Source organism: Sceloporus occidentalis, unplaced genomic scaffold (assembly GCF_023333645.1).
Source record: "Sceloporus occidentalis isolate IW3139 unplaced genomic scaffold, rSceOcc1.0.p SCAF_2, whole genome shotgun sequence".
Classification (NCBI taxonomy): domain Eukaryota; kingdom Metazoa; phylum Chordata; class Lepidosauria; order Squamata; family Phrynosomatidae; genus Sceloporus; species Sceloporus occidentalis.
Window position 1 is genome coordinate 221,651,806 of NW_028316982.1, and position 288,358 is coordinate 221,940,163.

The 288,358-nt window shown below is 40.4% G+C and overlaps 2 protein-coding genes across 3 annotated transcripts; both read right to left on the reverse strand.

Annotated features, from left to right (window-relative positions):
• Positions 1 to 4,091: 4,091 nt before the first annotated feature.
• Positions 4,092 to 36,618, reverse strand: LOC149319714 (immunoglobulin superfamily member 2-like). The gene is given in 10 exon segments (XM_089508446.1): positions 4,092 to 4,168; positions 4,171 to 4,362; positions 6,309 to 6,704; positions 10,909 to 11,322; positions 22,591 to 22,998; positions 24,586 to 24,966; positions 28,994 to 29,383; positions 33,219 to 33,632; positions 35,179 to 35,556; positions 36,565 to 36,618. Coding segments are annotated over 10 exon segments (3,096 nt in total). The 5' UTR covers positions 36,611 to 36,618.
• Positions 36,619 to 61,968: 25,350 nt separating this feature from the next.
• Positions 61,969 to 180,389, reverse strand: LOC149319715 (prostaglandin F2 receptor negative regulator-like). Of its 2 annotated transcripts, XM_089512238.1 has the most exons (9): positions 180,327 to 180,389; positions 133,806 to 134,183; positions 132,295 to 132,714; positions 130,630 to 131,013; positions 126,424 to 126,849; positions 94,496 to 94,915; positions 82,815 to 82,922; positions 67,719 to 68,024; positions 61,969 to 65,416 (listed from the first exon to the last, which is right to left on the reverse strand). In XM_089512238.1, exons 1-9 carry the CDS (start codon positions 180,379 to 180,381, stop codon positions 65,250 to 65,252), a joined length of 2,664 nt encoding a protein of 887 aa, XP_089368364.1. In that variant the 5' UTR covers positions 180,382 to 180,389; the 3' UTR covers positions 61,969 to 65,249. The 2 variants fall into 2 exon arrangements, with proteins under 2 accessions (XP_089368364.1, XP_089368365.1); XM_089512239.1 differs by lacking the exon at positions 94,496 to 94,915.
• Between the last annotated feature and the right edge of the window lie 107,969 nt (positions 180,390 to 288,358).

Sequence of the window (288,358 nt, forward strand, 5' to 3'; positions counted from 1 at the left end):
GATCAGTGGTGTGAATGGGGGTGGGAGTGTGTGACCTGCACTGAGTAACAACTCACATCTGGTGACTGCAGGGTGCACGCTTCTGAGCTTGAATACAGAGAGCCAACTGTATAGAGGTGCTTCTCCCCCTTTATTTTTTTTTACCTCTTTGTGAATCCCCTTTTTAACCCCTTTAAAAATAGTTAGGCTGGAAGGGAAGTCCATCTTTTGCTTCTCATTGACTAGACCAGCAAGAGGTCTGCACTTCTCCCAGAGTTTGCTTCTGCATAAGCTATATTTCTCTATAGTCTTGATTTTTCAACCTGGGTTTAGAATTATTTTAGCATCCCACAGAGATCTTTTAGGCCCACAACACATGCACAAAATGATGTAGCTTCAGGCCCTGTTGCGTGTGTAGCATTTAGATGACCCCCCCCCCCCCCAAATATAGCCAGAAACTGCACCCAGGCTGTGCCAATGAAAAAGAGCCAGGCCAAGAAGTAGAGGGTAGAATGCACTCCTTCTGGCAGCCTGGTTCAGGACTGTGGGATTGGGACCAGGCACGTGCACACCTATACTCATTAGGCTTTTCTTTGTTCTTGGGTCTCATCTGGTCTCACACATTGCCCTCCTTCTCCACCCACCCTCCATGAAATTATTATTATTATTATTATTATTATTATTATTATTATTTATACCTCGCTCTTCAGCCAAAAGGCTATCAGAGTGGCTTACAGTTTGTTAATTATTATTATTTTTTTAAAAGAGGTTTTATTGAGAATTGTAACATTTAACAATACATTTAACAATACATAACATACATACATAAAATAAAACACAAAACACAAAATACCCGTTAAACCCCCCCCCAAAAAAAAATAGACATTTCTCTGCCCTCAGGCTTACAATATAAAAAAGACAAGACACAAAAGGAGAAGAGAATGGCAATAGGGAAGGGGAAAAGTCCAGCAGATCTGCTCTCCCTCAGAGGCCTGTTGGAGCTGGGTTGCCTTCCTCTCCCTCAAGATGGTGAATAGAGGGATGGAGTCAGATGCCTTCTGGGAAGGCTCAGTTCTTTAGGGAAGACTTGATGATGTTGGGCCTACCTTTTCTCTCCCTCAGAGGTCAAGATGGAGTCAGATGCCTTCTGGGAGGGTATGTGTAATAAAATCTATCTCCAAGTGAGATGTTCCAACTTCCCTAATACTATGTAGTATTCTTTTCCCCCTTTACCTGCCTCAAAAAGATGAACCTACGTTGATTATACACAAGTATTCATGAATAAAACTGCTTTTATATATGTTATGAATAAGATTAAGTTTGATTTCTTTCTGTGCTAAATATTGTGGGTGGGTGGGTGGGGTGGAGTGGGCTGGGAAATTGTTCAGGTTTTGCTGCTCTGAGTGCCAATTTTGGGAAAAGAGTGGGATACTAATGCTACTACTAATAATAACAACAATAATAATAGAACATCAATTGCTCTGCTTATGAGATCTACTGTAAGTCGACCTCATGTATAGGTTGAGAGCAGATTTGGGGGCAAAAATTATGAATTTTGATATATAGGACAAAGCAAAGGAAATGATGCCAAAAAACCTTACAAAACCCAGCAGGTATAAATTGTGCTCACAGGCTGGATGGATAAGGAGGAAACTACCACCACCATATTCCTGCTAGAAGGAAAGGTCAGTAGCAGTGCTATGGCGGAGACAGTAGAAGGGGTCAGTGCTTCTTTTAGCTTCTCCCAGGGTGGACTATGCTCTTGGCTTTTGCCACTCTACTCAGAGAAGGAGATGGTTCCTTAAAAAAAAAGAATTAAAGTGCAGTTCTTACATTGGCCCATGGATAAGGTGACTAAGGGTTTTTCAGTCAATTTTTTAAACTAAAATTTATAGACTTAAACATGAGTATATACAGTACTTGAATCTCTCCTATTTCCTAATAGGTTATGGGCCCAGGGAAGAATTGCTAACCAGATGTTTGGGACTCTTTTTCTCTGTGTGTGTGTGTGTGTGTGTTTGAGTGTATATTTGATAGCATGTACCTCAGTGAAGCACATACACACACAACTAGATAGAATTTCTTCTTCTTTATGGACTCAGAGTTGTTTTTCTCTTAATTGCTAACCAAGCAAAATGTCCTTACCAATACACAGAATCTGACTAATACACCTATGAGACTTACCAGCTATAATTACCATGAGTGAAAAAAAGATTAAAGCTTTTGTTGAAAGTGCAAAATGTTAATGAATCTACTGATAAGGAAAAACCAGGAGAAGAAAGTCTCATTGATTGTGAGGGGGGGGGGATTCTATAGCACACGGTGTAATATATAATTTCTTGGAGAATGATCAGTTAATTTTTGTGACAGGTTTTGACACAACCAAAGAAATGGTGGATAAACTTCAAAGTCATTTCATTACACATGTGTTAAATCCCAGACAATTTGGATTAGGGAATTGATGAGATTGAAGTTGAATTCCAAGAAATATCGTGAAACACATATGGCCAACTTGAGTTTGAAAAACTGAACTTAAACAGATTTAATGATTGTGATGAACAAAAGGTGGGATTTCTTACTGGAACATTAAGAAAGCAGCTCCTTTTATCTAAGTGCTGGATGAGCTAAGATCTTTTAAATTTGAGGAAGCGTTTCAATACCTTAGAAGAGAGTGTATCAAACAGAGGACCTAAATCTCTCTTGTTACTCAAAACCCAATTGGATCAAATTACTTAGTCAATAGGATGACTAGAGGAAACATTTAGCCAAGAACCAATCAGAACTTTGCTACTGTAATAGTGACAAAAAGGATCACATTGCCAAAAATTGCACCCTTCCCAAAATAACATCAGTCCGTGGTAGCTCTCCAAGCACACAATCAGCAAGATAAAGGCAGTATGGCCCTGCTGATTTTAGCAACACGCATCACAAATCAAAAGCACATCACTCCCAGTTTTCATATGTGAAATTAATGAAGCCAAAGCTCTTTAATAATTAGTATCTTTTGGAAGTTAACAGTGATCTCTTGACTCACCAGTCAACATTTTATTCAACAGGTCTATTCTAAGTGGGACTAATCAACAGGAGGCTTTACATATAATGCAGTAATCTCCATAGTCGGATGCCACAGTTTCACCAGTTTAACTTCAGTGAAAGCTAAAATTTGGTATCAGCGGCAGAGACTTCTGGGGAAAATAAGCTAAGAAAGTTAGCATAATGGACTAAGGGTAGTATAATGGGACAATTGGCACATGTCATCCCAATCGTCCTTGTACAAATTTCTTCTGTTTTCTCCCCCACTCCCTCACCAACTCGCACTACTTCTTGGTACCCATGTGTTTAGGGTGGATGTCTTAAGGGACACAGTCATTCTCATGTATGCCTTTACATATACATGTTGACATACAAAAAGTATGCCCCTGAATAGATTAATGGCTTTGAGGTACCTAGTTACAATAACCGGATACTTATAGTTAATCACTTTTGCCAGCAACAACTGTTGTTTACAAGTGTAACATAATGGCTGGCCTCCTGTTGATTAGTCCCACCTAGAGTAGACCTGTTGAATGAAATGTTGACTGGTGACTGTGAATTTTTAAAAACTCATTTAAAAAAAATGGGCAAAATTAATTCTTTAAGGCTTTAAAAATTCTTGTGACTTAAGATTTAGGCTGTAAAGTCCTACATGAACTCATCTTCTGAGTAACTGTGCATAAGATTGCTCTGTTAAGCAATTTTCTTGAAAAGAAATAGTAGAATTCAAAAAGGGAGTAGTTTGTTGAATTCAGAGGAATGGAACAGGAGGGAGGTGGCAACATGGAAGGCTTAAAAACATTGCCATGGAATGGAAGCGGGCAACAAAAACCTATCATTAACTGGAGTTAGTTTCACTCCTGCTGGATAAGTTCCAGTGTCACAACCAAGAGAACAAAAAAGACCTATGCACGCTATACTGCAAAAAGTGGGAATTTTGTGAGCACCCCTCCCCCAAATGTTTTGACTACAGACCCTGCAGTCCTAGCCAGCTGAATCCATTGTGAGAACTGTTGGCAGCTGCAAAATGCCCACTCCTTCCATAAAGCTCCAGGTGGGATTATCTCCTCCTTCAAGAGTCAGCCGATTTCATTGCTCTTCAAGCTACTGGATTTATCCTCAACTATGCTGTTACTTTTTACTGGGTCGAAGTGGTTGGTGCCAGCACCCCAAGCTCTTCACCAGAAGTTTTGTTTTGTTCCAAAGCCATTTTCCCCTTCTGAACATGTTTTCTTCTGAAGTACAACATGAGGAAAACAGTTGTGAGGGTAAGGAACAGAACTAGAGGGCAGAATAAAATGAAGTGATACAGCCATCGAGAAGAACAAATCTGGGAAGAACTGCTTGAATCTGCAAAAAACAAAGAAAAGAAATAACCATGACAATCAATTATATCCACAGCTTACTTCAATTGTGTCATGATACAAAAGTAGTTTTCATTATTATTATTATTAACCTTTATTTATAAAGCGCTGTAAATTTACACAGCGCTGTACATACAATCTTTTTAATTAGACAGTTCCCTGCCCTCAGGCTTACAATCTAAAAAGACAAGACACAAAAGGAGAAGGGAGTGGTGGCAGGGAAGGGGATGAGGTCCAGCAGTTCTTCTCTACCGCCGAGGCCTGGACCAAGGGAGATGGACTGGAAGGAGGGCTTGGCTTCTTAACGGATGGTTAATCTTCTACCAGGGAGGCCTGTTGGAGCTAGGCTGCTTCTCTAGTAGGATAATACATATAAAATACATAGCAATACAGGAAATGATTCAATAAAACAGGCAACAAAAGAACATCAAATAGCAAATGACAATTATGCAATGCCTGGGAATGCTTCTCTGAACAGGATGGTCTTCAACTCCGTTTTGAAGCTGGTTAAAGAAGTGATGGCTCTTGCTCGAAGGGGAAGAAGGTTCGAGGAGTGAGGGGCAGCGAGTGAAAAGGGGGGAATCTGAGATGGGGCAGAGGAAATCCGGGGCTGGGACAGCTGACCTTGACTACCAGAACGGAGGGCCCTGGTCTCCATTCTTGTCCAGTTTGGGCTGTATTTGCTTTTGAAGGATGTTTAAAGGAGTGCAGCAGGGCCTCCAGGTCCATGGATTCTTTAGCTGTGAGAAGTCACTCAGTTAACTGGTTGGGGGTGGAATCTTGTCTTTATCTGTAGACTCAGACAAGAGCAAACTGCTGCAACCTCTCCTAATTTGTTTGTTCTTACTTATTAATAACTTTTGCCATCTTAACCACATTTTGATGTTGCCTGATCACATCACTCCCAGTTTTCATATGTGAATTGTTGGAGGACATAAAACTGTGCAGAGTCTGCGTGCAATGCCCAGGATCTCTGAGCTGCTCTTTCAACCTCTTCCCCATAGAGTTGGAAGAGACCACAAGGGCCATCCAGTCCAACCCCCTGCCTGAAAGAATACACAATCAAAGCACCCTCAACAGATGGCCATCCAACCTCTGTTTGAAAACTTCCCAAGAGACTGTGCCACACTCTGAGTGTATTTCACTGTCATACAGCTCTTATTTATCTTTCAGCACGACATACGGTTAAAATGTTACTTTGGGCCAGAACAGATCAGCAAAAAGGGGCAGCTTGAAGCTGCCCCCACCAAAGATGGATCGGGGCAGCGGCAAACATACACCACAGCCCAAATCCACCTTGAACCCTTGAGAGCTGCTATTTGGTCTGGGAAAGAGCCATTTTTCTCTGCCCCACTGCAGGCCCAGGGCAGCTTCAAGATGCTCTGGTGGCATGCAGTGTGTAAACGCTGCACTGTTGGAGCGTCTTGAAGCAGCCCATGTCTGAATCGCTGCCCAACTTCTGGGCATCATTGGAGCGTGCAGCATGTAAATGCCACACTCTGATGACACTCAGAAATGGCCTTTCCCCGGCCATCTATTTCAGCCCTTTGTCTTTCTTCTCTGTCTCTACTAACTAGCATTCCTCTGGTTTAATCTCATTGTCTAGAGCTGTCTTAGTTCCTCAATAAAATCCCACTACTCCTTCTTTCCTTCTCAGTATGCCTAAGTATCAGAAGCAAAAGTACCAAGGATACAGCAAGAAGGGAATGACTATATCATCTGTTGTAAGATTATATGTTCTCTCCCAGAAACTGTCTTGAGGGTCAAACCAGATATTAAGTGGAATGCATGTCATGAACACATTTTCCTTCCAACAGTGGAGATACAAAAAAACCTCATACATGCTTCAGCCAGGGTCACTTTTAAATCAGGTGTGAAGCTGAAGAGTCTCCCATCAAAGATGATAAACCAACAAGAGTGAGCTAATATTACCTGAAGGAAGCACAACAAGGTTGCTGTATCCTGACTGGCCTGATGCATGCTGAACTTGAGCAGTGCTACTGTTGGCTGCCTGCCATTCTTCCACCTGGCAGTAGAACAGCCCAGCATCCTCCATCTCCACATTCCGCAGTGTCAGGTGAAAGTCACCAACAGAACGGCAGTGAGGTTGCAACCTTCTTGCCATAGTCACATTGCCATACTGAATAATACCATTACTTTTGATTTCCACTAGGGTTTCAGCATTAAAATGTTCTGACACTTTAAACCAGGTGACTGAAAAGCGGGAAGTGGGCTGTATTGTGCTCTGCAGAATACATTTCAGGGTCACATCCTCATTTTCAGTTGTGGTGATGCTGTGGTTTGTCCTTTCAATGCATGGTTTATTTTCTGATGGCAAACAAGAAAAGGGGTTATAGGGAATGATCACAACTAAAAGATGGCGCACTCTAGTAAAGTCATTTGTCAGGTGGCCTCATTTAAAAATATGATCAACAACATCCTAGAAATAGACACTCCATACTTTTGACAGAGTAGGATATGGTTATTGTTCTTGTCTGGGTTTTATTTTAAGGAAGTCATTGCCTTAAAAAATGAACTTCTTTACAGTGTTTAAACAAACATTGTGAGGAAACCTTAAGTTTCTGCTTGAAATAGCAGTCTGGGCTTACTCATGAGCAAGTGATGTTTGGAACAAGGAGTCAGGCCATGAGCTCCTGCAGATGAGATATATGTGTTGGGAAGTTCCAGTATTAAACATCTTAAACAATGTTTTTGTTGTCCCCAACATTTTTCTTTTGGCAATTCCTGGCACCAGTCACAATATTTTATTCCTAATCTCATGCGTGTTTCTTTTGATTTCTGATGCATATTCAAATAAAACATCTACATCTTTTTGTATTTCACATCAATGAATCAGTGAAATGGGTCTTTTGCATTATAGCACCACAACACTAAACAAAATGGGAAAAGAGAAAAGGGAAAATTTGCTTTTAAGCCCTGAGCAAACCATGCTCCTAGTTTTTTAAAAAAATACTTTTGGAAAATAGCGAAGGCAGATCCAGGAAATTGCTACAAATAGTCCCCCAAAAGAATGGAATGAGTGGACATGGAGGCAACAGCAACCAGCAAAACCCACTAAGCTATACTGTGAGAACTCACACTTCTTTAGTCAAGTTTGGAATTGCTCCAGGTTACCTGGGACAATCTGTTCAATATATCCTGTTGTTTTAAAGTAGACCTACTTGCAAATAGAATTCCCATGTACTGTTTGTTTCCTATCAGGATAGTCTATGGCATTATTGGTAGGTAATAGATAGACACTCCCCTACAGACACAAGAGAAGACACATTCAACAGACTCTTATCCCATCTTTAGGGGCAAAGACCCCAGTGAAAGCCTATCACCCTTGCTAGGTTAATCATATATGCCACACAGACTGGAAATATAGTTTTGATTAAATATATTCTTCTCCAAAGTAGTTATTAACACTGGTTCAGTAAAGACAACGGGTTTGTCTGATTTAGTATTATATCCCTGGCATTGTTTTTTTAAAATAGTTATTTTAAGCCCTTCCGGAGTAGAACTATTTATTGCTATTCAGCCATGTTATTCTAAGTAGGCTGTAAATACAACACTGAAGAGACTACCACTATGAAGTATGTCCCGTCAGTGAGATAATTCATTTCCAAATTAGCATGGCCAGAACCGCACCCTTAACTGTCCTTTGATCATGAGCTTGTTCTCAAATTTCAACCTAATGGATAACAGCTAATAAACAAATGGTGCAAACCACAACAAACACTTCCACTATATCCTTTTTCCTAGTCTAACTGGAGCACTGCTGTCCAGACTTTGGGCCAGCCAACAATGTCTTCCTCCAGGATACTATAAAAAGTTCTAAAGGGAGGCATTTGATTTCACTCCTCTGCAGTCCCAGCTTTCCATTTTTCATTTCCAACCTAACACTCAGTATCCTGTGGCTACTGATAGCCACTGACCATTAGGATTGTGGGAGGGCAGGGGTCCTCCTCCCTTTTTGGACATCTCTAAAGATGAAGTGCTTTGTTTGAAAATCTTGGCTTCCTATAAACATGCTCACATTTCTGGGTGGAGTGATTTGGTTTAAATTTCAGTAAGCATAGGGGCACTGAGTTTATTACAAGGGAGAGATGCACAATAAAATAGAACAGTCAACAAGCTAGCTTTTTAAAAAAAATAATTTCTTGAGCTGAATTTGAACAAACACATCTAAGAAATAAACTATATATTATGCAAGTGATCTGTGAACAGAGCTTAAAAAGGAACTTTTAAGAAAAATGAATATAATGTCAAGCTGATAATATCTGTCATTGAGTGGTGTAAGATGGTGTTCTGGGACTCTCAAGTGGTACAAAATGCAGCTGAAATGCTGGAAGGCATTCATTTGAACAGAATAGTGGCATTGTGGCATATGTTTGTGCTATACAATGTTTTTGTCCTGCTTATTTGTCATTCAGAACCACAGATGCATGGCCATAAAACTGAAATATGGAATACAACTAATGAGATCCTAGTTTGCACTTTGGGGTTATTTTTTTAAAAAACCCACAAATTTAATTTATTTAAATCTCTCTGTTTAAAGCTCATAATACTATCTTTAGTCATTAAGTAGCAGACTTCCCTAATCAGAACACAGGCTTACAGTATATATAGTCTACTTGATAAGAGAGTAGACAAAGGGAAAATTAGCCAAGAATTCCCTATGTAGTGAGTTGTATGTAGTGGTGATATCTACGAGTGCTGGTGGCTATGCCTTCATTCAGGCAAATTGGGCATAATGTGCTTAACTCTCACAGCTGTGTAACTGTGCTGATTTTGCTGTTGGTTTATCAAAGTTTAGGAGTTTTGTAATCTGTATGAAAGCAAGTACATTCACTAGTATGTGCAATGTACAGTATGCATGTGTTTGCACAGGTGGAAGGAGAAAAAGTGTGTCATTGACCTCTTATTTTCAAATAGTTGCTGATTATGACAAAATTGAAGTGCTTTTTTGTTGTTTGGAGGAGGGATTTTGGTGCAGAAAACAGTGCATGAGGAAAGATCTGTCTTCACAAATTTCTCTGATCCGCTCTGCCTATTCTCAACCACTCTTTGTCTCCAATCTCTTTTCTTTCAACTTTACAAAATTTAGTACATTGACTATTCAGTTAGTCAATGTCATTCTAGAAACTAATCCAGTCTGACCAAATGTGTCAGCAGTACTGACACTGCACACTATTTATTGATTTGATTTGATTTACACTCCACCTTTCTCCAGAAATGGGACTCAGAGAGGTTTACAATGGCTGATATGCTGTTGGTTAGTCCCAACTAGAGAAGAACTATTCAATCAATAGTTGAATTGTGAAGTAATAAATAAATAAATAAATAAATCTCAGAACTAACAATTGAATTTAGGCCAACGAATTGCAAATGTCACTCCTTTTGCTTTGCAGCTGTTGCATTTTAAAAGTTACTTGTACAATTCCTGAGGTATGTGGGCTCACTAAATTGTAGTGAAGAAATATTGCATGATTCAAGCACTTGCTCATGCTGGGCTTCACACTCTGTTTTGGATGCAACATCAGTTAAAGTATTGCTTTAAAGACATGAATTTAAAAGAAATAAAAAAAAACCCTGTAAACACATTTCAATAAAAAAAAGAACTCAGCACATACATTGCACATCCTTCCACACCAACCAGTGTGGCTGGAAAGCTGAATACTGTTTAAATAAGAAGTTTTTTTGCCTGGCAATAAAAAGAAGGCAGTGAGAGGGCTAACCAAGCCTCCTTTAGGAGTGAGTTTCATAGCCCAGGGTCAGCCACTGAGAGGGCTTTCTTCTGTGTCCACACTAGATGTGGTAGGATGGTGAGAAAGTCCTCTGCTGACCCTTATAAGACTCATGCAGGTCATATGGAGGGATAATGGACTTTCTGATAGCCTGGCACACTTAACTAACAACTGTTAGTTTGGCTCTAAAGTGACTCTGCAGGCTCCTGACCTACACTGGAAACACTGAAAGAAAGGAATAGAGATTTAATCAATCAAATAAGGAGAGGAGGTTTAACATCAAATCAGACACCATGCACCTTCAGCATAATGAAGAGTTTTGGACCTAGTAACCCTATCAGGGGCTGCCTTTCAACTTGAACTTATTTGTCTATTGAAAGTTCAGCCATAGGAGACTTTCACTTGGGCCTGATGTTGTCATAGGGTAGTAACTAGGTATGGAACAGATAGATAAAGGCACAGGTTAGATATATGTATAGCATCCTAGATATAGGATCTTTCCCTGATGGCACTTTGCTTTGCACCTCTCCCCCAAATAAAAAAAAACGTTGTTCAGTGAAAATCTCTCTCCCCCCCCCCATCCCTAGATATTTTCAGATTTTCATTTTTAACTTGTTTAACAATTTAACTTTTAATTGTTTTTGGTTATACTACTGCAGTGTTTTTTTATGTAACTCCATGTATGTCTGTCATTTAAATACTTTGTATTTAAAAATGTTTTGGGGATTATTTATGTTTAAAAATGGGATATGAAATGTCTATATGTAATACAAATTATTTACCTGAAAGCTTGAAGTACACAGTGGTTTTTCCAGATTCCATCTTCCCAAGACTGTACCAGCTGCCTTCCATTGACCAGATCCATTCATCTGCTTCACAATAATATTTACCCTGGACATCATGATCTGCTGACAGAATGAGTAGTTGGTACAGGAGGCTGGAAACCTTCTTGCTATGAAATCGGGATTTCTGACGAGGAGAACTGAATGCTTCCCCATATTCCAATATGTTACTATAATTGGTCCTTAAAATCATCAGTGGAATTGCATCCTCAGGAGACAGTGGCAGAAAATACCAAGTAATTCCTAACAGAGAATTCCTCTTGGTCATTGATATGATTTTGCAATCAACTGTTGCATCTTCATTGCCCGACATTTCAAGAGACTTTGAATTGATGTTGATGTTTAATTTGCTTTCTAAATTAAGAAGCAAAGAGAGAAATTAGTAGCTAATATTGTTGTTAAAACACAAGAGGAAAAGGTAGGGAACCAAAAAATAGAACACGTTTTTTGAAGTGTGTGTATTCACTAAATAAAAAGGACAAAACATTTTGGAAATGTTTGCTATTCCTTACTCAGTGGAATACTGATAAAGAGGAACAACTGATAGTCCTTGATGATGAGAAGATCACTCACAGTTAGGAGAGTTTCAATAGGCATCAAAAAGCAGGATCATTAACAAGAGCAATCTAAATCTATGTTTACTCAGATTCATGTCCTACTAAATTCAGTGTTGTTTATTTTCACTAGGATTACAACTTTACTTTTATCTCAGTCTAAAGGGAGCCATTCACTTTAATTATCTTTCAGTATTTCCAGTTTTTATATATGATAGTGAATACAGTGAAGAAAACTTACAGGAAGAGACAGAAATCAACTCACTTGAAATGTGCTGCTGGAGAAAAGTTCTATTGATATCATGGACTGCCAATATTACCAATAAATGGGTCCTAATTGAAGCCAAAATGACCCAACTGAGGCTATTGCATATTGGATGGGTCATTATCTGAAATGAATTCTTAGAAAAAAATAATATTTAGTAAAGTGAAAGGCAGGAGGAAAAGAGGAAGACCACAATGTAGGTATGCAAGTGTATGTAAGTTTGAGTTGGAAAAGAGAGGGATTCTGCTCTAACCGATCCTACTGCAGCCTTGTGTGCCTTTAGCCTTCCTACAACAGGCAAGGTAAACAGCAGCTATTTCCAGAATTCCTTACTGAGCATGTGAGAACAGCAAAATGGAGAGAAGAGAGAGAGCAGATAAGCATGTCTTATCAGCTATCTCCAGGATCTAAAAACAAAGAAAACCCTAGATCTGTATGTCTGGCCACAAAAATGGAAATCATAATCAAAATGGAGGCTGCCATCCCGTGGTGCATTTGGGAAGACACTTTCAAGTGATTTCTTGAAGGGTCAAAATGTTTGGGGACTTTTGTTTGGTATCTTTTTTGTTATGCAAAACTGATCTGAGCTTAATTTTTTTATTTATTTATATACCGCTATTCCAAAGATCATAGCGGTGAACAGCAAGTAAGCTAATTTGCCCCCAACAGTCTGGGTACTCATTTTAGCGACCTCGGAAGGATGCAAGCCTGAGTCGAGCTTGGGCCCTTTTGCTGGTCTTGAACTCGCAACCTTGTGGTTTTGAGTGAATGGCTACAGTACAGGCATTTAACCACTGCGCCACCAGGGCTCCTTAAAGGCATTAGAACCTGTCTGATATTGGTAGCTAAGGAGAGTCAGCAATGGTTAGTACTTGGATGGAAGATGGCCAACACTTCTGAGTATTGCTTTTCTAAGAAAAATCTATGCAATTCATGGAGTTGCTGTAAGCTGATAGGTAATTTGAAGACTTGCACACACACAACTGCTGACCTGACCTGATTGTTCGACTTCACATGGGCGCTTTTAGTCCCAGTTTGGGGTGGAAAGGTGGGCTATAGATAAGGTGAGAGAGTGAAGGGTGGATTTTACAATATAATATAATTCTCAAGTGGTTGCAGAAAGGATTGAGGACAGTGCTGATTTCTCCTGAGTAAGTACCAAGATATCATCTGAATGGCTTCTTTCTGTTCCTTTCGGGTGCTCTGCAAGTTCACAGAGAGGATTCAGAGAAACAACTGTAATGAAATACTTACTTGGAGAATTCTGCTCATTTTTTCTGCTATGACTGTTATTAGATCTTAGAGCACTATACTTGATTTTCATTGGAAAATGTCCATTACAAAAGCAGCAACAGTCTTTCTAAAGCTAATCTCTCTAAATAAACCAACGTTATTGCTTTTAAGTTTTCTGTCACCCACGGTGGCCTTGCTAAAGAGAGATGACATGAAAGGAGAAATCAAACCCCACTTCAATTTAATTAACTGAGCACAATCTCCAAGCTGCCTCTCTTGCTTTGAACCAGGCTGCTGACAGTGCAGTCTCTTCTTTCTGTGGCAGCAACTGAAGTATGCAAAAGAACCCAGCAGCTGCTTCAAATTATATGCATAGACTGCCAATGTGCATCTCTGCAAAAACCATTGTCTACCCACAGTGGGTGCCAATCTCCCAGTATAAGTAATTTCAAAAATACCCAGAACATTTCCTCCTTTCCAAAGCATTGGTCAGATACGTTGTGAGCTGCTTTCAATTTCTCCCTATAGGGTTAGGCTATTGCTTATTCCTGGCAAGCAGAACACAGGATTTCTAAAGAAAGTTGAGGTAGGAATAATGCATTTGTTTTATCTATGCTATTTGCCATGGATTGCTCCAGGTTTTCTTAGGGATCCTAAACATACATGTATTCTAAAGACACCTTATTATCTCTAAATTAGTCTAATGGTCCTTGTATATTTGCAGTGCTATCTCTCTTTGGAGCAGTGGGCAGGTGGATTGCAATTTAAATGAAAGTACATTCAGTCTGTAGAAACAGGGGATGTAAGATGACTTTTAAGGCCAGGCCATTTGATACAGTTTGCAAAATTTCCTTCTTTTGGACTGGAACCCTAAGAATCTGCTATCCAGCTTAGGTATTCTGGTATTCTGGGAGCTGTAGTCAAAAGGAAGGAAGGAAGGAAGGAAGGAAGGAAGGAAGGAAGTCCCCCTCCCCCCTCCATGCTCTGATTATTGTCTGCTATACATCCATCAGATCTACCTTGGGGAGTTCCAGTCTACAGACCATGTTATCCAAAGACAAAAGAAGAATGTGAAACCTGAAGTGGAACTGGTGGGTTGAATTTGAAGTCCAGCAGGAGGACAGTATTGTTCTGTTGATTAGACAAGAGGTGAAGGCGAAGCTTCTGGTATTTGTATGTCAGGTATGACCAAATCAAGAGCAGATTAGATGAGTATCACACATTATTATGACATCACAGCAACAGTGAGAGCTGGAATGAAAGAAAAGGCTTTTTCTAATCTAGTCCAAGACCTTACCAAGGACTCCTCTTTCCTCTGGAAAGGTTAGCATAGGAACAAAGTATGCTGGGCAGAAGATTTTGGGAATCATAACTAAAAAAGTAACTTTTCTGAACTATGGTACAGAGGAAACTTAAGAGGGAAAATTCACTGGCAACCAGGTAATAGTAGTTAAGAGAGGAAACTCACTAAGCCTACTTCAGACTGTCTTTCTTCATTATGAGATAATGGAGATATGGAGAAAGGGTAGGATCTCTTCTTATGCCTGGTGGTTTAGCTCAGATGCATTCTAGTTTTGGCATTCTGTTTCTGATTTCCATTTGTATTCTCTTCGGGGTAAGAAAGGCAAGAACTTATTGGCAACCTCACCCAGAAGCATCTACAGGAGACCCACGGACAGCATTAAGCTTGTAAAGGTTTGAGCTTCTTGATTACTCATGCCCTCTTGAGAAGTAGCAGTTCACCTGCATCTCCCTCTTTTTCAATTTTCTGAGCAAAATACAGGTAAATTGAAAACATAAAATAGAAACAGTTAACAATTTAAAAAGCAGCACATGATAAGCTAGCATCAGTGCAGCACATAAAACTTAAGACCAGCAGAAAAACAAAACTGTGGAAAGATCTCAAAGAGCAAAAAAAGAATAATAGAATTGGAAGGTACTCCATAATCTAGCCCAACCTGCTGCCAGAGCAGGAATCACAGATAAATTATCCTGGACCATCTTTCAAGTTTTAACAGTCATTGTCTCCAGTCATCACTGAACTTTAGAACTGGTTTTGTGTGCTGGGTGGGATGATGGTGATCTAAGTGTGAAGGAAGTTTCAATAATAATAATAATAATAATAATAATAATAATAATTGTTTATATTTTCCCACCTCTCCCTGAGGATCAAGGCGGGATGACAAGAGAGATAAAATACAATAAAACAATAATAACTAAATTAGATCCCCTAACCCTCCCCATTTTAAATTAATAAAATTCACAATTAAAATTCTGATCAGTTACAATCAAATGGAGTGGACCATCTAAAGCGGATGAGAGATCCATCATAGGGATCAAGTTGGGAAGTTCTGTTGTAATGGACTGATCACTACCTGATAGGTTCAGATTCAGTGGGACTCAGAGCCTATGCAAGAGCAGGGGGCTGAATAAGACGGTCCACCTCAGGAGACCTACAGATCCAAATGGATTCCTGGTGGCTCTTGGGCCCCTGTTACCTTGGCTGTTCTCTGGAACAGGGGAATGGACAGAGTGGTGGATATGATTGCTTCTAAGTATCCCCTCCCACTGAGCGAAGCACCCTAGTTCACAAGATAATGGTCAAATTAGTGGGATGAAGACTAGAGCATTGACGGAGGAAGTCTTGGAGCAAGTCAAACTGAACACAGGTAGAACTCATTGGAAGGCCTATGTTGTGGCAATGGAGGCAATGAAGAAAATCTATCTGCATCTGCACAGTGTTATCCAGTGGAGCTGTCTTGAGTGGTCAGAGCCCACAAAAACAAAAAGACTACTCAACAACCTGTTGTAAAAAATTTGCAAGACACTTTGCAGATAAAATCGATTAGTTCCATTCTGATTTGGATGCTATAGTATTGCCCATTTTTCCTGTATTATTGGACATGTTTTGATCTGTGCAGCCTGAGGATGTGGACAGGATCCTTGCCCTTCCTGGCTCTGAAAGCAGCTAGAGGAGGATTGGCTGAGAGTAGGTGAATGCCTCACTGCAGCAATGGAAGTTTCTTAAAAAGACTTCTCTGGATACCACCATCTTGAATAATTATCAGCCAGTCTCTAACATTCCATTTTTGGGCAAGGTTCTGTAGTGTGTGGTGGCCTCCCAGCTCTAAGGGTTTTTGGCCCCCTCCCTGTTGGCCTTTCACCGGCAAGTAAAAACATTTTTATGCTGGCAGGCTTTCTGTACATAATGCATAGCAGGATGGTTTTACGGAGCAGGTGGGTTTTTAACTTGTGTTTATTTTATGTAGTTTTATATATAGATGTTTTAATTGTTTGAATTCTACAATTCTACAAAGTTTTATCTGTGAGCCACCTTGGGTTCCTCCAGGGAGATGAAATGAAATGAAATAAATAATCTGAATCCATTTCAGTCTGGCTTCAGGTCTGGTCATGTGAAGGTGATGACTTTGAGATGGAGACAGCCTTGCTGGATGTCCTATGCAGGGAACTGTACAGGGGATGTGTGTTCCTGCTGGGTCTACTAGACATCTCAGCAGCTTTTAACACTATCAACCATGGTATCCTTCTGGCCTGCCTCACTGGGATGGGTCTTGGGGGCACTGTTATGCATGGTTCCAGAGGGGCAAACTCAGGAGGTGGTGCTAAGGGACTCCAACACCCTGGCAGTTGGCCTGTGGGTTCTTGAGGACTCGGTTTTGTCTCACATGTGCTTTAGCACCTACATGAAACTGCTGGGAAAGGTCATCTGGAATTTGGGGCTTTATTCAGTGATGACACTCAATCCTACCTCTCCTTTCCACCCAGTTTACAAAGAAGTCATCTTAATACTGAACCATTGTCTGCTTCCAGTAATGGACAGATAAACCAAATTGAAACTCAACCCAGACAAGACAGGGATGCACCTGGCAATTCAGAAGGCACTCTGCAGCTTTTCACACCATCAACCATGGTATCCTTGTGGACTGCCTCTCTGCCTCGCTACACTCTGCTTGTTACATCCCACCCTTGAAATCTCAGGCTCACCACTTTGGTGTTCTCCTGGTCTTAACTCTAAGCCTGGATGTCCAGGTGTGCATTTGCACAGTTAAAATTGATGCGGCAGTTGTGTTCATTCCTTAAGATGACAGATCTGGCTATGGGAACACATGCCTTGATTACGTTCCCTTTGGACTACTGTAACACACTCTATGTGGGGCTGCCTTTGGAAACTGGAAACTTCATAGGGCCAAAATGCTGCAGACAGAATGCTGACTGGGGCCAGTTATTGGTAGCATATAACTTACTTGTTAAAACAGCATCACTGGCTACAAGTTTATTTTCGGGCACAATTCAAAATGCAAGACCTATAAAGCCCTGTATGGTTTGGGTCAAGACTATATGAAAGACTATTGCCCCATACAAACATGCAAGTGTCCTAAGATGTACAAGGGAAGGCTTTCTCTTAGTCCTGCCACCATTTTACAGGCTTCTCAGTGGCTGCTCATACTCTGGAACTCTCTTCCACAGGAGGCCCCACCACCTTGCCTTGCCTTCTTCCTTTCTGGCAGGTGAAGACCTTTTTGTTTTTAAGTAGGCTTTTAATGTGGAAGCAGAGAAGCTTCTTATTGAGGTTTTTTTTTTAACTTTTGTATGTCTTTTCAGGAAAGAAATTGAAAAGCATTTTGATGGATTTTGACTTGTTATAATGTCTGGGAGAACCAACCAGGCTTCACTTCACTGCCAAAACATCTTCTGAGAGAGGCTGAGAGAGTGTGACTTGCCCGAAGTCATCCAGTGAGTTTACATGGCTGAGGAGGAATTCAAACCCTGCTCTCCAGAATGGTAGTCCAATGCTCAAACCACTACAACACGTTGGCTCACACTCTTTCTACTATGGAGCAAATTTTTTAAAATGAAGGAAGAAAGAGGGAAAGGAAGACAGGATAAGGGTTTGGATATCTTTGTGGGCTGCCTTTCTGCCTCTCTACACTCTACCTATACAGCAAAGGACCCATGGTGATGACTTGCAACATTTGTGTGATATTTATTTTCTTGCCTGAAAGTACCATGGCCTTTCTAAGCACCAAACTGGAGTTTGGACTTATTCTAGTCTCTGCCCCTTTATGCAAAATACTAGAGAATCAGTGGGGTGTCATGTGCTATGTAGGATATGTGACCTGCTAAACAAACTGGAGGTGGGAAGTAAAACTGTCTTCCAAAGAGCATCCATCTCTCGGTTATGCTTCCTAAGAACAGTTCTTTTGATGTAAGGTTTGGTAGCCGATTTTCTATGTTAGTGCTGTAAATCCAATTTTTATCCCCTCATTCCAAGATGCATTATTTATACCTATCTATTTCTTAAATTCTTCAGATGTCTGTAGGATTATGTATGAAATTATACATGAATGCTTATCCAAGGACTGCATCTCACTATTCTATCTTTCAGATTTTAGCAACAAATAGTCTACAGGCATCTATCTAGAGCATTTTGAGTGACATTCAAAGTAGGGATTTTGATTTATAAAGTCTCAAATGGCATGGAATAAAAGAACAGAGATTCCACCTCAACATTAGGAAGAACTTTCTGACAGTAAGAGCTGTTTGATAATGGAGCACACTCCTTTGGAGGGTTGTGGAGTTTCCTTCTTTGGAAGTCTTTAAACAGAGGCTGGATGGCCATCTGTCGGGGATGCTTTGATTGTGATTTCCTGCATGGAAGAGGTTTGGCTCTTGTGGTCTCTTCCAACTCTACAATTCTATGATTCTATGAACCATCTCTCCCACAGTGTCCCATTATTATTTTTAAAATGAACACCATCTTGCATATATAAATTCTCTTCTGGAGGAATTTTGTTACACAGATACAGATCCATTTCGCAGTCTTCTGTGGTAAATCTTCATCATCTTCATTCAACAAATGCATATATAGTATCACAATCATACTGCATCATGGGCACTATAGTTACAAGGTTGCATAAATCACCTTCTCTTGTGTAAGACTTAACTCTGGGTTCTTCCAAACAAGGCTTTTATTTTAGAATTGCTCTGCCTCATTTATGGGATTTTACAGGAAAATAGATGGCATCGTTCTTTTGTAAGCCTCCCAAGTTGTTTCAAGGTGTTTTCTTTTCTTTACTTTTTTTGTTACACGGGCAATCAGCCAAAGACAAAAAGATGGAGAGAGAGTGGACACATTACTTTTTTGGACTATAACTCCCAGTGGCCCTGCTGTATAGAGACAATCCAAGAAGTTACATTTAAAGCAGTAGTGTTACTAGGTGTGTTTGTACCACACCAGGTGAAACCCTAAAAGTGGGGGGGAGAAACCACTGCTCCTGCTTTTGGCAGAAACAGGCTGTGACATTCACCTGTGTCCCTTTAAAATGCTGAAGAGATGGTATTAATGAGGTGCAGTTCAGTGGGAGGAGAAAGGAGAGCTTCCAGGTTTTCTTAAAATTTCAGCATACAAAAAGCAGCGATGGAAGAAGTGGTGCTATGTGCCAGAAGGACCAATGGTGCACGTTCCAGTGGTGCACACACCAGTGGCATGTGCGCACCACCATGCTCCCACATTGCTGTGAGCATGAGCCCCATTACTTCTAATGGGGCGCAAGCATAACCAGAATTTCTGTTACGGTTGGGGGAGGGCGGAACGGATCCCCCATGTAAAAGAAGGGACCACTGTATACACACTTACATCAAACTAAGTGCCTTGAGCTCAGGGGTCATACCTCTGAGCAGACATTCTTAGCATGGTCCAGTATGCTAAGAAATGGGGCCGCCCACCTCGGCAGGATGGCCAGGTTACTGCCAGGAGAGGCCCCGCTGCGGGCTGCGAGCCTCTTCCGGCTCAAGCGGCCCCAGAAGCCCCAGCGAAGGCTGCTCGAGCCATGATTGGCTCTTTGGAGGGGCGGGAGGCAGGACTTCCGCCCGCACCGCTGGGACTACAGGTCCCAGTGGGCCCCGTGGGCGGAAGTACCTGCGGATTGGGCGGCGTCATCAGTAGGCGCTGGTTTGGAGGCCAGGAGGCGCCCCCCCCGCCCTTTCCCGGCCTCCCATTTGTCAGCAGGCCTTTTTAAGGCCGCGAGGCGCCCGAGCCGGTGCCATTTTAGCTCAGCTCACCCACCCACCCTCCCTCTGTGGGTCTGGGTTGCTGTCACAACTTTGTGTGGAGGTTGCATAGGTCTTGGATCTGGTGGGAGTGGTTTCCAGGGCTGCGTAGCGCTGGATTGGGAGTCCATCCAGACACGGGGGTGCTGCGAGCGATGCGGTGTTGCCATTGCGGGGGCATCACTGGTACAGCATCCCCCATTGACAAGGGATAGATATGCGATGATGCGCATTTGCGGATATGCGATCAATCGCTTGAGTGATCGATGGAGCGTGGGCGCTAACTGATACTCCCTTGCCATCCCAAAGCTTGGCCTTGACCAAGCACTTTGGTTCATCCACTCAGTACTGGGCTGATGGATGACAGATCCAGACCTCATGCATTGGAGCCAACCCTACATTCCGTGTTCTGTTCTGTTTTTGTTATGTTAAAAAGTTGTGGCCTTTTACCTCCAGTCGCTGTTTATCTTTGTGTCCGCGGTGGCGTCCCTCTTAGGCAACTAAGGGCTTTATCAAATGAGAAAAGAAAGCCAAAATGGAGCAGGAGAGTAGCAGCTTTCTCTGTGCCTCTGCACGCTGCCATAGAACTTCCATTCTCTTCTTGAGTGAGATGGTTGTAAAAGTGCACGGATTTTTCTAGCATGACAAAAGACAGACTTATATGACCATCTCCCTCAGGAAGAAAACAGAAGTGCCATAATGCCATCAGCTTTCTTTTTTTAAACGAGAAGGCTCTAAAAGATGGTGATTTGCCCCAAACTACTTCGTAAGCTTAAATATTTACTGAAGAAGGAACTGAACCTGAGTCTCCCATGACCTATCCTGTTCTATCATCCAGTGCATCTTGGATTTAGATTGGTTAGAAATTTAAATAAATTCGAGAATTTAAAGAGAAATGTCATGTGGCAGGGCAGGGCTTGTAAAGGCCTAGGAAATAGCAGTAATTAATTAATTTGTTTTATTTATATACCACTATTCCAAAGATCATAGCGGTGAACAGCAAGTAAGCTAATTAGCAAGTAAGCTAATTTGCCCCCAACAGTCTGGGTACTCATTTTAGCGACTTCGGAAGGATGCAAGCCTGAGTCGAGCTTGGGCCCTTTTTTGTTGGTCTTGAACTTGCAACCTTGTGGTTTCAAGTGAATGGCTGCAGTACAGGCATTTAACCACTGCGCCACTAGTAAAGCCTGGTTGTCACCTAGAGGGGTCATATTTAGATATATTCCTTTCATTTTATGAGTAATCCCAGAGCCATTCACCCCAGGATGAAGGAATAGGGGGATTTCCCAAGGTGCTACTGGTTCAAATACTTTGGCAAAACAAAACTGGTTGACTAAAGGAAGCAGAAATGGGAGGGGGGTATTCTCTGGACCAGAGACTCAAAAGAGTTATTGGACAGACAAAAACATGGGAATGAAGACTGAAGATTTTTCGTGTCTTGTAAGCAGCTGGTCAAAAACTACAGATAACATTGAAAGATATGAGCTGAAGGGACAGTCAGAAAACTTGTGAAGATTTTACAAGTGTGGTTCAGAGAATTTTTGCAGTCAAATTCTAAATAGATAGGTACAGGCCGCAGGCAATGAACTAATGTGCTATGATTTTAAATAATGTCATATTATGTATTTATGTCTTGTCCTTTTATGACTTCATATAAAGTCATAAAGCCTGAGGAAGGCCTTGGGTAGCGTGTGTGCATGCATGTGCATGCCTTCAAGTCACCTGTGTATACAGGCTGAAATGTATCAGGCTTTTTACTAATAAAACAACCATCTTTTCATCATCTTGAGATGTGGCTCCAGTTTCTTCTGCAGTAAGGCAGAAATACACAACATTTTAGCACTGAGGGCTGCATATTGTGTAGGTGGGGAAGTTTGAGGCCTTAACTCACGTCTCTCTGTGTTCATGAACATATGCACATGGAAATATCATCATCATCATCATCATCATCATCATCATCATCATCATTCTCTGCCTTACCCTGTTGAATGATTGTGTTCAGATTTTGTATAATTTGTATTAGTGGATTTTATCTATTTTTATGAGATGTTTTTAATGGTTTTTATATGGTCTGTAAACCACTTTGATCTATGGAAAAGCGGTATATAAATAAAATTTATTATTATTATTTATCATCATCATCATCATCATCATCATCATCATCATCATCATCATCATCATCCCAACAATTCTATGCACGATTGCCAGTAGAGGAAAACCATACACCCATCCAAACAATCCTGCACAAGATTGTTAGGGTGGAAGGAATGCTGCTTGGGGTCCCTTGAAAAAAAAAAAAGGGGGGGGGGAGTAAAGCTCCCTTCTGCCCAAATAGCCCCAATCAGCACCAATATTTTTGTGTTGCCATTATTACCAGTGAGAGCAACAGCTTCTGGATAGCTTGGAACCAATGAAATTTAGCAACAGGGCCTTCATGGACCATATGTGGTTCCCCAGTTGTGCGCCTCTGGACTAAGGTAATGGTTTGTAAATACCTACCTGGTTTGGTAACCTTTATCTCAACAGGATTAGAGAGTACCACTGCAGCTGCTCCCACAGCTGAATGCCTGCCTGACCTTTTCCAGAGATCTGCTTCACACCTATACATCCCTGAATCCTGCCATGTGGCACTGTAGATTAAGAGCCAAGATACAGAGGAGGATTTGGTAATCTTGGCTTTCTTCTGGAGATGCAAATAAGGCGATCCCCACTCAATGGTGCCTCCTGCAGTGACTTTGACCACTTGCTGATAGCCAGCTGTGCCTGAGCTGGGCTTGAATTGCCACGTGATGGACACTGGCACTGGGTTGGTGGTGTCATTAACAGAAATTTTGCAGAAAAGTTCAAAATCTTCATGAAGCTTTACATTTGGAATTCTGCTACTCAGCACAGCTTTCAGATCCAAACCTGTTAATGAGAATAAAACCATACGATTCTATGAGCACTATACATTAACCTTGAGAGAAAGGTATCACCACAATTTTCCACCCATAGAAAATCTTGATTACCTTACTTAAAAATTAATATTTATTTATTTAAAATGGATATATACAATGAATTGAATGCAAGACACATTATATTTTAAATAAATATTATTTATCTAAAATAGGGATTTAGAGCTTTCACCATGGAGACCTCAAGCAAGCTCCCCCCCCCCCCCACGTTCCCTGAAGCCCCATCAGAGAAGGGAGAGGGGGGGAAGGGGGAGTTTTGAGCATGAGCTATGGTCTCAAGGGGTCCTCTCAGCTTTGTTCCTATCACCCCTCCCTTAGTATGGAGAGCTAACCTGCAGACTGGTGGTACCTTGAGGTTGGTACCATGAGGTGCCTGAACCCTTTACCTGCCTGCCATCATATTAGCTGAGAAGACAAATGATGCCCAAATTCAGCACACAGACCTACTGGGCTGTAGAGGAAATGATTCTCCTGGCACACACTGTGTGTTCTTCTCAATAGAGAAAAAGATTGCTCCACAGCTTTCTCAGTAGAAAGAAAGGGGAAATGACAAACGAAGTCTAGACATTGGGCTGGATTGGTCCTGGGAAACATTCCAACCCCTGCAATCAATCTGGTTCCCAACCACTGATTTAAAATACTCTTCCTCAAATAAAAATCCTACTATTAACAGTCTTGTAATTTGCTTTAACCATGCAGTAGTTTACCACAGTGTAGTTGCTATCAAAGTCCAGGTTAATTAAAAGAATGTTCTATTTTCCTCAGTAGACCTCTATAATGAGCTACCTCTGACTGCTGCTTACCTAAAATCTCAATCCCCACAGCAGAGGCAGAGACAGATATCATAGAGGCCTCATACTAATGCATCGTATCATTCACACTCTTTTGAATAGATGGTTGCTGACCTGGATTGCTTCTGAGTCAGCTGAGTCAGACATCACAAAAGCTTTGCCTTTGGCCCATCCAGAAATATCCCAGCTCAGTTGGGGCTCATTCAAGAAGAAAGAGATGATGTACCAAGAGTAGTTTATATAAATCTGCAAAACACTGTCTGTGTTATGACTGTGACTTTCTGCTCCCACACAGCACTTGGAATGAGCGTGCAAGTACCTTGAGAGTAACCTTACAGCCAAAGCTTGGAAAGGTTTCTTTTTTAACACTGTGATTCTGGGAGTTGCAGAATAAACAAGTAAAATGCCCACACTCTGCTTACAACTAAAACAAAATAAAAACTTAGAAATTTCACAGTTATAATGTTACTTCATACTAAGGCAGACCATTAGTTCATCTAGCCTAGCCCTGTCTACTTTGAATGGTAATAGTCCCTCTCAAGTTCTGAAGCAGAGGTTTGTCACAACATCTAACCCTTTTAAGGGCACAAACTAAGCCTGCAAAGCAAGTGCCCTACTAAGGAGCTATAATCCCTTCATAAAACACATTGTATCTTAAGAACCAAAAGGTGTTAGACTAAGTAAAAAATGTGGCCAGAACAACTAGGCATGACAGTATGGACAAGATGAAAGAAACAAGTTTAGTTTACCTAGTGGCTCAACTTTTGTTGAGATTTCTTGAGTGTGTTTCCAGCTCTTGCCCTTAGACCACTCTGTCACTTCACAGCGATAAAGTCCTGTATCCTTGGTGGCTGAAGAGTTGTAGATAGTCAAAGTAAATATGGAAGAGCCCAGCTTTTCTAATCTGAGTTCACCAGAAGCACTGCGTTCCAAGTAGCAAGGGCCTATCTTTAGCTTGCCATCTTGATCCATGCTGGCTATGAACAACGGAGGCTCTCTGTCCTTCTGAATATGCCACCAGGTCACAGATACCGATTGATCGGTTATGGTCCCATTACAGTAGAAGACCAAAGCTGACCCTTCCATGGCTTTTTCATTATTGACTGACACAGACAGGTGCATATGGCTTTCTGTGAACAAAAGGCAATGTGTTTGTAGATGAGCAAATATGAATTAAAGGAAAAGAGGGAAAATATAGAAAATACATTTCATTTAGGCACTATCTGTTATTTAGATCTAGGAGTCACCTCTGATACAGTTCCTAATGCCAAATAAAGAAGCTATAATGTATAATACAATAATGGTTTGCTGTGTAGGATAGTGAGGGCCAGTATGGTGTAATCATTTGAGTGTCAAGTTACTACAAGAAAACCCAGAGTTCAAATTCAAATTCAGACGGGGAGATCACTGGGCTATCTTGAGTCAATTATTTATGCTTTCACAGGATTTTTGTGATGATAAGGATCATTGGAGAAAAATATGATGACAAATAATTAGGTATAGCAAGAACAGTAAAATTTATTGAAATAGATAGCACCACCATTATTATTATATCTGACAAACAGAAATGTTACTTATCAAACATAGTTTAAACATCTGACCTACTGCAACAGCATCATAGTGATATGAAAATTCACAGCTCTGTGTCAGATATATCTCCAGGAAGAAGCAGATTGGGATAAACCTATACATGCCTTAGCCACAATCAGATTAGACTACCACAGCACACTCTATGGGGACAGGCCTTGAAAAAGAATTTGGGAACTACACTTAGTACAAAATATTGCAGCCAGAATAATTTCTAATGCTTTTATTTTCTATCGCACTTACACCAGTCTTATTAAAATCACGATATTACAATTTGTTTCCAGTTCAAAATGCTGATTATCCTTGCATCTTAAAATATTTGAGAGCCAGCATGGTGTAGAGGTTTGAGCACTAGTCTAGGACTCTAGGGTACCAGGTTTGAATCCCTGCTCAGCCATGGAAACCCAATTTAGGCAAGTCATACTCTTGCTGCCTCAGAGGAAGACATGGCAAACCACCTCTAAATATATCTTGCCAAGAAAACCCTGGAATTAGATCTCTATTTTATTGATTGATTGATTTCAAGGATTTATATCTTGCCTTTTTCTCACAATGGGATTCATAGACTGGAGCTGAAGACACATAGCAAGAAGATATTTGAAGAACCATATCCTCTTACATAAACCTGCATGTCAGTTGTAATGTTGATTTTTTGAAGTCCTACTCTACATACCTCTACCAAGGCAGGTGTGAAGACCGAAGGCATGCAGTAGGTTACCTATCTGTGGGATTTGTGTCTCATGGATATTAGACTGGATTCTTCTCTATTGCTCTTTAAGTAGGAAGGTGTCATTACTGTTCTGTCAGCCTTTTAAAATATGTTCTAATTTTATCCTATTGTGATCATGCTTTTCTACTTTCCGTTGGCACTATGCTCTTTTTAATTGTGTGAGCATTTTGTTCTTGTGAAATGCCTTTTTAGAGCTCAAAGATGGGATCTTTACCCCTAAATGGAAACTTCAACTATTCCTGAACAACAGGCATTTCTAAATATTTGCCTCATATAAATTTTCAACAGAAGTTTGCTAGAATCCTGTTGTCATGAGACTTCAAGTCAAAACCAATTTATGGTGACCCTATCATAGGTTTTGTTGGCAAGGTGTGATTTTTCATTGTCTTCTTCCTAAACTGAGAGAATGAGACTTGCTCAAAGTCACTCCATGGGTTTACATAGTTGAGACAGAATTTAAACTTTGGTCTTCCAGAGCCCTAGTCCAACAGTCAAACAACTATACTATGTTTGCCAAAATAGCCCCCCTCACATACAAAGTCTCACAGATGAGGAGATGTGTAGAAAGACACACAAAAACTGGGCTGGAAATTATGGAACAAAGATGTATATAAAGAAAAAAAAGGAAGACATTGGAATGGAATTCTTAACTAAGAACCAATGAAGATGACCAACGAACCCCCCACCCCACCCCACCCCACCCAAGCAATGGTATGGAGTGGTGATGACCTCAGTCTATGCCCACAGAGTAAAAGAAAGTTGGCAAGAGAGACAGATAATTTTTCAGAAAGCTGAAGTCAGATTTGAAACAGGGAGGCTACTGTGCACATTTTTCCAGCAACCACTGATAAACAGGAACTAATTGTCTGATTAGAGCCAACAACAGGAAATATGTTCACACCATGAGGAAGTGGTGATTCCTTCAGACAATTTCCTCTTGTCTTTCTAGAGACAGTATAGAAGAATGGAACATGAAAGAATCCCTGAAGTAACCAGAAAGAACTAGAAATTTGAGAGTGGGGTTGACAACTTGGTGTAGGATTCTGAAATGAAATAGGATTCCTAGACCTCAGGGCCTGGCCTGAATTCTCAGGAGCTGGCCTCTCTTTTCCAGTTCTCAGGTTTAAAGGATCGAGCTGACTGCCAGCTCCAGCACCAGTCACTCCCCTTTCAGCACGGGACTATGGCAGGGCTATGATGACCTGATGGTGCAGCCCCAAGGCTGGCTGCTTCCATGGTCTGCAATGAACTGCAACAGGCCACAAGCAAAAAATGGTTTTTGTTTTGTTTTGTTTTGTTTTGTTTTTGCACTCCTTTTTTAACTGGGTTAGGCGGCCCTGACTCAGCTTTGGCCCAATCCAAGGGCATGTGTCATCTGTACGCCACACTCCCATATCCACCCAAAGGCTGTGCTTTTGGCCCATCTGTTTTAGGCCAAAGAGGAGGAACCTTAGATTGAGGATGTTGCACAGACACACTTCATTACTTAGACTTGGTATATATTTTTTAAATTGAATGGTATATTATATACAACTGTGGTTGTATCATGTTTACTAGAATCACCAGGGCATGGCCCTTCCAATATCACCCTAGTATGGGGAGAGCACAAGGGGTCATCTCCAGGTCTCAGGTTTTTGCCTGATTATGTCAGAGCCTGGGATCGTCGTACATGAACTGGCAACCCTAATTTGAGACTATCTCTCCCTTTTTTGTTCTGCCATACACCACAAAATTTTATTTATTCTGTTTATTCTGTTTTATGAATGAATGTGCTCTTAATTGGTATTCCTCCCCCACATTGCACCACCTATCTCATGCAAGGTAAACTGGCGGGGGGGGGGGGATCTTCCTATATATCTATATGGATATCTTGCAGAATGTACTTCTTTTCAGAGCCCCTGGCTAAGCTGGCTGGGGGACTTCTGAAAGCTGTAGTCCTAAAAGTAACTTTTATAAGCTCTGTACCCTACTGCCTAACCTACAATCTTTTTTCTGTAGACTCAGTAAATGTATTGTTCCCCAGGGCCTTAAAACGGTCTTTATTCTTTTCCACCATGTTAATCTACAGTGTGTCTCATTTACACAACTTTTTTCAAACACTGCCTTTTTTTGAAGGATGTGTGAGTGAGGATGATGATGATGATGATGATGATGATAATAATAATAATAATAATAATAATAAAGATTTATTTATAGCCCGCCCAATCACGAAGAATCCGGGCGGGTTACAACAATAAAATACATAAATTACAATAGAGTTAAAAAATCAAACCCTAGACCTACCGCCCCCCCCCCCCTTCCCAGAAACATAGGCGGGGAAGAATGGACAGGTGAGGGGACAAATATCTCTATATCTGGGGAGGGTTACTAAGTTGGAAAGGCCTGCCGGAAGAGATCCATCTTGAGTGCTTTCTTAAAAGCTGTCAGAGTGGAAATGTGACAGATCTCCTCCAGCAGGTCATTCCATAGTTTAGGAGCAGTAGTAGAGAAGGCCCTCTAGGAAACTGATGTTAGCCTAGATTTTTTTGGCTGTAGTAGATTTCTTCCAGAGGACCTTAGTGTGTGGGGCGGACAATAGGGAAGAAGGCATTCCCCCAAGTACTCTGGGCCCAAGCCATGTATTGATATTTGGTTGAAGAACCTGGAATCTCTGGTCAGTTCTGAATCAACACAATGTTCTTTGATTATCCAATGCTAGAAGAAGCTCTGTCTACCTGTTCAAACTGCCACACAAGTTGAATTTGAGTATTTCGTCTAATGGCAAAAGTAGTTATCTCCAATTTATGTAGCCCCAGTTCCACTATATTCTATTTAAAATAAAAGCATTTGACATGACTGACCTCTTGGCTTCACATTTATATTCATCCCTGATGAAGATTTTTGTTCTGTAATGGCGAATAACCCTGTGGGAGTCTTCTCTATTTCAGAAACCTCACAGCTATATGTGCCTTTGTCCTTCAGTTCCAGCTGGCTTATTTGGAAGATGTACTTGCTATTGCTGTCCTTCTTCACTAAGAGGTTTCCCATGCTGTATTTTTGCTCGTTGTCATTTGGAAAGGTCAAGGACCCATACTGATCCAGACTAGCCACCACCATACCATGACGGTACCAAGCCACCTGGAACCACCTGTATTGAATATTCTGGGCTTCCACACAGCAAGTTATCTGTAATCTTTCTCCTTCCAGAAGAGACCTCTCAGTAACAGAGATGTTAACAAAAAACCTTTTATCTGTGGAAATACAAATTAAAAAAAACACCTTAATATGCAAGTTTAGCTTTATCCTTCAGCTAGAAACCCATTTAGAATATGGGAAAGGATTCATACTAAGGCATTAATAAGTGTTCACTGACTAACTTTCCCAGTGTAAAAAGTGTGCTACAAGATGTATGTGTATTGAAATTGTCTCTGAAAAGCTTTCTTTAACATTTGTTCAACAAGGTCATGTCTACATAGGCCAAATGAACTGGCTCCCTCCTGCTCTCATGGTGAGTGTGGATTGTCTTCACAATGTGGGGCTGCCCAAAATCCAGCCCATTCCCTCCCTTAAACAAGATTAAAAAGGCTTACCTTTTGCTCCAAATTTCCCAGGAATATCCAAGCACTCCAGAGTGACACCATGTGGCTGTTTACACATGTGTCCCACTGTAAGACCCAGCACCATTGCCTCTGGCACAAGTCGCTTTCTGTGTGGTCACAATGAGGCATCCAGCCATGTGATAGATGTTGGGTGCCTCATTTTCAACCTCAGAGGGAGTGATTTGCATTAGTTTTGGCAGTACTGGGTAGCACAGTGGGACCTCAGTCTGGCGTGTCACTCTGGAGTGTGGAGGTCAGGACAGCTCTGGACCCAGAATATGCCAGGAGCAGACTGGGGTATTCAGGTTGGTGTAGACCCACCCAAAGCCTCATGACCCATTAATTGTCTTCCTGGGAACATCAAAACGTGGCCAATCAAATTTGGCTAATGGGGAGCTGATTTTTTAAAAAAAATTTTCTTTAAAAACATCTTACCAACTTTTCACTTTAACCATATGAAATTATGTAGATATAAATACATTTTGGCTGTGCATATGATATTGTAATTTAAAGGTGTAATTATAATTTTGCTAGTCGTTTATGTCACAACTGTCACCATTATATTCAATGATATACAACAATTACAATTTATGAGTAACATTGTACAAAAAGCATTACTAAGAATTCTGTAAGGTGTAGTATGCCAGGAGGTCAGTAGGACCGGGAACCATGGTGACACCAACCCTAATGACGCTATTGGTCATGCATAGATTGCTGAAACAGCTCCCCACTGAAAATGTGACTCTCCAACATCCTGAAAGACAGAGTATCTTTCTTCTCCCCATATCCATGAAATTTCAGAGATTTCTCTTTGTGCATCACAAGCCTAGATGATGCACTGAATACAGCCAATCTAATTGCATATTGCACATAAATTATCCAAGGCCCTGAATGTTGGTTCATCAATCATTCAGCGCAGAAATCTTCAATAAACGTTTACCATTCACAAATATTTGCTGAATCTCTTGTATGTGAACAATGTGGATCTTGAAACTGTGCCATTCTGATCCAGAAGTGAGGTTAAAAAGCTTTGCTCTTGTATAGATCATGTACATAGCATTTCCAAAATGTGCTATTTAATTTTGGATGGAGTTCTTTCATGGGAAGACACCACATTAATGACCTGGCAGTCACCAGATTGAAGCAAAGCATCATAATTTAACCAACTGGGTCTGTTCCAGGAGGCATGAACATTTCAACTTTTAGGATATGTTAGTCAAGATCCTGCATTGGCAGATGTAGCTATGAAAATAGAGATCTTTCTTCACAGCTATATCTGATGGTACCTTCCCTACAAACCCCTATCTCTTAAGCCAGGCAGCATATCAACCAAAGGGTTTCTGAGAGGCATTTGAGATGTGGTGCTGGAGAAGAGCACTGAGGATATAGCCAATGATCAAAAACAAAAACAAATGGGCCCTAGAACAGGTCAAGTCTGGAAGCTAAGATGACTAAACTGAGAATATTGTACTTCAGGCACATCATGGCAAGGCAGGATTCACTAGAAAATACAATAATGTGTAGGGAAGGTGGAGGGCAGTACACAGAGAGGAAGAATGCATACCAGATGGATAGGCTCAATCAAGAAGGCCATGGCCCTGAAATTGCAGGATTGAGGATCTTGGAGGTCTCTCATTCACAGGGTCACCATGAGATGAAGTCAATTCAAGAGCAGTTAACAACCACAAGATCAGGGAGCTGGGGAAATTTGACTGCAGCATTCTCCCACTCATGGGATGTATTGAGACAGGCAGTTGGAGACACTCCTTAGGGTCTTTAGCACAACTGATTCTGTCAACATGCCCCCCTACTGGGACAGATCTATAGTTATCATTCTTCAGCCCCCTGCTTCAGAAACCTTCATCTGGGGTGGTACCTTGCTTAAGGTGTAAATTTTGTGGGTCACATTCAAGTTTTGACCACCATAAACATGAATCCCAAAAGTTAGAAAAACATAAGTTCAGTTAACGATCTTAAAGATATTGAGTGGGATGCCAACTGTTATGTGTAATTTAAACACTACATGTGATATGAAAAAATATTCATAAAAATATTGAACAGGATGTCAGACATTTTTAAAAATGCATTACGGTAGTCCTCTGCTTATTCAACAGGTTAGGGAACAGAACACTGTCTAAAAGTAGAAATCACTGAAATGTAGATCTCATATTACTGTATATTATATTATATAGCTCTATAACCACAAATATACAAATGAATACCTTTACAGTGCAGTGTTATAAGCATATGACAACACCACAAATTACTTCTACACTGTATAATACAAAGACTTAAGAGAAAGATGGCTCTGATTTTTTTTTTAAAAAAGCAATGTGTGGTTGCAAAATTGTCAAGCAAAGTACGTTTTTGTTCAGTATGTGTACTGTATACTGTAGAAAGTCATTTGTGGTGTCAGCTCTGGACAGGTTTTCATACTTATATTTGTACTCATATTTGTTGAAAAAGCATACCAGAAATCAAATAAGTGGGTTTTGGTAATTAATAAAAATAGCAGTGAAAATCCAGATCATCAAGAGGCAATCTACTGGAAAGCAAGGGGTGCCTGTAAATCTATTTAAAACCTAGAATTTGGTGCATAGGAACTGAGGACATTTATCTCATGTAGCACTTGACATAGATAGTGGCGTAGAGGATTTGGCATTAAACAGGGTCTAACTCTCAGGGTTAGGCAGGGTAAGGTAGCCACTTCAGGCAGCAAATCTGCAATGCCATGAAAAGACAGCAAATATATTATTCACTTTGTTACCATTGTAATTTTGGGGTTCTGGAGCTATGAAGCTCCAGATTTTGGGCCCCATAGCCTGAAATAATTTGGCTAGCTTTAATACTATGCATCTTGACTTGGGATGTAGGGAAGGATTCCCAGTGATTGGGTGGCATATAAATAAATCCTATTATTATTATTATTATTATTATTATTATTATTTCCTGCTCTGCCTTACACACCAAAATAGTTTGAGCCAGTTCTTTAGAAAACCCAGATGTGGACAGGATGTGACTTCAAGTCAATTCTTGCTGTTAACAAGCCTTCTTCTGGTCCTAAGAATATAACAACATTGTCCCCTTCACCCCTTAGAGAGCATTTTCAGATTTTTGAAAAAACTTTTTGGGGAGAGCTACTGCTGCCCCCAAGCCTCCCACAGTTGCTCCCCCATGATGCAAAGGCTACTTTTTAACACTTCCACTAGGGACAAAATGGTCTTCAGCTGTGAATTAAATTAAATTAAATTGTGTTTTAAATCCTCCTGAACTATATAGAAGTCTTGGAGTAAGATGGAGCATCAAGTGAACTGTATGCACTTGTGGGAAGTGTGTACAGTGGCTGTCCCAAAGCCGCCCGGATTGGTTTGTCATAGGGCGATATACAAATAATAATAATAATAATAATTATTATTATTATTATTATTATTATTCAAGCTTTTAAAAACTGATGGCATATATGGCTAGCAGAACATACAGATCTTACCAAGGCTTCTGACAGTCAGTGATGTTCTCTTGGTCTCTTTTCGAGCAATATCTTTCCAAGTTTCATCAGGATCTTGAATCCACTCCACCCCTTCACAGTATATCTTCCCCTGATCTGAGGGCTGAATGCTGAGAATGGATAATGTATATTTCTTGCTTCCAGTTTTGTCTAGCCTGACATCTCCGGATGAAAACCTCTGATGATAGGAAGATCCTGGACACAAGACAAACTCTCTGGACAGGGAAATGATCTTCTGAGCTTGACCACCTCCTCCTTGAAGAAGGTACCAAGCAACAGAGTGATGGGTGTGTAGAGCTGTTGCTGTTGACACTTCACAAGTAAGTTCTAATGAATCCCCTTGATCTCGGCTGAGAGACTGCATATTCATGGTGGCAGAGAGAGTGTCTGGAATGACTAAAAGAAAAGAAAAGGCAAGACTAGCATCCTGTTAGTGACATATGCACATATAAGTACCTCTGGCCGCAGAGGTATGGTTACTATATTCCAGTCCCTCGTATCCAGAAAACTAATTTACATACTATGCTTATTATTATTATTATTATTATTATTATTATCATCATGCATATTATTAATTTGCATTCTGTTTATGAAAAGTCAACACATTAATCATTGCACTTTTTCTACCATTCTGTTTCAACCTCAATACCAGGGCGAAGCTAAGATCTTTTTTTTTCGCTTTTCCTCCCTAGTTTGTGAGAAGGGAGTGAGGCTTCCAAGCAGGCCAATGGGTAGGCTAAAATGTGATAGTGGAAGGCTGTTTGCAAGTGAAGGTCCACTATGCTACCTAGCGCTAGGCTCAAGCCACTGACACAATCACTGCATAGCACAGGGCCATCTCTGCTTGCCTCCTTTCCTTTTCTGCCTTCTGGACCTGTCAGGGGAAGTGTGTGTGTGTGTGTGTGGGGGGGGGGGGGGATGGAAGAATAAGGTAGCAATGCTACTCCTCTGCAGCAGCAACTGGAGCCCGCAGGGTGGGCTGAGGTTCCCACCAGTGCCAATCTTCTTGCATGATTTCCTGCTTCACCTCTATTGCAACATTTTAATTTACCCATCAGCCTGCAACAAAGGAGAAATCCAGGATTTACTGCTTCAATTGGCCCAGCAGGCCAGGACAATTTTTTTTAGTCCCTTCAGTCTGGGATTTTCCAGGTTTTCCAGGACAAATGGCAACACTAGGCAAAGGGCTATTCAATTTCTTTTGCTTTCAGTTGAAAACTCCCTCCTGGTCCTTGATGTTGTTGTATACTAGTATGGAAGGAGGGGGCAGCTCAGACCATGAAGATGGACAAGTGTATTCCATTTGAGAGTGCATTTCTTCCCTCCTCAACCAAGCTGAGATCAGCTCCTTCTTCATGATCTGTGTTCTCTTCCCTCCCCATCAGTAAGCAACAACAGCAGGTGGCCTCCTGAGACAGCTGTTCAAAAGCGTTCTCAAAAATCGCCCCCTCTGGGATGGATGTGGAATGCGAGGGGAATGTTTGGCGGCGGCGGCAGCATTCTCCTGTGCAGTAAGAAGCATTCTATGCTGCCTCCCATCCCCATCACACCCCTTTTGTAACACTACAGGCCTGTTCTAGGGCCTGTGTAATAAACTTAAGGCAGTGGGGGGACCTGGAACTGCACATGCAGAGCTATATGCAGACTTAGGATTTTGGGCAATGTGTTAATCCTGCTTCCTCCATCAGCAATCATTGCCTTAGAGGGAAATATTGTTCCATGGACTCAAGTGCAGAGGATGGGAAGGGATGAAGGGAAAGAATAATAGGGTCACAAAATATTGCATACCCAGCTATCATGGAAGGAGGTTGGGAAAGCTACCTTTGGGCCCCAGTTGGATGAGGATAAGAAATATATTGAAACACATCTAGAGGAAACTGGCTTGGGAAAGTCGGATCAGAAAACTGATGGAATAAGCAACATATTCTCATCACTATCATACCTGAGAGGTGCATTTTGGCACTATAAGTCCCTAAATAGATACCATCTGTGTTGGGTGTGTGACATTCATACTCGCCAGCATCCACATCCTTGAGGTCTGTGAGGTGTAGCAGAACAGAGTCTCCGCTGAGCCTTTCTATGTAAATTTCCCCACTTTTGACACGTTGCCCATAGACAGCATAAGGGAAGGACTCATCACTAGTGCTGCTGATCTGCAGTGGTATCTCTGGAGCAGATGGCTTATAAAAGGACCACTCAAAATTCTGCTGCAGTGATCCTCGATATCCACTGACATTACACCAGATGGTGACATGGTAACCTCTTGCTCGGTAGAGACGGCCCTTCTGAATTGACACCATCCTTTGTCCTGCACAGAAATCTATGAACAAACCATAAAATATCAACAGAGTTGGTCAACTTAACTATAGTAAGGCTGGAGACCTGCTATGTGCAAACAAAAGATAGATCTATTTTGTGTCTAATTTAAAAACAAATTTCAATAATGCAGTGGCAATGTGTGGCATCTTTAATGTTCAGAAGTCACAGAACAGAAGTCACACGAGTTCAGTTTGAAGATTAGGTTTTAAAAAATATACCTTTTCATTACTTTAATATTTGTTGACTTGGTATGTAGTTTCTGGCCAAGTGCAATAAAAAAACAAAATTCTGCAGAACTTGAAATTTGCAAATTCAAATGAAAGATGCTTTTCATGCCATTTTGCATTTATATATGTCTGAAGTTAACATGAGGGGGAAATCTTTTAATATTAGAAAGCCTACACACCAACCTTTTCTTTAAATGGTTAAAGCTTTTTAAAGAATAGATACAACATTTGAAGCAATTTCAGAGGAAACGTGTGACCAAACTTCTGTAAAATTTAAGAGGAGAGGATACAAGGACAACCTTCATCATATATTTGAATACCCTAAAGATTAAAAGAATGACCTTATCCTGATGTTCACTATGAAGTAGGGGTAGAATAAAGATACAGTACAATCAGCTAACAGATGACAAGACCTAATTTTCTAATGCTGCATGACTGAGTCTTAATGGAAAGTAAGTTATAAAGAAGATTGTGTGGGTTACTTTTTTAGATACAAATCTCAGAATCCGTCACCAGTGGACATGCTGGCTAGAGGATTCTGAGATATGTAATAAAAGGGATGAACTTTCCAAACTAGTTAATCAACCATTTCTAAATGGAACCTCTATGGACTGAACATTAGTACTATATATTAAATCCCGGCAAAGTCCATCAGATTCATGCTTGATTTCTGAATACCTGAAGGCACTGGATGGCCAGACCACTGGAACACACTGAATTTGGTCTCATTCAGCAAAGGTTCTCATATTCTTCTGAGGGTCAAAGTATTATGTGAAACTTACCAAGTTGCAGGAAGAGTCCAATGGCCAGACACTGAAGGGGTCTCATTTTCAAGATGAACAGACTTCCTTTCACTGCAAGGAGCAAGAGTTTCTGCTTTAGCTGAGCTCCTGCAAAAAAATTCTCAACACTAGTGGGGAAGTTATCTGTCACCTATTTCTGTGGTTTCTTGGTTTCACAGACAAGAGACTGAAGAAATAATGTTTCTCAGAAACACACACAAGAAACCACAGATGTAACATGCTTTGAAGTCCTATGTAGACTGATTAAGAAGCAAATCCATTGAGTTGAATGGGGCTCACTGCCAAATTAGAAGGCATAAGACTTAGACTTTCAAGCTCAATCATAACTATTCCTCAGACTCTTTCATTCTACCTCATAATCCCCCCACCCCAATCCCATTATATACTAAGCACTATAAAGCATTGTTTTAACCTCCTCCTCTCCTCTTAATTGTATTGTTTATGTGATGTCTTTCCCTTTTTATTACTTGTAAGTTCTATTTTTATTTCAAAATAAAATTGTATGCTGCATAGCCAGCCATGCCTTTCCAAAATACCCCATTCAATCCCCTTCTGCTAACAACCGACTGCCATTCTGCAATAACTAAGCATGCATTATTCTCACTAGGATAATTTGTTTGTCCTGTTTATCCTCTTGGGTTATGCTCCCCACTAAATATTTGTTGTACCTCTTCAAAATGTGGATTCAGTCAAAACACTGATTACTTCTTGTTTCTCAGTGCTCCCATCATCCTGTAGGCACTCACCAGCCAGGTTCACAGTCACCAGTGCTTTTTAGTAATGGTTCCAATTAGTTATCATGACCTTCAAAACCAAAATACATGGTCACCAGTTGTCAACAGCCATGGGTAGCAACATTAACATAGCAGCAGCAGCACTACTATCACAACCACAACACTCTTCCTCTTCTTCTTAGATAAGATTTTATATACAGTACAAAGAAAAAGTATCTGCTGTGGCATTTATTTTGGAAAAGGGCATGAATATATATTTCTTCTCACTCTACTGTCTGCTAGACATTGCTTGATCAATAGGATAAAATGGCATCACATCAGCAGATTAAATATTCTGTATACATGTTAATACATGGTGTAGTGGTTTGAGTGTTAGACTACGATCCTGGAGATTGGGGTTTGGTCCCCTGCTTGGTCAGAAAATCCCACTGGGTGACCTTGGGCAAGTCACACTCTCTCAGCCTCAGAGATGGCAATGGCAAACCCCTTCTGAATAAAACCACGAAGAAAACTCTATGATAGGTTTGTCATAGGGTCATCATAAGTCAAAAATGACTTGCAGGCACACAACAACAACAACAACAACAACAACACAGATATACCTCAGTTAATGAAGTTGATGTGTTCCTTGGCATTACTTTTTTAACAGAAATTTGTTATGAGAGGTAGGAATAACATGGAAAGAATAAGAACAAGAAATAAGACCAGCTTCGCATGTTTCAGCAAGCTTTGCATTTTAAACTAATACTATATACGTATGAAATGAAACAACTTAGGAAAGGCTTGCCTAAGTAAACAAAACATTTTTTAAGCTTCTAGAGATCACTTCAAAGCTTCTTCCCAAATCGGGCATTTCCACCATGTTTGGGGATCAAAAGATTCCTTTTCTAACAACAGAAAGTGAGAAGTCATATCCTATTCACTTCCTGTTTCAAAAAATGCTGCTCCTGGGTCTAAATTGACTGGGGTGGAAGGATCTGGTGGAAATATGCCCCTCAATCTCTAGGAGACATCCTGGAGCATTATGGGACATTTTTTTTAAAGTTTTTTTTTTTTTTGCAAAACGTTTCTTTGATCCTTGGGGGTCAAAACCCAGGGATACTCCAAATGTTCCAATTCCTGATTTGGGGGGCATTCTAGAGCAGTTTTTTTTTAAAAAAAAAAAAATCCCACTCACTTCCATTTCCTGGCCACTTTGACCCCTGGAGGTCCTGTGGGGGACCATTAAAACAGCAATGGGGTCACACTTTGCATATCCCTTGTATAGAGAACAACTGTAGATTACTTTAATGATGCATGGATTCTTAATGGAAAGTACAAGAGCCCACTCTGTAGTATCTATTGTCCCATTAGAGTTCATGTTGCAGAAATAGGATTTTGATTCAATTAACTTTTACGGCCATGCCTTATAAACTCTTCAACTGCTTTCCCACTTGATAAAGTTTTTGTGAATCCTTTGCTGAAGGAACAATAGCATGCTAGTGTAGAACAAGAAAACTCCATTAGTAGTTTGTATTAACCCCAAAAAATATTAATGCAGAAACTATTCCCATAGGCAACACTGAGTTTTTGGTTCTTTTTTTTAAAAAAATAAAACCTTTCCTCTATGTTCATCAGAACTTTGCAAGAAAGTAAGTTAGGCTGTTATGGGTATAGCAAGACCACAATTTTGAACTGTGGCAGCAGGATTGGAACTGCAATTATGAAAAGTCATATTGTGGTTCCCTAGGATAGATGCTGCTTTCTCATTAGTTTAATAGGCAAATACCAGTGCTGCAAGCTGCAAACCCTTGCCCCCCAGCAATTTCCTGCCCCTTAATTGCATCTGGTTCCTAGTTGCACTTACTGGCTCAGAACTGAATATATTAAAAGGCATGGAATAGGATGAGTGGATTTAAGAGCTATTACACCTCCTTCTCCAGTTATCCCACCTTCTGATTAAAGTGCACAAGATGGCTTGAGTTAGATGGATTTATGAAAGCAATGTCTTAGAGGAAGGTGAATACCATTATAAAAGGCTGGTGTTGGATAATTCCATATTGTGTTGCAAAGTGATCAGCTGAAATAATTTATTTAAAATAGTCTTTTTACCATTCAGGTAACTTGAAACTGGAGCACAGCTTGTAAACCAAGCCCTATTTTAAAAATCAAAAGGAAAATATTTTACTAAAAGAACAAAAGCAAATACTAGTGATTTTATAAATTGAGCTAGCCAGATGTTTCCAGTTCCTTGAGAACTAAAATGCAGGTTAGGTTGGGGAGCTTGTTCTTATTGTTTGTGACATTTTATCGCTGTTCTTCCAAGAAGCTTTATAACATCCTGGATTATCATCCATTTTATCCCATTGTGGGAGAAAGATATGATATAAACCCTTGAAAGAAAGAAATAAAATTATGTGTTATTGCTGTGATGTACAATAGGTGGAGAGAGACTGGCTCAGTGTCACCAACTAAACTTCAGAGTTAGGTGGAATCCAAACTGGTCCCCTTTTTTCTTATTGTTAACACTCGAACACAGGGATGGTAATCAGATGGCCCTCCAGATACTTCTGAATGCCAGCTTTCATCAGCCCTTGCCAGGATAGTCAGCAGGGAAGGATATTGCGAGATGCATCAAACAATACCTGGACAGCCGTATGATTCCTACCGCACTCAAGCAGTACACTAGCTGTCTTTACAAGCAGGAATGAAATGTCTGGGAAAGAGTCCTTTGTGGTGCACCTATTGATAACTGGACCTTGGATCACAGAATCATAGAGTTGGAAGAGACCACAAGGGCCATCCAGTCCAACCCCCTGCCATGCAGGAACTCTCAATCAAAGCATCCCTGACAGATGGCCATCCAGCCTCTGCTTAAAGACCTCCAAAGAAGGAGATTCCACTACACTCCGAGGAAGGAGTTTGTTCCACTGTCAAACAGCCCTTACTGTCAGGAAGTTCCTCCTAATGTTGAGGTGGAATCTCTTTTCCTGTAGCTTGCATCCATTGTTCCTGGTCCTGTTCTCTGGAGCAGCAGAAAACAAGCTTGCTCCCTCCACAGTATGACATCCCTTCAAATATTTAAACAGAGCCATCATATCGCCAATGCAATTTTAGGCTGCATCAATAAAAGTATAGTGTCTAGATCAAGGGAAGTAATAGTGCCACTGTATTCTGCTCTGGTCAGGCCCCACCTGGAATATTGTGTGCAGTTCTGAGCACCACAATTCAAAAAGGATGTTTGAAGGAGGGCTATGCCCTATGAAGAACGACTTAGGGAACAGGGATCTCCAAAGGAGCTGGAAAATAGTATTTTATTTTAATTTGTATGCACACTGCTTATAGCTTTTTAAATATATTTTTAATGGCTTAGTTATCACCATTCAGTTACGTAAGCCCACTGTGTGATACTGGGCAAGTCACATTCTCTCAGCCTCAGAGGGTGGCAATGACAAACCTCCTCTGAAGAAACTTGCAAAGAAAACCCAACGATAAATTCACCTTAGGGTCACCATGAGCTGGAAATGAATTGAGGGAACACAACAACAATTCTTATCACCACCACCACTACCAAGGCACCAGCTCATAGCTATAAACAAGGCAGCCTATTGGAACTACAAAGTCTATGAAGAGCATTTTGCTAAGCAAGGAGCAATACACACGGGCACTGAAATATCGCCCCTCTTTGCTGTGCATCTGTGCAGCAGCATCCGCATGCAGCTGCACAGATGCGCTCTCCAAAAGGAGCTGCCTAGAGCGGCTCCTCTTTTGTGGTATCATAAGGGCTGCCATGTAGCCCTATGTTGCCCCTTCTGTGGAGATGTGTCTGTCTGCTGCTGCACAGCTACGCCAGCTATGGTGCCCGCCATGTGAACAGGCATGCACATGTGCAACACTAGTAGGGCTGGGCGCGTCTGGACACCCAGCCCCATCTAGCCCTAATTTTGGCCCAAGGGCAACACAAAGTGCATGTCTGTACTGGCCCCAAATTAGTTTTCAGATTTGATTGGAATCCTCCAATGAAACATCAAAGCCAGAAGAGGACAGTATGGCCAAAGAGGCCAATACAGGTGGCTTACATTGTTGTATTTCTGATTTAGATGTAGATGTACTGTGGATGCTTGTTAAGTGGGTGGTTTAGGCTCTGAAACCTGTGGAACATTTACTACACTGTACTATATTAGTTCTACTGAATGATCTTCATGGAGGTAAAGTTGATAAAGAAGTTATGATTACATGTGAAAGTGATTCCACAATTCCATACGCTATATCTGTTCAAGTAATGGCATCAAAGAAGGGATCTTGCTAGCTTTCCATTTTTGAAAAGCTGTGTCAGTAACCCAACTTCAATGAGTCGTTGCAAATTGACTTATGATCCCATTGGCATAGATTGGCTATTCCATCTGGGCTAAGTATAGTTGGCCCTCTTTATCCATGGATTTTTCATCCACAGATTCAAGCACCCATGCTTGAAAATATATTATAAATATATAAATCCCAAAAAGCAAACCTTGATTTTATATCAGGGACACCATTTTACTACCCCATTTTAATTAATGGGATTTAAGCATCCATGGATTTTGGTATCCACCGTGGGTCCTGAAACCAAACCCCAGCAGATACCAAGGGCCCACCGTATGCATATTCAAGATTTGCTAAATTCTATATGCAAATCTGCAATATGCATTTGCAATATTCACGTGAAAAGAAAATCATAGTTCTCTACCTTGAGTGTATTCAGACTATAGTGAGTTACTAGTATCTTCCTTCTAATTTCAAGTTTGGCCCCAGAGCCAAAAATATTTGTAGCTACCAAAGCTTCTATGCCCCAGTGATGGTTTTTGACTTATTCATCTGTCAGTCAGTCTTAATAGGTCACTGAGCTTTGAGCTTTGAATCTAACTCTAGGAATGTATAAAGGAATTCTGCACTTTCAGTAGGAAGACTATAACTAATAATCTTGCATGACAGAATTTTGTGTTTATACAGTGCTTCAGGAAAAAGAACAAATGACAGCTTTCTTTGCATATGACTGTACAAATCCCAAATCACATATATACCATTTATATTCCTGAGATGCCATCATATTAGTTACGGTCATTTATAAAGCCTCCTTTTCATAATCTCTAAAATCTCTGACTTTTCTCATGTGCCTTTCTGGGATTGCTAAACGTGTTGTTGTTGTTGTTGTTACTGGAGGTACAGGAGGAGGAAAATTGGTTTATCCGTTTCTTAAACTTTCTATCCCCAAAGCTCTCCCTGGAGAGGGGAAACGGAGCAACACCCACTAGCCCCAAAATGGTAGTGGAGCGGCAGAAGCCATAAAAATGATGGCAGATGGAGGTAAGTTTTGTTTAGTCAGCCGGAAATTACTGATGTAAATGTATGTGGGTATTTGGTCTCACTTTGGAATTGATACATTCATTTCCTCAATCAAATTTTGTCAGTGCAGCCCACAAGGTTTATTCTTGTTTTAATGATGGCTGAGATATTTGCTGGTCTTTCCAACAATGACCTGTTGTTCAGTTTTGGAGAAATAAAATTATCAGTATTCAGTTGGATCCAGACTATTGGAGCAATCCTAAATGCCATGTGTGTGTGTGTGTGTGTGTGTGTGTGTGTGTGTATATATATAGTGGTTTGTGGTCATGTATGTTCCAAGCTGTGCTGGTTCACAAAGGTCAGTGATTTTCCACTAGTGATTTCATTGGACATCTCTTTCATATTTACTCAATCAACCAATCACTTCATTTACACCCCACCTTCCCACCTCATAGTACTGGCACTCTCCCATTTGTGTCAGTGGGATAGGAAATTAACAATGCCAGATCCAGACTGGTATAGCTGAAAGAACCAACTCTAGCGAAGCCTCATGGGGATGAGGGGGCTTTGGGCTGAGTGTTTTCAAGACTGCCCTCCCCCCAAGAAAGTTTCAGGGCTGATCAGTGGTGATAAATCTATTTCTATGAAGCTTTCTAGTGGCAAACCAAGGGGCTTGAGAGAAGGCAGAAGTCAACTGGACATGGGAGAGATATTCACACTCCCTCTCTCCAGTGGATTCTATGATGTGGTATTCTGTGTATTGTTGTTTTGTGTCCTCAAGATATTGCTGACTTACACTGATACTGAGACAGAATTTTTCTTCACAGAATTTGTTCAGAGTAGGCTTGACTTCCCAATACAAAGTCAGTTGTCTTGCCTTCCTCTGAGACTGAGTGTGTGTGACTTGCCTACGGTCACATTTTCTAGATGACATCCTGCATTTGGGGGCTCAAAGGTTAGTCACAATTTGTGTTTAAAACACTCAGAACCTGCCTCAACTCTATGTCTGCAATCCCCCCCACACCCACTAAATGACACCCCTGGCTATATTGAAGAGTCTCCTCCTATCGAGGAGTGCAGGATATAGAGTTCAGGCAGGTTCTGTGTGTTTTAAACACAAGCACACACATTTCTCCAGTGCCTGCTTACTAGGGTTTGCTGATGTGCCATTTTCTAGAGGACATCCTGCATTTGGGGGCTTGAAGGCTAGTCCCATAGTGGGGCCATACAGAACACATGAAATCCCATGTTCCTTGACTTGTTGAGAGTAGTGAAGGGCAACTGCACTCCCAACACACCAATACCAAGCATTTGATACACAGCAAAATGGCCTTATGTACCAAATACTATCATGGCTGATATGGCATTGCTCTTCGTCCTCCTAAACATGAAGTGAGAAAGAACACTTGTGGCAAACATCTTCTGTTTGTGCTCATGTCTCAAGAAGTCCTCTTGAGAATTGATGCAAATTTTATATAGGTCTGCCTCAGGTGTACTGGTCAGTCTTAAACTGGTTTGGCATAAGAGGGCCACTTCATACCAAGGACAGAAAAAATTGGAAACCTACCTGGCATTATCAAGCACTAGCAAAGAATAAACACAGCACCCCCCCCCCCCAATGAAGATTAAGGTTAGGGTTAAGGCTGCATCCTCACTGCAGAAATAACTGGTTTGACACCACTTTAACTGCCATAGCTCAGTGCTATGAAATTCTGGGAACTATAGTTTGCTGTGGCACCAAAGCTCTGCTGGATGAAGATGGTTTTTCTGGGTGTTTTTGTAGGTAATGAGTGGATTTGTGCGTCTTCTGTGGGGACACAACATTTGTGTGCCTGTGTGTATTTGTGTGCATGTGAATGTGAGAGGAATGGGTTTCTGCCTGGGGTGAACAGATCCCTCCAGCTATTTTGCATTCATCATGAGATTAAGAACACTTGGTTCAAGATCCTTAACTGTGCATAGCTGAATGTTGATAGCACAGAAAAATGTGACCTCATAGGAATACTTTTGTGAGGTTTTGTGGACCACTGTCATGATCAGTATGCAGTGCAAAAGGGTAACTTTTGGATGCTGTCTGAAAATGCAGTACTACCCATGCATTATCCTGATCAATGTAGTCCTCATTTCTGAATAGACATGCATTGTTTGGAATTTTGTACTCCATCCTCCCACACACTCAGCCTTGCAGGTCCTCCCATGCTCATTTTTTAAATGAGTTGCAATTTGTTGTTGTTGTTGTTACTGTTGTTGTTATGTTATCATCAATTCTGGACCTGGTCTTCTGTGCTGAGTGGCATGATGTATGATCTTAAAATGGAAAGACTTTCCATAATGCTCCTGTTACAGACATATTGCTATCCTGTGGAGTTTAAATTGATTGGGACTTGGAGCCTTTGCAAGTTCCTCTTTAGATGGTCCATCTCAGTTAGTGATTTTCTCGTGGCTACTGGGGAATTCCATATTTCCTTAACAATAATTCTTTTGAATTTCTTGTTGATCTCTGCAATGAGAAAATAACCAAGGTAGCTTTGCAACATCTCTTCACATGGAATGAAGCTAACCCTACTTTACTAGAGAACTGCTGTTGATGTCAATTCTATGATCCTATTTTTGGAACTATTTCAGGGCCCCGAGCACTCTAATATCATGATGAGCATAGACAATGTGTGGCCCTCTAGATATTGGATTGATATTTCTATGAGCCCGCACCAGCATAGCCAGAGGTGAGGGATAATGGGAGTTGTTATTTGGCTTTATCTGGCTTGCTAACATTCCCTATGTTCCCTGTTCTATATGTCAAATTATTTTATGTTCCTAAATTGATGGGATGGGAAGAAACGGGGAGACTGGACAAAAAGGCAAGGACACCCTTGTATGTAAATCATTTCTTAGAAGAGATGCTGGCAGATGTTATTTGTCCTGAAGGGATATGAAAAGCTACAACTACTATATTTCAACTTTACAACTATTAAGGGACAGAAGCCTTGCTCTTTTTCTTTTCACTTCTCATCTGGGATCACAGGAGGAAATAAGAGAACAAATGAGAAATGCAGAATAGAAATTAAGCAGCCATACAAAGAGCACAGCACTAAATCAAAACAACCTCCCCAGGGTGATTTTTTTATGTGCCCCAGTATTGCTTATTTGAGCTTTGGTTTCTGATGTCTCTCCCCACAGTGTAACTAGTGATAAATTACAAGTATTACTCTAGCGCCCTCTAGGGGTACAAGAGCTTAGTCCATATTTCCTCCAGGGCTGCCTCTCATCAGTATTACAGCCATGAACAATGAGCACTTAAAATTTAAGCTCTGGGAAGTTCCTAATATAGCAGATTGATTGTTTAAAGGTTCCTTGGACCTCCCCATAAAAACAACGGGCTAATCATTCTGAATTGATTCTGAAGAGGAAAACCGTATAAGAATATTGCTCAGTTGGGACTAGTGGATTCTCTAATGGCTTCTTCCACCTGAGAGGCCGGATTAGGAATTCAAGGGAGATGGCAAGAATCTGCATGAGGTCACTGCAGCTCTGTACTCATTTAAAACTATCTCTAATCATTTCCAGTTAACAGAGAGCCACGTCAGATGGTCTCTTTACACTTTGACCTTTTAAAAAGCACAGCATTTATTTATAGTTCGGTTTTAAGAAATAATCGGGTATATTTAAAATCTGTTTTATTATTGAAATATACTTAAAAACTGCCCAGGTCCTTATCTAATGACCCAAAAGGCCTCCCTCCTCCTAACATCCTTCTCTCCATATTAAGAAATTTTGCTAGTAGTACTTCACACAGCCCTTTCCGATTTATGCTCTTTTAAAGCCTAGGAAATAACAGTTCCTTAGCTGCCTTTTCCTCCTTCAGGAATTTTATCACCAGTGTCAGAGAGTCCTCTCTTGTTTTCTAGCTCTTTTTTTTTTTTTTTTAAATCCCAATGAGTTATGACAGTTTCCATTTTTGTTTTTAAAAAGTGACCCCCTGCCTCGCCCCAGGTTGACATTTTTATTTGAATGGTATCTAAAAACACTGCCATGGATTTAGATTGGTCCTATGGCAAGCTGCTCTCTCAGCCTCAGTCTCACATCTGCAGTGAGGATGCTGACTTGCCTTGTAGTTTCTGTAAAGATTACAATTAGATAATGTACATAAAATATTTTGGATGCAAAAAAAAATTACCACGACCTCTACCTCCACCACCTCCCCGTGGTTGAGAGGCACTGGCTTTCTTTACACTACTTAAGTGTGAACCACCCAGGTGTACAGAGAATTTTATTATTTTATTCAATGACACCTTTATACCTGAATACACACACTTTATTATTTTATTCAATGATACCTTTACAAAATCTAATATTTACCAGTTTCTATGATCTGGGAAAGATGAGAACATGGCACTTATCAGCATCCAAACAAGAGAGAATCTATTCTCTCTTGAAGGCAACATCTGCACTGCAGAAATAATCCAGTTTGACACGTTAAATGGCCATGGCTAAATGCTATGGAATTCTGGGAATTGTAGTTTCTTCAGTGCTTTGGTGCCACAATAATCTGCACTTCCCAGAATTCTATAGCACTGAGCCATGGCCATTAAAGTGGTGTCAAACTGGATTATTTCTGCAGTGCAAATGCAGCTGAAGTCTGGGAGAAGCCTGGGCAGTATTTTTCACTGCTCAAGCAGACCTGTGTGTACACAGGAATCAGGTTTTGCCCCAATGACATACCCTAAAGGTACCATCTTGGAAGTTGATCTTGGAAGCTCAGCAGAATCAACCCTGGTTAGTACTTGGATGGGAAGCTGCCATTGAATAGCTGGTGCTGTAGGCTATAATTCAGTAGAAGGAACTGGACAAACCACCTTAGTATTTCTTGCCTAAGAAAACTCCATGAGTCAACAGGCAACTTGAAGGCATGTGTTGTTCTTGTCATTTGTCTTCAAGTCACCCCTGATTCATGGAGACCCTCTGGATGAGACATCTCCAAGCCCACCTATCCTCCACTGCTCTGCTTAGGCCTGTGACCTCTCTGATTGAATCTATCTACCTGGCACATGGTCTTCCTCTCTTTCTACTATACCTTTCCCAGCACCATTGTCTTTTCTAACAAGTTGTGGCTTCTCATGATTTGGCCAAAGTATGACAGCCTCAATTTGATTATCTCAGGTGGGTTACAGACCGCCATTAGGGACGTCCTGAGTACGTCCCAGTTTGAAAAAGGGGCGTCTCTTCCAGACGCCCCTAACCCTATCACGGACAGAGTCCGTGACAAATGGTGGTGGCCATTCCACACGGCCGCCACCATATTGACGTAGCGGACGCTGTGAGTCCGCACGTCGCACCCCAGAAGTGATGCCGCGAGTGCGCAACTAGCGCCTCGTGGCGTCTCTTCCAGGGCCCAGGAAGTAGTGCGATTTCCGTGCTCCTTCCTCGGAGCGTCCGGGAGCCGCGTGGTTTGGCCGCTGCGGCTCCCGGAAGCTGAAAGTGGAGGCGGAGCCAGACCACCACAATCCGGCGATCTATAACGCGCCCCCGCTTCCTAGGAGATTTAAGGAGTGCAAACATTGAGGAATCTTCAGCTAGAAGGAATATCTCTGATATGATGCAGATCTAGATCCCCTACACCCCAATATTGATAATAGAAACACGGTCCATTTCATTTCAGATTAAGAGCTTCTCTTGATCTGTCTTTTACTCTCAACCTGAACATCTGTCAGATTTCTTACTTCTTTAAATGCATGATATTTAGGAAGCATTTATAACAGAGTTCTGAAAAATTTAGACTTTTCGGGTCATATTTGATTTCAGAATCAACAGGACACATTTTCATTAATTTAGAAAAATGAAATAAAAACTATGGATAAAACTATTTTTCGTTATAACAGAAACCAAATATCTCAAGCCAATTTTATTAAAATTAAGTAGTCGGATTTATGCTCAATATCCATATCCATAACCGTGTGTGTGTGTTTTAAAGCCCTTTTCTCCAGAAGGTCTGCTCCTTCGTATGGTAGCATTAATTTTTTTAATAGGGGAAGGGAAAAAAAAGACTGCCTTACTTTTATCAACTGCTGGACTTGCTTCACTAGGCGTTAGCATGGTATTAGAAAGTGTTGCATAACACAGTTAATTCTTTTCTGAACCAGGATTTGAAACTGTATTAGCATCTTATTAAGAACTATCTTTAATATGCTTGGCTGCCAGATGGTCAAAGCTGAAGGGGAGTCACAGGTAACAGCTCACCTTTCCCCACAACCTCTTGACATAGCATTATATCTATTTTGCTCTGTCAGTTGTCATGAAGGGGGGAGGAATTAAACTCTTGGTAGAATATTGTTTAACAATAATTCCAGTTTTGCTATAAAGGCTGGGGAAAGAAGCTGGCTTTAATATTAAGCTGCTTATTTAGGTCTCTACGTTCTAGAGATACAGCATTTCAAAACTAATTAGACTGACAGAAGCTTGGATACCTCCACAGGATTGCTAGAAGCAGAAGATTTTAGCAGATGGGAGGGGGAATTAAATGACTATTAAAAGACAGAATTTAAGAGCCTGGTGCAGCCACAAATTTTTAGACATATAAAGAACAGCAGGAAAAGACCCCAGGTCGAATAGCCACAGCTATAGCAATTCCCCAAAGGAGCACAAACAGGGCAATACACTAGAATTGTGGATAGCCAAGGGTGCTTTCTAAATTCTGAGAAGTATTTGTTTACTCTGATCAGCCAAGGGTCTTATGCTCCATTATCTTTGGAGATTTCAGTTTTTAAACTTATGTATTTCTCTCATTCATGAGTTTCCAACAGAAATGCTAGATAAACATTTGAAGCATCAGGGACATGTTGGACAATTCACATACAACCAGCTTGTGTAGCCAGTGGCTCATTCAGTTTAGATTGCAAGCTCAGTATCTAGAATTTTGTGATGAAAACAACAGGCTCTTTGACATCCAACTGATACGCATAAAGTGCATTTTGCATATGTAAAGGTGTCTGTCTCTCCTTCTGTTACAGATTTGTGTTCCAAAGTCTGGCAGCAGTTTCTGAAAATCTCCACAGAACTGAGCCCCTTTTCAATTTAAGCACGGTATATGCAATGCTATAGGTGTTAAAATAACCTGTTCAAGTAAGTTTAGACAGAATATGACATGTTCTAATGGATACTGATCATTCTACAAGAGCCTATGGGGATGCTATCATTTAGTATAAGTGCTAAAGTGCTGAAGTAATAACAACTGAAAATCCTGCACAGAGTTATGCGACACCTTAAACTAAGGAGATTCATTTGGCATAAAACTTTGACAACTGAAGCTCACTTCATCCATTGTGCTCAAGTCCACAAAAGTGTATCTATAAACATAAAATTAAACTTATGTCTGTTATCACATCATGCATGCATACATTTATGTCTGTTACCATATCATAAGTGTTGAAGTAATAGTCTGAGTTTTATGACCTTCAGGAAGGGCTTCTTCTCTTAGCTGGAACATGACCAAAGAAGGACAACCAAGACATCCAAAGGTCCAGAAACCAAGCCTTAGGAGGAATGACTGAGAGAACTGGGTATATTCAGCTTGGAGAACAAAAGTCAGAAACATAAAAGTTATCTTTAAACATCTGAAGAGATGCCATGGAATAAGCTTGTTTTTGGATGCCCCAGAGACTGGAACACAAACCAAGGGATTCAAATTACAAGAAAAGAGACTCCTTATCCTTTTCTGCTCTGTTTAGTACCTGCAAAATTATACCTGTGACCTCCCTAATAGAGTCCATCTATCTAGCATGCAACCTTCCTCTCTTTCTACTTCCCTCCGCCTTTCCTAGTATTATTGTTTTTTCCAATGAGTCATGCCTTCTCATGATATCTTTTTGGCTGTCTACAATATCCTCAGCACTCTTCTCCAGCACCACTTCCCAGATGTGTTGATTTTCTTCTTATCCACTTTTTAAACTGTCCAGCTTTCACATCCATACATGGTGACGGGGAATACAATGACTTGGATGATTCTAATTTTAGTGTTCAGTTGTATATCTTTCCATTTTAGGATCTTTTATAGTTTTTTGTTTATCTACTTTGTTTTAACTAATTTGGGGGCAAATCAAACAGGCATCCAGGAGTGGCCAGAAGCTGCTCCCCATCTGATCACCCCAGCGAACACACGGTGCAGCCCTGAGGGTATCTCCTGCTTCAGTCCCAAATGGACCATGGCAAGGAGCAGAAAAAATCCACTCCTATTGGGGCTGGTTTAGGGACACCTTAGGCGACCCTGGTACAGCCCTGGGCAGCTTCTGGGTGCTCTGGGGGAGTGCATTGTCTAAATGCCATGCCCCTGGAGTTTTTTATTAGAATGTGAAGTTTTGTGCAAACAAAAAAAAAATACTGATTCCAAACAACCACTTAAGCTTTTTGAGGAAGATAGATATTTTCTGAGAAAAATAGAAATTTTGCACAACAAACAGGCATATGATTTTGTTGTGCAAGACTGCTGTAGGCTGCTATTACAGTCAGTCCTCCTTATACGCGGATTTGCCATGCGCGGATTTGAGCATATGCGCATGGCAAATCCGGAAGTTTTCCCCAATGGTGGCGCGCGTACACGCGCGCCGCCATTGGGGACAAATTCCCTCCCTTCCCCAACTCTTTCCTTCCCTCCCTCCCTCCCTCCTTACTTACCTTTTTGTCGCCGGTGCCACGTCGCTGCTGCCGCCGCCGCCTCAACCGGAGCCGGGGGGAAGGCCGGGTGGGGGTTTTGGAGGCCAAGAAGCCTCCAGCCTGCTACCCGGCCCTTCTGTGGCAGCGGCGGAAGCGGAGCACCAGCGCCAGAGGACTCTTCGGCTCCCACTCCACCGCCTCCGCCGCCAGCACCTCTGTGCAAGGGCTGGGTGGTGGGCTGGAGGCCTCTTGGCCTCCAGTCCGCCACTCGGCCCCTGCATCGAGGTGCAGGCGCTGGCGGCGGAGAGGGGGCCGAAGAGGCCCCAGGCGCTCAGCCGCCTCCTCCTCCTCCTCTCCGCGGCGCCGCCACCGCTGCCAGGAGAAAGGCCGGGTGCTGCTCCTGGAGGACTCCAGGAGCAGCACCAGGCCTTTCCCCTGGCTGTAGCCGCGGAGGGGAGGCCTCTGGCACTGGAGGACCAGCGCCAGAGGCCTCCTCTCCATCGCCACGGCTGACGGGGGAAAGGCCAGGCGCTGCTCCTGGAGGCCCCCAGGAGTAGCGACTGGCCTTTCCCCTGGCTGTAGCCGCGGAGGGGAGGCCTCTGGTGCTGGAGGACCAGAGCCAGAGGCCCCCTCTCCTCCGCCATCGCTGCCGGGGGAGAGGCCAGGTGCTGCTCCTGGAGTCCTCCAGGAGCAGCACCCGGCCTTTCTCCTGGCAGCCGTGGCGGCTCCGTGGAGAGGAGGCCGAGCACCTGGGGCCTCTTCGGCCCCCTCTCCGCCGCCGGCGCCTGCACCTCGATGCAGGGGCCAAGTGGCGGACTGGAGGCTGGCGGACAGAGGTGCTGGTGGCGGCGGCGGAGTGGGGGCCGAAGAGGCCTCTGGCACTGGTGCTCCGCTGTCACCGCTGCCGCAGAAGGGCCGGATGGCAGGCTGGAGGCTTCTTGGCCTCCAAAACCCCCACCCGGCCTTCCCCCCGGCTCCGGCTGAGGCGGTGGCAGCGGCAGCAGCGACGTGGCACCGGCGCCAAAAAGGTAAGTAAGGAAGGAGGGAGGGAAGGAAAGAGTTGGGGGGAGGAGAGGGGAGGGAGGGAAGTTGTCCTCAAAGGCCATTGGGGACAACGGGACTTGAACATACGCGGATTTTGGTATACGCGGGGGTGTCCGGAATGGATCCCCCGCGTATACCAAGGACGCACTGTACTCTAGTGCACTAAAACTGGTTTCTATCTTTGGAATTAAACTTTAGAAACAGACCCCACTCAAATGTAGAGGATGATACACTGGGCAACGTGAGTCATGGAGGTGGAGCCTTTGAAACAGAAAGGCTCTTTAGAACCATGTGGTGGTGGTGGTGGTGGAGAAGCCATAGTTGTGCACTTACACATCAGTCAAGATGACTGCTTTTGGCTGACAGGAGGCAACAAAAATGTATTTGGGAATGTGAGCAATCACGAGACCATGTGAAATTTGATCTCCAGTAGTACTATCTGTGAAAGTTGGAAATAGAACTGCCTCTACCTTTCACTCACATGGTGTAGTTTGGAATAGATTTTATATTCACAGATCAGGATGATTCCTAATCAAACAGAGACACTGGTGCCATGGTCTGAAGAACTTATGGAAGGCCTTATTTCTAGCACAATATCAGGTATCTCCCTCATTTCAGGATACCAGTGCCATTTGCAGCAAAGAACCTGGAAGGAATCACAGATGATCTCTGGCTCACTCATAGCAGCTTTTTTGTCTGCTGAATCAAAAGGAGAGATTAGCACACCTCTCAACTTTAGGGAATCAGAAAGTCAGGTGCAGACAGTCTCCTGTTTACATTGTATATACCTTGAGATCTAGAAGAAACAGGCTCTTTAGGATTAAGGGGCTCCTCAGGAGTCTTTCAGTAGAGAATAATGAAAACTGGGCTAGGTAAGATATGAGAGTGTAGACTACAGAAGTTCCCAATTAGGTGTTAGTTGTTGAAAAAATACAGTTCCTTAGCTCTGTGCCACCCAGCTTTTTCTTCTTGCTTCTTCCCTTTGCTGACCCACATGATATTGATCCCTGGAACATAACTATGTTGCCCAGAAATTGCCTGCTCTTGGACTCCTTTACTATATTTGATTTTAGCTGTGCCTTACTCCCCTACTAATAGGATTGCCTATTTTCACTTAGTACCATGATTGCTCTCAGTTTTTCCTCAATAACCTGTTTTTTTGCCTGGCCAGATATTCAGTTGAGATTATAACTCTTGAGGTTGGTTAGCCTCTGACTCTTGTGTCCAAGCTAAAGACCAAACCAGATTTGGTAGGAAGCATACATAGGCATAATTTAGATTCATATACTTATTCAAACCTTTGAGACTAACTGAAATAAAGAAGTTGGCAGCATGAGCTTTTGTAGACTCCAGTCTACTTCCTCAGATGGATTTGGCGGAGTGGGCACCAGGAACAGACATATATATCCCACTGGTATGTGAAAATGTCAATTCAATTTCAAAATCCTTTCTATATGGAAATGAAGTAGCAAGTCCAGTTTTAACGATGGTCATTAGTGAAAAAAGACATCGTGAACTGACCAATATGTATGAGAATGAAGAGGCAAGACCAGTTTGGCACTGGAAACTAGCCTGTAGGTGAAGAGAATAAATGAGTGTAGGACACTCCCCCGAGGATGGGGTCAGATAGTGTTGAAATGTGTGTACCGAGTCAGGAAGCCATTATCCCTGTTCAATCCATTGCTGGGGGACAGTAGTTTATGGATGAATTCCAATTTTGCTCCTCCTCTTTCCAATCTACCTTTGTAGTTCTTTGCTCAAGGACGCTGTTCTAAGGTCTGAGATGGAATGTCCAGGGAGATTGAAATGTTCTGCCATTGGTTTTTGTGTATTCACATTCCTAATGTCTGATTTATATCCATTTATCCTCTGGCTCAGGGACTGGTCTTATTCAACCCTAAATAGCCCATATGTTCATGTTATCAAAAACCACAGTTTTAGGTGTTTTTTCAGTGCTGTAACATTTGTGATGTGTCCTCATGTACATGCAGCCCACTGCTTCAAAATCTGAAATATCAAGTAATGAGCATGCATGGATAGATCTGCCCTTCTTCCAAGCTATATTTTTGCAGCTCCCCTTCATGTCCATCAATCTTATATGAGCAAGGAACATCACAAGAAGTTTCTTTGTTTAAACCAAGGCCTCACGTTCAGCCAAAACCTGGTTTCTCTTTTCTTCCCCAGGCCCCTGCTGCTTCTTCAAAATTTCACATGCATTTTGCTTGGAATGGACTATTCACAGAATGTTTCAATTTTACAAGGTCCATTAAATTCAAAGCAGCTATGTCAGGAAACCAGGATTTTTTAAAAAACGCTTCTGATGAGGACTTTGCTTTTTTAATATTAATTCACATATATGGTTTTTGAAAGGGAACTGGATAGATCAGCAAATAGCAAGAAAGAAAAAGAAAGCAAACTTTCACCTGCATGAGCTGACCTGTAAAAGGCTTTAAAATGTCTTCTGAAATAAAGCAAGATTTGCAGTTGAGGAGTGAGCAGATAATGCACCACAGCTGACTGGGACTGATTCACTTCTCCATGTAGCTAAACTTCTTTCAAAAATAATTATTCAGCTGCTCCTGAAGAGCTGTGGATGATTTAGAAGCCCAGAAGTCTATTGGAACAAGGTCTCCATTGTTCTGTGCCTGACCGCACCCCTATCCAGATTTGGCACAAGATTACACTTCACAAATTCTCTCAACATTTTATATTCAATAATAAGGCATCTCAGAACCTGAGAAGCTTTGAAAGACCCTTGGACAAAATATGTCTTGGAACTTTTAATCAGAATGTCTCTGAGACCTCCCAGGTCCACAGACCACCACTTTTGAGTTGAACTGATTTAGAAGATAGAACAAGCTTGTTTTCTACTGCTCCAGAAACTAAGAGTCAAAACAATGAATTAAAATCGCAAGAAAAAAGATTCCACCTAAACATTAAGAAGAATATCTTGACATTAAGAACTGTTTAACAGTGGAAGAGCCATCCTCAAAGTGTGGTGGATTCTCCTAATTAAACAGATGGCTCATGGGGTCATTTTCAACTTGATGAAGCTCTAATGATCTATGGTCTATATGGCCCAGCCTCCTTAAATAACTAACTCCTAACTTGCCTTATATGAATAATAATAATAATAATAACAACAATAAGATTGCAGGCTCTAATGGGTACTTCAGCAGTATAGCCTCTACATTACAGAGTGACAAACCCCCTTGGTATCTACCAAGCATGGGCCATTTCTTCTCTCATGTCAAAGATTAGATTGCATTATTGGGATTACAAGGTTGGTCCCTACTCTGCCACCTCATCATAGCATGAAATTTAGTGACCCTGTGTCCTTGAAGGCTATTCTGCTGGCATTAACATTCTGGCACATTCTATCCTGGCAGTATGATGCCAGTGGTGTCTAGTTATTTACAAAGAAGCCTTGTACATGTTAGCCACTAAGAACAAATTTGTGGAAGCAACATTCACAGAGTAGCTGCAACCTGCATCAGTGGAAGTACCAACAGCTCCATAACTTTAGAAATTCAGCATACAGTTGGTTTCAGTGGTGCTGGTATTAATTTCCACGACTTTGAAAGACTGATCATGTTTCCTTGGATTCAACCCAACCAGAGGTGTAAATAAAGTAATGTTTCTCACATGAAGGACTTGCTTGACACCTCTGTACATAGCCATGCAGTGTAATCAACATGACTAAAAGACAATGTGAGTTGTTAATGCAGGTTCAGCACAACAGGCAAGAACTACACAGGAAGAAAATACTTCTGTGGCAAGAACACCATTTTTGATTTACTGTTTTAAAATAAATGTACCAGCTTGTGGTGCTACTTACTGTCAGTGCTCACCCCGCCCCAAGAGAAATCGTACTGTTAGGTGTAAAATGACCTCAGATTAGTTTATCTGCCTCAAAATAGATTGTGTCACTGCCTTCTTGGAGGTACATTTTGTGAGATATTCTGGCTTTTAGGTTCCTGAGAAAGAGTAAGAATAAATCAGCAATTTCTTACCAAATATATTTAGATTGCTTGGGCAATATGCTGAGATGACAAACAGCCACATAGCACACCTCTGACAGCATCTGCAGAAAATCACTTACAGCTTTGAGTATCAATACTCAAAAGGACCTATTTCTGAATGCCTACAGTGATACTAAGTTCTAGCTTCAAAGCAGAATCCTTTTAGTGGCTAGTCATGTGAAAGCCCCCACTGTCAACTACATGATTGGTGTTTGTTTCTAAGAAAACAGTTACTCACATGAAACTGAAATAGAATAATCAATTAAAATTCACCCGATGCTCATGAAAGGTGTGTTTGTGTATATATGTGTGTGTGCTGAAATGCCCTTTTTTGTTGTGCTCCTTCTAGTTGTTTTCTGGGGCTGAAAGTGTATGACTCACCCAAGGTTGGATTCCATGGCTGAGTGTGGAACCGAACCCTGATCACCAGGGTTGTAATCCAATGCTCAGACCACTACACCATGCTCCGGTTCTCCAACAGAGATAGTTTCTTACATCACAAAAAAGAAGAGCAGTTCCACACGTTTCAGCAAACTTTTTATTCGCATGTGAAATGAAACAATCCAGTCAGGTAAGTCTTGTATAAGCAAATGAAACATTTTGAACCTTCTGGGAACCACCTGAAATCTTCCAAAACACATTCAGGGATTATTTTTTTTATTTCGTCAGCCTTCACTTCTCTTATGATTTCCATTTTGGGGGTAGCTGCTGAGGCAGACTTGTCTGCTTTTCAATTTTCTCTGTTTTCTGTTCACGTTAAGGAATTCTGGAAGCGGCTTCTGTTAATTTTGCCTCTTGTAGGCTGGCACATACAGCTACAATAGGACAGGCTACTGTAGAATCTTACTCTGTCCCAACTTAAGTCTTGTTTATTGCATTATTTACTCTACCATGCTTCTGCAACCCAACACATGAGATCAGTTATTCCAGCCTTCCCTCATCATCCTCCAGTACAGGTACTGCTAAAAACCTTCCAACTAAACAGAAGACAAAGGGGGAAAGGGGGCTGGGTGGGTATAAAAAGACTTGTAAAAAGGAACTTCTTTGTCATAGGCTTTGTAATCTGAGGTATGAGTAAATTGGGATGGGGGAGGAATGAAGCACTTCTTGGTGTCTTGGGCCCTATACAGGCTGGCACTTTGTGCCAGCCTGTGGATGGAGTCAGGTTGCAGCATCCTGATGCTGGATGCCCTGAGTCCACCAGGGCATCATGATGGTATGCACCTGCCGCAGCTATGACACCTTTTGGAGGGCGCAAAAAGGAACCAATTTTTGCAGCTCTTTTTGCACTGTCCAGAGGCCGGATCAGGGCCATGGTGTCTGGCTGCGGCTGCTCCGATCTGGCCAGGAAAGGGGCAGCTGCAGACCACCCCTTGGTGTCATCAGGGAGAGAGAGAGATGGCGAGGGGTGGGGGGGGGAGAGCAGGCAGGAATTAAAAAGCAAGGAGCCACTCCAGGGATGTCAATTTATTGTTTGGGGACATTTCCCAATAATTTTATTATGTATTTTTAAAATTTGGGGTGGTAATGAAGAGCTTAGCTGTAAAAATGATTTGGGGCTACATATAAGGAGAAGGTAGGAAAGAAACTTAAAATGTTTTCTATGTCTCTCTCCCCCATGCCCCCAAGATCCAAGTTGTTTTGTCATCTTATCCTTCAATCTGTTTGACAGTAAAACAACCACAATCCATGACTTTGTTGTTGGTGAAGGAAAAAATATTTTACGTATTAGTGAAACTTGGGAGTATGAGCAGGGCAGAGTGGACCTGCACCAGCTTTGTCCACCTGAGTATTCAGTGCCATACCAATCTAAACTGGAGGAGAAGGTGCCATCATCCATAAAGATTCCATCTCCTTCATGAGAAAATCTATCCACTCACATAGTGGAGGGTTTGCACCTTGTAGTTGATGGTATACCTCCCACCCTGCTGCCCAGCAATCTCCCTGTCCAGGCTGACCAAGGTAGTCTCAGAGATTATGGTGTAGAAGCCCAGGACTGTTGTTTTGGGGAACCTGAAGCTAAGGCTGTGCTGACATGACTAACTCAGGATTTCTTGTGTACCATGAAAACTATGTTAATACATAATTGGTTGAACATATCTGGTAGGCGATACACTGGACCATATTTCTATGGTGAGGTGGTTTTAGGGGCCATGAAGTTTCAAAAATCTTGCTGTTACAGTGAGAATACATCCCTATAAAGTGTACTTTGAAAGGATAGATCCTTCCCTCAGAGTGTAAGTGGGGGGGGGGGGGGTCAGTATGTCGCCACAGACGTATGGAATCTGAAAGATTCCTCCCCCCCCCCAAAAAAAAATATCTTTATTGTTTTCCATAAAATACTGTAAAATAAAACAAACAACATACTAAGTAAAACATTCATTCAAGACATACCAATACATATTGACTCATTCCTACACACAACTTAAAAACTATAAACAGAGTGGACAAAACTTTCTATCCTTTACTATGACTATTTATTTTATAACCAGTAATGATACTGGGAAAGTTTTTTTTAAAAAAGAGTTACAACCTTCTATATAATTCTTTTCATCAATATTGTCATCATTCATATATATCTCCTTATTTATTTTCCATCTACCATTTCACCTATCCTTTAGATTCCTGAATTCTCTGTGGGACTCTCCAGCTGACAATACTAACAGTTTATTTGAGGCCTTAGTCTCACAATGGAATAATAAGATGGAAAAAGTCATAGATACAATTGCTCCCAAATGCCTAGTCCAATGCTGTGCAGCAAGTAATTTTCCTGGGTTTAAAGAATCTCTATGGACAACAAAAATAGGCAAGACAATGCCCAGACTCAGTGGTTCTCAAACTTTTTGCCTCTGTGCCCCCCTTTACATCTATGTACAGCTATGATGCCCCTCTGCTCGACATAGTATATGAATAAAAATATTTTGTGTTTAGTGTGTATATTTTCATTTGCACATTCCTGTACATTCATATTTTAACATTTTATAAGGAAATAACATCATTTCAAATTAGAACAGTTTGCTTTAAATAAATTTAGTACTTAACAGATGGGTAAATTTTACACATACTGTCTCACAAACACAGTCACAATTATGTACAACAGTGCTCACAAATATGTATACAAAGTCACAAAGAAACTTTCATTTTCTTGTGCATATGCAACTATACACAAGCACATATGTGAGCCTTTGAAAAAGAAATGGAGTGTGACAGTGTGTGTGAGAGAGAGACAAAATATGTGTGTGAAAGTGTGTGTGAATGTTTTTGTGGGAGAGAGAATAAGAAAACGAGCACAACTGAGTGTACGTTAGAGAAAGTCACACACATATCGAGGAAAGGTACCAAGGGTGTGTTTCTTTTCCTCTCCAGGACAGAAAAGGTTTACGAAGCAGATAAGTAGGAAGAGGGGGATAAGAGCTTCCAAGTCTCATGCTTCCCTTGAGCAACCTTTGTGCCCCCCTCCCGGGGGTCCCAACCCACAGATTGAGAACCACTGGCAGAAGCCACAGGGGTAATATGATTAAAGATAGCAAGGACTCTTGGCAATGCAAAGGGGGAGTCCAGCCCCATCCAGAGCCTGTCCTGCCTGAGCAGGCAGAGTACACATTGTCAGCCCTTCCATTTGACTAAATCAGAATTTATTGGCGTTCGTCTGTAAGTCATATGTTGAACCAACTTTATTTTACAGCTAAGACCTCCCCAACCACCTTGACTTTTTAAAATTGAAAAATGTCGCCAAACAATAAATTGCTATTCTTTGAGTAGCTGATTGGCCTTTAATCCCCTGCCAGCAAATCCTCCTCAACCAGGATGAGAATCTGGTGTGAATCTAAGAAGTACTGTACAAAAGAGAAATAGGCTTCTCTTAATTTCAGGGTCATATTTCTGGGTCATATTTCTGTTTACTCTTTTAGCCCAAAATGTTACAATGTGGCCAGCTGCATAAGCAAAAATTGGCTGATGCTGTACTTGCCATCCCTGGTGTATACCAAGTGGTCTGACCATGACAACAGATTCCACCGAAGGTTTCCCATATCGAGACCCATTAGTGTAAATGAGGGAATTCTGCTACATGCAGTTTGTCAGAGATAAGAAAAAGATGTATAGGTTTAAGCTTCCTTTTCTATTCTACAATTAATTCAGGAGCACTGTCCTTTTCTTCATGAAGCCATTCCATTTAATTCATCTATCAGAAAAAGGAAACTGGAAAGCAAAAAAGGGATACGAGCAAAGATAAAAGAACTGTAGCTTTGTCTCTAAGGCTTCTTGACAGATCTGGATATACAATTTCAACAACCAGGATCTCTGGGCATGCCTTCAGTTGTCCTCACCTTGCAGAGGATGTATGCACAGACACAGTTCTGGTCGAGAAGGGAAACATGTTGCGTTCAGAGTTACAAGAACACATACGCATTTAACTGTTGTATGGCAAGTGGGTTCACAGTCGCTTGTTATCGGTTTATCCTACATGCCAAGATTTCTAAATTTCAGTTTAGACATAATAATCAAATCCTGCTAAAGCCTGTTGTGACAGACACTTCTCAGAATCCTTGTGGGCTGTTTTTTGAATGAATCTACAACTCAGGGAGAAACTAACCAATCATATCAATTGATTTTGCTCTTCCCACAAAAAATGTGAATGTAATGAATTCATATTTAGAACTGACAGATTGTGAGTATGTATAAAGGCAATGAAGAGTTACAGCAGCAAAATTTCAGAGCAATTTGTTCCTGTTGGTAAATCATATAAATTGTATGACTGTAGAATAAAATAATATGGTACTAAAATGAAAGATTGTAAAAATAGCTCATAATTTACAGTTCTTAACAGAAAGAATGGCTGAATATATTCCATCTAGCATATAATAATATAGGGAATAACCTGCCCAGTTAAACTGCAAGTTAGCAGCTGCAAGTGGAGAGAAGGGGATTCATAACCAATTATAATAATGGCTGAGATAGTTTAAAGTAGGGTTGGTCTAAGTACTGCCCTCCAGATATTATTGGATGGTAACTCCCATCAGTTCCCTAATCAGCACAATCAATGATGAAGAATGGTGGGAGTTACAGTTCAATGTTATCTGGGAGTGGGGGGCTCACTTTACCAGTTTTGACCTACTGCGTTATTTTTTTCTGAGTGTTCACAGGGCCACAAGAAAAGTTTTGAGGAAAATCAGTTATAGGAATATCTGGGTCATTTTAGAGTTACTTTAAGCACTGATTAAAGGCTCTCTAATAGTCAGTTTATGGCAGAAGGGAACACTGACAAACTATTAACACCAATCAAGAGCCAAAATCAGAAACTATAAGATTGATATGTGCGACTTTCCAAAGTCACTGCACAGATTAGCAGTATCCCTCCCTGAACAAAATGGGGACACCAAAAAAACTTCAAGACCATTTAATACCTTCCAAAGCCATAGCTGGATCAGTTTGCAACAAGATCTTGTAAAACCTTTGAGACTAAATGAGAAAAAAAAAGTTTGTAGCATAAGCTTTCAGAGATCCAAGTATCTTAAGTCTAAAAAGGAGTATGCTACCAACTTCTTTCTCTTAGTCTCAAAAGTACTACAGGATCCCATTGTATATTGAATACCAAATTGTATGAGTGATCTATAGTTCAACATAATGGCCACACAGAATGATTTTATAAAAAAGACAATTTATTTTCAATGTAAAAAACACATTACACAGCTTCATTGTAATTGTCCAACTCCTATCTTCCTAAGCTGCGATTAACACAATTCTTTAGAAGATTCTGGAGCTGTGCCTAAAACCTCTCTTCAAAAGCAAACAAACAAAAAGATTTCCTGTCTTTTAAGCAACATACTTTTGAAACAATACCAGGTTTATGTTCCGAGTGTCCTGAATTCTCAACAGTGAGCTAGAAGCATGGAAAGAGACCAACCAGGATTGACACAAGCCCTTAGAATACTTGACTGTTGATTCCATGATTGCAACTCTAACAAACACTGCTGAACATCTAATTCCATGCAACGGTTTTTCTAACAGAAACACCAGAGAGAGTTAACACAAAACAGACTGACCAATGTTTTCAGGAGACAGAAATTCTACCATTTAAAAAGAGGAATAATATAAAATTGGCACAATTGGAAGGAGACCGCTGGAGTGGTACTACTTCAACATTTATTTAAGTAAATGCATCACCTTAGATCAAATAAAGCGTCACCTTAGATCAAAAAGTAGCAGTTATAACTTATGGACTAAATTTATTTAAAAGAAAATGACTTCTGTGTTTAGGAATAGTGGGCAACAACTTGAGGAGCAGGAAACCTGCTATGAAAGGCAAGGGATCCCTGAACCAAAATAACCCTGAGTTTCTTTCCACAGCGAGACAATGCCAGTGTGCAACAAGTGCTAAAAGAAAACTAAACTTTCCTGGTCTCCATATTCCATAATTATTGCATTTAGATATTTTTGTTTTGCTTAATCTTCCAAATGTGAAAACATAAGCATGCATGAAAGGACAAAACTGTGCTTTACTTAGTTGTTTCTTTTCCATGTTTTTTTTTAAACAGGGCTTCCAATGTGGAAAAAACAACTGGCAGATTAGTTTATAATGTGAAATGATGACATATGATTAGTCTAGATGGGTTTTATATCAGATTAAACAACATAAGCCAACTAGGGCAATGGTGTAATGGGCAAGTGCAAAACAGTTATCATAAACACATCCCCCAAAGGGCATGTTGCTGTGGCCAATCACCCAAACACTTGTTTTTATTAAGCCTTCTTGATGATTTCAACCACATTTAACTCTACTCACTTTACAACTGGCATGGGCAACTGTGACCCTACAGATGTTTTGGAGCTACATCTTCTGTGCAATCACTCAGTATTGCTAATTACGCTGATGGGAATTGTACCCATAAAACATCTTGAGAGGCACTGTTGTCAACCACTACAAGTTTCTAGATTTTTCAGGTGTATTCCTACAGCTATCAGTGTCAACATTGTTTCAGGGACCTTAGTCTGGATATCCCTCAAATTAAAGCTTCCAAACCTAGCTATATTCAGTCTTATGTCTACTTGATAATATGAGCATAGGGTAGCACCAGAGCACACCAGGGCCATAATAAATGAAAAGGGAAACCAAATAATTTAAACAGAAAATGCATAACTAAAAAAGAAAGTTCTTTAGCATGATTACTGCCTGAAGCTCCCCAAAGGGCATATATAAGATTAGAATTAGCCTAACACTCTAGTCCGGGTACTTAATGCCAGAATTAAAATAAAAATAAAAAGTATAAATACAACTAGTCAATGTAAACTCAATGGAAAACTATACACCAATTTGTGCACATTTTACACACCTTCCAATGAATATGCAAAATGGATAGCCTAAAGAGGAATTTCCATATACACTGCACAGTTGATATGAAAAACATTCTATGTGCCTCTATGTATATCTGCACAGTATCCATTCAACTTACATCAACAAATATACCTGGCAGTTCAACTGACATTTACTCTTCAACTTTATGCAGAATACAGAAAAAAGGTTACTTGCTCTTCACTTCAGTTTTTACTCTTAGTTTGCTTCAAGTCATGCATGTTTAATGCATAATGTTTTCTGTAAAAAGCTTGTGTTCTGACTTCTTATTGCTTAGAAATACCAACTGTGCTAAAAGATGGAGCTGCCTGACAGCGCAGGGGCAGCTCTTTGGATCCAGGACATGGATATGTGGAAGACAGAATCTAGAGCTCTCTACTACAGCACCAAAGAACTCCATGATGATAATTTATCATCATCCTAATGTATGGACAAAGGGTGCACTGCAGTATGCAGCCTTTGGCATTGTAGCATTCACAAAGAAACATCCAGAAAAGGGTGTATTCTCTCCTAAAGGAATGCATCCTATTTTATCCCTCCTCACCCTGAGTTACAGTTGCATAAACTGACCCATAACTGTAATGTCAATGACTAACTGATCTAACTGATGACCCAGAGCCCTAATATAAGTTCCCCAACAGCAAGCTGTAGATCTAGCCACTTGTTTGGTGATCAGTGCAAGTCATGTAACAGAGTACCTACCACCTAATGTCTCAGTACAATGGCAGCTGTAAATAAATCACTTTAGAAATGATGGGATAAGGGAGATTTCTACCTATATTCTGGTCACTGAGTTAGATCACCCAGTACAGCATCCACCCTGTTGTGAGATGTGTAGTGCTGCTTAAACAAAACCCACAAGCACAGTGGGCAGAAGTGGTAAATCTAGCAGCACTTTCTGTGAGACTGTTGACAACCAGCAGACTTGACACCCATCTCTTACCAGATAATGATACACAATGAAAGAAGTGGGGATACTGAAAGAGAATGTTTGTATTGCTGCCCTCTTTCTAAAGAATTACATTTCAGGACTGCCAAATCAGCCCAGTTTCTTAAGGTCTCCTGAGATTGCAATCCAATCTTAGAATAAACACCTATAGGACTTTCCACTAGATATGTCTAGACCATGGAAATATTTCTTTTTTCTCTAGAAATGCCAACAAGAGGACAGCTAATTATAAGGACCATTTTTCTTTTCTGCATTCTTGCAATTCTATCTTCCTATTAACAACAAAGGTGGGGTGGGGGGGAGGAAGAGAACCTTTTAACACACAAGCCTCAATAGTGAATCTTGCCTAAAGGTCTGCTGGAAGGACACTGTGGAACAGTTTGCCTGTGAAAGAACTATCCCCATAAAACGTGGCATTGGAAAAAGAGCTAAAGGCTAAAAAAATACATGTGCCCTCAATGTGAAATACAGATAGAAAAAGATGCAGCTCTAGGTCCAGGACAAGATCAAATGATTTTGTTGTCAGGGCATTTTGGTTCAATACACTCAAATCTGAGTAGCCTCAGACCTCCCAAAATCTTTTCCCTTCTAAAAAAAGGATGTATCCACTTCTCATTTGTTTAGTCCATCTCCATAGACATAAGTCGGCGTCTCTCTCGCCTGGTTTCTTGAACCTCCTTCTTGCAACACCAACGGGAACTGCAATAGCCAATCAGACAGGATAATAGTCCAATTACTGTAGCCAGGCCAATCCCAATTAACAGTGGGAATTTGAAAGCATTCAGCACTGAGTGAGAGAGGAAATAAAAAGAACACTGTTACATGCAGTCACCAGAGACAGAGTAAACCTTTCTTTGTTGCACGAAGAAAAGATTAATACTTCATGTGCAGCTTAGAAAACAAAATTATTTTCCTTATTCTCTGTTTAAAACATTACCTCTTTATTCCTAATTTCTTGTTATTTGAATCTGACCAGGAGATAGTGAAAGCAAGGAAGTTTGATCAAAGTGTTAATGAAGTTCCTCCACTCAGAAAGAACTGGAATTCTGCAGCTGTCAGCTATTGCTATACATCATTTTCCTAAATCTTAAGGTAGGAAGAATGCAAGATAGCTTCAGATTCAGCAGTTGTGTGGACTGTCATCAAGTTCCCATTTCAATCTCTTTTTAAAGTGAAATAAAGAAGCAACTGAATTGCTAAAAAACAACAACAACAACAAAAAAAAATCCCAAGCACCCAACTACCATCAGTAAAAGAAAGGAGAACACAGTGACCTGGAACAAGAAAATCTCAAAAATATAAAGTCCACCACTCAGTATCATTCAACAGTGAGGTAGTACAAGCTAGTTGTAAAACTGAAATGGCATTTTTTGCCAAGCTAGAGAAAATTGGCAAATATGTTTTATAGCAAGAGCTAAGTTGCACAGTAATTTCCAAAGTGGGTGGTACAACACCCCCCCCCCCCCGGTGGTGGTGGTGGAAGGATCCAGGCACCAATGAGGGGAAAAGGGGCAGTGAAGGGGGAAGGGTAAACAGGGTGTGTTTGGGAAAAGGGGGCAGCAGGGGCCCCCAATCAAAGTATTGGTGCCCATGAAAAACAAGGGGAATCAGAGCTCTTTAGGACTATGGTGACAATATGGGTTGCATTAAATTTCTTCTTTGAGTTCCTTAAACCCACTGCACAGCCTCACTGATTGCTTTGTGGCAGTGTTTCCTGCTCTTCTCCTCCCCACATGAACTTACTCCCTTAGCCGTGTCTTTCGTTAGTAGTGGTGGTTGAGAAATTATCATGAGGCTTGGGTTCAGGGTGTTACTTCTGTGGCTCAGAGCAGTGCCATTTTGGGACAGACTGCAGGAAGGACTTATAGCACATGGTTGCAATGGAGAAGTGGTGACAAAAAGGAGTTTTCACATTTGGGACCCTGCTTAAGCTTTGTGAGCTGGGACTTGGTCAACAATGCTGCTGCTCTTGCTTTCTTTCATTGGACAGGCTAAGAGAAGAGATAGCAGAAGAAACAATGTTTTTTTTTTTTGGAAGGGGGGGCTTGAAGCTGTGTGGGGAAGACATGTCCCTGGGTTAGGAATATCTGGGGTCAATTCTCAGAAAATGTTCTTTGTCTTGCAATAGCTCTACCTTTCCCCATCTATACCGGTCTCCAATCCAGAGCACGTGGCCACTGTAAACTCCCTAACACATATACTGGCTGCACCCCTTTCTGCCTGAATGAAGAAGGACTGAAAGCTGTTCCTTGCTGGGAAGCAGCTTCTCCCTTTGTACCTAGTCACCTTGGGAGCAGCAATCAAGCAGCCAGTTAATCAGCAACCGAGAGGCCTCTTGCTTGCACTGGCCTTTGCCACATGGACGAGAGGCTTCTCGGTTGCAGCTCCCAGGGTGACTCAATAGAAAGGGAGTAGAGACTGAGATTAATTGTTTTGAATTTGCAGTAGACCTAATATCAAAACATATGCACTGGGGGAGTGCTAGGAAAGGGGGCGTTCACCCAAAACGGTTTGGGGGCCATTGCACTATAAGAATACATGCACATGCAGTTGTGGCTCTTTTCTTTTGGAACCTGAATACAAATTACACTCATCCTTCCATATTTGCGGATTTGATATTTGCGGATTTGATTAATATGTTCTCTCTGGGAATATCTAGGTCCTCCAGTACAGCTCTTTGATTAACTTTAACCAAAAGTCACCCTGAAAGACCTAGAAATTCCTAGAAAGAATATTCTACTAGGCATTTGTAGCTCCTCCATTGCAATTCTATGGTCAGTGTCTGTTGGATGTTGACCACAGAGTTACACTGGAGGACCTAGAAATTCCTAGAGAGGTGTCCCCTCAGGAAAAAACATGGTTTTTGTTATTTGCGGTTTTTCCATATTCACGGGGGTCTTGTGCCCCTAAGCCTAGCGAATATGGAGCGACAAGTGTATTGCATTTTAGTAATACAAGAATGACAAACCTTTGTAAGCAGAGCAAAACGAACATCCACAGAAAGTTAGTATGCTAAAAGATGAACTGTGTAAATTAGTTCACAATGGCAATTGAGGATATAATGAAAAAGACTGTGGAGGCATTCTTACCATCCATTTTCACAGTTACAAGGATTGGCTTAGATTTGATCTCCATCTCCCGTTGCCAGACACCTGCAGCTGACTGCACCCAAGGAGTTACCAAACAGTAGTGGTTGCCAAAGTCTTGGTCCTCACAGCCATGAAGTCTAAGACGAAACTCTAAGAGACCAATTCTCTCTAAACTGACATCACTACTCCCATTTCTTCTGGCCTGGGTCACTATCCCTTTCCGATCCAAAGAAGCTAGAAAAACAGGGTCTCTATCCATTGCAACAGAGCGCATTGCAAACCAGGAGACATCAAAGGACATGTCATCTGAAATTGAAAATATCAAATAAACAAAATAAAACAAAAATTGGTATATCGCTAAAATCAAAACTTAAGATAAGTTCTTCTATAGCATCAGGGAAATATAGAGATTGCTTTGACATTCACAATGTTATGTTTACTAAACTACACAGTCTTAATCATACTGAACAACACATAACCTCCAATTTGTTGGAACATTTAGCAATACACTCAGATTGTCAGGCACAGCGAAAATGGATTATTAGAGCAAGAAGCTCTATCTGCAGCAGTGTTTTGGGACAATGTTACTCAGTTATTGTGTTATGAAATTAAAGGAAGAGGACTCAAAAAGGTGGCATGAGGCATCCACTGATCTGCTGCTAACCTCTAGTTTGGACACTTTTAAATCCACTAGATTCACTGCACTATCACCTAAATATGCCCTAAAAACCATTCTGATGCCATCATACCAACTCCTGTTTCCCCATCTTCTTAGCTTAAACTACATGGTTCCATCCCAACATTATGCTCGTAGGGCTCGTTCTCACTGCAGTTTGCTACAAAGCAGGATTCGGGGCAAACGACTCTCGTTCCCATTTGAAACCACTTCTGATCCTCATTGGATTGATTCCAGGAGGAAAGAAGCAGGGCAAACACAAATAACTCAGGGTTTCCTGACACTAGTTTTAAAGTGTTGTTGTTGTTTTTTTAAGAAAAATCAATTCTGTAGCGTGCCCAATAAGTGGGAACGCCAGATCAGAATTGATTTATTTTTTATTTTTTTAAAAAACAATAGAACTGATTGAAAAATTAATCTATTGCTAAAACTATAGATCCTCCTCCTCCTCCCAGGTCCCCCAGCCTTCCCTTGTTCCCAGGATTTCTGCTTCCCCAGTGTTGGCGGGACTTCCTTTCTTCTTCCTTCCTTTGTTTGTTTCTTCCTTCCCAGGTCCCTCCTTGCCCCACGGAAGACCCGTACACAAGCCCACTTTGTTGGGTGGCATCCGGCCGTGCCAACCAACATTGGGCAAGTGTGGCAGCAGCGCAGTAGCAGCACCGGAAGCACCGCCAGCACTGGAGAAGTGGTGGCGGCAAGAAGGAAAGCAGGAAGGTAGGAAGGAAGGAAAAAAGGGGGAGAGGGAGAAGGAAGGGAGGGAGGAGAGGGGAGGAGGAGAGAAAGGAAGAAAGAGAGAGAGGGTCCTTCTGAAAGGGTTCCTGGGGGAGTGGGGGGGGGCGACCAGCTGAAGGGCTGCCACCTTCCCCTGCTCCATCTAATGGGAATGACAAGCATTCCCAGCAAAAGAAGTGATTCCAGAAAAGGTCCCTTTTCACAATGAGAACGAGGGACCTTTTGGAATCGCTTCAGAAAGCAGAGTGGAGCCAGATCAGAACGTGGATTATACCCCAAGTGGCAATAACCCCGTAGACTGTTCCTCTCATATTACACCCCTTATTTCTACCCTTTTAAGACCCAGAACTATAGCAAAACTGTACACCATCCACTTTCTGCCTCACACACACACTCCGCAGAGCAATGAATCATAGCTGTGCCCTTCCTACCTACGCCCGTAATATATTCCTATTAGTATTCCCAAACCATGCCATCATTTCTTATCTTCTTTCTATGATTTCCCCATAAAGAACAACTTAAATGTATAATACCCAATAATCAAAGCAAGCTATAGGAAGCAAAACCAGAAATCTGAGACAGAAGAGCATCCCACACTAAAAGAAAGACTTAAACTACAGTTGTCTCATCTTTATGGATCACAGATTTATTAGAATCACGATGATGATGATGATGATGATGATGATGATGATGTTGTTAATGTTTATTTATAACACCCTTTTCACTAAAGTGCAGTACATCAGAACTGAACTGAACTGAAGATTCAGTCTAACAGTAACTCAATGTTTTTATAGTAATGCCAAGTGTTCCAAGTGCCTTGAACACATTACCAAGTTATAATCTGTATTATGATCCTGTTAAAGTATCTATTATTATTCCATAAATTACAGATGGGAAAGGGTGAAAGCTAAGATTCGGCAGGTGTGACTTTTAACTGAGACTATCCATTGAGTTCATGACTACTGAACTGAGAGCTTTCTGATTCATGCACATATTCTTTGAGAGTATGTATACAAGCTTCCACTTTATTCCCTTCCTTTAGGTACAAGGCAAAGATGGAGATGAACATAATGTAGCACTGTGTATGCTACACTGCATCCAGAAAATAAATGTTTGGAGGGATCACTTCAGGTTTTGTTGTGTATGTGTGTGTGCGCGCATGCGCATGTATCAGAGTTCTTACAATGATTTTAAAATATGCTTCTTCAGTGTATTCAAGATTTGTTGCAGTGTACTTTCAACTAAAGACTAAAGTGAGGATTGTCCAAGCAAGCATTGTATTCCCCATCACGATGTATGGATTAAGCCTGCCTTAGCACTTTTTCCTTTGACTATGACTGGGGATGGCAGCTATGAAAGAACTAGACAAGATCTTAAAGTGCAGACATAAATCTTAACACTAAGATCAGGATTGGCTAAGCCACTGTATTCCTTATCATCATATATGGATGTGAGAACTGGACAGTGAAGAAAACTATTAGAAAGAAAATCAACTCATTTGACAGATATTGCTGGAGAAGAGTGCTGAGGATACCATAGATAGCCAAAAAGACAAAAAAAAAAAAAAAAAAAAAAAAAAAACTGATCCTAGAACAGATCAAGCCAGAACTCTCCCTGGAAGCCAGGATGATTAGATCGAGACTGTCGTACTTTAGTCACATCATGAAAAGGCATAATTCATTAGAAAAGACAATGATGCTGGAAAAGGTAGAGGGCAGTAGAAGGGAAGGAATACCACAAGCCAGATAGTCAGACTCAATCAGAGATGCCACAGGCCTGAGCCTGCAGGACCTGAGTAGAACAGTGGATCTTGGAGATATTTCATTCACAGAGTTGTCATGAGTTGAGATCAACTCAAGGGCAGTTAACATAGGGTTGCCATAACCCGGCGGCCCCTGTGCCATTCATGGTTTCGGGGGGCCCCTCCCGGTCCCGGTCCGGTTTGGGCCCCCACCCGTGCCTTGTTCCCAGTTTGGGGGCCCGCTCCGGCATTGCCGCTGCTGCTAATGCGGCTGCTGCGGCGCCAACCCACCTCCTCCTCCGGCTCCGCCTTCCTCCTCTTCCTCAGCGGCAGAAGTGCCGCCGCCATGGCGCCCCCACTGGGAGGGCGCAGGAGGAAGGGAAGCATGGCAGGCAGGCAGGCAGGCAGGCAGGCAGGCAGGCAGGCAGGCAGGCAGGCAGGCAGGCGCGCGCGCACGCACGCGCGCGGAGGGAAGTGGGGCAGGCACTTTCCTCCGCGCGCGTGCGCCTGCCCTCCTATCTTCCGTGCGCGCGCGCACGCACGCCTGCCCTGCTTCCCTTCCTCCCGCACCAGCCATCATGAGGATGAGGAGGAGGAGGGGGGGGAGGAGGAGGAGGAGGAGGAGGAAGGAGCCTAGGAAGGGTGCCTGAAGGCCAGGGCAGAATTGGGCCAGAGGAGGAGGAGGAGGAAAGCTGAGTCAGTGGCCATTAGGTCTGCCTTTGTATTTTGGGTTTTTTTTAATTATATTTAAAAATATGAAATACTTATTTTATTTAATTTTTTCAATTTTTATTATTGCTTTTTATTTTATTATTTTTTATTATTGCTTGTTTTTGTTTTATTTTATTAAGTTTTATTATTGCTTGTTTTTGTTTTATTTTATTAATTTTTATTATTGCTTGTTTTTGTTTTATTTTATTAATTTTTATTATTGTTTGTTTTTTATTTTATTACATTAATTTTTATTATTGCTTGTTTTTTATTTTATTACATTAATTTTTATTATTGCTTGTTTTTTATTTTATTAATTTTTATTATTGCTTGTTTTTATTTTATTTTATTAATTTTTATTATTGCTTGTTTTTATTTTATTACATTAATTTTTATTATTGCTTGTTTTTATTTTATTTTATTAATTTTTATTATTGCTTGTTTTTGTTTTATTTTATTAATTTTTATTATTGCTTGTTTTTATTTTATTACATTAATTTTTATTATTGCTTGTTTTTTATTTTATTACATTAATTTTTATTATCAAATATATACACCCCTGCCTTGTTTTTTATTTTTTCATTATTTTTTATTATTAAATATATGCAAGTGCATTTTTTGTGTATTTATGGTGCTTTGAATGCTAACAAGTCTGCCTTTCTTGGCCAATTATAGTGGTGGTGGTGGTGGTGATGATGATGATGATGATGGTGATATCGATATCAACAAGCCTCTGGGGCACGGCCAATGTAACTTGCTTTTTTTTTACAAACTCATGCGCAGTGAAGAAAAACCACAGTCCCTTGCCCAAGTACACACTTCTGAGAAGTACAGTTGAACCCGAGGGCAAGTCCATTTCTGCCATCTGTCTAGGAATAATGCCAAAATGTCCTCCATTTTGATCATGCCTAAAGACATGCATTTATATTAACATTTTTAAAAAAAAACCTCAATTTTTTGCGCATCCTCCATTTTTATAAAAATGTGTCCTACATTTGAAAATGTTGCCCTACATTTGTCCTACATTTGTCCCGGTTTGGAGGTCCTCACTTATGGCAACCCTAAGTTAACAACAACAACAAACCTTCAAGCTGTTTCCAATTTATGGTGATCCTAAAGCAAACCTAACTGGGTGTTGTTGTTTTTGCCAAGTTTTGTTCAGAGGGAGTTTGCCTTTACCAACCTCTGAAGCTGAGAAAATAAGATTTGTCCATGCTCATGAGTTTGCATGACTGAAAGGGGTTTCAAGCCCTGGTCTCCAGAGTTGTAGGCCAGCATTTAGCCCAATACACCATGCTGGTTCTCTTGTATTCAGCATAAAGTATACTAATTTTTCTATTTAAAAAGTCCATTTCCAGATTACTTTAAACTGTCAGTTTTTATCTTTAGGTGCCTAAACACCTTAAGAGGTAGATTACACATAAGATCATATTTTCCCAAAATATATACAAATGTGATCTTTTCTTCTGAAACCGTTTCTTCTACCCATCCTCCAAAAAAAGAAGTGAGGCAGGTAAGCACCAGAGAAAGGGGCTTTTTCAGTACTGGCAGCACAGTTGGGGAACAACTTTCCTACATTTTTGACCAGGCAGTTTCTTTGGATGCCAAGCAACATCGTTCATGCTCCATCAAGCTTTTGAAGTATGCAGTATGGGCTTTTTTGTTTTACATTTTTGTGTTTTAGTTCTCAGGTCCCTGCGATTTTATATCTCATTTGCTTATTCATGCAGCTTTTGATTTTTGTTGTTGTTGCTTATTTTGCATTTAAATTACTTTTATGTTTGTTTATTCTAAGCCATCTTAAAAAAATTATGTCATGGACAACACAAAAATGTCATAAAACAAAGAAACTACATTTGTTGTAGTTGCTCTCATGGGTGTTGCTGAGAAATAACATGTTTATTTCTCAGCAGAGATAATAATGTATAAACAATGCACTCCATACACCATTAAATGGCACTCTTGAAAGTTTTGATTCCTGTTTGTTTATAAAAGCCAGACAGTGGCACTCCCCTAACATAAAGACAATTTAAGAATTAGCGCATCTTTTAAAGCCACTAAACAGTCAGCTTCCTATGTCATTGCAAGGCTCACTCCCCAGTATGCATTGCCTAATTCAGGGCACCTTTTACCTACATATGTACTTTAGACGTGTGTCATCAGCAACAAATGCCTTACACCAATTTCACTAAGGCGTTAATCTTGCGACTGTCTTTGCACTGACTTCCACCTCTAACACTAAATGACAGACAGTCAAAGTCCATCAGTATATTCTGTGCTCTTCCGTGCAATGTGCAAGATTATAATAAATCCATTAGCAGATCTGCACTTTTAACCTCATTAGGCTGGTAGCTGAGGATGTAATTTAATTATTCTAGCCATCTTCTAGTGAAGGTCTTAGTACAGCCCACTGCATACTAGAAAGCAAGCATGAAAACCAAGCCCATCAAAAAGCCCACAAATTTACCAAGGCATCTCTTGGACTCTTTCAGAGAGCAAAATAATAATAATAATAATAATAATAATAATAATAATAATAATAATAATACAACTTGTACATGTGGACTGGATATGTTCCTGAGAGATGAAAGGCTATAAAAGCAAGTGCTCCATCTCTGAAGACGCATGACATTATGAAAACGCATGAGGTTCTTCATAACTTTTTTTTAAAAAATTAACCAAACTTCCGCAAAGTGCTTATACTACATGAGACATAAATACGGTAAAAGAAACAAGGAGATATGTTTCTAACAATAAAATAAAATAAAAAAGCTGATTAAAAATAAAACAAAGTAACAAATCAGTGCAGTTAAAATTATATTTTAAAATAGCAGAGGAAGATCACTTTACATCAGCAACATAATCTGTTCTCTAGGGTAGAAGTAATTTTAATATAAAACTGCTATTCTTTTTATCATCCACATCTACACTGGAAGAATCTACAGGTGTACCTCATTTAATCTTCATTTCAGTAAGGCCTTTGACAAGGTTTGCCATGACATTCTTGCCAACAAGCTTGTAAAATGTGGGCTAGACAAAGTAACTGTTACATGGATTCTTTTTGTACAATATTGCCAAAATCCGACCATATCTCTCCGCCTCTACTACCAAGATCCTGGTCCATGCCCTTGTGGTCTCACGACTGGATTACTGTAATGTCCTCCTGGCTGGGCTTCCTCTTTCTCACCTCCGTCCTTTAATCTCTGTCCAGCATTCAGCTGCACACATTATCACTTCCACCCACCACTCTGACCACATCTCTCCTGTGTTGGCATCCCTTCACTGGCTCCCCCTCCCTTTCCACATTCAGTATAAGCTCCTGCTGTCGACATTTAAAGCCCTCCATGGACCGGCCCCTCCTTACTTATCAGACCTTCTTTCTCCTCACCTTCCCACCAGGGCCCTCCGTTCTGGTAGTCAAGGTCTACTGTCTCAGCCCAGGATTTCCTCTGCCCCATCCCGGATTCGCCCCTTTTCACTTGCTGCCCCTCACTCCTGGAACCTTCTTCCCCCACAAGCAAGAGCCATCACTTCTTTAACTAGCTTTTAAATGGAGTTGAAAGCCATCCTGTTCAGAGAAGCCTTCCCAGGCATTGCATAATTGTCGCTTACTACTTGATGTTCTTTTGGTGCCTGTTTATCAAACCATTTCCTGTATTGCTATGTACTGTATATGCATTATCCTACTTGAGAGTATGTATTTTCCCTGGAAAATGATTAACCATCCATTATGAAGCCAAGCCCTCCCTCCAGTCCATCTGCCTTGGTCCAGGCCTTGGAGGTAGAGAGGAACTGCTGGACCTCTTACCCTTCCCTCCACCACTCCCTTCTCCTTCTGTGTCATGTCTTTTTAGATTGTAAGCCCAAGGGCAGGGAACTGTCTAACTAAAAAGATTGCATGTACAGCGCTGTGTAAATTTACAGCGCTTCACAAATAAAGGTTAATAATAATAATAATAATAATAATAATAATAATAATAATATGTAATTGGTTGACCGGCTGAACTCAAAGGGTGCTCAGCAATGGCTCCTTTTCATCCTAGAGAGAATTGACCAGTGCGACCCCACAGGGTTCTGTCCTGGGCCCAGTGCTATTCAACATTTTTAGAAATGACTTGGATGACAGAATTGGGGGCATACTTATCAAATTTGCAGATGACACCAAATTAAGAGGAGTAGCAAATACCCCAGAGGACAGGATCAAAATACAAAATGACCTGAATAGACTAGAAAACTGGGCTAAAGCTAACAAAATGAAATTCAACATTACGAAATGTAAGGTAAAGCACTTAGGATGGGAAAATGAAATGCACAGATATAGGATGGGGCACACCTGGCTGAATGAATCTACGTGTGAAAGGGATCTAGGGGTCCAAGTAGACCACAAGTTGAACATGAGTCAACAGTGTGATACGGCAGCTAACAAGACCAATGCGATTTTAGGCTGCATCAATAGAAGTATAGTGTCTAGATCAAGGGACATAATAGTGCCACTGTACTCTGCTCAGGCCCCACCTAGAATTCTGTGTCCAGTTCTGGGCACCACAATTCAAAAAGGACATTTTAAAAATTGGAGCATGTCCAAAGGAGGGTGACTAAAACGGTGAAGGGCCCGGAAACCATGACCTATGAGGAACCACTTAGGGAGCTGGGAATGTTTAGCCTGCCCTGGAGAAGAGAAGGTTAAGAGGTGATATGATAGCCCTGTTTAAATATTTGAAGGGATGTCATATTGAGGAGGGAGCAAGCTTGTTTTCTGCTGCTCCAGAGAACAGGACCCAGAACAATGGATGCAAGCTACAGGAAAAGAGATTCCAGCTCAACATTAGGAGGAACTTCCTGACAGTGAGGGCTGTTTGACAGTGGAACACACTCCCTCGGAGTGTAGCAGTCTCCTTCCCCGGAGGTCTTTAAACAGAGGCTTGATGGCCATCTGTGGTGGATATTTTGATTGAGATTTCCTGCATGGCAGGGGGTTGGACTGGATGGCCCTTGTAGTCTCTTCCAACTCTATCATTCTATATTCTAATGAAGTAGATGTATTACTGGGCATTATTTCTTTTAACAGAAAAGGTGATGCCAGAGGCAGAAATAACAGAGAAAAAACAGGGATAGATTCCTAGACAACAAAAAGAAGAGCAGTTGATATATTTCAGCAAACATTTTATTCAAAACTAAGAATAAGTACATATGAAATGAAACAAAACAGGTAAGAAAAGCTTTACATACCGTATATACTTGTGTCTAAGTCAAAAAGTTTTGACCAAATTTGAGCAAAAAAAAAACAACCGCTGGGTTGACTTATACACGGGTCAATATGGTTATTTCCCCAGTCTGGCTGTCTCCTGAAGGGACAGCTGGACTAGGGAAGAGGAGGCAGGGCAGGCACCTGTCCACCAAGCCTCCTCCTCACCCTGGCTGCCCTTCAGAGGACAACCATGATTGGGAGAATGGAGGAAGGCAAGCAATTGTTCTCCAGGGGCCCTCCTGACCATGGTTACCCTTCAGAGGACAGCCATGATAGGGATGGAGGTAGGGAGGTAGGTGAACTTCTGAGCAGCCTGGGGCCTGGGGGCTTCAGCTGGTGGGCAACTGACCTCATCTCCCTCCAGCCCCATGTGAGTGAGGCAAAACCATTGCTGGCCTCTCTCTCCTGGTCCGGCCGAAAGTAATCAAGTATATACAGTAAGTAAACAAAAACATTCTGGACCTTCTAGAGATCACTTGAAAGCTTTTTCTTTTACCAGTCTCCAGTTTTGTTCTGATTTCAATTTTGGTGGTTAAATTCATAGATCTATGCTTTCTTTCTTTTCCTAACATGCTGGTAGTAGCTGGCATTTATCTGCTTTCTCCTTTTCTTTGTTTTGCTATTCCAACAAGCTCAGTAACGTATACTGGAGGCATCTGCACTTTACCTTGGCTGTTATAAGCAGACACACAAGGCTGCAGTAGGATTGGGTACAGTACAATCCCATTCTTTACTAGCTCAAGCTTTATTGTATTGTTTACTGCAGGTATGCTTCTTAAACCCATTCTGAAAAGCCTGTGTTTCTCCAACCCATTTTGCCATTGTCCCAAGGCTGATGCTGCTTAAAAAACTGCAGTTAGAGAGAGAACAAAGAGGAAATGAGATACAGTAATCAAACCATTTATTGATTGTCCTTCTACAATTATTTATCTTGCTTTTGATCACAGATCAAAAATGTACCATAAGCAAGCATTCTTCCCAAGTCTTGTGCCCTGATAGGATTATTTTTTATTGGCTAGCCTGCATCATCTGTACAATCCCTGCATCTGCTGTAGCTGAAGGGAAGCCAATTAAACTACATATGCAAGTTTTTTTAAGCCATGTGGACAGCCAATCAGAGGACCTGCCCAAGACCCATTACTGAGATATCCAACAGATGGGAACTATCCATCTTCACTCAGATGAGTTATCAGCGTCTGTGACCAGAGGGAGGGAAATGTCCCAGATACTTTAGTCCAAATCCCTGAAGGCATTCATTACCCACATTTCTACCCATCTCATTTCTAGGCTCTGTATTTCTGACTTGATCCAATTACAACAGTACACTCCAAGAGACTTAACTCATATGGAAGATGAGCATGTCTTAGCCTACAATATCACCTGTCCACAATTTAGGTTCCTCATTTCTAACACTAACTGCCACTTCATTATGAAAATAGGATTTACCTTCTGGAAGAACAAAGACTTTCTAATCATTTTTAATAGAAAGGTTCCATATTTCCCAACACAATATATAAAAACTTGCTATCAATTGTCAAGATAGGATATTGCAGTATGAAATCCTATAAACCAATAAATCAGTACCACTGTGATCTTATTGGTACTTATAAGTCCCCATTTTCAGATGTTTAGTAGGTACTTTACTAGGGTTTTTTTTAACTACTTTACTGTAGTAGGCAAAGCTGTACTTTGCACTCAAATCTGAGATCAAGCATCTCAACTAACAGCCTCCTTTCTTAAACTGCATCTTTTTTCAAACCAAAAACATAGGAACAGAGATGAGAATTGCCGCTATTCATGTGAACTTTTTCCAGAAAGCATGCAGTTTAAATATAAGCAACCTAATATATCCAACCATTTTATATCACTTTAATCCCTCACTGTGCTGGTCTTATCCTTCATGCAATTCCTGTACATGTGGATAACCTTTATGACAGTATTTCCATACATTTGGTGGATAACTTGCTATTTTGGAAACTGTAGGAGTAGCAATAAAAACAGAAGCAGCAATAAAAACAGCAGACAGAAGCAAGATGCAGTGAGATCTAATAGAAGCGCTGGTTGGATTTCATATAATTCTTATACTAATGGACTTTAAAGAGTAATGGCCAGAGGCACTTACTATTCTAAGACACGCTACAGTATCTGTCACACTTTGGAGCAGCTCTTGTTAATGTGCTACTGTAGGGTGGGAGGGGTGCCATGTGGAACCATGATAAATTAAGCCTTAAAATCATATACATGAGGCAAACTGTGGTACTAGGACACCTCCCTCCTTGGGGGAAACTGGAAGTGATCCACATTTAAGTTGTATATTTATGCATGTTTTGATTTGACATGCAAGCCTAAGCTTGCTAGCTACTCCCCCTGATCAATCAGCCTTCACAATTCTTAGTCCCACTCCCAGCCCATCTATTTTGCACTATGTACTTCTACTTGACAGAAAGGAGCTCCTTTAGCATAGCTGATTCACAATGCTGAGGCCATTTGTTTTTAACTTAATTTAAGGAAAGGTATGTAGATCTTTCACTGATTGTAAATCAAGTAAAAACAACAGAACCAAACAGTTAATTTAGTAACTCCCAGAATACTTACTAGTTACGTCTGCTGGAGATGAAATTGCTTTGTTGCAATGCTGGTACAAAAAAGAACCTACACTTCTGAGTATGCAGACCTACGCAAAAGGTCACCTGAAGACATATCTTCTCTGCCAAATTTACAGGAACTTTGCAAAGTGACATCACATAAACCAAAAATGCAAGAAAGAAATCCCTCTCTGAGTCTATTAATACAAGATGGCCCATATGAACATTTTGAGCCTTTGCACACATTCTTATGCAGCATATTTCAGTTGTCAAATAAAGGCACACAGTTTGAAATGTTCTGGAATTTTTAAGTCCGACATGATTACTGCCTCCTTTTTATGCCCCCCCCCCCAAATCCATAGTACCATCACTCCACTTTATTTATTGTTATTTTATTTATATCCTTTCTTTCTGCCAAGATTGGGACAAGATGTTCCTACCTTGTGTTCCCACCAACTGTATTTGTGAAGCAAGTGGGATGGAGAAAAATATTTTTTCTACTACAGATGATAGGAACAGACAAGCTCATGGGGGTGGTATGGTTTGTCTGATAGCCTCAACATAAGTTATATGTGGCTTTATAGGTCAGAATGAACACAGCAAAACTATTTGAGCAGGGGAATTTTATTCTGAAATAAGCCCTGGTTAACACTCTAGTTTCAGATCTTCATACCAGACGATGAATTGATTCAGTATCCAACTGTCATGGAAGAACAAGAAAATTGGTATTTCAGGATTGCAGGGGCTAGAGTCATTGTCTAGGCATGCTCAAAATGCACCATCTGAAAGAAACTGGTTATTATATTGACTAGGGGCAGAATAAGACCTAAAAGCAGGGGACAGATAAAAGGAGGACTGAATAATGCAGGGACCACTTTCCTAGTCAAAAACATGGCAGTTGTTTTTCCTTGTTCTCTTCTGGATATCTTAAGCCAGAAGTCTGAGGCAGAGATGCAATTGTAGCCACATTTCTGCTACATTTCGAAAAGTACCAGTCTTGGGCAGGGAAAGAAAAGGATATGTACCAACACACACTTTCTGAATATGCAGAATGGAAATTAGCACTAGCTTTTACACCAAATATTTTGCAACAGTTCTTGGCTCAAGGAAAGTATAAAAATGGATGTGAATAAGCATGTTTTGAGAGAGAAAAATATGTTGTGTTTATTAAATGTATTATCCCTCAGTTTTCAAATGTTATTGGGGCAGGTTTCAAATATAAAATATAAGTGGTACTGTTATGTATGTTTGGGGCTCTATTTTAATTCCTTGTGAGAATTATAAATTATAAAAAACTAAGACTCACAGAATATCTTATAAACATGTATTTATCTCTGAATTTGAGTCTGAAAAATTGGAGAAGCATGTGGAAATGGGATAAAACATACTTCTGGGTGAATACATGTGAAAATGACACAGAGGGGATGTAGACTAGTTTCTCCATTCCTGGGAGAAGATAGGAAATCACACTTTAAATTATCAGTTGTAAAGTTATAAAGTTGCATGCCAAGCTGTAGGCTTCTTGGACTTTCTGGATTAGACTAGCAATCAAACCCATCAATGCTGTCCTTCACTGCACGTTAGCTACAGTGTTTCTCTGCAACCCTGAAAATTAATTACAATGCCTGCAAATTAAATACTGAGCCATGACTAACATTTATAGCATTCACTGAACAAACTGATCTTATGTTTTAAGGAAAGAAAGAGGCTGACAGACAAAAGAGCATTTGCCTTCTTTTAGCACAACAGGCTTTTAAAAATAATTTCTACAAGCAGACTGCATTAAAAATATAAACACCTACCAAAATTATATTTGTATAGACAACCTGTACAGCTTAACTGAAAATGGCTAAACTCTGATTTGTGTGCTGAACACCCACAACAATCAAGCAACAGATTCAAATAATAATTTTCTGAACTATATTAAATAAACATCAGATATATGTTACTTATTGTACAGGCACTAATTTTGCCCAGATTAGATGTTCAAGGTCTGAAATTCACCATGGTTCCATTCCTGACTGATTCATCTGAGTGCTCTTCTAATAAATGAAAAATCGTTATCCACTGCCAATCTACCCAACAAGACAACATCTATTAAGGATCTTCAGTGTTCAAAATTAGAAGATGAGTAATCAAAAACTGTGAGAGTGTGGTGTAGTAGTTTGAATGTTGGACTACAATTCTGGAGACCAGGGTTCGATGCCCAGCTTGGCTGTGAAACCCACTGGGTGAATTCGGGCAAGTCATATAGCAAGTCATAGCTCCAACTGCCTGCCTGTAAGAAGAAAAGCCCTCCCTTCAGCCACCATCTTGAGGGGTAGAGAGGCAGGCTAGCTCCAACTGCCTGCCTGTAAGAAGAAAAGCCCTCCCTTCAGCCACCATCTTGGGGGGAGAGAGGCAGGCTAGCTCCAACTGCCTGCCTGTAAGAAGAAAAGCCCTCCCTTCAGCCACCATCTTGGGGGGAGAGAGGCAGGCAAGCTCCAACTGCCTGCCTGTAAGAAGAAAAGCCCTCCTTCCGACCACCATCTTGGGGAGAGAGAGGCCTGGCCTGAAAGACTAAGAGCCCTCTTCCGACCACCATCTTGAGGGGGAGAGAGGCCTGTTATGTTGGTTTGTTTGTTTTTTTACTTTGTATTGTACTTCCTGTTGTACACCGCTTTGATCTAATTTGGAAAAGCGGTATATAAATAAACATTCTTATTCTTATTCTTATTCTTATTATATCCTCAGCCTCAGAGGAAGGCAATGGCAAACCTCCTCTGAACAACACTTGTCAAGTGTTGTGATAGGTTCACCTTACGGTCACTACATGTCAGAAACAACTTCAAAACACAACAACAACAACAACAACAACAACAAATCAAAATCTCCATAGTTCGCTTTAGTGTCACTAAAGTTGCGAATGACTTGAGGGCATACAAAAACTGTCAGTACAAGCAGGCTTCAAAGATAGATTTTAAAAAGTCAGTCCCCAACAGAACCTGTGAACCATTCTGCCTAAAGCAAATGGTGGGGCAAATTTAACATGCAGGGATAGTGTGTGTAACCAGGAATTACCAAATATTGAATTGCAGCCAAATATTGCATTGTTTTTTTAATTATTTTCAGATAGAGTAGGTCTACTGTGGGTCTACAAACTGGCTTCAGAACATCTAAGGTTCCATCTACTCAATCAGTACTTTCACAGAAATGTCAGTTCCAGAGCTCCTTGATATAACAAGTCACACTGCCACAAATTAAAAGGATTGGGCTTCACAATTTTCCACTGAACTGTGGAATTTCATTCTAAGAGATGTATGAAAGCATGTGATTTCCTGAGCTGCTAGCAGGATTAGACAAATTGGGAAGGGAAAGGGAAAGGAAATGGGAAAGGGAGTATCCTCCAAAACTCAAATCATACCTGGATCAATTAATGTCCCTTCAAGGGTGATGATGCAAATCAAATTCACCAGCTCGCCTCGATAAATAGTTGACCTATCGGAATGCACTGACACATTAAAAACAGGACCTAGGAAACAAAAAAAGAAAGTTTTATCCTATTTCTCCCCCATGGGATTCTCAGAAGCTGCTAGCAACTTACAGACTTACTAAAAGAGCATGGAAAGTTCTCATATATTCATAACTTATACCTGATCAAAAACTTACGGAAATAGATCCCTATGCTTATCAACAAAGTATATTTTATGCTGGATCTATGCAACACACTGCTCAGAAGATTTCAGAGGATTCAAAGAGATGCACCAGGATGACTGCAGTATTATAAGCTTTCTCAGGCATGTCTAGAATGCATTCCAGAATTTTATTGTGTCTTATGTCCATAAGTTATTCAACCATTTACCATTAACTGATGTAGCTGTATAAACTATAAATTTTTATGCGCACTGAATTAGTCACACAATGCACTGGCAATCTGTAAACTGCCTTCACCAATCAAGAATCCACCATAGGTGTTGTTGTTGTTGTTATTATTATTATTATTATTTGTATTTCCAGCCTCTCCCCACGGATCAACTATAATTCTCAAAATGCTTCCAAATGCATTTTGGTCAATCTGAATGAAAATATTAACTATAACTCCCATCGTCCACAGTCTCTCCCTCACTCCTCCCTCTCTCCCCAACCCATATATATATATATATATATATATATATATATATATTACACACACAGAGAGATTTATAATGAAAGTTGGAATACAAATGTCATATAACAAAAAAAGTACAAAAATAGGGTCATGGCATGTTGTGAGTTTGTCATTTGTGACTCTTTTCACCTCTTGGTTATGCATAGCAAATGTAATTCCACAACAGTTTTCAGTCAGACTTTGAAAAGCAGGTAAAAGATAGGAGGACAAGGGGAGAAAACATATGTCATTATTCAGTTGGAAACTCACAGCCTCCTAGATAGCTGTTGATTTTTTCTAAAAAATGTAGAAACACATGATCCTGTAGAAAAGATACTTTTAATTTAAGCATAGCCTTTGTCAACCTCTCTATGCCACTGTTCCCCCACTAGGTGCCCTCCAAATACACTGAACCACAATTATTGTTACAACTGACTGTGGATGTTGGGAGTTTTTTTTTTAATAGAACCTGGAGAACAGACATAGGTAACAGTTATTATGTGCTATTTCATGGTCTACACCCACTTCCATCAGGGCAGTTCATCTTGTGCTCAGGTCAACTCAGAATCCTTAAGAAACACATTCAACAACAAATCAACATTTCTCTTATGGAAATTAGTGGCTTGGAAACTAGATTTTTTTTTTTGTCAATGTTAAGTCAGCCACAGAAATGGATACTCTGCGTTATAACGGAAAGTACATTTTAAAATTATTATTAAGATTTAAAAGAGCAAGGAAATCCAGAAGTACATTTTTTCACCCTCACAGAGTCATTTACTACAGCACTGTGATCGAACTCTTATTACAGGAGAAGCAAAAAGTATGTCCCAGCCATATTCAGAATTAATATGGTGTTCTTAATTTCCAACTCTCAGGTCTGCTGTACTACCATATTCATTTATCTAATAGCTGGGATGAAGAATAAGAAAGATGCACAACAAAAATAGCTCATGTTCTTATTAACATTCATTAATGTAAGTCATACAAGTCATTTCATTCACAGACATAAATGTAAGAGAGGTACATTTTTCCTCCCTTCATGCTGTTCAGTTTCTCTGCTAATAAATTCCTGCAGAGCAAGCGTGTCATAGGAAAGATCAGTTCCAAATGTTTTCCAGTTCAGACAAAAATAGCTGCATTAAATTAATCCTGTATCAAGTTAAGAAGGAATTATTGCATTTTCTATGCCTTATCAGCCTAAAAAGGGGAAGAGAAAAACCAAATTTATGTGCCCGATGACAGCAATTCCCTAGAGGTTACTGCCAATAGTTAAAGCTAAACAGATGGGATGAATCCCCATTCTGTGTCACTTAGGTGTTCTGTGCACCCTGTGAAATTACAGGGAGGAAAAAATGGAAGGAACACTGAATGCTAAATATAGCAACCCACATCCTGTGAAAATGAGAGAGAAAGCACAATTCTACCCCAATCAACCTAACTAGCATTAGCTGGTGACCTCTGGCCCTCCCTGAGTCAATCTGTTGGCATCCAGGCCAACAGGGTAATGCACTGAAATCTTTAGGAATGACTTTTAGAGATATTGTCCAGGTATGCTTTTAGGGAGAACACCAAAATGAATTTGTTGACCAATATCAATTAGCTGGATATCTGGAGAACCTTTTAAGATTTCACTGAAAAAGCTGATGCATTTTACTTGGATGGCAAACAACGAAAAGTAGGAATGAAAATTCCACAAAATTTGAAAGGCTGCTTACAAGTGCATTTTGATCAATCTGAATACAAATATTACATGACTATGCATTTTATGTTTTTAGATTTCTTTGCACTATCCATAAGATGATATGAATGATATGTATTTGTAGATACAGTACAACAGAAATTTTATAGATGTACTTGAACGCTTGTAGCTTGGTTATTTCTCCTATTTTATTACATATATAATACCTTAATGATATACTGTTTTACATATAACTGATTTTGAATTTGTAAACTCGAAGTCTTTAAACAAAATATGTATTTATATGAAACTAGGACCAATTTTTTTTAATGGCTAGTGAGAGATGTGGGCAAGTTCATTATGATCACTTACACTAAAACCTGAAGCCCACTTCACTATTTGATTGTATCTTTTAAAAAATGAAGAGAAAAAGTAGATTCCATAGGTGTAATCATATTAGAGTTTGCATACTTCACATTAATCAATAATAATGAACATATAATGAACATATAAATTGCAGGTCCTTCACCTACAAATCTGTCCTAACAAACAGTGTACAATGCTCTTTTGGTCGTGAGTGTTTTGGTCAGAAATTAAGCCAGTCTTCCATCTGAGATCAAAACAACGGAAACCCCAAAATATGCTTCTATATGCAGCTCTTCAATCTAAGAACTCAAACTGTGAAGTTAAAAGACAGAAACACAGTGAAGACAGAAACATGGTGTTTGTTGAGGAAGAAGAATGTGTAGCTCTCCAGATGTTGTTGGATGACATTTTGCATTAGCTTTTGCCACTGGCTATGCTGACTAAGACTAATGGGAGTTACAGTTCAGCAGCATCTGGAAAATCATACAGTTCATATCCTGATTTAAGATAACTGCGCATAAAGCAATCCAGATTGAAACAACTGTAGCTTTTTCATTATTATTTATCATTAAATAGATTTTTACATAGCCATTTGAGACTATTTTTCTTTTTTGAAAAATAGTACCCAAAGATAATGCAAGAATTAAAAAACCAAAGCAAATTAAAATATAGCATCCATTAATAATAATAATAATAATAATAATAATAATAATGTTTATTTATATACCGCTTTTCCTAATTAGATCAAAGCGGTGTACAACAGCAAGTACAATACATAGTCAAAATAAAACATAACAGGCCTCTCTCCCCCTCAAGATGGTGGTCAGAAGGAGGGCTCTTAGTCTTTCAGGCCAGGCCTCTCTCCCCCTCAAGATGTTGGTCGGAAGGAGGGCTTTTTCTTCTTTCAGGCAGGCAGTTGGAGCTAGCCTGCCTCTCTCCCCCCAAGATGGTGGCTGAAGGGAGGGCTTTTCTTGAAAATTGTAGTAAAGAATCACATGCACAAACAATGCCACTTGATTCTACAAACTGTTTTAGATGACAACTTTGGCTAGGCATTGTTGCTGTGTGCCTTCAAGTTGCTTCTGACTTATGGAGACCCTAAGGCGAATCTATCATGGGGTTTTCTTAGCATGATTTATTCAGAGCAGTTTACCCTTGCTTTCCTTTGAGGTTGTGAGAGGGTGATCTGTCCAAGGTCCCCAATGGGTTTCCATGGCTTGATTAGGAAATAAAACTCAGGTCTCCAAAGCCATAGTCTAATGCTCAAACCACTACTACTTGCTGACTCTTGCCTGGCATATCAGGTTCCTAAGAATGTGACTTTGAGTGCTATGTTGAAAAGAATAATGTAGTATGAGTTACAGGGGACAACTGATGCAATCTACAATCCTTTCCTAATCCAAAATATTACTCATATCTGCTCTAGTATCAAATTCTGCAACATGAAAGTTAAGCTACTATCACCTTGTAAAGTCCATTTTTTCTACATAGTTCCAATCATAACCAACAGCTGTTTACAGTGTTTTTCTTCAAGTATGTAGAAAGATCTTGTAGCACCCTTGAACTGAATTGAAAGAAAGAAGCTGGCAGCATGTGTCACCCCTGTTTCTTTCAGTTATTCTCAAAGATACTAAAAGATCTCTCTATATACTGATTTCTACAGATTCTACAGACTAACACAGCTATACCTTTGAATTCTAATATTAAGTAGTCAGAAAAAATCAAAAGTTTTTTTCTGTGGAGAAGAAGCCATATGAAAATTATTAAAATACATTCTGTCTGAAGGGCCAAGAAGCAGAAAGAGTCAAGTGTCTTATGTTTTGCCACAGAGAAAGCAGGAATGGATTAAACTTGAGTGCATCATAGGAATACAGCAAGCAGCCTCATGCTCGATCAGACCAGCAGGATCTAGCATTCCATTTTCCAGAGGTCACCAGACCCATATGAGAAACCCACAAGCAAAAGCAATGACATCCTCCCACTCATTGTTCCCCTAAGAATCAGTAGACATACTGCTTCTGAACTCAAAGGAGATGCACGTAAGTAGGAGCCACTGCTAAAATCTTCCTTTTTAAAATCTAATCTCCTTTTAAAGGCACTGTAACCAGTGAGTGCAGAGATGTCAAGCTGAAGGACCTGTTTTATTTACTGGAGTCCCTGAAATTCACAGCTGAAGTCAGATGACATAAACTCCAAACATGGTAAATTTTGATGGATGCTAAGCAAAGGAATTAATTCTGACAAAGCTCACATTCCTTCTAGACCCAAATCTCTTCCTGGACACCCCACATTTACATGCAGTGCCAATTCCATCAGTTAAGTATGTGTTGTATGAAGAAAGCCTCTTTGTCCTGAATCTCCTGCTAATTGGTTTCACTTGAATGGGGAAGGGTGCTCAAAACAACCTGCCCCCCCCCCATGGCCGTTTAAAGGTGGATTTTTAAAATATGGTGTCCCTCATGTTTACCATAAAACCACACTGGATGACCTAGATATTCACAGAAAGAACATTTCTCTAGGCATTTGTAGGCCCTCTAGCACAATTCAAGACATAATTCATTTTGGGGAGGAAAAATAGGGTTCACACTTATCCATGGTTTTCTTTCTATGTGAATGGTCCTGGAATGTATCCTCTGCATTAAATGGGGTGTTACTGTACCTGCCTCCAAGCCGTCTCCACCTATGTTTCCTTAATTCCGCTCTTCCACTCAAGCCTCTCTTAGCCATGGTTTTTCCTGAGAGACCCTCAATTCTCAACAAGAATCTTTTTTGGGGGGTGGGGGTGGTCAGGGAACCACTGTGGAGGCTGTGATACATTGAATTCAGTCTTTGTTTTTCTGACTACTTTCATTTTACGGATGGATTCATTTAGCCTTGAGTTGTCATGGGAGTTCTGCAGCAAAACCGAAAGGCAAGATATAAATGTTTTAATAAAGACTTTGCTAGTCTGATTTAATATGCTGTATGAATCTCAGATTAGTGCCTAAACCTAAGTCCTGGCAGGAATGGGATCAAAGATGGGATGGAGCACTACAGTAGCTCATGAAGAAAACTTAGGCAGAACTGATGAAGTTGCTGAAAGAAACCATTTTAAAATAATAATTTTTAAAAGTGTTGCTGTTGGCATGTGGAACAGCATGAGCTAATTTTTTTAAAAAAATATCCAAGCCCTGTACAACATTTCAGGATAGGACCTATGTGTGCCATTTTAACAATATGATATTGAACGTGTTATTCTTTGCAGCTAAAAATGTAATAAAATGTTAGTTATAGCTCATTTTCACCTATTATTTTAGCTTTTTTAAAGCACTACTTCAAATCTGGAAATGCCACACATTACTTGGTTAGTGGAAAGCTAAAATCTTTTTTTATTAAAAGTTATAAAGAACAATAGACAAGAAGTGTTTGGAGCTTTGACCTCATATTTGTTTTTCTAAAGTCCTGTATTTGCCTCCGGTTGATTTGCTTAATGTCTGAGCTTCAAGGGATTCAGAACTCATTATGCCATGTTGCTTTTTCCACATCTATAGCCTTTTGATACTAAGGCCATGTCTCACAACAGGCCAACAGTCTAGCTTCAGGAAATATGCCCTCCAAAGAGAATGTAGAACCAACCCAAGGTCAGTGTGACAAACTGGCACCCTTCATCCCAACTCTGAAGCTACAGAGATGGGCAGGATCATCCAAACATCTGCACAGCTGTTCCTGCCATCTCCCCAGATCCAAATTGGGAGAAAAAGCTGTGGATCATATGACAGCTGTGTAGTGAATGAGTTCCAAGAGCCTTAGCCACACCAGCAACCTTCTCCTCCAGCTCCTACTATGGAAGTGGAAAAGTGATGTGGGTGGTAGATGCAATTGCTTGAAAACACCACATACTAATAGCTATCTGATGCTAACCCACTGTTTTAAGAGCTCAGCTCCATGGAGCAGATGGGTCTCTAAAAAAACCACACTAGATCACAATAATAACCCAAATTTGCCTGAAGTCATCCTACCCACCAATGCAGTTTCAGATCCAGTCATGGTCCCACAGCCCTCAGGCCATACATTTCAATAATGGAAAGACTTACTACTTTTGTATTCTACCTTTCCTCCAGATAATGACAAGTAGCCCCTGTGTTATTAGAAGATTTCACAGGCCAAATGGGGTATCTGTACCATATGTGACTTGAATGGAATTTTGTGTCTAATACCTCTATAACAATTTCTGAAATTAATAACAACATCCATGGATTAATTTTTCTGTGGGCAAAATTATGCGACTGAAGACTGGAAGATTAAATGAAGTAAGGAAAGAAATTCAGAGTACTAAAAGCGCTAAATGATTAGTACCTGAGTCATACCTTGGATTCCTCTACAAAGTCAAGTGGATGAATTTTAAAAAGCAAGGTATTTTGAAATGTATAATCAAGGACCATGAATTGGGCAATAATAATTGTTAAACTGTGAAATAGTGTTAAGAAAACTGATGCTTTCATTTCAAAAGCTTACTACAGTAAGTTAAACAAGTATATATTGGGATCAATATTCTATTGATTCAGAGTAAGGAGAAACAGAGATTATTTTGTTTGTTTTTGTTTTTAAGCATATTAGTATATTATTTTAATATTTTATAGTGTAGTATTTTATTGTTCATTTTGTTACATGCCCTTAAATTTTACTCTCAATTTATTCATGAGTCATATCACAATCTTTAATTTGGGCCCCAAAACCTGCCCTTGACCTATACATGAAGTCATATATAGTCGAATATATATGGTAGATTTTGTATGTTCTGATTTATGAAATCCAAGTGAGAAGATGACCTTGTTTCTGACTCTATATTAAAAGGACGTAAATCCATTGCATTACAGCAAAACAACATGTGGTGGGAGCCAAGGATGGATCCTCCCATCTCCATTCAGCACTTCTGTCATCACTGGGGAAAAATGCCATAGTAAATTTGTTAGTAGGGTCTAAATACCCTAAAGGCATCAGATTCTAAGTAGGGTCAGCCCTGGTTAGTACTCGAATGGGAGACCACAAATGAATACCAGGTGCTGTAGGCTATATTTCAGGGGAAGGAACTGGCAAACTATCCTATGAGTATCCCGTGCCTAAAAAAACCTTATGAAATTCATGGGGTTGCCATAAGTCAACAGGCAACTTGAAAGCACACAGGCAGATAGACAAATCTGTTAGTCTGTAAGATTCCACAGGATTCTTTTTTAGTTTTGAAAAAAAAGATGTTTATGGCTCCTAAAATTTTAATAAATTTAGTCAAATAAATTTATTAAGCATTTGATATCCACAAGATTCTTCCAAGTTTTTCATGCCTTTCTGAAAATCTTTGGAAATATTCTGAAATGCATTTTTCCAGAAAAGTTATAGCTACTGTATATTATGATTCCTTGGGTAGAATAATTAAAAACTCAAATCTCCACTGCAGTAAAAAGTATAGCCACCAATTTAAACAGGAAAGAGAGAGAGAGAGAGAGACTGTCTGAGACTGCCTGCAGTTCTGTGAGATTGCACATTCACAACCTAAAGAGCTTTTCTTGAAACATGAAACCATTCAGACAAAGTGATGCTCCAAAACAGCTCTGGCAGAATGCCAAGTTAGTGGCAGAAAAGTCTTCCAATCCAAATACAGCTTTCCAGCTTCAAACAAAAAAATCAGTAAGAACACAGAAGTCTACTGCAACAATCGCTAAGAATTTTATGTGGAAATTGCAGAGACTTCCTTTAACAGCTCCTACATTCCTTATATGGCTTCTAAGGTTACACAGGTTATTGGGCTCATTCAGAATGAATAAGGCTGAAACGATCTAGTAAAGTACCATATATACTCGACTGTAAGTCAAGAAAATTATGCCCCAAAATGGAATCCAAAATCCTGGTGCAATACAGGGCCAATACAGTAATACAATGGAGATCTGTTTCAGACCCCCCCCCCCCAAGGATACTCAAAATAGTGGGACCTCCCGTTGTTCCTAATGGCTGTGGGGGGGGGGGGGGGGCTCAAAGAAGCTCACAATTTAAAAAATTGATGCAAATCAAATATGAGGGCTTAAAGGAATTGCGACAGGAGGCTAAGTAAAATACTCACAACAAGTAAAACAATTAAAATAGACTCCCAGCAGGCAAGTGGAGTCCTCCTTTGTTCCCGGGTTCCATGTGTGAGCTCTGGGCCTATTGCTCCTGGACTCCAAAAAGTCCTCCAGAGTATGTCACTGCCACCTGCAGAGGCCTCCTCAGGCCTGTCTTTACATGAGGTCAGGAGGGGGCATGGGCCTGTTTCAAGGCTGCGCTACAAATGTGCGCAGCCCAGCTGCATAACCTCTTCCTCTCTGTCGCATTGTTCACTTCCAAGCAGCCGGGGAGGCTTTGCTGGGAGGGGGGGCATCCTTGTCTCTGCCACATCCTCCTCTCTCTCCTCCGTTGTGTCGCCCATTGGGACAATGGAAGCCCTCAGGCCGCTTGAAAGCGAACGACGTGGTAGCGGAAGAAGAGGAAGATGAGGGAAAGAGACAAGGGCACCTGCCCACTGGGTTGTCCTCCTTATTCTCTGCTGTGTCATTCACCTTTGAGTGGCCTGGGGGCTTTGCCAGACAGGCAGCCTTGTGAAGATGAGGAGGAGGAGGGAGAGGACAGGGGAAAGAGTCAAGACAACTCACCCACCGCATTGTCCTCCTTGTCCTCTGCCATGTCATTCACTTTCAAGCAGCCTGAGGGCTTCCATTGTCCCAATGGCCGATGTAACAAAGGAGAGAGAGGAGGACATGGCAGAGACAAGGATGCCCCCCAAACAAAGCCCCCCCAATCTGCATGGAAATGAACAATACAGTGGAGGAGGAGAGGCTATGCAGCTGGGTTGCGTGCCCACTGGCACCAGACTAAAATTGTAGCGCACCTTGGAAATAGGCCCAGGCCCCCTCCTGGTCTTATGTAAAGACAGGCCCAAGGTGGTGGCATACTCTGGAGGACTTTTTGGGGTCCAGAAGCAATGGGCACAGAGCTCGCACGTGGAGCCCGGGAACAAAGGAAGACTTGGGGGGGGGGATTCTGCTTGCCTGTTGTGAGTCTATTTTATATGTGAGTATTTTGCTTATCCTCTCCTCCCAATTTCTTTAAGCCCTCATATTTGATTTGCATCGGTCTTTTAAATTGTGAGCTGTTTTGAGCCATTACCCCCAATGGCAGTGCAGCTGTCATATTTTATCCTTAACGTATTCATGGGTCATACCAAAATCCTCAATTTTGGCCTCAAAATGTATCCTTGACTTATACATGAGGTCAACCTGTAGTCCAGTATATATGATATTTTACATTTTGTTTTGCACAAAACCATAGTAGGTTAAAAAAAATATATCTTAATCCAGTGCTATGAAATAATGTTCTAAGTCAAGTATTGGCAACATGTTAGAACTAGGTCATACCACAAACAGCAACATGAGTATAATAGCATTAACTAGGTGAATATGAAAGGCTCAATGGGTAACCAGCATTTCCTGGCAGTGGTGAACTTCAGTTGTTTGGGACGACTTAACCCATATCTTTTCTACACACTTTCTGTTTTACCGAAGTAGATAGCAAGCAATAGCACTTTACATTTCTATACCATTTCATAGTAAACTAAACACTCTCAAGTGGTTTACAGTGTGTTAGCCAATTGGCCCCAACAAGCTGGGTACTCATTTTACTGAGCTACAAAAGGCTGAGTCAATGTGGAGCCCTGCAGGGATCAAATTTGCAAGGTTGTGGCTGCAGTATCGGCATTTAACCACAGTGCTATATCAACTGTAGCCATTCATACAAACACACAAATCTCAGCAAAGCTTGGAAAAACTACTCTTTTTGTGGAAGTATACCCATAAGGCAGAACAAATGCCTCAGTGAGCAAGATAAAATATACTGGAAGTCTGATGATGAAGGAAGGAAAATGTTATAATAATATATGTTTTATCTATGTAGCCATTTTCAGTCACTGGTTTACAACACAGAGCTGTAGATGACAAGCTGCTTTCTGGAAGTCTACCACAAGTATGTTATACTTGCCATTTTGCTACTGCTGGTGTATTTTCTTCCTTCTTTCTAACAAAACATCATCCACCAAGCAGAAATAGTTTACGATCAACATATCTTTCCCCCACACACAGTACAGATAGGCTCAGCTGGATCTCACTACTGTGTATGTAATGGTCCTTTTAAAAGACAGTCAGCATTATCAGCTCTTCTGACAACAAACATGTGCAGTTCTAGAGGTAAAAAGCAGAATACTTCTTGAGTAGCAATGTTTAGCCTTTCTCAACTAGATGGAATGTGCTATTATATGCACATGTTGACAGGGAAGAGTGATGGGGTCAAAAATGTGCTTAAATGGACATTCAGTTCCATAGTTTATGGAAGCAGTTATCAAGTACACACAGTAGAAATGTAAACACAAAAGTATGGGTGAATTACAGCTACTTGAGTCTGAATGATTTTATGGTACAGTTGAGTGTAGAATCATTTCTGTACTACTGAAGACACCCAAAAAAAAATGGGGGAAGAAGGGAAAAAAATGGCCAGTATGCTGCTCCAGTCAGGCAGATCTGATGTGGAGGAAATTAAAGTTGTGACAAACTATGTTGCAGACATCTTCGTATGGAATGAAAACAAGAAATTCAGTTCCCTTGGGGGGGGGGGGGGAATAAACAGAACTAGTATAGGATAACAATCTGTCTTTAGAAATTTACTATGCAGCAGAATTTCCTTGAAAGCTTTCTAAAAGTGTAAGTTCTCCTAGTACATGAAGATAAGTAGTATAAAAGAGTTGGAGAAATTCTGGCCAAATGTACTAAAGCATTTCCAACTGAGCAGATCTCCAGTAGAGGCACCAAAAACATCATATTATCCCACAACTATTGATCTTATAGAGACTTTTACTGACCTGAAGTCTGGAAGTCTATCTGGATGGGATTGGATAAACCATTGACTGCCTCTCGCCACATGCCTCCACCCCCTGGTGACCATGCAGTCACCACACAGCGATACAGTCCAGCATCAGAAACCTGTGTCTGGTACATCCTGTAGCGGAACTCATTCTCCTGGACCTTTTCCAAAACCACACCATCCACCCGGTCCTGGTCTGTCCAGTCTTCCCGTCTGACCACTGAATCTTGATTGAGAGAAATTATGCGAGTGGTCCCATTAGGATTAGACTGATCATTCAGTGACTTCTCAGCTGTAATGAGGACTGAGTAACGAGGAGTCTTGATATTCTGGGAAGACACTTTGCATGTCATTTCAAAAGTATGCCCTGCCATGAAGAACGGCTTCAGTTTCACAGCCTCTACGGTGAGTGCATAATCTGAGAAGAGCAAAGAAGGGACAGACATAAGCAATAAGCCAAGGATGAACAAACATATGCAGTAAACACGAAGCAGGGGCAAGTTGCTTTTTTGGCCCCTGACCATGATGGTTGGAGGATTCTCGGAGTTGTGGTCCGAAAAAAAATCTTTCAAGTTGTAAGTTAGCAAGAGGTCAGACTGTGAACATATTACAGTATATAAACAGCCTAAAATTGGGGAATGCATTAAATCCAGTGAATGCAGACACATACAGAATCGCAGTACAGCATGATAGAGCTTACTCCCACATAAGTGGGCACAGGACTGCAGCCTAAGTGAGATAGCTTTCGGCAGCTACTTAGCAGCATGTTTTGACAATGCATGAAAAACAGAAGCAGCAGCAGGGAAAGGTAGGCATGCAGAATAATTAGATACTGAGAATTTCATCTCCACGCTTGAGTGAAATCCTAACTGAGCTCTGATAAGAAATCAGGGCCTCAGTTTCACATTATGGAATAACTGTATGAATGAACATGGGCACAATGAACCAGAAAGAATTAACTTTCCAGATCAACAATAGTAGTTCTTGAAATAGATTATTTGGTGACATTTGATTCAACTGTTAAGTAATTTAAGAGAAACATCCATTTACACTTCCAAATAACTGAAAGCAAAACAAAACAAAACAAAAATGCAAATATGAAGTTTCCTAGTCTTTCTATTCTTAAACATTGCCCAAGTGTTTCTTTTGGTCTTAGACTTTTTACACTGCCAGCATACACTTTGCTACTTTTATTCTTTGTCTCAGAAGTTACCAACTTACACTCAGTTAACTGTTCAGCACAGTGTCACCTCTGAGCATGATCATCCTTCTGTTTGAAAGGTGAGTGGACTTTTCAGGCACAATGGAGGACCCTAAAGAGGTGGTGGCAGTGCAATCCAATATGTGCCTTTCCCATACATAAATGTTTTTGAGTTTAAAGAAAATGGCACTGAAGATTTGAGTCTTCAATTATCACTATTCAAGAGATAGGAGGGAGGAAAGACACACTCTGTAATGCTTCCACTTGAAGTATCAGGACCACTTCAACAAGCTAGACTATATTCTGCTGGAATTGCAACTGAAGGCAGAAAGGAAGCAACACTAGATGTGACTGGGTTGACTTGATTCCCTTCATGGAATGCTCCTTTGACATCAGATAAGAATGAATATAAGGGCACTGCTGAATTTTTTTCACATGGTGTGTCTGGATAAAACTGGTCAAGTACATGCATGAAAACTGTTTTTCTGCTTCTGCTTCCTTGAAACCCAGTAGCATATTGGATCCAAAGAAGAACTCTTGGGAGATACAGGTGGGAAAACAGAAGGGAAGGATGGGCAAATGATCACATTAGACCACCCTTTCTGCAGTTTCTTTTACTTTCTAAGGCACTCTTTCTGGGTCTTAGTGGCCCTTTTTAACCATTATAGAAGTATAAGATTATGATCAGATCAGAAGTATAAGATTATGATACAGAATGGAAATAGCAGTGGTTCTAGACATAAAAACTGAATACAGGAAAATAGTCCTAGAGTCACAAAAGAACACAAAAATAACGTTTCTGTGCATTGCAAAACCTTTCTGCAAACAATGCATTGCAGAAACTTTCTGCAAATAATTTGGCTTGATGCTGCCTCATGATTGTGACAGAATAAATAAATAAATAAATAAATAACATATACAACTGCCTGAGTAAATAAACCTGATAACCCAAATAATTTGGCTTAATGCTGCCTCATGATTGTGACAGAATAAATAAATAAATAATAAATAAATAACATATACAACTGCCTGAGTAAATAATCCTGATAACCCATATGACCTTTATCTGTTTTGTTGATGACATGACATTGTACGCGCCCTCCTGGAAACTTTGAATTACCTGCATTTACATGCAACACTGTTCCAGAAGGAATAATTTTCACCAAAGGAAAAGTAATGCTATTTAGAACCGAGACACACTCTGAAGGTACATCCTTGCAGCTAAACGTAGTACTGCTACTTTTCCCACCATACAGCCCAATGACAGGTTTCCCAAACTGGGAGCTTCACTCAACAATACATTTCTTGCAGTGTATAATTGTACTAAATAAATTGTAGAACAAATATGTTACCGTATATATTCATGTACAAGCCGACCTCATGTATAAGTCGAGGTCAACTTTTGGGGCCAAAAATATGGATTTTCATGACCCGTGGATAGGTCAAGGGTGTGCTTGCCTCAGCATCTCCCTGACTGAGCTTTCCTCGCAAAAGAAGCCCAGCAAGGGAGAAGATTTTGGGCGATCGCGCGCCCTCCCCAGCATCTCCTCAGCCAGGCCCCTTCTCTGGGGAAAGCCTGGCCAAAGAGAGGCTGCAGGGCGCGCGATCGTCTCCTTCGCTGGGCTTTTCCCATCGGAGGGAGTTGAGGCTAGCGGGGGCTGCGGGGCAATCGGGCACCCTTGCCAGCGTCTCCCCAGCTGGGCTATCTCTTGCAGAGGTAGCCCAGCTGGGGAGAGGCTTGGTTAAAGTACCGCATTGCCCCGTAGATAAGTCGACCCACAATTTTGGCCGCCATTTTGGGGCCGAAATTTCTCGACTTATAGTCGAGTATATACAGTATACATTTGACTTATAGTCGAGTATATACAGTATATATTTTCCATCTGTAAATGAGAATAAGGTTTTGTTTTTGTGCTTTTTTCTTTTCTGAACACACTATAATAGAGCATGTAGGTTTATAAGCAGACGGACAGGTCCATGAGAATTTTCTTGTCAGAAGTTCCAAAAGGCTTAATCTAAATGTAATTACAAAACAGCAGAATTCAGTTCAGAGAAAGGCATTTTGCCAAAGCTGAGTTTATGGAAAAACAGAAAAGAAATTATAACTATACACTGTAAACAGGTCATAAAAATGATCAGGACTGCACAGAGATTGCTTTCATAAAGAATTCACATTGGCTGCCTCCATCAGCACCATTCTACACCAGGGGACTGAAGGTGATTCATGCAATATGGTATTTTCATCTTCACAGTTCTGTGACTTGCCATCAATCTATGAATTTACAGCTTGATGCTACTACTCCAAAGGGCTTGGAATTAGAGTAGCATATAGGCAGTTCCCATCCCTGCCCCTTATTCCCCCCCTCAACCTATTCTCTCATTTGATGTCAGCTTCTACTAGCACATTACATACATTTTAGCTATGCAGTACAGAGGAGGCAGGTCACGTTCCACGAAAGCAAAGTTCTTATTATTTATGGATTTGAACTAGGTTGGCATTTAGAGTTATTTGTACAACAATCCATTTTCTTCCAATAAAAACAGCTGAATATTAAACATGGAGTGAATCTTTTACAAGGCAACAGGGAAATAAGATATACTGAGTTCACAACACACTTCACAAAATTAAAACTACATACAATAATACTTGTGTCCTCCCCCAAGACACCCACAAGGTAGTTGTCATGATTACATTTGCCATGTTTTACTTTCAAGCAGCAGTTTTCATGATGAGTAAACACTGCCTAGAAGATGAGAAAACTGAGTATGACAATTATATCACCCCACTGTACAATGCTCATAAAAGGCAACAGTAAAAGAGAGAAAACAATGTGTTATCTGCAGCTAAGCTAAGCGGTATGCATCAAGCCATGCAATCTCTTACATTAAGAATGTTCTCTAGGTTTTAAAATTAATTCCTATTTTTTTTAAAATTACAATTCTTGTAAGCTCTTGGCTTTCTCTCCCCAGCCTTGGAAAGTGTTAAAACAGTCTCTTCTCCCCCAAAGTTAATTGGCACATTTGCATGGCCAGTGAATGCCTGGGAAAGGAGTGTTCCATTTGGGAAGGGATGTGGCAAACATTATAGCACACTTTTATAAGGACTTCCCTGTTGAGTGGTGGCATTGTGCAAAGCTGGGAAAGCTGGAATAGTAAAACTCACAATAGTTAGAAAAGATGCAGACTACTAGAAGAGTTCACCAAGTATGTAAAAGGATGTGTGCATGCATATATGTAAAGGCCATAACAAATGTGATATACGAGATCTATAAATGGAGCTACACACAGAGAGAAAGGGGAGAGGGAGGGAGGGATGGACTGTTTAGCCTACTTAAGTTTGTGTCAGTTTTACATGTGCCTGTTCGTAAAACTGTTTCAAATCATTCTTATATTAATAGGCATTTTTAAACTTCATGAAATTACACTGAATATAAAAATTCAGTGCATAAAATGCATTTTACTCTGAAATACACATTTTATAAATATCTGAACATAAAATATGTATTTAGGTAATTTATTTAAAGCCAAAAACTAAATTGCAAACTTTGCAAAAGTACAACAGAAGACTGCAGTCCAATCTGCATAGTTCTCTGAGGCCTGAAACGAATGAGCAAAAAGAGTGGCTTCCAGCCACTTCAGGGCTGAGGCGTGCAGATGGGACACACCCTCAGATTAGCTGGAAGCTGTGCTGAGGCTGCCTAAGGCAGTGCAAACTCGGCTCCAAAAGGAGTGGGGTGGTGGTGGGAGGAAGGCACCTTGCCGGTGGTCTGTTTTGGACTGCAGCAGCAGCCTACCTCGGGACCATGTCATCTGGTTGCCATGGTCCCATGTCTACAGGGCTCACTTGTGGCTGGAGTGGTGAGACGCGAGTGGCAGTAACAGTCCATGTAGTACCTGTTATCTTGAATGCTAGTATAATATAGATTTGAGATATAAAATGAAGACAAATGCATTTACAGCCTTACATTCAATATACATAATGTTGCATCCTTTCAGAATGTAATTACAGTTGGTGCTCTGTTTTCGCTGGGGATCCATTCCAGACCCCCTCCAATGAAAACAGAGGCTCGTGCATATTCAAGCCCCATAGGCTTGAATGGGGTCCCCCCCCCCCCCCCGTGCATGCCATTGTAAACAGTGGTGGTTGCCCCTTGGCATATATTCAAGGGTGCAGATCTCAGATCCACGATTTAGGAGCGACTGTATAATGAAAATGATTTCTAGGAACTAATCTTAATAGTTTTCTCATTTTTATACATCATCATAAATCTACAGTATCAGTGGTAAGCACAATGAAATACTTTTCCTTTAACTACGAACACATCTTGAACATTAGATTATGGAATGTTTTATAACTTTCTGCCTTGCCAGTATATAGTTCAAAATATAAAATCAACACTGAGCAAGTAAAAGCCGTGTAAACAGCTGGGAGCTGTTGGAGAGTTTAATAGCTTGAACTGCCTCCAGTTTTTTAGAGGCTGTTTTTATTACAAAACAAAAATAGTCAAGGACGGTTCATATGGAAAGCACATAAGGAGAAGAATAAATTTCTACTTAAGTGATTGGTCAAAATACTGTGGAAAAATACACCTTTTGGGAAAGTTTTAGCTAAGACAACCAGCAGCAGATACTTCTGGGTTACTGGAAACCAATCGAAGTGGGGGCAGAAGATATGAGAACACAATCAAAGAGAAGGGAGTGTTACCCTAAATGTGTGGGGCTTTTAGAACCTCCACTGACAGCTGCAATCTATTTTTAATTGATTTGGGAGATGGTTAAAAGGCAGGCTATAAAATCCATAAATAAATAAATAATAAACTTTTATTAGAATATAAACACAGATTCTAGAGAAACGCGCACTCTTACACAGCATACTGTGTAACCTAACTGAATGTAGAACAGTGAAATGGGATAGTGGAGTTTGGGGATTGGATACGGGTATATATCTACTGACCCTGAAGAGATGGTCCATGGAAAGCAGGAAAGCAGAAGCAGCTTAAGCCATGAGACTTGAGCAAGCAGACAGGAATGTACAAAGGAATGACAACTCAGTTTGAAGCTTGAGGCTGACAGTCACTGTGTGAGCCAGGGTGAGGTGGAGACTGCAGGAAAAAGCTAAGTTTTAGGGTGCTATTTATACTTTTAAACTAATCCCAGTCCATAATGGGAAAACAAAAGTTTGATTGCCCCTCAATGGAATCTGAAAACGAAGAGTTTGTTTTGATACTGGGGAGATAAAAAGAATGAGTTTTGATCAATGATGCTTCATGGACTTTACATCCTCTAGAACACATCCAGAGTCCCCAGGAATGAGAGGGCAGGTAGGGGTGTTTACAAATACACAAGAGATGAAAGGGGGTTCCTGTCTTGTTTAATCTGGTAGAACTCCTCTTTTGGCTTCTGGTTTCCAGCTGAAATGCAGAATGGGGTGGGGTGGCACTCTTCCAGCAAAGTCCTCCATCTCAACATCTTTCCACATGTCATTCACACAACCCATTCCGGTGCTATATATGCCATCACAAGCATATCCACTCATTCTGGCATCCACTGTTGTAGAAAACTATAGTTGGATTGATAACTATATTAGGGGATGTTTGGATGTTTACAGGAGACACTAGAAGTATACTAAGGGCCAGTACAGACTGGCATGAAAAGTTGGCTAGAAGCCAGCTTGGGGATCTTATGTATGCACAACACACACCAGCATAATGCCCAGAAGCTGGCTTCATGGCACCCAGAAGCCTGCACAGTGCAGGAGTGGGGGAAGCCAGCATTTTGTCTCTTCTTTTGGGCCAGCAAAAAGGCAGATATGGGGCCATGGCGTGCGGTTGCTGTGGCCCCAATCTGGCTTTCTCAGGGGAGGGTTCAAACTACCCCTTTGGGGCAGTCTGTTCCACCCCTAAGAATTAACATTCTTAGCATTCTATTAGGCCTGACATAATAGAAATAGAAGGGAGAAAATCACAAAAGAGGAATATAATTTTTAAAAAGCCAGTATTAGATAGGCCCTGTTCAGACCGGCCATTAAGGTCAGCCTGGGGGCAGAGTCGGGGCATGCATTACTTGCAGATGTAATCTCAGATCCTCTATCAATAATCTTTGAGACTTGCTGGAGAACAGAAGAGGCCAGAGAAAGTTGGCGGGAGGCTAATGTTGTCCCCATTTTTCAAAAGGGGCAACAAATAAGAACCAGACAACTCTCAGCTACCAGTCAGCTTGATGTCAACACTGGGAAAGTTTCTAAAACAAATCTTTAGTCAGTCTGTGAGCACTTAGAAAAGAATATTGTTGCTACAACAAATCAGCATGGGGTTCTCAAAAACAAGTCATACCAGAACTTATTTTTTTAATTTGATAAAGTTACAAGTTTGACAGATATGGGGAATGCTATGTAGGTAGTATACTTTTATTCCAGTAAGCCTTTTGACTTAGTCATTATGAGGAGGTGTCAGGGACAAGCATACTACCATATTCTTCTGAGAAATTCAGGCTGGGACTGCAAGCTGCTCTGCTGATCAGTGAAGAGAAGAATGCTGGCAGCTGTGCAGTCACCCAGCTGCAAGGAGATACTCAGCAGCCAGACTCATGACATGGGAATAGTATTCCTGGTGAGGTCTGAGCAAAGCAGAATAGAGTAGTACTCTCTGGACACTATACTCTGGTTGATGCAGCCTAGAATTGCAGGTATAAAAATAGGTATAAAAACTAGGACTGTAGCCTGAAAAGCAGAAGAGGACATAATCAAAGTGTGGAGAGGGTGTTTGGTTTAGTCCCAGGCTTGGAGGTTTGCCACAGAAGAAGGCAAGGGCAGAAGGACAAGTTGGACAAGCTAGCCACCCAGGAAGTAAAGGCTTTCTGGGAGATTTTGAGGAAAGTGAGGAAGAGCTCTTCTCTATGCTCTTAGCTAGGTTTGGTTTCTGATCTCATCAGCCCCGGTTTGCCTTGCTCTTTCACCTCCAGAGTAGTTTTGAAGAGTTGAAGGGAGCTCTTCTTTGAAGTAGGAGACTAACTATCAAAGACTCAATCCAGTGAAGAAAGAGTGGGTCCACCAATCATAGAAAAACAGCTAAATGGTGTTTGACTACTCCAGTCATAGTAATTCTCTGAGTGATGTTTCTGCCTGACCTGAGAATTAGGAAGAACTTGATCCTGCCTTGATTTACCCTTTTCTTGGCAACCAGTTGTGGCACAACATTAAGCCTACAGATCTGCATGGGGAGAGCTTGGGAAGACCTTACTCTCCTGATCCTGTGGGGTGGGAAAGCTAGACTTTTTGAACTGTCATGGTTTGGAACTAATAAATATGTATGGAATGTAATTCTTGGTTTTCTTTCATTGGGGATTGAGGGCTATGACGTCTCATCACACATGGAGGGGGTGGAAGATGTGGCAATCCTTCATGATATTCTTGTTGAGACAGTGGTGAATTATGAGCTAGATATTTTTACTGTTGGATGGATTTTTAACCTGTTGGTAAACTGAACTCAAAGAATGCTCATCCATAGATCACAAGCTAAAGATGAGCCAATAGAGTGACTGGCCAAAAAAGTGAATGCAATTCTAGGCTGCATCAACCAGAGTATAGTGTCCAGAGAGTACTACTCTATTCTGCTTTGCTCAGACCTCACCAGGAATACTATTCCCATTTCTAGCCACTACATCAAACACCCTTCAAACACCACTGTTACAGCTACACAATAGAATTCTAAGCACCACACTTTATTGCAAGTTCTTTCTACTCCAGTTCATTCAACCCATTTCACACTTTTAGATTTCACTGAGAAATTATCAATTTTATCTTCAGATCAGACCAAATATACAATAAACAAATATTTAAAACAAAGAATTAATACATAAATCTTGAAAAATGAGAAAAATGGAGGAAATTAGCAGAATGAAGTTTTATAAACTAATTAAAACCTCAGGTAATAAAATCATATGGCTGATTTCATCAAAATTTTCTCTTTTCTTTTTTGTCAAAAGCTGGCCAGCATAACTGCAAAGAGGGCAAACCTCTAAATCACAAACTGGTTAGAATCTCATAGGAAATAATTCAGATCATCATCAATGTCTCAGCTTCTCATAACCTAACCTAAGAATAACATAAGAAGAATCAGACTTCAAATTGTTTCTGTTCCAAGTTCTGTTCAAATTATGTGAACTGGTTCTCTTCACTAAGGACAAAAGTGAAGAACTCTTTCCTACAACAGAGGTGGGTAAAATTCAGGATTATGGAATTTATTTGTACCTGAACTCTGTGAACTGCTAACCCAAGCCAGAAAAGGCATAAACTTTAAATTAAAGAAGTTTGAGTAATATGAGTACCACAAAAATCAACTTCAGGTCACCCTCTCCAATCTCCTTCATTTCAACAGTAAAGTTTACACATGTGTGCATGTATGTGCCCTTAAGTCGCCTGTCAATTTATTCAATCCCATGAATTTCATAGGGTCTTCTGAGGCAAAAATATCCAAATACGGTTTTGTCAGTTCCTTCCTCTGAAATATAGCCTACAGCACAAGATACTGATTGACAGTCTCCCACTGAACCACAAATCAGGGCTGACCCATCTTAGCTTCTGAGATCAGATGAAATCTGGTGCCTTTAGGGTACTGAAACCCATTAATTCATGCAGGAGGACACTACAGTTGGTTGCTGACTTTTGCAGATTCAACATCCATGGTTTTGATTATTCGCAATGTTTGTCCGCACGCCCACACACTCATCCTCCCTTTCAGGCTTTTCCCCTTGGGGAAAAAAGCCCAGGAGGGAGGGAGCAACCAGAAAGGGTGCACACACAGTCCATTTCCTCTCCCCATGTTTTAGCCAGCTCAGGGAAGCCAGTTAAAGCATGGGGGGGGGGGGGGGGGAGAAAGGAGGGGTATGTGCACATGGGGGAGGGGGAGGAGTATGCATACACACCCCTCCTGCCTTCCCCCACTTATTCATGGTTTCTACACTTTCACAGGGATCTTGCACCCCTAATCCCTACAAAAGTGGAGGGCTGACTGTATTTTGTTGCCACTGTTAAGAAAATGGGAGTCAAAACCTTTGCCAATCATCTTTTAATCACTCATGAATCTAGTTTAAAATCCAAGTCTACCTTCTGCTCATCCCACCTCTACAATATCTTATAAGGTTGTATATATTTATCTGGAATGTTCAGTAAAATTCATTTGCTGCTTGCAATTTATTGTTATTGTTTTGTGCCTTCAAGTCATTTTTTTTAACTTATGGCAACCTTATTGCCTCATAAGGCAAGTTTGTTATGGGGCTTTCTTGGCAAGATTTATTCCACAGGAGGCTTCCCATGGCCTTCCCCTGAGGCTGAGAGTATGTGACTTGCCCAAGGTCACTCAGGCGGTTTCATGGCTGAGCTGGGAACTGAACCTTGGTCTCCAGTTGTAGTCCAGCACTCAAACCACTACCATGTGCTCGTTCCATACTGCTTGAACTATGAACTTCATTTTAGGCATGTAGGGTGCAATAAGAGAATGGCTATGCCCCCTTGCTTACCCTCCCCCCCCCAAAGAAACATTCCAAGAAAAACCTATGATAGATTCACCTATAGTTGCCATAGGTAAAAAATGACTGGGAGGCACACAACAACAACAATATAATTGGGCTCTAAATATTCCAGTCTCCAAAGTATGTAAATTGGGAAAGCTGGTTTATATCATATCTGTACCTTTGATCAATCACTTGGAAAGCTAAGGCTAAGCAAGTCTTGTTTGACCAGGTCTATGGCCTTCTACGAGTCTCCTATTAAATATTTCTTCCTGTTAAGTCTACTGAGGAAATAAAAGTAAGTTTATGGCAGTTAAGATTATAACAAACATTTAAAAACTGAGAAAAGCAAAAAGACTCAGATTGGTGAATTTAGGTGCTTTCTGCCTTTCTAAATAAGCTTTATGCACTTGCCTAGAAGAGAAAATGGGAAAAAGTCAAATCTAAATATATGAAAACAGAATCAGAAAGAAAGGGTGATGTGGATATGAAGATAAGCAGATATGTTTTATCTGCTTAATTTTGTTTAAACATTTATTGTAATTTTATTTTGTAACTGGTTTTGAATATGCAATTGGGAGTCATTGACCTGAGTGTTATGTGGGGTCCAAACAGTACTGTTATACTTTTATATCTTGGAAAGGAAAACTGTACTTCAAGACTAATTTTTGCAATTTCCTCATTATATGAAACATTTCAAGTATGATATCTCACATTTGAAGCCTACACTATCATGTTGAGGCTGGCGTTAAGTGCTTTAATTGTGATCCTGAGACTAGAGAATGAAGTCTAGGATTAACATTCATCTCTTTCTCCTTTCTGTCCACATTCCTGAATGATAACATAATACTGAATATAACTGACATGTGTTTTCAAGTCTTATCAACTCAGCTAAGCTATTGTGTAGCTTATTATTTTATTTTATTTTATTTTTTGATGGTGTTCTTAAGCCACTCAATATTGACTCGAAGTGAGACTAATCACAAGTATCTGATTACAATGCTGTGAATTTTGGACAAAGCTTCCAAGGCACTCATCCACAGAAACCCCATTTGTTTCAAGTGAACTGCTGCACAGCACGGAGTCTGAGGGTAGCTGCCTCTGGCATAATTGCTTTCTTTTCATATAAATTACTTCCATGATCTTCAAAATGAGTGCTTCGTTTAATTTTAGATGCAAACACAAGAAGATAGAGTCAGTTAAGTTATCAGAACTCATCTCTCATTTTTCTCGCCTTAATTTAGTACTCAAAGCCAGTGGCTCCAAGAATATTTAGGCCAATATTCCTTTCCAAAGAGTACCCCTAATATACTGCTGCTTTTTCCCTCCCAGAATAGAAAGATAAGAACATGTTTTGCAAAATTCATGAGGAAAGTGAATACTCTGCTCAAGGGCTACCTGTGCAAGAGAAAAATATAAAGATGGGGTAGAATTGTCATTACACAATTTCTTTTTTCTAAGTATTCCTCAATATGAACTTGAATGGCCCCAGGGATATGATGTGGCAGCAGCTAAATACATGGCAACTACATCTGTGTTCAGCAAGCACATCAGCTAGATGCTTCTCGGAAGAGTGACTGCTCTGTAAGAAGAACATGGAAAATATGGTACTCAGCAAATCCAGGATCAGACAAAATTATTTATGTAATCTTATACTACAAAAATACTATTGCATGTGTCCTTTTGTCTTACGTAGCCCTGAATATAAGAGCCAAATCAGTTTAACATATAGCACTCATATAGAAACACCTTCCTATATCTGAGTGGTTACTTTGCTTTCTGCAGGGCCTGCATTACTTTTTGCTGTTGTTGTTCATCTGTGCTTTGAAGTCATTTTTGACAAGGTGAGCCTAAGGCCATAATCATGGGGTTTTGATATTATGAGGTTTTCCTGGAATGATTTGTGCAGAGGAGGTTTGCCATTACCTTCCCCTGAGGCTGAGAGAGTGTGCTGCCATGCTAATATGGTAATAATGGTGTCAAGAGGAATACTAAGTTCATCATCTCACATGGTATTACAACTAATTTATTATGGGGGCAGGGAGGGAACGTATATCTATTGCCATGTTGGATCATCTGTTTCCAGTGATATATCTCAAAAATCTAGGAGTGGCACAGATCATCATGGGATGTGATATAGTGCTGCTAATACTCATACAACAATCAGAAATATCAGATAAATATTTTTGAGACTGACAGAAGTATCTATCCCTTTTATGTTATAATTTTATATCTTCTTTCACCAGAATACAAATGACCACAGAGCTATTTTGCCCATGTATTTTAACCTCTTTACCAATTTATCATTTCAGAATGGACTAATGAACTCCGTGTAAAATTATAACACCATTCCCTTAATATAAACTCAATTGTAAAGTGCAGATAGAAAGAGAAAGAAAAATAGAGCCACTGAGAAACAAGAGGAAGAAAGAAGCCTGCGGTTGGCAAGAGAGCACATTGACTACCTTGTTACAACAGTTCTGCTGGCTGCCAGCCTATTTCTCAGCAGTTAAAAGTACTGCTCCCCCAACACACCTTGATTTTAAATTACTATATAGCATGGGTCCAAACCATCTGAGTATTTGTTGTTGTTGTGTACCTTCAAGTTGTTTCCAACATATGATGACCCTAAGGTGAATCTATGATGGGGTTTTCTTGGCAAGATTTGTTCAGAGGTGGTTTGCTGTTGGCTTCCACGGAGGCTGAGAGCACGTGACTTGCTCAAAGTCACCCACTGGATTTCAATATTATCCTCCTGTATCAGCCTGTACAAACCCAAGGATGTTTGGTGGAGACACCTGTCTCAATCCTATCATCTTAATAGGTGTTTAGAGGGAGTGAAGGAAATGCCCTTCTCTGTGTTTGCTACAAGCTTCTAGAAATCCTTTCCTAGAGAAGCTAGGCTGGCTCCTTCCTTGCTGGCTTTTAGTTGGCAACTGAAGCCTTTTAAAAAAAAATTAGACTAAGAAGCAATTATTTTACACAAAAAGGATTTTTTTTACTATGCTGTACCATTTTTTCCCTTTGGTTTTAATTTTATAGAGAGTTTAAGTCTATTTTAATCTTAATTTTTAATGTTTTTAGCTTACATGCATTTACAATAGCATTTTTTTGATCTCATAAACTGCCATGAGTTCCAGTTTTGAGGGATGAAGCAGTGTGCCTCAGATTATTTTAGAAAGAAGACAGACCAGTATGTCTCTGCTGCAGAACAGCTGTATCTAAGAAACAAGTGGAAACAAAAGAATAAATAATTGTTTCACGTTTGAAACAATGGTGCCTTTAGCTTACACAGCCATTAAACTCTACATCACAAAAGATAGACACATAGGCCCGAGACAGTCAGGTCAAAAATGCCGCCTTGCCGCCGAAACTAGGGTTCTGGAGCGTGCGACAACCTTAGTACTCAAACCCTAGTACGTGCGAGCATCTGCCTAATGGCGGCCGCCCATCCACACAGGGACTGACATCTTTACATAAGCGACGTGCAGCTGCACATCGCTTACGTCACAAGTGTGCCAGTGGCGCACTCTCAATGTAACGGGTGCTGCCAAAAGAACCCGGAAGAACCGGATTCTTTTTACTCAGGAGGGACGTCGCATGGTTTGGCGGCTGCGGTGTCCCTCCGGAGTTAAAACGGGCACCTGCAGACCGCCATTTTTGGGCGATGTCTCTTGGCCCATAGATACACATGCAAATAATCTTTGAAAAAACATCAACCTGAGATGGAGCCTCATCCCCAAATAGACCTGAGATGGAGTCTCATCCTCAGTAAGGACTAAGTATACTGATCAGTAATAGACAGTTGAGTGCTAGCATGTCCTGTTTTGAAGGAATAGTTGGGTGGAACCCTGAACAGGGGTAACTTCTTGGGGAGAATAGTATTCGAGACCTGCCTTCTTTGTTGTGCTACTTTCGTATAAAAACCTTCCTTGACACTGTACAAAGCTTAACAGACCCCAGTCCCTGCCCACAGGCTTACAATTTAATAGACATGAGACAGAAGGAGAAGAGGTGGGGAAAGAATAGGAAGACAAATTTCCAGCAAACCCAGCCACAAATTCTTAAAGTGATATAATTGTTCTGATTATGACCAATGCCAGGGAGGAGATGATCCAGATTGAAACTGGTCTCTTACCCAACCAAATGGACTGGATAATCTGTCCCATCTCTTCCTCAGATGCAGCCAGGTGAGACAGAAATAATTAACAGAAAACACAAAGACAACAGAAAAAACAAAGACATTCAGCTAGACTAGTTTTGAAGTGGATCAAGCAGAATATAGCTTTTCATTTAATTCAGGAAGCCAGGCATGGGCTGAGCCCTATTTAAAAATATTCCAGCAAGCAAGGGCACTTAAACTGACAACCTGTGTTATAAAACTTGTTGAGAGGAATACATGGCTTTCAGTTCACCTCAATTTCCCAAATGAGCGGGATACTTTTCCTTAAACTACTTTAATTTTATAGCATTGAGTTCTAATCAGGAAAATGTTGGCTTTAGTCTCTATTCATTTTTTCGCCTGCATTTTCTTCTGATCCCATTTAGCATCAGGTTGTGAGACTTCATGTTTTCTTCACAGCTTACAATTTCTGGAATTTTAAATGCATTTCTCTTAATTTGCACTTTTGTACAATTTATCTAATTTACACAAATTTTAACCACTGACTGAAGCAAGAAAGGCGCTGAAAACCAATTTCCCACAACTATTCCTGTAAGTCACACACACACTTCTGGTGTGTCAAAATGCCTCCATTTTTACCCATATCATTTATTGTTACTATTCTGAAGGGGAAGTTGATGAAAACAGGATATTTGGGTGGGGGAAGCTTTGGAGGGCATTAGGATTCCCTTCCCCCTTAGTTTTTCTGTACAAACTTACATTAAAATAACCCCTCCAATCTTGCCCCCCCTTTTAAAAAAAGAGCATGATAGATGACTTGTGGGGCTGCAAAGGTGGGGCTCAGCACATATTTTACCCATCCCAGGACTAAAGTATGTTTCTTTTTTAAAAAGAAAAACAATCAATTATGTGCATTTTAATTAAATACACACTTTGTTCTGTATGTACTTGATTTCTCAGAAATACTTAGCAAGCTTCACAAATGTATGGCACTCGTAAGGGGGCTATGAGTGAAATACTCTTCCTCCTGTTCCCTACCAGCTGATTTTCAGTCATACTACCTTTGATTCTGGAGGTAATATATGCATAGTAACTCTAATAGTCTCATTCTCCATTAATTTATCAAATCTTCTTTTAACGCAATCCATTGGGTGACTATCAGTACATCTCATACCTATATATGTGCACATTGCCATATCTGTGTGTGTTGAACCTAAAATCTAACCTTAGACGACTACGGATAACATTTTAGAAGGCCCAAAGACACAGTTGCAATACACATGTAATTAATTACTCATGTATTCCCCTGCATTGATTTGGAGTGACATTTTTCCAAATCTTGTCTTATGTTTCCCTTTGTACATAATGCGTGTTATAACTTTCCAAAATGGGCTAGGGCTCTGGATACTAATATTTCTGCAACTTTTGACTGCTGCCTCTTGGGCAAGAAACATCAGTGAGCCAAACAATTACCAGTAAGTTAGAAGTACCTCTTTCTCATATTTTAAAAGAAGCAAAGTACAATTTCTTTAATGAATCTAATTTTACTTATTATTTTTAATTAGAGGATTGTGTCTAAAGTGCATGGAAACCCACCGGGTGACCTTGGGCAAGTCACAGCCTCTCAGCCTCAGAGGAAAACAAAGGCAATCCTTCCCCAAACATATCTTGTCAAGAAAATCCCATTGGGTCATCAGCTGTTGGAAACGACTTGAAGGCACACAACAGCAGCAGCAGCCTAAAGTGTAATTCCATATTCCAGTTCTACCCATTCGATGTTTGACCAACACTACTGTGGGTTTATATACTTTAAAGGTATGGAACCAGTTGTATAACATTTCTCAGTGAGCCAGTTAAACTCAGTTCAAAAATCTGCTGTCACTAAAAAATTAATTCCTGGCAAGGGATTGTAAATTTGGTTTCCGTAATCTAAGTCTGAGTATAATTTGAATTAAAATAATCTGAGTCAATTGGATTATTAACACAGAGATCAACTGGACTGGACCTTATATTTTAGATACTGCCAGCACTTGGAAGTAACATGTTACAAGAACCAACATTACCTATAACACACTGGAGTGTGTCATATCGACATAACGATGCTACTGTTAAGAAATAACATAATAACTGATTATGTTACTTTTTAGCATACTTAGTAATATTTATACTGCAAAGGGATCTTCTAGCACATTTGAGACTGAGACCAAGGCTGCAACCACACTGCAGAAATAATCTGATTTGGATTATTCCTCGCTCTGGTGCTGCCACACACTACAGTTCTCAGAATTCCATAGCACTGAGCCATGGCAGTTAAAGTGGGGTCAAACCAGATTATTTATGCAGTGCGGATACAGCCAAAGAAAGAAATTGGTAGCATAAGCTTTTGTAGATTTAAGTCATGGGGTGGAGCAGATAGGCACAAAGGAGCAGCCCCAGTCCACTCCAGCCAGAAGTGGGCCCAAACCTTGCTGACTGCATGGCCTGCTCCGAGAACGGCTGCTGCTTACAGGAGCCGGATTATCCCAGCTCCTTTCTGCTACAGTCTAAAGGATCAAAGCAAGGCCCCAGTGCAGCTTCCATCTGCTTTGGAGGCATGTGTCATGTAACCAGCATGCCTCCAAAGTGGCCAGAAAATGCTCCATTTGGCTTGCCTGTTCAAGGCCTAAATCTATGAGACTAACATGGCTATGTCTTTGAATAATATTCAGACTGTAAGTCTGAAGGACAGGAACTGTTTTGTTGTTATTTTACTTATAAAGCACTATGTACAATGATGGCCCCATATAAATAAATGATGATAACAACAACATCAACTCGTAAAGGGCTGTGTAGAAGTCTTCTCTCATTTCCAGGCAGAATTCAAACTATTAGTTATGATTTACAAGAACTTTGGCTTGAACCAAAACTATCTGACAAACCACCTCTTCCATATGAGCCTGCTTCAGTTTTAACATCCTCAGTGATGTTAAATATGTGGGGGGTTTCTAGAACCTCCACTGACAGTTGCAATCTATCTTTAATTAATTTGGGGAATATTTAGCTTGGCTTTGCGAGAGGGGGCAATACATGCAGGAACTAAGCACCACTTATACTGGTAATAATAATAATAATAATAATAATAATATGTTTTATTTATAGACCGCTATTCCGCAATGATCATAGCGGTGTACAGTAAAAATCGTAATGCAGTACAAAATACAAGGTGACAAAGGAGGGAGAAGTCTCGTCCTTCAGGCAGTCCCTGATGTTGCTGGGTCTGCCTGATGGCTCCCTCTGAGGCCAAGATGACAGTTGAGGAGGGAGGGGCCTCTTCCTTCAGGCAGTCCGTGATGTTGCTGGGTCCGCCTGATGGCTCCCTCTGAGGCCAAGATGACAGTTGAGGAGGGAGGGGCCTCTTCCTTCAGGCAGTCCCCGATGTTGCTAGGTCTGCCTGATGGCTCCCTCTGAGGCCGAGATGACAGTTGAGGAGGGAGGGGCCTCTTCCTTCAGGCAGTCCCTGATGTTGCTGGGTCTGCCTGATGGCTCCCTCTGAGGCCGAGATGACAGTTAAAGGAGGGAGGGGCCTCTTCCTTCAGGCAGTCCAAGATGTTGCTGGGTCCGCCTGATCTCTCCCTCTGAGGCCGAGATGACAGTTGAGGAGGGAGGGGCCTCTTCCTTCAGGCAGTCCCTGATGTTGCTGGGTCCGCCTGATCTCTCCCTCTGAGGCCGAGATGACAGTTGAGGAGGGAGGGGCCTCTTCCTTCAGGCAGTCCCTGATGTTGCTGGGTCTGCCTGATGGCTCCCTCTGAGGCCGAGATGACAGTTGAGGAGGGAGGGGCCTCTTCCTTCAGGCAGTCCCTGATGTTGCTGGGTCTGCCTGATGGCTCCCTCTGAGGCCGAGATGACAGTTGAGGAGGGAGGGGCCTCTTCCTTCAGGCAGTCCAAGATGTTGCTGGTCTGCCTGATGGCTCCCTCTGAGGCCGAGATGACAGTTGAGGAGGGAGGGGCCTCTTCCTTCAGGCAGTCCCTGATGTTGCTGGGTCTGCCTGATGGCTCCCTCTGATAACTGATAGAGACTCCAGGCATGGGAAACTACATGAACTTTTATTAGAAGAAATACAAAAGAACACACATACAAAGATAACCCATTCAATCAACCAGCTAACTGAAATAGAAAAATGGAGGGGGGTAGCAAAGGTGAGATAGTAGCTACCTGTCTTGAAGAAAGAGTCCATGGAAAGCCAGGAAGTATAAAGATTCAAGCTGTGAGAATGCAGGTTTCATGAGGCAGACAGAAGCAAAAAAAAGGACTCAGACTGAGGCCTGAGAGCAACAGTCACCATGCAGGCAGAGGGGTGGGGCAATGGTAGCCAAAATGTTATGTTAGGGTGACAGACCCTTAAAGCCAACCCCATTCATAGATGCTCTGTGAGTAACCAAAAGGTTGGCTGCTCCTCAATGGATCCTGAGAAGGTTCTCCAAAGTAGAGAGGTTTTTTTCATACTTTGGAGATGAGAAGATTTGATCAATGATGCTTCATCAACTTTACAATACACAAGATATGGAAACCGCAGAAATAAAAGGCCAGGAAGCGTGTTGTGTCCTTGGCCCAGTGCTATTCAACATCTTTGTCAATGACTTGGACGAAAGAATGGAAGGCATGCTTATCAAATTTGCAGATGACACTGAATTAGGAGAAGTAGCTAATGTCCCAGAGGACCAGATCAACATTAAAAACGACCTTAATAGATTAGAAAGCTGGGCCAAAACCAACAAAATGAATTTCAACGTGTGGAAATATAAGGTACTGCACTTAAGCAGAAAAAATGAAATGCATAAATATGGGATTGGGGGGGGGGGGCAACTGTCTTAGCAAGGCTACATGTAAAAGAGATCTAGGAGTCCTAGTAGACTACTAGTTGAACATGAGTCAACAGTGTGATACAGCATCTAAAAAGGACAATGTGATTCTAGGCTGCATCAATATAGTGTCCAGATCAAGAGAAGTAATAGTGCCACTCGATTCTGCTTTGGTCAGGCCTCACCTGGAATACTCTGTCCAGTTCTGGACACAACAATACAAAAAGGATGTTGACAAACTGCAACGTGTCCAGAGGAGGGTGACCAAAATGGTAAAGAGTCTGTAAACCATGCCTTATGAGGAAACACTTAGGGAGCCTGGAGAAAAGATGGTTAAGAGGAAATATAATAGCCCTGTTTAAGAATTTGAAAGGATGGAGCAAGCTTGTTTTCTGCTGCTCCACAGAACAGGACACGGAACAATGGATGAAAGCTACAGGAAAACAGATTCCAGCTAAACATTAGGAGAAACTTCCTGATGGTATGAGCTATTCAACAGCAGAACACACTCCCTTGGAGTGTGGTGGGGTCTCCTTCTCTGGAAGTTCTTAAACAGAGGTTGGATGATCATCTGTCAGGAGTGCTTTGATTGTGAGTTTCTGCTTGGCAGGGAACTGGACTGGTAGACCCTTGTGATCTCTTCTAACTCTATGGTTCTGTGATGTTAAGATGTGAATGGTGGATTCTGGTCTTGTTTGTTTGTTCTGGTAGAATTCATCTTTTGGCTTTTGGTTTCCATCAGAAACGTAGAGGCAGTTTGTGTGGCAGTACATTTTCACCATGCTCCTTCATCCCTGCACCTTTCCACATGACTAGGTCTATGTGAAGATTTTCATACCAACTCTTAAGTGCTGGTAAATCACCTCTAAAATGTTGAGGAAGCATGTGTGTGTGAAAGCCTGGCACGCTTCCGCATCATCAGAGAATCGTCAACTCCCTCTAGTGTCACTGAATTGTTCCGGGGGGAATAACGGAAACTTTGCGTTCAGAGGAAATTCCCTCTCCTGCAACAATTCAGTGATGCTAGAAGGAGCCAACAATTCCCTGACGATGAGGAAGTGTGCCAGGCTTTCACACACATGGGCTTCCTCAACGTTTTAGAGGTGATTTACCAGTGCTTAAGAGCTGGTATGAAAATCTTCTGTGTCATTCACACTATCTATTCTGCTGCTATGTATGCCCGTGTAATCCTGTTTGTTCATGCTGACGCTAATTAAATTATCGCTGGATTGATAAATATATTTGAGGATGTTTGGATGTTTACGCACCATTGTCATAGCCACATCTGTTGAAGACATGGAAGGGAGCCTTCTCAGTAGCTGTTTCTAGGCTGTGGAATTCCTTCCCATAAGAGGCATGGTTCACCACCTCTCTCCTCTTTTTCCAATGGCAGAGAAAGACCTTTTTATTTTGACAAGCTCTTAGCTCACTGTGACAGATCAGTCTTTTAATGGGGTGTGTTGCACAGCACTTTTATCTTCTTTAATATGCTTTAAATATATTTTACATTAATGTTTTAATTAAGATTGCTTATTTAGCTGTGGTATTTTTATTTTTAGGTTTTTAGCAGTATTTTGTTTTAATTTAATTTGTCACTTTGAGTCCTGTGCTGAGAAAAAGGCAAGCTATTAAATAAATAAATGCATTCTTGAATTTTAATATATTTTTAAAATTAAAAATAGCTTCAAGTATCAGGTAAACATAGGTTTTCAATTTCATTCCAGCAAAGACCTAACTGAAAGGGAAAGTGTATTTTTATGATTACCTTTGTAACAAACCATTTAATTTTGAATCTATTGAGAATAGAGAGGTAGACTGATAGAAATTGATTTACTTTGGGAATTGTTTAATTTAGTAAAACTTGAATAAACTTGATTATTTTTAATGGTTAAATGGTAGGGATTACATGTTGATTGTCTTTATATTTTTAAACCAACTTAACTGTTTCTGAAATTGAATAATCCAAAAACAGTATGCATTATGTTATATTTTATTTTTCTCCATCAATGTACAGCATTTCTATCTACTAGAAACCAAACCAGCCTCTTTCCACTCATGCACACAGAATGTTCAGCTTAAAAATATCAGACATCAGCATTGAGGGTGGTTGTTTGTAGTAGCTTGGCTGCTTGACTGAACTCCTTCCGAACTCAGCCTCCAATTCACATTCCTCCTCCTCTGCCCCCCTAAAAATTGTCTTTGATGATCAAGAGATATTAAATATGAATAAAGGATAGCAGAAGCTTGTCAGTAAAAAACTTCCAATTCTTGTTTTTGAAAGGCATGCCTGTTCTTAAGAAGTACTCCTTGATTTGCCACTTAGCTTTCAGTTTCCATTTGTGATCGATCTCATTATAAGAACTAAGGTATCTATCTTCAGCTTGTCAGTCGAGCACATTACTTTGCCTTTAATGTAACCCACAGTGTTCCAGCAGAGATACCCTTCAAAAATGCCAAGCCCTAACATTCTACCAAATGCATGGTAGTAAATTGGAAAGAAGACCTATTTAGACGATGGAGGCTTTATTAGCTTGATACAGCAGTGCAAAACAGATTAACACACGTAAATCCAATATGGTGCTGACCAATGCACCATTTTTAAGGAAGGGTTTTTTTTTTTATCAAAATAGCCCTTTGTTGCCATATCACCTCCAAGCTTATTCTTTAGAAGTCAAACTATTTCTTTTCCCTCCCTCCTTCCCTTTTTAATTAATCTGTTTTTAGCAGTGCAATTCTACACATTTACTATTTACTCATAAATCCAGTAACAGTGTTCAGTCGAATGTAGCATACTCGCAGGTAAGTATAAATGCAATTACAGATTAAATATTGAAATGTTATTCAGAAAGAATTCCTGCTGTTCTGCCACTTACAATATTCCCCTAGGTTAGAGTTCAAGGTGGCCAACAAGAACAACACAATAATAAGTACGAGGATGAATTTTAAAATAAAAAGATTACAAACTTTCTTTCAATTTACATTCTCTAAACCATAGCTCCCAAAAAGTTCATTAATGAAGGTTAATCAATTTCTAAACCATAGCTTCCAAAAGATTAATCAATATGTTAACACTGTACCAAGGGGCTGAGGCAGGAACTGATTTGTGCATGCAACATAGTTTAGTACAGTCTTTCCCAACTTAATGCTTTCCTATCCTGACATGTGACTCCAATCATCACTATCCATTATGGCTGTGGATGATGGAAACTGTAGCTCAAGCTATCTGGAGAAAAGGATATTAGAAAATGCTGCTTTAGTAGCATGTCTAAACTAAGTAGAAGATCAACAAACATAGATAGCCACCCCACCCTGAAATTTTCCACACCATGTTACAACCAACTTTGTAAATACTCACAAACACAATTATATTCATGCAGTGTGTTAAAAATTTTACTCCCATTGCAAACATGTTTAAAAGAAAATGCACTTGTCACAACTTTGCACTAACAGCATAAAATCTGATAAATGCCATATTTAATACTGTATTCTAGATGAAAATAACCAGATTTAAAAATAAAGTGTTTGGTAAGATTTACATTTTATTTAGCTGCCTGTTAAGTGTTTGTGAATATTAGGTATCTGTGTTTCAGCATCTTTAAAACCAACCATGTACAACTGCAAAGCACAGAAGGTGTTGCAGGTTTGGTTACCCACTCATAAATTTATGCCAGTGTGACACATTACAGGATTCCTGGAAGTTAGAAAAGCACATGGTATAAAATTTATGAGCAAAGTAAACCACTGGTACAATACATAAAGGCTGGAAGATTTTGTTAAACTGAGTCTAGCAGAATATCCATGGAGGTGATCAATCTGCATACAGTATTCCTTTCCCCCCACACCCACATCCATTTGTTTTTTCTGTGCATTTCTTAATCTTAAGGATTTTTGGCTGTGCATTTTGGTCCTTTCCTTACTGGCCCTGTCCCACTGTTCAATCCTTTTCCCAAAGCCATTCAACTGTATGGGTGCAATAAAGTGAGCATTATAAATGAGAGCCTCCAAAACTGAGGAGTATTAATTATATACCCCAAAGTCTGGTGTCCCCCCAAATATACAATCACTTTGCATTGATTTGTGGCACAAAATGCTATAAAAAGAGTCTCAAAATTTGATCTGGAGGGCTTTAAACTGAGTTAGACAACAGGTACAGACTCTCCATATTCAAAAAGACGGGTTTACACCAAATATTGGTGTAAATAACACAGGAGGAATTGGACCAATAATACATGTATTCAACAATAGGGGGGAAAAAACCAATAATGAAACAGGTAGACAGAATGACCCATGGTGTTAGGTGTGTCTACATTACTGCAAAGATAATGGGAAATAAAATGAACTTGAACTCTTAACACAGCCAAGTAAACATGATTTAATAGGCATCACTGGATCTTGGAGAGATGAGCCTCATGACTGGAATATAATAATACAGGAGCATAAGCTGTTCCAAAGAGACCTATTCCAAAGAAATACAGGAAAAGCAACATTACATGTGAAGGATCTACACATCTGAACATAGTCGGACATGCACGTCAGAATTTAAGAAAGCTGATTTCAGTAAACCTGGAGAAATGCTGGGTGTAATCCTGTGGTTAGAAATGCTCAAGGGAAAGAAGTTTGACCTGAAAAGTGGTTTCATATAGCTGAGATACTGAATGCAGAACTATGAACAATTCAAATAGGAAGAAAACTGGAACGTTTGTAGAAACAGGGTGTTTTCTTTCAGATGAGCTGAGATTTAAAATGGACATGTACAAGAAATAGAAGAAATAGTACATAACCAAAGAAAAATGAGAACAAAATTTTAATATATAGAGAGAAAGTAATAAAAGAACAGTTTTAAATATTTTTAGAGGAAGAGGAAGAACAAAGAAATGGGACAGCCACTGTGTGGAGAAAATGGTCAACTACTAGTAGGAGACAGAGAAATGGTAGAATTGTTCAACACCTTATTTGACTTAGGGCCTTTACAGACCGCCCCTTTTTATACCAGATTGAGGCTGCAGCAACCTCACACCATGGCCCTGATTTGGCCTTTCAAGGGTGCAAAAAGGAGCCACAAAAAGCAGCTCCCTTTTGCACCCTCAAAATGACACCATAGCTGTGGCGGTGTGGCTATATGGCACCCCTTTGGCACTGCATGATCTGGATGCAGTGCCAGAGGTGCGCCATGACATCACACACCATCTGGAGCAGCGTGCAGACTCGGGGTGTGATAGGGGGGGGGGCAGAGTCAGGTGTACATCATCAGGACGCTGCACCTCGACTCTGCCCCAGGCTGGCCTTTCAGGCTCTCAGTCTTCTTCCAAAAGAAACATGTGTACTCAACCTTGCTTAATCATACAATGGAAGACTGAAGTCCAGAATAGGTAAAGTAGTAGTACAGGTAGAGTAGTATTAACAACTCTACATCCACAGGTACTAAAAAAACTTGGAGATGTAATCTCAGAGTCACTGTTGATCACCTTTCAGAATTCCTGGAGAACAGGGGAAGACTGGATGAGGGCAAATGTTGTTCCTATCTTCAAAAAGGAAAGAAAGGAGATAGAACAACTACTATCCAGTCAAGTTGACATCAATACCAGTACAGTTTCTATAATTAAACATGAAACAGTCTGTGAACACAATGGTGTGAAACACAAGGTGATAATGAAGCAGCTTCCGGATGCTTTGGAGGTGTGCTGATTAGGCGTCACACTTCCAAAGCTGCCAGAAGTTGCACCCAAACCATGCTCAGGTCCTTAAAACTGGAGCAAAAAGGAGCTGGGGTAAATTGGCATCTAACGATGCCAGTCAGCTCCTGTGGTCACAGCCCGCCTTGGGAGCAGGCCATGTGGTCTGCAGGGTTCCAACCCACTTGTGACCAGAGTGGATTCGGGCCCCTCTTTTGTGCCTGTCTGCTCTGGCCCCTAGAAATGAATACTGTGATTTCTGTGAGGCAGAAATTCTAGGCAGTACAGTTCAAGAAAAATATTGACAAACTGGAATATGCACAGAAAAAGGTGACCTAGAGGAGAAAAGGATGGGAAACAAAGTCCTGTGAGCAACCAGTTTAGGGAACTGGATATGTTTAGTTTGGAGAAGAGAAAAATGATAGGTGACATTACAGCCATTTTTAAAAATATGAAGAGATATTATAAAGAGAAGATGGAGAAAGTTTGTCTTCTACTGTAACAATGGATTTAAATTACAAGAAAAGAGATATCCTCTTCAAACATTAGAAATAATTTCCTGACAGAAAGAGCTATTCCACAGTGAAATAGACTTATAGGGTGGTGGATTTTCCCTGTTTGGTAGCCTTTAAACAGAGGCTCGATGGCAGTCTCCCAGAAGTGCTTTAGCTATGTATTCCTCCATGGCAGAGTGTTGGACTTGATTGCCCTCCAAACCTGTTATATAAATGATTTCATTAATATGACTTAAATGTACTGTAATTCAAATATACAGAGACAGTGTACTTTAATTCTGGGAATTGTAACATGGCTGAGACATTTTGCTGGACTACAGTTTTTTGAGCGACATCAGATCACCTTATAGTTCAAGATGCAGCACTTAAAGCTAAATCAATCCATGCGGTTTTCTGTGTAGCCCTCCAGATGTCGTTAGATTTCATTTCCCATCAGCCTAGCACATCAAGGTGAGGAATACTGGGACTTACATTCCAAAAGGACAATGCATTTCCTCTCTATATATGTGAGAGTGCATCAGTCAATAGGATGCAAGCTCCAAACTCTGAACCTTAAATACCACATAATGTACTGGAAGGTTAATAGGCAGACAGGGCTATTACAAATCTGGAGGATAAACAAAATATGTATGCTAGAGATCAAGACCACTTGTGTTCAAGACCTAGCCTACAAAAAGTCATTCCACTGAAGATGACAGTTAACAGGCCTAAGTCACATGCTTATAACTTACAAAGTCTAGTAAAAATGTCTGTGTGGACCGATGTTTGTCAGTTAGGCAGTTTAGCTTAATGTGCTTTTGTTTACAGTTACACAGTGCAACTCAAAATCAAAAACCAAAGATGCACCAATCCCATCTTATCCTTTGAAGAAAATGTTTGAAATGGAAAAGGCACCATTAAAAACAAAAATGGCATGTCAAAATGCAGGTTTCCTCATTATTTTACATTTGGTGACAAAGTGGAATTTCCAAAAATATTACAGAAACTGCATTTATTAAAAGAATGGATGGCACAGAATATCATACATGCCTCTGTCACCGTATTTTCTTTCAGATCATGCAAATCCAATCCAAAGAAGTATAAACAGATTTCTAGAGCATAAGAAAAATAGAATGAATACACCTTTCACAAAAAAGTACCACGTTTTAAGTCTGAGCAGCCATTACACTGTTTATGCAACATTTCCCTCAAGATACTCAACAGCTTAAAAGCCTCATGTGAGTGACAAGCAATTTAGCTGTTTACTTTACATACCCACCCACCCTGGCTACAATTTTTATCTCAATCAAGAAATAGGAAAACAGGGCAGATTTTTAAAAGACACGTTTCTATAAATGATTCGAGGCATCCCTATATTTGTATACACAGATAAACTAACATGCAAACTTTTGTCACACATGCTCATTCGGATCATGCTTGTTGATCTCTGCTTGCACAAAGTGAAGGAGTGCAAAATTGTGGCAGCCACCACCACCTGTAGCTGCCTGGCAGTCCTCTCCATGCATGGGTTTTTGGGAATTGTGAGAAATGGCAGTCGAAAGGGGGCAATTGGACTGCCTCTCAAGTGGGTATCAGAGAGTGAGGTTCTCTGTCTAGTCCCCCTGGGAAGTATAAAATCATTCTCCCCAGTGCACCACTTAATTTGGGACTTCATCATTCTCTGAACAGAATCTAGAGAGGAGAAAGGAACTGGCAACAAAGAGACAGAGGCTGGATCAGCAACAACTACACAGCAAGGCAGCCGAGGTGACAAAGAGGAAATGCAGCACAGCACAACAGCATCTGGGAGCTGGTAGCAAGCCAAAGCAGGGGAATGATTATACTTGAGTGGGCAACTTGAGGAGTTAAGTGAGCCATATAGCTAGATATCCATGGGCTTAGAGCCAGCCATTAAAAACAGCCTTTGTTTAGGGATCAGGAATATGTTGCAGGCTCACAAGCACTTTCCTTCCAAATCTTCTAAAATTTGTTTTAATTAAGAGTTTGCTATGCCAACTGAATTGGGCATAACCACAATTAGAGCTGAAACCACAGTTGTTCAGAAACTAAGCTGAACTGTCTGGAAACCATGGTTTGCAGTCTATCAAAACTCTGTAAAGATTTTGCTGTTGAGACAGCAGGAAAAAAAGGAAGAGTGCATTGCAGGCAGATAAACTCAAACAAGAAAATTACAATTCTGAATTTGCAAGACAGCAGTGCTGTTAATAACAGGGTGTCTTTAAGGTTTCTCATTCATAGGGACACCCATAGGTCAAAGCGAGTGTGATGGTAATTAACAAATATTTTTTTTTAAAATGTATGGCTCTATTTTAAAAGCAGACTTACACCTTACTTATGAATGCAGTATTTACTTAATTGTCTTCACTGACACCATATCTTATTCTTACATGGTTTTGGAGGCCTAAATATTTTTAGGAAATAAAACCCTAGAGGGACTATTCTTTGAGCTGTTGTAGATATAAGTATGTTTGAATTATTGATATAAATGCAAAGGTTTGGATTTTAAAGTAAGTATCTAGTTACTAGCCAAGTTAACCACATATTATTTTATCTTACCCTCTAATTCATTCCTTTTAGGTTCAGTTAAGAAAATACATAGCTGATTCTGAAAATCAATGCTTACACTTTTAAGAACAGAGAAATTTGGAATACAATGACAGCAGCAGCATATGTTTTGTATTCACTAAAGATAACTGAAAAAAAGGAGCATGAGACTTCTGGCCTGGGCTACAGACACACAGATGTGTGCCCAGAAAGATATGGGGAAGAGAGAATAGCAGAACAGCGGCTGAACAAGGACTGGCAAGCAAATAAACAGTACAGGAATGCCACTGTTAACCAAGTATATGTGTTCCTAGGCATTATTTCTTAAAGAGAAAATTTGGTATCATAGACAGAAATAATATGGTGTAGGTTCCTAACACTACAAAGAATAAGAGCAGTTCTACATGTTTCGGCAAACTTTTATTCAAAATTAACAATATGCACATATGCTGTTTATCTTGCCCGTTGTAGGCAGGCATACATGGCTACAGTAGAATCAGCTATAATAGAATGTCATTCTTTCCCAGCTCAAGGTTTATTGCTTTGTTTACTGCATGCTTGCTGCTGCAATAGAATACAAAAAAATCTGTGTTTCCCCTCTTTCACTTTCCTCCCAATGTTGATTCTGATTTTTTTAAAAAGCCCAACTAGACAGAGGAAAAAGAGTATGGAGGTTCTGAGCAGACATTTAAAAGCCTTTCCAAAAAGGGCTTCTTTATCAGAGGCTATGATAAATGATGTATGTCTGCGTATAATGCACTTTAACTAAGGGATCTCAAAGTAACCATCGATACAATTGATTTGCAAATTATTCTGCCAAAGTTATTAGGCTGCAGAAAAAAATCATTAATTTACAATCTCTTCCGCTATTCTTTTTCTTTCTGCAAGGGAGGAACAATCAGACAAACAGAACTATCTCTAGCATTGCTATTGGCCCACTTGATTGCTGTGATGGGCAGGCAAGAAGGGGCCACCTTGAATCCCATTTTGGGAAAAAGGCAGAATACAAATCCAATCAATCAATCAATCAATCAATCAATCAATAAATAAATAAATATTTTTACATTCTGCCATATCCAGTACAGAGACACAGGGAGTGGTACAATTAAACATAATTACAGCATTTTTCTATCCCTTTAACTGCCATGGCTACTTCCTATAAAATCCTGGGATCTGTAGTTTGGTGTGGAACTACAGTTCTATGACAGATATTTCTAGATACCTCATAGACATAGGCCATCTATGTTGTACCACTGGCCATGAAAGAAATGGCATTTGACTTCTTCTGTAGCCAGCACAGAAAGTCAAGTAGTCTGTCAGTATTGGTAAATACTGAAATATAGGTGCTGCTATTTCCAATAGACTCCGGAGACCTGAGTTTTAATCCCTGCTCAATCAGGCAAACCCAGTAGGGAACCATGGGTGAGTCACACTTTCTCAGCCTCAGATGAAAGCAATATCAACTCACCCACCCACCTCCCGGCAAGAAATCATGCCAAGAAAACCCAATGGTAGATTCTCCTTAGGGTCACCATAGATTGGAAACAACTTGAAAGTATGCAACAACGTTACATATAGCAGATGTATCAGTATGCCAAATCTATGAAGTCTCAATTTATGTGGGATATGTAATATCTGCTAACAGTATCAGACATAGCACTGAGGTACAGAGCCTTAAATATACTACTGGGCAGGGAGACAACTTTTACTGTGCAATTGCTATTAGGGATTCTACAGCTTTATGAGAAGCTCACAGCACAGACAAGCATTCAAAAACTGTCTGGATGTGTGCAGAATGGATAAATGTTCAAAAGCATCTTGACTGGCTGTAGGTTATCTTAAAACATGTGAACACTGATATGCAGCTGTCTTATACCAATACAGATCATTGGTTCACTTAGCCTTACGCTGTTATAATACCTACCAGCAATTCTCCAAGAGCATGCCTAAAACACTAAATACTTAAACTGGATTGCCAGGGAATTGTAATTTTTCCAAGTGCTGAAATGCATGTGCTCTGACTTTGAGCTATGAACCCTCCCCTACTCTACAAACTTCCTGTTAGAAAAAAGTGCATCACATAAATGTATATCAAATCATTATGGAGAAAAGCAACAAGGACAATAGTAAGCTATGCATTCAATGTCTGACAAGTTTTAGACACAGGGCCAGGAATTTGCAGCTCATTATGAACTCCCCCTATTATGAACTCCCAGATGTTATTAAACTGACTGAAGAAAGACACTAGCTACAGTGGAAACACATCTCAAACAGTTTACAAAGTGCAGACAAAGTTGGAATTCTGGTACCAGGGAAAAACTTCCCAGTCATTTGAAAATGCTGCAAAAAAGTGTAGACCTTTTTAACCCTTTCATCCTACACTTTTAATAATACATTTTTTTTACTGTACAGTATTTAATTTATTTTTAGTGTATAGGTAGAAGGAAGGCATATTACTTGGTGAACTATGCTCTGAGGTTCTTTCTCACAGAGCTGCTTACCATATTAACGTGTTCATGTTTGTGCTTATAAATTCTGTCTATAGAATAATACATAGAATTTCCTATGATTGGGAATCAGGTAATAAAGAGTACCATGCATAGTTCCTTGTCCATCATTATGAAATAAACAAAACCATTTTTGTAGTAAAATGTAAAGTAATGAAAGTTTCAGAAATTCTGTAATATATAAAAATGTGTACAAAATTTTTCTGTTTGCTTAGAGAGATATCTCTATAGAGAAATTTCAGAGATATCAACTTTTCTTGTGCTGCAGGACAATTCAGACATGTAGTCTGAACTGTTTCCACTGAACAACAGAAAGGTTTATTTAGAGCTTTTTATTGGATACCATACAGAGTCTTGCACATTACCAAGGACCATGCAAAGTTGCATCAACAAATGACAGTACATGTATTCAAACCAAGCAGAGGAGAAGAGTTTTTTTAGCATCTCTAATTCATGTAAAATTCCTCTTGCAAGCAATCCCAACTGGGCCACAATCCCAATCTGTTACCCCATTTTGATAAAGCCCACCCACGAAGCCCTGCCCTTCAGGAAATCCCATATCTCACTCCTTGCCAATTTAATTCTATACCTCTGAAAAATTCCATTACCTCACCCCTCCCAACAATGTTCTTATTATCTCTGTCAGAGACAGTGCATTGCAAAACTGCTTATAGTTCCAGATTCCCTATCTTTGGAGATACTGTCTCCTCTTGATTCTGTACCTGGGCACAGGGACTTGTGATGATGTGTTTGATCCCCAAAATTATTTCTGGTCAAGGCCTCCTGATCACCTTTTATTGACTCTGCTATCACTCTTACTGCATATTCCTAAATTATGTTATTCTGTTTGTTCTCCTCATAAGCCACTTCTATCTTCTTCTTTCCAAACATGTCTTAGGGCAGATGGATATATATCTACTGAGACCCTTCAGAATTTTTCCATCCATGAGTGTCTATTATGACAAGTTACTGAGACGCCAGCAACTTGCATCACACTCAGACTGTTCAAAATTCCTACCTTGTGTAGACCATAAAATGCTCACAGGCATGGAAGCCACATCCTTGATCTTTATCCAGCTGTTATTGCGCTGCCTACTCCATGCCGAAATCACACAGTAATAATCTCCTCTGTCTGCTTCAGAAGTCCACTGGATTCGTAACCGAAAAGTGTCCACAGTTGGCTTAGAGAAAATAATTTCCCCATTCTGGGCTCGTTGTTTGCTTCTGTCTCCAACTACCAGAGTCCAGTCTGCATCCATGGTGGCAAGAAGTTCATCTTTTACCACTTCATCACTGCGCAAGGGCAATCTGTAGTACCAGGATACAGTGAAACGTATGTTTGCTTCAGTATTCTGTGCCTCTGTGATCCTACACTCCAGTTCTGTGGGATCTTCTGAAAACGTAGGTGTTTTAGAAGAATTTATAAATACATTATAATTTGGCTCTGTATAGGATTTGGAAAAGCAGAAAGGAAGCCAATTAAAATGTGAAAGAAAGACCAATCTAGAAATACAGATCAAATTTTCAAATCTCTCTTATTTATTCTTATTTCAAAACTGCAACACTGTATCAGCATCTTTACCAGATAACAGGGTTTTTTGTGGTAACAGTGGTCAATATCTTTATCATACAACACTGTCTCCATAGCATTATCTACTGATGCTTTTAGCTAAACCAACAGCAAATCGTTTAGCCAGAATTTAGTCAGCAAGGATGGTGATTTTCTTAGAATGGTTTCATAATACAGAGAACACTCTTGTCACAGAATAATGCACTTGACATTGCAAAATCTGCCTTTCAGGGAAGTGGTTGATTACAATGATAGGAGATCAACATCTCAGAAGAACATGCCCAGACTATGTTATGTTTGTGTGCACTGTTTTACTATTTGAGTTTACTGTCCACTTTCAGTAACATATTAGCAGAAACTGCCCATGGAGTCAACAAATGTTAAGATCAGTCCCCAGCTGTATTTGTTCAAGGTACAGAACATGACTTAAAGTTACTGAAGATGTACTTCAAGTTGACCAGCTAACATAGTTCCTCCTACCACTCCTGGAAATTTTTGCAAATTTAAAATATAAACTTTTTACAACATTACAATGATAATAAATGTGAAGGAACTCTGAAAGACCCCTCTACCTGTTCTTAGGAGCAATATCAATATTCCAGAGAAAGGGGTGGGGAGGGTACCTAAATAACTAGGTATTTTACAAATCACAGAGTTTCTGAGATTAACTGGATGCACCCACACAGAGTTTACAGAAGCAGGTAATATCCACAACAGAAGCATGAACAAAGTTTTATGCTCCGATAATAATGTGGGGAAAGCTGAAGAGAAATGGGGTTTCACTTAATCATGTCTGTACTGGAATGACCTACAGTGGTGGATTCCTACTGAAAGTTTTGGTTTTGACATTAGTGCTCCAGCTAGGTTCTCTTTACACTGACTCCCAGACAGAGGATTTAGAAGGAAGGAATAAAAGGCTTGCTGGATAAACCTCATTCCTGCACTCTGTCAGCTGTCAAAGAACAGCCTTGCTGACAGTTCAATGACTTAATACCCTGCCAAGCTCTCAAACTTCAATCAAGGAGGAGGAGGCTGGTGATGAATTCTGGATGTCGTTTATGTACCTCAAATGATGAGAACCCCGCACCCACCCTCAGGCAACATAAGTTCAACCGAAGACTAGTTTTATCCTCCCTTTATACCTGCACCCAAGTAATTACTAATTGGGGACAGATAAAGGAGAAGAAGCACCTATTGAATTTCCCACAAAATATTTTTAAATGCAGGCAAGATGTACTCAAAAATCTTTCAGAAGCAGAATTACTACCAGATAATAGTTGGAAAAGGAATATCCTTTCCCTCTAAGTCAGGTCTGAATTTAAGCATTCACTTGGCAACCATAGCTAACATGAAATTTTATAGACGTATGAATAAGTGAGCTGGAAGGAAAGAAAGAAATGGAGCACTCCCTCCACCCTCTGTCCCCTGCACTGAAACCAAAGAGCCTGCAAGATGAAGGAAACCTGTGCTGTTCCCCTGGGCCCTACATACATAAACATGATGGAGCACTGAAAGAGGGCCAAAGTTCCCATGTCCTCCTCTCCTAAGCTAGTATTTTATTTCCACTATATTCTTATTTCTTATTTAGAAATGTAGGCATTTGTGCCTTCAAGATGATCACAACATATTGTCATAGCTATTTATACAGTAATAGTAGCTCCCTGTATGAGCATTGCTTAAGATCCTCTGAGGAAGGCCTTCTCTTGGTCCCAACACAAAAGTCCCACAAAAAGAGAGCCTTCTCAGTGGCTGCTCCCTGGAACTCTTCACCACAAGAAGAAAGGATGGTCTCTTTTCTATTCTCCTACCAAAATATTTTTATATAAACAGGTATTTTATGACTAAAAGTTTTTTAATGGTGGGGTTGTTCTGTGCTTATTGTTGCTATGGTTATATCTTTTAAATGACTTTATACTTTTTTAAATCAGTGGTTGTTTTAATACGATTGTTCATTTGTTTTTTAAACTTTGGTACTATCAGATTTTCTAGCTATACATTTTGTTTTAACCTTGTTGAAAACTACTTTGAGTCCTATGCCAGAAAAAAATATGGAAGATATATATAACATAACATAACGTAACATAAATTTATATGAGATTATCATCAAATCAGTTTCCATTCTGGATTTCTCTTCCACATCTTAAAATTTAGAATTTGTCCATCACCCACCCTTCTATACTACTTCTAACTGGCTGCCTCTCCCAGCATTTTTGCCTGTTTCACTTCGCTGCTATTCAGGACGTTAGGAAATGTTTTAATTTAAAATGACATGTAAATGCAACCTTGACCAACCTGCTGCCACCAAAGCATTTTGTGTGTGAATGCTGGAAGGCAACATCCTTCCTAATAAGGAGGAGGGTTGCTCCTGTCTACCAGTCATTCCCTGACAAGGCTTTAAACACACATGCATGCACACAGAGAGAGAGAGAGAGAGAGAGAGAGAGAATTTAGAAAGAGTGACCCTCTTTGTCTGGGATCTCTGAATCCTGATGACATTTCCATGTACTCTGACTTTGTCAAAACAAGAGTCACCATAGGCCTGGTTTCTGTTTGTACATCAGAAGTATGTACACAACAATACCTTAATTTCAATACACCGTAAGTAGAAACACTTGCTTTCACTGTTTGAAAGGCTGTCAGGAATCATCTGGCTCCTAATTACAAAGTCAAAAACCAGAAACTTGATTTTTGTAATTATTCTCTAAGAGATGCTGACACATCAAGGCAAACTCTACAGAACAACATGGTTCCTTAGAAATTTATGCTTGGGTTTTAGTTTTCTGTATCTCTCCAGCCTGGATGTTCACTGCTCAGAATATTTGCATGAAAAGCAGGATCTCAGTAGCTTAAGAGTTCAGCTAGGGAAACAGCACATTATGAAAACACAGTACTCCATAAAGCCATAGCAACATACCATGAAAAGCACAATGGAATGAGAATATATATCTATATATACATATATAGATAGACACACACACACACACACACACACACACACACACTGTATAGTCTAGACAAACCCGTTGTTCATCCCACTCCTCTTTTCATAGTACAGATACTATTTTCTCTTTCTTGGTATCTGAAAGTGATCCCAAGGAAACTGGGCAGATTAAATTTCAGTACTAGGAGCACCATTGAGGGAAATAATACTTGCCTTTTCTTGGTCTACATTCCACAATACAATAAAATAACAGTACATCAGAACACCAGGAGATATTTAAATGAACCATTCAGCTGCTTGAAACCAGGTCCTACTTTGTGGCATCACCAGAATATAACTTTTTTACTGATATACTCAAGACAAATAAAGCCACAAAAGTATGCTTTTTTATGTATTTAACAACTGATCTCCTCTCTCTCTCTCTCTCTCTCTCTCTCTCTCTCTCCTCTTGTCACCTTCCTCCTTTCTTTGGGCCCATATACAAACAAGCACAGCTGAAGAAATATTGTAATTGCATCCCACCTTGGGAAAAGGTCAGTTCAGATCATAAACAGTTTTAAATGAATTATTTGGTTATTCAGTTGTAGGGGAAATGATTTGATACAGAGAAGTCTACAAATTAACTACCTGTTCTAAGGTAGACTGTTAAATGAGACAAAAACTCAGGAAACATGGTTCATCAACTTTATAAGCACTCCCATCCAGCTACTTACCCAGTGCCAGCACTTCCACAGTGACAGGCAGAGATGTTCTCTCTGCTACCTTGTGCCAACTACCATTGTGCTGTGGCACCCAAAGTGCTGCTTGGCAGAAGTAGTAGCCAGAGTCTTCAATGCTCACATCACGTATGAGCAAGTGGTAAGAACTTCGATCCACATGGCTGAGAGTGATGAGTGTTGAGTCACTAATTACAGAATCACGGTCTGCACTCAGCAAAACCTGAGCTTCTGCCACGGTGTCATCAGGTGAGTCACTGAAATACCATGTGACTTCCGCTTGGAAAATACCACTTCTGTCTGTTGTGAAGTTGCAGGTAAGATCCAGTGATTCTCTTTCTGTTACAGTCACATTGTTCCTGGTAATGAACACACCTAAAGCTGAGGCAGGAAAAATGAAAAAGACCAAAAAGATCACTAACAAGCAGTGTTAGAATTAATGTTTGTTGGTGGTGTGTGCTTTCAAGTCATTTCTGACTTATGGTGACCCTAAGGTGAACCTATCATGCAGTTTTCTTGGCAACATACGTTCAGAGGAGCTTTGCCTTTGCCTTGCCTGAGGCTGAGAGCATGTGACTTGCCCAAGGTCACCCAGTGGGTTTTATGGCCGAATAAGGAATCAAACCCTGGTTACTGCCTGCTTATTACTTAACAATCTACATATTTGTATTTTTATCTGAAGTTTACAATTTGAATTGCAAACCAACAGAAAAGTTCCACTAAAATTGGTTGTACTTACACTAATGTTTACATTTATGCTTTGAGGCGAACCTGTTATGTGGTTTCAGTTTTCCACTTTTCATTTATCCCAATATGGAATTCTCACAGATTTCCTACTGAAATGAACACTACAGTCATTTTGCAAGATTTCTGCACAAATATCCTAAATGGCTTACTGAAAGAGGTGTAATTAGTGGATGGGATTTATAGCATACCAACAACAAAAAGTGAGAGTTAAAATACAAACACTACCACTGTAGTGTCCCAAAATAACAATATAGTAGGCATTCAAATACAGCTGTCCCACCTCATTTGTGGGTTTAACATTTGTGCATTTGATTATTCATGCATTTGTCCAGAGAGGGCAGAAAGAAGGGACAAAAGTGATCAAGAGAGAAAGAAAAAGAAAGTGGGTTTTCCCTTCCACATGCACCCTGGCCACAAGAGAAAGGAGGGAGGATAGACAGACAGGCAGAGAAAGACACAAGGAGGGAGGGAGGTGGGCAAAGGAAGAGGCATCAAAAGCTAGTGAGCATGGAGAAAGGGACAGTGAGTGAAGCACCCTGGACCACAGCACCACCCCTCATCTCCTCTTGCCATCTTCAAGAGGGTCCCTGCTGAGTACATGGGTGCTGTGGATATTCACAGCTTTCCCACATTCGTGTGGGTCCTGTGCCCCAACCTTATCTGGCAGTTCTCTGTTATAAGTTTTCCATTACTAAGTAATTCATATTCATGTTAAGTTTGGACTGCAATTTCAAATTACATGGAACACATGTAGTAAACAAACACTATTGCTGTGTTAAACTGTACTAACCAACACAGGGAACAGTCACTACACTTTCCACCAAGTGCTGAGAGCATGTTCTGTCTCCCCTCCCCACTCATTACTATAGCATAGATGGTGTTACATGTTACACTTCCATGTTTCTGCATACTCACCTGTTGGTTGTACCACAACATTTGCCACATCAGCAGTCTTTTCTTGGATCTTCTGCCATGAACCATCTGCACCTTTAACCCACTCACTCACTCGACACCTGTAGGTACCTTCATCTGTTGGAAGAGCCTGGGACACAGACAAACGGTAAATGTCATTGGCCATGGCATCTAAACGCACATCTCCACTGATGTAGCGCTCACTGTACTCCAGACCAGGCTGGAACTTGCCCTCATGCGTCAGGGAGAGGATTTCTTGCCAGGCAAGGCCATTGTTGAATTCCCAAGACACATGTAGATGGGTGTGTTCTGAAGAATTGGTGGAAGCTGAGCAGCGCAACTGAAATGCATCTCCTTCTGATAAGTTCCAAGTGGATGTGGCATGGCCTTTTGACCCACTAACAGTTAAGCCGTCTGCAATCACTATTTAGAGAAGAGAAAGTTATCAAACATGTGGATTATAATAAATGGTTTTACATAAAAAGTGATGTTGAAACCAAGTCAAGACTGTGTTTGTTTCTCATCAAAGAGACAACTAATTATACTAATGAATATGCCGAAACAAAACAAATCACTCATGTCAGAAAACATGAGCAAGAAAGTGTTTTAAAGACCACTTCTTCATCCCAGCTCAATTATATCGTTCTAGCACTATAAAGGTTTCACATTCTCTTTCAAGGAAAAATTATTAGCAGAAAAAAATCCATTTTCACTGCACTCTGGTTGGGAACACAAAGTCACTGTAGAAAGGAGACATGTTTCAACTGTATTGCTTTACATATGATCAACAATTCATTTCATGGGGTCTTTGGACAACAGACAACCAATGCCCTTTCTGATTAGAGAAATATACAACAGTGCCAGACTTGGACCGTGAAGGGCTAACTAGTAATGCAGACAGACACATTTGTGACCTGCTCACTCCAGGAAAACTGCTTTTTTATGTCAAATGAGCAGCATATCAAGTGCTACCAAACTTTCAATACTAGAGATCTACTTGCTGGAATATAGAGAACAGCAGACCAAATCTCAATGTCTTTTTTTATATATATATTAAATTTACACTTTGTCTTTCACCTATAAATAGGGCCCAAGGTTGCTGACACTAGAATTATTGCATACAAAATTATTACAACATAAAAATAAACAAATTAACATATCAGTCAAAAATAAATTAACAGGGCGCACTAGTTAAAACCTATTAAAAATCAAATCCCAATTTGAATAAATATGTCTATGCCTAACAATGATGGAGCAAGCCTGGCTTCCCTTTCTAAAGACCTCCAGAAACTGGAAGGAGCTGCCAAGAAGACTTTCCCCTGTTTTCCCACCATAACGCATCTCTCAACAATGTTGTTTTAAAATCCTTTTTACTGTCTATATTGGGATTAGATAAAGAGACAAGAAAACATACATGAAAAGATTGTTTCTATTCAAGGCATTCTACAAAATGTTTGCAAAATTATGCTAACTCCCAATACCAATTGTAAATACCCCTCACCCTGTAGAAGTACCTTTGACTTCAACGACAGCATTGTAATTTCCCTGGAAGACAGCATCTGTGCTGGGCGTGGTGCATCTGTACATCCCTTGGTCAGAGGAACGGATGTTGCCAATCACAAGTTCAACAGCATCATTGCCGTTTCGCCTCAGTGTGATCTCCTTATTATTAACCCGATCTTGATACTCCCGAGATGTGAATGAAGGGTCCCAAGTACTCACAACATGTACAAATTTAGAGTCTTGAGAAGGATTTGTAGAGAACTCCCAGTCAAAGTTTTGCTCACTGGGTCCATCATAGTGAGTAACATTGCATGGAATCACTACCTCTGTGCCTTCAACTCGTACAAGGGGACCTGCTGGCACCTTTACGATACGCCCATGGCAAGAAGCTGGGGGGGGAAAAACGTGTTTTTAAAAAATGCAATTATATTAAAACAAACAAGAAGGATTTGCAGCTTAATGAAGGTGGGGCTCCTGTTTAGCCTCAGGTCCATTAAGCTTTAGAACTGAGGAGAGGAAAGAAAGAGAACATTGTTATTTGTCATTTAACAAATTAAATACTGAATAAGAACTAATGTTCTAAGGAAAATATTTGTCAGTTAATTAGGAGATAGAGTGTGTTGGGCTGAACTGGGAAAACACCCAAGACATCCTTGCTCAGTGGATGGCTTTTGGGAGGTAACTTTTCTTCACTGCATCTCTGGGTGTCATTTGTAAAATGCAGGCAGCAGTAACTGAAAAGCTCTTATTCTTTTCCCAAATATGTTTCCCTTGATCTCCACTTTTCATATATGTCATAAAAGACAAGTAAATACAATTCATAAAACTGAATAAAAAATTAAAGAGTCCAATTACTACTGTGTTTACTTTGTTCCAAGGGTGTTTACCTTGTTTCCAAAGCAGGATCATGGAAAATAAACAGTCTACTTAGAAACTAATAGGACTGAGTTACCAATGTCAGTAACATTTGCTGATTGTATATTCTGGCCCGCAGCATTCAGCCATCCCAATCTGTCTAAAAGCCATGGAGCCAAGAGTTTGTTTCTTTTATAACATTTTAAAAATAAAAGTCTATTATACTCTGGATATATCTTACAAATTTATGCTATTAAAAAAAATTTTTTTTGGGGGGGGGGGAATTTTAGGGAAAAATTGGTTAATGCAAGAAGCTGTTTCCAGTTCATTGAACATATGCCTGGTGCCTAGTGCTACTGTACAATTCGAAAGATAGTGAACAACCAAAAGAAAATATTTAGCTTCGGTTTCAGTCATAAGGCATACATCCAGTTCAATGTAATTATAGCCAATTTGGCTTGTAAAGAACTTCAACATCCAAAAAACTGAGTCCAAAATTGCATGTACATATACACTATCATTTGGAGCCCCTGTATGTGAAATCAAATATGTGCCAATGCAACATTTGCGTAGCATCTTTCTTTTATTAGGGGGCTTTGCTGGACACCTATGTACAAACAGTGGAAGAATGCAAAGCCTCAGTAAATATACCAGCTGCTTCTCATGAGCACAAAGGTGCTTAAAACAGCATTTCTGTCCAGGAGAGCCAAGTCCTCTTCTGCCAGAATAACTGGCCTTGTTCTGAAGTCCAGATATCCTAGGAGCTACAAATTGGTTTTGGCAGGATCTCTCATTTCCTAAGAATGCTAAGCAAGCACTGTCTTTATTTACAGCTCAAGACTTTCCATAAAAGGAAAACTGTTTCAGCTGCAGAGACACTGTTCATTTTCAGCTTCCAAACAAAATCATTTAAACAACGTTTAATCCCCACTTCATCATAAATCCATTTCTACATACACACTTGCAGGACTGCAATAGAAGGAACCTCAAATGCTGAAATATTTTCTTTTGACCCAGATTTTCAGTATGACACAGGAATACAAAGGGTATCCAGTCTTTGTTGCCCTCTCTCTTCAACACTGTTTAACTTCCCTAATATCCTTAGAAAGGTACGGTCAGCTAGTATTAAACTTATTTCTTCAACACAGCTATACTGTTACATTTGTTAGCCAAGAGCGAAGCAAAGAATGTGTGCACCATCACTGGATATGTAAGCTTATTCTCTGTCTCACAAAAAATGGTTAACTATTTATACATGCATGACCAGAGCACATTTGTACATACTGTCACATGTATTTTACAACATTTTGTTCCTATCCTGTTGTGGGTATGGCTCTTGAGACAAGATGAAGACTCTCCTCTTCCTATTTCAGTACTTCCTGTTACCTCATATAAAAAACAGATGAATGAAATTGCTTTGTACCAAGTCAGATAATTGCTCAGTCTAGTCCAGTCTTCCCTAACATGGGAGTCTCAAGATGTTCTGGCCTAAAATGTCAGCCCAGCCAACATGGCCAGTGCTGCAGCAGTGATTCAAGGTCTCAGTGTCAGGAGCTGCTAGAACTTAAACTGGGAATGTTTGGGTTTACATGCAGTGGCTTGGTGCACTCAGCCACTGATTTTGATGTTGCAGTTAAGCCTCACTTGAGCAACAAGATCATCCTGAGAAATGTGACTAATAATTAGCAAGGACTCTTCATAGCCTATTATCTCATTATACCTTGCTGTTCTCCCCTTGACAAACTATCCAGCAGTTATTCTGCTGAAGGCCCTACTGGAATCAGGTTCAGAGAGACTAAGAGTAGAAACCTCAGTTGCCTGCTATAGTAAATTTGCTAGGTACTTCAAGAAGAAAGTAATGTTTGCTCAAACCCTGATGCTATAGATCACAGAATCTAGCTAACCTATACAAGTGACCCTGTGATCAATTTCAATGTATACAACTTGATGACATGAACAAGACATCTGGATCATATGATCTACCAAATACAAGTTTGGCCTTTGCCCACCTTAGCTGATAAGATCTTGGGCTGACTGGGTGGGTCCTGGGGAAAGGGCCTGCTGCCTGTCTTGAAGAAGGTTATAGTGCACCCTCTCCTGAAAAGGACCTCCCTTAATCCAGAGGTATGTGAGACCCTATTGCCCTATTGCTAATATCTCTGTTTGGAGCAAGTTGTTTTAGTATGTGGTAACTGAGCAACTTCAGGCCTTCTTTTGGCCAGAATGGATCTCTTCCGGCAGGCTTATCCATCCGACCTCTTATAGGAGATCTTTGAGATAAAATGCTTCACTTCTGGTTATGATGTATGTTTTCAAAATGTTTTAGATGTTAGAGATGTTTTAGCTATTTCATTGAATTAATAATAATGTCAGTGTTTTATTGATTGTATTTTATATCTGTACTTGTGTTAATTTGTTGATGTAATCCCACCTTGATCCTCAGGGAGAGGCGGGAAAATACAAATACAAATTCTTATTATTTTTATTATTATTATTGGAGGAAACAGATTATCTGGATCTATTTCAGTCTGGTTTTGAGATAACAACCCAATCCAAGTGAAAGATGGAGGGGGCGATGTACTGTCCTACTGAATTTCCTGGATGCCTCAGCAAGTTTACATGCCACTGACCATGGTATCCTATTTTATGATCTGTCTTGGACTGAAGTTGGAAATACTGTGTTAAAGTCGTTCTGCTCCTGAATGTAAAGCCAAACAGAGACTAACAATGTGGAGCTCCTCGTCAGCCCCATGTCCATTAAGCTGCAGAGTATCACAGGGTTCCATCCTACATCCCATGATGTTCAGTACCTACCATTTAGCAGAGTGAAGCAACTACCTCAGGCAGCAGATGCTGGGGGCATCAATGACAGAAGTTCATCTGTTCCTGAACTCTCTGCCCCCCCCCCCCCCATTTTGTAGTTGTACTACACAATTATTCCTGCTCCCCCTAAACTAGCCTAGAAACCTCAGAAGTGATGAAGGATTGTGATTGCTGAAATCCAGGCAGCCTCTGTACATGAAATAAAAGTGGGCACCATCTTGTCATTTGCTTGGGTAGTTGCTTGTTCCAACTACCTAATACCTTCTGTTGTTTTTTGATTCTTGGCTTCCCTGCTTACAAACCATGACATGAAAGCAGATACATCCCCCACCACCACCCTTCAATATCCTTTGGAGGAAAGATGGCACAGAAGCCAATGACTTCCAGCATACAAAGCATGTGCTCTACCACTGAGCTATATCTTCACACTGCCAATAAAAATTTGACAATGACAACAATTATTTGTCTCCATTCTGTGAAGCATATGTTGCATAATTCATGCCTGTCAATAAAGCCCTCAGCTTCACAGAACTGATGTTCTGACAACTATGATGAAAGTCAAATATGATCAGGATCCCTAATTCTGCTCGTCATCAGCAACAGAAACCAATATTTTAAACACGCATGTACAGTTTTCTGTTAACAGGCCAGCTGACCAATAAAATAGACTGTTACATCACCTTCACTACAGTGTTTCTTGTAATGTGTTTTCCTGAGGGCATATCCAGCCAGACACTGAAACACATTTTATACAAGGACATTTATTTCTACTGTGCATCTGAATAATGCCACAGAGTTAATGGTTTAGGAACCAGAGATCACGGTCCACATGCCACAACATTTTAAACCTTGGTGATGCAATAGGCCAAAAACTTTCCATTTGACTGGTTTAGATCTTATTTGTCAGACAGATCTTTTGCAGTGGTTGCAGGTGGTCAAACTTCATCTCCTGTTCCCTTATCTGTTGGAGTTCCCCAGGGCTCTGTTCTCAGTCCCCTTCTGTTTTCTCTCTACACACTGTCCTTAGGTAAACTCATCAGCTCTTTTGGTTTTTCCTACCATCTGTATGCCAATGACACCCAGTTGTATCTTTCTACCCCTGACTTTTTTCCAAGACTTGAACAGCAAGTTTCGTCTTGTCTCACAGCTGTCTCACAGTGGATGCACCATCAGCATCTGAAGCTCAACATGTCCAAGACGGAGCTTCTTGTCTTTCCTCCTAAGCCCACCCTTCAACACTCCTTTTCTGTCTCTGTGAACAACATTTCTATTCAACCAGTCCAGCAAGCCCGCAGTCTTGGTTTTATCTGATTCTTCTCTGTCATGTATCCCTCAGATCCAGACCACAGCCAAGGCTTGTAGATTCTTTTTATACAATATTGCCAAAATCCAACCATATCTTTCCACCTCTCCTGTCAAGATCCTGGTCCATGCCCTAGTGGTCTCACGACTTGATTACTGTAACGTCCTCCAGGCTGGGCTTCCTCTTTCTCACCTCCGTCCTTTAATTTCTGTCCATCATTCAGCTGCACGCATTATCACATCCGCCCACCACTGTGACCATATCTCTCCTGTGTTGGCATCCCTTCACTGGCTCCCCCTCCCTACCCGCATTCAGTATAAGCTCCTGCTGTCAACGTTTAAAGCCCTCCATGGGCTGGCCCCTCCTTACTTATCAGACCTTATTTCTCCTCACCTTCCCACTAGGGCCCTCCATTCTGGTAGTCAAGGTCTGCTGTCCCAGCCCAGGATTTCCTCTGCCCCATCTCGGATTCGCCCCTTTTCACTCGCTGCCCCTCACTCCTGGAACCTTCTTCCCCCGCGAGCAAGAGCCATCACTTCTTTAACCAGCTTCAAAACGGAGTTGAAGACCATCCTGTTCAGGGCAGCGTTCCCAGGCATTGCATAATTGTCACTTGCTATTTGATGTTCTTCTGTTGCCTGTTTTATTGAATCATTTCCTGTATTGCTATGTATTTTATATGTATTATCCTACTAGAGAGGCCCCTTCCCCACCACCACTCCCTTTGTGTCCTGTCTTTTTAGATTGTAAGCCTGAGGGCAGGGAACCGTCCAATTAAAAAGATTGTATGTACAGCACTGTGTAAATTTACAGCGCTTTATAAATAAAGGTTAATAATAATAATAATAATAATAATAATAATAATAATAATGAGTGAAGGCAGGGCAAGAAAGCATTCTAAATCTGATAGTAACAACTTGCAAAGTACTGAAACATCATGAGGCAGGTACAGGATCTCAAAGCATTTGCTGAGAAAGTGTACATTTATCACTTAACTCTCCAATTTGAGCCACAAAAGCATCCCACTTAAGCCCAAGCCATAGAAAGCTGACAGATTTTAATCTTCAGCTCACCTGAAATTCAGATGGGAATTCAGATGGGAATCACCATGAAACCTTTCTGTTAAGTGCTTTCCCACAAGAAGCTGGTGAATTACTTGGGTGGGTTATAAACTGCCGCTTTGAGGCGGTCTGCCGCCGCTGCCGTTTGCTCCATGCGGGAGCCGCAGCAGCCACACCGTGCGGCTCCCGCACGGACCGAAAAAGAAGCTCCAAAATGGAGCTTCTTCTTGCGGCGCCTCTGTGACGTCGCAAGGCGCCAGGGGTGCATTCGCGATGCCGTGACACGTTCGGACACACAGCGTCCGATACGTAAAGATGGCGCTGGCCGTGTGGAACGGCCGGCGCCATATTGTATGGACAGAGTCCGTATTAGAGCCAGGGGTGTCTAGAAGAGACGCCCCTTTTTTAAAATGGGACATCCTGCGGACGTCCCAAGTGGCGGTTTGTAACCCGCCTTAGTTATTCTCTGTCCATGTGCACTAGGCCAACAGCCTAGAGGTGTACAATGTACAGCAGGAATGCAGAACCTCTGGCCTTCCAAACGTTTTGGACTACAACTTCCAGAATCCTTTACCACAGACCACTTGACCTTCTGGGAGTTGCAATCCAAAACATCTGGACAGCCAAAATGTTCTCCCCTTCCTCAAATTAAACAGATGTATTCCTAGTGGTATGGGGCTGACAGTTTACATAAAAGAATTAATATTATTATTTCAGATGAAATACATACCAGTAATTCTCCACACTTCTCTCAGAAAACTTTCACCACAAGAAATGACCAGGAAGTCAAATTTCATGCTACGGAGTGCAGTTACTCATACTCGAGAATGCATCATTCCAAAGCGGAGACTTCAAAAGAAATTATTTCTGGCAAGATCTGCATATTTGTACAAGGATCAGCAGGTTCTATTCAACCCATCATCCATGCAAAGGTCACTAAAGCTCTCAATGATGTCAACCAACTGAGTTTTGAAACATGGTCAGAGGGAGTTGGGGGCAGGGGCTACTCTGCTTTTAAGAAAAGCAGCTGAAGAAAAATGTTGATTATAATAATTTTCTGAAGGATTTTAAATACATTGAATTTGACATAAGAAAACAAACAATCAATATTCATAAAATGATACACATTTTCAGGGTTCTGTCCATTTAAACTCAATTTGACCACAGTACTAAAAATAACTACAGGCTGAGTATCCCTTATTTGAAATGCTTGGGTCCGGATGTGTTTTGGATTTCAGATTTTTTTGGATTTTGGAATATCTGTATTTTGCATATACAAGCATAAGGAGATATCTTTCAAATCGGACTTAAGTCTAAACATGAAATTCATTTATGTTTCTTGTATACCTTATACGCTGGAGGTAATTTTATACACAATGTTTTAAATAATTTTGTGTATGAAACAAAGTTATCACGGCTATCGTATCACCCTTTAATCTTCTCTTCTCCAGACTAAACATGCCCAGCTCCTAACCCAAATCCAAAGCACCTCATAGGGCATGATTTTCAAATCTTTCATCATTTTGGCCAACCTCCTCTGGACAGTACTTTCAAGTCACTTTTTAGTGACTTCTATCGTATCCTAGGGTTTTCTTGGGAACATTTACTCAGAGCAGGTTTTCCTTTGTCTTCATCTGAGGCTGAGAGAGTTTGACTTGACTACCTTCTCCCACTGAATTTCCATGGCCAAGCAGAGATTTCAGCCCTAGTTGCCTGGAGTCCTAGCCCAACACTAAAAAATTTTTGACCCTCTAACGTCACGGTTCTTACAACCAGTCCTAAAGGATTTGAGATATTCATGAAGCAGGCAAAAATAGTAGTGACATTCAGGAGATGCAAAGAAACTGCATGGCTTTATTTCAAATACACAACATTTCACTACTACTTTTATCTACTTCATGAACACTGCTGTTCTTTTATGCCTAGCCATAACTCATGTTTTTTCCTAGTCTGACATGTGAATAAATAAGCAAGACATTAGCAGACTAACTAGTCATTAAATGATCAATAATTCTATAGATCAGATTTTATTCCAGTTTCCACTAGCAGGTCCATTACACTAATTTGAACTGGGCTAAAGCCCAAGTTAGTTCTAATGTGAAAACCAAATCCAACAGAAAATCTACAACCAAATTAAATGTTCCATCCATGAATAAGTGCGATGAATTACCAGTTTCATACATGTATCTTTAGTTCTAGGTCAAATTATGCAGCTTTCATTGTGTTTTTCTCTGTAAAAAAAGAGACAACACATCTTGAAATTTTAAATCTTTTTTTAGGTTTGGGGACAGAAGTTTTAAGCAAACTTGAAAAAACATGCAGTACTTATTCTTAAGCATTCTTTACAGATCAAACATCATTTTGTTATTTCAGGGACAAAAATATATTACAATACTCCTAACTTCAGTTTTATATATGTGTATGTGTATGAGAGAACGGGGAATTATGTGCGTGTGTGTGTGTGTGTAAAGGTACAGTTGTTACAAATGTATTATAATTAATAAATAATTACACATTTACTAACTGAATAGTAAATGTTATATTTTTTCTTACAAACCGAGTAACAAGGTGCTGAACCTATAAGGATGGCCCTAACATTAGGCAGAAAACGGGTCTGCCTCAGGCAGATGCTGGGGTCGGGCATCAGACTATGGTAGGAAGGTTTGAAGGAGGGAGTTATGTAGGCCATCCCATGTGCCTTGCCCCCATTAAGCTATAGGACTTTATCGCACAGGCTCTAGAATGGGCCTGTCATGTTCTAAAAGAGGACGTGGTGAGAATGGGAGGCGGCACAGAATGCTGTTTACCGTACAGGGACAACGCTGCTGCTGATGCCGGACAATCCCATCACATTCTGGATGTGTCCCAGAGGGGGCAATTTTCACGAACACTTGGAAGAGTAAATACCAGATAGCAATACATATAGCCCTTTGGCAGGATCCAATATGGTACTTCTCCTGGCAAGATTACTTCTGCCAGCAGAATCAAGGGAGTACTGCTTCCTTCTTGCTGGCTTCTTCACAAGCCCACTGTTGATGGATTATGAAAAGTATTCTGTATTTATGTATAAATCAGACATTAGAAATGGGAGTACACTAAAACCTCTACCAGAACACTTCAGTCCTTGAACAAACAAACAAAAAACTACAAAGAAAAATTGGAAACTGAAACAGGAGAATTGCAGTATCTCCACAAACTCCATTCTGTCCACATTGGGTTGAACAGAGACAAAGGTTTCCTGCCACACTATGCATATTTTAACACTAGTTAACAACCCAGCCGCATCGGATTCTCTTTGCCAGTTCATCACATCTCCTTTTTGGTTCCCAGCCAGTATCACACTACATTCCAGTACTCCTGACACCATTTATATGGTTATGTACCCACCTTGGTTTTAGACAATATCATTTCTCCTGCCTTTGTACCCATAATGACCATCATTAAAACTGTATTTGTAATCTCATCACCATAGCCAAATGTTTTGCATTTATATTGCTATTCTCTCACACACCCTACTTATATAGGTCCATTTCTGGATCCTCCATTCCATGCATCTCAGGAAGCAGACTCTCATGAAAGCTCATGGCACCAGGTTCTTTGCATGCTGAACAGGGAGAAATGTAAAGTACTACACATAGGTAGAAAAAAAAATGAAATGAACAGATAAAGGATGGGGGAATACCTGGCTTGACAATAGTACTTACTAGTACCGTTCTATTCTGTTTTGGTCAGACCTCACAGGGAAAACTGTGTCCAGTTCTGGACACTTCAAGAAAGATATTGATAAGCTGGAACCTTTCTAGAGGAGGGCAAAAAAATAATAATGAAAGGTCTGGAAACCATGCCTATGAGCAGTGACTTATGCCTATGAGAAGAGATGGTAAGAGCCGTTTAATAGTAGAATACACTTCCTTGGGTTGTAGTGGCTTTGTCTTCTTTAGAGGTTTTTCAACAGAGGATGGATGGCCATCTGTTGGGAGTGCTTTCATTGCATCTTCCTGCATGGGAAGGGGTTGGATGGATGGACCTTGTGGTCTCTTCCAACTCTATGGTTCTATGATATAGATGTGAGTTCTCCTGCTACTTAGCAAGCTGTACTTCTCACATCTTTGGTTTTCAAAGGATACATACATAGGCTCATTAGCTCTTTTGGGTTTTCCTACCATCTGTATGCCGATGACACCCAGTTGTATCTTTCCACCCCTGACCTTTCTCCAAGACTTGAACAGCAAGTTTCGTCTTGTCTCACAGCTGTCTCGCAGTGGATGCGCCATCAGCGCTTGAAGCTCAACATGTCCAAGACGGAGCTTCTTGTCTTTCCTCCTAAGTCCACCCTTCAACACCCCTTTTCTGTCTCTGTGGACAACATTTCTATTCAACCAGTCCAGCAAGCCCGCAGTCTTGGTTTTATCTTTGATTCTTCTCTGTCGTGTGTCCCTCAGATCCAGACCACAGCCAAGGCTTGTAGATTCTTTTTATACAACATTGGCAAAATCCAACCATATCTCTCCGCCTCTACTGCCAAGATCCTGGTCCATGCCCTAGTGGTCTCACGACTTGATTACTGTAACATCCACCTGGCTGGGCTTCCTCTTTCTCACCTCTGTCCTTTAATTTCTGTCCAGCATTCAGCTGCACGCATTATCACATCCGCCCACTGCTCTGACCACATCTTTCCTTTGTTGGCATCCTTTCACTGGCTCCCCCTCCCTTTCCATATTCAGTACAAGCTCCTGCTGGTGATGTTTAAAGCCCTCCATGGGCTGCCCCCCCCCCTTATTTAACAGACCTTATTTCTCCTCACCTTCCACTAGGGCACTCCGTTCTGGTTGTCAAGGTCTGCTGTCCCAGCCCAGGATTTCCTCTGCCCCATCTCGGATTCGCCCCTTTTCACTCGCTACCCCTCACTCCTGGAACCTTCTTCCCTCGCGAGCAAGGGCCCTCACTTCTTTAACCAGCTTCAAAACGGAGTTGAAGACCATCCTGTTCAGAGAAGCATTCTCAGATTGTCACTTGCTATCTGATGTTCTTTTTGTTGCCTGTTTTATTGAACCATTTCCTGTACTGCTATGTGTTTTATTTGTATTATCCTATCATTTCTTAGATTGTACACCATAGGCAGGTTTACTCTTTTATATTTGTTGTTTTTATGTACAGCACTGTGCAAATTTACAGCGCTATATAAATAATAATAATAATAATAATAATAATAATAGCCTCCAGATTAAATGCTATATTTACCTGCTATACCTGCTTTTTTCAGGTAGACTATGTTGTTTTGTCCTTTTCAAACATCTTACATGTCTGTATGCTGAAATATTTGTTCATCTGGGTTTTATTTTGCCTTTTATACCTGTTCTCCAGTTTTTGCACTTTTGAAGAATTGGCAATAGGCTAAGCTACCTACAACTACTAAAGCAACAACTGTACTTCAAGAACAGGAGGCATTTTAAAAGGTGAATTATACATAATGGGGTGAGCAAGGACTTACAAGGTATCTTCATGGCAATTGTTTAATTAAAGTGTCTCCAGGGTGCACAGTCTTGAAAAGCTCACAGAACAACAAAAGCAGCTTCATGTTATTCCATTAAATGTCCAAATAGTAATGAGGGTACATCATGACATGTCTGCACTGGCTCATCCCCCAATATACATTTATTCAATTTAAATCCCACTTTTCTATCATCATGGGACCCATATAATGCCAGAATTTAAACAAGCTATTTGACCAACAATACGACATACAGAACATACAGTGCCACCTCTGTATGTGGGGGAGAAACCTTGGTTAACAGTGAAAGCTGTATTTCCAGCAGATGCTGATCACAGTCATGCTGGAGGGCCACCAGATGCCTAGAGACCCCTTTTTTCACAGACGCAGGTAAGTGAAGCCACAGTTAGTGGTCCTGCAGATATGAGGGCACCACAGTCTAAAAAGGATTTTGACAAGCTGGAGCGTGTCCAGAGGAGGGCCACTAAAAACCATGCCCTATGAGGAACGACTTAGGGACCTGCGTATGTTTAGCCTGGCGAAGAGACAGTTAGGAGGTGATAAGTATTTGAAGGGGTGTCAAATTGAAGATCGAGCAAGCTTGTTTTCTGCTGCTCCAGAGTATATGACCCAGAACAATGGATGCACGCAACAGGAAAAGAGATTCCACCTAAACATTAGGAGGAACTTCCTGACAGTAAGCTGTTCAACAGTGGAACACACTCCCTCAGCGTGTGATGGCCTCTTCTTCTTTGGAGGTTTTTAAACAGAGGCTTGATGGCCAACTTGTTACCCATGCTGCTCCATCTAAATTTTGGTATAAATGATAGCCCACAATGACCCCTAGATGAACTCTAGTGGCCTGTCCGCCATTACAAGCAAAGTGAGAGGATATGTACTCACCACACCTAAAGGCATGAACATTGTCATTCTAGATAGTCTAGGAAGTCGCAAATGGGATTATCGTATTGCCCAAGAAGAACAAATGTTTGCCTTCCCTGAGGCACATACCCCCTCCCCGAGTCTGTTGTCTGAGCAGCTTAAGACCACTAAGACAATCAGACATAGTCATCCAGGTGAAAGGCAAGTAATTAAACACCTTTGCCAGAGGCAAGATTTTGCATATAAAACCCCCAGACTTTTGCCAGTTGGCGTACCATCTACGAGGTCTCTATACTCCACGACAGTTAGACTTCTGCCTTGGATGCCGGCATCTCCGTTCAGATCATGTTGCGCAATGGACTTGTCCCACTACTACTCATCCCATTCGATTCCTGGAGGGAGTCTACATTCTGGTACATATCACCCTAGTGAAGCCTGAAATCCTATTCCACGCTAACCTCTGATTTTCCTGAGTCTTGTATGAGCGTGTGTATGTCAGTGAATTGTGTGTGTTTTCCCCTGCTTTTATAAACTGAACTTTACTTAGAACAGTCTGCTGTTGCTCCTTTTATTGGATTCCCTGGTCTGCTTAGTATAAACAACGGGAGGAGATTCTGCAGGGCCATCGTAGCAAGCCCCCCTCTTGCAATATTGAGCTAATAATAAAACTCCCCTAATCAGACCCTTGGCTACAAACTGTCAGGGGTGCTTTGATTGCATGGCAGGGGTGGACTCAATAGCCCATGTGATCTCATCGAAGTCTATGATTCTATGAGGGATGTATTGCATATGATTCTAGATTTACTTACCTTTTAGGTCTATCCTACTAACTGTATCAAACCATTTAAAACACACCTGAAGGATAGAGATTTCACATGTGCTTTAACATGCCAGAATGATAGATCTTCAATTAAATGCTTTGGAAAAGTTAAATGTATGGACTTAAAGTTGGAAGCCCAGATACTCTTATCTAAATTTGGTAATGTTTGCTTCTAGGTAGATATGCTGATATTAAGTTGGATCCCCATCCTGGAAGAATGGCAGGGGATAAATTCAGTCAGTCAGTCAGTCAGTCAGTGTATAGGATTACACTTTAAGAGGGTTTCTTAGAGCTCCAGACACAATTTTATATCTGGCTATGTATATCTTATGATAGCACCCCTGAAGAAAGACCAAATGTTTCTTCTTTCAGTAGCCCTTAATCAAAAACTGTTACCAGTATCAAACAAAATACACAGCTTAGGAGTGCATATTATGAACCTGGCCTTCAACTTTATTTCTCACCCACCCACTCCCATAAAGAAAAAGGCTCAGCAAGATTACTGTTTAAGAATTTTTAGAGAGGCTGAAAATTGCATGTTTGTCTCTAGAGTGTCACCTATGAAGAGAATCTATCCAATTACAACCTTTACCTCATCCTGTGCTTGCAGTCAAGCAAGAAATAGATTCTACATTCAAAATTTCAGAACATAAAAATCTGCAAGCTATCTCTGCTACACTTACTTAAATCTAAATGAAGGAAATCTATCTTGACTCAACCCCACACATCCATCCTACTTCACCACCTTTACATTTATGATAGGCTTGTCTTAGGGTTGCCATAAATCATAAATTACTTGAAGGTGCACAACAGAGGGAGGGAGGTAGATAGCTTGGTAGAAGACTACAGTATGTGGTACACTAGTATCCCATAAAAAGTGGAAGGCCTTTTCCACTCCTTGAGATAGTGTGAAAGCAATTTCCTATATTATAGACAATGAACAAAGGCACACAAAATCACTACAAGCGTCATTAGAAGAACCCAAATTGTAATCTTTATGGCTAAACTATAATCAGCCTAGAGGCACTGAAGTGTCTTCAGCTCATGACAAGCTCTTAATGATATTCACCTCAAGTATTGTCTGCTTCCAGATTCTGGAAATTTCAGGAAGGTTTTGAACTCCAGGAGATCTGTAAAATTATAATACCAAAGGATCATCCCATGCTAGCGATAAAAGGTGAACAGGACAAGCCACTTAAAATGCACATGCCATGTTTATTCCTTGGTGACAGGGCTTTTTTTTATGGATAACATAAAGTGCTTTTCAAGAGGAATTAGCCTTGGTGTAATTACTTAAAACCTATTATTGCTATCAGGCTGAAATAACACCTATTGCATCTTAAGCAAAGCATCAGAAATGTGATTGGAAGCTAAGAGTGCTAGATTGCTCTAATCCAAGTGCAACTTCAATCATGTAAAAGCAGATTAACAAATCTCACATAGTCACTGTCCACCATCAAATATTTTGGTTATTTAGATATATTCAGAGCTATGCAATCAGGCAAGTTTAAGCTATCACCAATTCAACCAGGGACTCACGTACAGTCACAGGTGTTATTAGGTATTGTTCTCTTAGCTCCCATCACTGCAATATGGAGATAACACTGGGCTACTTTATAGGACAGCTTCATGAATTACAGCAATTGAGGTGGCATTGAAATCTGGCTTCATGGTATCCCTTCTTTTCTTAATAACACTCTCTCTTCCATTGCATCTGGGAGAGCTGGGGAGGCAAATGGATGCTGCCTCCCCAGCTCTCCCAGATGCAATGGAAGAGAGTTGTTAGAGGTGTTGTTTCCTCAAGCATTTTTTGTTGGCTTTAGAAAAAAAAAGTATTGTAATTAACCAGTTTCCTATCAGGTTGTGCAGAACTTGCTTCCAATTGGTTCCACTGACCTCTGAATTCTGAGAGCAAATGTGCCAGCCTTGGTAAAAAAGAACAGTCGGAGAAGGGAACACAATGGAGCAGATCTTCTTCTCTATCAAATTAGCTTTACATGATGAGTTCTACAAATGAAATAACAAGCTAAATAAAGTTACAAACACTATTTTCCAGGCACTTTACCACTTTGCTAATAGGAGAAACATGCTTATGTTGGACTAGGTTTCTTCTCTTGCTGGTGCCAGAGAAGCTAAACTAATTAGAAATCTGCTGCATTTAGCAATAATTGCAATAGAGAACAATTATTAGAAAATTATTAGAAAAAGAAAAAGTGAGTCTACCACAAACCTCTTCATATTTTGTTTTTATATTACCAAACCAGAAAGTGAAAGAGCTTGCCAAGTATGATTTTTGATAAGAACCTTCTACCATTTTTCACGCACCATTTTGAACGAATGTTTGCAGACATCAGAAGGCTTTCTTTCAAGAATCTAAGAACCCATATGAGCAAGTAATAGACAGGATCAAATTAAAGCTTAAAATTAAAATTAATTGAAAACTTAAAGCAATGTAAGTTATATTTTCTCCAGAACATTCCTATCTTTTCATTTTCAGTAATAATATTAAGCCAGAAATACTTATCAAAATAAAATAAAACTTAATTTTAAGATGCTTCTGAACAGGGATTACTTTTCTCCTTAGTCCTCAAGTACCTGATCTCTGTGAATCTACAAAATTTTATTTTTCAGAGAAGAGATGGTCAGCCCTTTGCAAGTAGGGCCTCTTTATGTTTTTTTTTTCCCAAGGTGAATCCTGACACTATCCGCAAAGAGAATCTTAGTATATTTACATGTCTAACTGTACCATTTTCCCATCTCTTCCCAAAGACTGCTGTAGTGCTACTTAAACTGCATCAAAAGCAAGAAACAAAAGCAAAACACTTAATCAGAAGAACAGAGTACAAATATTAGAAAGCTAACAGAAGTCAGCAGGATTACATGCATGTTTAATTCCCCCCCACCCTTTTGTTGCTAGTTTTGTCATGAACAGCAATCTTTAAAAAAAAAAGCAGTAATGCTTTTAAATTAAGAGCAGACAGCATTATGTTGGTGAGAGCCATTGCAGTATAATGGTTTGAGCATTGGACTACGACCAATCCTTGCTTGGCCACTAGAGACAAATCCTTGCTCGGCCACGGAAACCCACTAGGCAAGTCCCACTATCTCAGCATCTGAGGAAGGCAAAGGCAACCCCCCTTTAAGCAAATCTTGCCAAGAAACCCCTGTGATAAGTTCGCCATATGTTAAAAAAGATGACTTGAAAGTACAATAGCAACACAGTATTACGTCCTGTAGGCCATATCTAATACACTGACACTTCTTTCATGGCCAAGACAACTTTGTGTTTCAGCTACATTTACCAGGTGTGCTGTATCCCCACTGAGCTGTTAGAGGATGCTCTGAAGCACTGTTACAAGGAAAGCTTGGAAAATCCCCTTGAGGAAGAAGCTGTTACATTATAAATACAACCTTCATCCATCTGAGACATTGGCATGAAGGCAGAAAAGACTCTAATTAAGCATAACAACATAGAACAAGTTTCCTAGTTCCTTTCTTCCATCACATATTTAGATATAAAAGGGCAGAACTCTGGTTCCTTTTAAAAGATATTTCTGATTGATCTGGAGAATTCAGGAGACTTTAATACTTCCAATTCCCACAATTAGGCTCCAAAACCCCAATCATTTAAAAAAATGCAAAGCTGCAAATTGTCAAGTGGTCTAGGGAGACTAGACATACAATGAGGTCCCAATAGTAGCTTTTTTTCCTGTTTTTTCTGAAGCAGTGGGAGGGAGCTGTGAAGAGACACATTGTTTTCCTTTCAGTGAAAGTATAAAGACTCTCATTTTTTAGCATTAAAAGGCCAACTAAACATTAAATGTAAATGTGTGTCAAAGTCCTGATGATGGGCTTTTAAAAAGAAAAAAAACAGCTTTTGAGTGGAAATAATGGGGGTGTTTAAATCTTAATGCACTGTGTGTCTGCTCAAAGTCCAATACCCACCACTACAGTTTTATCACCTCAGAGCTCAAAACCTGAATTTTGAATTTCATGGGGTTCAAGTTGCATATGAGGTAATCTAATTTGGAGAAAGAACACTACAGATAGGGAAATAATTGTGCTGCCTCTCTGCAAGATCTTCACCCACAAAGCTGTAACAATTTCCATGTTAGTTTTTTTGCACCAAAACCAAAAATAGTCATGGCATCTTTAAGACTACTGGTAGTAACTTTTATTATTGCATGAACACCAATAGGCTATACCCCCTTTTATCAGATGCATTATCCAAAATTCCAGGTATGTATGTGCTATGCATTGTTGAGGATGGGACAAGAGACAGAGATATCAGGGGTAAATTAAATGTAGGAAGTACTTACAGTAACAGTTCCATTAATACATTTCAACCTTCCAGAACTCTGTATCTTAAAAGTAATTGGTGTGGAGCAAAGAAACTTCAGAGGCATAGCACACATACAGACTACTGAATGGCAATTCTTTAGGCACTTCCAGTCTATCCCCAGATGCTTGAATCAGGATAGCAGACCCATCACAGGATGGTCAGCATCCTGTTAGTAACATACACAAATATAAGTCCAATGTATGCCTAAGTATTTTTTTTTCCCTATTTGTTGCTGTGTTGCAGGGCCTGGTAGTCTCTCCTTCCCTCTGCAACATACAAACTCTCCTCAAGAATCACCATTTCATTCCCCATAGCTATTTAGGAACTTGTCTGGTTCTTTCATAGCTGGTCAGAGGTTGATCCAAGGTAGGAAAAATATTTAACTTACTTCAGTTTCCCCTTCATTTATGTTGAATTTATGCAAATATTCCATGGTCATTATTTTTGTTTTCTTAATGTTCAGCATTAAGCCTGCCTTAGCACTTTCTCCTCTGACTATGACTGGGGATGGCAGCTATTAAAGAACTAAACAAGATCCTAAAGTGCAAAGACATAAATCTTAACACTAACATCAGGATTGTCCAAGACACTGTATTCTCTATTATCATATATGGATGCGAGAGCTGGTCAGCGAAGAAAGCAGACAGAAAGAAAATCAACTCATTTGAGATGTGGTGCTAGAGAAGTGTTAAGGATACTGTAGATGTCCGAAAAGACAATAAATAGGTCATTGTATAGATAAAGCCTGAATTCTTCCTGGAAACCAAGATGACTAAACTGAAGTTGTCATGCTGAGGCTGTCATACTTCAGCCACATTATGAGAAGACAGGACTCACTAGAAAAGACAATAATGCTAGGAAAGGGGTGGGTGGCAGAAAGAAAGAGTGCATACTAGATGGATAGACTCAAGGAGACCACAGCCCTGAGCCTGCAGGACTTAATCAGAATGGTTGAAGACAGGGGTCTTGGAGATGTCTCATACACAGGGTCTCCATGAGTCAAAGTCAACTCAAGCGCAGCAAGAGAATCTTGGTGGATAATGTCAACAATCTGCACCTAACTATGAAGACATAGGGGATCGACAGACCACCCCAATGGGGCAGCCTGCATCCACCCCTTTTCTAGCCAGATCGGAGCTATGGCAACCTCATGCTGCAGCCCCAATCCAGCCTTTCAAGGGTACAAAAGGGAGATGCAAAAAGTGGCACTTTTTTGCGCCCTGAAAAGGGTGCCATAGCTGCGGTGGTGCAGCTATATGGCACTCCTTTGGCACTGCATCATCTGAACACAGCGATGGAGGCACGCAAAGATGTCGCGTGCCATCTGGAGCAGCACGCAATCTCAGAGTGCCATGGGGGGCAGAGGTGGACATGTGTCGTGAGGATGCTATGCCCCGACTCTGCCCCCAGGCCGGCCTTTCAGGCCAGTCTGTAAAGGGCTATAGTCAAGTACTTCTCCAGTCCCCCACCCTCCATCAGCTATTGAATGCTGGGAGAGGGTAGCTATCAAACTGAAACAGTGAGTCCCGGGTGTGGCAAGAGGAAAGCAGTAGTGTAGTTCAGTGAGGCCTAAGAGCTCTCTGGCTGAGAATTCTAAATGCCCCCTCCTTAAACTGCAAACTCCAGAATGCAAAAGGAGGCAGCCAGAGCAGTAAAAGTGGAATAGCAGCACTATTAAGAGCGTAGTGCAGTAGTCTCAGTAGCATCACAGACAACATGTGTATCTAGCTAACTTGGTGCCTGGAAGTTTGTGTTATTAGTAACAGTTTTTGTAAATGGCAAACATTAATAATGTCATTGTCACCATCAATACAGTCTGCATTTCCCTCTAACCTCATTGTCTGCAATGCCATGCACACCACACCCCATGTACTATGTACATACCTGATGTCCTGGTTCACACTCCATGTATTTGATGAAGTGGACTATAGTTCACAAAAACCTGTGCCATAATAAACATGTCATTCATTCAAGATAAGAAAGGAACAAAACATAACCAGAGCCCTCTAGGTATTCCTAAACCTTTGAATTCTCAATGCATTAGAAACTGCAAAGTTGGCTTCACAGCTTAATGCTGGTATCACACCTCCACTGTCTCTCCCAATTGTGGCTCCCAAGAATACCTCCCTGGTACAAAAGTTAGAATAAACTGATAAAAGCCACTTGTTTATCACTTCTGCCTGCAATATCTAGGGAAGCGCTCCATTTAGTAAAGGCACATTGAGGTCATCTTCAAATTCAAAACATATTCAAGAAGAAGTATAGTTTATCCAAAGCTCCGCCTTTAAGCCATGAAAGGATACTTTACTGCTCAAGCATAAAACAAGACTTTCAAATATATAGGCATAAAAGAGCTGTATGTCTATATGACACATTCTTTATTTATACAATCATATTTTAACTTACTAGCATCATATAGTTCTGAAAAACAAGGGTTCTCTGTTGTTACATAACATTAAGACAGCTACATAAAATGGGGAAAACATAAAATCTACATGCAGCACAAGGCAGCAACTGAGAATAAAACCAGTATAACATAATTAACAACACCAGTGGGAAAAATCCCTATAGAAATATCACAAGATCTATAATCACAGAAACATATTAATATTCAAATGCCTAAGAAAAATGTAAAAGCTATCTTCATCAGGCACCAGGAAAGTCTCTCTGAGACTGTGGTAGCATCACTTAGAAGGCACTCTGTGTTGTGGCTGCCCACATTTTACTTGGCAGGAACACCAAGAGAAATACCTCCACAGACTTTACATTTCAAGTCAAATATAGAGCAATAGCAATTTCTATACCGCCTATCAGTGAAATAACACTCCCTAAGTGGTTTACAATGTGTAAGCCAATTGCCCCACAACCAGCTGGGTACTCATTTTACCAACCTATGAAAGGATGGAAGGCTGAGTGGACCTTGAAGCCCTCCTCTAGGATCAAACTTACAATACTGTGGCTGAAGTACCAGCATTTAACCACTGCACCACCAGGGCTCCTTTGTCCCTGTGTCTCATTCCAAGATGTATCATTGGTTATGCCTTTTCAAGGTCGATCTGGAATATGTATATATAAAGAAATGGTGTAGATTCTGGTCTCTTTAATCTCTATGGTCCTGTATTTTGGAGAGTGTGATCCTTTTAGATAATCTCCCCAGTTTGTTACCTTGTGTCTGATGCACTGGCCTGTTACTTCCACTATTCTCATCATGCTGATTAAGAATAGTGGGGTTATAATGCAAGACATCACACTGAGGAATGTTGTTTTGGGTAACCTGGCCCCAAACCATTTAGAGGTAACAAAGCTTAAAATAGCACCTTGAACTGGACATAAAACAAACTGGACACCAGTGCAGTTAACAAAGTACAGCCATAATATGATCACTGTCCAGTTCCTGATGTTAATTGTCTTCCTGCCCTATTCTGGATGAAGTGAAATTTCTGGATTTTTTTCACACAGACAACCCAATATAAAGCACATTGCAATAATCCAACCAGGAAGTTACTTGAGTGTGGACAGCAGTGACAAGAATATCTCTGTCCATAATAAACATGTCATTCACGTCAGCTATGGCTGGTGTTTAAGCCTTAGATGATTAAACAGTACTAGCCACAGAAGCCACTGGTGCTTCTGTAAATCCAAGAGTTATCCCAAATTACAAACATTCTAAGAGTTCTTCCAACTTGATCTTTCAGAGAAATTGTAACTTTCCCAGCCTTAAACAGATCGAACACTACTCAGCTGGCCAAATAAACTCTGGAACACAGGAAACTGACTTTAATGCTTAGCAGCTCAGTCCTGTGCACATTTACCCAGAATTTACTCCAGCAGTGTTTTATGGAAGTTACTTTTAAACAGTAACTAAATAAATGTACATAAAATTTCAGGCATGTTTCTTTCCAAGCACTTTATGGAGCTTCCTATAATCCGTGATAACATCTCATTCAAGTACTAACAACGCCTGACTCCACTTAAAATCTGAATTAGATTAAATTGGTTATACAGTATACAGGATGAGCTGGCACTCTTGGTATTCTGCATTTAGTTTCAATTGACAATCTTCATACAACCCATTACCATGCTCAGGAATACATCCAGAAAATTCACTGCCTTTCTAGATTTGATTTAAAAAAAGAACAAGAGAGCAATTTAATTTGCACTAAAAAAATTAAAGTAGTAAAACTGCTTCATCAGCCAATTGAGACAAAGGTTGGAGATATGGCTATATGTTTACTTCAATAACTGGCAAGATTCTTTTATCATGGCTTAACCACCACCTTTGGCACCACCCAATACCACAGAACAAACTTCTAAAACTGAAAGCAATTCTAAAAATAGTTTGTGATTGGAAGTAAAATGAATTATTAAAAGTCAAAATAATCCACCAGACTAGCCTAAAACTCAAGTCTGAGCCTAAACTGTGCATTGAGCCCATGTTGTACTTATTACAACTGGCATGCAAGAAACTACAATGGCTGTCACTTAGCAAAGCCAAAAATAACAATGAATACCTCTAGCATAGTTTATACTTCTGAGATCACAAGTGTTCATTTCTCCAACACCCACAGCATGGAGAGGGAGGATCTCAGATAAAAGATGACCTCCCACTTTGAAGTGCAGTATTTTTGACAAAGGCTGAGGACTTCTGCTGCCCAGGAAAGAGGAATCTGTAGAGGGGTGTCTATTTTCTCCTATTCCCCACTCTTTTTTGGCGGGTTGAGGTGTTTAGTGAATAAATATGATCATCAGAAGAGATGTTTTATTTTTCATTCAATTCACATCGGTTTTGTGGCCTATGAAGAAGGTTATGTGATAGGTTAGGCCCTTCTTATCTCTGTAAATATTCTAATAGTGTTAGAGAAAGTTTGGGGAGACACTGGAAGAGGCAAGGAAAAATCTTCTCTCATAAAAGAGGGAAAGAAAGTAGAGTAACAGGCTTTCCTTATGTCCTTCACCAAATTATTTAGAACCATGTACCAGAAAAACCATGTCTTGGACACATAGGGAATTACAGCACCAGTAGTGCAACCACTGATGCTCTTTCTTCTGTACGCATTTCTAAACCTTCAGAACCCTATCAATAGTTGCTATGCCAGCTAAAATCTCACTGAGTTTAATGGGATTTATGCCAGTCAAATGCTTTAGCATTTGCTAGTGGATAATAAATACTTGAAGTATCCAAAATAGAAGATGCCTGCACTTGCCCCACAGGAGTATGCATGACATCTCTGCCATTGTAGAGGTCTGCCAAGTAAGATATCATGTGCAAAAAGTAAAGTAAGAGCACAGAACACTTGTCAACACTTGCTGCAATCCACAATTAAATCAGATTTCTGGAATACCAACCTCCTTTTCTTTTAAAGAGATACAAAGCATCAGACTTCTTTTAAAGCTTTGAGAACATTTTCTAGTATTAGAAATGGGATTAAGATTGCATTGAAAGTCAAACACATGTCAGATTTTGAAATGTGAAACTAGAAGTTCAAAATTATTCTAAAATATGAGCATTCTTGATTTTTGTTTTTACAACTTTTAAATTTTTGTCTTCAGGTACTATGTTTCCTTTCTCCCTTCTTCAGGTTTTTATTGGGGCTGTACATACAGCCCCAAAGGGGTGGCCTCCAGCCACCTTTCCTAGCCAGATCAGAGCCATGGCAACCTCATGCTGTGGCCTGGCTTGGCCTATCCAGGGTGTAAAAAGAAGCTGCAAAAAAGCTGCCCCGTTGGGGCATAGCTTCACCAACTCCACCCCCAGGGTGCTGTGATGCTGCATGTCACTTCGGCAACAAAGGAGCTCCACTTATCCACGCTGCCATAGCTATTGTGCCCTTTCCAGGGCCAGTCTGTATAGGGCCATTGTGACCTATTCATTATTCTCTGGATGATTTCCAGCAGATCTCCAAGGGTTTCTGACTCCCATAATATTAACAAAACCAAGTAAAATGAATTCTGAAAATGGCAGGTCTATTTAATGTTTAGTCAACATCTTCTTTCCCTCCAACTGGTTTTCACAAAATAGATTCTAGAACTGTGCTCCAAAGAGGTTTAACTGGAAGGAGAAAACTCCAGCCAACACTTTTTTCAAACTTGGGAATGCCCACAATCTTTTTCTTGATTGTATAATTTCATTTTTGCACATTCAAAAAATTGTGTGTGCACATGACAAAATGGACAGCTGTTTTTTAAGATCATGTACCTGTCGATAACAGTAGCTTATGCTATTATCAGTAGTCCAAACAATTTACATTCAATATGAATACTAGAAGATCTTGCACTCAAGAATTCATTTTTACTTTTTCCAGACACATGTACTATTTCTAACTACTGAAAAAGTGCTTCTAATGGCTAATTTTATATACCTGTTAACTTAATAAAATAACTGAAGTGCTCTTACTAAAGTTTACATCTCTGTTCTAAAGCATAAGCACACATGTGCAAATATTTATTTTGCTTCCCTCTAACAGTATTTCTCAAAAGTACTCGGAACAGGGTGAAAGGAAATACTATTTTGGACTAAAGAATTTAAAAGAACTTCACTTGAAACAACAACAAAAAAGATATTATTTTATTGAAAAAAGTTTTGCCCTGTCTTTCTTCATCACATTCATTCCAGGTAACTATGCAGAGAGAAACTGGCATACCTATAAATAGAATATAGAGCCATTTTTTCAATATGTATGTGGGAGTCCTATTTGATGGTAATTCAGATGGAACTTTAGCTCCTTTGGGATCAATTCATGAGATAGCTTGGCTCTATGTGAGCAGTGTTAACTGTCCTCAACAAGCATACATGTGTTAAAGTGTGTGTACCCATAGATATAGCTAATAGCAAGTCCAGCTACTGAGATAATAGGAAATGCTGCATCTAACCTGTCAGTTCTCATATTACGTTTATGCCTACATGGAGATGGTCAGAATCAGGAACTGCTCAGATGTAGAAGAAAAGGGTTTAATTGAACTGGCCCTCGGGAATATGGTTCTCAGAGCATGTACTGGACTTTTCTACAGGTACCTACAAAGTTGCTTGGGGAGGCTCATATTGAATTACAGAAAACAGGATATAACACAATATAGGGATACTCAGGAGACAAGAAAAGAAATACAGGAAAACTAAATCCTCCCTAATGGCACAGAATTGTCACTTCTACTTAGGAGACTACCTCAATGTTGAGATCTACCTGAAAGCTCATCAGGCCTGACAGGCAGGCAAAGGACAGGAAATTTCAGCCAATCCATCCATGCCACTTCCCTATATCTTCTACTTTCTCAGGCACAGCATGGATGTGAGGACAGCTTGTTCTCCAAAAACTGTTCATGCTGTCGTTTCCCTACACCAAGTACTTTTCCTCATCACACTGAAATGAAATGTTACACAACTAAGACATAATTTCTGGAAGGTGGCTGTAGATACAGAAGAGAATTTCATTATAGCCCAACAAGAGGTTAAGGTTTCCTTCTTTGTAACATCGTAACAGAATGACAATTTTCTTTTTCCTAGACAGAGTGCAGGCAACACATTTTAAGGTACCAAAGCAGCAGTACAATTTAATATTTATTCCTGATAAATAATAAAGTTCTAAAATATGACTTGGGTTTATCTTAGGTTTGTGCAAAAGAGGATCATTGCAGGCTTTTAAAAAAAAAATTCCCACCACACTGCCATGAACTGTGGGGGTACCTCTCAGGAATTCCCACCACTGTGGCCAAATGTGGGGTTTCTTACATTTTAACCCACCAAATGTGAAGACTTCCACAGTAGGCACTGCAATCACCAAGAGTAAGGGCTGCTCCGCATCCTCACCTCTGCCACCAGTGCAAGGATGTCTCCCTGTCCTCATGTGAAGCACCAACTGTGAGAACTGTCTTGGTTACTATGAGGACTCATGTAACTTTTCTCCTCAAAGGACATCACCCCTCCATAGTCAATGCTTCCACCTTGTCTGAATCCAGCCTTTCATATAGGTAGTGTTGCATGCTGTGCACCTTCAATTCATTTCCAACTTAGGGCAACCCTAAAGCAAACCTATCACGGGGTTTTCTTGCCAAGATGTGCTCAGAGAAGGTTTGAAATTGCCTTCCTCTGAGGCTGAGAGCATGTTCCATAGGCCAAAAGTGATTAAAAACATTTTTTTATATTTATAGACATTAAACATAACAAAGCAGAATATTTATTTAATACATTTAAAACGCCACACACACACAATCTCACACTTCTCTCTAGATAACTCAGACCCTTAAATACAGTACCATCATTTATTCTTAAAGCTAACTCTGAGCCTGCATCTAAATTGTAGAAATAAACTGTTTTGACACCATTTTAAATGCTATGGAATTCTGGGACCTGTAGTTTTATGAGATATTTAGCCTCCTCAATCAAAGAGCTCTGATGCCAGAACAAACTAAAATTCCCAGAATTCAACAGCACTGAGCCATGGCAGTTAAAGGGGTGTGAAGACAGATTATTTCTGCAGATGCAACCTTAACCACAAATAAACTTTCCCACACAGAGCAATCATATTAAAACACAAAATTCTACCAACTCTCTTTCACCAGCCTTATGCAAATATTCTCAAAATATTCCACCAATCAGCACTCACTCCAAAATTTCATTCCCCTGACCCCAACAGCTCTTTACCTTATACTCTATTATACCACTGAGAAATTAAGCAACATTTACCAAGTGATGTCCATGGCTTCACAATCAGCACTGAACAAACTGCAACCCCAACCCACCCTGCTTCAGCATCACCACACTGTCTTGCTCATTTCTTGCATTTCAGTACATATTCACACCTCCCTGATAGCATTCCCTGCTCCAACAAGCAGCTCTCAATTATTTCCTCATTCTCAAATACAAAGAACTAACACAATCTTTTTAGACTCCCTTTCACAGTAGCCTTTTCATTTGATTAAAAGACAGAGACAGTCTGCCCTGCAGACTAAATCAGTACTACAGTGATTTGCAGACTTTGCTTAAAATGAAGTACAATCTATCTGACTATATCAAGGGGCAGGTAAAGTGAGGTGTGCATGCAGCCCTGCGAGGGTCATTCTTGTGGTGCCCAAAGCCCCCTGGGGTCGGAGGGCATTTTTCCAAGGTTCTGAAGGCAAGCTGAGCCATTATAGAGGTCTTTCTTTGAAAGAGGAAGTGCCTTCCTTTTGAAAAAGACCAGGAAGTGAACAAGGCTTTTCCTAAGTCTTAAAATGGCCCACAGGCCCCAAAAACTTGGCAAAAATTTCCTTCATGATCCCAGAGATGATTTTATTTTGTGAGGTTGCAACCCTCCAATGTTTTCTGGGGAACCAACGCAGCCCCCACCCCCAGCCACCCAAAAGTTACCAATCCTATATGACCTATGTGGTGTCAAAACTTCTACATTTATGCAAGCTGAGTGCTATGTTTTGTCATAAGCCCATGTGAGACTTTCTACTCTTCTCCTCAAGCCATTTATGGAACATGGGAAAATGTATTTCTTGTTCCCCCAACTTTAATTATATAGCAATAGCAAGCACATTTCTATACTGCTTATCAGTGCACTTAAGCACTCCCTAGGTGGTTTACAATGTGTAAGCTAATTGCCCCCAACAAGCTGGGTACTCATTTTAGCGACCCCAGAAGGATGCAAGCCTGAGTTGTGCTTGAGCCTTCGGCTGGTACCGAACTCACCCCCTTGCGGTTTGTGAGTGAGTGACTGCAGTACAGGCATTTAACCACTGTGCCACCAGGACTCCTGGTCCTCCACATTTGGAGCTTTGACTTTTGTGGATTTGATTATTTGTAGTTTTGATTAATATGTTCTCTCTAGGAAACTCCAGTGCAACTCTGTCAGACGCTGACCATAGAGTTGTGCTGGAGAACCTAGAAATTCCTAAAGAAAACATTTCTCTAGCCATTTACAGATCCTCCAACATGATTCTATGATCAACTTCTGGCAGATTTTGACCACAGAATTCCACTAGAGGACTTGGAGATTCCTAGAGATGTGTTCTCTCAGGTAAAAAGAACAGTGATTTTTTTTATTTGCAGATTTTTTTCACATTCACAGGAGCCCTTCACTCCTAACCCCAGCAAATATGGAGGGACCACTATAAACTCTTTGTATAACAAACTTTAAAATGGTAGCATCTCAAGAAACCAGGATGGATACAGTAGGATTTTTGAAAGCCCTGAGTAAAACATATAACAGAAAGTGTCACACGTAACAAAATGGGTAGACACAAACAATCTCTGTAGGCAAAGTGCCAGGAAGGCTGAAGTTCACAATGAACTCAGGCTTGCCAGAGAAATTTTTTAAAATAACAAAAAAAGGGATAGTATGCCCACATCCTTTACTTCTGTCTTCTTGTAAAGGGATAACAGTATTCAACCTGCTGAAAAATAAACAATATAGTGTGGGGGCTGCAACCCAGTATAGGTGGTACATAAACATTTAGGTACTTTACATGAATTCAAGTCTCTAGAGCTACATGCACTACACCCAAAGGTACTTAATGAAGTTGCAGGTGTAATGTCTGTATATAATCTTTCTGACTTCTTATGAAAAAGATGAAAACTCTGCAGACTGGAGGCAGATAGATGCTATTAATAACTTGAAAAGGAGGTGGGACCCAGACAGCTACCTACTGATTTGATGTTCATACCAGGCAAGGTTCTGAAAACAAAAGCTTGATTGTCCCTCAACAGAAGCTGAGAAGGTTTCTAAAGTGGACAGTTTGTTCGGATATATGATTTTGATCAAGGATGCTTGATGGACTTCGCAACACCTAGACAAGATCTGGAGTCCCTGGGAATGAGATGGCAGAAAGGGTTGTTTAAGAATATACAAGAGAAGAAAGAAAGATTCTGGTCTTGTTTGATCTGGCAGAATTTATATTCTGGCTTGTGGTTTCCGTCAGAAATGAGAATAAGTGGGGGATGGTGGGCTCTTTCAGCAAACTCCTCCATCCTCATGCCTCTCCACATGGCTGTGTCTAGTGTCATTCACAGTGTAGTCGCCCTCCGTATCAGTGGGCTTGCTGTCCACAAATGGCCCCACCCCATTCCTCTCAATGGTGGTGCACACACACACATTTTGCCACAAATGAATATATAATAAGACTTGAGTTCCCACAGTTTGAGCATCTATTGAGGGGGTTCAGAAGGAACCCCTGCAGATACGAAGGGTCAACTGTACCTATCCCAGTGCTATGTATACCACTGCAGCTGTATCCACTTATGCTGATGCCTGTGAACCCAAACTGTGAAGATTATCGCTCTGCGTCCTTCCGTTCCGTTCTGAGGACGGAATGGAAGGAGCAGGGACAAGTGCGGGATGAGTGGGGGACAGATTTTACCACACGCACCCATCCCTCATTTGTTCCGTTCCCCCTCTCTTCCGTTCTTAATCCGTTCCAGAGGGGGAAATTTTTGAGAACTGTTCTGAACAGTTCTCAAAAAGCGTTCCCTCTGGAACAGAATGGGAAGGGAAGAGGGGGGGAATGGAACGAGTGAGGGATGGGTGTGTGCGGTAAAATCCGTCCCCCACTTGTTCCGTTTCCTGCCGGGCCGGGCCGAGAACCCGGTGCGATAAAGTTCTATATCTAGATATATAGCTGGGACACATTAGGGATGGTCAGATGTTTACACTGGTCAGAGATTGGACAGACACCTGTCAGCCATGGATTCCTGCACTGACTGAATTTGGACTAGATCATTAGAGTTCCTTTCACGTTTATTAATCTGTGATTCTATGACAGAAAGATTCCACTAATGCTCTGAAGAGATCCTCAGATCTCAAGGTAGCTGCTGGAAAAGGCCTGCCAGCTAAATTCAGCTTTAATTTAACAAAAATACAGATAGAACTACTGATTATAATCATTATACTGATTATAAACACATTCTCTGTCAAACATTCTCCCATTTAATTTACTTCATCATTAAAGCTTTGCATTCTATATCTACTATACGTTTTGGATCTATCCTTCACTGGGCAGACTGCTTAGTGAAAATGTTGCACTGCCTTCACAAGTTCTGGAATTATTATTTCATAGATCTTCAGAAACTAAATATATAATTAATATATACACATGCTAGTATTTTTTATATTTTCTTCTAAATATAGAAATAGTAATTTCTCTACAGTTTCACAAAGAAATCTGTATCAGTATTTATTGTTCTGCCTTCACTCATCTTCCATCTTCCATGTATTGTTTAAGAAATAGCCCCATCTCAATCCACAGGACCAGGGACATAGCCAAGGGTGGGGGGGTCTGTGGGGTCCGGACCCCACCTTCCGTTAGATACAATGAATGATGTGTGCCACCATGCCCATGCCCCATTATAATGGTGGCACTTAGTCTGGACCCCCCCCCCCCCCCGTTCCCAAAATCCTGGCTACGTCCCTGACAGGACTATGAAAAAGACCTTGCTTCCTAAAGGGTATTAACATGTAGTTGTGTCACTATTTTATTTTATTTAAATAAAATAAAATACCAAATCAACAAGGGGCACAGTTCAGATAAGGTTCATGACAATGAAATTAGCAAGAAAGAGAAAAAGGCACACATCTTAAAATATACTGCTAAAACAAGAATTCTACCACCTTGATCCTAGCATAAATAATTAGACACTTTCTATAAGAACTCTCTCAGTGAACAGTTCAAAATTTTATTTATTTATTTATTTTAAAATGTTCCTTTAATCCAGAATTATATCTGCAACACAGTTTATTTCCTTTAAAAAGCCATACAACTCAGTGGTCACCACGAAACCATGTGATAGTAAATTCGTTGAACTAATTATTCCTAGCGTGAAGAAACATTCCCTTTAGCAGCTATCTCAGGTCTGATTTTTGCTTCCTATGGTAGGCCAAAGTTGCAGTACAGCAGAACAAAAAAGAATTCTTCATCTCTTCTCTTCCCTTCCATCATTTCTAATTTTATAATCTTCTTTCTGCCTCACCACTACCAGTTCTAACTCATCTCCCCCACTAACAAAAACAAAGACCTAAATATGTTAAATTTTGCTTGTAGACAAGCTACCCCTACTCTTTTCATAATTTTTAGTTTCTCTTACTTTTCTAGCTCTGGAAATGTACCTTTCAAACTAACTCCGTGAAAGAAGTTGTAGCACAAACTTTCGTAGACTTGGTCTGCTTCCTCAGTCTATGAAAGTTTGTGTTACAGCTTCTTTTGCAGTTAATCTCAAAGGTGCAACAAGATCCCTTTGCATACTGATATTTCAGACTAACGTGGCTATGTTAGCTCTGTTTGGGATAGTTGTTGTTAACTGCCCTCAAGTCATCCCCCACTCATGGCAACCCTATGGATGAGACATCTCCAAGTACCCTATCCTCCACAGCTCTGCTTAAGTCTTGTAGATTCATGCCCATGACCTCCGTAATTGAACATAGCCATCTCGCATGCAGTCTTCCTCTCTTAGATTATTCAGAAATTTACACACCATTTCAGATGGGGTATTACAGACAGACATACCTATCTATATGCCCTTCAGTAGAGTTTCTGAAAAGTTGAGTTTGTGCCAAAAGCTTGGACACACAACACACTTAGAAAGGTATCTGATGGAACATATGTTTCAGAAGATGTGTGATCTTCAAAATGGGGTAGGACCAGCATTTGGAAAAGCTTGGTAGCTGCAACTACCAGAATCTACCAGTGGTCAGGCTGGCTGGTGGTCCTGGGATATGTAGTAAAAAAAGTAATTTCTTCAAGCCCTATAAAGAGCATACAAGCAGTGCTTTCTAAGTGTGTTGTGTGTCCAAGCTTTTGGCACAAACTCAACTTTTCAGAAACTCTAGTGAAGAATGTTCCATCTTTATAACTTTGTTTAACCTGAAGAAGCTCTTTGGTGCTGTTAACTGCCATCAAGTCAACTTCACCTTATGGCAAGCCTCTCGCCCTGTATCCAGAGCCTGCTCAGGTCTTGCAGATCCAGGGCTGTGACTTCCTTGATTGAGTCTAACCACCTCTAACGTGGTCTCCCTTTCTCCTACTGCCTTCTACTGTACCATGCATTTTGTCTTTTGTAATGGGTCATGTCTTCTTATAATATGGCCAAACTACAACAGTCTCAGTTTAGTCATCTTGCTTCTAGTGACAGTTAGACTTGATTTGGTCTAGTGTAAGTCAAACCCTAAGATATACTGTACCAGTAATCTAGCAACATGGACTAACCCAAGCTGGTAAAATGAATGCCTTATTCACTATGTGGATACTTTCTTCCATTGAAATACGGGAACCTCTCAACTGTACATGTGACCACATAGTGTTTTATATCATTACTATGTAAGTTTATAAAATTTTGATCTGTGCTAGTAAAGTTGCTCTTGTTTGTTCTTGCAGGGCTATTCTGCTCTGGAGAGCAAAGAAACTCTTTGACCAAAGAAAGTTAGCTGTCTACAGATTCAGGATTTATTTTTTAAATTTGGTCATGTAATATGTTCCCTTGCCAGTTGTAGAGTAGTGGATGAGGTCTATTGTTGTTCCTTTTTTATCATCACAGATAATCTGGCTCTTTAACAAAAGCTTGTGTGACATGGGAGTCCCTGCTAGCATAGGCTTGCCATATCCCGCCTGGGGGCAGGACTTTCCTGGTTTGGGGCGGGGCCACACGGTCCCGCCCCAGTTTGGCCCCTCCCCTGGGACCTCCCCCCCCCCCAGCAAGGCCCTGGAGGCAGCTCCAGCCCTCCCCATGGCTGTGTGCCACCCTCCCCGCCTCCCTGCCTGGCTTAGCCTAGAGAGCAGGTCTTCAGGACACCTGCCACTCAGAGCTATTGCCAGCCTTGCAAAAGGCATTACTTTCCAGGTTACAGTGAGGAACAAAAAGGCCATAAATCGTTCATGTTTCGCTGGGAGTCTAAATGCCTCATCTTTTAAATGTATACCACTCAGTATTCTTGTAATTCTTTATCACAGGATCGTTTTTGAGGCCCTAAACACCTTTCCTTGTAATATGCAAATTTCTCCCGAAGCTGACCAATGGGAAAGAAGCAATCAGCCCTCCACTTGGGTTGGTTTTCAATGGCTTGGAAGGAAGAGATTTTGCCTTGCAAGTTGCTGGTAAATAATAGAAGGCTTTGGGGTAGCAAAGGCTGCAGAAATAGTTTGACCCCCCCCCCTCTTAAACATCCATGGCTCAGTGCTATGGGATTCTGGGAATTGTAGTTTCTTGTGGCACCAGAGCTCTTTTGACAAAAGGAGACTGAATGGAGGCGTTGCCTGGCTGGGGGCAGAGCCTCTTGCCAGCAGTGAGAAGGCTGCGATGATGAGGAAAAGCAGGGGCTCCTCTGGTGGTCCTGGCCACTTCCCTTGGCTCCCTCCCTCCCTCCTCCTCCTCCTCCTCCTCCTCCTCCTCCTCCTCTCAGAGCTCATTCACACTCCCTGGCTTTTCTCTCCCCCCCCCCCCGCACTTTGAGACCCCTTTAACTGCCAAAGCTCAATGCTCTGGAATTCTGGGATCTGTGAGGCATTTGGCCTTCTCTGTCAGAGAGCTCTGGTGCCACAATAAACTACAATTCCCAGGATTCCATAGCACTGAGCCCTGGCAGTCCAAGCAGTGTGTTTTGGACACAGAGATCCTCCAAATGAATCCAGTCCCTAGCTTTTATATCTCTCACACACACTGCAGGAATAATAACCCACTTTGAGACTGCTTTAACTCAGTGCTAGGGAATCCTGGGAATGCGAGTGTTTGGGAGACATTGAGACTTCTCTGTCAGTCATGGCTCTGAGGCCACAATAGACTACAATTCCCAGGATTCCCCAGCACTGAGCAGTCTCAAACTGGACCATTTCCTCAGTGTGGATGCACCTGGGGAGGAATTCTGGGCACTGCAGTTCAACTACGTTTGGAGGGTTATGGGACTCCCTGTCAGAGATAGCTCTGGGGCCACAATGTACTACAGTTCCCAGCATTCCCCAGCACTAACCCAGGACAGTTAAGTCACTCTCAAACTGGATTATTCCCTCAGTGTGGATGCAGCTTTGGTGAGGAACTCTGGGCATTTCAGTCCAGCATTGTTTTATTTCAGCAGTGTATTTTGGACCAGAGACAAGGTGACCAGGCATCCTCCTCCTTTTCCAGGACATGTCCTCTTCTGTCACATTTCAAAATGTCCTCCATTTGGATCATGGCTAAGAAGCATGGATTTATAATTACATGGGTGATTTTAGCTTTTATTTTTGGCCATGTCCTACATTTTTTTGCTTGGGTGCCCTACATTTTGGGGTGAGGGCATTGGTCACCTTGGTCAGAGAGCTTTCCAGGGGTTAACTGCCATTCTGCTGTGGTGCTGGAACAAACCACCATTCCCAGAATTCCATAGTATTCAGCCAAGACAGTTAATGTGGTCTCAAACCAGATTATTTCTCCAGTGTAGATGCAGCCCAAGCCTTTTGCCTCTCTTATGCCTGAGATTTCAAAGCCCAGCCTTGGCACCACAACAAATTACAAATCCCAGGATTCCATCGGATGGAGTGATGAGAGTGAAAGCAGTGTGGCAGCAGCCTAAGTGTGCTTAATGCAGTTCTTAACATGGTGCACCTCTTGCCTACAGAGTCTGACAAGACTTTTTTGTTTAACAACTTGTACCCATTAACTCCATCTCATGTCTCCTTTATTTAGTGGGGTGGAATACAGACAAAACAAGTCAAAATGAAGAAAAACCAAAGTCCCTTGACCAAAGGGTTTGGTTGTGGAATAAGCCTCTGAAATATGCAAGAGGCAATGTTAAAATAAAGCCATGTTCAATGCTCAGATGTGCTGTTTGGAATGGGGAGAGGGGGGTGGCCAGAAAGGGAAGTACATTTCCGTGATCTGTCTACGAATAATGTCAAAACGTCCGCCATTTTGATCATGCCTAAGAAACATGGATTTATATTAACATTTCTAAAAAAGCCTCAATTTTTTTGTGTGTCCTCCATTTTTAAAAAATGTGTCCTACATTTGAAAATGTTGCCCTGCATTTGTCCTACATTTGTCCTGGTTTGGAGGTCCTCACTTATGGCAACCCTATGCTAGCAGCATTCCTGTCATCAGTATATCCTCCAGTCTCAAGGGAGCATGAAGTCCTGTCACCGCAGAAAGGCAGCGTCATGGTAAAGAAGAAGCTCTTATTTATCATATTTTATCATTAATAAGATGTTTGAGGCATGAGTTTCTCCTGGAAGCAGTTGTTTTGATGTCTGTGTTTTGCAAAATGTTCAAATCATTATTGAACCAACATTATGAGTAATTTGCCTTTGTTCTCAATTATCAGCATTTAAATTATTTATTTCTCAGCTATCTGAAGCTGGAAAAAAACACTACGAGCATAAAAATACTATGTAGCAGTATTTTCAAACACTGAGCTGGCAGCTTGCTCATATTTAGCATGAATAAACAGGACATAAAAAGGGTCAAACTACACACAACATTTAGATTTTGTTTTTTGTTTTGCTTCCCCAAAACAGTTGCAGGCAACTGGAAGTGAAATGAAACATGAAGAGCAAGCAATTTTAATTAGCAAGCCTGCCTCCTCTGAGCTCCTGCTCACCCCATGGAGAAATGGGTTATAAAAACTGTTGAGGTAAATGTTCATGTTCACAGAGCATTGCATCCACTTGATACTTGAGAGGTGAAATCTGCTGGGGTTAGAGCAGATCTGAGGTTCCACTAGATGGAATGATACATCATACAGGGACTTGGGAGAGAGCCTTCTTTGCTGTGGCACACCACTTATGGAATGTCCTCCCCTTGGAGGCCTGGTTAGTGACAACATTGGTCTCTTTTAGGTACCAACCTAAAAATATGGCTTTTATAAAGGACTTTAGGGCCTAACTTTATTACTTTTTACAGTGTACAACTACATTGTTTTAACTATTTTAGCATTTTCTATTGTTTGGGTCTGGTAAATTATTTATGATTTATTTATTTATATCTCATTTTCCTCCCAGTATAGGGACTCATTAAATTATTCTGCTTATTCTGTTTAAATTATTCTGCTGTTTGTAATTTGGAATTCTTTTAAATATGAATATTGTTTTAATTGTATGCCACCCTGAGATCTCACAGTAGAGGGCAGAGTATAAATAAAGAAATAATTTTCACATCCCATCTACAACACCAAACAATGAGTACAGAGAAAATAATTGCTTAGGACAAACTGTTGTTGTTGTGTCCCTTCAAGTTATTTCTGACTTATGTCAGCCCTAACGCGAACTTATCACAGGGTTTTCTGGGGATAGGGGTGTATAACTTTCGTAACCCAATGCTCAAATCTTAAGACAAATAGGGAGGGACAAATAATGTAGCTTTTGTTCAAGTCTATGCGAGTTGTATTATTTTACTCTCTTCCTTTGTTCCACACTTTCCTCCAATAAAATAATGTTTTCACTAAGAAAGACCTTCTTTTCCTAATTGACGGTGACTGGAGTGCACAGAATGACTTTAGCGGCATCCAAAGACCTAATCATATTTCATGGATATAATGTCGGTTCTCCATATCCACTGATCCACAAATTCAACCATCCACAGCTTGAAAATATTCCAAAAATATATAAATCCCAAAAGCAAACCTTGATTTGGCTGTTTTATAAGGGACAGCATGTAACTACCCCATTGCATATAATGGAACTTAGGCCCAGTACACACAGGCAGGAAGCAGCATGGCGGCGCTGATTCTAGGGTACCAGAGCGTGCAGCAACCACATGCTCTGGAAGCCTAGAATGTGCCACTGCCGCCATCATGCCATCCTCCCATCCATACGGGGGCCGCCATGACATACACAATGCATAACATCTGCACATCACGCACAGGAAGCGGCATCATAGGGCTGCATTGCAGCCCTTATGATGCTGCAAGGAAGAAGCTGCTCTAGGCAGGCTGCGTATCATTCCTGGCTGCATATCATTCTTGCGTGGTTTGGCTGCTCCGGGAATGATAAGCAGCAAAGAGGAGCAGCGTTTCACCACCCATATGTATAGCCCCTTAGTATCCAGGGAATGTGGTATCCATGGGTGGTCCTGAAACCAAATGCGAGCAGATACCAAGGGCCTACTGTACACACTTTTTTCTTTGAACATCAGCCCTCCAATAATATTTGTTTTTGAATACCTTTTCAGTTTCACAAGCAGTTTGCTACAAGGGATGGGCAAGCAGAGAAACAAAGGAAGAGAGAGGGTGCACAAGCATAAATTGTATTATTGTTTGGATACTTTCCAAGGGTCAAAAGCTCCTATACTTAACATATCAGAGTTTTGCTAGGATCTTAGCTGCACATTACCTACACCTAGGTAACCTTTGGAAATGCCTCCCAGAAATTCCAGCCAGTATGAGCAATCATAGGGATGACAGGAGTTGTAGTTCAAAACATCTTATTTTATCCACTTATTTTACCCTCCACTGTTTGGGGAAAGTATTAGAAGATGTGGTTTTCCAAAATGGAAATTTTTTTGATGCTATGGATTTTCCATGGAACATAGGGCCAGTACAGACGGGTTGCTGGATTGGGGCTGCAGCAACCACATGCCGCAGCCCCAATCCAGTATTTTTCCAGCCTAGGAGAAAGCAGCAAAATACTGCTCCTTTTTGGGGTGGAAAAAGCTGCCTTTTTGGCACTCCTGAGGCTTATAAATGGCGTGCCACCAGAGCGTGGCAATGCTGCCCACCATCAGGCCAGGCAGGTGGCGTGACACCAGCTTGGGGATGGCATCAGGGTGTGCATCACCTAAACCCCACACCCCCATGCTGCCCCCAAGCCGGCATATTAGGCTGGTCTGTTTTGCCCCATACACACATTAAAAACAGCTGAAATGTTGTTCTGTAATATAGTAAAGAATCTAGTTATTCTTCAAAGGAGACCAACACTGACAACCACTAGGAATAGACGAACAAATGAACATACTGTTAAGCTTGTTTCTATTTCACAAAAATCTCTTGCTTTTCAATCACTTAGAAGTACAAGTTGTCAAGAGAAAATGTGACAAGTTGCCTGTTAGTAAGGTGCACATACATCCTTCAATAAATTAAAATGTTCAGTTAGTTGAATGGTATCAAGTTTTATTTCTCAGTTTGAAATGGAATTGATAGGGAAATACCCCAAAGGCACCAGAATCTGTCTGATCTTGGAATCTAAGCAGGGTCACCCTTGGTTAGTACTTCGAAGGGAGATCGCCAATGAATACAGGTGGTGTAGGCTATGTTTCAGAGGAAGGAAATGGCAAAACCATGTCTGAGTATTCCTTCCCTAAGAAAAATTTATGAAATTCCTAGGGTTGCTGTAAGTTAATGGGTGACTTGAAGGCACATACACACACAGACAGCAAGTGAAGCTTAAGATACTGTAGTCATACACCAGCAAAAGAAAGTTAAACTGTTGATATATCAGGTATGACACTCTTTAGATATGTGACATTAAAATAACAGTTGTCTTTCAGATGTAGGCATTTTTACTATATAGAAGGGGAGTACAGTCGCCCCTCCATTTTCGGGGGGGATCTGTTCCGGACACATACACACATGAAAAGGAAACTCGCATATATTCAAGCCCCATTGGCTTGAATGGCTGCATGCTCCTGCATGCGGACCTTCACATGCACCATTTTAGCCAATGGGGCTCACCTTCCATGAATAATCGAGACCACAGACTTCAAGTCTTTGAAAACGGGTGGCGACTGTATATGTTTTTCTCTTTATATTATTATAAATATTCCAATAAAATCATTTCTAAATAAAGCTTTGAATGTATTTGAATATAATACTTACAGTATTATAATACTTAAAATATAATGCTAAATGAGATAACATTATTTCAAGTGAACGGAAATCTTCCAGTTCAACTTTTTCTGGAAAACTCACAGCACTATGCATAGGTACTCACTATTTCTACAATGCAGCCCAAGAGATTGTCTTTAACTCTCCAAAGAACACTTATATGCACAATTTCCTGAATCCAACTGTAGTGTGAAAGAAGAATTTCTATCATAAGTTTTTATTGCAATTGCTCATGATATAAAAAAAAGTGAGGAGAGTACATGTACCTGCCTATATGTAATCAGATGCCTTAAAATCCTTCTGAAAATGAGGAACAAAGCAAATGAATAGAAGGAACAAGCAAAGATTAGTTAGCCTAGAAAAAGCATATGTACTGAGGAGGACAAACTTCACCCTTAAAAGTATCTCCTGGCAAAGTAGAAAGTATTTTTCTTTATATATTAGAGAAGCATGAAGGAAAAAAGACCCTCCATTGTTAGTAATGGCAATAGAACAGGTAACATAGTACTTGTTTATTCCATTACATCATTAACTACGATTGCCCTCATATTCTTGCTCTGCAGATCCATTTCTATTATTGATCTAGCAAATAGCATATCTAATGGGCAAAGCCCTTTATGTTCTCTCTTGTTTTGTCTTTACTATAATTGCATTGTAAAGAACACTGTTTCATGAGGTTTGTGATTATGAGCAGACAAGCAACTAATTACTGGAAGCTTTTAACTGCAGGGTTTGAATTAAACCTTGATTTAAATTACTAACTGTTTGCAGCATCAAAGAAATCAAACAGCTGGAAATGCAAGCCATGGCAAACAACAATGGACATGAAATGAAGAACTCTGAAATATTCCTAATGCTAGCCAGAAGCTGGAGATTAGACAGAAAAAAGCAATGGAAGGACCTCTGAAGCAATGAAGATAAATACTGATCACCTGGGAATTTTGCAGGTTGATTGGGAATGTTCTTACAGAGGACTTTATCACATGGGGAAAACTGGGAAAAGCAGGGATTTAAGCTGATATTATGCCATGAAAGTCATGCAATTGCGCTGAAGATTTTCACACTATGTCACAATTAAAGAGGACTTATCCCAGCAATAACCAGGCAATAACAAGCAACAAATCATTCACAGGGAAGTCCCATGAATGATTTGTTGCTGGTTATTACCTGGTTATCCCAGGATGAGTCCTCTTTAATCACTATGTATGTGCAAATCTTCCTGTGATTGCATGACTTTCCCAGGATAATGAGAGTTTAAAACCCCCAAATTTCCCCCATGTGATAAAGTCCTGAGTTATAACATGAGTCACCGGGTTCCCTCAAACTTTTTCTCATTAAAAGAAAGAAGCAGATTTTTAAAAATTAAATTGAACTACTTATGTTAATTAGGACACGAAGAACGCACACAACTTTAACAACCACAAGAATTTGTAAGATAGCTTTTCATGCAAATTTACAAACCTTAGCCTTATTGTTCCTATCTGGCAGGGCTGTTCATATGTCATTAGTAAAAACTAGTAGAGAGACATGCTTACTACTAAACACTCATGTTGTTCATCAGAGTTTAATACCACATGCTCAACAGAAAAGCCTGGAAAGGTTTTCTTTGTGGCTGTAGCTTTCAAAATCTCCCAATCAGTATGGCTGCTGTGGTGTCCCTAGGGTTGGTGTCACCAGGAGCGGGAACTCATGGCGTCACCTCCCCATTGACCTCCTCCTCTCATTTCACAACATACAGAATCCTCAGTAATGCTTTTTTTGCACTGATGTTACTCATAAATCACAATTTCCATATGTCACTGAATGTCATGCTAATAGTTGTGACATCAACAACTAGCAAAATTAAAATTACATACCTTCAAATTACAATATCATATGCACAACCTAAATGTATTTACATGTGCATAGTAAAGATTGGGTTAAAATGGCATGTTTTAAAAGAAAATTTTAAAAGAATAAAAAATAAAAAAATGTAAAATGTAAAATTTTTGAAATTTTAATTTTAAACAATACTGGGGGCTCTCCTTTCTCCTCCCACTGAGTTTTACCCCACTCCCACCATCTCTTAAAGCATTTTAAAGGGAAGCAGGTGAATGCTACAGATTATTTCTGTCAGAAGGCAGGTGTTTGAGGAGCAGTGGTGTCTGCAACCCCCTAGTGATGCCACTGGCTGCTGAAGGGAGGAAACTGAAGTAATAGGGAAGAGGCTGCAGACAAGCAATTTTTTCACCTTTGTCACGTCCTTGCCTCTTTGAGCAAGCAAAATCCTCTTGCAAAGCCAGTTCATAAGAAATTTGATACTAGCATCCTTATATGTGTGAGGGCTTGCTGTGGATTCTGGGAGTTGCTGTCCAAAAACAACTTTTCCAAGCCCTGCCTAACAGCAGGTTAAACTCCACCCCTGCATGTTTGCCTCAGCTATTTCCATATGAATTACGTTACAAGATATGCTCTTCTGAAACAAGCCATTGCCCCACACTTCCTTATATATCTGACTGGGTAAATCTATAACTAAGGATCTGCTTTCTATGTGGCAGGCATGAACTTTGATCCCATGTCACATGACAAAGTGTTCTAAACCTCTCTGCATGGTATAAATCAGCAGCACATTTCCTGAAAGTCAAGGAGCGTTTTTCCTCCCACTAGGGAAGAGTCCCATCCAACTGTACAGGACTTTTTTTAACACATTCAAGGCTGTAACACACACATAAGGGCAGGGGTAGGCAATCTTTTTGAGCCGGGGGCCAGGTTGCTGTCCCTCATACAACTGGGGGGCCGAAGCCAAAAAATAAATAATTAAATAATTTTTTAAAAAATTAAATATATAAATAAACCAGGACAAATGTAGGACAAAATTTTCAAATGGAAGACACTTTTTTTAAAAACATGGAGGACATGCAAAAAAATTTGCTGATTTTTTAAAAAATGTTAATATAAATGCATGTTTCTGAGGCTTCTATAGACAATTGCCCCCCAAAGGCCCTGGCGGCAATTGGCGGCAGGACCAGGCTGGGGCCGGTCCCAAGGCCTCGCCGGGCCGCATCCAGCCCGCGGGCCGCAGGTTGCCTACCCCTGCATAAGGGAGTAAGACTCATTTAATGCTTCACACTAAGATTTTGCTTCTGAGTACAAATGGTTGGATCACATTGTGCAAAGATGCAAGAATAAGAAAAAAAAATGTTTATCTACTGTCCCTTTCCTGATATTTTATTTTTCTAGTGCAGGGAAAATTTGCATGAGGGAACTTTTAAACAAGGGATTCCCCTGTAAATATTTTCGGAAGGACCCATGCACACCTAGTACTGGACTTCAAGGCTCAGAATTGAAAGAGACCACAAGATGTAGGAAAACATAATCAAAGCATCCCCAACAGATGGCCATCTAGTCTCTGTTTAAGACCCTCCAAAGATGACTCCATTACACTTCAAGGCAGCATATTTCACTATCTAATAGCTCTTACCATCAAGACATTTCTCCTATTGTTTAGGTGGAATCTCTTTCCCTGTAGTTTGAATCCACTGCTCTGTGTCCTGGGGCTCATTCCCACTTACATTTAAACCAGTTTGTGATTTGCCTTCACTCCGTGTTGGTAAACTGATTTCAAAACGTCCGTCATTCCCACTATGAAAGTGGATCTTTTCATTATCCCCTTGTAATCAATTTATTTTTTGTAACGATTGTCATTCCCACTAGTTTGCACCACTTCAAAGTGCATATCAAAGTGCATCATCAGTGACGTAAGCAGCAGCCCAGGAAGTCTGGCTTGGGAACTATCTATCTATCTATCTATCTATCTATCTATCTATCTGAAGATTCTATTCATTGGTTTTGCAGCTACTTGCCTCACTATGAGCTGCCGTCAGATCACCCGGGTATTTGCAAACAATTTTTTTAAAAAAAATTGATAGAAGATTAGATTCATTGGTTCTGCAACTACTTGCCTCGCTGATTGAAAGTAGCTGCAAAATCAATGAATCTAATCTATCAATTTTATTGGGGGGGGGGAAATCATGTGCCCGTAGGTCACACTACAAACACAAAGGCAGTGCTGAGGGAGAAGGAATGGTGGATCTACCAAAAACTGAGGAGGGATGGTAAACATCCCTCTGCCATGAGTCCTTCCCCTCCAGAATGATACAATTCAGATCCGTCATTCCCACTTGTTGAACACACTTCAGAATAGATTATTTTCAACAGAACCACAAAAGAACTAATGTCAGGAAAGAGCGGGTTTTTTGCGTCTGGCTTGCTTCATCATGATTGAAGCCAATCACAGTAGGATCGGAACTGGTTTCAAATGGGAACAACGGTCATATAACCCAATCAGCAATTTGCTTTAAATCATAGTGGGGATGCAGCCCTAGTCTCTGAAACAGCAGAAAGCTTGCTCCATCCTCAATATGACATCCCTTCAGATATTTAAACATGGCTATCATATCACTTCTTAACCTTTTCTTCCCTAAGCTAAACATAGCCAGCTCCCTAAGCTACTCCTCATAGGCATGGTTTCCAGACTTTTTGTTGTCTCTTCTGGACACACAAACATTTGTTTCTGTTTATACTAATATTTGTCCTAACTGTGAAGAGTTCAAGGGGTCAGTCTAATTTTTATTTTATTTTTTTACAAATGAGGGCATTCAGGTGAAAAGGACTGAACCCTTTTAGGCCTGCTAGCTATCAAACTCCTCAACACCATCCCACTCAATTTTTCTCACAGCCCCACTCACTTCCAGTGTTCATAGCCATTTGAATGATATGGGGAAGCAGGCTTCAGGAAGGTAGAATCAGCAGGTGTGCACAAACTCATCCATATGAGTCCTTTGGTTTAATGATTAAAGACCCACACTCCCAATTGACGCATTACTGAGGCACAGGTCGGTCATTACAACATGTACCTCAAGCCATGTTAACTGGAGCTCGCCACTGAAAATTAAATGAATACTGAGATATGGTTTCAATGGTGTATAATTATTTAAATTACTCGAAAATATGGCCTAGCCATATAACATTAAGCCTATTTGATATTTTATGTATCAAAATATGTAGTATTTTAGAACTGATGAATAAAGTACTCTGCAACTGGTTTTAGATCATTGTGAAAATACTTAGAAGAGATGGTATTTCCATTATATTCCCCCAGTCATGAATTCCCATTACCTTCTGCTTAAGACGAGATCACTATTCTACATCCTGTAGTGTTAGAAAAGGAAATCTCCCAAATTTAAATATATGTTATAATTCATATCTTACAGCTTATTTAAAAGACCTTTAAAATACCCTTTCCATATGCTATGAAGCACTGAAGGTTGATTTTCCCTTATCTTGAATTCCAAAATCCCAAATATTCCAGAAGCTAAAACTGACCACATGGATGACTGAGATAGTAATACTTTTGCTTTCTGATAGTTTAGTGCAGGGGTAGGCAATCTTTTTGAGCCGGGGGCCGGGTTGCTGTCCCTCATACAACTGGGGGGCCGAAGCCAAAAAATAAATAATTAAATAATTTTTTAAAAAATTAAATATATAAATAAACCAGGACAAATGTAGGACAAAATTTTCAAATGGAAGACACTTTTTTTAAAAAAATGGAGGACATGCAAAAAAATTTGCTGATTTTTTAAAAAATGTTAATATAAATGCATGTTTCTGAGGCTTCTATAGACAATTGCCCCCCAAAGGCCCTGGCGGCAATTGGCGGCAGGACCAGGCTGGGGCCGGTCCCAAGGCCTCGCCGGGCTGCATCCGGCCCACGGGCCGCAGGTTGCCTACCCCTGGTTTAGTGTCTACAAACTTTGTTTCATTCATAAAATTATTCAAAATATTGTGTATAAGATTACCTTCAGGCTAGGTATATAAGGTGTATATGAAAAATAAATGAATTTATATGTTTAGAGTTGGGTCTCATCTCCAAGATATCATTATGTACATGCAAATATTCAAACATCTGGGGGAAAAATCCAAAATCCAAACTTCTGGTGCTAAGCATTTCAGTTAAGGGAAACTCATCCTGTAGTACTGACTTTTCAAAATCTCTTCTGCAAATTACATTTCCCAGATTTTCACTCTCTTACACATGCATCTTATTTTAAGCAGTGTTGTTACAAAAGTTCTCCAAGTGCCACAGGGCAGAATACAAGTATGGAACACACCTCTTCTTGTCTAGCACCAGAATCCACACAGCGCAGCTGTTCCTACAGAGTCAACAAACTTTAGCAATTACAAAAGTGCCATTCATTAATTAGTAAGATATATTGCGAACACAAATTAACAAAGCTAAAATTAGTGCTCTGGATGCCGGATCATCTCTGCCTGCCAGAATGCCACCAAGATATGCGCAAAGCTAAATTCAGCGATTTTTACAAGACCTTTTTAAAAAACCGCGACACTGGCGGATTCTAGAAGATGCTTATGTTTCCATTAATCCAGACATCACAGAAAGAACTATGAAGTGAAAACAACTGCTGGAGATACTGACAGAGCACCTTCCACAAAAGCAAAGGATAAAATAAAATACGCCAGCAGAAACCGGGGGAGGTTTTAATCAAAGCGCGGAGCATGAACAATGAAAGAAGACGCTGTTTTCAAAGCATTGAAACACTCACACTTTAGAATGGAAAGTTCACAATGATTAAATACATTTGCACCTCAAGGAAGAGGGGGAGGAGAGGACTATTGAAGGCAGCATTCCTGCACTCCAAAATACAAGAACTCAATGTAAGCATTCCCTATTCATGGCTAGCAAGGAAAGACAGCCTTTGAGGCTCAATGGCTGCATCCACACTGTGGAAATAATCCAGTTTGGCACAGCTTTTACTGCCATGGCTGAATGCTATGGGATTCTGGGAATGGTAGTTCCCAGAGTCCCAGGCTTCTATAGCATACAGCTATGGCAGTTAAAGTGGTGCCAAACCGGATTAATTATGCACTGGATTGGATGCAGCCCATGAATGAAGGAATTCAAGAGCAGCTTAACTACCCCTTCAATGGCAAGGAGAGGAGTAAAACCAAGCTCCCTGGTGTCCCTGGGGATCCAAACCTGTATTAAAGGTTGTGAGGCACGGAGTAAGACGATTGAGGAGGTGAAAAGGTCTCACGTTTCTCTCACAGGACAGGCTTCTAGAGAGATCTTGTAGCACCTTTTGAGACTCACCGAATGAAAGACATGGGCAGCATGAGCTTTTGTGCACAGACTGAAGCCTTCCAAAGCTCAGGCTGCCAATTTGTTTCTTTCGGTGAGTAACAAAAAGGTGCTACAAGATCTCTCTCTACTATGTAGTCTCCACAGACTAACAGGGCTGTACTTTGAATGCTCAGGGGCCAGGACAGCCATCTCCATTGAGAGAGATCCCTGGGACTAAAGGGGTGTGTAGGGCTTTCCCTTGAAGTGCAAGAAGCCCCGATGGAGTCAGGGCAGAAAGAAAGGAATCAAAGAAAGAAAGAGAGAGAGAGAGAGAGAGTGGAAGGAAGGAAGGAAAGGAAAGGAGAGACCAGGGTTTCTAAAAGGATCTTGTCACACCTTTGAGGCTGAAAGAACGAAAGAGGCTGCATCCACACTGGAGAAATAACCCGGTTTGGCACGGCTTTAACTGCCCTCGCTCAAGGCTATGGAATTCTGGGAGTTGGAGTTTGTTGTGGGGCCCAGAGCGGAACAACAAACTCCAACTCCCAGAATTCCATAGCCTTGAGCCAGAAAAAGAGTTAAAGCCGTGCCAAACCGGGTTATTTCTCCAGTGTGGATGCAGCCCTGGCTTTTCCAGAGGAAGAGCAGCATGGCTCTTGCCTTGACTCCCCCGCCCCCCTCAAAAAACCCTCGCCCTCTTGTGAGTGAGCATCACAACCACAACCACAACAGCCCCCGAAGCCAAGCCCCCCAAGAGCAGGGGGAGCAGGCGAAGGAAAGCCCCAAAGCCCCAGAGCCAAAAGAGAGGCCAAGCCATGCTCCGAAGGGAGGACGCTTGGAGGGACGGAGGGTCCCAGGGCCAAGGCATTACAAAGACTCCTCCTCGCCCCAAAAAGGAGGACTCTGAAGGAAACACAAAAGGGGGAGGACGTGACCGAACAAAAGCCCCAAAGACGACTCCTGCTAGGACTGTAGTCAATGCATGCTCCCAATGGAGGACGCGTCCGGGAAAAGGAGGACTCCCGGTCCAGCCCCCTATCCTCCGACCCTCCCCAAAGAGGCTCAGAAGCCCTCTCGGGACTCACCGAAGACTAAGAGGAAGAGGAGGCGCAGAGGAGGCTTCTCCCCCCTGAGCCCCATGCCTGCCTCCCTCCAGAAATGGGGGCCTGGGGGGCGGCTGAGCAGCAAGAGCAGCCCCAGAGAGTCCGGGCTGGAGGGCGGGCGGGCGGGCGGGCAGGAGGGCTCGGCTGGTCCTGGAGCCGGCAGGAGGGACGGGAGGAGCCGCCCCCTCCGCCTCCGCCTCCTCCTTCTCTTCAGCCCAGCCAACCACCGAGGCAAAGTTTCCCTGGCCCCCTCCCCCAGCCCTTGCAAGGCGAGGAGGAGGAGGGAAGGGGAGGGGAGGCTCCCCTCCGAGCAGGGAGTCCCTCTCGCAGGGAGAGGAAGCTGAGACCCCTCCGCTTGGTCCAGGGAGGGAGGAAGCCAACCAGGGACTGGCTTGCCTGCCAGGAACAGCCCAAAAAAGCCACCAAGACAGAGGGATGCTGTTGGGCAAATCGATACATTGCATTCTCCTTTCCCTTTTTCTCATTCTATCACATTCTATTTTCCTCGTTCTCCTTCCACCCCTTTCTCTTTCCCTCTTTCTCGTTCTATCTATCACGTGACTGCTGTCACTTACAAATCTTGGAGGCAGTTTAACAGCTCTCTTCCAAGATTCTGGAACTGCTAGTAACTGCAGTCCCTGCGTGAGGCGAAGCTAACCCCTCAGGTTGGCACAGGGAGCGGCAACCAAACCAGGGCCTTGCCTTCCAGTAATCGGGATATACTGTTGAAAAAAGTATGCATTACATTCTCCTTTCCCTCTTTCTCATTCTATCTCATTCCAATTCCCTGGATTACCCTGCATTGTGACCAATATAACCTTCCATTTTTCCCCATGTGAAAAAGTAAAAAGAAAAGGGAATACTCTATGATGATATATGAGGGGAAAGTCCAAGTACCATTGCTGAAGGAGAACAAAGGCTGGAGGAAGGAACGGGCAAAAGCACCTGTGAGTACAAACCATCTTGGGCACAAAATGCTGTTTGAAAACACTGAAATTCTGGACCATGCCAACAACTTTCAGGTCAGAATGTACAGGGAAGCCATTGAAATCCACAAACACTTGGACAACTTCAACAGGAAAGAAGAAACCCTTAAAATAAATAAAGTTTGGCTACCAGTCCTGAAGAACACCAAAACCAGGACTCAGCAAATGCAAATGAGAAACCACTCAGGGTCAGAGGCTTTCCCAGCAAACAATGATCACCAATTAGCAGACACTAATCCTCTTTTGCACATCCTCCTACCCTGAGCAGGCCATCAACAACAGAGCAATACACAAATTAACATGAGAATCACTTACACACATACATACACACTCTCTCTCTCTCTCTTCCAGGTCAGCATTCTCTGAAGATGCCAGCCATAGATGCTGGCAAAATGTCAGGAATAAACTCTTCTAGAACATGGCCACATAGCCCAAAAAATCCACAAAAAAATATGGATGCCAGGCATGAAAGCCTTTGACTTCACAGCTCTGAGTATTCCTTGCGTGAGAAACCCTTATTCAATTCATGGGGTTGCCATAAATCAACAGGTGAGTTGAAGGCACATACATACACACACAGGTAAGAAAGTGCATCAGAGGAGCTCACTCCTTCCACAGTGCCTCAGTTGTGGGCCACCACAAACTTCAATTCCCAGAATGTCATAGCATTGAGCCAGGGCAGTTAAATCTGTGTCAGACCAGATTATTTCTCCAGTACAGATGCAACCAAAGTGTGCTTCCAACTCAACAGCACAAAAACCGTGCCTGGGTCAACATAAGACCGGAGACACCCATTCTCTCCCCAGCCACCTGCTCCAGGAGTAAAAAAATAAGGCCTATACCAGGGCAAAAGTTCTCTTCATAGATAGAGAGAAGAGGCCATTTATTATTCAGGTTGTGTGTGAAGTAACACAAGGCAAGGCCAAGGCGTGCCTCAGAGCTCTGGTAAGAAGGCACACACTGTTCCAGCGCCTTCCTTTGTGAGGAGAAAGGAGCACCTGGGAAGCAAGAGGAGTCTTCCAGTTTTGGCCAGCAGTCCTATACATGGCCTGCTTGAGAGCACTCCCATACATGGGTTGCTTGGGAGCATTCATTCATAGAGAAAAGGGTGCTGTCCGGGTAACTTTGGATAGAGCTTCAACTTCCCTAACTTAGCACATCTCTAGGGTTCTGGGCTTTGGTTTTTCCCCCCAGTTTGGGGCCTGCATCTCTGGGAAGTGCATCCAGAGCAACTGGAAATGGAGGGAATTCCGTTCTTTTCTTCAGATATGGCGGGCTGCAGGCATTTTGTGGGAGGAGGGTCTCCTTTCCTCTTGCTGCTGCTGCATATATGCAGCTGGAATTGTGGGAAAGGTTTAGGATTACTTGGGCTGCATCCGCACTGCAGAAATAATACGGTTTGACACCACTTTAACTGCCACGGCTCAATGCTATGGAATTTTGGGAATTGTAGTTTGTTGTGGCACCAAAGCTTCACTGCTGCATACATGCATCTGGAATTCTGGGAGAAGTTTACTTGGGCTGCATCCACACTGCAGAAATAATGCGGTCAAGGGTATACGATAGCTGTGCTCCCCTGCTAGAACCTCCAAACAAGCTCAAGGCTATGGAATTCTGAGAATTCTTATTGCTATCATGAGGAATCTGTCTGCTGATGGCAGCTAATGATGAGAAAGAACTGGTTACTTCACTAAGGGTGAATCTGCATGGCACAAATGTTCCAATTTGACACCATTTTAACTGCCATAGCTCAATGCTATGGAATTCTGGGAATGGTAGATTGTTGTGGCACTAGAGCTCTCTGACAGAGAGCTTAATGTCTCACAACACTACAGTTCCTATAAGTCCATAGCCTTGAGCCATGGCAGTTAACATGGTGTTCAGAACACTTCTCAAAAATCTCCTCCTCTGGTTTGGATGGGGAATGGAAAAGAACAGGGACTTCCTGTGTAGGGTAAAATGCGTCCCTCACTCGTTCTGTTCCCTTCCCAGCCCCTTTTCTACCGTTCCAGGAGCCTGTGCAATAAACTAGTTACATGGAAAAAAGTATGATACCTTACAGAAATTCTGGACATGGGACCATCATAGTCCTCTTTTTCATTGCCTGATAGTGTGGCACTTTGGGCTCAGAAGGATTTTTTTTTTTTTTTTGTCTTAGTGGTGTACTGAATAAGGGAATCATGTTGCACATGGAGTGCTGCTGAGGAATCAATGAAACAAGCATAGATTGTGAGTGGGTACACTCTTATCTTTCAGGTTTTCACTTTAGGGATTTTCTGCAGACTGGTTTGCCGGGTGTTCTCTCTATTTTGCAAGAAAGCTCTGGCCACCTTCACTTGGACCTTGATAACATCTCAAATAGATTACTGTAAACATTCTTAAAAGAGGACTAATTTTGAATAGTGTTTGGAAAACTATAACTTCTAAAACATAAGTATTACCTAGGACATGCTAAAACAAACTTTCTATCAGCCGCCAGTTTCTGCAGTTTTTGGGCCCAAATCAAAGTGCTGTGTTTCCAATTTTTAAAAGTCTATATGGGTGTGCTACAGGGGAGGAAATCTTAACTGTATGCATATGAACCTGCTCCATTATTTAGATCATCATCTGAAAATCTGTTCTGGACTGCATACCCTAACCCAACAATGTCTGAAGTGTAGTGAAGGATTACAGAGACCTGAATTATGGCACCTAAATTATGGAACTCCTTTCAATTATCATTACTAGTCCATCCATATTTATATAAAAGGCCAGCTCTATAAAAGAATTTTTAAAATATGCAAAAACACAAATGACAATTTGTGAAGTCATCCACATTCTTTCTGCTCTAAAGAAACATTTAAAATAATACAGTTGAGTGATCAATGAGAGGTGTATGTATGCTTAAAAATATTTGATGTGATTGGACAAACTGATACTCAAATCAAGAATCCTTGAACTGCAGAATGATTTTAAATAACAGGAAGGATTCATTGGAAACAAACAGGAGGAAAACACTGACAACATTCCACTGAGGTAGAAGCTATAGCCAGGCATCCCGAAAATAGTTTAGTTCTCCCATAACAAATAGTCACCAGTGTATTAAAACAGGGGGTGGGTATAGGTAAGAAAAGGATCTAAATACCCTAAAGGCACCTGTTCCCATCTGGCCTTGGAAGCTATGCAGGGTCAGCCTTGGCAAGTACTTGGATGGAAGGCCACCAAAGAATACCAGGTGCTGTAGGCTATTTTTCAGAGGAAGGAACTGGAAAAAAAACACCTGTGGGTATTGCCTAAAAAACCCTTATTAAATTCATGGGATTTCCATTGTTACCGAGTATGGATTTATATAAAATTTTGGGTGCCATGCAGTCTGAAGCCATGACCCCTGACTGACCCCACAGCGATCCGCCATTAACCTAAAAGCGAGGAGACCACGTAGTCAGCTGCCCTGCTAAGGCATGGTCTCAGGAGAAAGGTAGATTTAAGCCTTTCAGAGGAAGTTTGGGGAGTTGCAAAACCAGATTTGCAGGGACCAGCACAAGGAAGACAATAGCTGTGGCTTCCTTTTTAATGAGCCAGTGATTAACTCAATGGCTCGGCCATCAAGGTAGCTGCTCTCCTGAAAAGTGTCAGACCTCATGCATTGTGCAACTATTGTGTAGCTTTCGGCTTAGACAAAGCCCAAGTAATCAACGCCTTTGTCTCGCAGGCAAGCCATCGCCTGAGGACCTGTTCAGCCCTATATAAGATCCGAATTTTCAGCTCCACATCGGGCTTTTGAGCATTAAGTTGTTTGAGCCTGAGATTCCAAAGAGCATCCTGCTCCTCTGAAATCACTGAGCGAAGCCAAGCTCACTGTCACCGGGCCTCTAGTTAGCTTTGCCCGCCGGAACTCAGTTCTTAAGCCACCGCGGCCGCTCTTTCCTTTCCCGTTCACGCGGCCGTGATCCACCATCCATTCTACATTGCATCCGACTTCCTGGAAAAGACCTCTAAGGTAATATTCCCAACGGTGCCTCTCTCTTCCTTCCTTTACTCCTCGAACTCACCCCTCCCTTGCTATAGCATTGAATGTGTGTGCGTGTGTGATCCCTTTCTGTTGTGTGGCTTCAATAAATGTTCATAGTTTAATTGCACCTCATTGGTATCCGAGTCTCTTTCTCTTGGGGGTGGACTAGGCGACCTCTGGTATACATATAGGGACACGATCCTGTGCGTGTGTTGTTAGGACACACCTCTCGTATTTGAGCTAATTAAAAATTCCCCTAATTCGATCCTTCCTAACACCATAAATCAACAGGTGCATACATACACACACAGGTAAGAAAGTGCATCAGAGGAGCTCACTCCTTCCACAGTGCCTCAATTTTATGGTTCACAATTTAAACTTTTCAAAAGAAAGCTTACTCATCCTTAGAAAGGGGTCACAACTGAGAGAAGATGGGGGAATGGCAGGAGGGGAAAAGGTGGCTCACCATTGCTATGTTCCCTTCCAGTACTAGCTTTGGCTTGGCACAGCAGTGAACATAAGAGACCATCCCAGAAATGCAGGCCTGAAATATTTCCCCTGAGAGAATGCAGCACTTGTCTAACAGCAACAACAATATAAACCCCTTCCTCACACTATTAACTCTGCATGGATATTGTAATTATATACTTTAATCACTAAAGAGCATTGGATTTAGTTATGCCAGAACAAAATAAAGCACTTCTTACTAAAGTTCTGCTCTTATTTTAGAAAAACAATATATTTCCTGTGTACAGTCAGCCCTCTGTATCCAGACTCTTTCTTCATGGATTCAACCAGCAATGACTTGAAAATATTCTCTTTCTCTCTTTCTCTCTCTCTACACACACATACACACAGACAAATTCCAAAAAGGAAACCCTGATTTTGCCAGTTTATACAAGGAACACTATTTTATTATGCGAATCTATTTAATGAGACTTGAGCATCCACAGATTTTGGTATCCATCAAGGGTCCGGAATCAATCCCCAATGGATACCAAGGAACCATTGTAGTTTCCTAATGAGTATTCCATAGATCATACATGACACAATGTATGTGGATTTTTAAAAATGAAACAATATTTCAAGCATTGTCAATGTAAGAGGTAACCTCACTGCTTAGAAATGTCCATTTTATTAGCCATATATCTCAGGGGAAACCTTGCAACATTCTTCTATCTGATCCATAAATATTAACAGCCATTGAGAATAGTCATCCATCATTAGCTTTAAATTTAATAGGGATAATAATTCCTTCTGTTTGAGGAAGTAGTATATGAATACTCCTGAGTAATTTGTGAAAAGAGATCAAAGGCCAAAAGGAGTTAAGAATACACCCTCTGTTGTGTGATCATTTCTGAATCTCCATATGTTCTGTAATAAAATAGAATAAAGGCTCATGCAGGGCTCTTTAGCTGTCCTGATATTGATCTCTTCCTCTTACCAGTACAATACTTTTGGCCTAATGCCGCAGACATTCCGTGATTCTAGGTGAGGCTATTTGCTCTGCAGATCAGGAAATGAGTTTTGTTGACTTAATTAATGGGGTGGAGATGGGGTTGTTTGGATTTCATTTTTAATTCTCAAGTTTAGTGAAGGAAAATATTTTATTTCAGTTTAGTGTTTCTCAAGTCATTAGTAAAATAGTTCTCATTGCTTTCCTGTTAACTTGTTTTCATGGACCTGTTGTACAGACTTAGGCCATACTCCAACAGTTAGGTGTACTCACTTTCAGCATTAAAAATGGGCCATTTGTACTGAGCTCTGCTGGACTGTGACCAGTGAGCTGAACTTGTTTTTGACTTACTAGTGCATATGATTTGATCTTGAAAAATGGACAAAATTGAACATGTGATGTGACCTTGGGCAATTCACACTTCCTCAGCTTCAGAGGATAGCAGTGGCAAACCTCCTCTGAACAAATCTTGCCATGAAAACCCCATGATAGGTTCACCTTAGGGTCATCATACGTTGGAAACAACTTGAAGGCACACATCAACAGAGTGCATGTGTATGAGCTGAACTAGCTTGTAGAAAAAAATCTGAACTAGCTTGTGGAAGAAGAAGAAAGCTGTGTGTCAAGACATGCATATCAATGTGTGCATTTGTGAGTGTGTGTGAGAGAGATAATAAGTGCTGCAGTGCAATGTCTGTCTTAATTGTGTTATATATTTTAGTACCCTCCAGATTTGTTGGAGTAGAGTTGCCATCACTCCCATTCCACACAATCTGGGAATGGTAGGAGTTGTGTCCAACACATCTAGAGAGCCCTGTGTTTAGCAATCATGTTCTATATGGCTACTTTGTGAGTAGGACTTTTGATATTTTTAAATGAGCTGGCATTTTGACCCTAAATACCTCATGGTGAAATAAATCTCAGTTGAAATGTCTGGGATTTACTTCCAGATAGGAATGTGCAGCCCCCTACCTCCAAGAAATGCCATTAGTCTTATGTAAGTCATTGTGGTTTCATGGTTTTGATGCAGAAGTTTTCTCTATTTTCATTTCACATATTACTTTAGGGAAATTAAGAACGCCCATTGAGCCACCATCTCATGCCCAGAGGCCCCAGAAGTATTTTTAATGCAAGGTGCTCAATATTAAGTTTAAAAATTAGATTCATCAGATATCCTAGCTGTGTTGAAAATGCAGCTTCTGAATATTATAGAACCGTGGTCCTAAACATTTTTGGGCTACAGCCTATTTCCTCTTGGATGACAACTCTAGTGGCCCCAAAACATATATTTAGTCATATTTGGTCTACTCTCCTACTGCACATTCAGAACAACCAATCTCAGTTACTGCTCTCTTTGCCACCAGGTCACCCTTGGAACAGCAAATAAATAACTGGCTGAGCAGTGATTGAGAAACCTCTCTCCTGTGCCAGTTTTGTGACAGAGGTGTCACCCTAGCAATGCCACTGTTGCTGCCTAAATGTCTGCCTTTTGGAAGAAATGGGACATAGCATTAATATACCTAGTAAGACATGAGGAGCTCAAAAGAAGGGAAGTTGTGGCCAGAAAGTGGGGCAAACAAGGTCTCTCTTTTCCCTGACCACTGAGCTTCAAACATCCTCCGGGAGAAGAGGAGGCAGCAGGGCAGGACTTTCTTAGTTCCTCCATCCTCCTGGTATGGCCTGGAACCATCTGTGAGAGAGGGAGAAGTAGGCAGGAGAATCAGGGAGTGAATGAATGTGAGGAAGGCTGCTGTCTGCCATTAACACAAGAGCCTCCAGCTTCGGGAGTGGAATGCAGGAGGGATCCAGGGATTCTTTCTCCTTTTATCTTCCAAAGTAGAAGGCTATTGTTAGAATAGGAGACAGCAGTCTCCAGCTTCAGAGAGGTGTGTGGGAGGAATCCAGGGATTCCGCTTCGGGAGTAAGAAGGACAAAGAATCCTTGGGTTCCTCCTGCAACCCACTCCTGAAGCTGAGGATTATTGTCTCCCATTTTAACAATAGTGTTCTGCTTCAGGAGTTAAGAGAAGGAAGAATCTCTGGGCTGGAGTGAGTCTCTTGTGTGAATGGGAAATAGTAGCCTCCAGCTTCAGGAGTTAGGGGGACAAAGAAGTTTACCGTATATACTCATGTATAAGTCGACCTCATGTATAAGTCAAGGGTAGTTTTGGGGGCCAAAATCATGAATTTTGATATGACCCGTGGACAAGTTGAGGGTCAAACACTGGGGCATGTTATAAAAGATCTAAAGGGGGAAACAAAGCACCACTTCCCTCTCAACATCTCCCTCTCTCTCTCTCTCTCTCTCTCTCTCTCTCCCTCCCCTTTACCACCAGCATTTCCAGGCTCATGGCTTACAAAACAGGGTAGAAACTCCCTCTCTTCCTTTTACCAAAAACATCCCCAAGTCTCATGGCTTGCAAAATGGGGCACAGAACTCTCTCTCTCTCTCTCTCTCTCTCTCTCTCTCTCTCTCTCTGCCCTTCACCCCCAGGATTTCCAAGGCTCATGACTTACAAAACGGGGTACAAGCCTGAACATACTCTCTCTCTCTGTCCCTTGCCTAAGCAGCTATTAGCTCTGGCTGGGAGGGAAGGCTGAGGAATAACACAGAGAGAGAGAGAGAGACGGACAGAGAGAGGAGAGCATGTCTGGACTCAAACGGGGAGCTGTTTAAAGATCCCTGGCTACAGAGGAAGGTGGGGACGTCTTTTTGGAACTTTATAAGCAGTAGTAACTTATGGCCCCATATATAAGTCTCCCATGATTTTGGAGTCCATTTTGGACTTATAGTTGAGTATATATGGTATGTCACAACTATTGCCTTTATGTTCAGTGATGATGTGGAACTATTAAGCTGTAACATTACTACAAAAAAAAAATCACTAAGGGTTCTGTATGGTCTGGTAGGGGAGGAGGTTAATGAGGACTGTGTGACACCTTGCATTATTGCACCAGGTAATACCAATCCTGGTGATGCCATTGACTTTCAGCAAAGTCCAGAGAGGGCAAGAGGCCTCTTGGTCACTGCTCAGACAGTTGCAACTCCCAAGGTAACCAAGTGCAAGTGGAGAAATTTCTCCCCAGTGAGGAAGGATATTATGGTGGACAGGGGCACAGCCAATGTGTCCATAGGGGGGTTACAGAGACCACATGCTCTGGACTGGACAACGAGGGCCATGGATAGGAAATGGAGATACTTTAAGTACTGCAGTCCCACCAAGGAAAAGGACTCTTTCCAAGAACTGACCCCAGCTACTCCTCCTCCAGATATGTGCCTTCCCCACACAGCTTCAGGTGTTCAACTCTCCCATAAACATTGTTTCTTCTGCTATCTCTCCACTCTGCCTGTCCAACAAAAGGAAACAGAGCGCAACTCCAGCTTGCCAACCCAGTCCTGGCAAAGCACATAAAGTGCAGAGTTCCAAATTTGAATATTCCTTTTTTCCATCACTTCTTCCTTGCCTCCATGTGCTCTAATGCCCCACGCCAATCAGTCTGTCTGTCTCAAAATGGCACCATTCCAAGCCACAGAAGCAATGTCCTGAACCCAATCCTCACATGAATTTCCTAGCCACTGCAAAAGAGCGAGCTAAGTGAGTGAGTTCAGCTGGCGAGATGAGGAGTGAGAAATCAGGGAGGCTGTATGGTGGCTTTAAGGAGTTTCATGTAACCTTCATCCCTACTATGGTCCTAAAGGCTGCTGATTCCCCTTGTCTTTCTTACATACCAATACTTTGACTTAAAGCTCCCCCCCCCCCCGCCACCACCTCCTTTTCGCCTCACCACCCCCTTGCTGCCCCTCTTTGCCCACTTTGGGAATCACTGTTATAGAACAGCAGAAAACCCAGAGGCACAATGTTCAAGCCTCTTAAAGCACTGTGCAAAAAGAAAAAAAAATGGATCAGATAAAAAGAAGATAAAAAGATGGGAGAAATCTGATTAAGATCTACAGAATTGTTAAATATTAGATCAGGGGTAGGCAACCTGCGGCCCGCGGGCCGGATGCGGCCCGGCGAGGCCTTGGGACCGGCCCCAGCCCGGTCCTGCCGCCGATTGCCGCCGGGGCCTTTGGGGGGCAATTGTCTATAGAAGCCTCAGAAACATGCATTTATATTAACATTTTTTAAAAAATCAGCAAATTTTTTCACATATCCTCCATTTTTTAAAAAAAGTGTCTTCCATTTGAAAATTTTGTCCTACATTTGTCCTGGTTTATTTATATATTTAAAATTTTTTAAAAATTATTTAATTATTTATTTTTTGGGTTCGGCCCCCCAGTTGTCTGAGGGACAGCAACCCGGCACCCGGCTCAAAAAGATTGCCTACCCCTGTATTAGATTATAATTCCTACAACTGAAATATAAATAAAATATAAAATAAAAAGAGTCACAGTACAGCTCAACTGCATGGTGACGGTGTATGCAAGGTACTAATGGTGGCTGAAAAATGTCAAGACCCCTTTACTTTTTTCTTTACTGCCAGGTTCCAGACTTTTCTCAACATATTAGCTCTCAAGTCAGCTCCTTTCTCCAAAGCAAAGCTCTGCTCCCAAGGCATAGCAAACAAGACCAGCTGCCAGGTCCTGTCAATTATAAATTCTTTATCAATTATCTTTAAGTACAGGCCATTTTTTTTTCTTTTGGTTTGGTTTGGTTTGGTTTGCCTATTCACCTTTTGGGGGGAGGGGGGGTTGCTTAGCTTCCTCTGACCTGTTTTGAGAGTAGCTCTTCCCTTTCTCTCTCTCATCTCCCATGTTCCCTATTCACCTCCTTGAAAATATTAATTTTTTAAACAGAACCCTTTGTTCTTCTCTCTTAGCCATATATTGTTCTTCCCTCCTAGCCATGTATCCAATTTTAAACGCAGTGTTCTCTGCTTTGTCCAAATTTAATTTAAAGAATCATACAAGTAGGGATAAGAGGTCTTGACATTTTCCATTCACCATCAGTATTTTGCATTCAGTTGAGCTGTACTGTCACTCTTTTGTTTTATATTTTATTTATATTCACTTTGTAGTAATTATAATCTTATATTTAACAATTTCTTAATCAGATCTCTCCCCTTTCTTTCATCTTCCTTTTTTGTGATCCTCCCCACCGCTTTTTTTCCACAGTGCTTTAAGAGGCCAGTGTACCTCCCCACCTGCAAATTCCTGACATACTTCACCAGAAGACAACTAACCCATTTTTGCTTCAAATTTTACTTTAGCAAAAAGTTTAGTACTAAATATGTTTCAAAGAATGTGCTGGATTGAATGGCACATTTCCACATGTGGATGGGCCTGTGTTTCAGCTTTCCATGAGAAAAGTAAAACTCTTGCGAACGTGGAAGTCTGAAGCAATTTTGTTCCGATATTTAGGTCAGAAATGAAATAAAAATGAGTTAGCATTCCTGAGAAACTTAAGATATGGAGTATTGATATACTTAGGCTTGGGAAGTGGGAAAGTCACTTTTAGTTTATATTAAATGTGTTAATTTGAGTTTATGTTGATTAAAAACAAAGTCTTGTTTTTATAAAGTCTTTTTACACTTGCCCAGGCTCTCCTTCCTTCCAATCCTCTGCATAGTTGGAACCTTTTTAGAGTCATCTGTACTATGTTAGCCTCCCTACACCCCTCTTGCTGAATATGTGGTTTCATATTCTCATATTTGATATCCAGCTCAGACATGTTTGTAAGAGATCACAGTGACCTTTGGAACACTAAGATGTTTCACATTGGAAAAGCATGCTGGCCCAGTGATACGTAGAAGACCTAGATAACACTACAGTAAATTCACAATGGGTTTGCTGATTATCCTCCTCCAGGCTTTCTGTATGTGGAGACTAAGCAGTCCTATCACAAGCAGTTCAAAGCCATACTTCCACTTCACTCCAGTGTGTATCACTATTCACATGTCCTATCAAACTATCCCAATCCTGTCTATGTTTTGGCACTCCAGAGTAAAAATCACCAGCCAGTTCAATACCCATGGAAAACCCATTAGGGTTGCACTGCAGGATAGCACCAAGTACCCCTTGGTTATGAAATCAGATATCAGCCTCAACTCGAGCATTGTGTGTGCACAGAGGGCCTCTCTCACTCACTGTGTAGCCCTCAGAATCTGTCTGAGCCACTGTCCATCTTCCATGGACCCCTCTCTTCAGAACTGCTTATTCTCACCCATTCTAATTCCCAGTTTCTTGCTATACAAACTTTCACACCTTTCTTTGTCTGGCTTTGTATGGTTCTTACAGTTATTGGTTTTGAATGTACAACAGCCTCAGTTTTGTCATCTTGGTTGCATAGCTACTGATTAATAAAGTCACCTCTTCCTTTACTTTACATCCAAAGAGCTCTGTTTTGTCTACCAATCCAATTGCTTGAGTAACGTCTTGCAAAATGTGAGCCTGAGAAATGCTATAGAATAGGAGTGAACAGGTCCAACATGATGCTTTTAGGATCACATTCCAGTTTTCCATTTGTCTGGTAGTTTCCCAGATTTTGTTTTGTTTTTTCCCACATGCTAAAATTTGAAATGCTTCCCTTAAGGCTTAACCACTGGTGTGTCCCTGTCCCTCACAGAAAAAACTTCTGTTGCTGTATATCTTACCTGTGAGAACTTTGAATATGAATTTTTGCACAAATTCTTGTGCAAAATGTCTGTAGTACAGGGTTAACAGTTGTAGTTCCATTCTTCACTGGAACTAACCCCAGGAGTTTTGAAATCATAATAACTCTATATATCATGCTACACTCCAGGTGTGTACAATCCAATTTTACTAACCAGAAAAACTGGCAAACACAATCCTTCCACAAGACACCTATCCCTGTCCATCTGCAAAGGGACTATTCCTATCTCTTTTATCAAAGGGGGACTCCTATATGCCACTTCTGAGTACTATACTAATGTGAATAATCTGAGAAATATCCCAAAACGGGAATCCTAACTACTGCTAGACATATAAATAGTTCATCAATTTTTTGCTATAAAATCGATTTATCACAATAGCTCTGTGTTAGGTTAATGAATTTTCCAGGCACCAAGCAGTGAAAAAGCAAGTGTAAACCCCCCCATAACCCCCCCCCTTTTTTAAGCAGAGCGCGCAAGAAAGAGACTGTTTCACAGGTCATGCAGATATCTTTAGTGAAGATGCTGATTTTCTTTGCAGTTTTCCTCCTTTTTTGCATGCTTCAAATCCTCATCTGCATGTTGCTTATTCTTACTTTATCTTTGATGGACAGATACACAGATTGATTTAGGCCATTCACCCCCACAATTTCCATTTTATAGCTACTTAAGCTTTCATCCAAGGTGTCAGATTAAGCAAAGGCTTTTTAAAAGACCATAAAGCAGCCAAGTACTTTCTTTTCAAAATATATACATATTTATTTATGATGTGCACAGTAAATATGTGATCAATGCTTTGTTTTAGTGGGAAGAATCCTATTTGACTTTCATGTATGATGCTTAGTTACTGTTTCATTGTTTTGTTGCTGCTGCAGCAGATTTATTTATGTACATTTCCTCTGACATGGGGTGCCTCTGTAATTGTTGGTCCAAAGAAATCTCTCATTTTCTACAGTGGGATAATTAGCCACTTCAGGTGTATCTCTCCGGAGAGTGTCCAGACTCCAATATTACCAGAATGAGTGAGTGAGTGAGTGAGTGAGTGAGTGAGTGAGTGAGTGAATGTGTGCAGTTTCTAATACAACCCTGAAGCTTTAGATCAAAGATGAGAATCACATAGCCCTTGAATGTGGACCTTGCCTACTCGACTCTTAGGTTCTTTTTTGTACTATATAATTATAGCACTTTGATACTACTTTAACATGGCTCCATCCTACGGATATAACTCATGTTGTTACATTAGGTATTTAGAATTCTCAGAGAAAAAGCTTTAGTAGTTTGTCTCACCAGACAACAAACCCCAGGATTCCATAGGAAGCAGTCATGGAAATTAAAGGTGAAAGCCTTGCTGTCTACACGGCTAAACATCCACAGGCATCAAGCTGACCACTTCGTTGTTTTTGCCGCCCATCCCCCATATGCATGGACCATCACATGGACGCATCACCTGAGACTGGAATTAACTCCCTCTTCCCATCTGCCATCCGATTGGATGCCCTGTGTGACCGGCCAAGCAATCGCGCAAGCAATATACTGCCCATACAGTGCATTAGTGCACCTAGTGACACATTGGTAAAGCACGATCATGGAGCCCCCCATACAAGCCCCCTCCCCCCACTTCACCCCATGCCCTCCCGTTGGACTGTCTGGTTTGTGTTTATTTTAATTACATCCGTTGCATTATTGGTGACCTGCCATGTTTGTCGTACTTTTGCATCATGAGGTGTGTGACAGTCGATGGTGCGATGGGTCAGTGGTGCAGCTGACCACTCTGTATACTCAAATGGAAAACCTTATGGTGAACAATGGCACTGGCAGCTGCATCTCACTGTTCCAGACTGCTTCCATATGCTTCCTGGGTTTTCCTAAATTCTCACAATCATGCTATGCTGTTTATATGCTGGTAAAATTTTCTGTGTTAAGGCAAAGTATCAGAGCTTCTTTTTGCTCTGGTTTTTAGTGTATAGCTCAGCTTCATGTCAGTTTCGTGTAGTACCGTACATTGTCTGAACAGCTAGACTTTAAGTTGGTTTGAAACCACTTTATTTTGCCAGTGCAGACAACCCCTAAGTGACAGGTATATCTCTAAAGATGTGTGACTTTCTCTGAGATAAGTTCTTTCCTTTCTTGGTAATTTTGAGGCTGGAGGTCCTTTGACACTGAAATGAGGTGTCAAACAGCTCACTCTGATCTACCTTCATATTTCTGGAATAGTCTTCCTGAGGAGCTCCATCTCATGACCCCCCCCCCCAGAAACATTTAAAAAGAGACTTAAAACCTTTCTCTTTTGTCAAGCCTTCCCCCCTGAAGAATGAAGTTTTGCATCTTTGATGCCATCAATTCTCTGCCTTACCCTGGATACATATGTTGAATGACTGTGTATAGAGTTTTTGTACTATTGGAATTTATTTGTACTTTTTATGAGATTGTCTGTAATGATTTTTAATAGTCTGTAACCCCACTTCGATCCAATGGGAGAGGCAGGGAAACATAAATAAAATTTATTATTATTATTATATTTCAGTATGAAGTATGTCAATATGTCAGGCCTTCAGGCTTCTTCAAACCAAAACAAATCTCCGATAACACCACTTGGAATGAATTCTACTATGGTTAGGCCTCACCTAGAATATTGTGTCTGGTTCTGGGCACCACAATTGAAAAAGGATGTTGAGAAGCTGGGGCATATCCAGAGGAGGACAATGATGTGCATGACGAAGGCTCTGGAAACCATGCACTATGAGAAGCGATTTAAGGAGCTGGGGATGTTTAGCCTGGAGAAGAGAAGATTAAGGAGCGATATGATAGCTCTGTTTAAATATTTGAAGGGATGTCATATTGAGGAGGGAGCAAGCTTGTTTTCTGCTGCTCCAGAGTCTAGGACCCAGAGCAATGGATGCAATCTCCAGGAAAAGAGATTCCACCTCAATATTAGGAGGAAGTTCCTGACAGTAAGTGCTGTTTGACAGTGGAACAAACTCCCTCAGAGTGTAGTGGAGTCTTCTTCCTTAGAGCTCTTTAAACAGAGGCTGAATGGCCATCTGTTGGGGATGCTTAGATTTAGATTTCCTGCATGGCAGGGGGTTGGACTGGATGGCCTCTTCCAACTCTGTGATTCTATGATTCTCGAACAGAAGCAGACAGAGCAGATGGTTTACAAGAAATTTGCTATTTCTCATCATAACTCAATTTGTCTTCACATTTACCTTGTGTTTTCAAATATATTTCTATTGAGCTATCCAAGATAAGACTGTCCTGGCATTTGATGAAAACACAAGATTCCTGTGATTTTTCTTGCCTAGAACTGGAAAGTTAGTGGGTGGGTAGGATCATTGGTTGATTTGCTGGTAAATGATGTCATGTAATGGTATCCCTGAGACACTTAGAAAAGTGGCTAGATCATGGAATAACAACAACAACAACAAAATTTAATTGTATTTTCCCGCCTCTCCCAGGTGGATCAAGGCGGGATTACAACTCAACAGTAACAATAAAATACAAAAATAAAACATAATTTCAAACATTAAAACAGTTAAAAACAATGCAGTCAAAATTTATAAGATAAAATGTTCTGATCCTGGATAGAAGAGTGAATGATGTCGTTACAGAAGATTGGGTGGATAGGCTTGCTGGAGGAGATCCATCTTAACTGCCCTCTTGAAACCGTCCAAGGAGGTAATAAGATGGATCTCTTCTGGGAGGTTGTTCCATAGTTTAGGAGCCACTGAGGTAAAGGTTCTTTGGGAAGTTGAGACCAGTTTGGTTGGATGTACTTCCAACAGATTTTCCCCGGAGGTTCTGAGAGTGCAAGGCGGATTATACAGGGAGAGGCGTTCCTTTAAGTAACTCGGGCCTGAGCCATGTTGGGCTTTATAGGTGATAACCAACACCTTGTATTGCGCCCGGAAGCTAATAGGTAGCCAATGAAGATCTTTCAAAATAGATGTTATATGGTCAAATTTCAAATACACTTATATGAAAATATCCATTGAAAATGTGAGTGTGTTGTAATTTAAAGTGGCCAATATTTACTAAAACACCTTTCTCCACACAATGTGTGTGCATGTGGTGCATATAAAATATTATATACATATACAAAAGGCAATGGCAAATCCCCTCTGAACAAATCTTGCTAAGAATACCCTGTGGTAAGTTGGAAACAACTTGAGGACAAACAACAGCAGCAAGATAGACATACACACACATATATACAGAGAGAGAGAGAGATAATATGCATGTGTGAGCAATGAAAAAACTCACATAGAGAGGGAAATGAACAACAAACTTAAAGGGGCTATTAACTTGAACAGCATGGTGCCAAGCCTCTGAGTAAATCTGAGATATACTTGAATACAACATGTGCAATAACTGCAGTCTTCTGTGTTTCAGCTATCAAATTACACTGGTTTTTATACAACTTTTATTTTATACAATAGCTGTCATAATGAAGTTTTACAAGTGTTTTCAATTAATATTTTAATATGATTGCTCGTTTAATTGCTTTTAACTTTTGTATTAGCATTCTTTTAACAGTATTTAGTTTTAGCTTTCATTGTGATCCACCTTGGGACCCATGTTGAGAAAAAGGTGGGGTATTAAATAAATAAATAAATAAATAAATAAGTGAGAATGTAAATAAATAAATAAGCAAGAAAGTAACTAACTAAATAAATATATCACAGTGGTAAAATTATTTTCCCCTTTCTAAAGTCCTGATGTTTTCCATGGTTCATGACAAGTAGGTAGGTAGACAGATACATAGATAGGTCTCTCCTAGCCACTTTTCCAAAAAGTCTCTTACATACAGAAAAATGCTGATAACTGTGATTGATATGGAACTTTTTAATAGTTAAAAGCTGGGAAGAGCCAATCACTTCACACCCTTAAAGAAGCTAGGTGGCAACATTCTTTCCCCCTCAGCTGAAAATGATTAAAAAATGTTTTCACCATGCCATAACCTTCAGATTGCTACCCACAGAACCAGTGGAGTTTTTTTTAAAAAACTGACTGGGTTTTTTTATCTGCAATATAGATTGACACACAGAGACAAAGACTAATAGGTTTTTATTTATATATATATATATATATATATATATATATATATATATATATATATAATCACATTCCTTTTTTCTAATCACCATGCTTCTTTTACAGATGGCAGGCATTTAATAAAAATAATTCATACTGATCATGAAAGTTTTCACTCTGTAAACAGGTTGTTTTGTCTCAGATAGAAGCATATTGTTCTAGTTTAGCTGACTCTTCTTCTTCTTCTTCTTCTTCTTCTTCTTCTTCTTCTTCTTCTTCTTCTTCTTCTTCTTCTTCTTCTTCTTCTTCTTGAATTGTCTGAGTAGGCTTAACAGACTTAGGACTATAAAAGTTAAAATTAACCAAATCAGCACTTTCTTTTCAGGTTCATGGAACAAATGAAGGCATCACCAGCTATCTATACAAAGCACAATCCATCTATATGACTATGGAGTTTATCACACGAAGGAGATCGGGAGTTTATCCCATGAATATCCTGGGGAAATTACATAATTATGCGTAACAATTTCACACAACATTGCACAAAACCCACCATTAAAGTGGTCACAAAGATGCATTAATGTGGATCTTTTTACTTTTGAGATTTCAATGGCAATGCATTTTCGATATCACTATTTTAAAATTATTTTTGTATTATTTGCACAATTGCGGGTGATAATCATTTGTGCAATTACTCGCCATTTCTGTTTCATTTGTGGGATGCGTTTAATCTCTCTTTAATGTCAAAATCAGCCCGAGTGTGATTAACTCTGTAGAGTCCATCTATTTTTTGCACACACAGGATGAGTTAGAGGTAACAATGAGTCTGAACTTTACAATGGGGAGGGAAATTCAAACATCAGATTCTGCACATTTTCATCCTCTGTGGCCATTTTTAACCAAGCCCTCCACAGAATGTGAAGATTAAATGACTTTGATTTAATTTGAGCCAAAAGCATTTCCCCAGACTTACCTAGATGGTTACTCTTGTCACCACATGCTCCATATGTTCACCATCTGTTGCAAAGTGGATAGACATCGGATATAGCATTGCTCCCTGGGAGTGAGTGAGCTGAGAAGTGAACTGGACTGTGAAGAGAACATTATGTGGACATTTGGCCCTCATTATATACTTATATGATGTGTTGATTACATTCCTAGCAACAGCAGCAGATAGGAAGAGGAGTTTTAATGGTGTGAGAAGGGAGAGAAATGTCAGACGATCTGCCATCTCAAGAGCCTTACCAGCTTGTTCATCTCAGAATATGAGTTAAAGGAAAACTGAATTTTCTTGGTCTACCAGCAGAATGCATATATTTCTCTTGTATCTATTGGAAGCTTTTATTGACTAGAAGCCCCCCCCCCCCTCAGTAATAACCAAATATTCCATCCTCTCCTCCACCAAGTATCCATTTTAAGGTCCCTTGACTTAGAACAACCAAGGTTACTGTAAATAAGAATGAGTAATCTGATTAGTAATAACCTGAGTCTCACTGATGTAACACTTGTCTTTTAAAATAAAAATCTACAAAAATGAAAAAAAAAATGCATTGATTTCTCTGAGGGGACAGCAATTACACTTGTTTGAGTTTGGTCTTTGGATCCAATGCCTCCTTTAACATTTTTTCCTCTTATTACCTATTTTAGGGCCTACCATTAACAGGTACCACTGGTGGGAGCAAAATATAGCCACCAAATTTGAAAATAACATGTAACTCCAACTCAATGGCACTGCTATGGGCACCCATATGGCACTTCAGGATGCAAGCATCTTCATGGCTGACCTAGAACAATGCTTTCTCAGCTACTTCTCAGACACTTCTCCTCTTCCTATGATATCTTGATGACATCTTTATTATCTGGACAGGTGTAAAACAATCACTTGAAAAGTTTCACTAGGATTTCAGCAACTGACATCTTACCTGAGCCTAGAACTATCCACACAACACATTCACTTTTTTGATACCACTGTGCAACTGTACAATTAACTTCTAATCACTGCACTTTGTTGAAAACCCACTGATTGTGACAATACTTACATGAATCCAGTTTCTACCCTGAACACACTACCAAATATGTAGTTTATAGCCAAGGCCTCTGATACAACTGTATCTGCTCCAACCTGCAAGAAAGAGACTCAAGACTCTTGGATATACAACAGGCATTCCTCAAACTACAATATCCACCTACAGAGATGGAAAAAACAAATCTAGGAAGGATTAGTTCCCAGGAACACGCTACTACAGGACAGCTCAACAACGCAAAGTGACAAAACATCCCAGTGATCACCTACAGTTCCCAGTTGAAATCAGTTAAGTGCATCATCAATGAGGTACAACCAGTTCTGGAAAATAATACAGCTTTCCCACAAGCTCTGGGATGCAAGCCTTTCTTGGCCAACAGACAGCCTCCAAGTCTTAAAAAAGTACAGGATATGTCCGGGAATGCACAGGCATTAACACAGCTGATAAGAGCCTACTGGGCAAGATAAACACGCTGAGCTGCCAGAAGCAGTTCCTCAACAATGCCAAATGATGTCCAATAGAATAAGCTACTAGCCAGTCCAAAGTTCAGGATTACAGAGAGCCACACTGCCAGTCCAGTCCAAGGTCAAGAATGCTAGAGGGTTGGTCAAGTGTCTGGTCTGAGGTCAAGAATTCAAAGGCAGTCAAGAGTCTAGGAAGCCAGGAGCCAGACCAAGCAGCATTCACTAATGAGAACTAATAGTCTCTGGCAAGAGAGCTCAGCATTTGCCAGGTGCCTTATATCTAGCTCCCTTATCACAGCTGCTGATTGCCTAATGAGCATTTCTCAGCAAGCCTCTTGGAACGCCGAAGACACAACCTTTCTGATCTCCTCTGGCTAAAGATAGGAACCTAAATGCTCTGCTGTTCTATGTCTCCCAAGTCTGGCACTTCTACTGGGGCAAGGCTGGGCTGCTGAGCCTCAAGCTCCACTGGAGAACACCCCACAGAGCTAGGGTCTGGCTGAGCCAAATCCACTGGGGCTGGGAGAGCAGAGCTGGGACCTGGCAGGGCAGAACTGGGGCCTGGCACAGCCTCAGGTTCCTCCTGCACCTGAGGAGCTGAGTCCTCCTCCTCGTTCTCCTTGTCCTCCTCATGGCTGGCCATGACAGATACATACTTATCATGGATGGAAATATAGCAACAAGACCCTGTCACAAACCCTCTCCCCACATCTACTCTGGGAGAATATTGCAGAGACCAATGATATCACCCACAACATCAGAAGTGCATTCAATTGTTTTTCCTCCAATGTAATATATTCCATCATACAGTAGCAATTTCCTTTTAATCTCTACTTTGGATAAACAGAACAGTCTTTATGCGAGAGGATAAATGGACACAAGCTGGACATCAGAAGTGGCAATACCCGAAAAACAGTTGCAGAACATTTCAACCTCCCTGGACGCAAAGTACAGGGTTTAAAGTTTGCAGTCGTTGAACAAAAAAGGGAGATTAGAAAATCTTCTAGAGATGGAGCTACCTCCTGCCAGAAGAGATAGCACTTCTGCTCCAACCTAATTCCTTCCAGTTAGCTGATTGGATGAGGGGAAACATAAGATGGTCTTGTACTTGTTTACATAAGAATTCTTTAACTGTTTGTATTATATCAAAACAAGTAGATCCATGTACATAAGAACCCTCAAGAAGAATCTACAAAAAACCCCAATATGTTCACATTTAATATGGTTGCAACTATTCTTCGGTAAGCTAGAGCTTTATTTTATTTTGAAAAACAATAACACAAGAATCTGAACTTCCCTGTTCATTGTAGTAGGAAGCAAGAGAAAGAACTAAATAGGGGGGAAATGACTTTCAGACTCCTTCTTAGAAGGGTTTTTTCTTAAACTCAGGCTTTCCCTGAAGTATGATCTAGCTATGTTGGTTTTATCTTGTTAGTGCTGGGGTGCAATTATGTCCACACACAGAAGACTGTCAGCTAGGAAGACTAACACCATTGCCGAGTCTGGAAGTAGTTCACAAATGCTGAGGTTCTTCCAAAGAGGCTTTTAACCTTAGTCACAGCAAATATTTACAATCATGATACAGCAATATTTATACTAACCAACATAATGCTCCGCCATCAACCAATATCCACACCACCACTACTGTGTACAGGATCATTCATCCTTATATACACAAACACAGCTAGGATTCTGATCCAACCCCTTGCTAGTGTTTCATTAGGTTGCTGTCATGTCACCACAGTGACAGTGCAGCTTTGACCTGCTATGACTCATCTCCATGCTCATGTTGCATCAGCTGCTTCTGAATCAGCATTTCCTTTTTAACCCATTGTATGCACCTGCGATATTTTATGCAGCCTGGGACAAAAAAATATTGACATATCTAATTTGTGTTTTTAATGTCTGTGTGTGTTTGGGGGATGTTCAGCAGTATAGAAACCTGTGTAATAAAATGAATATACTGAAATGAAAATGTTGTATTCTGAAATGAATAATATGCCACTTGGAGTTTCCCCCTTGTATGGCAGTACATTCACTCAGGGAGAATGTGACATTTTGTGTTGCCACTGAGGAACCAGCTCCAGATTTTCTCACCACAGAATATTCAGTGGAAATCTCAAGCCAAGAAAGATGGCCTTCACATTTTTCTCTCTTTATTTTTGCCTCCATGCTGGTTGACACTTTACATAGTTATCCAGCAGAAAAATGGACCAGGATGAGTTAACAAGTGTCTCCGTGTACATTGATGAAGGGTGCTCCCTGACAAGGATAACAAGCTGTTGTAGACTGGCTTGCTGATCTACTAGCTGTCCTGTAACCTTCGGGTATCCACATAAGAGTGTCAGTACAGGCCCTGCAGCTGGCCTCCATAGTGTGACAATATTATAGAAGTACTTCTCAAGCTGTTTTTACTGATCATCCTAAGGAATTTTAAGGAGGACAATCTGTGAGATAATTTCTGACTTAAGCCATCTAAGGGACTGATTCATAGCTCCAGCCTAGCTTTCAGCCGAAGGATTCTTCTAGCCTATCTGATTCTGCCCAGTACATCTGTGCTTTTGTAAATCATTAATTCATGGCAATTATCATTTCAACAAGAAGTTTCTCTAATGACCTTCAAAGAAGCCAGCTGGCAAGGCCTGAAGTGTACTTGATGACCATTTTTATTTTCAAAGAGTCCAGAAGATCTTTCCAGCTTCCCAACCCAGCTGTGGAGAAGTAAAAGTGAATAAAGTCAACAAAGATATCCATTCTCTTGCTCAGTTTCTCCTTGTCGCACTCATGCATGCTGACATACATAAACACATCTGGGTATCACGTGCATGCAACTGTTAGCTTAAGAGAGAAACAGAATCAGCTGTATTGCAGGAAAAGGCAATTGCCTAAATACAGTTGTAAATCCCAGCTAGAGTTGACCCTTTGAATGATTGCAGTCTACAGGCAACACTTATGTAAACCCCCCTAATTCCATGGGTCTGCTCAAAGTCAGACCCACAACTGGATTTAGCTCAATATCTTTAAAGTATAACTTCTTCTTTTAAACATACTTGTGAGAAAATAAAGTTATCTTTTAAGTCCTTGATTATTTCTTTTTAAAGAAATGTTAGTATTTTTTGTATGTCACAAAACAATTAGATGCATCTTAAATGTAGAAGTGTTTTCATTGTTCTTTGGGTTATTTCAATTATTCAAGTTAAAGTTTTGAATGATTGTTTAAATATATCTGTTTAAACAGACATATAATTAGCTCTGCATATATATGTATACACACACACAGGGATGTTATTACTCAGTTTCAGGTTTTTATTTCTCCAGAAGGTGTTTCACTTGGAAAACATCAGACTTTTCTGCATAGTAGTGCAGCTGTTTTGACACCTTTATTAATTTGAATTGTTATTTAACTCAATATGATAGTATGATGCCAAAGAATTTATTTCCCAGGAACTCCCAGTTTATAAGAGGGGCTTATTTCTGTATCAGTTGACTTTCGACATTTCAATCCTTGACATTTAAATTTAAAATGAATAATTAAAAAAACACCAATTTTTTGGTTCATTAATTTCAATTTTCACTCAACATTTGCAACAAGAGAAACTGGAGCTGTAGTTTAAAAAACCTCTGTAGAATCTGATTTTGTGATTTATAACTCATCAGATAAAAACAATCATCCTTCTCTTTTAGTATTTGCCCAAAATGATGCTCTTCAGATTTGCTGGACTACAGCTTCTAGAGCCAGCTGGCTGCAAACAAATGGCTGCTGCTATCAGGACAGCAATCTAAATCATGTCATAACAGGATGTCTGGTTAAGAAACTGACTTTCTGTTAATGTTGTATAGGTGAAGGTGGCTAGCATAGGGAGAAGAATCTGGGAGGGAAAAGATATCCATGAGTGAGGAGGATGTGGATGTGAGTCTGTGGCATGACATGAAATCAAAATGGGAGGGGAATGTGTAAAGCTGTGGTGAGGGTGAGCACTGGGCAGCATGTTTATTTTCCTATATTTAAATGTAGACATTTTAACAGAGGGTTACAGTGTGTGTGCAATTACTGACAAGGCAATTTTTAAGAAAAGCAAAGGGGAAAAGTTATAAATCTAAATGCATCAGGTGTGTTAAGTAAAGCTAATGATAAAAGAGATTCTATAGATTTGAAAAAGGAAATCTAATTTTGGTTGCACACATAATGTCAGCTTTCTAACTACATATTTTAATTGATACATGTATGAAAGAAGTGCTACATGCTGTAATATGTATGACGCTAATAGAGTGAACCATACAGAACTCTGCCTTGTGTTCATTCTTTTCTTATAGTTCTGTTCCATTTTTAGAAGATTTTAGATATAAAAAGGAGGATGCATTTAACAAGGTCTTAGCCAGCAAAGGTGGATTCCTTATCCAATCTATCTCATATTTTTGTTTCCTATATACAGAATCATAAATATTGGAACACTGTTGCATGTTACCCTTGTCTCTTTCCAGTGAAGAGTAAATAAGATACAGTTGTCCCTTCATATCCGCAGGGGACTGCAGCCTGTTGTTTCCAACACCTCCATTAAAAACAATGGGTCTTGCCATCCACAGATGGCAAGCCCATGGATAAGAAGAGCTCACTGTAGTGTGATACATGTATAACATTCAGAGCCACAACTTGGTGCCCTCCAAATGTGCTGAACCAGGCCAAACCAGCTGGAGATGATGAGCTTTCTAGTCCAATATATCTGGAGGGTAAATCACTGAGGAAGTCTGGGTTTAAATATCAGATCAGGAGCCATAATATCCATCCATTCATGAGAATATGTCACTGGGTTGTTGTGAGGATAAAATGGAAGTGAAGAGAAACATGTACAGCCCCTTGAGCTCTTTGAATAGGGGAATGTAGGGCACAAGTGGAGTAAGCAAGTAGGAAAGTTGTTAAAAAAAAAATCACACAGGCTGTAAGCCAAGTAGTATTCCATGCTGAGTGGCCAAATTTTAGATTGATGGGTATGAGAAGCCCACCATTTTCAATATCATACCTGAAAACTGAAGCAAAATAATCAGATTCTGAGTGATGGTGCCTTCACTGTTCTTCATTCTTGGAACTGAATCATGTTGTAGCATGTAAAAATGGCATGAAGTGAGGAACTTAGATAGAGTCTTCTCAGTCTTGATGAAGAAAATGAGGAAAATGAGCTCATTATTTTGCCCAGCAAAATCATCTGAACCTAAGATCCTCTGCCAAGCTTTCCTTAGGGCTGTCCTGAACTGAACTGTCTGTTGAAAGGACAGCAGTCCACAACATGGTCCTGGGAAAACTCTGATAGCTCAGATGCTGAAAGTTAAGGCATAGTTCAATAGGTGGAAGTGACTGAAGGTCTCATCTTTCACTCCACAGCAAGAAGGATCTCCCTTTGCTTGCTGAAATGTTTATAATGATAAATCTTAGAAAGTTTATTGCTCTGAGGCATGTTCACTGAATGATCATTCCCACACTGCAACACTGAAAACAAAGAGGATAGAGCATCTGCAATTACACTTATGAATGTGTAAGTAAGGAAATACAGATTATCTCTGTTTCCATGGCAATAATTCTCTTACTTAAACCAGATGGATTGGCAGTTAGAAGAATGGGTCCTAATGCTTAGAACAAAGGTCCTGTAATGACATCAGCTGAGCAACAAAGAAGAAAGAGAGCGAGCAGCCTTCCAAATGTTTTGGGCCCGCAGCTCCCAGCATTCCTCACCATTAGTTACGCTGCCTCAGGCTGATAGGCATTAGAGTCCAACAACTTGCTCTTGCCTTCCTTCTTTCCTCATTTCATAACATATGACAGACAAGTCATAACTCCCAAACCCATCTGACTGACTACAGAGGCCAAGCTTATTTCATCCCCCAGAAACAAAATCATTTTTTTTTACTTTGCTCTGGGTTTTGTCTCCTTGACAAGGTACAGAATGTTACAAGAGATAAGAGTGATGTAATCACAGGAATGTGATAAGCTGCCTAGCTAATATATAGTTTGAATTACAGTATAGTGACTGAGAAACTTCTTAATATATTAAAAATCACACTCACAGGTGGAGACTCAGAGGCGTCACAAACCGCCGCTTTGCGGCGGTCTCCCAGCGCTGCTGTTTGCTCCACGAGGGAGCTGCCACAGCCAAACCGCGCGGCTCCCTTACGGAGCAAAAAAGAAGCTCCAAAATGGAGCTTCTTCTGGCGGCGCGCTAATGACGCTGCGAGGCGCCAATGGCGCACTCACGACGTCATTAGCGCCACGCGACATGCGGAGGCACAGCATCCGTTACGTCAAGATGGCGGGACAGAGTCCATAACAGGAGTAGGACGCTCCTTTTTTAAACTGGGACGTCCTGAGGAAGTCCCAAGTGGCGGTTTGTAACCCGCCTTAATATCCTAAACAGAATCCCTCCTCCAGCTTGTGAGATGTGTGGAAGTAACAGTGCTTATACTCCTATACCAGATATCTGATCCATAGGTAGGGATGTAATGATGACTTTTAATGCCCCTGTTTAATATATCAGTTTAATAGCATCACCACAGGCTGCTTCTTTTAAGATCATCAGAGCCCACCCCTTGTGGCATCACTAGGGGTGTCCTTACGTCTCTGGTTTTGGCCCTGAAATCTCAGGTGCTGGGACAATCCTGACCTGGAAAGCCAAGTTTCAGCCCACACTGGTATATTGTGCAGATGTGGCCATCACTGTGATCTGCACAGACTATATCAAAGCAGAGGATTCTTTTGTGTCATTATCACCCCTCCTTTATGGACAGATCTTGAACTGGCAATATGAAGAAGTATTTTTTCAGTTTCATCTATCATTTCTGTCTGAGGCAACTTTTGCCAATATTGATCTTGTCCCCCATAAATAGATTTCCTCAATCACCTGCCTTCCATATGTGATACATTACAATTCTTGTAATCCCCTGCCCATCTTCCCATTAGTCCTGAAGACTGGGAGTTATGGGGGTTCCACACATTTGGAGAGCAACAGATTGAGGAAGGTTGATCATTTACTTCCTTTCTTATCCCTTTCCCTGCTTGTGGCACAAGGCCTCATTTTTGACATGCTTTCCTATGTTCATGTCATCTTGTTTCCCGATGACCCCTCCAATCAGATATCCATCTGAAACAGTTCTATGACTAGGTGCCCTTCATAGTGATTTTGGATGTATGTGCCAACATTTCCACTTCAAAAAGTGATTGCTAATGGCCATCTTCAGTTCCTTCTTCACTGCTGCACTCCCCTGGGTGTACTGGAGTTCTATGCCACCATATACTTAACCCACTGCACTGAACACCTGAGACTTCATCTCTCTTTAGAAGTAAACTCTCACCCTTTATTTGCTGGCCTCTAAATTTTGGCCCATTGGGAAAGGCCAGAAATGCAGCACTCTGAAGTCTTTTCTAAGTACATTCCTGTGATACTTCCACTGACCCCCTCTTGCAGGAAATAGTACAAGGGGGCAAATATAGTTAGGTCACCTGCAGCTCTGTTCCATCACTGCCTGGGTGCATATCAGCCCTCCCTATCTGATCAACATTCTTGGCTCAGACTGTATATCAGATTGCTAATGGTAGCAATCTTAGCATCTATGACAGGAGTTGACTTGCCTGGTTGTTCATTTTCAGTGGCATAACATACAACTGAGTAATGACAAACTGAAGTTTTGACTGACTTCCTCAAAGAGTTTACTGTTGCTATGTGTCTTCAAGTTATTGCTGACTTTGGCAACCCTAAGGTGCGCTATCACAGGGTTTTCTTGGCAAGATTTCGTCAGAAAGAGGCTGCTTTTCCCTTCCTCTGGGCTGAGAGAGTGTGACTTGCCCAAGGTCACCCAATGGGTTTCTATGGCTGAGCAGGGATTCAAACTCTGGGCTCCAGATTCATAGTCCAACACTCAAACCACTACACCATGCTGGCTCTCTTCTGAAAAAAATACAAGTACTTGTATGGTCTTACAACTCTTACTGGTTTTATAAATATTGGTCCGCAACAAACAGGGCAAATGAAGTGGCTTCTGGCTGCTTTGGAGTGTGGTGTTTACACAGCCCCAATGCCACTCCAATACTGTGCTCCAGTCCTTTGGACCAGAATGAAAAGAAGTCAAGATAATCTGGTTCCTGGCAGCATGGGATGGATCCTGTGGTGGCAAATCTCTTTGGGAGTCAGCTATGCAGTCATAGTGGTCCTGATCCACTTCTGGCCTTCCCACCTGTCCACTCTGGCCCATTGTTTTTTGTGCAGGCAACAAGTTTGCTGTGGGAGCAACTCACAGCTAGTTTCCTATGGATTCACTTGGAATTCACCCTTGATACTAGAATTTCCTAGTAATTTGACAGTTTATAATCTTTTATTGTTCTGCAACATATCCCCACTTCTACCCCTCTACAATATACTATTTTACAGACCTGATTCTTTTCAGGTATGTTGTGGTTTGAGCATTGGACTACAGCTCTGAACACCAGGGTTCAATTACCTGCTTGGCCATAGAAAGCCATTGGGGGAGATTAGGCGTCACACACTCTCATCCCCAGAAGACTCCAAGGCAGGGTCACTTTAGGGTCACCATAAGTCAGAAACTGCTTACAAAAACTGTCAGATTGCTGCAGTTAAGATCCAGTCACCTGCAAGAGGCTAAGCCAAGAACACTTAAAGTGTCCTCTGCTGCTTGCTAATCCTATAGAACACAGGATAAGAACACTTGGAGTTTTCTATATTCTGACTGAAATGCTTGTTCACAGATACAGTTAGAAATAGTCTCTGAAACAATGACTATAGCTATTCTGATTTTATGCAGTGCAATAGAAATGCTATCAAATACTGAAATTCATACAAATACAAAAGTATGAGAAGGGAAATTCCTTATCAGAAGAAATGTGACAGATAAGATGCTTCATGTACTAAGTATTGTGTAAGATGCTTCATATATTACAAATATTCCTTATCACTGTAATGTACTACAAGTAGTATGTGTCTTATAAGTATGGAAAATGTTCCTTCTAAGAAGATAATGTGCCTAGACAATGCAATGTGATGTCTATGAAAGCTTATACCTAGAGTGGAAGTGTCTATGTGGTATGATGAACCTGCACAAAGAGTGTATAACTGATAAGGCAGTTGTTTTCATAATAAATACAAAGTATTGTAAAGCCATATATTTATTCTTATACAATATAAATTTCATGAAATCCCAAATCCAAATATACTGTTATTGGCAACCTTCGGAGCCCAGCCAACCAAAATGGTGAACTGTAAGTAACTCTAGCAAGATTGACAACTATTATACAAATACATAAATAACCTTCAGTCCCTCTTTTTAGAGACAGAGTAGGTAGAAACACACCTGTTTCACCATACCTTCCCTGCATTGTTTCACCTTGGTTATAAAATCTGATTTCCAAGCCCTCCATGAAATGATTAATATGAGGCCATCTACACATCACAGTTGGAGCAATTTGATACCATTTTAACTTCCATGGTTCCATCCTATGAGAACCTGGGAAAACAGTAGTCTATGCTCCTGAATTACAACATTAGAGTTCTCTAGCACAGAATTCTAGACTCTTCCCCAAACTAAAATTCTCTAGGATGGAGCCACAGCAGATAAAGTGGCATCAAACTAATTTAACTCAAAAGTGTAAATATACTTTATGTCTTCTACCTTATGCTCTGATCTAGTATTTGACCACACCTCTGACATCTGACCCACATGTCAACTACCTCATATCTGATTCAGTCTTCATAGCAACCTATTGCAAGTTAAGCCCCAGGCGTAACATTCTCTAGTTGCACATTAAGTAAAAATGAAGTCCGCTGCTGCCTTCCAGGCAAGTTGATAATCTTCTTATATTTTTTCAAGATATTCATATGTTTTCAGCTACGGCTGTTTTGTTTTTGTTTAGTTTTTAAAATTAATTTTTATTAATTTTTAGCATAAACAATCTAATTTACAATTGTTTGGGGCCAGAAATGCATTGCCTAATTTAAAGAGGATGGTTTTACACAGTGTGTTTCTGAAAAGAAACCAGAGATGTCTCGTATTTAAATTATTTCCTAAGCAGCTGAGGATTCCTCCACAATAATAATGGAAAAGAATCTTAAGAGAAGGAACTGCAGCTGTTGCCAAGGCAGTCTGTGCCTTTAATGAGATACTGATCTCTTTCTGCCATTCCTTAACCATTGTTTGTTTGTTTGTTTTGTTTAATGGGTGCATTTACAAGAACAAGCTACTCAATAGTTATGTATCAAACCATGATACATGTTCTTCTCTTAACTACAGAGGAAGTTATTTACAAGTACATTAAACTGATGTCTGAAAGAAAGGGGACCATTTCCCAAAGTATCCTGAAACAATTTTCCAGCAGTCAAATGTTTAGTGATTCAGTGTTCCTTTTATACACCAGAAAGTATTAATTTTTCCAAGCATTAATTAGGGAATCCCTTTGCTGTGTGTCACAGAATGGTTCTTTTAAAATCTCTTGAATTAAACAAGATGACTGCTAGATTCTTACTGAAGACTGGTTTGGGACGAGTTTTCTCACAACCTAATACTTTACATTTTGGAAGGACAGTGAAGATATCTGTGGTGGAAGCAAACGTTATGAATCAATTTTTAATGAAGGGTGGAGAGGTATTTAAAGTTATATTTCAGGACAGCAATCTTTTCTGTGGTGTTGGAGGTAGCTGATCTATAGTAGATAAAGAAGTTTAGTGAACCAAAGTAACTACTATGTTTAACTTGCATGGTAACCACTTTACCTTTCCTGATTCTATAAGCTCACAAATGCCTTTTACTCATTTCTGTCCTGTGTTTATATGTATTTAAATGTATCTTCATATGCATCATGAGAACACCATGCCTTTATCAGTCCAGACACAGCAGGTACGGTTGACAGTAAAGAGTCATGGGGAGGGTCTCTTTGGGCCTCAGCATCTGTTATGTTTGGTTATATGCCTATCCAGGCAGTCAACTCACATCAACAATTTTGAGATAAAACAAAATCAGCTTTATTCTGGAACTAGAAAGAAATAACAAGGGAGATGAATAATGGTGGTATGATTAAAAAGATGAATGGGGGGATGAATGGCAAAACAAACAGCACATGTGAAAGAGAAAGAAAAAACTAATTCTTGAGAGTGTGTGTCACCTCTTTTTATTTGGTGTGTAAATATGTTGGAACAATTTAAAAAACCAATGTTGGAACAAATTTACATGTGTTTTGGTATTGTTCTAAGATGAAATTAATATTATGGAGTACAAATAAAAATTTGGACCACAAAATAGAAAAGTGAGAAAAAGTGGAGGAAGCCATAAGGGAATCTTCTATTTTAGATGTGATCCTAACCAACAGAGATTAACAGGTCAATGGGATAGAAATACTGAAATCCTTGAGTGATAGTGACCATGTCCCTTCAGGATTTGTTATACAGAGGAAAGGAGAAACCAAATTTAGGAGATTATCGCATTGTATTTAAAGCGATCTATGCCCAATAGGATATAGTCACATTTAATTTGAAAATCAGGTGTTATTGCACACAGCCGCGGTGGTGCGAGTGCAGCCTGGATCCCAGACACACTTATCCTGCAGCTTTTCAAAAATGGCAAGCTTCCATTTTTGAAAAGCTGCTGGATTAGCGTGGCTGGTATCCAGGCTGCATACGGGTTGCACTCTCGCTGTGGCAGCAGCATGCAATGACACCTGGTTTTAAAATTAAACACAACTGTATTCTGTTGGGGATACAACACTTTAAATACAATGGGATAATCTCCTTAGTCAGATGCGCATGCTGGACTTCAAGGCTTTGTCTAAACTACTTAAAAACTCATTAAAAACCTGCCCTCCTACCAAATCTGAGGTGATAAATTCACACAATGCACGGCCTTATCCACCCCAGATTGAGGGTATACTCCGTTATTGCATTTTTTAACCTCCCTAAGTTTTCTCCATAATAATATGAGCTCTAATTAGCCCTTACAGCTTCCCCCTGATTCACAAATACTTTATTTATTGGTGTTCTTTTATTTCACAACTTATGAAGGGGGGGGGGGCAAGGTCACTGCCTGCTTACATGAGCCAAGGGAGCAGAGAGTGATGGGGGCCTTAGAGATGTAGTCATGCAAGGATGAGAGGGATGGCAAATGAGGGTTTCTGTAGCATTGCCTCCATGATCCTAGTCTTACAGGTTAGGTGGGAAGCTGATGTCATGATCGGCCTTCCCATTCTGATGTTTAATAGAGACAGTAAACTAGCACCAATCTTGACTCCTGGGCATCCTGCTGAATTGCCCCAGCTTCCTCCTGAGTTCACAGCCACAAGGGATACTTTCCTAAATGGGCAGAACCCTTTGTGTAAGTAGAGTCGCAGGAACAGGCATTTCTGACACTAGTAGAGCAAGAAGAAGAGGTAAAGAAATATCAAGTTCCCTCCCTTAGATCACTCATTGTCCTTTTTTGATATTTCTCTTAATTTTGTAAGTCACTTAGGTTTAACACAAGTTTGACTGAAGTTTATAGGTCACTTAGGTTTAACTCAGGGCAAGAAAGATTGAAAATAAATGTGTAGTTGGTAGGAAGATATGGAGGAGGGCAATCATGCATCTTGTCTAAGCAGCCCTGGGTTACCAGCCAGCTCACTTTGTTACAGTTCTCTTTAGGATAAGCAGCCCAGCTTGATTCTGAGCAATGTCATCTTAATAACAGACCTAAAGAAATACTGTATTGCATCATTTGAGAATATTAAGGTTTGTACTTTGCCTTTTTCATTATGCAGCACAGTGCAAAACAGGAAGGCAATGGGAAGCTGTCAGAGCAGATGTAATGCAATTGCCTTTACAGGAGTACCATTTACACGCTCTTTTTACACACACTGTCCTTAAATTTAGAGAAGGGGGGGGGGGACTTCTTAATCTATCATTGACCCAAAATGGCTAAAGGTGTGATGGGGCTTACGTTTTGTAAAATTGACTGTCTAGTTGATGATTCATAAAGATTGGTTTGTGAAATCTCTTTGGCACAAAAACATTCCAGATGAATTTTTTACATGTTCTGATGCTTGCAAAGTGACGTTCTTTTTCAGTCACTTGGAAATGCATTACCTTATACTATCAATGCCTCTAGAGAGGGTAAAGTTTTAATAAATCCCTGTGTTAGCAGCAAGACAGAAGACATGATCAAGGAAAGAAAATGAATTCCCTTTTCATTCCTGCTCTAAGAGTAGTTAAATGGCAGAGCAACTACAAACATCTTGTATAGATGCCCTTAACACTTCCTTCAGAGCCATTTAACTTAATAGCATTTATTTAGAGATTTCCTCAAGTGAAAGATGTCAGTTTGCCACAGCATGTATAGTGCTGTATGGTTCAGTGATGCATCTTGCATTTCCTGTGCTTTATTTTAGCCATAGGACCCTGCAATCCTACATCTCAGTTTCTTACCAAAGACCTAGAACCTGACAATCCAATTTTTCTTTTCTTTTTCATTAATTTGATACTCTCTTTTATATCTGAGCCCATATTAGTGTAAGGTGTGATTTAATGGTAGGAGAATATAGACTTGCCTCTGAAAATGATGAGGCACACTGGAAGGTTACCAAATAAGGATAAAGGTAAGACTTGGTTTCAGTACCAGTTTATGTACAAAGCAGTTTCCTCTGTGCCAGAAGTAAGCATTTCTCCAAGCAGACAGCAGCAGCATACAATTTATAGCCTCATATTGTCCTTTGAACTTTCTGTTTGTTCAGGAAGCAGGAGGAGAATATAGGTAAATCTTGATTCTCCTTCCCCCTACATTCCCTGGCAGACTGTTTAATTCTAATACAAAGCACATGACAAATTTCCTTCCTCCATCCCCTCTCCAAACTTGCTATTACATTATTATTTTCCTGTTAAATAGAACCATAAGGACAGAAGAGAAGGACCAGAAGTGGACATCTGGCCACTTTGGATGGGTTATTTTGTTCTAGGGCATTTTTGGCAGCCTGTGCAACTCCGAGAATGTCAGAGGGTTATGAAAATTTTACGAGTCCCCCTTCAGTTGCCCATACCTGCTTGAGACCCAATTTTCCCAGGAAGCCTTGGGCTGCATCTATTACTTCCCATGCCCTACTGCAATAAAGCCAGTAAACTCTAGACCATGTGATACTGAAAGAATCTAATATCTTGCACTGATTATTTATTGATTTTTGGCATTTATCATTCATCACTCAGCCCACCAGGATTCCTGGGCAATGACCAGCAGATTAAAAAAAAGTCACACACAGATAAAAGTGTTTTAAAAACTATAAAAAAATACTCCTTTATTTAAAAACCAAGAGGCTGTAAGACCACCCTTTTGGAGCAGTGTGTCAGTATGACAAGGTTCAGCGAAGCAAGAACAGAGGGAAGTTTTTTCCTTGGTAGATCAGGGCCACGACAACCACATGCTATGGCCACAATCCAGTGCTTTGCTGGTGCTAAAAAGAATGACAAAATGTCGCTTCTTTTAATGTTGTTGAAAAGGTGTCCTTGCTGTCACCATCACACCTTTTCAGTGCTCCTTTGGTGTAGCATGTCGAATGCTGCGCCAAAGGAGCACTGTGACACCCCCTGCCATGTGATCAAGCGCATGGCATGATGCTGGTGTTGGGGCGACATCGGAGTGTGCAGTGGTGGATGCCATGCCCCCACTATGCCCCAAGGCTGCATTGAACGCCAGTCTGTTTATCCCCCAAATGGTATTTAAAACCAAACGGTTAAAAAAGGCCATTTGGAACAATATCACTGCCCACTGGAAATTCAGAAGACAGAGTCAGTCTAACTTCCCTTGAAAGCAAGTTCCACAGTCAGTAAGTTGCAACAGAGAGAAACATAAAAAAAGAAAACAGGACTTTATCACACCAGGCTTGTAAGGTACCACAATCGTGTTAGTCTAGGAAATGCAAAGACACTGCGTTGGGCACAGTCATTACTGTGCATCTCTTCCAAATCACCATGGTGCTGCTTCTGTCCCAGCCTCTGTCATCTGCATGCCAGCCTCCATGGCCCTATGCCCTTTCCAGCATGCCTTTCAGTCTGTATTTATTTTCATTTTTAGTGCAATTGCACAATATGGCAAACCATTAAGTAAAAAAGAAGGGAAAAGAAAAGAAATTGGAAAACCAACCAGTTGGGAATAGCAAGAGGGAAAGAAGCAGAATAATGTCCATTCCCACTACATGGCTGCCCACATATTGAAAGTGCTTCAGGAGGAACTTATCACACATGCATCAACAGTAGAAAAGCAGCATAGTTGGGAGGCATTGACAGGATTTGCCCGAAAATGAGGAGTGCTCCAGCAAAAGAGGGACTACAGATCAGCTATCAGACAGATACACCAATGTGTGATAACGTAAGGTGCTGCTATCCTACTCTAATTCCACTTTTCAAGCTGCATATGAGAAAGTTCTATCACAAGTAGACACCATCCTAAACTCTCACAACAGGGTCTCCAGCGAGGGCCTCAAATTTCAGGCAAGCTTGTAGGGGAAAAGGCAGTCTATCAGATATCCTGGCACTATTCTGGGCTCTATATGTCAAAACTAGGACCTTAAATTGAGTTGAAACAAACTGGAAGACAGTGTAGCTCCTCTTATACTGATGTTATATGATCTCTAAGATGTCCACCCCACAACAGTCTGGCTAATGCATTTTGCACTAGCTGCAGCTTCCAAACACTTTTCAAGATGGCCCCATATTTTAAAAAAAGAAAAGAACAAGAACAAGCAGGTAAATAAGACATAAACCTCTGTGGCCAGAACTGCCCCCCCCCCCCGGAATGGCACACAGGCTGACTAATAATAATAATAATAATAATAATAATATGGTTTATTTGTAATCCGCTTTTCCAGGGTTTGATCAAAGCGGCATACAATAATAATATAAAAACATTCCAATAAAATCGATTAAAACAGCATAAAAAAGGCACAATAATCATAACAACAAAGGGCCAGATGGAAGGGGGAATCAATATACACGTTTCAGGGTCACTGATAAAAGGGGTAAGGGATACAATAATATCTCATGGTGGGAAGGCTTGGGAAAAGAAATACGTCTTTATATTCTTTTTAAAAAGCTCTATAGATGTGGTGGAGCGAAGCTTATCTGGGAGACTATTCCAAGATCTAGTGGCTAAGATAGAGAATGCCCTCTGTGAGGTCCTCACATAGCAATGCTGGATCCAAGAGTTTCCCCAATCTACCAATCTAATCTTTCAGAGGGAGTGCAATAATCATCTGGAAGAAGAAGGAGAAGAGGACCTATTAGGGGAGTAAAGGAGAATCCAGAAAATTATTTGATAACAAAGATACTCAAAAACGAGACTTAAAGGAACCAAACTTAAAGGACTATATATAGTTCTATAGAATCTAGAAGTATTTTGTAGTTATATTAATAGAGTATCGATATTTTAGCATATTATTGACCTGATTTTCATCGCTTTTGAATTGTAAAATCATAATATCTAAATAAAGCTTTAACCTCTCTTTGAAAATTGTCTAGGTTTCCTTCAAAAAAAGAGAAAGGGGGAATGAAAGGGGGGGGGAATAAAGGAAGAAGAAAGGAAAGTTGAACTTGACATTAGATTAAGGGAAAACAAGAGAGATGAAAATTCTATCATGGAATGTAAAAGGCTTGAATTCTCCCCAGAAAAGAAAGAGAGTATTTCAATACTTAAGGAAAAATAATCTGGATATTATTTGTTTACAGGAATCCCACATAAAATCAAAGGATATAAGATTGATCAAAAATAACAAATTAGGGAATGAATACATAAGCACAACTGATAAAAGCAAAAGAGGGGTAATAATATATGTTAAAGATCATTTAGAATCTAAAGAAATATTCAATGATAAGGAAGGACAATTCATCGGAGTGGAGGTTTTCTGGTGTGGAAGGAAAATACTACTAGTAGGTGTCTATGGCCCACAAGAAAACAAAAATGCTTTCTACGCCAAATTAAATGAAATAATAGCAGAACCGGATCATGAACATATAATTATATTAGGAGATTTCAATGGGGTGATTGAACCCAAATTAGACCGGTCTTCCAGTAAAAAAATAAATAATAATCAAGGCAAACTGCCTAAAAGTTTTTTCAAATTAATAGAAGATTTCTCTCTAATTGAAACCTGGAGGCATTTGTATAATGATAGGCAGAATTTTACCTTTTACTCAGAAAGTCATGAATCCCTATCCAGAATTGATTTCTTTCTGGTTACCAAATCATTGATCAAAGAGGTAGGAGAAGTACTAACATTAAACAGAGAAATATCTGATCATAACCCGATTATATTGAATTTGAAAGAACCATCTAAAAAATATGTCTGGAAACTAAATGAAGACTTATTAAAAGATGAGGAGATAGTTAAAAAAGGAAAAGAAACGATAAAGTTATTTTTCGAGGAAAATTTGGACAGAGAGGTGGAGACAGCTGTAGTTTGGGACGCAGCCAAGGCCACTATAAGGGGTTTTTTCATCCATCAAAATATAATTTATCAGAGACGGAAAAGGCAAAAAATAACAGAATTGAATAATAGACTAAGAGACAAAGAAGAGGAATTAAAAAAGAGGCCAAACAATAAGAAAACACAAAATGAAATAAAAGTCTTGAAGAAACAACTAGAGAGTGAAGCGAATAAAGATTTGGAGAGAAATTTAAAGATTACTAAACAGAATAGTTTCGAGCACGCAAATAAAACAGGTAAATGGCTGGCACATAAATTAAGGAGAGAGAAAGGGAAAATATTATCAATAAGATAAAGAAGGATGATCAGTTATTAACCCAACAGAAAGATACACAAGAAGTATTCTTAGAGTATTACAAGGTATTATATATGAAACAAAGGGAGGAAAAAGAAGGGATTCAGGACTTCCTGACAAATAGTAAAATTCGAACATTAACGGAAGAACAACAGGAAAAATTAAATAAATTAATTACAAGAGAGGAAATCCAAGACGCAATTAAAACATGTAAAATAGGTAAAGCACCGGGAAATGATGGTTTTACGGCATTGTTTTATAAAACATTCATGAATGAAATTTTGGAACCACTACAAAGAGTAATGAATGAGGCTCTGATAGGAAATATACCTGAAACTTGGAAACAAGCAGAAATCACGCTTATTCATAAGGAAGGCAAAGATCGATTGAATCCAGCGAACTATAGACCCACCTCACTTTTAAACAATGATTATAAAATATTTGCTATAATATTATCCAAGAGACTATATATTGGAGTATTATGAAAAACATAACGAGAAAAAACTGGGGTTAGTCTTTCTCGACTTTGAAAAAGCTTTCGATTCAGTAAATTGGAATTTGGTTTTGGAGACATTAAAAAAAATTAAAGTGGGAGAAAATTTCAGTAATTGGATGGGGAAGATATATAATAATCAGAAAGCACAATTGAGAATTAACGGAGAAAGAACACAAATTATAGAGATTCAAAGAGGAACTCGACAGGGTTGCCCACTCTCACCACTATTATTTATACTTGTTATGGACTTGCTTATAAAGGAAATCAAACTAAATACTGAATTAAAAGGAGCAAAAATAAAGAAATACGATTATAAAATTAGAGCCTTTGCAGATGATGTGGTTATAATAATGGAAGACCCGATGGAGAATTTGGCAAAACTTCTAAATATATTAGACTTATTTGGCAAAGTTACGGGATATAAAATTAACAAAGAAAAATCTATTATCCTAACAAAAAATATTAAAAAAGACGAAGAGAAAGAAATAGAAGAAAAATTTGGATTAAAAATGGGAAAGAAAACTAAATATTTAGGGGTCCAAATAACAAACAGGTCTATAGAATTGTTTGAGAATAATTACAAAAAGTTATGGTCCCAAATAAGAGAATATTTAATTAATTGGAACAAACTAAATTTATCAATAATGGGAAGGATATCAGTGATTAAAATGAATGTTTTGCCGAGGATGTTATATTTATTCCAAACATTACCAATAATAAATTCGGACAAACCATTTAAAGATTGGCACAAAGACATAGCCCAATTCATATGAAGGGGAAGGAAACCGAGAGTCAAATTAAAGACGTTACAAGATGCTAGAATTAGAGGTGGACTAAACCTTCCAAATTTAAAGTTGTACTTTGAGGCATGTGCGTTAACATGGATTAAAGAATGGGTAGTTCTGGAAGAAGAAAAATTATTGGAACTAGAAGGGGAAGGCCTGAGCTTTGGGTGGCATGCCTACCTAGCGTATGAGAAAGCAAAACAAAATAAAGATTTCATGAATCACAGTATTAGGAAATCCCTAATAAGAATCTGGAATAGATATAAAGGCCTGTTACAGACTGCCAAAATAAAGCTGCTTCGGGTCTCTTTGGAGGTATGCTATTGAAATGATGCATGGGTCCTAAGAGTCCGGAGGTCGCGCCAAAGCCACACTCCATTCCTAAGCACTGGAGGGCAGCTTTGGTGCAGCTTTCGGATTCTTAGGATGCACGCATCATTTAAACAGCATACCTCCAAAGAGACCCGAAGCAGCTTTATTTTGGCAGTCTGTAACAGACCATAGGAAGGATAATTCAGAAAATGAATGGATGGGTCTCCACTCACGAGGCGTTTCATAGAAAAGAAATGATTAAAGACAGCAAATGGTTTAAATATAGTGATTTGATTGAAAATATGAATGGGGTATGGAGAATCAAAACAAAAGAAGAATTGGCAGAAATAGGATGGAAAGGGTCATGGTTCACATACAGGCAAATCTATGAAAGGTTCAAAGTAGATCTTAAAGAATATGGATTTGAGAAAAAGGGGGAGGAATCACAACTGGGGAAGATTCTGGCTTTTGAGGATAATAAATTAATTGGTAAAATCTATAAAGTTCTCTTGGAATATGATACAGAAGAAGAGGCAATAAAATATCAGATGATTCAGTGGGCGAAAAATATTGGACATCCTATACTTCTAACACAATGGGAAAAAGTATGGAAAAATGGTTTCAAATATTCGGCCTCCCAAAATTTGAGGGAAAACTTCTATAAAATGTTTTACCAATGGTACCTCTCCCCGGACAAGATTGCAAAAATATATAAAAGAAAAGAAAACAGATGCTGGAAATGCAAAAAAGAAATAGGCACTTTTTACCACTGCTGGTGGACTTGCAAATGGGCAAAAAAATATTGGGCAATGATAAATGAAATGATCAGTGAAATCCTAGATATTAAAGTGAAATTAAAACCAGAATTTTATTTACTAGGTATATTTGGGGAGGAAAATAGTTCAAAACATGAGAAGATCGTTTACTATATGATTACTTTAGCTCGGGTGTGCTTTGCACAAAAGTGGAAATGTGAGGATATACCAACAAAGGAGGATTGGATGTGGAAGCTGTATGATGGGATGGAAATGGATAGGTTAACACAGGCATTAAGGAATGATACAAAAAGCAAACTAATGGAAGACTGGGAAGGAGTGATGGAATTCTTAAAAGGGAATCTGGGTGAATACGCGTATATTAAGTTAGATTAGAATAATATGATGGATTTTACAAATTAAATAAAGTTAGAAATTGTTTTTATAGGGAAAACAAGTTAGGATCTGGATTAAGTGGGTAAGTAGGAAGTCAATCTGTGTGTATGAAAGAGAGAAGAATGAAAGAGATGAGGGAGTAAGAGATGAATTTGATAAGAATGAAATTGGAGATAAAGAGTGGAAATTTAGAAGATATAAGAAGTAGGAATGAGAAATAGATAGGGAATTATGAAGGTTAGATAGTAGAGGTAGTTGAAGATATAGAAATAGGAATTTGTATGTAAGCTAAATAATGTAAAATGTGTTGTATGTAATGTTGTATGTTTGTAATTGTTCTTTTTAATTTTATTAATAAAAATTGGAAAAAATAATAATCATCTGGAACAGGCTGTGATCCCAACTCCAGGTTATCTTTTCTACTGGTGGGACTGTGCTTCATTCCATTCCATTTTCCCTCTACTGTACCTTGAATTTTAGTTTGAAGGCTCTTTGGGGCAGTGCTGTAGAGCTTTGTAAAGTGTCATGCATACTGATAACATAAATGCTCCAGGCTTTACACTTAAGAGGGAGTAGTATCAAGATGGATAAAATGTATACTTCCACTGAGGAAGAAGAAGAAAAGCCTTCCTGAAACAAGGTGCAGTGAAAAGTAAGGGAGGGCCTGAAATGAACTTTGAGCCTCCATATAGTCTTATGACAGGCCCAGTTGTAGTGGAAAACCTAATTCATCTGAGCACAGTGGGTGCTTGTTATCTCTGGGCTTGCCATCCATGGATTTCAGTTTCTGCAGATGGCAAGCCCTGTTGTTTTTAATGGAGGCGCATGAACGTGGCTGTGCCAGTGGCCACATGCACATCGTGCTGCCATCGTAAACAATGGGACTTGAGGTCCCACATTTTGTGTTCTCCACGGTGGGGCCCAGAATGGATCCCTCACAGATACAAAGGAACGACTGTATTCTTGAATATCAAAAATACAGACACTTTTATTTATTTATTTATCCAAGATTTAATGAGCTGTTTTGTAAGCAATGAGTCCTCACAAAGCAACACACACAAAATGTATGAAGCAATGGTACTTTGGGCAGATCGTATAAGTGTACTCTACACTCAGGATGTCGATGTATGGGGAAACTACCATAGATCCATTCTCTTCAGCAAATACAACAGTAAATGGCCTTATACTGAAGAAGCAAGTGAATGTTAATTAATAGAGACATCCATAAAGGGGGACTGCCTCTCAAAAGGCCCTGTCACATGTACAGAAATACTTAAATCCATTTTACAAGCAGGCAGATAAGCAGGATACTGACACAGATCTTAGATTACAGGCAGAGTCATACTGAAGAAGGTGGTCTTTAAGGTAACCTGGTTCCCATTTTTTTTTTTCAGATGGTGATGCCATATATATATGTGTGTCCATTGAAGCTTATTATCAGTTGTATCAGTATAGGATTGGAGCTTAACTCTTGTATCTCCCTGACCAAATGTCTCCTTGGCTAATAACGCTATTTTAATAACATCTTTAGTTTTAAGATCATTAGCAGAAAACTGGCCAATGTCCCTGCAAAATGGGGCAAACCACACTTGTAAGCTTGCTGGGGATAGTTGATGCAGAGAACAATCTCGTCCCAGAAAACCCATCCTCCTAGGTGGATTAAAAGGAAGAAGTGAGCATAGAGAGAAATGAATCTGATCTTTCATGGACAATTAGATAAGGCTGCTTCTAAGCTCTCATCAGTGGTAACATGGTTTCAAATCATGGAATTGCAGGCAGTGCCTTAAAGCTGCCCTCTTTCACTAAGAAGAATGAAAACAGGTGCCATTTAACATATATATTATGCTGCGGCTGCTTTTTTTTAAAAGAAAGGCTGGTACATTTCATTCCACAGTCATTTGTATTCAGTGCTGGGTGAGACATTCTTTAAATGTATGGGCTATAAAATATATCTTGGATACTTCAGGGTGAAAAGAACATAGATGTCCTTTGTTATTGTTGTTGCTGCTGCTGCTGAGATTAAGAGGCATTAGAAACCATCACTCAGAATTTATGAAAGGCTCTTAAATAACTTCTGTTCAAATACTGAAATTAGCATTTAAGCATTTTTGCTTGTTTAGGTAGCACAAGTTAGTTATATAACCTTTGGAGATTTCAGTGTCTGTGTGTGCCTGTGTATATGTGTGTCTGCGTGCGTGCATGCACAGACAAACAAACACTTTTTTCAGTGCTATGACTACTTGCCATAAACACCCATTGATTTATCTTTTAAGTCATCAATATTTATCAGACTTTCCATGGAGTCACATACTTAGAGGTTCCTAAGATAAAAACATTTGGTCTGTTCTGTATACATTTAAAGAAAGCAGTATGGAGACTGTCATAAATTTTGCATTGTCAAATGTTGTATCCTGAAATTCCATCCTGGGGGTGAGATCAGTATTACAATTGTTAATTGCCATCAAGTCAACTTCAGTGTATGGCAACCCTATAACTGACAGGCTTCTAATCCATCCTTACAGGCTTCTAATCCATCAACAGCCTTGCTCAGATCTTGCAAATTTAGAGTCTGGCTTCTCTGTTTGATTTGATCCATCTCAGGGACGTAGCTAGGATTTTAGGAAGGGGAGGGCAGACTAACTGCCACCATTATAATGGGGCTTGGGTGCGGTGGTGCAGCAGCACACACCATTCATTTTTCTAATGGAAGGGGGGGTCCAGACCCCAAGAACCCCCCCCCCCCTTGGCTACGTCCCTGTCCATCTGTAACACAGTCTTCCTTTTTCCTACTGCTTTCTACCTTACCAAGCATTATTGGACAAGACCACTAAGATCCCTTCAAACTCTGTGATTCTTTCTGGATAGAATCCCTGAACAATACCAAAGAAATATAAACATTCCAGTGGTGTTTTCTTTAACTGCTTCCTCCCTGCCTGTTACTGCAAAAGCTTCAGTGTTTAAAGCTGCTGTTTGTTATTATACAGCAAGCCATTTGGTCTCCATGCTACAATTTTCCTAACCAGAGATGCTGTGCTTTTGCCATTTCTCTCTCTAGTTGTCCTATGGGGCTTCTCTTCTATTGAAAGCCTCAGTAAGGAAGCTCATATTGGTGCTCAGAAGCTTTACATAAGCAGTGCCCATTAGTGTTAATGGAAGATGCTTGCATAAGTCTCTCAGGCGGAGATGGAAGAATAGACCCGAGGGTGTATACACATGCATCAGTGCCAGAGTTCTTATCACAGAAATGGAGGATGGCACATTGCCAGCTGCTTGTCTTCTGTTTCTTGGCCTCCTAGAAGAAGCTTTCTGCCGACATGGCCATTCAACAAGAAGCAAAAGCCATTGTAGTAGATGTAGTAAAATCAATTCAATAACTCCAGAATTCAAGGCAAAGTTTAAGAACAGTCAACACTGTGGAGGTAAGGCAGTGCTTCATGTGATTATCTAACAGGAGCTGCATATCTGTGCTGTTTGTCCCATTCTGTTCTTTCCCTTCCTAATTCATCACAGTAGTTTATTTCTTTTAATATGCAAGGTAGATGATGCTAACCAGAGTTCCTTGTCACACTCTTGGCTTTGCAGTTCTTGAAACTATTCCAGATCTTTGCTTGACCAGAAAATCATACTTGTTCTTGGAGACAGTAGTTTAACTTGCACTTAAATACAACAGTTCATTGCCAACTAGAATAAACCCATTAAATGGAATTTACATAAGTGCTGATTTACCAAATTCCAAATGGTTCAATTGTTCTACTCTAGTTGGGATCAACTAACCTGTGATATTCATGATCCCAACATGATCAAGCCATGAATTAGGCCAGGCTAGCTGGCATATTGTGAAAGTTCTGTGACTCATCTCCATATTGACAACGATCAGAAATTAAGATGGGTTGCATGTTCATTTTGGCTTTTTCCTGGCATTGTCTATCATTTTCTGTCTGTATTAAATAGTGCTAAATGTTGGTGCAATGGTTTAATGAAGATCACACTATATAATGGAACATTCTATTTATACTTTTTGCCAAAATAAAAAAGCACATGAAAATGAAACTGTAAAAAAACAAGTAACAACATTCCTGCACAATTTAAAACGATTTAAAAAAAGAGGCACAAACTACATCTATGGGGTCTTCTTTTATTCTCTGTACATATAAAACATTGCAACAAGTATATTAGAAGGGATGAATCACTTCTTAATAACTAGAACGGTCCCCCTCCTGTGCCTGGTTTTACAGACTACATATTTAAATGTTAACTAGCAGATCAAGCAGTTTCTTTCAAAGCATTATAGAGAAGACATTTCAACACAGAACAGATGAAATCTGATTTTACATTGAATTCATATTGATATCTATCTTGAAAAGAAATCCTGTTCTAAAATTACATCAGGCTTCATCTGACTAAAATGCAAGCAATTAATGCTTCCCCTAGTTTAAAATTTAAATTAGCTGTTAACGAATGTATCCATGTAAAGGGATACTTAAATAATTATAGAAAGGAGGCAGTACATGGCAAATTAAGTGCTGACATACAATGCTTGGCTACTGCTCTGTTCCTCCATTGCTCCTGTTCACTTTCCCCATTGTGAATTAATAACAAGAACAACTGGGGGGGGGGCGCTGTCAGAGACACTGTGCACTAGCTACCTAAGAGGAGGAACTCTTAACAGGTTCACTTCCCACCTGCCCACATGGATTTGCAACGGCTGTAGAATTTCTGCCTCTCAGGCTGCCATGAAGAGCAGAGAATTTCTGGCAGGAAAAAAAAATGCAGCTGTGTGTCATGCTGGGCAAGCTTTATCATTTAGCCCCATTTACACTCCTCACTCCAACCATATGACCAAGGAGAAGCAGACGATGAAATAGATCCATACTTGGAATGGAATCCATATTGCAATGTGCTACTGAATACTGCTACTTCCTTAGAACACTTGCAGGAGAGGATTACCTTACCATCTTCATATCCATTTGTAGGCTTTCTAGAAATATCTAGACTACAATCTGAATGTGAATCAACAGTGTGATGGGGCAGCTAAAAAGCCAATGTGATTCCAGGCTGCCTCTATTGGAATATAGTATCTAGATTGAGAGACATACAGTGGACCCTTGCCTTACTCAGGGGATCCGTTCCGCCCCCCCCCCCCCAGTGTAAGGTCAATTCCGCCTATGCTCGAGCCCCATTCATCTGAATGGGACGCGCCGCCCCTTGCACCCCATGCGCTCCCCGAAGCATGAGCGGGTGTGCTCACAGCCGCATATAGCGCGCCCACATATAATGCAGGCGTGCTGTAATAGTACCATTCTATTCTGCTTTGGTCAGACCTCACCTAGAATACTGTGTCCAGTTCTGGCCACCACAATTGAGGAAAGATACTAATAAGCTAGAACATATCCAAAGGAGAGTGACTAAAATGGTAAAGGTCTGAAAACCATGCCATATGAGGGGAGATTTAGGAAGCTGGGTAAGTTTAGCTTGGAGAAGAGAAGGTTAAGAGGTGACATGACAGCCATGTTTAAATATCTGAAAGGGTGTCATATTGAAGATGTAGCAAGCTTGTTTTCTGCTGGTCAGAGACTAGGACATGGAGCAGTGCATTCAAAGTACAGGAAAAGAGATTCCATCTAAACATTAGGAAGCACATCCTGATGGTTAGAGCTATTAAACAATTGAATATGCTGCCTTGTAGCATTGTTTTTAAACAGAGGCTGGGTGGCCACCTGTCGGGAGTGCTTTACTTGTGTCATCCTGCATGACGGGTTGGACCAGATGGCCCTTTTGCTCTCTTCCAACTCTGTGATTTGATGATTCTATCTGGCTGGCCAAACTGGGAAATATCATAGATTAGATGGGCCTAATCATCTAATAGGGATCTTTCTCTTATGCAGTGGTTATCAATGAAGATTATCGCACTGGGTTCTGAGAACGTTCTCATCACGTGATGAGAATGGAACGCATTTGAGTATACCACACGTATGTGTTCCAATCGGGTTCTCAGAACGTTTAAATGTGTTCCAAATGTGTTCCAGGAGGGTCCAGATTGAATGTGTTCCCAGCGAGCTGAAACGTGATGAGAATGTTCCAACAGAAGTGTGTGCGGTATTCTTATCCGTTCTCAAATCCGTTCTCTCATTCCTCCGTCTCCTGATTGGCTGAAAGAATGACAGGCAGGGAGGCAGGGAGACAGGGAGGCAGGCAGGCGAGCGACTGCAGTGAGGGAAGGTGTGTGTGTGTGTGTGTGTGAGAGAGAGAGAGCGAGAGAGAGGGGGGGAGAAGGAGGGAGGGAAGGAAGGAAAAAGGGAGGAAAGGTGGGACAAGGAAGAGAAGAGGAAAGCAGGGAAAGAGAGAGAAAGAGAGAGGGAAAGAAGAGACCAGAGCAGAGAGCAAGAGGGAGAGGGTCTGGCTGCTTCTGCGGGGGGCCTCTAGTGTCATGTCCAGTGGGGCTCCTGTGCTGTCACAATGCAGGAGGCAGGGATGCCCAGGACCTTCTCCTCCTTCCCTCCAGGAGGGAACCCACAAAAGCTCCTCTGTTTGGAGCACCACACAAAAGCAAGCAAACAACTCCCAGAATTCCATAGCAAAGAGCCAGACAAGAGTTAAAGCGGGGAGGGAAGCTCACAACCTGAAGGCACACATTACATGCACACACACAGGAGCAAAAGGGTGTCAAGCTGCCAGAAAGGGGAAATGGGATGACAGCAGAGGACTCTTCTTTTCTAACCGGTTTAAAGAGCTGCAATGGCTGCCAGGGCTCTGCCCTTGGTCCAGTCCCCCCCCTTTCCCTCCGCTTGAAGGAACCTCCGTGGAGCTCCCTTAAAACCCAGGCTGCCAAGGAGGGGACTCTGCCCTTGGCCCATCAAGTTACATAGGTTTTATCCTATTTTCTTCAAACATATGCCAGCATATGAAGCCCCAACGTTTTATAGGGACTTGCCTTCCTTCCCTCCCAAGAGACTCCTCGGACTCCCTTCGGAGGGAAGACAAGCTGGGGGGGGGGGCGGCCAGAGTCCCTAGGCTTACTGAAATCCCCCACCTCCCTTCCCCTTTGGGTCTGCATCTGGGAGAGATTTTAAACTCTGTTTTTGGATTAATTTCTATGGGGAAAGAGGGGAGAGAGAGAGATGGCAGGACATCCCCATAGCCAGGCAACCTCTGCCTCCCCAGATGAAGACCCATAGGGCTCACTGCTCCTTCAAAACTCCGTTTTTGGATTGATTTTGATGGGGAAAGAGGGGAGAGAGAGAGATGGCAGGACATCCCCATAGCCAAGCAACCTCTGCCTCCCCAGATGAAGACCCATAGGGCTCACTGCTCTTTTTAAACTCCGTTTTTGGATTGATTTCTATGGGGAAAGAGGGGAGAGAGAGAGATGGCAGGACATCCCCATAGCCAGGCAACCTCTGCCTCCCCAGATGAAGACCCATAGGGCTCACTGCTCTTTTTAAACTCCGTTTTTGGATTGATTTTGATGGGGAAAGAGGGGAGAGAGAGAGATGGCAGGACATCCCCATAGCCAAGCAACCTCTGCCTCCCCAGATGAAGACCCATAGGGCTCATTGCTCTTTTTAAACTCCGTTTTTGGATTGATTTCTATGGGGAAAGAGGGGAGAGAGAGAGATGGCAGGACATCCCCATAGCCAGGCAACCTCTGCCTCCCCAGATGAAGACCCATAGGGCTCACTGCTCCTTCAAAACTCCGTTTTTGGATTGATTTTGATGGGGAAAGAGGGGAGAGAGAGAGATGGCAGGACATCCCCATAGCCAAGCAACCTCTGCCTCCCCAGATGAAGACCCATAGGGCTCACTGCTCTTTTTAAACTCCGTTTTTGGATTGATTTCTATGGGGAAAGAGGGGAGAGAGAGAGATGGCAGGACATCCCCATAGCCAAGCAACCTCTGCCTCCCCAGATGAAGACCCATAGGGCTCGCTGCTCCTTTTAAACTCTGTTTTGGATTGATTCCTATGGGGAAGGGAGGTGAGGGATTTCAGTAAGCCGAGGGACTCAGGAGAGGTGAGCGCCATGGCCCAAGCCTCCCTTTTTCCTCTTTCCTGGGAGCAGCGCCTCTCCCGAGCAGTCCAACCACTGAGTGGCGACGTCATCAGAACACAGCCCACAAAACGTAATACAGCAAACGGTTCTGAGAACAGTTTCAAGAAAAAGGAAGCGCTGTGCGGTAAAATGCGTTCCAATCACGTTTTGATCATGTTCGAGTTTACTCAATGCGGTAATATCCATTCCAGGAACGTTCTCATCACGTTACGTGCAGAACGTTCTGAGGACGATATGCGGTAATCTCCAATGTCTTTGCTTTGTCCAACATATCAAACCACATATAGGCATGCTAGTTATACCTTAAATCCAACCCTTCAAGTTGTAGAAATTCCTCGTCTCATAGTGTTATCCATCCTTTTATCCACATAAGACATCACATGTAACAATATATTTGTAAGTCTGGTAGGCTTAACACTCTTCTTTCTTTAGCATCTTTTAACAATTTCCATTTTATTCTGGGTTTCTTCTCCCACCAAAGAAATTTAGATAGATCTTTTTGCCATATTTAGATGGCTTGTCATTCTTTATTATGGACAGATTTTGAGAAAGACCAAGCATCTTTGGCAACATATTCATTTTAATGAGTGATCTCTCATTGATTATTTCAAATTTTTCCATCTCTCTGAGGGTGAAACAGGCGGAAGGGGAAGCTATGCCCCTTTTGAAGATGGATTGGGGCAGCAACAACCACACGCCATGGCCCCAATCCTCTTTGAAGCTGCACTGCAATCAGATGTCTTCTGGGTGCCTTCTGGGGGTCTTTGGAGCTTGTGGGGTGTGAACACCATTCTCCTAAGTCTCCTGGAAGGCGGCTTAACTTGCCTGTCTGTTCTGGCCCCGAATCTTTTTTATTTCCATCCACATTTTATTTTTGCAATTTGTTATTGAATAATTCTGAATTTTTTTGTCAAGTTTACATCAAGATATTTCACTTTCTTGACTACTTGAAAGCCAAATTCTTTTTGAGAAATCTCTTAATCGTGGTTTTGGTAGCAACATAGCTTTATCATTCATGATATTAAAACCCTGTTTATTTATTTCACTTTTATCTCACCTTTCTCCCTAAATGAGATAGATCCAAGATAGCTGATAATAATTTTTGAAAGGTCCAACTAAAACATTCACTTACAAAAGTTAAAAAGGAATTAAACATCAACATTGTTAAAAACATGATTAAGAACAGCTAACAGAAATATAGAACTTTACCATAATAACTATGTAAGGGTATGGAATGAAATTAAAAGAGATCTATTGAATTGGTCAAGATATAAATTTTCATTGTTAGGAAGGATAGAAATTTTGAAGATGAATGTACTACCAAAGCTCATTTTTTTATTTCAAAATTTACCCATTCTATGTAATGAATCTTTTTTTGAAAAATGGCAAAAAATCCTCACAAATTTTATTTGGCAAGGAAAGAAGGCAAGAATTAGATGGAAACTATTGACAGAGGATAAAAGGAAAGGGGGATGTAATCTATCTAATCTGAAATTGTATTATTACGCTGCATGTATTCAATGGATAAAAGAATGGGTATTTCTGAAAAATGATGAATTACTGGAATTGGAGAGTACAAAAATGAGATTTGGTTTCCATGCTTTTCTTTGGTAAGAAAAAATAAATGCAAATATCGATTTTTCCCATCATTTCATAAGGAACTCACTATTCAAAATCTGGTTAAAAATCAAAAAAATGTTTTATAATCAGTGGCCATTGTGGATCTCAAGTCAAGAGGCATTTTATAAAAGATCTAAACAGGAAGGTAAAGGTTGGATAACATACAAGGAATTATTAAAAAATGAAAATGGGGAAATTAGTAATGAAACCCTATAACGAAATAACACAATTGACTAATAAGAATTGGCTACTGCAAATACAACTCATGGAAAAATTTAAAATTGATAAAAAAGAACATGAATTAACAGATCGAAGAAACGAGATTGATAATATTATGTTTGATGGGAAAAATGGGCACATATCCAAATATTACAAAATATTAAAGCAAAGAGATCTGGAATCGGAAACAGTAAAAGAATGTATGGTTAAGTGGTCACAAGATACCGGAATAACAATTGACATGGATTTGTGGGGAAAATCTTGGCGTGACACAAACTCTTTTACATTATGTCAAAATTATAATGAAAATTACATTAAAATGCATTATCGATGGTAGCTGTCCCCAAATAGACTAAATAAAATGTATAAGGCTGGGAGCGGTATGTGTTGGAAATGTAAAAAACAAAGAGGCACCTTTTACCATCTATGGTGGGAATGTGAAAAAACAAAGAAATTTTGGGAAAAAATACAGAAATCTATGTCAAAAATATTAGAAATTAATATACCAAAAAATCCTCTATTATTTTTACTAAATATGACTGGTATTCTAGAAGAAAAAAAGGTAGAAATAAAACATAGAGGATTAATCTTATATATGATCACGATTGCCAGAATTATATTTGCTAAATATTGGAGATCACAAGTGACACCCACATTAGAGGAATGGTTAGAAAAATTAATAGAGGCAATGCAAATGGATATACTTACAGCACGAATGTGTGATTCGAAGTTGGAAGAAAGGAAAGAAGAATGGGAATGTTTGGAAAAATACAAGAAATTGTATCCGGGACCAGACACATGAAAAGAATTTTTCTTTTTTGAAATAAAGATAAGAAGTTTATAATTTATACCAAGGAGTAGTTGGATTCAAAGTATAATAAAGTTTATTGTTTATATTAAAAAGGCAAGGTAAATACAAAACTTTATGGAAGCCTATGTTAACAGATCGATGAGAAATCATAAAACAAGGTTTTCTGTTTGTATTGGAAAATTTTGTTTGTATTGTATTGTATTGTATTGTTTGTTCTATGTGATTGATTTATGTGATTGTATTGATGTATATTTGTATATATTTATTATAATAAAAATAAAAATAAATAAATAAAAAGAACAGCTAAAATACTAAAAGCATATAAAAAGTATTTAACACATAGTTTCAATAAAAGACTGAAATGTGTATATATACAGCACACCACTTCATACAATGTAACTTCATAATAAAAATTCAAAAGTCTTCCTAAATAAAAACATCTTCACCTGCCGGTGGAAAGTCAAGACCTCTGGCAGACCAGACGTCTGGTGGAAGGGAGTTCCACAGTCTGGGGGCAGCTATGGAGAGGGCTGTTTCCTGAGTTCTCACCACCTGCACCTGTGAGTGTGATGGGACTATGAGAAAACTGTTCCAAGTTGTGTTCCATGGATGGTTGGCCATGATAAGAGTAATGGGCTTGTTTCCCTGAGAATGCTGTGTGTGGAGTGTGTGTGCGTGCATGTGTGTGCAGGACTTGGCTTAGTACCTGAAAAAATATTCAAATGTGTCTGTCCCATACTACTTCAAGAAGGCCTAAATGTAACAGCCCCTGTGGATAGAGGGGAACAATTTCAGTTTGGATCAGAAGTTAAGAAGAGCAGTTGGTGCAAGGCCAGAACAGTCTTGGTCCTATTCATTTAAGTTTAATGTTTTGATCAGTTTTGCTCAGTGTTACAAGAGATCTTCATAAATGAACAACAGTAAAGGCAGCTGTGTGCAGTGCTGTTCTCTATATCTCAAAGAAAAATAGTGATAAATTTATGAAAAGAAAACAGGACAGTACCTAAGAATGCCTATCTGTTTGTTAAATCATGTTAGATGGATATAACTTCCTTCTTTGATAACTGATTAACAGTGATATTAAGAAATGAAATAAAACATAGCTAGGCTTCAGCAAGACTTCTTTCACATATCTCTTCCCCTTATAAAAGCACAGTAACTGTGGACTAGAAGGAAAGTGAATTTACACTTAGTTGAAACACACTGGCTTGAGGTAAAGATATAGGCAGATAGCATTCAAAGGGTGCTGAGGACCCATACAAATATGAAGTTCTCAATCTATATTTTCATTATTTACTTGGAGGGAGAGATGCTTAGTGTCCTTGTCAAATTTATGGATCACATAAAATGAGGAGGGCCTGGAAATTTAGACTACAAGCCAAAATGAACTCCATAAACTAGAAAGCTTCAGTGATTGCAAGACTATGAAACTTGGCAACAACACATGTAAAATACCTGGCTAAGCAATATTATTGTCAGAAACAATTTAAGTGTTATAATGGATTGGTAAGCATGAAACAACAATATGACACTGATTCTTTTAGTGCATTGTGTTTTAGGAGAATTTTCAATCTAATATCAAACACTGCAGCATTTTATTGAGCAGAGTTTGGAAATAATATATTATAAAGAAAAATGCTCAGTACAAACAAATACTTTACTTTACTGGCAGGAGAAGGATAATAATGAACTAACTATACTACCTTTAAAGGCAAGTAAATGACCTATAACATTGTTATTTTTTTGCAGTAACAAATAAGACTTATTTATTTATCCCCTGCCCCTCAACCAAAAATAGGCTTCCAACCCTAAAACTCAAGCTTTTTAAGGCATATTTTTAAGTGATATGGGGGTCATTTAATCATTTTTTAAATAAAAGAATTAATGAAAAGTGGTAGGTTAAGATATGATTATGTAATATAAGGGATGCAGTGGCTTAGTGGTTAAGATGTCAGTTCTGATGATCGGAAGATTAAAAGGTTGGCAGTTCAAGACCCAAGTGCTGCATGATGGGGTGGGCTCCCATCACTAATCCCAGGATCTGCCAACCTAGTAGTTCGAAAGAATGCAAATGCAAATAGATTAATAGGTACCACTTCTCAGTGGGAAGGTAAAAGCGTTCCGTGCAATCATGGCACCAGAGCAGTCTTTGGACAACGCTGGCTCTTCGGCTTAAAAACGGAGATGAGCACCGCCCACTACAGTCAGTTATGACTAGATATTCATGTCAAGGGACTACCTTTACCTTTAATACAGACAACCTTCTGCATCCACAGATTCTGCATCCATGGATTTAACCATCCTTGGCTTGAAAATACCCCCCCCCACACACACACACATAAAAATCCAAAAAGCAAATTTTATTTTGTTATTTTATATAAGGGACACCATTGTACTGCACCATTGTATATAATGGGACTTGAGCAGCAACCACAGACTTTAGTATTCACAGGGGGAAGGGGGGTGTCCTAGAACCAAACTTCAGTTGATATGAAGGACTCACTGTATTAGCCAAATTAGGAGCAACAAGTAATACTAGCTACTGTTTAAAAGTAATAAGCAATGAATAACACTTGAAAAGTACTTTTCAAAAAACTCTGCTTTGCATGTACAGTCTGTGGAGAACACTGGACAGCACATGGGAATCATACATCCCGCCACAAGTTGTTAAAGTACAAGACCCAGCAGCATTAGTCTAGCCAGTGGGGAAGAATCCTGGGAGCTGCAATTCAATAACATCTGGATGTCTTTGCAATTCCCACCCCTGCCTTAGACTGCATCTATGTAATATATAAAATAGCTATGCCAAATATGATGTCAAATAAAAAAATCATCTCCCAAGGATTCTCTGTGGGTTAGACATGTATATCTTTCATGATGCAGAGAATTTGGAGGTATTTTCTAAGGCAAGGATAGGCAACTCTCTAGACAACTCTATTAAACTCTAGCTATCATCAAGGGCTATGGACAATAGATGTTGCCTGTACTCATATTTCACACAAAACATTGTTAAGTCTTACTATCAGCCATTGTGAACTGTGAGTGTATCCTAGGACATGGCATTCCTTTGGTTTATCTCATGGAGGAATGAATATCCAGTGTGGTGGGCAAGCTATCCATATCTATTTGTATCATCAAGTAACTCAAATGAAAATAGTTTGCAAACCACTGGTGTGTGATATCTGATACTTGACATGAATGGTAGCATTTATATTTTAAAATATTTGATAACATGCAGTGGCATTCATATGTAACAATATTTTAGTTATACAACACAAATTGCATGTGAGGTTTCATACTAACAGTATGAGGTTTTAAAGTGATTCAACACAAGCAATGCACCAAATTCTAAGTTTGAAGATCATATTCAAGATGTGAATTTTGACACAAAAGTTCACAAACATTTGAATGGCAAAAACAGGAAACTATGGTGAATTTTGAATAGATGTGAATTGTAATGTCGGTTTTACAAATGACCCTTAAAACTCTTACTTCTTTTGGAAATCACCATCACCTTTGGTCATAAAGATTTATCCATATGTTGCAGCATCAGGAAGCATGTCAGAAGAGCATGGTCTTATTATTATTATTATTATTAAACTTTATTTCTATAGCGCTGTAATTATACTCAGCGCTGTACAAAGTCGGTAAAATTAGGAGTAAATAAAAGCCTGCCCAAGGCGTACATTCTAAGATAATAACAATTAAAAGAGGAATAGATAAAATTACCATATAGAAAGGAAAAAAAAACAGATTAAAAACATCAAATATCAAACAAATCACATCACATCAAATATTGTGAGACAGCCAGATAACAATCATAAATTCCCTGAGAACGCTTCCCTAAACAATATGGTTTTCAGCTCAGCTTTAAAGCTGGTTAGGGAAGTGATGAGCCGTGCATGCAGAGGAAGAAGGTTCCAGGAATGAGGGGCAGCTAGAGAGAAGGGACGGATCCGGGACGGGGCAGAGGAGATCCTGGGTTGAGAGAGGAGATTTTGGCTACCAGAGCGGAGAGTGCGAGTAGGGATGTAGGGAGAGAGAAGATCAGTTAAATAAAGAGGGGCCAGCCCATGCAGGGCTTTAAAGGTGAGTAGCAAAAGTTTGTACCTGATGCGGAAAGGAAGAGGGAGCCAGTGAAGGGAAGACAACAGAGGGGAGACATGATCATAACGGCGAGCGAGTGAAATAATGCGTGCAGCTGAATGCTGAACAGAAATTAATGGGTGGAGGTGAGAGAGAGGAAGCCCTGCCAGGAGGAGGTTACAGTAGTCTAATCGTGAGACCACTAGGGCATGGACCAGTGTCTTTGCGGTAGAAGCTGAGAGATATGGACGGATTTTGGCGATATTATAGAGAAAAAATCTACAGACTTTGGCTGTAGTCTGGATCTGTGGGATAAATGACAAAGAGGAGTCAAAGATGAAACCGAGACTGCGGGCTTCCTGGACCGGCTGGATCGAGATGTTATTGACGGAAATAGAAAAGGAATAGTGAAGGGTGGGCTTAGGAGGGAAAACAAGAAGCTCAGTCTTGGACATATTGAGCTTCAGACGCCGATGGTGCATCCAGTGGGAGACAGCTGTTAAACAGGATGACACTTGCTGCTCTAGCTCTGGTGAAAGATTAGGGGTGGAAAGGTACAGCTGGGTATCATCGGCGTAAAGATGGTAGGAGAAACCAAAAGAATTGATAAGTTTGCCAAGGGAGAGTGTGTATAAAGAGAACAGAAGGGGACCCAAAACAGAGCCCTGAGGAACTCCAACAGATAAGGGGACAGAAGACAAGGTCTGACCATCCGAGACCACTGAAAAAGATCGATCTGACAAGTAAGATGTCTTATAATGTATGGATACATTTGATGTACCTGTATGTGTGTTTTTTGTCATGAGTGATGCACAAGTCCCTTTACAAGGTAGAAAAGCATATCAGGAATAGGAATGTCCAGTGGTGTCAGTAAGCTTGGTGTCACCCGGTGTGTATGGAGGGAGGAAACTACCTTTCCCTCCTCCCCAGCTCACCTAACCAGATCGTTGATGAGGGAAGTGGCACTGTGACCTCTGAAGAGCCCATGCAGGATCTGGTGTGGCTGCTTCCTGAACACCACACCAGATCCTGAAGGCACCATTCCCCCAGCAGCCACCGCTCTGTGGAGCATAGCATGGGGGCCTCTGGAAGCCTGTTTAGGAGCCAGTGCAGTGAGGAGGCTATGCTCTTTCTCACTTGATTTTAACTGTGATTTTATACTATTGATTTTACTGTGATTTTATACTATCGTTTTAATTTTCATAGTCGCCTTTCAACTCCAAGCTGTCTTGGATGAAGCCGATTATCTGGACCCATTTCAAACTGGATTCAGAGCGGGATACGGAGTTGAGACTGCCATGGTTGCCTTAGTCGATGATCTCCGTCTGAGTATCGGCAGGGGTAGAGTGTCCCTGCTGGTGCTCTTGGACATCTCAGCGGCTTTTGATACCATCAACCACGGTATCCTTCTGGGACGCCTGAGAGAGCTGGGTATCGGGGGCACTGCGCTCCAGTGGCTCCGTTCCTACCTCTCGGGAAGATTCCAGATGGTGAGGCTGGGGGACAGCAGCTCTCATAAAAGAGAGCTAACATCGGGTGTCCCTCAAGGCGCCATTCTGTCCCCCGTGCTATTTAACATTTACATGAAACCGCTGGGAGAGATCATCCGGAAGCATGGAGCTCGGTGTTATCAGTACACTGAAGACACCCAGATCTATCTCTCCATGTTTCCAACTGATACAGTGACTAAAGACGGCACCTCTCCTCTGGATGCCTGCCTGGGGTCAGTAATGGCCTGGATGAGGGAAAACAAACTCAAGTTGAATCCAAAGAAAACAGAGGTACTCGTGATAGGTACCCCAAGTCCTGGCAGGGAAATTTGTCATCCAGTCCTGGATGGGGTCACGCTTCCCCTAAAGGACAAAGTCTGCAGTTTGGGAGTACTCTTGGACTCATCTCTACAGTTATCATCTCAAGTAGATGCGATGGCCAAGAGTGCTTGGTATCAGCTTCGGCTGATACGCCAACTGTGACCCTGTCTCAACCGAAAGGGCCTTGAAACAGTAGTACATGCACTGGTAACCTTTCGATTAGATTTCTGTAATGCGCTCTACATGGGGCTACCATTGTACCAGGTTCGGAAGCTTCAGTTAGTTCAAAATGTCGCAACCAGATTGATTGCCGGTACTTCCAGATCATATAACACTGGTATTAAGATCTCTTCACTGGCTGCCTATTAGCTTCTGGGCTCAATACAAAGTGTTGGTTATCACCTATAAAGCCCTACATGGCTTGGGCCCGTGTTACTTGAGGGAACGCCTCTCCCCATACAATCCGCCCTGCACTCTCAGAACTACAGGAAAATGCTTACTTGAATATCCTAAGACGAGATTGGCATCAACTCGGCAAAAAGCATTTTCATCTACAACTCCCATATACTGGAACAAGCTCCCGGAGGAGATAAGGCTTAGTTCCTCTTTAGATGCCTTTAAGAAAGCCTTAAAGACCTATCTTTTCCGGTCAGCATATCCTTCTGACTCCTCGTAGAAATTATTCCTTTGTTGAAAGATACTTTTTATGACTGACAGATGTTATTAATGTTTTTATATGTGATTTTAAGGAACTTTGTTCAATTCATATTTGCTTGTGGTCTTATTTACTATGTATTTGATATAACGTGAAATAATATTTGACTTTATGTGTATTTGATAGCAGTGTGAACTGCTTTGATCGCTATGGAAAAGTGGTATATAAATAAAGTTTTTATTATTATTATTATTATTTATTTTTCTGGTTTAATCTCTTTTTAGTATTACTATGGAGCTTACCGCACAGGTCCTCCTGGGTCTGTTCTCAGAACGGAATGGAAGGAGCAGGAACAAGTGCGGAACAAGTGGGGGACGGATTTTACCGCACACACCAGTCCCTCATGTGTTCCGTTCCCCCTCTCTTCTGTTCTCAATCCGTTCCAGAGGGGGCAATTTTTGAGAACTGTTCAGAACAGTTCTCAAAAAGCGTTCCCTCTGGAACAGAATGGGAACAGAAGAGAGGGGGAATGGAACGAATGAGGGACTGGTGTGTGCAGTAAAATCCGTCCCCCACTCGTTCCATTTCCTGCCGGGCCGTTCTGAGAACGGCCCACAAGCCTGGTGTGATAAACTTCTATGTTTTTATACTGGGGGAGAGGGATACTTTTTTTTAGAATTTTAACTGTATCTTGTTTTATTGTTGTAATCTGCTTGGATTCCAAGTGATTGAGCGGAATATAAATTATTATTATTATTATTATTATTATTATTATTATTATTATTATTGCCCAGTAGCCATTCCAGTCCCACCAAGTGATATCCCCCTCTGGGGTGTCACCCAGTGGGGTCCCCACCTCCCTGGTGACACTTCTGGGAATGCCCTACTCAGTTGTTCATTACCATGGCTGCTGATGGCATGGCCAGCACTCACAGAAGTGTCCATGAGATAGAGTTAGCCCATGTGTTATTCCAGAGTGCCCCCTTCACATATTTGGCACCAGCAATCAGTGAATGCCTAAACATGACATCACAGATCTTTGAATTCATTTGGTGAGGCATTCCAGTTGGCCTCACATTTTCCTGTTTGGAGCAGAGCATTTGTCAGCGTGGCACCAACTTTATGACATACTCTTCCCTCCAAGGGGAGCTTATGGATCAAGGTGGCAGCTTTCATCTCATACCAAAATGTTGGGGGAAGGTGCCCCGCTTGGTTAATAAGCCACCTGTGAATCCTTCTGATCTCAGATGTGCTCCAACAATGTTGAAGACTTAAGCATTTTTTCCAACTCTTCCTGGTGTAATTCAGCCTTGTACTTTGTTTTATGGTTAATTAATGTCTTATAACCACTTTCTTATATATTGTTATGTATTGTTTATGCTTTATTGCTGCTGTACTGTGATTTGAAATCTTCAGATATAAATTGTTCATCAGTATTTTTAGACAGACAGACAGACAGACAGACAGGGAAAACAAAGGGTTTCTTGATACTGGACTTCAACGTCCATAATGCTTTGCCATAGGCTATCCTAACAAGTGGTGATCAGAGCTGTAGCCTAAAAACATCTGAATGGCCACCCCTGCTTTAATGAAATGTGAGAGAAGGGCAAATAGAACAGTCTGTGTTGGCATGAAATTTTCAGGATCATTGTCAATGAAACAATAAGTAGGATAAAGCACAGCCTAAGTGGAAATAAACAATCTCAGCCTTTTTTTAGTTTGAATCTGAGAGGTAGCACTGTTGCATGTATTGCAAAGTATGGTTGGAGAGAATTGTTGCGCTAAAATCAGGATAAAGTTCATTTGCTGCTGTCAGCAATGGATGAAGAGAGCCCCCCCCCCCCCCTTCCATTCACAGGCATTTCCTTGGTTCTGGCAGCAGCTCCAACATTAATTTCACCCTTTAATTTGATTTCTTGGAGCTGTGTAAAGAGAGGTGGGGCGCGGGGAAAAGACCAGGGGGATAAGGGAGAGGGCATCTGACATTCTCCCTTAGAATGCAGCAATGCTCTTGATCAGTGAGGGGTGGGATAAGTGGTTGCTATGGCAATATATTCCCAAATACACACACACACATATGACAAAGAAGGAATCCAATGGCCTATATGGGGTGTCAAATTTCAGCAAAAACCCACAAGTCACTTCCATTTCATCATTCAAAATAGGAAGGTGAGAAAACGCTAGCTATAACTAGGTCATATTTTCTTACCCGAGCAGAAGCTAATGTAGTCTTGCTTGGAATGGCTTAACCACCCAAGAAGAATTTAGTTAAGAGGTGTCTTCTGTATCAGAATTGGCATAACTTTCCTTCCTCTGCTTGAGAGAAATAGAGAAGCCCAGAGTGGAGGGTGATGGGGGGTTGGGGCAAAGAATTTGGAACAGTTCCGCTCAGTGGCAATATCAGAACAGCAGTTCAAGACAATGACGTCGCCCCCTGAGGCAGCCACAGCTGTACACACATTGAGCACATTTGCAGGGTAGAAAGGAGCAAAGAGAAGAGACAACATTATGCACTGAAAGGAGGAAGGAAGGCTGAGGCATCTGTTTTCTGAAGAGCAGTATCTGATATGGAAGACAGGGAAATGTTTAATAATGCTATTAATGTAGAGTCAAACAGGAGGAATGTTCTGAGGTCAGAAGTAATGTGTTAATATTAATTACATTAATCACGTTATAGGGTTTTTGGTTTTTTTATTTTTAGCCAGGACATAAGGTACCTTTCATCCTAAGAAATATTACTTCACTACACTCTTACAGTGCTGCTATTCCACTTTTACTGCTCTGGCTGCCCCCCATGGTATTCTGGGATTTGCAGTTTAGGGAGACACATTTAGAATTCTTTGCCAGAGAGTTATTAGACCTCACCGAACTACAAACCCCAGAATGCTAAAGAAGGCAGCCATAGCAGTAAAAGTGGAATAGCAGCACCGTAAGAGTGTAGTGCGGTAATCGCCTTTGTATAATTCTGAAGGAATGGGCAGGGAACTATCTAATTAAAAATAATACTTGTAAGCCACTCTGATAGCCTTTAGGGCTGAAGGGTGGGGTATAAATACCATAAATAAATAAAGTGAAGTCAAAGGCTTTCATGGCTGGCAAACATAGTTTTTTGTGGGTTTTTCAGGCTATGAGACCATGTTCTAGGAGAGTTTATTCCTGATGTTTCGCCAGCATCTTCTCTGAAAATGCCAGATACAGTTGCTAGTGAAACGTCAGGAATAAACTCTTCTAGAACATGGTCTCATATCCCAAAAAACCCACAAAAATATTCTGAAGGAATATTCCAGGGAACTATATCAATAATAGCATTTATATATACTATGTTTTCCCCCATCCCTCCCCTTCTCTTCTTACCAGCATTGTTCATTCTGTGGGGGATGATGGCTATGATACCAAGCTGTAAGTTCAATAGAAAACAAAGGACAAGAAAGAAGGAGGATCAGGAAGAGGAAGCCTGTGGCACTGTGGGTTGTACTGTGGAAGTACACACAGGGAAGACAGGCCAGCTTCTGCCAAGAAGTGAGATGGGGGAAGAATGAACATGTGAGTATGATACATCAGACAAGAGAAAAGGAGTGAAAGAAGAAAAACATGCGGAGAAAGTGCATTGAGAGAGATCCATATGAGACTACAGATGCATAGAGGAGGAGACAAGGCCCAGAGAAGAAAGTTAAGATGAAACAGATTTACTGGATTAAAAAAGAATTACAAGGAGACTGAGAGAAAACCTAAGATGGAGAGAAAGTGGAAAGATGAGAAGAAAAGGCCACCTACAATACACTGGAGAAGGATGCCAGAGAGTAGGAGGCACCAAGAACAATAGAAGAGTCAGTGGAGATGGAAGCAAGTTAGAATGTGTGATAAGACATTTTCACAAGGGAGGGAGGTATCACCATCCCAGAAGAAGAAGTGGAGCCAATGCAAAAATGCACGAAATCACGTACTAGCTCATCACACACAATGCAGAATACAGTATCCATCTGAGAAAGAAAGCAGTGCCAATGTGAAAGAATTCATCAGATCAGTTTGTACCCATTGATTTCTTCCTCGCGAATTAGCATGTTTGTGCATGAGCAGGGAGGATAGGGTTGTGTCTAGATTTTACAGTTCCTGATCAAGAACCACCTCACCCCCCGAGTGACAAGGAGGAGGCAGCAGACATGCTTCAGTTCCACATTTTTACTCCCCCCCCCCCTTTCCCTAATGCCTCTCATAAACGGTTGCTTTCCTCTTGGCAGCCAGGAGTAAGAAGGAAGCAAAATTGCAATAAAGGATCATAGGAATTGTAGTTTGTTTGTAACAAGGGCAATCCCATGGCTGAACTGGAGTAGCATTTCATACCAGTGCAAATTCGAATTGACTGTGAATTCGGAATGGAAAAGGATTTACAAATTTGATAGTTTTCCAAATGCAGCTATTTTTGGGATGACTTGTGATTCCGTTCGGATAGCCTTTTGGTTGCCTCTGATGTTGCTTGATATTCTCTTTTGAAATAACATGAAACCCCATGGATGACCCTGGGTTGGCATTCGGATAACCTTACAATCTTCATCATGTGAAAAAGTCCATAAAGAGAAAGAGGTCTGGAAAAAGTGGGGGAGAAGAAATGAAGTAGCTGGGGAGAAAGGGAGAGGGGAAGGGATCTATAAGATCAGGGATCATTTTGTATCTAATGATACATAATTAATTTCCAGTTTCAGTAAGTGTATTTTTGGACCAAATAGAAAACACTATTTGATTTTAAAAAACAATAACAATTGCAGATAGCCCCAACTTGGAAGTTTTTAAGAGAAATATTTTTCCCCCTAATGAACAGATTTACTTTTATTATACTGTTGACCCTCTGTATTCACGGATTCTGTGTCCACATCTTCAGCCATCCACAGCTTAAAAATATTTTTTAAAATTCCAAAAAGCAAGCCTTAATTTTGCCATTTTACATAAGGGACACCATTTTACTACCCACTGTATGAGACTTGACCCTCCACAGATTTTGGTATCCACATCAGAGTTCTGGAACCAAACCTTAGTGGAAACCAAGGGCCCACTGTATTAAGTTTGGATTTTGAGGTTTCCAGTGCAGTGTTAATTATTCCAAATGTAGTTCATTTACTCCAAATGGTGACTAAACATTTATATAGCCAGTTTAAGGTATCATATATGTGTGTGTGTGTGTCACTGTATCTATGCCTGATCCCATGCAACTTCATAAAACGTTATTGTTGAAGAACAGGCTTGGCCCTGCAACCAGGTAGATAGAGGCAATCACCTCAGGTTCCTCCCAAGCTCCCTGCCCGCACCCTTGGAATCATTCACACTACACAAATATCACTGTGATTCCATTTTGACATGGTTCCATCCTATGGTAGTCTGAGATTTGTAGTTTGGTGAAAGAGTAGAGCTTTTTTGCTGAGAATTCTTTATACCCATCTGTAAGTTGCCAGTCCCAGGATTCCATGCGATATACTGCTATAATTGCACAGCCTATTGTATGAAAGGCAGCTTAATCAACTCTGATGTTGCTACAACACAGACAAGAGAGCCTGATGCAGCAGGATGAAACACAACATGAGCCAGGACTTGACCCATGTAATATTCAGGCATGCCTTTCCCATTTAGGCCCTTTCACATTACACAACTGTAGTGCTATGATTCTAGTTTGATTTTCATAGCAACATCCTATGGTATTCCAGAACTTGCACATTAAGGAGGAGGTATTTGGCATCCTCAGCTAGAGAGGTCTTGTTGCCACACCAGACTATTGTGTAATAAGGCCACCACATCCCTGTAATTATAAAAAAAATAACTAAAGAGTTAACAGTTATACCACAAAAGCCTTTTATCCCTAATCAACTTAAAATAGTAACATAAATTAGTAACATGTTTGTTATTATTTTGAAATGAATTAATCACAAGGAACTAGTTGCTTCTGGCACCCATAGGTCTGCATTTAAAGACATCAGAAATATTGAAACAGAGTTTTTGATACCTTCAGTGAGAGCCAAGAGAAAGTGCTTTTGAAGATGCTTAGCCGACCCTGAGAATTCATCGGTGAATGGAGGGGGGATGGCTTGACTGTGCATTCATACCTTCAGTCTTCATTTGGACTTAACTGAGCTCTCTTGGCCTTCCCTAACTTATAGCAATGAGCCTCAGACATTAATAATGCATAGAGGCCAGTTTTAAATATATTGCCTGTTACAGGCATTAAGATCCTCTTGTGCCTCTATTATTAGAACGGGAAACAGGGCATGGATAATTTACTTCCGTTCATTATTTTTAATATGTCTGCCATGGCCCTTATGTTTTGGTTCAGTAAATTAGGTATCCACTACTACTTTCATTCTTGTTTCATCTTGGGAGCTTTCTGCATTGGAAACACATGTCTCTTGCTTTGTCTTTTGGCATTTTCAAAACTGCTTGTGTGTTGCTGCTGTCGTTTTTGTTATTAATGTTGTAAATGAGTGTGTGAGTTGCAGTGTCAGGTTTGGGTTTTAGAGGTGTTTAGGATCTGATATGTTATTGTTGTAGGGAATTAAAAATATTAGAGATGGTAATGAATGACAGTTTCTTGTTTGTTGGTGTTGTTGTGTGTGCCTTCCAGTCATTTCTGATTTATGGTGACCCTATTGCGACCCTGTCACAGGTTTTCTGGGGCTGAGAGTGTGTGACTTGCCCAAGGTCACCCAGTGGATTTCCATGGCTGAGCGAGGAATCAAACTTTGGTCTCCAGGACCATAATCTAATGCTGAAACCACTACACCATGATGGCTATCTTTTGTTTACTGAACTGCAAGTATACTGAACAGGATACCTAGCCTACATCCATCTCAGTGTGTTCAGACTTTTAAAAAAGGTTCGTAGTATCTGCTCTATTTAATTATTCCATGTATCTTTGAACTGGGATTTCAACAAAGTGCACATTAGTTGTAGTCTACTTTTTATTCTCAGTTTGGAAAGGTCATGCTTGGGGACTACAAATTTGACACACTGTCCACTATTGGACATATTCAGGACAGAAGCTACTTTTCAAAACATTCCCATCAAAAGAATAGTTAATAATTCAGGAAATTAAATAGGCCTTTCTGTTCAAATTAACTTTCTTTGTTTTGAAGCTAGAATCTTATCTCCTTCGAGGAAGGGTGTGATTCAGGAGCTTATCACTTTGCATTTTAAATCGGCTCCAGCCTCCTGGGCTGCAGCCAGGATACAGAATGGAAGCAGGGATTATCACACACTAAATCACGACTGAATCGCCAGCTGCCATCAGCCTGGGTCCCAGCTGGGTCCAAGCCACGCTATGCCAGCACTTTTTAGAAGTCAGAAACCTTTCCAGGTTCTAAAAAGTATGGTGGAGCGTGGCTTGGACCTAGGCTGATGGCGGCCGGCAATTCAGTGGTGATTTAGTGTGTGATAATCTCTGCCTCCATCCCGTGTCCCGGCTGCAGCTACAGTAAAATAAGTTCTGACTGGGGAAGAGAAAAAAAAAAGATAAGATCTCTTTCCCTGAATTAGTGGGATATGAGATGGTTAAATGTGACACTCCATGGAGCATGGAAGATCAACTTACTAATATAAATTGGGAAGAAGACATCATTAAAACATTTCTACTCAATATTCTAACTTTTCATTGAAAGTAACATAAAGGTCCAAAACACACTACAGAAATAGTCCAGTTTGAGACTGCTTTAATTGGCCTGGCTCAGTGCTAGGGAATTCTGGAAACTGTAGTTTTGTGAGCCATTTAACCTTCTCTGACAGACAGCTCTGGTGCCACAAGAAACTACATTTCCCAGGATTCCCTAGTACTGAGTGCTGTGTGTTTTTGGACCATAGAGACATTAAACATGTGGATTCCAAACTGCAATCTGTCCTAGGAAGACTATATGACATGGTATTTCTGAACATGTAGTTTGACTTTCAGTGCCTTCCAAATATATGATATAGACATAAGACATGCACATAAACAAATTCCAGATTGTCTCTTGTGTGCCCTATTAATTATGTCATGGTGAATGTGACAATATTTGTATGTTACATTACTGACTCTGAAAAAAGCCATGAGCAAAATCATGGCCCTTGAAGATGACTTGGAAGCTGCAGTAAAATCGATGACCAGAACATTTTGTGAAAACCATACAACCTGCCAATATATTTGAATTCCAGTTTCTGTTAATCACACTGAAAGCCCTAAACATCTTGGAACCTGAAGGAGCACTTTCTCTATTTACATCTGCTCAAAGACTGAGGTCTAGAGGATTTGGCCTTTAGTGCCTTCCAAATAGGTGATTAAGGCTGCATTCACACTTTAGAAATAATCCAGTCTGAAGCCACTTTAAATGCCATGGATCAAAACTTTGGAATTCTGGGAACTGTAGTTTTGTGAGACATTTAACCTGCTGTCAGAGAGCTCTGATGCCACAACAAACTACTGTTGAAGGCTGTGGTAGTACAGTGGTCCCTTGGTTTAAGCGAGGGATATGTCCCCCCCCCCCCCCGCATAAGCTGAATAATGCATAAGTTCAAGTCTCATTCGATAGAATGGAGCTCGTGCTTGCAGCGTGGGAAAGTACACATGCCAGGGGCGCATGCACCATTCATTCTCCCATCGTGCGGTATACAGGCAGCCTAGCATTGGTATGTGTGAAAAATTACTACAGTCAGAACTCTGTATCCATGGGGGTTCCATTCTGGATCCCCCCAGATACAAAAAAACCCCACAGGACTTCAAATCCCCTTCTCCCAAATGGCGGCGGCCATTGGAGACAATGGGTCTTGCCATCTGCAGTGCTCAGCTCTGCAAATGGCAAGCCTGTGGGTACAGAGATCCAACTGCAAACTGATGTTGGGCTGAGTCTTTATACTACCACAGTCCTTAACAGCTTCTAAAACATCCCCTGCCCATTCCCACATGGTATTCCATACCAAGTGTGGAGCAGTCAGGATTAGAGAAGCATCTGGCTATGTCCTTGTAATGAGATACAAAATTACATCAGTGCTGAGATCCGCTGGGATACTCCGGAGGTCTTAGTGCTGTTGTAACAATTTCATGTCAGCTTCTTCTGCCAACCTAGCAGTTCGAAAGTATGCAAATGCAAGTTGATAAATAGGTAGTACAGTGGAGCCTTGCCTTACGCGGGGGATCCGTTTCGAACCCCTCCCCATGTAAGGCAAATCCCACATAAGCTTGAGGCCCATTCAATAGAATTGGGCTCATGCTCACAGCAGTGCCATGAATGCATGCAGCATCCATGTGCGCCATTCATTTAATAGTGATGCAGCTTCCGCATAAACAGGAAGTTGCATGTGGTGTGGGCACACTGTACTTCTCAGTAGGAAGGTAACAGCGTTTGGTGCAGTCATGCTGGCCACATTACCACCAGAGTAGTCCTTGGACAATGCTGGCTCTTTGGCTTAGTAACGGTGATGAGCACCAGCCCCTACAGTCGGTTAAGAGTAGACATTCATGTCAAGGGATTACCTTTACCTTTATACAACCAGCTCCTTTTCTGATCCTTCCCACCTTCTATGATGCACAGAATGATTGTGGGACAGGGAGCAGAGCTTCATGAGCTGTACAGTAAGCCTGGGGATGCTGCAGAGGTAAGAAGGGAATACCAACCATCACAACATCCCTAAAAGGACGTAGCGATAGCAAATAGATTTCCATACTGCTTATTAGTGCACTTAAGCGCTCCCTAAACGGTTTACAAAGTGTAAGCTAATTGCCCCAACAATCTGGGTACTCATTTTAGCAACCTCAGAAGGATACAAGCCTGAGTAAGGCTTGAGCTCCTGGCTAGTATTGAACTTACAACCTTATGGTATGTGAGTGAGTGGCTGCAGTACAAGCATTTAACCACTGTGCCACCAGGGAGCAAGGGAACAATGCATGTGCTTATACTTCAACTGACACAATTAACATGAAGACCAAATGTATTTTTTAAAGCTAATCTTTTGTGTAGGAATAAAGTATTTGATAATACTGTGAAAAGCAAATGATTGACAAAATGTTACTTGTATTTGTAATATATTATATTATATTATATTATATTATATTATATTATATTATATTGTGGAATATATATGTACAAGTACCATGGGACTCCTGAAACATATGTCCCATCTAGAAAAGGCTTACATTGATTTTATTGTATGCTGCTCTGAGATCTTTTATCATAGACTGGGATATAAATATTTTAAAATCAAAATAAATAAATAAATACAGGTTCATCGAGAAAACAGCTCCACTGAATTCAGTGGGATTTACTCCCAAGTAAGTGACTATATAATTGCAGCCTGAAGCACATGCAACAAAACCTTCTTTGGCTGTTTATTTTAGAAGCTTAGGAAAAGAAGAATACTGTTGTGTGCCCAGTGTCTGATTGTAAAGAGAGCCAGATGTAGACAGATTGAAATAAATTTTCCTGCAGCACAAATAATTTTAAAAAGCCATTCATTTCAGTAAAGTCTATTTCTCTGCCAAATCCTAATGCATTTCCAGCTGGTTTGGCTACAGTTTTGCTCTAAAGAAAATTGAGGATTTTGTTAATAAGGCAAAATGTATTAATTTCATTTTCCTTTGCCTCTTTCAGGAAAAAATGACTGATTTATATTTGCTCAAGCTTTCAAGTAAATTTCACATCTAAACAGAACCCAAGCTTGGAAAACTGTTGCCTAAGAACTGCACGTTGGAAATGACTAGAAATGACTTAACAAAGTAGGCAAATCTTTCTGCCACATCAAAATATAGGTTTCTCTGACACAAGCTAGACACTCTTCAGACTTACATACAGGTTGGCAGCTGAACAGTTCATTTGTAAAAAGTTGGCCATTTGATTGTTGTAAACTCAGAGCTGCTTCCACTTGTCTGCACAATAAATTCATTCCTCCCATTGTATGACATTCTGTATCCTATTTTTAAACACCCAAGAACTGATACTCACCTTTCTTCCTTTTCTCATTTGGAGTTCCTGATTTTTCAGTACTGATATAACTTCCTCCATTGTGAGACCCAAGAAATCCTCCATCCCCCAATAAGGGGTAACCATACCTTTTCAAACAAACGTTTAATCATTATTTAATTCCATTTGTGCCTAGAGAAACATTCTGGTCTTGCTTCATATTGTTTCTCCCTCACTATTCCAAAACAAGTTTTTCTGTATCCACTAGTTCATGGTTTCATTTACCCACAGTTCAATACAGTCTGAAAATATTATTTGAAATGTAATTGAAATTTAATAGAAATTGAAACAATGAAGGGAAATACATAAGTGGAATGTAAATTCCTGCACAGTATTATACTGAAAATGTTGTTGAATGGAAAATCCAAGTAATGGTGCCCTGTTTGCTCTTGCTCTTGCACTTTCTTTTGTTGTCCAAGCTGCTATGTTTTTCCACTGTATGCATGTACTCTATGTTACCCAGTCACAAAAACTTTGTGCTTGTACGGTCAGTAAAGCGCTTGTGCTTACAGTACTGCATGAAGTGCTTCTGCTTGTAAAATGCTTTGTGTTGAATGGCCCCAATGTGCAAGAGTGGTGATGCTGGCAATCTGCATATGCCTAAGAGAAAGCATAAAATGTTTTCTTTAAGGGAGATGTTTAAAGTTTTCAACTTTGGACTGCTAATAATGGCAACAAATCTTTCTTTCTCTTGGGTTCTAAAGTTCTATCAAGTTTCAGAACTCCTCTCCAAGCTGCCTAATCATCTCTATACCTGTGTCATTCCTCTCACTGAAAACAATAGGGTTCACAACTATCCATAAATTTCACTATCCATTACAAGTCCAGGAATAGATCGCCTGTGGATACAGGCGATCTACTGTACTGGTTCTTTCTCCCTGTAAATGAACTTCAGCTCCCTAAACCTGTTGAGATATAGCTGGCAGAGATCCACATCAGGAGATATATTGTAAAGTTCCACCATGGCAGAACTATGATACATCTCCCTTTCTCCAGGACGCACCTTCCTCTTACCCCACCACTACAGCCATTTAGAGGTCAGTGTAAAGTAATTCAGGATTAGCAGGTACCCTCAAGTCTTCTGGGAGGCATAGGCAGAAACAAGGACCAAATGGCACCACTCCTGTTCTTCCCAACTTTTGATGTTGTAAAGTAGGGGGTGACTAAGACAGAGAATTCCAAAATCTGTGAGGACTTAAAAAACAACATTCATCAGTATAAGTTAGTTTTAACAGCTGTATATGCCACTAACAGAATACCAACCATATTTTTTTCTGTAATTAATAAAGCTGAGCATGTGTAGTTTTTCCAGACCCATGTTGCTGAAAAGTACAGTTTTAGCTGTAGTCCTTAGGATTCTGGAACCACATCAGTCTAGTGGCTAGCATTTATTTCTTCTCAAAGCAATAATCAGACATAATTTTCAAAGAATTTACATCAAGTGTAGGAATCACGAGGCTCTATCCAGGTGTCTTTAAACTGAAATTCCCAGCAGCCCTATCAAGAAATGGAAAATACTAGTTGCCAAACAACCTCTGAAAGGACCACCCTGATTTAAACAAATTGGTATACTGATACAAATTCATTGGAGCAAGGAGCAGTCCGTGAATGACAATGGACAGGGTAAAATCTGTTGTCCAAAATCTAATATGGCTTTCTGTATGGGAAGGAGGAAAGGGAAGATGACCAGTGAAAGATTAGGGCAGAAATTTCCAAACTTTGGAGGCTCAAGGACCTTGCATCCCACTTGGTTTCTGGTCTTGTCAGGGAGGACAGGGCTTTCAACAGAGAAGCTGAACAAGCAGGCAAAAGGGGGACAACATGAACTGTTCATCTTCTGGCGGCCTGTTGCATTCCATTATTGACTGTGTACTATATTTTAGTTAATCTCAGCAGCTAGTTGCACAGGAAATTGCTGGGTTGGACGCAGATGATCTCATTCTTCCATCGATGCTTCCAAGATGGGTGGCCACACAACCAATTTTTGCAGCAGCCCACACCATGGATTTTGACCACTTCTGGTTGCAACATATGGTTTTGAGTACAGTTATTTTCTCCTGTTTGGGTATGTGTGGGAGTTAAGGTTGTATATAGGTGTAAACCATTGGACCAGGAATGTTGGTTTGCAATTCTGAGGTTGTTTCAAGGATATTTGGGTGCAAAATAATTACCTTTTCCAAACTTTTCTATGGGGGGCACACTGAAGTTAGGGATGCCCTGGAGAAGCCTGGAGAGCCACAAAAACTCCCTGGGGGCTGAATGTAATCTATGGGGCACACATTTCCCACCTCTGGTCTAAAAGAAGAACTATATGTTGTTGCAGTTTGTTAGGTATTGATTAGGTTTGTTAGCTATTCAGCTGGCAAGCAGAATTTAAGAGTAACCAGTGTGTCTCCCCTATACATGCAGTCTAGCACAATAAAGTAATTATAATCTCCTTTAGTAAAAGTATATAAAACATTTTATCCATGACCTTTTCATGTGTACAGCAACAGAGACTTAGGTTGGAGAAACAAAAGAAATGAGTGTGCTTCAGTCTATTGTTCTGTGGATCAGAGGTGGCTATTATTTATGAAGAAAGCAAGAGGATGAATTAAACAAAAGAAAGAAGGGAGGTCAAAGCAACTAACAAACATGAAACCACATCACAGCAACTAAACCCTGCCCTCTGATGCTTGCAGACATTGTTGCTTCTCTCTACTACAGGTTACAGAAACAATGTGGATGCTGCCAAAAAATAATAATAATCCTGCAAACGTGTACCACCTCCTGATTTTTTCTTCCCTGTTAACACATAATGAAAGAATTGATGATGTGACATCATTTCACTCCAAGTTTCTCCGACCCTACCTCCTTTCATTCAAGTCTATTCCAAGACATATAGGTGCATGAGATGAAGAACAAGACCTCCCTCCACACCTCTCCACAATCCCACCTCCAAAATAGGAATAAAAACAGGAATAGTAAAAGAGAAGGTAATTCAGGACAGATGGGAGTTTCTCAAAAGGGAGATACTGAAGGCACAATTTCAAACTGTTCCAACTAAGAGGAAAAAATGCAAGGTGTCTTAAGAAACCAGGATGGATGACTAAGGAAATTTCAACAGAGCTAAGTTTTAAACAGGACCTGTATAATAAATGGAAAGTGGGGAATCACCAAGGAGGAATTTAAACAAATAGCTAGCACATGTTGGGGGAAAGTCAAAAAAGCAAAAGCACAGAATGAGCTCTGGCTTGTTAGAGATGTTAAGAACAATAAAAAGGGCTTTTAGGGGAGACTAGGCTGGCCCCCTCACTGCTGGCCTTTCATAGGCAGGCAAAGACATTTTTATTTAAACAGGCTTTTTGAGATCTGGCAGGCTTGGTTTATTGGGAGATGTGAAAGGGATCTAGGAGTCCTAGTAGACCACAAGTTGAACATGAGTCAATAGTGTGATGCAGCAGCTAAAAAGGCCAATGTGATTTTAGGCTGCATCAATAGTAGTGTCTAGATCAAGGGTAGTAATGGTGCCACTCTATTCTGCTTTGGTCAGGCCTCACCTGGAATACTGTGTCCAATTCTGGGCATCACAGTTCAAAATGAATGTTGACGAGTTGGAGTGTGTCCAGAGGAGGGCCACCAAAATGGTGAAGGGTCTGGAAACCGTGCCTTATGAGGGAAGACTTATGGAGCTGGGTATGTTTAGCCTGGAAAAGATATGGTTAAGAGGTGATATGATAGCCCTGTTTAAGTATTTGAAGGGGTGTCACACTGATAATGGAGCAAGCTTGTTTTCTGTTCCTCCAAAGACTAGAACACGGAACAATGGATGCAAGCTACAGAAAAAGAGATTCCACCTCAACATTAGGAGGAACTTCCTGACAGTAAGAGTTGTTCAACAGTAGAACACACTCACTCAGAGAGTGATGGAGACTCCTTCTTTGGAGGTCTTTAAACAGAGGCTGGATGGTCATCTATCGAGGGTGCTTTGAGTTCCTGCATGACAGGGGGTTGGACTGGATGGCCCTTGTGGTCTCTTCCAACTCTATGATGAGAAGCTGAACAGACTAGTAGACAATTTTCTGTTTCACACTGGTGTTGGGACTGCAATCACTCTGTAATCATAGCAAGCTGGTTTACAAGATGAAGGTACTGGAGCACACAGCTTTGTCTTTTAGCAGAGCGAAACAGCCACAGACCTATCATTGTTGTCTTGGTAGAACGCCCAGCATGAGGCATCTGTCTTCTTCTGTCTCACAGTAGGGCTGCCCTTGCATTTGCTACATGTTGATGAGAGGAGGAACTGACAAGGGGCTTCTGCTTTCAGAAAGAAAGCCCATCTCTGGTAATGGGCAATTCTACCTGAAAAATCTTAACACGTACAGTTTATCAGAACCAATAATCAGATCAGACTTCTGATTCCATTAAGAACAGTGCCTCCAATTCTGCAGATCTGAAAAGAATGGGGGAAACTCATTATTCCATATAAAACCTGGCTAGCTAACAAATGGCCCTTGTCAAAAGAAGTTACTAGTGTCCACAAGTGACTTTAGAAGAGACTAACACAGCTATATCTTTGAATTCGGGGGCCATCATCGCATGTTGCATTTGTAACTCAAAATACAACAGTCAGAGGGAATATATCAGCTAAAATAAAAAGAAAGAAATGACATTGCTAATGAAAAACAGACAAAACACAATTTCTTTATTACACTTTAATGTCAAGTGATAGATTTGTCACTCTACAGAACAGATTAATTCAAACCAATTGTCCAGATCTTTACACTCTAAATTGCTGTCACAAATCATTAGATGCAGTTAGGTTGCTCACACTGTAGATCATTCATATAGCAAATGTATTCCCCCCATTCCTGAATTATCTATGAGCTGATTGTGTAGCTATGTATGTAGATCACAGTTGCTTAACAAAATGGCCAAAACCCAAACATATTTTTACACATAGCTTATTTGAAAACTTATTTGCATTTGATGAAGTAAATGAATGCTTATGCCAGAATAAGTTAGCCATTAAAATGTTACAGTTCCCTTTAGCTTTTTGGTCTTTGGGAGTGCTCCAGCAAATAGCGATCAGCATCTCAAAACCTGTCACTTCAATGCCATAATATTGTTTGGCAACTCTGTTAGAAGACATGTGTTCTAACATACACACAAACACAGCATTTGTGTCCTTTAGTAAGTCTAAGCATGATAAAAATGATCAAAAATGTCTGAAACTAGGTGGAATTCTGTTGGGCATATGTGCCCACATAAATTTCCATTACACATGTGGATGTCTTTTTGGGGATGTGCAGGAGATGGTACTCCCTTCCTCCTATAACACCCCAAGCTCACCCACCCCAACTTACAGAAAAGCCCTGAACCCAGTCTTACAACACCATTCCATGCTATGTTGCAAGTAACACTGAGACCCCTGACAGACCCCAGTGGATCTCAGCACTGTCTTCATCATTTCACATCTGGCTATGGAGATGTAGCTACCCGCTTCTCTCAGCCTGCCTGCTCGCCTAGGAATAGCCATGTGGGGCAGCTTCAGAGGCTTTTCAGTAAGCTGGGAGGGAGGGTATATGGCTCAGCCTAGTGTAAGACCACATGCAAATATTTACAATACACTGAGAAGATAATGGACTGAGGCCACTGTGTTGATAGGATTTAGCCCTACACCATCCAGTTTCAATCCTCAGAAAGAAATTTGGCAAGTACCAGCTACTGTTGAAATGTATAGGATAATCAGGGCTTGGATCCTTGATCCGAAAGGTCATCTGTATTCCTGATGCTGATTTGAGTCTTTGCAGGTGGATTAGGCTTGACTTCCATGCAACAGTGTTAAGGGAAGGCTGCCAAAAAGCCAAGGCTCCCTATTGATAAGTATCAGATTTAGGGAAGGCTGTTGGGTTCACCAGTAGTCACTCCTAGCCACATGCACAACTGAATCACATATAAACAAAAACAGTCTCCAATATTCCCAGCTCTGTTGAGAATCCTTATCAATAGTATCTCCCCTTGTGCGTGCACGCACACACACACACGCGCGCACACATACACACACACACATACCCCAGCCTCCTTATGATCTTAACACATCATTTCTATTGATTATCAACTCCAAATGACAGTCCTTGAACTACTGGCAGAGAAAATATGGCTGGTGAGAGGATTATTTCAACAGGCATAGGGGGAGGAAGAAAGAGAAAGAAAGTAAAACATTACAAAATCAAATTTTCCCTGTGGATATAGTTATCTTTGCATACAGATGTACTTTCAAAGAAGAGCTAGGCAGGATTTTTTTGTCTGCTGGGAGAGTTCTAATTTTGTGATTGCAGAAGCACACTTGGGAAGACAACAGGTGGTTTTGCTTGTATTCATGGTCCAAGCCTGAATCATAGACTTGTACTTGATTCCAGGACAGGTCTCGGCAAATTGCTTCAAGAACTTTTAAAAATGTCTGATCTGGCCCAGTACAAGTGACATCCCCCAAGATATGTGTAAGTATAGAGGTGTTGTCCACCAAAATCCCTACAAAACTGTATTTATATACAAAGAAATGAAGGGGGAGGTACAACAGCCTATCTACCCATGGGTTGGTTTACAGGTGCTGGGGAACACCATTGGCTATAGTGGTAAGGGCTGATGGAAGTTGTAGGCCAAAAACTACATATAGAAAGGACCATAGTTGCCCACTCCTGCCCTAGGGCATTTTTGTAGGTATTTGTCAGGATATAGCAGAGTAAACTGACGAATCCTGGAAGCGTGTTCTCAGGTCTCTGCAGCAAAGGTAACAGCGGATGGTTGTCTTCCAGAATGATGGATTGCAAGTCACCAGGAGCTGTCCAGCTCTGACCAGGCTTCTGATGATTAACAACAGACAAGCGGAGCTCCTGAAAGTGCTTATCTTTATTTACAAGTGCAAACCAGTTATCCAATGCCTCTGAGTTTATATAGACCAAATGCCATGCGGTCCTAAATCCCAGCCTCTTCTGTTCATGGCTGTTAACTGTTTCCTGTGCCACCCAGAAAACTGTCCCCTTGTCTAAGCAGACACGTGTTTATATTACTGTACAGGCTTCCTGCACTCTGGCAGTAGAATGACCTTGTACACTGTGTTGCCATGCCACACAGCTGCAACTGATGCTGGCTGCTAATTGCTCATGGCCACCACACATCTAAACATTTCTTGTTGGCTATTAACCCTTGACAGTATTATGATCCTGAGTCCAAAATAAACTTAAAACATATCTTTGTAGAAAATAAATCCAAGGATGCTCCTGCCTTAGTCTGTTTTGTCACTTTCACATCTTGTACTTGGAGAGTTTTGCATCATCAGATATAATAATCCTGATGTCAGATTTTCATTTGTGATATGAAAAAGAGGAGCCGATCAGCCATTATTGTATTATATTGTATTATCGTTCTTATTAACATTCACACCGTATGGCATCCTCTGTAACTGCTTCAGCCTATTTTTTTTTCTTTTAAGGAAGATTGAAATGAGTTACAGGACTGTAGTCCCAAGATAAATGATAGTAAATCAAAGCAAGGCAAACAAACAAAACTCATTGAATTATATCAAGGGACAAGGCAAGAGCCTTTAAAAAAAAAATAAAAAAATACTATACAGCAGTTGAGCTGTATAAAAAAGAAAAGAAAAGAAAGACTATACAGCAGTTGAGCAGGAAAGTAAAATTAAACATAACAGATATGGTTCTCATTAAGGCAAAGCAGCAGTAAAAACTAATTTTCCATGGATACAAATGGTTCCTCCGTTTGCAGTATAGCATGCCATTTGGGAAACTGGGGTTTTATTTGTAGGGGGGCGGTGTTTACCCTTGGGCAGCCTTTTATTGCTGCAGCTCTCTGAGTCTGTCAATATTTGTAAAAGAGCGTGTGCATTTCTCAAGAGACAGATAGGTGTGTATTGGATTTCCATGGTGAGAATGAAAAGAACAGCCAAGGATTACACGTAAAAGGCTGTGAGAAGACAAGTGGGGCCAGGAAAACAGCCCCAACATCATTAAATGAATTCCCTCATCTGGCTCCATGGCTGGAAGAGGCAGGGGTCTCTATTGACAAGCAGAGGCTTAAGTATACGTAAGCACACGTCAGGCTGTTGCTGTGTTTCATTGACAGGCAATCCCCCTGACAGGAGGCAGCCTCTTTGAGCCAGGAATAGTAACCATTACATGACTCTCTAGTGGAATGGTCTTTGGAGGCAATGCTACTGAATGGAAGCTAGCACATTCAAATATTTCCCTGGGGCAATAGGAACCAGAGAAGGAAAGAAGGATGGAAAGCACAGGAGCAGCATCAGCATCAGGAGCATCACACAATTATAGCCACTTCTTTAAAGAAAGACCGCACAGTTAATAATTAATGGCGAACGGACAAGGGAATTTAAGATAAAAAGGGGAACAAGGCAGGGTTACCCACTATCCCCATTATTATTTATAATAATACTGGAATTCCTATTAAATAATATTAGAGAGAATCCGAAAATAAAAGGTATAAGAATAAAAGGTGAAGAGCTGAAAGTCCAAGCTTACGCGGACGATTTAGTTTTAATACTAGAAAATCCAACAGAAAACATCGAAACGTTAATGGCAGAATTAAATCTATTTGGAAAATTATCAGGTTTTAAAATAAACAAAGGAAAATCAATAATTATAACTAAGAATATGAGCAATGATGAAAAAGAAGTACTAAGAGGGAAAACAGGTTGTGAAATACAGCATAAAGTTGAGTATTTAGGAATAACTATTTCAAATAATAATATGAATTTATTTGACAATAATTATAAGCCAACCTGGAACAATATAAAGAAAGATCTGGAAAGATGGACAAAACTGAACTTATCCATATTGGGTAGAATAAATGCAATAAAAATGTCCGTTTTACCTAAATTAATATTCCTCTTTTCAAGCTTACCGATTATTATTAATAATAAAATAATAGAACAATGGAATAAGGAAATTAAAAAAATTATATGGAAAGGTGGGAAAGCCAGGATTAAGTGGACATATTTAAAAGAAAGAAAGGAAAGTGGCGGCTGCGCAATGCCAGATATTGGACTATATAGACAGGCTTGTATCTTATCATGGCTGGAGGACTGGGTTAGATTAAAGGATAAGGGTACGTTAAATCTGGAAGGTGCCAACCTGCGATTTGGTTGGCACGGTTATATGTGGTATAACAAGGACAGAATACATCAGGACTTCCATAACAACCCGATTAGAAGGGCATTGATAGAAACCTGGAAAAAAATCAAAAATAAATTCTACTTTAAAATCCCGGGATGGGTCTCAACTCAAGAGGCGTTTGCAAACAGGTGGGACATTTCGGAGAATTGGATAAGATACTCAGACTTAATAAAAAAAGATGTAAGGCAGGGAGTAATAATAAAATCAAGGGAAGAATTAATTGAAGAGGGTAAAGATTTAAATTGGTACTCTTATTTTCAACTAGCTAAAAGATTCAAGGAAGACATAAAGTCAGTCGGGATTGAGACAAAAGTATCAGAGCTGGATAAGCTACAAATGGAAAATGAAGATAAAAAGATTTCAAAATATTATAATTTATTAAGGGAAAGGGATCTAGAGAGGGAACCCGTGAAACAATATATGATTGACTGGGCTAGGGATCTGGGAAGAGAAATTCCATTGCAAGCATGGGAAAATTCATGGAAAAAAACAAATAACTTTACTAGATGCTTAGACCTAAAAGAGAACTCAATAAAGATTAACACTAGATGGTATTACACTCCAGCTAGACTGAAGAAAATGTTAAAACTTGAAAATGACACTTGTTGGAATTGTAAGAGTGAAAAGGGAACACTAATCCACATGTGGTGGAAATGTGAGAAGGTAAAAATATTTTGGAGTGAAGTTCATGATATAATACAGCAGATCTTCAATGTTAAATATAAAAAAAGTCCGGAGATCTATTTGCTGAATATGACATCCTTTTTGAAAACAGAGGACGAAAATAGAATTTGGAAAGTTTTGCTATATATGATCACTATTGCAAGAATAATAATTGCTAAACATTGGAAAGAGAGTAATAAAATACAAATTGATGAATGGTTAAGTAAGTTGATTGATATTAGGCAAATGGACATCTTATCTTGCAGACTGGAGGATAAAGGGAAAGGAAAACTGAAAAAAGAATGGGATCAGCTAATGTTGTTTCTGAAAAACAGATGGGGTCTTGATGCTAACCTGGTGGGAAAAATTCTATGATTACAGTAAGAAAATTAAAGATATGCCTAACCAGGAAATGAAAACACATATATAACAAAACAAGGTTACTGGTATGAAAGGGTAATGGGGAACGTTATTTTTTTACACAGCCCAGGGGGAATTTTGAGTAATTTCTCTATGTACTCTATATATATAGGGTTTTTTTTCTCCCCCCCCCCCCCCCAAAGGAATAGAATAGGGTAATAATTGCGGATTAGAGGAATTACTTTCTCTTACTATTATGACTTAAGGGAATGCGTAATTTGAAAGCAAGATTGCACTAATTTTGGTTTAAGAAGCAAAAAAAAAGACAAGAAGACAGGAAGAAATAACAACAAGAACATCCATGTTGTAACTCAATTGATTTATTGCAATGATTGTATTGGAAACTTTGTTGATTTGTATATATAATAATTTGTGAAAATTTAATAAAGATATATACACCGCATAAAGAAATTGAAAATTCCTACAACTGCCAGATTTCCAATATCTGATGGAGAACACTTAATTGAAAGGTAAATTGTGAGGAGGCTTGTGTGAGTGACTGAACAATAAAAAGCACTAAAATGACAAATATGGAGAAATTTATCAAAAATCTAAACAGCAGCAAAGAATACAGAGGACTTTGTCACACCAGCCTGATATCCTGCCCAATCCCTGCTAACTATACCGGTTTGTCATAATTTTTATCACATTTCCCCTCATGATATCACTTTGAATAGTGCTTTTCCACTTTGCCAAATGTGGGAGCACTTTTGGAGTGCCCTGTACTCACTGTCTGGCCATTTTGGGGGCACAGCAAGGGGAGGTGGTGGGTGTGGTGCAGGAGCCAAAGCAGGGGGCCCAGACAGCTGGAGGCAGTGATAGTTGTATGGGTGGGCATGGCTAGCAGCAGGCAGGCTCAAGCCTTTTGCTTCTCCAGGATGGCCCCAGGAGCAGTGGCACAAGCAGCCAAGAAGAGTGACTTCCGGCCAGCAACCTGCCATTCATCGTCTTGGGATAGTGCTTTTGGCTCCACCACCACAGGTCCTCTACACAGCAGCCTCATGCTTCAGGTGGAAGTGAAGGGACAAGCAATTTCAGCTGCATTGATTCTGCATTTTAGATACACACCCTTCTCTTCTTTTCTCAATCTTTCTTCCCCCCTCCTCTTGGCCTGGCAGGCTTCTAAACTCATAACACCTATATGACAGACTAGTACAATTTGAGGCAAACTTCACATTTTGCGTGCACAACCAGCAACTGTGTTGGTTTCCCTCTTTGTGCATAGTTCAGAACTAGGGCCTTGCAAGCACATTACCATCTGTACTAGGAGAATGACACTGCTGGATATTGGCCCAGGTATCCACCCTATAGTCACTACAACAGGCAGAATTTATTTTTCACAGCTAAGTAGCTGAAATTTTGGAGATTATAATTTCCTAGAGGTGAAGAATAATATAGAGGTAGACTTCCTATGTAATAGTAACGGAGGGAAGGTGCAAGAGCTGGGATAGAAATAGGGAAAATATGATATACTCAGCTAGGACTGAGGAAGCTTGCGCCATCTTTCTGAAAGTCCTCTGGAAGAAAAGATGAACCACTGGATAAATTTTCTGAGAAAACAATTAAGCCAAGGCAGGTCACTCCATAGTTATTCTAGGACACAGAAAAAGAGTGTTAACATCTGGAGAATATGGTTTAAAAGGTCAAGTTGAGTGGAAAGTCTAATTCCAAGTGCCTTTTTACTCCTCCAAGTCCCCTGGTTACAAAAAAGTGCTAGAGAAGGAAGCAAGCCAGAGAATACCATAAGCTGAGTGAGAGAGTCTGTTACATGTAAAGCGGATATTCCCTATAGTTTTTGTCTGACTGCTTTGCCATACTCTTATCTCCATTTCTTTATGAACCTGTGCTTGCATTTCATCTTTGTTCACAATACTAACATCATGGTACTGATTAGCTGTATTTTTTATTGTTTCTTTCTACAGAAGGATAATCAGGAAAACGTACATTTAGCTACAGGGTGTACATTTACCCTAAATAGAATTAATCTTGAGCATCTGATTAATACACGCCTAATAGTGTGAAAAGTATCAAGGGGGCTTTTTTTTTTTTAAAGATGCATTTATTTATCAGAGTCCAAACTCTCCGTTATGCAATTTTTCCCCACCTCCTATATATTTTCTAATTGTACAGTATGTTGGTTTTAAATCAAATTGATCCCCATCACTGTGCTTCCACTTTGTTTGTATTTACACTAAAAAATCTTCAGTTGGTGCCAATCATATGCTCCACATCAAACCAGAAATCTCTCTGTGTTCTAAGAAGAATTATCCCTGGCTTACCCTGATCTCCCTGGTGCTTCTCCAGCCCTTCCAATTCAATTTTTTTCTGGCCAAAAAGCATGGGAGGGGAGCTTTCTATCACTGTGGGCTCTTGTAAGCAGAACATTACCTAATTTTATAGGATTGGCTCAGTCATTAATCAGAATGGAGAATGCAGTCAAGAAATCAGAAGAATACTAAGAGCCTTATTACATTACAAAAGTAAGATGAGAAGTAGCAATGCAGAAGCAGCTTTCTGCTTACCTCCCCACATAACATTACAGCACTTCCATTCTCTCTCCACAGGGAGACAATAGTAAAATTATGCCTTTTGCCAAACAGATTTTTCCAGTGTAACAAAAAGAATGCTTTTATGACCGTCTCCCTCAGGAATAAAATGGAAGTGCTTTGAGGGTATGCAGAGACATAAACAGAAAGGTGCTTCTCTATTATTGTATCTTGGCTTGCTTTTGTAATGTGATAAGATTTCTAGGACTTGGAAGGGAAGCTATAAAGTAACTAGACAAGATCCTAAAGTGCAAATATATATAACTGAACACTAAAGTTAGGATTGCTCATGCCAACATATTTCTAATTTCTATGTATGATTGTAAAAGCTGGACAGTGAAGAAAATGGATAGGAAGAAAATCAAGTCATTTGAAATGTGGTACTCATAGTTCTCCAGATACTGTGGGCTCAATGGGACTTGAGGCCATGTGAATTTTACTATCCTCAGTGGGGTTCAGAATGAAACCCCCATAGATATGAAGAGACAACTCTAATAGTTGGCAAGGTAGAAGGCAGTAGGAAAAGAGGAAGACTGTATGCAAGATGAAAAGATTCCATTAAAGAAGCCACAACCCTGAGATTGCCAGACCTGAGTAGGGCTGTTGATGAGAGGGTGACTCATCCACCATAAGTCAAAGTTGACTTGAAAACAGTTAACAAAACAACAAAAATAACAGATTAAATCATAAGTACCCCAATTTCGGATTCTTTTGCTGGGTTTTGCTAATTGTTGTCACTTCCCCATCCATTGGTTTCATTCTTTTGGGAGAGTGTTTGAAGCTTATCAGACTCATTTTTTGTCTGTTATGGGCATGGGAAGGCAAAGCTCGGGACTGCGCGAGTCTGAGGAAAAACAGGTTTTACTGCAACACGAAGTGACTTCAAAATGGCCCCATTCCATCCCCCGGTCTCAAGACTCCTGACCGAAGCAAAGGGCTCTTGTCAGCACTGAATAGGGATGGCTTGGGACCAGGGGACGGGATGGGGCCATTTTGAGAACACTTTGCGGTGCGGTAAAATCCATTTTTTCTTGGTCACACATGGCCATGAGCATCCCCTTCCTGTGCCTATAACAGACCAAAAAATGAGTCTGATAAGCTTCTTTGGAATTATTTACTATTGTTGATGGCAGGACCTCTCACCTTGAGGCCTTGCTATCAACAATAGAACAATACACAGAATAACATAGAAATCACTCCTCCCTACCCAGGGTCACACAGTATATGTGTGTGTGTGTGTGTGTGTGTGTGTGTGTGTGCGCACACACACACACAACTATCTTCCATGCCAGCATTCTCTGAAGATGCCAGCCACAGATGCTGGCAAAACATCAGGAATAAATTCTTCTGGAACATAGGCACATAGCCAAAAAAAACCCACAAAAAAATCTTTATGTATATGGGAATAAAGTGTTGCAGCTGTTGCTTGGAATTGCTAGAAAAGAGAAACATTATTAGGATATTATTTAAAAACCCAGGAATTACACCATCAAATGCAGCAACTTCCTGACACATTTGCCCCATGTGGAGGAGCATACACTTACCTGAACATGAACCTCACTGAACATAACAGGGCATACTTCTGAGCAGACCTCTATAGGACTTAACTGCATATCATTCTTTTGTCACTTGACTGACCAGACAGCAAAGATGTTAAAAATCTGAGCAACAGAGTAAGATCCTAAGCAATAAAAAAAACACCTTAGTATGAGCATCAGCCCAGAAAACTGAATGATGTAGAATGGTAAACACATAAACCCTTTCTGTGCCATGACCAGTACAGCTGGTGCTACATAATCTTGAATCCTGAGGTGGCTCTAGTTTGGACAGAAGTTGGGAAAATTACATTTGGAAAAATGTTTTCCAAAACAGTAACTTTGCCTAAGCTTGGAACTTTGAGGAGCCAGGCAGATAAAAGATCTAGAGGAGATCACAATATACTAAGTAAAAACCTGTCTCAAACGTCCTCTAGTCAAAATCTGAGTCAAAAGTCGTGCCCATCCAGCTTGGCACATACCACCATCATTCAGTCTCTCCACAAAACTCTGCCAAGATCTGAGAGAGAAATAGAATGAATGAATCAGGGGACAGAGCAAGTCTAAAATTTGCCTTGATGAGCCCTACACAAGCATTCCTTGTCCTGAACTATGTAGTGCAGTCCTAGACATATTTACTCACAAGTAAGTCTCACTGTTAATATGTCTCTCTGTCAGCCCAGAAAAGCATGGTTAGAACTGTAGAATAACTATGGCCAGCTACATGGATATGTTTTGAGGAGATGAAATTGCTCTGTTTCATTCTAAGAAGAAGCCCACTGTGTGATGCTATTATCCCACTTGGTGTGAGATGCCAGAATCCTTGCCAAAATTGTGCAAACAGAAGGAAGGATGTTTCTATGAACATTTAAATTTCCTCCCTTGGTTTCTGATCTTCCTTACGGAAGGGAGTTTTTCTTATATACAGTTACGTTGAACTAACCCAAAAAGAATTTTAAGTGGTTTTTCCTTCTGTCCAAGAGACCTCCAGAAGTGAGAAGGAAGATATCAAGCCATCATTTTAATAGACCAGTTTTACAATTTTGGTTTCAGACTCTAACATTTAAATGATCCACATTATTAAATGTCATAAACTGAACTTCAGATCACAATCTAGCTTATAAAAACAAAATAAAACAATGGCTTCTTGAAAAAGGCCCAAAATTAATATACTGATTAGGAAAGCCCTATGCATGAGGAAACAAATAAGTAATAAAATATCCAAAATCTTCCAAAAGGAAAACTAGAGGTCAGAGAATGCAAAGTACCCTGCATCCTTACTCCAGATGTAGCAGCTTCTGATAGTAGGGTTACATAAAGTGAAAAGAGAAGAGATTCCTTTTTGACCAGGAATGCTGAGCTATACTGATAACAGAACTAGAATCACAAGATAATTGAGGACCACAGAGAGGGTGTACAGACTGGCACTTTATGCCAGCCTGCACCTGAACTAGGGCTGCAGTAGGGCTGAGAGTTCACATGCTCAGAGTCCTACTGCTGCCTGCAGGCCACATCTTGACACACGACTGTCCAGATGGCACGTGCCATGATGGTGTCCCTTGTGCACAGCACTCAAACAGCGCTGCGCGTGAGGGGTGTCATAATGCTGCACAGGGGCACTTATGGCGCCCCTTGTACAGTGCATTTAACAGCTTCTTTTTACACCGGGTTGGGGGCATGACATGCAGTTGTCACGTTCCTAACCCAGCACTTTCAAGGGCAGCATAGAGCCACCCAAACTGGGCTGTCTGTGCAGCCCCATAATTAACTATCTAGCCCTTTTGCAGGACTGGGGGGAAACAGCAGGAAGCTGCCATTTTCTCCCCGATACTTCATTTCCTCTTCAACCAAGAGCCCACAGAGTTTTTGCAGGCTCTTGAGACTGAGGTTAGAGGGCAGCGGGGGTGAATGAACAGCTTTTACTCAGCTCCTGTTCTGTTGTATACATTTATCTCCCCTCATACTCATGCTGCCTTCTCACCCTGTCTCTGGTATACATCCAGTGACATACACCAAATGGATTCTGCAGGTTGACAGTCAAGGAAGCTGGGTACTCATCAGACAACAAGCAACTTGTCTGTTGTCTGAAAACATGCTGCCTGCCAAACCAAATCTATTCAACAGCACCACCACCACCCCCAAACACCTGTTCCAACTAGGTAGTTTGTGTATTTCTTCCTCCACTCATACCAACACCTCAGTGGATAACAAACATATCCAGCTCTACCTTCTTTTGTTGATAAAACCAGTATCAACATCAGCCCTAGTGGCACAGTGATCAAATGCTGGTACTGCAGCCACAAGGTTGTAGTTTGATCCCAGCGCTCCAAGATCGACTCAGCCTTCCATCCTTTTGTAAATCAGTAAAATGAGTACCCAGCTTGTTGGAGGCAATTGGCTTACAGATTGTAAACTGCTTAGAGAGTGGTGAGTTCACTAATAAGTTATTATTATTATTATTATCATCATCATCATTGTAGTTTATTTCTATAGTGCTGTAAATGTACACAGCGCTGTACATACAGATAATCAAATCAATAAAAATATAAAACCTGCCAATGACATACAATCTACAAAATAGGTATAGAAATGTAAATGCTATTGCTATTTGGAAATATTTTTGAAGCATTTTTATATGTCTGGAACCAAAGAGAACTTTGTCAGCTGAGGCGAATAGGAGTTTTCTTTAGGTCTTTTAACATTTTTTTTAATGTAACAAAACTGGCATTTTTTTCATAAATGAGGTTTTAAAAAATGAATGTGAAAGAAAACAAAATAGATAGATTTGCTCAGGCAAGGGCTTTGAGATCTTTGCTGTTAAATGCCTGGATTAGGACCCCTCTTTATTCATCAGCCCTACTTTTAACTCATAACTGATAAGTTTGATGTTGTTGTTTTTTCTGTCAGGTCCTCACATTTAACATTTAATTAGTTAGCTAAATGGCAAGCAGGTAAAAATATGATCATCTATATGCTTAGAATATGGATCTGCTGAATTTGCCTGGTTCAAGGCAGGATGCTCCAAGAGCGTGAGAATTTTGTTTTATTTGTTTTTTTATAAGCGTTCTCCACACCAATGAGATGTAAGGAATTTGAGATCTTTAAAATGCAAATGTAGGGAAAAAGGAACTTGACATATTTCTCCATTCTTGTTGTTCACCCATGTCATGCATCCTCTATTTCTGTAGATTAACATGACAGACGTCGCTGTTCACATCAAATGCAGAGTTTAAGAAAGTTGCCTTTTTGGACACCACTGCCAGGTTTCTGCAGTTGCCAAGGCCATACAGATTTTCAGCATCAGTGAACTGGACATTAGTCATATGCAGCTCACACAAAAATTGTCTACAGCTACATCATCCTCTTTTTTCTTCTTCCAAGAATAAAGACAAAAGCCACAAAACAAAGTTATTTTTAAGGGAAGAAATAGCTGAGAGCCAATGTGGTGTAGTGGTTTGAACTGACTATGACCCTGGAAACCAGGCTTCACTCCTTCATGGAAACCCACTGGGTGACTTTGAGCAAGTAACACTCTTTACCTCAGAGGAAGGGAAAGGCAAACCCCTCCTAAACAAATCTTACCAAGAAAACCCTGTGATAAGTTTACCTTAAAGCCACCACAAGTCAGAGAAGACTTAAAGAAGGTGCATAACAGCAAAGGAATTTTCTGTCTTGGAGGAAGAAGATGCCAAACCAGTTTGGATGCATAGAATTTTCCAAGTAGTCAGTGAGCAAGAAACATGGAGAAGACTCAAGTGGCCTTAGGACCAGTTTACTGATGCTGAGAATCTGTTGCACCAGTAAGTGTGGCAAGATGCATTAGGAAGAATGTCCTGACAGTAAGAGCTGTTTGACAGTGGAAGATACTGCCTCAGAGTGTGGTGGAGTCTCTTTCTTTGGAAGTTTTTAAACAGAGGCTGGATGGCCATCTGTCGGGGTGCTTTGACTGCATGACAGGGGGTTGGATTTGATTATTCTTGAGGTTTCTTCCAGCTTTATGATTCAGATGAATGCTGCCAACATATAGATTAAGAGTCACTGAACATACAAGCAAAGAGGTGTTTGAAGTGGTCAAGGATATAAGTTCATTACCATGAAGCACATTTACAAAGGTACAAATCCAATTACTGGTTTATATAAGATCTTCATTCATTATTTCATTTATTTAGTTTGTATCCTGCACTTCCTCTAAGGATCCAGGATGACATAAATGATAGGTATCATACGTCATGTTTAGAACAACCCTATAATGGCGCTTAGACTGAGAGACATACAAAATGTCTTCCTAAGGTAACCCTCCAAACATCATCAGTGAATAATGATTCCCCACTTCATGGATGAGTAAAGTCATCCAGACATTTCTTATTAAAATCACATAGTATATATCTTCTATACCTTGTATTATTAGTCTGGCACATGCAGAGATGTGCAGCTGTCCTCTGTGATTGATACTATGGGAGTAGTTTATTGTCTGTCACAACATGCAATGGCACAATTAAGCTACCAATTGATACCATGCTCTGATTAGCCAGCATCTTTATGAGATTAGGCACAGAACTAGCACTATAAAGTTAAGTGTTGAACTGGTGCAATCTAGAATTTCTAGTCCTTCCTTCTGCAGGAAAACTGCCAAAGCCAAGGATATAATAGCTATAGGTTCTTACCAGAAGTCAACCTCACTATCTTTGAAATCTTGGCTTTCCACAAGCATTCAGATATCAGTCCATCACTGACATCAACCTCCTTATTAGACAACTGAAAGCAAATTATGGCCTCTAGCCTATGCTTGCCCAAACTCCTGCTTTGCATTAACCTCTATCCTTCCAGTGCTGAACATCTGGCTTTGTTCTGGCACACACAAAATAAAGCCACAGACTCCCAAAGAGACAATCCTGGAAGGCAAAGAGAGGAAGGTAAGGGCTGCATCCGTTTCCATGAATGCAATATTTTATTTATAAGCTCAGCTCTTTGGTTAAGTGAGCCTGAGGGGCTGAGAATCTGCATCCATAGATGCTTTTAGCTATTGTCTTGGATGCGACTGTCAGTCTTGGAATAGAAGGGATTCAAGTTGACCCTTGACAAGAAAGCAGCAAATTGCCAAATGCAAACAGAAAAGGAAGCCTGTTAAAAGTTCAATCTGCAGTGATTACTAATAGCTTGGGGTGACTCGCAAGCCTCAGAAGTGGTCTATTTCTGATATTCCATTATTTCCAATGTATAGTCACAGTTGCCTTGCTGGAAGCTGTGTAGTGTGAAAAGGCAAAATAGGGCAAATAAATCTTATCATGCAATCACTGAAAACTCAGAAAATATTCTTTGCAATATTATGAGAACTGTTCCAGGGGGACCATCTAAAGAATAAAAAGCATTCATGTTTGTTTTAGAAAAACTCATTGGTGTGCAAGATTCAATTTAAGAAAGAAAAAAACCCAAAACAATAGAAAATCTGTAATCTTTGGGCTGGTCTAAATATCTACATCTTATGTTTGTTATCATTTTCCTGAATGAAAAAGCCAATTTGTGACTGAGTATTATGAACACTCCTGTCCTTTGAGCAACATATAGTTTTTACACACTTGATTTTGAAACATGTATGTATCTCACTATACTTACCATTTTCCCCCACTATGCACTGCAGATAGTTTGAATTAGGGTGTAAACCTATACATACAGTACCCATCTGAGAGCAAGTTTCATTGAAATAAATGGGTTATACCTCTTGAGTAGACATGGATGGAATTGTACTCTTAGCCACTGATAGATTCTCATTCACATCTGTATCAGATTTTTTTTTTATTGAGGAATAGTCCAGTTGCCTTTTCCAGCATGGCTGTTCCTTAGCTGCAAAAATGCAAGTAAATGACTTGTTAATCATGTTTATCTATGATACTGTGTTCAGAAGCAGCCTCCCTAGAGACATCTGGTGATAATACAACAGTCTTTGTAACCTTGACTCTCCAGATGTTGTTAGAATATAAATCTCATACTGGAATCTATTAACCATATTGGCTACAGAACAGTGAGAGCCAGAAACTGATAATTTCTGGGGATATCAAGGAAGCTTTGGAAATTTTGCCATATATCTTTTATACCAATCCAAATAGGGAGAAAGACAAAATAATAGACCAAAGTTATCATCCACTTATGCATTCTATGGGCCCGAACAGACAGGCCAAAATAAAGCTGCTTCAGGTTACATTGGAGGTATGCTGTTTAAATGATGCATGCATCCTAAGAGGCCGGAAGCCACACCAAAGCCACGCTCCAGTCCTAAGGATTGGAGCACAGCTTTGGTGCAGTTTCCGGCCTCTTAGGGCACATGCATCATTTAAACAGCATACCTCCAAAGTGACCCGAAGCAGCTTTATTTTGGCCTGTCAGTTTGGGCCCTTAGTTAGCAACTTGGGCCCCATGCCATACACATTGACAGTTTTCTGCAGTACCTAGGCCACACACATGATGTATGAAACTCGGATGATGTACAGACTCTCCACCTTTGGAGATCTTTAAACAGAAGCTGGATGCACATCTTTCAGGAGTGCTTTAGTTGTGTACTCCTGCATGGCAGCAAGTTGGATTAGATGGCTGTTGTGGACCTTTCCAACTCTAAGATTCTGTGGTTCTAAGAAATTGGTTTCAGATCACTGCTTAGAGGCAGATAGACTTTGAGTTATGTCATAGCAAATGTAGCATTTACTTCACCATACTGAGGGCAGGAGGAGGAGGAGGATTGGAAATGGAGAAATCATAGCTTATCTTTATCCTGTATTGAACACAAAAGTCAACATTTCAAAATATCTTGCAAAACTGGAAGTGTCATTTGGAGCGCAAAATGTATTTGATCAGCTTAAATTCAGTTTTGCTAAATTTAGATAGGTATTTTTCTAAAAGACTATATTTCACTCATGTTCTCTCTAGAGATGTTTTTATCCTCTACTAGCTCTCGTTAAGACGCATCATTCTAGACATCATGGAGAAGCCCCAGGAGACCCATTGAGTCAAAGCAAAATTGCAAAAAACAACCTGCAGCTGAAGCATTCAGATTTAACAGCATCACTCAACAGCTTAGTACTTGGTTGCAGAGCTTTGGCTGACTGAAAAAATCATGTTTGTGCCAGCTGGCTAAGAGCTTTATAATTATATATTCTCAACAAAAATGATGAACATTCTCCCATGGTGTTATCTTTCTTCCCCTTTCAGTACTTTCATCTCCTGCCAGAAAGTCCTTTTTAAAATATATATACTTAGGCCAAGAATGGCAATGTTATGGCCTTCCTGTACCTGAACTGTACCAATCCTATCCAGGATAGTCAATGGTAAGAAATGCTGGGAGGTGAAGTTCAACAACAGCAGGAAGACCACACAATTTTCCTCTCTGGCTTGGGTCAGGGGTGTAGATTTTCAGCCCTTCAGATGATGACAGTTGACTATGCTTCTTCTGCTATTCCCTCAGAACAAGGAAGATGACATGTAGACCTTATTTTGCAAGCAATCTGTTTAAGGTTTGTAAAAGCTCATATTTCAAATTCAGAAAGTAACATGGAGTTAGAATAAACATGAGTAAAAACATGAATTGCTTTGAGCTCAGAATTTGATCTTAACATAAAAGTATCTTAACTTAGAAGATTATCGCATATCATTCTCAGAACGTTCTGGGAATGGATATTACCACATTGAGGAAAGTGGAACGTGATGGGAACGTGATGGGAACGCATTTTACCGCACAGCGCATCACTTTTTCTTGAAAACGTTCCCAGAACGTTTTGCTGTAGCGCATGTGTATTTCGTTTGGAGGACTGTGTAACGATGACATCTCCACTCTGTGATTGTTTACATAATTTTTCTTGGGTCCTATCCACTCCTTGAGTCTCCGCTTTGGCCTCTGCTGTCTCCGCTGTCTTTCTAGCTTGCCTCGATCGTTCCCTTCGTTTCTTAGCTTCTGCTCACTCGCTGTTTCCCTGGGTCCTCTCTGCTCCTTGAGTCTCCGCTTTGGCCCCTGCTGTCTCTGCTGTCCTTCTGGCTTGCCTCGATTGTTCCCTTCGTTGTCTTAGGGCTCATTCCCACTGGCGGTTTTTAACTGGAAGGAACTGGGAAGATTCAGTTTCTGCCCCTCTGAATGCCTCTGGAAGCAAGTGCCCACTACAAATACCTCAATCGGGATATTTAGCCCCGGCAGCCATTGCAGCTCTTTAAACCGGTTTGAAAGGAAGAGTCCTCTGCTGTCACTCCAATTCCCCTTTTTGGAAGCTTGTCACCCTTTTGCCTCCTGTGTGTGTGTATGTACTGTGTGCCTTCAGGTTGTGAGCTTCCCTCCCCGCTTTAACTCTTGTCTGCCTCTTTGATATGGAATTCTGGGAGTTGTTTGCTTGCTTTTGTGTGGTGCTCCAAACAGAGGGGCTTTTGTGGGTTCCCTCCTGGAGGGAAGGAGGAGAGGGTCCTGGGCATCCCTGGCATCCCTGCCTCCTGCAGGCTGACAGCACAGGAGCCCCGCTGGACACGACACCAGAGGCCCCCACAGAAGCAGCCAGACCCTCTCCCTCTTGCTCTCTGCCCTGGTCCCCTCCTTTCCTTCCTTCTCTCTTTTCCCTCTGTTTTGCCCTCCTCTTTCACTCTCTTTCTCGCTGCTTATCCTTCCTTCCTTCTCTCTCCCTCTTTCCATTTTCTGCTTCCCTCTCTCTTTCTCTCTCTTTCTCTCCTTTCCTCTTCTCTCCCTTGTCCCACCTTCACTCCCTTTTCCCTTCCTTCCCTCTCTCCTTCTTTCCCCCCTCTCTCTCTCTCACACACACACACACCTCTTCCCTCATTGCAGTTGCTCACCTGCCTGCCTCCCTGCCTCCCTGCCTGTCATTCTTTCAGTCAATCAGGAGATGGAGGAATGAGAGAATGGATTTGAGAACGGAAGAATACTGCATAGACCTCTTGTGGAATGTTCTGAGAATGTTGCAGCTCGCTGGGAACACATCTAATCCGTCCCCTCCCTGGAACACATGTGGAACACATTGGGAACGTTCTGGGAACCCGATGGGAACACATATGTGCGGTATACTTAAATGCGTTCCGTTCCCATCGTGTTCCCAGAACGTTCTCAGAACGCAGTGCGGTATTCTCCTTAGTTTTGAACATAGGATCTGTTGTTGTGGGCCGTCAAGTTGTTTCCAACTTATGACAACACTAAGGCTGTTTATCACAAGGCTTTCTGGGGTTGAGTGTGTGTGATTCATAAGGTCACCCAGTGGATTTCTACCACTGAGTGGGGTTTGGAGCCTTGTTTCCAGAGTCCTAGTACAGTACTCAAACCAGTACACCACACTAGCTCTGTAGAATTTGTACTGACCACTATTATTTAATTTAATATTTTTTAATTTTTAAAATTTATTTTTATTGTTTCTTTAATATTTGGGTTTTAAATAAATAGATCAGAATTAACTAGAAATTGTTTTTATGAGCACTATGTATAAAGAATTCGATAGTAAATATGGACTAATTCTTTAAAATATGACAAAAGCAACAAGAATATTGTTTGCTCAAACTCCAAAATGGACTGAAGAACCTATAATGGAAAAGTGGATTGTTGAGTTATTCCAAATTCACTTGAGTTCTAAAGGTAAAGACTTTTTGAAGATTGGAAACCATTTATGAACTTTTTGAGCAATAAAAAAATCCAACAATGTAATAATCTGTGGCTATGGTTATTTTAGTAGGGCTATTTAGTTGGATCTGTAAAGATAAGATAATTTATTATTTTTCTTTCCTTTTCCTTTTCCTTTTCCTTTTTATTACAGTTAGCATGGGGGTCAGAGCTAAACTGTGAATTAGTTATATCCCCCACCTTCTTCTTTTTCCTTTCTCCAATATATCATTGATTGTATATTATTTTGATTGTAAATTAGATTATTTTTCTTTAAAATTATCAAAAAATGAATTTTAAAATATTTATTTTTAATTAATTCTTTTTTTTTATCCCAACATTTTCTGAATCCTGGGACTCAAGCTAGATTGCAAGAATTAAAACAAATATAAATAAAAACTCACTTCACTAAAAACATACAAATATAATTAAACTATTAATAGAATTAAAAGCATTTTAAAAACATATCTCTTAGGAAGAAATAAATATGGACAATATCGCAAATTACTACATGCCCTTTCCCCATAGGCAATCGCTTCTCAAACAAAACTAAGAAGCTGTCACCTGCTGATGGAAAGGCAACAAGAAAGGAGCCAGGATAGCAAGCTTCTGTAGGAAAGGAGTTCTAGAGCCTTGGAGCTATCAACAAAAATGACCTTTCCTGTGTTTTGGGACTTTTTCACACTGCCTTTAGTGCCTGACTTACCTCTTCTGAATTGGGCTCAAATTCGGAAGTTACGCTGGTTTTACTGCACAGACATTTTCCTCAAAATGGCTTTCCTTCCAGTGTTGAATTCAGCCCCGTAAGTTGCTTTGGTGGGCATTTTTTCCAATTCTGAAGCTTCCACATTGGAAAAAATGGCCACTGAAGCAACTTACGGGGCCTGAATTCAACACTGGAAGGAACAGGACGCCATTTTGAGGAAAATGTTTGTGCAGTAAAATTAGCGTAACTTCCGAATTTGAGCCCAATTCGGAAGAGGTGAGGCAATACTAGAATATAACTGCTAGGTTAGCAATAATTAGCACCATTTCTTGGAATAAACCTTGCTTGTGCTTAATTGTACTGCACTAACATATAGTATTTCTGAGATTCTGAGCACAATTAAAGTGCTGGTGTTGATAATCAAAATGCCATATATGGCTATAGATCCTCCTCCCACAGTGCCTACAACTTTGGAATAATATTTCAAGGGTTACACAGTTGGAAATAAGATAGCTGGTAGTTAGGGTTGCCATACCACCCAGATGACCAGGTTTTAATTTGCTTCCACTCATGGAGTTTATCGCATCGCATTCCGAGAACATTTTTGGAACCCGATTGGAATGGAACACTTTCAACTTTACCGCACGTTTTTGTCCCCATCGGGTTCCCATCGCGTTCTACATACCCCTCAAAGTGTTCCATATGTGTTCCTCGGAGGGAACGGATGAGAAAGTGATCCAAGCTTGTGGAAACGTTTTTAAAACGGTCCAAGAAATGTCAGAGCGGTAATGTAATCCGTTCTTACTTCTGTTCCCATGTTCTGCCTTGTTGTGATTGGCTGAAAGGACTTCCCTCCCTGCATTCTGTTTCCCAAGCTCTAGCCTGGCCCTGGATGGGGCTCCTCGACTGCAGAGTCCTCCAAAGCCTGGCTGGGACTTGAGAGAGGCTGTCTCCCCAGCTCTAGCCTGGCCCTGGATGGGGCTCCTCGACTGCAGAGTCCTCCAAAGCCTGGCTGGAGCTTGAGAGAGGCTGTCTCCCCAGCTCTAGCCTGGCCCTGGACAAGGTTTAAAAATGTAGGACCTTCTTTTTAAAATTTCCTGGGCAGTAATTTTTTTTAAAAAGTCCTACATTTTAAAACATTGTCCTACATTTTTCCTAGTTTGGAGGTCCCCAGGGATGGCAACCCTATGTTTATGTATATGTATAACATTTTTTTATATATGTGTGTGTGTGTGTGTGTGTGTGTGTCTAAAAGTATACATACAATATATATACAATATACATATTTTAAATATGTAATATATACAAAATATATATTATATATAATATAAATATATTACACATAATATATACATATATATGCATATTATATATATATATATATATATATATATATATAAATTTTTGTATATATAGATTGCGGACTATATGTGTGTATACGTGTGTGTGTGTGTGTGTGTGTGTTTGTCTATATGTATCTTGTATATAAAAAGATTAGGTTGTGTTTGCACAAATATCTCCCTGTAAAAGCCTTTTGTTCTGTGTATGTGGTACTCATGAACAAGAATACACAGTTACAAATACGCATGTGCAAATATTGAAACGTTCTCATACTTATCACGCTTCCTATAAGGACAAATGTGGTAAATTGTGTTCCCGTTACGTTCTCGGAACGCTTTACATTTTCGAATGCGATAATATCCGTTCCCATAACGTTACATCTTGAAACGTTTTCGGAACAGAATAGAAACGTTTCAGGCACTGATGCGATAACCTTCCATGTCACTCAGTACTAGTCTAATCATCATCTGCCCTAGATTCCAACTTCTTGTTTGGAAGAAGCACCAAAGTCTCTGACCTTTGTAGGAGCAGCGTTATGGGACAAAATGTGCAGTCATTTTTGTGGCCAACCGTTTCGTGAGAAACAAGCATGCCCCTCCCTCCCTTTCAATATCTTTGGTGAATGAATGAAGCCCCATTTCTTTTTTAAAAAATTAAATTTTATTGTAAAACATAAAATTCCAGCATTCATATCACACATAATACAAAACAATACATACAACCTACCTAAACATCGATTCCTAATCTAAACCATAAAAATTGTATCCTACGAACATACAGCTTCCTTACTTTTCAAGTTTACTTGGTTAATTTTTATATGTTTTTCTCCCTATAAATCAACATGTTTAAAATAAATATTTTCCATATAATTTAAATCAGTCTTACTTAATTGAATTTTGGTTTTTCACCAACCTATATCTTATATGTATTGTAGAGTTTTTTATTAGTCCAGACCATTTTTCCAGTCTTGTCTCCATTTGTTTTCTAAGAAGCAAATCAAAGGGTTCCAATCTTTTTTAAATTTTTCTATTGAGTATTTTTTTTGTTGCAGTATTTGTGTTAAATTGTCTATTTGCATAAAATCAATCATTTTTGATATCCAGTCTCTTAGATCGGGCATGTTTTTTCTTTCCATTTAGAAGCATACAGTAATCTGGCAGCTGTTGACATATAAAAAATTAATCTTCCATATTTCCTCTCTATTTCTTCTTCATTTATACACAACAAATATCTTTTAGGATCTTTTTCTAGTTTTATGTCCAATATTTCTTCTATTGTTTTGTGAATTATACCCCAATATTGTTTTTTCTATACTCCCGCCATAGATGGTAGAATGTGCCCATTTCTTTTTCACATTTTAAGCATATATCGTTTATATTTTTATTCATCTTCACTAATTTGTATGGTGTTAAATACCATCTATATTGCATTTTGTAAATATTCTCTTCTTACTTTGAAACTCAAAGTGTATTTTATTCTTTTTGTCCACATTTTTTCCCATTGCTTCAAATTTATATTTTTTCCAATATTCTGGGCCCATTTTACCATTTGGGGTTTTATCAATTCTTCTTCCACTTCTAGTTTCAGTAATGCTTTGTAATACTTACTTATTTTGTGATTATCTTCTGATTTAACTATATTTTCCAAACACAAATCCACATCTCCAATACTGGTACCTTTTGTATCTGTGATAAATCTCTCTCTAATTTGTCGATACGTAAACCAAGTACAATTGTAACCCATTGCCAGTAGTTGCTCCTGTGTTTTTAATTTGATCTCCCCTTGGTTGTTTTCCGTTATGTATTTGTATGTTACCCATTTTTATCACTTAATTTCACTCTTTTGAAAAACCCCTCATTTGTGGAAGCCCATTGAGGAATTTTTTGACACCATCTTGATTTTATTTTTAACCAGATTCTTAACAGTGTGTGTCTAATATAATGTTTATTAAAGTCCTTATTTATTTTTATTTTATCATAGAATAAACAACCATGCCAACCATATTTTATTCCTGAACTTTCTAATTGTAACATTCTTTTTTCAATTTAATCCAGTCTGTAATCCAGTTCATACAGCTTGTGTAATAATATAGTTTTAGGTTTGGTAACGCTAATCCTCCTCTGTACTTTTCATCTTGCAAATATTTAAATTTAATTCTGGGTTTTTCCCCCAACCATAAACATTTTGATAAATCTTTGTGCCAGATTTTAAAAGGTGCATCGTTTATTATTATTGGTATATTTTGAAACAAGAATACCATTTTAAGCAATATGTTCATCTTGATGGTTGACATTCTTCCCATCCATGTAAAAACCTATTTTGTCCCATCTCTGAAGGTCTTTCTTAATTTCTTGTCATTTGGTCTTATGGTTATTCTTAAAAAGGTCTGAATTTTTTGTTGTAATATTAATTTCTAAATATCTTACTTCCTTAGTAATTTAAATTTTTGTTGAGTTTTTTTATCTTTTGTCTCTCCTTTCCATTCCTATGTCTGATGTTTATTGCTGTCCTTGCTTGGTCCCCTGTCCCAACTATGTAGGAAGAAAAATCTACCTGAAATTTGTTTTGCAAAGTTCCTTGCTGCAGAGTCTGTACAAAAAATAATGAGCCATTGGAGTGAAGGAGAAGAGATGCAACAAAGCAATGTAAAAGTGTAGTATAGTGATTAGTATTCAAGGTTCCATAGAGACCATTATTTTTGATTATGTGCTTGATGTAGCAATATTATGCATTTTTGTTAAATGTTTAACTCCCCCCCCCCCCCAGTCAACTTCCATTTTATGAGGATGAGGAATTGGTTTTTTTTTCACTTCCTGTTGTGGGAGGAATAAAGCCATTGTTACCCCATGGAATAACCCTCATTCACCCCAGTTGACCTTTGATATTAAATTAATATAAAAAGGGATATTTGGTCACATAGACACTAAAGGCACCCCAATGTGAGACAATGCACTGCCCAAATAGAGAGATCCAGGAAACTTGACTTTACATATACAGGAAAGGTTCTTTGAGGCTGGAATCTGTATAATCCCTTCACACAGGATGGTGGGTGACATTTATTTATTTATTGAAAGGATTTATATCCCACCTTTCTCCCACAGTGGGATTCAAGGTGAATGATAGAGTAGGTGCTTGCCAAAAGGTTGGGAATCAAAAGGCACTTCCCTCTGGAGATGACACCTCTTTGTGTGAGACATCTGAATTGATTGCCTTGCCATTTCCACACACCTCTGGCCATTCTTCCTCCTAGAAAAATTCACTCACACTTATGAGAAACTCCCTCAGGACACATTTCCTCCTAATCTGGTAAAATTTCTGCGAAACCCTCTGAAATCACCATCAGCTACCACCTTTCACATTGTTAGTTCTTGTATAAGTGTGTGAGTGAGTGTCTTGTGTGCAAGTTGATTTTCCATTGCTGATATAAATAAAACTAATTTGGAATCTGCTGTTTGGAGATCTTTGGTTTGGAACTGTTATATATAAGCCAGAATCCCATCTTTTAAGAGCTTTCTGATACCTTCTTGCTGTTTCCTATTGAACTGAATGAATTTCTCCATTGCATACAATTGTGGGTACCCTCCCAGGACCCTAGCATTTTGAGTTACACCATTCCCATTATTGCCATCTTCTACTCATCTTCTTCTGCTTTGCTTTATCTAACAACAGTGGCAAGACCACAGCCTTCATCAGCTTGCTTACCTATCCTCTGTCTAAAGCTGCCCTCTGCTTAAAGCCCATTAGTGGACACACAGCAGCAATATGAAGTGAAGCAAGAGAGCGGAGAAGAGAAGTCGAGATGCTGTAAGGGATGAAGCATGGCACAAGGGCAAGATGAAGCAAGCTGGAGGGCAAGGGAGGGAGATAGGAGGTGAAGCAGGTGAGTAAAATGAACAAGAGAAGGAAGGTGTAGTGAAGGGTAAGAAATGGTTAGGAGGGAAGAGAAGCTGAAACAGACATGTAGTGAAGAAGCAATAGAGGAAAGCATGGCAAAAGTTTGAGATGAGGCAAAAGAGGAGAAAGGGAAAAGAGGTGAGAGGGGCAGGGAAAGGGGCAAGACAGGAAGGTATAGAGTGGTGGAATTTATAAGAGAGTGAATGGCACAAGGTGGGACAAAGAGAGAAAGGAAAGTGGGAGATGAATGTGATGGAGCACAAGGAGCAAGGGAGGGGAGCATGGTGCCATTTTATGGTGAAGTCAGGAAAGTAGAGAGATGCAGCAGCAGAGTAAGAGAGAGAGGCATTGTGAAAGCACAAGGGAGGGAAGAGAGGAAGTGGAAAAAGAAAGTCAAGTGAGATGTGGTGCAGTTGGAGGGTGCAAGGAGCATGAGAAGTAGCACAAGGCAAGGGAAGCAGGTATGATTTGTTATTTTGTCCTTACCTTCCTCTGCATTTTCCCCAGTGAATCAGATGACTTCCAATGTTGGGGGATTCCTGTGCTATTTTCAGGGATCTGTACCTTTTGCCGTTAGTTTAAAAAAAATACTGAGGGGGGAAAGAGATACTGTACTACAGTGGGTTCTCAATATTCACTTGGGTTTAGTTCCAGGATACCCCCATGGATACCAAAATCTGTGGATGGTCAAGAGCCATTAAATACAGTGGCATAACAAAATGGTGCCCCTTGTATAAAATGGCAAAATCAAGGTTTAATTTTTGGAATTTACATATTAAACATTTTTGAGAAGTCGATGTTTGAATCCATGGATAAGTAATCTGTGGATAAGGAGAGACAACAGTGTAGTGATCTGATGAGAATACAACAGCATTATAAGTGTCTGTAAATGACGAAATATCATTATGCTGGTGCTTCTGCCACTACTGCTACTACTATTACCTTCCATTTTGGGAGAAAGGCAAGATATAAATCCAATAAGTAAATAAATAAACAAACAAACCTACCGCCCATTCAGGAATGTACTTTACATGTTTCCTGTCTTGTTATTAATTCCCAAAACAATGATGCAAAATAGTTTTTAGCGATGGCCCAAGGTCACATGGTAAATTTCATAACCAAGCAGAGATTTGAATTTGGAACTCTGTATTCCAATCCAACACTATAAGCATTACATTACACTAGCTGTATTAGAAATGTGGTTACTATCAAAATGGTACCTAGAGTAAAACATAATGGGAGAAAAAAAGGCAATTATGAAAGCACTAAAGTTCTATAATTACAACAATTTGTACAATATCCATAACTGCTGCCCAGATTTGAAGGTCTGGAATATGGAAACCTTACTTGTGGGCTGTGTGCGGTGTCTGAACTAGAGTCTTCACATCACACCCCCTTTGTGTCTCCAGGGGTACAAATCTCCCTTACAAACCATGCACCAATATTTTGTTTTATCCAAGAATTGGTTTTGCCATAAGGTGCTGGTATATCCCACAGTGGTTCAGGAGTGTATGAGAAATTACTCTTGGGACCTGATTTATAGTATCTCTTCCAGGTGCCTCTGCCATATTAGGCAACCAGATTCAGGGCCTTTTGGGGAGTAGCACACACTCTGTGGCATTCTCTTTTCAGGGAATCTTCCCTGAGGCTCCTTTCAGTTACTTTTTTATTCTCTCAGGCTTTAAATTCTTTGATTGTTTCTAGCTTCTGTTTTATTTCATTTAATTTTAACCAACTAATTCTGGCTATTTTTTATTATTTATTTAGTGAATGGGAAAGAGAGTTGGTATTTTTATTGTGGTTTATATTATTTCTGCAGAATAATATTATTTCTGCTCTGGAAAATGGGATGTACCAATTTTTTAAAGAATGAATATGTCCATGCCTTAGGTTAATAGTCTGTCAGAACCACTGAGGGGATGAGAAGGAGGAAAGCAGTCTAATGAATTCAACAGCACCTTCCCTGCCAATTTTCACAGCATCTCAAGAAATAGCTGCGTGAGCTCTGGTCTGGTCAGAAGCTGTAAGATACTTAATAGTTATGCACTTGATATAAAGTGGGAAGCAGCCACCCCAGAAAAATGTCTCATGATGACAGTGGATGCTAATCCCTACCTAGTTCTGAAAGTGCAAAGGAGGTGAGAAGAATATTAGAGCTTAACTGTTACAGAACTGAGAATGATATGCATTTGCAAAAGCTCGCTTCTTTCATTTTCCCAGAACCCTGACTCAGGAAAGAGTTGTAAGGCTCCCCCCCCCCCCCCCCCCGGCTCACTTTGAGTTTATTACGGGCCACTCCTTGCAGGAGATCAACATCAATTTCCTGTTTTGTGAATGTAGCATTGCACCCATGCTTTTTGCCGTGTTTTTAAACTGATATGCATTGATATTATTTAGCTGAAACATGACTTTCCAAGACATGTTGCTGCCAGAGCTGAAGGTCATTATGGCTTTCCATCTGTTTCTTTGTAGTGAATCCAGTTGGGCCTACAGTTGAGTCTTCATTGAACACAGATGGCAGGACAACATCCATATCTTCCAACTATGACAGTTTCACAGGGGCAGTCCCAATTAATCTTCTGCTGTCCCACTGTTTCAGCTGCTTTTAAAATGTCCCAAATTTTCTTGACCCCCCCCCCCCCCCCACTTTACCTGTTTGTGCTCAGTTGCTTCAAACTGAGTTCAAAGTGCAAATGTAGGCTGAAATGCTGCAATGAAATGGATTAGTAAATCTAGGTAACTGTTCCATATTCATGAAGGCTACTTAGTCCAAATTTTAACATTAGTATCACAATTGTAACTTCCTCTACTCTTTGCCCATCAAACAAACCCAGGCATCAGCTGCATTAGGCTTAGGAGAAGGAGTCTGCCAAGAAACTACAAGAAAATAAATTCTATCTCAACATAAGCAGGAACTTCCTGACAGCAAGAGCTGTTTGACAGTGATATGTGCTACCTTGGAGAGTGGTGGAGTCTCCTTCTTTGGAGGTTTTTAAACAGATGTTGGATGGCCACCTGCTGGGGGTGCTTTGATTGTGTGTGTTCCTGCATGGCAGGGGGTGGGACTGGATGACCCTTGTGGTTTCTTCCAACTCTATGATTCTATGACTCCATTAGGTTGAGGGGGTTGGGCAAGGATAAGTTATTTAGTTTTAAGTATACTTAAGTAACTCTTATAAAATTAACACCATAATTTACACTCAGTTAACCCAGCAGTGAGGAGATGAGAAAAACTCACAACATTTGTGTTCTAGCTTGTGTGTTCTTCCTTATTAATAACTTTTGCCATCTTGACCACACACTAAAGTTGTTCGGACACACACATCCCAATTTTCATCTGTGGAGTATTGGAAGGCATGAACATCTTTCACCTCGCCTTAATGCAGCAGGCTGTTTCATTTGGGTCAAGGCAGGCTGTGTAGCCCAAGGAATGGGAATGTCTGTCAGTTTCAACTCCTCCCATATTCAGTTTGTTAAGTTCTTTTCTTCCAGCATATGAAGGAATTTGCGAGTTTTGACAAATTCTTCAAATGGAAACTGAAGCAAAGTTCTTATCAACATGCACTATCCAAACTGAATTTCAAACATGGGAAGGACTGTCTTGTACTCAGAGCATGGAAGCAATCTGTTACAAATAATGCAGTTACCTGTTACTAGTTATTTTGGGGCCTAGCAAGGGTATAGCAAAGATAGATTTCAAATAGATTTTAACAAATAAAATCAAAGTGACCTTGTTGGTGTAACAAGTAACAGTTTCTAATTACTTTCAAAGATATTTTTATAGGTGTTTTCTAATTTTATGCCTTCCTTTGATCAAAACCAAGGTTTTCTTTTTCAAAGTTATAATAAAAATAATGGAATGTACTGTAATAGAAAAATCACAGGCAGACTAACAAGTAACATAACTTGTTTTCATCACCGTAATGGGTAATGGAATTAGGAAACAGTGTTTTAAAACAGTGTAAGAATTACTAGAATGTATTACTTTTTAAAAGTAACTATACTGCAAGACAGTCATTGTAAAAAGAGAGGAATATATATATATAAAAGGAAGGGAGACAGCAATCCTAATTTAGCATCCCCAAAATCTCAAGTCCTTTCCATCTAAGCAAGAATAAATTTGTAAACATTGGCTGTTCATATCAAGAATAAGGGGAAATTCTCAACCTTCTGTGTGTGGCCAAGAGAAGTCTCCTCCAGCTTCCCCCACAACTCTCAGCATCTGCCATCTGAGGAAGCTGACATGCTTTGCCCAGAACCAGCCCTGAGCCAGGACAATGTGGGAGGCTTCACCAATGCCTGTTTGTTTTGCAGTCTTGCAAAATGTACATGTATCTATTCAATGGAAACAATGGTTTGTGTACCTAGCTGACCACTTTATCACGCAAGATCAGCTACATTTATTGTTGAAAGATGCCGGAAGTAGAAATAAATAACATGATACTCTGGGAATGTTGTATATTTGGCAGTCTCCCAGCCTGCTGTGTTACTTCTGCAACTATTAGCAGTATATCCTTATTTTATTTCTATCGCACTGTTTCTTCAAGGAGAATAGGGTGCCATGCACAGCTCCTCACACACTTTTATTCTCATAGTAATCCTGTGAGGTACGTTAAGCTGAGAGATAGTGAAAGGCACACAAAGCGATGTGAGAATTTGAACTGGGATCTCTCCAGCCTTAATAGACAAAGGCCTTGGTGCTGTTTTTAAGGTGGGGCAGATGTCATCATTTGCAAGCAAGTTATTATTAATTTTGACTGTTTCCATGTATGTCTTTACAAAAGAATGAAAACAAAAGACATTGCATTAAAACAATTGTCACCATCATCCTGTTGAAACCCGTAGCAGCCTGAGTACCATGAAAGAAATAGCAAGATAAGGTTCATTTAGTACATGTCCAATTGATAAATCCTGAGGGATCTCAATGACACAGAAATCTTGGTGGTCCAATTTTGACTGATCATTTTCAGGGGACTCAGCCCAACAGTGTGTGGGTGGGTGGATGTATGATGAGCTCCCTACTGCCATTTTCAGGTCCACTGAACACTATAACAATTGAGTGATGGCTTACAACAATACAAAGAAACAAGGGCACAAGTGTGTAACCGGATCAAGTTCCAAAGAAACAACAGAGCAAGTGGTGGGTGGATTGCACAAGCTGCAAGCTTTTCCACTGGATTTGTTTGCATTCATTCCTGGGGAGAATTTTGCCCTACCCTGCCCTGCCCAACCTTACTTGGCCCTATTACCAGAAGTCCTTCCTGGTCCTTATCAGTGACTCCCAGTTACCTGCAAATGCTGTCCACCTGCACTGGAAATCTCAACTGTGTCTGTCAAGGTCAGAGATTCAGATTACTTCATGGTTAATCCTTCAGGCTACATGAATCAAAAGAGCTATTGATACCATGCCATTTAACGCAGAGCTAACATAATCAGGCAAGCCTCCACAAGCCTGCTGACATACACAGCATTAGCAAAGAAGACAACTCATACACCTTCAGCAAAAAAGATACATTCTGGAAGCCAGCTTGATTGAGAGGGTTAGACAGGAACAAATAAACAGAAATACATAGGTTGGTTTGGGGTGCTCATTTACCAGACATGCACCTTCTCCATACAGGTGCATTGTGGGGGCATTCATAATGAAAGATCATACTGCAATACAGGCAGGGAGCCAACAGATTGCCACCTCTTTCATCCAAGATAGACACTCTGCCTCTGAGAGCTGTGAGGCAGGCAAAAATTTAACAAAGTTTTATCTCTTACAGGGGAAAAAATGAACTGATTTCTGCTTCTTTTGTTGTTAACGTGCCTTAAGTTATTTATCGTGGTTTTATCCTAGGGATTTCTTGGATGATTCATTCAGAGGAGTGTCCCATTGCCCACATCTTAGGCTGAGATCATGCAACTTGCCTAAGGTCACCCAGTGATTATAGTGTTCCATAGCTGAACAAGGAGTCACACCCTGGTCTTCTAAAGTCCTAACCTAACATTCAAAAGATCAAGTGAGAAGAAGGGATGAAAAATTCAATGTGATTTCCTTTCAAATGGCAAAGTAACTGAAAATCTTTTAAACTTTGTTTTCTCTATAGAAACACACACACACAAATTGGGGCTTCTCAGAGAATAAAAACCAGCATCTAGTTTAATCTGATCTATCTCAAATCAGGAAGCAACCCATCCCTAGATAAAAAGGCATTTTTAAACTTAAGATTGTTTTCCTTTATATTTCTTTGAGGCTTACTCTCAAGTAAGTGTGCACACCACTGTAACCAGTTATAAAGAATCTGATCTTAACCTCAGTGCCTTGGACAGTGCCTTCAAAGTATGAACTGAAACCAAGAGTAAATTCCGTGCTCCAGTGACATGGAAATCACCAGGTACAAGTGGTGCTGATGAATCATGGGAATTGTAATCCAGTAATATCTGGAAGGACACAGTTTGCCTGTCCCTGTTTTAATGTGTGATAGTAGTCTTTGTTATAGTTGAGTAGGTGGGAGAGGACGGGACATCTGTGGGTGGAAGAAGTCACACTCTATTTTTTTTCCTAGAGCCTTTGCCATTCTGTCAAATGAGTGACTGCATCCAGCACTGATTAATACAATCTCTTTCTATAGTAATTGTCTCAATTAAAATAATTGTTACTATACATTCTTATAGTACCATTACTAAGTGCTTTTGAGTCAATTCCCACTTATGGCAACCCTACTCTTGGGTTTTCTGGGGAAGGTCAGAAGAGGTTTCCCATTGCATACAGATAAGAGAATGAGGCTTTCCCAAGGTCACCCATGGGTTTCTGTGCCTGGTTTTCTGAATTCCTAGTCCAACATTCAAACCTAGGGCTACCATATGTACTTTTCCCAGACATGTTCTATTTTTCTGGGCTATTTTTATTTTGTCTGGCCACATTTTTAAATAGGATATTTAAAATGTCCACTGATGCTTTGCCTCCTGCTTACCAATGCCACCCCCTCATCCCCATCTTACTGGTTCCAGCGAGAGCTCAACTAAGGCTCCTTTCACACTAGTAATTTTGCCCTGGGTAGATCCAGGTAGATTCAGTAATCCAATACTTGAATCTGTGTGGAATAGAGTTCCCATTACCTTTACCTTGATGGAACCTCCCTGGTGCAATTTACCCCACTTGATGTTCACACTTCAAAAGCAGCGATTTAAGATGGAGCTTCCTTATCACTTGTTGTTGTCAATCAAATGATTTGCATATTCACTTTTGCTGTCGTCAATAGTGACATGTCATGTATCTGCTGCAGCCATTCGTCAGCAGCATGGGTGCTTTCCCCCTCTCCTTTTTTTTTAAAAAAAAATCTAGTGGCAATGTTTGCATATTCTACCAATGTGTCAAATTTATATGTATATATATATTTTTTTAAAAGAGTGGCCCCTGTGGCATCCCAGCGGAAAGTGTATGAAGACTTGTATTTTGGCTGCAGTGGCGGAAGCAAGCGAAAGGGAAATATATGTAGCACAAGCATTCACACATTCTATCATTGCCTAATTAAAAAAAAATCCCAGTCCCAGCGACATCCAAGTAAAACAGTCAAAACTTTTATTTTGGCTGCAGTGGTGGGAGCAAGCGAAAGGGGAAAATGTTAGCACAAGCATTATCATATTCCATCAGATACAGTAATTAAAATTTTAAAAAAAGCCACTTGCAAAGTGACTGGTGCAAGAGGAGAGACATGTTCCGCCCACTGCCCACCCTCTGACCTTTATCCCTCCCCCTAAATGATGCGATCATGACCGGGAACAAATTCCCATTTGCCAGTAGTATGGAAGAACCAAGTTTTCAATAAATAAATAAATAAATAAAGTGAAAAAACCAATATTGGAAAACCCGTGCTGAGGGGGCTTTGCCTTGGTTCAGGAGTGCAAAACCCCAATCCGAGTGTGCACAAACTGGCACCAGTGGGAACAACCCACTTATAATCCAGTTTGAAATTTAGTCTAAATTGCAGTGTGAATGGCCCCTAAGAGAAGGGACAGAAGCCAGCCTGGCAGAGCCCTCAGAGAGAGGGGCAATGAATTGGGGCTGGAGGGTGTTATGTAAAGGACATATAGGAGGAACTGGGGGGCCCCCAATCAACCATCAGTGTTACTTCAAATGTTGGGTAAATTAGCTTTGCAAGAGGCTTGGGTAACCTTTGGATCATTGCACCAGTGTATGCCAGTACTAACAGAGAAGGGCCCCAGGTCTTGGGTGAATTAAGCAAGCTTTATTTAGAAAAATGCATAGTGCAGTCACACACCACAACATAGCAATTCAAGCAAACACAGCATATAGAGCTAACAAACATGAAAATATGGAAAGGGAATAGCGAAGCTTTAGGGCTTTTGCAGTAGGGTTAAAATTATCTGATGAGAAGACCACAGAAAGCTGGAGTGGTTCAGACTGGTAAGTTTGAGGGTGACACAGGATATATACAGCATATTGGTGTGTGTGTGTTGGCTAAAATGTGTGTGCAGAGGTAAGGTTTTGAAACCATATTTATACCGTAAAACTAACCCTAGGCAATGGGCTATCTGACCAGGTAACAAAGGCTTGTCTTGTCCCAGGAATCAATACTGGGATTCCAGATGGGCTGATGGCTTTACTTTTAGTGTAACAAAAACAGTAATTGATCAGGACAATAAAAGGGTTATTTAAATTAGTTTTTAAATGTTTTCAAAGTGTTTTTATCTTGTGAGCTACCTTGGGTCCCTTTTTAGAAGTAAGCTGGCATAAAAATGAAATAAATATACAATAAATAAATAAAATGTCTGAGATGGATGGA

Excerpts from the sequence above, each read along its gene's own strand:
- LOC149319715 (XM_089512238.1), bottom strand. The coding sequence starts at position 180,381 with ATGGGGCTCAGGGGGGAGAAGCCTCCTCTGCGCCTCCTCTTCCTCTTA. Across the intron at positions 82,923-94,495 it reads GATAGACTTCCAGACTTCAG|GTCCTGTTTTTAATGTGTCA; the intron begins GTCAGTAAAAGT and ends TTTGTTTCCTAG. Across the intron at positions 68,025-82,814 it reads AGGGACATTAATTGATCCAG|ATGACATGTCCTTTGATGTC; the intron begins GTATGATTTGAG and ends TTTCAATTTCAG.